The following is a 229,552-nucleotide window of genomic DNA, read 5'->3' as shown; positions in this document are numbered from 1 at the left end:
GTATATTCTCACTGGGAATGTGTGGTTTCCTTTCCATGTTCTCTAGTTTCCTCCCACAGTCCAAAAACATCCATTTGGGGATAATTGAGTATTCAAAATTACCTGCAAGTGGGAATCTGAGTCAGTTTTTGTGACTATCTGTCCGTATATTTACCATGTGATGGACGAGGTTTGCACAAAGCAGCATAGAAGATGGATAATTTGCCTAATTTAGGTCTTGTGGCCACAATCATCTCACTGACATTTACCCAGCACTTTGAAATATAATTTCTAGACACCTTTAGGTCTTGAACATTCACCAATCTCTATTTAATTATTGTACTGGTCAAGAAAGGCATCTGGAGTAAAACCTGTCAATCCAAACATGTGGCTCATGTGAACTGCTGTGGTGACGCCCGAAGGGAGCAGCCAAAACACACTTTCTCACTGATTGTTCACTGACAATGGATGAAGGTCTCACGTGGGTAATTTAAGCCCCAGATTTTGTGTGTGTGTGTGTGTGTGTGTGTGAGAGAGAGAGAGAGAGAGAGAGAGAGAGGGAGAAAGAGAGAGAAAGAGAGAGAGAGAGAGAGAGAGAGAGAGAGAGAGAGAGACCCTTCCCGGACACTTATTGCTCATTAAATTTGTTCAGGCTTTATTTAAAAGGGTAGTCGTCTGAAAAGTAGAATACTTCTGTTAAAGCAATACTGGCATATGGAGAACTATGGAGTCGTGAATATATATTATAATATAAATGTTATGAATATTACAAAAAAAAAACCCATCACATCAGTTTGTACTATAATTCACTGTTGTCCGTCCATTCATCCAACCATCCATACATGAATAATGTGACTAGTATTTTAGGTTAAGTTCTATTTGATATGCTAATTAATATTTACCAAGAGGAAAAACACACAATTATAAAGGTCTCCTGCTGGTGAGTTAAAGTTAAATTTACCATGTTTGTCTAAAGAAAATGTGATAATTTGAGCAGAATTTTATTTTGTATATCATTAAAATAAAAATCAGAAGACTTAAAAAAAAATTCTGCATTTGTCAAGATGTTGTACTGAGGATAACCTTCAACGCCAGGAAAACCAAGGAAATGATACTTGTCATCAGAAGGAGAAGACACACTCAGCACTCTGTGAAAACACATCCAGGAGTTGGAGAGGCGGCAGCTTGAAATGCCTTGGTCTCCACATCACAGCTGGCCTCAGCTTCAAACACCTCCAATCAAGTGAAGATGGCTCAGCGCAGACTGTATGTCCACAGGAAGCTGAACCTTCAGACACCTGATCTATTGCTGCAGTGTGTGGATCTCCAGCTGGAGGAGGAGAGCAGGAAGGACGAGCAGCAGATGGTAACTTAAAAACAGCGTGTGTGCCCAAGCAGCCATGTAACATTTCACCCGGAACAATAAATTCGATTCTAATTTTAATTTACAGTCACACAGTTGTTCTCTGTCTTCAATTCATGAATTCAGAGTGAAAAACACCCCTGATAAAAGCAACAGACAGGTAGCATGTTCAATTTACAGTCTGTACATGAAAGGACAATGTTTTACTTGGATTGTAAACATCATTGAAGAGACGTCAGGCAGACTAGAAATGCACACGAGGAAATAACCGGTTCACTCATAAAAAGGTAACTAGAAAGTCAAATATGTTTCTCGTCTGTCTGCATCCTGTTTGTCTTCATTAGTTCAGGATTTTAGACACCCTCTTTCCTTGAATTTCTACACGTTAGAAAATGTGGTGCAATTAACTGAAAGGCTGATGCTATTATTTGAACAAGCTAACAACTAAGGAAAAGAGTCATTACTTATGGAGGCAAAGCAAAACTCTGACACCTCCACAGAAACATCTCAGGCTTTACAAAACAAGTGTGTAATGAGATCAACAGCTGGAGTTGTTGAAAGGTTTCTTCATCCCGAAAGAACATTTACAATCTAATGTCCAGAGCCAAGCTGGCTCTTTTTTAAAAGGAAACCAATCAACTGACGTTGTTTCATGATTACCATTAGCACGGAGTGCATGTGACGTTTAACCTTTGTATTCAACAGTTCTGTCTCCGCTCTCTGCAGTCTAGACATGAACATTGTCTCCGGGCTGTGTGATGTGTTTTATCTTGAATGATTCCTCGATCAAGCCTTTGAGAAAAGACAGAAAGGAGTCCAGGGAAACAAAGGAATCCTGCGTACTCGCTCTGGTATTTCATGACGTCGGATTCTGTCTCGGCCGCCGCGCACATTCTCGAACATCGATAGCAGGACATCAGTGAGAGGTGTGAATGAAAAATAAAGCAGTCAAGGCCAAATCTAAGGTTGCTGAGAGGGCGGGAGCCGCCTTCTCGAGCCAGGTCTTCTTCCACCTGTGAGCTGTTCGTCTGGAAGCAATTTTGGCCTTTATATCAAGTCTTAAGACAGACAGGAAGGTATCTACAGATTACACTTTCCTCGTGCATCGCAGGCCCCCTCACAAGATCATTGATTCAGACGATTTTAATGAAATGGTATGCAGAGCCTGGCCTGGCCTACCGCTCCTCAGCAGCGCACGTACACATGTGAGCTATGATGGATGAAGAGGAGATATTATTTTCTCTTTTGTCCTGATCAAACATTTGCTGGCATTTCAGACCACATGTTTTCTCGTGATGTTCCTGGTACGGGGAAGAGGGGTTTGCCACAATTAAATCAATCACTATGTGATTCGGCCCATTTGACATTTAAACCACCAAACCAGTCTGTTCTCGAGCATATTTTCAACAGATGCAAATGCTGTAAGGACAGATTCGACAGATCTGGGATTGTACGAACCAAACTGCCCTGTGTGAAGATAAAAGTGAAGCGTTTTCTGAGCTTTTAAGTCATGTAAATTGAAGTCTTAAACTCATGTTAATTCAAAGGCCGTGTTTTTAACTATTCACCTTCACAGTACGGATGTAGAAAATATTATGTCATTGTGTTTGCATAAAGTCTTTACTACAGTGTCTTTCTTCACCTGGCAGTAGAGTTTTGGGTCTCAGGGTTGCACTTATTGTCCCTTTGACAATGTTCACATGTTGCATTGCATCTCAGGCGTGATTCATCTGCAAACCAATAAGTAATAGAACTCCAACCAATCAGAAGTGGCTTCATCTATTAATATTCATTCAACACGTTATGAGCCCCAATGTAGAAAAGGAAACAAATATGCCTTGTTTGGCAACAAGTGACAATGAAACACTTATATTTAGGCAAATGTCATAAGTATTTAAAGTGAAACTGTTTTTTCTTAACCAATGTTATAATGTATCCATATCGCACAAGGTAGATATGAGTTGAACTGAGCATATAAAAAAGGGACGAGGCTGGTGTGACAACTATATATTTATGGGACTTGTCTGTGACTTGAACAAATGGTCTGTATGAAGCTGACAGACTTTTGTAAAGCATGCAAGATTTTTTTTGCTTTTTGTTTGTTTTGCAAAATGTGCTACTGATCTGCAGCTGTGTCTGCAGTCATGTCTCCTGAGTCCATCACTCTCTCTCTATTTTATGTCACCTCATTATGTCTCCGGATCACAGGTGGTTGAAACACGTGACCTTTATTAATGCTGCGGCCGAACACTCCCATGTGGATAACTTGCCTCAACCGGCACAAATACCTGAAAATGATTGCTAATACATGTGGACAACTCGTGTAAAACTCCAGTTATTTAAGGTTACTTCTTATCACTTCCATTATTCTAATGGACTTCACAGAGTCATAGTTCATATATCTACTTCAGACACACAATACAAAATATCACATTTGATAGACGGTGTCAGCGTCTGATAGACGGAATGGAAAAACAATGAACTATGATGTACAGATAAATAACTAAAAATTTACTTTTATTTTTAAAGGAGATACAGAAGACTGATTAAAAATTCCTCCAAGTCACCTTTGTTCATCTAAGATTAAATGTAATGCCAATCACATTTTAAAGAACGCAGGAAAAGTTTCTGCTTTTTTAACATAACTAATAATACTTCACGTAAATTTAAAACAAGAGAAGACAGACTCTCCTCTAGTGTACTGAATATTCCTTTGAGAAAGACTTTCGAGAGCCTGACTTTATTCACTTTTATTCAGCGACGATATTTATAGGGAAAAATGTGTAGAAAAATAAAGGTGACAGACCAATCTAAAACAAATATTGTATTTGTTTTCGCTTTATTTGCCTCACAAAGTCACAGTTGTACACTGGGTAAAGAATAACTGCAACGGAATGCTATTCGACAAAATTATCCTTATCAGAAAAGCAAGACCTGAAACAAACATGATTTTCACCACAGGTGTTTAAGACATTAACAAGATCTGATTTTCTCAAAAGTAACTTTATTCTGAGAAGAATGAATAACATTTTTACTGAAACGCGCCCAAAATATATAGAAAAACTTTGGTGGAAGAAACACTTTATCACGGGTTCTCAGATGTTTTCTTAAGGCGACATGTTGTGTTTTGCCTGATGGATCTTGACACACACCTATGAGCAATTTTGGAGTCAGTAATTACCCTCAAACACATGTTCTTTGGAAGGACTGATGGAAGTGCCTGCTTGTTACTTAAACTGCAGGATTAATGCCAAAATTACAATTATTTTGATAAATGATGAACGCATGATTACTCACTTCACTTATTCACATTTAAGATATACATATTTTTCATCCACTTTAAATGGATATCCGCACACTTTTTGTTACATTAAAACTTCATACAAGCACAAATCTTTTGGACTGAGCTTTAAAAACAAAAGGCTAAAATAATGTTTTTATTTCCCGTGTGTTTTCTGGAAGCAACATACAGAAAAAACAGCCAAGAAAAAGTGTGAACTTTAAATAAATACCATCACAGATGCTCGATCACAAAGTACAACCCTCAACATTTTACCAAGAAATACAAAACTCATATTGAGTAGTTGCTATAGTTTTTAAATTAAAACAATTAATGCTACTTATTATTGTTGACCAGAAGTTGAAGTTGCATTTACAAAAGAGTGCCAGAATGATTAAATTTTTTTTTTTTTAATTGTCTAATTACACAAAGTTGTAAATAAAAAAATTGTTCATTGTGCCTGCTTTTGTTTTTCTTGTTTCCTGATGCGTTGAGGTTTGTAATCTCCTTCTGCTCCTGATGGGATTCTCAACAATTTGCTCCCTGCGAAATAGAACTCGCTCAAAACGAGTAGAATGAAAAATACATTAATATAATACATACACAATGCAGTCCAAACCATAAAATCACAGTGTTCACTTTGCTTTTCAAACAGTCCCTTTGGTGTGTGTCCTTCATCCAAAATGTGATTTATTAGTTGGATTTTCTCGTTCTTTTGCATTGCCGCTGTGATATTTACTACTTGAGTTTGTTCTAAATCTTAAATTGGAGACGCGACGTCCTCGCATCATTTGGGGCCGATGAAAACCACCGGCAATCCTTCTCTTGGCATTAGTGTTGTTGTAAGAAAGGTTAAGTTGGGTTAAGGTACACGGGGTCACGGTCTGTTTTAAGCTTTGCAAATCCTCAACAGTACAATTTAGACGTATTGCGACACAGGCTAATCTAAACCTGCGAACTTGCCAAGTCAACGACTTGGGCCATTATTTTTCAGGCAAGATAGCCCTATGTTACCCATCACTTCACATACAGTAGATGTAATTTGGATTTGATTACAATCAGGCTTTGAAAATGGAACTGAGAAACTTGTCTGTGACATCTGTGTGCGTGTGCATGTTGCCAAAGCTGGAAAAACAAGCCAATCAGTACATTTGCTGTTCTTTTGGCTGCAAGCAGCCGCCATTGACAAAACCATTTGGCTTATGGGTGAGTCTTTTAAACAGAAGAAAGGATTAGAAAAGTAAATTTTTGCCTTCTCAACGTGCTGCTTAGAAAATATGAACGTCTAGACAGTGGCATTTTTTTTTTTTTTTTTTTTTGTGTTTTTTTTATCAGGAAAAGACATGATCTCAGAACTTTCCCCCAGATTGACTTTTGGCAATAAAATGTTATTACCAAGAACGTCAAGGCTTGAAGTAAAAATCATGCACAAGTGTACGAGATCCAGGATGCTTGTTACTATTATGATTGCATTAATCTTCACACATGACTAATTCACTCAATTATTTTGTTCCCTGCCCTCGCCCATAATTAGCTGGAATTGGCTTCAACACTCTGTGACCCGAAACAGGATAAAGCGTGTAGAGCATGGATGGATGGATGGATGGATGGATGGATGGATGGATGGATGGATGGATGGATGGATATTTTATAAAAAAAATGGTGTTCATTGGAAATTATTTGTCTTGTTGTATTGTTTGCAGTAAAAAGCAGGCGTGTCAGTCCTGGAAACTGGTCAAAAAGCAGTTATTTACACTTCCCTGCTTTTTGTTTTAACCTAGAAGTACAAACAGATACTGAAACCTGGATCTTCAGAGGTCAAAGGTTTGGGTGATGAAGGTGACTTGACACAATTTTACTGATATACAGCCAACTTAGCTCAGTTGCTGATTTGTTTTTGCCCAAAGTGTTTTAATATGGATTATTTAATCAGTCAAATACATAAACAATGAGAAAAACAGAGCAAAAATAAACACAAGAGATGAACATATGTCAGCACATTGAATATAAGTCAATTAAAAAACAAATTAGATTTGAAGAGTGTTTACTATTATTATGTCTTGAGGATGAGTTTCACAATATAGTAACATTAAAAAATAGCTGTAGCCCAACTGGTGCTTTTAAACATTTGTTGTTGGTTTTTTGAAAAGTGCTGCAATTTAAGTATCATCAAGGCCACTCAAAGCTTTATTAGTCAAGATAAGAACTTTAAAATATTTTGTAACATTGAATCGTGTTTTTTGAAATTCTGTGAGAAGTGAACCATCTGTGTAGGTAGTTTTAAAGCAGTGTGGCTGGAGATCTATCTGGCAACTAATGTCTGTGAGCTAAAAACTTTAACCGAGTCTAGTTTAAAGAAGGAAAATGTTCATAAAACACTCAATTTCAACAACATTTCTAGTTAATTATAATTAACAACGTTTGCGTTTTATGTTCCGACACGATGTATTCTAATAATTTCACATAATTTGCCTGAATGTGTAAACCAGACAAACTTTTCAAAAATGCTGCAATAGCACATGCACACCACTGCTTAAGTAAATACTTAAATCCGCACATGTGTAGTCGATCAAGAATAGCAACAATGGCGCCACCCATAATAGCAATTTAATCTCGCATCCGTCAATGCAAAAATGTGTGTGTAATAAACAGGACTGGTAATATTTGCAGCTTAATGTTCTCTGTGCATATATGTGTGCGTGTGTGTAGTTTCCTTACAAAAACAACCAACAGCACCCACTAGTGGCCTGGCATGAAAACAACATCTTTTTCAGTGTTTCTACTGTTGCCGTGTAAATGGACCCAGTTTTCAAAGCATTTTGAAACTTCCCTGAAACGAAAACGCAAAAACAATGGGTGTTTCACTTGAAATGTTGATGTGCAAACGGCGCCTCAGACTGACTGAGATCACAGGTTTTCCAGGTAAACAAATTTCTATGCAATTTAATGTCCAAATACTTGAATGTGTCGGCTCATTCCTCCAGTGGAGTGCTTCTATACCAGTTTTTTTTTAATTTATTTAACAAAGCCGACATGCTAACTTTTGTTTTTTTTTTTCTTCCAGTTCCTAAATTAAATTAAACAGCCAACAAACCACATCATCTCACAATTTCCCACAGTGCTGTTATAAAGTTGTTAACCACTCTGCCTGGCGGCGAGGGCGACTGCGGTCTTAAAACTCTCGAAACCCGACAAGTGGTTTGAGGGCGCCTGATAGTTAAGCAGATTATTGTACATGAAAAATACAAATTGGCCAATACCTCTGGTGCCCAATGGCAAAGAGGTGGACATTGAATGGTTGAGCAGACGAGGTGCACATTTCCTTTTTTCCAGTGTGTTCTGTCTGGCAGCTGAGAGAGAAATGACACAATGCCCTGTGGGATTACGACAGGTTTGCTTTACAAAAGAGGAGACTGGATTTCTGTGGCAGAGGGGAGGGGCGACAGAATAAAAAGTAACCACACCACAGCGATTATATGCACATGCAGAGAAAATATAGTTTCATGCAAGAATTCAATATATCACAGTCCTAATCCATCTCTAAGGGAAGCCTCATCGAGGTGCGAATTCTGTCGTCGAAGGGGATTGGAAAGAGACAAAACAAACCAACATCTTCTGACTGTGTGCCATGACTGGAATATGAGTGATTTCTACGATGACAGAATAATGTATGATGTCAATAGTTTTGAGAGTCTCCAGCTCTTTAATAGCTTGACCCAAACAACTTCTCAATTCATCATCACTACGAAATGAGCTAATGGAGTCTGTTCAGAAAGTGACATGGAACAGAACATCAGGGATGTGTGAGCGTGGTCAGCGAGCATGGTATTCAAGTAATTTATTGCAAATCTAACGTCACAGTCGTTTCCACTTCCCCTGAAATACAGAGACGCTGTCATTGAAATTTCTTTTTAACGTTTCACCGCGTGATCTCATCATCAATGGCTATTACAGAAAACTATTAAACTGTGAAACGACAGAGGTTTTTCTTTAAAATAAGCCTCGGACATTTTATGGCTAAAGTTATTACAGCTTCAATGCTGACATTTATGATAAGCTGTTGAAACGACGCTAATGCAAAATGGCTCACGCTGAAAGGTTACTTCGACTTTGCAGACCGCAGTGGTTTAACAATGTAGCAGAAGTTAATGCGTTGCTTTCTGTTGGCGTCATCTCACCATGATTCAATTAATCAACTTTCTTTAAAGGCAGCGTCAGAAGCACAGAGTCAACAGGCTGGGTGGGCTTTGTTGCGCACGTGCAAGATATTAACAAGTGATAAAACCTGACTTAAGTGAACATGTAGGTATAAACAAGTTGAAAAGGCAGAGTAGTACCTTTAAAAAGTGCAGTTCAGTGGAGAAAACAGCTCTTCGTTTGGGTTGAATGAGCTGCATGCTGGTGCCCCACCATGAGATTATCTACAGCTTGAATCCTGTTGGGGGCTTTCTGAATTTTTGCATGCTGCGTTTTAAATGCGACTATTAATTGAATATTGTGCCAATGTTGTTATGCAAACGCTTGTTGAATTTTGACCCACATTTACAAACGTCACGTACCAATTCAGTGGGATTCTTAGTGAAAAATTCATTCTTGTTTGGTTGTTCAGTAAATGTTTAAATCCAGTAAATACTAGTGCGAGGCTGGTTTTTGATGCATTAATTGATTTAGTAACAATAATTGGGTAGAAAGGCGGTTTGATATACTGTATAAAGGGTCTTTATTTTTGTCTTTTTCAGATATAAAGGCTCTTTTGAAATAGTAGTCTTGTGATTCCCTTGTCATTGTTAAAAACATCAATTCCTTTATTCAAGTGAAATGTTGCATTTAATTCTTATTTCTGTAGAAATAAACAGATGTTTAAACAATGTCAATCACTTGTATCTGGTCCATCAGTGCCCTGGTATGATCTCTAAGTGGCGTGTACGTGACAGAATTCAACACAACACCTGAAACTTATTAGACCCCCAAACACAAGACAGAGCCACTTTTTCAGAGCGACTTCCAGGAAAAACAATTTCTATTAACGACCAATAAGGTGTCTGCACTCTGAGGTAACTTGTTCGAACTTGATAAAACAATAATACCCGCCAATGCCAAACAACTTTGGCTTTTTCCCTTTTGATTGTTTTAATTTTTAAATCAAAATGTCCAAGAAATACTTTAACTGCTATGGTGTAAAGGTAACAATGCTGTTTAAAAGAACTAATCAAAATTCTAATCATTGGCCAGCACTAGTAAATACATGTTTTAAAGCAATCTATTAAAATTAAACCGTGACATGTTGATGATGCTGCCAATAACGTCGAAGACAAATATACCTACATCTGTCTCAGAAGGGGCTGTTAGAAATTATATTGCTGACAAATACATTCAAAACTATTAGTCAGTTACTGGATGAACCTCTGATAAAATACAGACTTTTTCCCCCCTGAGTTAAAACAGGGTAAATGTTTAAATAAGTATTTAGATAGCTTTTTCTGCAACTTTTAATAGCGACGCCTCTGTCTACTCTGATGACATTAACAGTTCAGAAAGGAAAGAAGGGCGCATATTGTGACCGTAGCACTGTTGAGCAAAGGGTTTGCATTTCAAAATGTGCAGCTGTGCATTTTTTTAAAACTGTAAATTCAGCCATAAGACATCAATCATTTACTACCTGGAGAATGGATATGCAGGTGTAAAACTGGTTAGAGGAGATTGTTGACATCTGATCGATTTCCCATAGAGCTGTATATATTTACAGCTGCAGGAAACAGCAGTTATCTGGTATGTGCATGTTAGTTATGTTGGTGTAATGTATTCTCCAGGTATGTGCTGTTTTTTTTTAACTTAAAGTCTGATCGTTTTTAGTTGTTGATGGTGCCGGTTGCATGATGAAATGGCTAATACGTAGCTCTTTTCTCCTTGAAAGTACTTTCGACAGCTATCAGCATTTTATGAGGCACCATGTTACTTGTCCACTTAGCCAGATTTTTTCAGTATCAGATCACTATTCAAAAGTATAAAGCCAGACAGCACATCTGACATTTGTTATAGCAAAATCAAAAAAAAAAAAAAACATTTTCCATGAAATGGAAATGTGTAGGGAGAAAGTGGTATATCGAGAGGAAATTTTAAGGAAAAAGTTGAGTAAATAAGTCTCCTTACTGCTTCAGAGACAAAATTGACCTCCACAGTGCTAGAAAATGTGTACTGCATATATTAAAAAACATTTTTTTTACATTTTATACACATTAATTAGTTAGTAAAGATATACATGCAAAAAAGCTCTTGAGTTAATTTGATTGAATGAAGTTATTTCCATTTATTCAGAAGTAGATTGATTCCCTTTGAATCATGTCATCTGTAGTAGAAGGAACCATTTAACAATGATATACTGAATATGCTCATGTTAATCAAACCTAATTCTGTTAGTAAACTGAAAAACTGGTTCGCTGATTTGTTTCCCTTCATTTTTATTATAATTTCTTTTGTCAGTGGAAAGATACAGATGCAAAACACCACTAATATATTTTAATAAAACAATGCGGTCAGAGGTTTTATTCATCATGGAAGATAACAGCAGATGGATTTACTTAACGGAGGAAATCCTGTAGGGTTTATTTTTTTCCCATTGTTTTTGCTTGAAGGATAATATTCTCATGGTGGTTTATGTTTATTATGCAGATACACGCATCTCTGAACAGCCATCGTATTCCTGTAAGATTAGGTAAATTCCCTCCAAAAGAGATGATGTTGTCAATATCATGTAAAGATTTCCTGACAGAATGAGGCAAACACTGCGTCCATGTGAAAGTAATTTCCTGCTTACATTCAAATTTAACGACGTCACCCAGAAAAAATGGAGTCAAAAGTCAATGAAGCACATTTTTCCTTTCCGTTTGGTGGAGTTGCAGTCGATAGATACATGTCAAATCATGGTTTGTGGTTTTCTAGCAGGTAAGACAAAACTTATGACATAACATTGCTTTATGAACTGTGCCGATTCCTTTGGATTCAGACTCGTGGGAAACAGTGTTGGATGACTAAACCGTTTGGCACCGTCCTTGTCTGTGTTTAGATTTTTACCTCATTGTTACCAGAAAGTAATCAATAAAAGGTGATATGTATGACAGGTCTCACATTTTATGTCCTGAACTCCAGTTTTTGACTATAAACCCTGAGATTACGCCTGGCATGCCCCTACAGCACTTCCATTGTCCTACTTTTTGTTCCAGATGATTTTAACTTGTCAGTGATGCTCTAATGATGCCTCCAACTATCTTGTTCCTCAAACAAAGTTTTGATTTTTTTTTTGTTTTTGTTTTGCTTCTCCCAAATTCCACCCATAATAATGTTTTAGTGTTTGCTGGGAAAGCTAAAACTTATGTGATGATGTTCAGCATGTGTGATATTGCTTCACTATTTGGCTGGCAGCATAAATCGGCTTTGCTAATGCTTGGAAAAAGGCAGTGAAATGGGATTTAGGCTCTTTACAGCTGTAGTTAGGGGAATGGTTGCTCCAGGTCTCGGTGCTGGGAGCTGCATGTAATTTTATAATATGTGATTCCAAAATCAAAATTTATAGTGCACACGCTTGTACCAAAACGTTAGCAGCTCTGTTTTGTCTTCAGGAAGAGTCAATATTTTCTTTGCGTAAGCAACGGTGGTGCTACCTATCAGCAACAGCAATGTACTGAAGCCCTCGTAAAAAAAGCATTTGACTCTCCTTTTGGTATGTGTCTGCATTTTGATTATTTAAAAATGGTAAAAGAAACGGACACTATTAAGTCTGTGTTCTCCTACAAGAGCAACCGTCTGGTTGCGCTCTGCTCCATCAACACGTCGCGTTCTTTCCGCAACACTCGCTGAATGCGATCTGACCGTGCACTCGCAGTTGGGGTCAGCCAATCCAGCTTTGATGTCTCCAGTGAACAACTGAGTGGCCAAACACTGAAACAGACGTAATCATTTGGTGCATTTGGTGCCAACATGACCCTGAAATTAAGGAGGATTGATTCGGCCTTTCCAATCTTGATGCGCGCCAGATGTGAATCAGTTTAGTGTTAACGGTGTTAGTATTCACAAGGAAACCCATTCTGACGTGAGCATATTTGCCTGTTTTGGTGCAAACCATGTGTGTGTGCGTGCGTGCGTGCATGCGTGTGTGTGTGTGTGTGTGTGTGTGTGCGCGCGGCTGTTGATCTTAATACACATCACAATATTCATCAAGTCTAGTTTTGTTCACCAACTCCCTCAACGTCATCTGGCCGATGAAACTTTCGTAAACATTTATATTTTTGTAATTTGTTCTGTTTATTGTTTCATGTGAATTTAATCCACATCAGCTCCTCTTTTTTGGTTGAGGTGGAGTCCACACAGCACGCCCAGATGCAGCAGTCAATGGCGTGCTGTAGCTCTGATGGATTGTTTCATATTTCTTAGATTGCAGTCATTTTTTTCTGCCAACTCAAGAGGCATCAATCTGCAGGCACTTCATCTGACACCTTGTTTTCATTTTGGATTTGGGTTTGTCTATGCATTGCTTAAAGGGGCGGTGCCCATCTACTCTGTGTAAACACAATTAGGCTCTGAGAGGTTAATTGTTTCCTCTGGAATGGGTGACTTATTGCTCATGATCGTCAATAGCTTTGGCATACATGCGGCTGTTTTGGCACCAATAAAGCCGATGCAGATCTGTTTTTAACTGAAATGTACATTTGGCATTTTGGCAATTCTTTCTACAACACAAGTCCAGCTGAATCAACAACACGAGGCCTCCAGACTGTACGGAGGGTCATCAATTTATTTAGCAGGAAAACAGCAAACCATTGCTTCACATGTATCCGAGTACATTAGAGGCCCCTTGTGCTCTTTTTGTGGAGTTGTATTTTTTTAGCTCGGCTTTTCACAGGAAAATAAAAACACTATCCACCCCACCAATAAGGTAAACTATAAGTAATTTATAACAAATGCAATAAGCTCAGGTTTTGCACTGTCCCACAGCGTATTTGTGACAGTGAGTTATAAGATGGGAAGTTTATTTGAATGTGATCTCATATTTCTGGCACTCTGTCATCAGCGGCCATAATGTCAGCCCTGCGAAATACATTAGGTTGTCTAGCTGACCTAAAGTTAACATCAATTTTTACAAGGCTCGGATGTAGGAGATTGATATAATACACTCAATTATGTTGTGGGATCAATGTCTTTGGAAAGTGCTCGAGTATTGTCATCCACATGCTCTGTTTGTGTAGTTCAGCTCTATTCAAAGTAATTGCGGCTCTCCGCAGTTTGATCCTTTCACAACTCAACACTAGATCATGTTATGTGCTGTGATCTCATGATAAACTTTATTAATCCACATATTCACTCAAGTTGTGTTTTTTATTTTCACCATTTAATGGAGTTCACTTTTCATTTCCCAACACACTTTACAATGTCAGAATCAACCATTCACACATCAGTGGAGGCAGCTACCATGCCAGGCGCTCAGTCCATCGACTGGGATCGGTTTGGGGTTCAGCTCAAGGATATTTCGATATTTGGACAGATGGGGGATTGAACCTGCACCCTTATGTTTGAGAGGCGACCTGCTCTACCGCTGGAGCCATCACCACTCCAGAACTTGTTAACGGCCTCATGCGTTTTGCTCAAGCTTTTTCCTATTTTTATCAGTGAATTGTGTGATAGAATTTAGGATACTTCCTTTTGTGATCCTTCCCGAGGAAAATACTTTTCTTCTTTAAGTTTATGTTTTAGCCACAATTGTATAGCAGTGTGACCTTTTCATGCAAATTATAAATGTCTTGAATAGATATGAATTAATATATTTTCCAGATTACAAGTCACACCTTTGTAGTTGTTTGGCAGTGTAAAATATTGGCAGACGCCACTTGTCATGTAACACTAGTTTTAGCAAAAAAATGATGAAGGTCATACATTTAGGTCATACAATGCAGAAAGTCTATGTCAAAGAGGAAACTCCTCCAGTTGTGGGGGGATAGGAAGACAGGAGAAGAAGAGAACCTGCAACATCTATTCTAGTTCTTGATGCTACAGCCCACTGGATCGCCATGTCAGCTTTTATAACTGATGCATTATTATAAAAGGATTCAATAAGTGACATGCAATATTCTTTATTTTCTAAAATAAAAAGGTTTTGCCCATTGGGTTACATTTAAAAAAAAATGTGTACCCTTTGTAATTAGCAAAATGACATATATTCCAAACCTTCACAGACATCCTCCGATCATCTGTGTCAGTGTACCTGGTGCCTGTTGTTTTAGTGGTGACTCAACAGCCGAAACAAGAACAGAACCTGAGAGATTTTTATTTAATGAGGTAAAAACAGAAAACAGGTGGCAATAAACACTGCAGTACTTCCAGGACTATGGCTGTTTCCCACGTTGTTCAGCCTGTTGACAGAAACCTGACAGATCACATCCCGTACCGTCGAATTCAACTTCATATAAAACAATCGTTTTCTCCGAAGTTGGTTCTAATCTTCTGGAACGGCGTTCATCTCAGGTTTTTGTCACAGCTGTGAAAGATTAACTGTCCTCGTCTGACGCTTTCTTTTCTGTTTTAATATCAAAAGATTGATATGAAGTGACATTCTTAAAGTTGAACATGCAAATCAGATGATTCCCGTCTTTGTGCTACATCCGCTCGTCATTAGAGAGAGAAAGTATTCTGCAGGTTTTAAAGTTAATCTCATTATACTTAGTATTGAATAAACCCATGAGTCATAGATATCAGAAGATATTTGTAATCTGCTCTAGCAACATGTTTTAGGGCTGTACAGCAACCATGTTCACTACTTTATTGTTTTTAGAGCTTTCTCTGGAACTCTGTTGGGCCTTACACAGACTCCAGTGGGATTTCTTGTCATCCCAGTGGTGATGAAGGGAGTTAAATACATGAAAAATCTCTCTCTATTAATGTTAACCCCTTCAAATGCTCTCAAAGCTTACATGTGCAATAACGCCCAATGAGAAAGCATTTTCTCCCACAACCTCACATTGTTGTTCACCATAATATACTTTTTTCCAAGTGGTGGAATATCCCATCTCTTTTCAAAAGTTGTTTCAGATGTTTGGAATTGTGTCGTTTCAATTGAAGACATCTCTTTGGGCTTACAATCGCCATGTGTCTGTATTAGTGCAAATTTCCAAATTCCAAGGGTGAGCCACCCTGCCAGCATGGTGACAGACAGGATACACTGCAGCACAGCGAAATGCTTATCATTTTAATGTTTTAGTGTGTTTTACTTTCCCAAGGATTGCCTAATTCTTCTGACAGTGATTTATTGACTTTAAAAACAGGGGTCATGTGAAATGACTTGTGGTCAGCCACCTTGAGATTTTTTTAAATTTCTTTTTTACATTTATTTATCTGTAGCTAAACAAACCAGTTTTATTTGTCAATAAAGTGGTAAATAGGCTTCATCTATATCACGCATTTTCAGCATAACTCGAACACTCTTGACGTGCTTTTACGTGAACCGTCACATTGGTCCTTCACAGACACGTCAGTGGTTTCTGCTGCCACGAAACGTACTTGTACGCCACTGGAAGCAGTTCACTGTCTTGCTCAAGGACACTTTGACAAGGGGATTGGAAGGTGACACGGTCTACCAACTGGGTCACAGCTGGATTGTAAAAAAGTGTCATGTCTCATATCCTTTTAAGACTGTTGGCAACTTTTACAGTCATGTATTTTGGATTTAACTTCAGGGATTTATGACAGTGTTAAAGGTGAAGTCGTCTGTCACTGCTAAGTGAAATCAATTGAACCATTGTGGTGTTAATCCATCAATTGAAAAGAAGAGAAAGATAAAGCTGCAGTTGGCAAACGTCAATCAGTTGTACATTTTGTTGTCAGTAGTGTGGTAGTGTTTTTACCAGTTGATCAAATATCTTGTGAGTAGTTTCACTGAGGTGTCTCTGTTCAGGCCTCTCCTTTCTCAGCAAACATCTACGTAAAACAAAGAACATCCTGGTATTTATCAGTTATTTCATCTTCCTTTTGATGCCTTGTAGCCACCAGCCAGATCCTCCCATCACTCATCGCATAATCCAGTCGACTGGGCTTCCAGACATTTGTGCTTCACCTCGTGAGAGCTCTGAGGTGAGATAAGATGGCCAACTCACGTCAGATTTCATGCACCTTAAAGGGTCCCTGAAATAATTCTATTAAAATACACCAGTATTTAGCATTATTTTTCCCCCTTTCGAATGATATATGACACACCAATGACAATCACACCACTATCTTGCTCTTGAGCGCCGAACGTCTAAAAATGCCTTTAAATCTCCCGCCCTGTGAATCTGACCTAGTTTTCCCAACTTGCCGTAGTTTTGCGCTGTGACGTATGAGGAGTTATTTACTTCCGCCCACAACAGCTGATCGTAGTGTCTTGTTTACATGTGCTCTGCATTATCGCGTTATTTAGCAGTTTTTTAGAGTCATGCCTAAGCGTTGTGTTGCGGCTGGGTGTTCCCAAATGCCCAGTCCGTCTGTAAGTGTCCATAAATTCCCAAAAGATGAAACTTTGAGGAGATTATGGACAAAACAAGTGCAGCGCACTCGCTCCAACTGGACACCAACAGAGGCCTCCTATCTCTGCAGTCAACATTTCACGGATGACTGTTACGAAACAGCACCCGCAATCCGAGAGTCACTTGGTTTTGATGTGAAGAGGAAACGTATCCTGAAACCTGGTTCTGTCCCCACCATTTTTAAACGGCTTTTTAACGGATTTTTAAACCCAACCTTCAGTAAGTCTTTTTAAAACCTGCTAAAACTTAAGACAAATAGACCAATAAACTTTGCAAAACACCCACTCTGACACAAGGGTAAATACCCGGTCACGCACAATATGTGCACACGGGTAAATACCCGGTCACGCACAATATGTGCACACGGGTAAATACCCAGTCACGCACAATATGTGCACACGGGTAAATACCCGGTCACGCACAATATGTGCACACGGGTAAATACCCGGTCACACACAATATGTACTCACGGCTCAAACATGTATGGTTGAACGCCTTGATTTTCTTCTAATTCTTCCTCCGATGATTCCTCTCCTTCATCTTCGTCCAAAACCAACGATACGTCACTTAAATCTTCGCTAACATCGCTCCTAGGTGCTTCTGTATCGCCAAACCCCTCCATTCTTCAATCAGCTGATGTTGTTTTGGCTGGGACATATAACCCCTCGTACGTCATATCCGGTCTAGCTCAGGCGGCTCACATTTATGGCCCGCAAATATACCGTCGTCTGCTGCATCATGTAAAGTCAATTAAAAGGGTCGGAATTCGGACTTTTATCTGGGAATGTTATATACCTTTCGAAAGCATATTTATTCTTCTTTCTAAAGATGAAATCTGAAAAACATTTCAGTTACCCTTTAAGCTTAATCGACATAGCGCACCTGATACCGAGTTTAATTTCTTGTATGTAAGGCTGCAAGCAGACCTGAAACTCACCCGGTCAGGGCTCGGAGTCCCAGGATGAGGCCATTGGATGTCTTGAAGTCTGACTGTTCAGGGCGCTGATAGTCCAGCAGCTGCTGCAGCATCCTGCTCAGGATCAAACCATAAAAACCTTGGCCTTTGCAGGGAGATTCGGTCAACTGGGTACAAGTGACTTGAGGTAATTTGATGATCTCCAGTGTTTCCTGAGCAGCATTAAAACATGATGTCAGGACCATTATCTTATTGAGGTATGTCAATATTTACTCTTGGTTTCTCAGGACAAATAACTCCACTCTCATCGCTGAGAGTCATCCAACGCCCCCCGGATCATCTCTCTAAGTTGATGTTCCCACTCTTTATACTGTCTGACTTTCAGTTTAAGTGTTTTTGAAGTTTTACTGAACAGCACAGCACATAGCTACATGTTTAGCCTTTGTATACACATGGAAAATCTTCAAGCAAGCCTACACAAATGAGATAATTGATAAAATTGACATGAAACTAGCAAACTTAAATTCTGGCATTTGGAATTTTTGGAAAATAACAGCTTTATATTAATTGTCATCAACCCTTCTAATCTTGCTTATTACAGTCAAATCGATGTTCTAATGTACTTTTTAACTAAACAGGTAGGAAGTGCAACTGTGCTTGATTGATTATGGTCATAATTACGCCGAGATAAAAGGCTTCCTTGATTTGTTTTGCTGAAGTTGTGACCAACTGCTGCAGATTCATCCTGGAGCAAACATAAAAAGCTCTTCAAGTACCGTAAAACATCAGTCCTGAGCAGTCAATTTGTTGACACACATTCGGACATGCACATGTACATAACTAATCTGTATTCAAAGAAACATTTTGTGGCAAAAAATATGATTTTCCAGCACGGGGTTTCCTTTGAGATCAAAAGTCTAGCCGTTACTAAGAAGGCATGACAAAGAAAACAAAATACATCACCCATATGGCTCTCTTATGCTCCAAGTTAGCAATATGTCAGCACCGCTGAGCATGCTTGGTCTGCTCATGTTTGTTCCTGACAATTACTTGGCATGTTTGTGTAAACCACAGTTTCAAGTCTCCATGCTCTGTGGCTGTGTCTCATTTTGTTTTATTTGTCAAATTTATTAGTTTTCTAATATTGATATGTATTGCCACAGGGCAGTTTGCGTGAAATGTTGGCTAGGTAGCAATAGATATCATGTTTCGGCATTGATGTCAGGATGGGATATTAATAAAAGTCATATTGTTTTCAAATACTGAATTTGTGTTTGAGGCCAAACAGTGGGCCAAATAAAGCCTTATATCTGGGATCAGTATACCTTGATTTTACCATGATCGCCTACCAAAAAATGTGTCGGTTTGGGAGAAAAAAGAAAAATATAGCATATCGGAGGCCTCAGTTATTTGATAAGATATGCTGATTTGCGTACATTTCCGTACGAGTGATAGAAAATATTTTGTGTTCCTAAAAGAGAAGAAACACTTTTGGACAGTACCGCCTCATCACAAAAATTGTGTTTTATCAAAAGCCCCTGTGAAGCTACACCACGTTTAAATAGAGTCCTAGTTTGAGACTTGAGCCCTGAAACTGGAATTCTCACCGTAAATTGAACTTAAGTAAAAAATGTATTGTATGTAAACTGGTCTAGTTCAGCTCTTATTGTGGAACAACAGCTTTCAGACTGAACCAATCTTACAGGATTCAAACTTTTTTTTTAATTAGATGTATCTAATAAACTGCTATTTAGATTTTTGGACCTAGTTGTCCGTCTTATTTTCATTTTTGTATTTTGTAACTGGGGAAGTTACACATGTGTAGACTCAAGCTTATTTAGGATGGTCGGGAAAACACTGCCTCTGAACTGGGCCTTTATCTAGGAAACGTTTGAACATATAAAAACAGGTTGAAGCTCATTTACTAACATTGTGCATGCTGGATTGTAGTCTGTTAAATGCAAGATAACACCTGCTGCTCACTTATTGTTATTATTTCTCTCTTCTGGGATAAATGAAATGAAATTTGGGAACACTATGTAATTATTTCATTTTGAGGGTTCCTGATTCTTTATGTTAGTGAGACTGAGTCTGTCTGCTCCCTACTGGAGTTCCACAGTCATTCCCATCCAACAAAAATGTTGTTGTGGGCTGGTTTCTTGGAAAAAAGGCTGCAAACCATTGCCATAGAAAGACCTTAGGCAGGAGGTATAATTTAATTTGGTATGTCATCAGTTTACTGTCAGATAAACTCAACAAATAAGAGAGAGCAGCAACAGAGAGGAGAGTTTAATGGATACAACATAACTTTTTTTTTCTTTTTCTTTTTTTTATAAAACACTAGCAAAATACTTCGGTGTGACTACTTCGACAGATTCATACTTGGCAAAAGATGAAACTGGTCCATCTGTGTTTTACATTTCCAAAGTTGTCTGAGAGCAGGTGTTGTCATTCAGGGCTTATAATTTGGCTTTAGGGGAACGAGGATTGAACAGTGCAACATGTCAGGAGGCAATAGTCGGATTTAACGTAAAAAAAAAAAAAGTCCACTGGAAACGTGCTACAAACAGTTGATAAGTCCATTTTTATAAGAAATTTAATGCTGCTGACGGTTAAGATCCACTTGACATCCCCTGAAAAAACCTTTTTTGTCAAAGCCTGTAACAACTGTTGACAGAGGTACAAAAACTTTCAATCATGAAAAGTGGTAGTTACGGTGGTTGGCAGGGTTGAAAGGGTTGAAAGGGATTGGTTTTATAAAGGGTTCGTTTTATATCCTGCAATAGTTGCACAAAAATATATTTGTTATTTTCCTGGCGAGACCAAAAAAAATATGCCTTTGCTGAGTTTTTACTTCGTTCGATTGATTACTGTAGTTCTCACTTTGTTTTGTTTATATTTTGTCTCCATTCTGACAGAAGGCATTATTGAGCCTTGATCCAATGTGACTTTCAGAATTTAAATTCACGTCTCTGAGGTCATAAATAACGTCTGAAGTGTGCTTTACTTTGACAGAGGAATTTTAAGCCGACTGCAGCAGAGATGATATGAAGTGACTTGGTATTTTGGTTTGTGTCATATATTTTCTGGAGGTTTAACCACTCGACCAGATGAGCAATTTACAGTGGCTTTTTTCAAGATGGTCACATTATGATATAATGAAAGTGGAGCTTTTATTTATTGACGGCTTCTGTGGTGTGTCATATTTTTCTTCTATCATTTCATTTGACCAGTTTCCATGAAACATTTTTCTTTGCTATGCCAAGTTAACATCTCACGCATGTAGTGATGAAACACGATGGGCTGTCTTCTGCCAGCAAACAAGCCTTCAAGTTCTCATCGCGTGTCAGAGCTGAGCACCACTGACAGACCAAACTTACAGAGGCTAAAGGTGCTGATTTCAACAGACGTAAAGCAGTTGAACTGCACCAGCGATAACACGGTGAATATGTGAGAAAGCCTGGCAGGGGCAGAGGCGCGGGCCAAAAAATTAACTCAATGAGTCTCAGAAAGTGGAACACAACAGCAGTGAGCCATGTTTAAAGTTCACAGTGAACCTGCGCACTTAAAATCTCAACATTATGTTGTGCTACTTACTTTTTCATCACATGGTTTAATACAATAAGTGCCTATTTGGCTGCTTCTTTCTCTTCTTTTTTTTTTTTTTTTAACAAGGGTTGTTACCGTTCCGGCTATCACTGGGATTCGACCTGACTCATGTTGAAACTCAAGCAGATATAAACACATTGCTCAGTATAGTAATGATTAAAAAAAATCACAAGGGATGTACTTCCTGTACGACACATTTACACAGTTGTGCGACATCATTCAAGTTATGTTTTCATTCGCCATTCACTTTGTAGTTTATCAGTTCAGCTTTTCTTTCATTACAGGTCTCAACACTGCTTGTAACTTTAGATTTATTTACAAGACTATAGTTCCAGGTGCTCTGGTTTCCTACCAAACCCGTAAATATCAGCCGGCAAAATCCCGTTGACTGTCATCACCTTCCTTTTGGTTGACGATATTGATTCCGTCACGGTTAATTGTTTCCTTGCATAGTTACCCAGTTGCATTCTTTTATTCCCTACAACAGAGAGACACAAGATTTTGCTTTAGTGTTTACTTCACAGCATGCCAGAGACAGTTTTATTTTATCCACAATATGCCTGTCAGACAGTGTTTGTCGAAGGAGGCAGTGCCAGCAAATGAGTCAGTTGAGTTCCACCAGTGACTTTCAGACAAGCTATTAAGTGATTTACTGACCCTCTGGTAGATATTAAGTTGACACAAAATCCCTGTGTTCTTCTTTCAAAATATGGCGCTGTTCAAGCCACATGAATGTCACGCCAAGCTCCCAGAGAACTGTCACCTAAGGATCTTCTCTTACAGGCAGCGGCCTCCTGAAGACTCCCCGGGAGGAAACTTTAAAGTGCTTTGAGAAATTGAAATAGATCATTTAATTTAGGCCTTCACAAAATCTTAGAAATGATCAAATTAGATGAAAGCATGATCGAGTGCTCCTCGGGGCATAGTGGTTAGTGCTCTCACTTTAAGGTTCAAACCCCTTTTACAAGTTTTAAACCCTGCATGCATGGGTCCAAAAACATGCACATGAGGTTAATTGATGACTATAAATTGCTTGTACACATGAATGTGTGATTGACTCTGTAATAGACTTATCCAGCACCCTGAACTGGATACAGCGATACAAGAGGATGGATGGACATTTCAGCTGTTTGCATAAGTGCAGCAGGTATGAAAGAAAATAAGAGAGAATGTGTTGTGCTGAATCAAAGGAAGTCAAAATGTCTGTCACTAGCTTTTATTAAGGTCTTTGTGGGAATTTTTGGTGAGCTGCGTGAAGCAGCCACTCTCTGCCTGCAGGTTTAGCTCGGCTCATGTGGGAGGGCACATCGAGTCTAATGCTAAAGCTAAAAAAAAAAAAAGCTCTCTCCGTGTTCTTGTTCTTGATCATAGTTTTAAAACCTATTATTAGACTCCCACTGCCTTTTAGTCCAAAGTCGTTGGTGGAAAGTGCCTCTTTATTTAATCGTCATCCCAGCAGGAAGATAAATAAATAATCCAATGAAAATAAAAACATTACAAGGAACACTGAGTACTCATTACTTCACAGTCAGACAATTATTCACTATTATAGTTGATGATGCCTTGGACAGTCATTGGAAGTGGGATGTATTTGCGATGTAGTAAATCAAATCCCTGAACAGTGAACATTTTCTGATAATGCTTTCATTCCAGAGCGTCATAAGTGCATGTGGTGGTACTGATATGTGAGGATGATATACTGACATGGTTCATGGCCACAGGCTGTGACAGTCACCAGATACCAGCTCAGTCCCACCACTACTCCAGGCCACCCCGCACTACTTGGATAAGATAAAAAAAAAAAACGTAAGAGCAACAGCCACCACTGCAGTGGTGCTCTGCCTGCCAGCGAAAGGCTTTTCAACTGGCACAGATAATTGTGTTCAAGCCGTGTACCCACTGATAATAGACGACCGGAAAGCTGGTGTCCATTAATATTGCATACTCGCTGCCTTTTCGCCTCAGTGCTGATTGTCTTAGTGTGATGTCAAACGGGACAGTTGCCAGTTGTCAAAAATCAATGATCAAGAAGGCATCCAGCTGGAAGGAGACAGCGATGACAGGAGTAATCACATCTACACTGAAACCCCGCATCTGCATTCTGGATATGATTTTGGGAATGACTTAAGTTTGCGTGATTTCACAACAATATATTTAGAAATGGTCTTGTTTAATGACACATACTGTACTTCAATTTACCAGACTGTGGTCGTTTGAAGACCGGCTCGCTGTCGGACTAATGTCTTTTATGTCCCTTGATAATATTTTGCCTTCAGATAACTTGTTTGTCAACATTCATTTGTGGTTTAAACTGGACAGGTTTCGCCCTTTCCTGGTGGTTTCTCAACGGAGAATTCAAATATGGTTTTCATTATGAAGAGAAATGATTTTCGCTAAAGTATGTGGTAATCTGTTTCTATGGATCGTGCCACATGATGTAACACGCCCATCTTGGGTAGCATAAAGTTTATAACTCTTATTGAAAGCAGAATGAAGGAATTACTTCCTCATGTACACTTATCCAATATACGATATGCTCAACGCCGTAGTTTCAGCACTCTCAATCTGCACAACGTTGTAGAAACTTTGACTTACAACAACAATAAACACATCTGATCACCAACCAGACATACCAGCAAGCGACAACACACTACAGAATGAAGTAAGTAGATTTTGATGTGATTAGCTGATTTAAAGAAACTGTAATTATAACCTGACCCTTTTTTTTTTGCCTGATGAAAAATGACTTAAAACTAAAATGTAAGAAAAAGCAATCACATTTCCCACCACTGGAAAGATCACTTGGATACAAGACATAGTGAAAAAGATTGATGCAGGTGAACCTCAAGATAAATAGACTGTATATTTAAGTAAAAGTAGCATACTAGTAACTCAAATTACACCTTAAATGTCAGGTTTTTGTATATGGATTTTATTTATCATGCCTAACAGAAGTCACAGTGTATATTGTACATGAGTGTAACTGTACTGGAACCACAGCTGTGATTTGAAACTACATCATTGCAGTTTTATTCATTAGATTATGTGTTAGCAGCTCAAGCCAGGGTTTAATCAGTAAAGTCGCACTGCCACACAAACAGTGGCAACTGTTGAACAATGCCACGTGTGCTACATTTTTTGAATTACTCAACAGAAACTCACAAAACATGACAATGAACTTTTCAGGCTATGAAGAAGAATGTGACAACAGACAGTAAATTAATAAAACAAAGAAAAAGAAAAAAAAATAACTGGCACATCCCGGGCACATCTTAGTTCACATTTTCCTTTCGTCATCCCCTCGCAGGCCAACACAGCTGCTGCAAAACAAGAGAACAAGAGGCACTTCAGGAAAACTGGACTACCCGAAAGACATGTGGAGGGGGCTGTTTTTGTTTCCGTCGATGCCTGCATTTTGACCAAGCTGGCATAGCTTTTTTTAAATTAGCGTACATGCAGAACAATGATGCCAAACCCTTCCTGAGCCTGTGGAGTCGACGTATCACAGACATTACTCTGAGGTTTTGCCCCATTAAGCATCCATATGTCCATGCCAAGAACCACATCCACAAATTAACAGGCAAGCATATAGCTGCTAGAATGTGGGCCCACGGTAACAATGTGCCAAAGGGATTGTCAGGAAGAGGCATTTGCTATTGAATAGTGCATCTGTTCCACGAGGAAGTGTTCACTCTTGAGCTTATTTCTTTCACTTCCACCCCAAGCCCACAGACGTGATATCTGTCCAAACTGCCATGCCATGGGTGTTGACAGAATTGTGTGTTTGAGTAAGAAATTGTCAGGTTTAGGCTATAGACATTTATTAAATCTGCAAGAAAGAACAAGACAACAGGGATGAGTTTGTTTTTACTCGCGAGGAGAATGAACAGGAGGCGCCCAAGTTACACCTCCGACCCACTCTAAGCTCCCTGCCATTCTCCTGCGCTTTTATTTCGATTAACAGATGGGAGGGTTTACATGATATGCAACACAGAAAAAACACATTGCTATGCTATACATTTGTAGAGAATGTTAGTCTCCCCTGGAGGCGTGGGATGCTACCGAGACGTCAGCTGAGGCAAGGTTGCAGTGTCCTTGCTTATCAGCTTCCGTCAGAGTGCCCCTGCCAAGGCAGAACACATGGTTGCACAAAGTTAAACAACAGCGTCTGAGTGACGCTGCGAAATAAAGACAGAAGGAATAAGATTGAGATTAAGCATGAATATGGAAACTATATATAAAAACACTCTAACAGAAATTCAGGGAAAAAACATGCAAGAGAAATTGTGCAGCAGTTTTAATTAAATATCGTAAATGGTTAGGGTTATTAGTAAAACTTGATTCTGGGTTGAAAATATTATCTGATCTTCTGATACTCACACAATATTATTTTCATCAATGAGTTGTGAATCAAAAAGTTTCGTGAAGTTTCTTTAGAGTTTCTTGAAAACATTTATTTGTCTTTGCTTTCTCTTCGGTAATCATACATTGCAAGTGCATTACTTTGCATGTAGACGACATCTTGCAATCAAAAAGTCATTGCTATTATGTTAAGTACACTGTGTCACTGTGCCATTGCAGATGTTCCTTTGAATATGGAATCTTGCTAAGTCTGCCAATACGTGACTGTCATTCTGTGATAATAAAACTTTAGTCCTCAAAATCTTGGATGAAGACAGGCTTTTGACAGTGTAATTGCTGTTAAGTGAATTGGATCAGAACATCAAGTGTGTCTAGACTGAGATAATTATCATTTTCTGTGACTTCATGATATTTTGTGCATCCTGTACGTGCGGGTACAATGGGTCCCACAAGAAAATTGTGCTCATTTCACGACTGATGTCATAACATTGAGCTATATTCCTTACTAGCAAACTTCAGACACGCTGTATCTCTGATTTGAAATAAATGGAAGGAAAGGTATTTAGGAACATGGACTCAAGACAGGAGCTCATTTTATTTGAAGACGAAAAAGCAAGAATCGAAAGATCCAAAAATCCCCGAGATCACAGAAACACATGCTGGGACGTTGGAACACAACCCGCGTAGAACACAGATGAATCAACGACAACACAGAGAGGACACCTAGTGTATGTCCCAGTCACTAGGTGAAGACAATCCCACACTCAGGCACAGGTGAAACACATCAGGGCAGGAAACAGCAATCAGACACAAAGTGGTGAAGTCAAAATAACACAAGAATATCAAAATAACACAAGAATCAAAAGGTCTACCAAGTCAAAAGGTGACATAAAAAGAACTTCAAATTAAAAGCAGCAACTTAACAGTACAAAACATTACACATTTTTATGCAAAGCATTGGAAAGTCTGTAAAAGTTCAGTTAAAGATTTGATTTTGTAACCTCCGCATTTATTACTAAACTGAGCTTTCAAAGCAAGAATTTAAAATCTATAGTAAATCTGATTATTACAAACAACTCACATACAGAGAAGATGCATTAAATTGTTTAAAGAGATCATAAGTACACTCAGGGTTCGAATTACAACGTGGCTTTCGGGGGAGCCCTATTTTCCGATCAGTCCTCTCAAGTTTGTAGAATAGGTATGCATGTTTTTAGAGCTCCCACTAAATTTTTCAAATGAGGCTTTCAGGGGAGCTCAGGTCCCTTTCAGGGGAGCCCAGCTCCCCTTAGCTCCCCCGTAATTCAAACTCTGAGTACACTGTCACAATATGTTGGGTTTGTCTCTGTCAAAAGCACCAAGAAATGGCCGTGTTGTATTTGGTGCTATATAGATAAAGTTGTTTTGAATCGAATTGCATAGCTGAAGAGCAGACGGCCAATAATGGCCTAACCCTGCCAATAATTAGAAACTTTCTTTGCTGAGCATGTGTCCACATACGACACGTTGACCCTCTCTTCTGAAATTTGAGAGGCTTTTTTGAAGCCACATTTTCTTTCAGTCTTCTTTGAAAGTCAGTTGAGGGACATATTCAGACCACAATGAACACAACGGTATTGTTACTGCTCATGGATGAGCACAACTGTGATCGAAAGGAGCTCATAAAGAAACAAGAAAGGAGACTGTGGAGAATAACATATGAGCCAAACACTGAATCATGAAAAAGTCAGAAGGAAGGCAAACTGACAAAATTTGTGTCAAAAATCAATCTAACATCTCATGATCCAAAGGCAATCTGTCTATGACCTGCTACAGGCTCTGGCACAAAGTTTCCACCTAATGACATTTGAGAGCAGGGTCATGATTTAGGGTCTGAATATTTTGAAGTGCGAAGTGGCACAAGCTGGAATCGTCACAAGATCGAAGCGGCACAGAAAACGATTGGCTTTTATTAAACACTGGAGTTTTTGGCTTTCTAGATCTCCTTTATATTACTGTACGCAAAGATAAAGCATCAGTATGCTTTTTTTTTTCTACTTATCTACATAGAATGAATATGTTTGACATTTGCAAACATGATGAACTCATTCTTCTTTCCATCATCAGTTCAACATGTGAAATCAGTTTAAAGTGTCTTATATATCATTAAGTATTTAATGTTGTTTGAGATAAAAAACAGTGATACCTCAAAAATGCCGAATTCGACAGAGTACGTAAACAAATTAGTTTAAATGAACTCCTTTACTTAAAGGTGAAGATACGGTTATCCCTATTTCATTATTCCCTATACCTTAAAAGGACAAAATAGTTTCCAAATACCATTTATCTGTTCTGTAACTTCTGTAATGCTATTTCAAGGTGGATGGCCAACTTCTACTGTGTTGATACTGGAATCTGTCTGGAATAATTCTGTGTGCTGTTATCGCTCATTAAGTGCCATTATCTTCTTTTCTGTCTCCATTCGATATGTCTTTTATAATTGACAATGATTTATTGCAAAGCATTGCAGTTCAGAACAACGTGCATTGTGAAGTCAGTTAAGAATGACCAAGTTTCTCCGGGAATAGGAAGCCAGTGCCCAAAATTTGATTTTGCTGTATTTTTTTTGGAGAGAATTATTAAATTAAATCACTTGTAGAACTATTATTAAGAACTGGTTCCCACTGAGAGTAAAGGATCACAATTTAGTTCTCTGCTGCTAAAAGCAAAGCTTATAGACAGAGCGAGAGATAACCACTGTCACCTCACGCTGCTCGGACCTTTTATTGGATGGAAATGTTTAGAAAGTCATATGCATAGAAGGCCAAATAGACAAAGATGTTTATGTCAGTATTTGTATTCGAACCAAGGACAGTTTGAGTTACGAGTAAATACCCTGGATGGATACTGGGAAATTCTTTTTTTTTTTTTTTCTGTTCAGTCTGATTTCTGCTTTATCTCCAAGTAGTGAGGCGTTGGCTGACACATTTTCCACAAGATGATCTTTTAAGCGCTCACACTGAAAGGGCTCTTGTTGGATTTCGGGTTTGAGACCTTTCTGTGTGACATTTTCCTTTTCTCTTAGTTCGTGCATGAGTTTTCTCCAAGTACTGTGGCTTCCTTCAACAATCTGAAGTCCTCTGGGTCAGTAAGTGCGTCTGTTGATCCTGTCACCGGTGTCTTGTTCACTGTGCTCATTCAGCTCATTGCCAGCCAGGATCAGTTTCAGCACCTGCAAACTTAACTTAATATGAATGTATTGACAAGCTTATTAGAGGTGCCTGCGATTAAGTTGGATTAAGCTGTCCACTTTTACCAGAAATGTTAGTTGGTTAAACCAATTTGTGTTTTATCTGCGTACAAGCCAGGGTAGCCTCCTGCTACCAGTCAGAGGTCCAGTCCAGTCTGACGGCTGTCCTCCTATTAGTGGCAGTGCTCCAGACGACACTTTAAAAACAAAGCCATCACGATTTCGAGCGACGTCCTTTTCATTAAACATTTAATGACTCCAGTGGAGCAAAGAACAACCACATTCAACTCAAGCATTTGTATTCTAACCTGCACTGAACAACAGCTGATGCTCGCTACCGAATAACCTTTATTCTGATAAAATAATCCAGCTCATCACAATAATGACTTTGGTGCATATTAGAACCATGATGCTTTTTTTCACTTGTTTATCTTTTGGTTGTAATTTCTATTGAATATTTTGGGTGTGAACACGGGGTTGAGTCATAAAGTTTTATGAGGTGATTCCCAGTTGATGAGCAGCAGCAGTGAAGTATAGCGTATAACAAATGGAAGAAGGGAAGAGAAACAACAATGGCGAAATCGTTGATGAACTATGAAGCCATTCATATTTAGTTTTGACATTATTCCAGTGATAAACAGCCTTAGCGTGCGCATCCTCTTGTATTGAACGCTGATTTATGGCTTATTGAAGAACGTGCATCCCAACCGACTTCTCACACTCCAATGGAAAACCAAAATATGCAACTTGAGATGGAACTCTTTGGTAGATAACTTTTGAAAGTTGAAAGTAAAATTTTCAGGATTTGATGGAAATTGTTGAGAGCCTGAATGAACCATACTGGTACAGTTGATGATAAGTTAAACACTACTGCAGTGTGAATAGGGCACAGTACTTCAACAGCACTTAAAATACAATCTAGTTATTGACATTTGTGGTTAAATGCTTCAAAGGACTTTAAATATACAAACTATTTTCAGGAACAATGATTGTGAATTGTATATGATTTTTTGTTTGTTGGTCTTAATCAAAATGTTTTTGTTGAAATCCGTTATCAGGGACACCTCTGGTATGGATTGATCAACCTGTCTTTGTTTTGTATTCTTTCTTCCCTCCTAGAAATAGAAACAGAGCAGCTCTTACATTCCTCTGTACCGAAGCCTGATCTTTTGAAATATCTTGGCACACAGTTTCCAGTTGTTTTTCTATCTGGTGTCCTGCACAAACCTGGTTGTTTCTCTACATGAGAATACATACAATTTTGTACATTTTCTAAACTGTTGTATCTCTGAGCACTGCACACAGTATCAGATCAATGGATAGAAAAACAGGGGAGAAACATGAAGATATGACCATTTAAACGCAAACAGATTTCTTTGAAAAGTTAGTGGAAGAGTCAGTAAATAAACTTTATAACTCTCTTTGGTTCTCCTGAAGTCTGTGACCTACTTTCACTTGGTGTGAGAACCTGCTGCCTTATCTGTGGATTGAGTGACTTTTTCAGGCTTTCCTCCAAGAATATTCATGAAAATCCACTTGATTCATGTTCACACACTAGAGTATAGTAGGTGGTACCTACTTATCTCATGTGAACTCCCTTCTCTTCACCGCAGTGCCGACCTCAACAGTTCCGTTATGGGGGACATAAGGAAATTATAACAATGTTCAGGAAGTGTGTTAGTGGGCCTGTCGGAAGTGAGTACCACTGCACTTAACTGAGCCCTGAGACGCGACGTCCAACCAACTGCAACTGCTTTTCACTCAGTTGCATTTTGTATGTAGCTTTGATCATTGGAAATAGGAAATTTTAACTTTGTTGTTGTTGGTGTTTCTATCGCTAACTTGTGAAAAGCTTGGAAAAGTTGGTGGCCTGCATGGGAATGAGGATCATTTCAGGCCCGCATAATTGGTTTTCCCATGTCTCAGCCTCAGCCATAACAACATGTCGTTAACAGGTCACTTAATGCTTGTGCTGTTCTGCCATGTCTCTCTCTGGACTGCGTCTGACATGATGAAAAGCCGTTTCATCAACTTTTTATACTGCCCATGAATTCTTCCGCCGGCAATCTCTCTCACTGTGAAGTGGCCCGTTGCCTGCTGCTGTTTCTTTTCTCTCTCTCTCTCTCTCTCTCTCTCTTTTTTTTTTGCCGCTCGGTCCCAAAGAAAGCCTGAGAAATTCTCTGATAAGGCAAAAATTAAACATTCTGGAGACATATGAGCATCACTTTTCACTGTGGCACTGCCAGCAGTGCCTGGTGCATTCACTCATTTTTAGGCCGGGAAAAAAAACAACTTTCTCAGAATAATCTTTGAATCAATATTTTCAGAAATTGAATCTGTTGCATTAAAGTCAATAGATGAGGTTCGTCCATCCATCTGGATGAAGGCATGGTTCTCCCTGCACAGTTCGCCAGGCCATTACAGGGCAAACACAGGCAGCCACAGATAGTGTTATGCACGTCTAGGACCGATTTAGAGCCACTTATCAACCTCAAAGGCATAATGTTACTGTGGGAGCAAACACACTTTCATTTTCATTTTTAATATGTAGGGTGAGGTTTTTTTCCACCATCATTAAAAAACAACAACATTTCTTTTAAATAATGTCATTGTGTTGTTGCCACTTGTTTGTTGCTACTTTGTTGCTTTTCAGATTGTCAGCCAATTGTTTTGGCCTCGACTTTCCCATTTCAAATTCAGAAATGAGCTTCCAAACTTTCAGAACCTTGTTACCTTGATACAGACTTGATCTGTAAATTGTAATCAACACTTTTCTGACACTGCTTTAGTCATGCTTCATGGGTGTTCTGATCTTTTTTGTTTCTTTATTTGTCTTGTATGTGCCCCTGGACAGCCAGTGATTATCACTCAAACAAATCTTTTATTTTATTTTACACTATGTGGACATTGTACACACTACCAGGACCATGTTGTGAATGTAAATCTTTGTGCAGAAACTGATACAGAATCGATAAATGAGGGCTCAAATGTTTTTCTCAAGGGCTTGAAAAGCTCTCTTAAAGTTGTTGTCTTCAGGATTTTGATGCCAAACATGAGTCACCCTTGCTTTCTAGTCTGGCCTCTACCAGAACTCCACAGTTTTCCCTTGGTGCCTGGGTTTGGATCTGATGCTTACTGGAATCTGCTTCATTTTCAGAGCAATGCTAGCTGCAGAGACGCAACATCTGGAGTGTGGTCTGCATGAGTGCATCACTGTTTGGAGGTCGGCCAGTCTACATGTGTGTTTTTCGGTGACACTACAGGCATCAGCAGGATGAAGTTTATATGGCACCAGGACTGTATTTATCTACCATTACTGATGCTTTTTGCTCTGTGGTGTCACACAACACAAAATGAAAAACAAAATTACAGCATGTTGGCCGAAATGAATTGTGATTTGATCAATGTGGATGACTTTGTTCTTTTTGCATGTAAACTGACCTCGAACCAATCTGCATAGTGTCAGCTGATTAACGCAGGTTTGTCATACCACAGGGCTCATGCTAGACCCACCAAACACAAGTGATCAGCTCATTTCTGTGCTTATTGCATGATGACGACGCCATGGCTGATCCACTGCAGCAGCGCAGAGCAACATGTAAGCACTTACTCCATGAACAATGGTTCATTGTACCAGTGGTAGCCCATGTGTGGACTGTTAAAGTACGATTTTCCTCATGCTAGAAAACCCCCAAACCTATCCACCTCAAAGCAACCTCATCTGTATCAGGATATTTCTTATTTGAACCATAGAGCATTGTATGCAGTCTGATCATTTCAGCGAGGATGCCATCAGTTAGGCTAACGTGTTCCTGTTGAGGGAACAGATGTTGGCGTCATTACATGTGACAAAAGACACACATGGTCATACTTACCGGTAAGAAAGAGACAGTATGTTTGTTAAAGCAATTCTTTGTCTGTGCAATTTACATGTGCGTGAATGAAATTGGACCATGGAAAGATGCTGAAAAGGGAAATCACCGTCGAGTGTTACCAATTCATTGTAATGTTTCACAGTTCCCCCCCTGATTTTTATGAGTTGAAAGGCTTTTTTTTCCTGTTTTTGTCTGCTTTCTAGTTTTTATGACCTGTCAGTGTTTAGTTAAAAGATTACTTCCCCACTTCTGCACATTAAGTAAACACTGAACAATAACAAGACACATAACAGTTCTTTCAGACTCAACGGTTCACTTCACAGAACACATCAGCATTTCATTTGAAGGCTGTATCTCCTGCTGTGTTTAATACTGAATCACATCCTGCTGCAGTACTCAGTTCCACCTGTAAAATGAATTTGGGGAGGATATTTTATCAGAACTGCCTAAACAACTGTGTTTACACACCACTGCAGCAGATTCAATGTGTTCCGTTATCTAAGACTAATCGTGAAGAAACGCTCGTCTGTTCTGGTGCCATGTTATTGTAGAGAGAAGAAAACAGGAAGAAACACTAAGCACTCTCTATAACATGAAGAATTTAAAGTGTCTAACTGAAACAGTAGCAAGCGGATATGCATTTGTGCACAGAAAGTGTAAACATGTTGAAATACTAATTAAATATCAGCAATATAGGGTTTGAGTGTATTAAGTAGACAAAACGTTGTCACTTCTACAACTTGGATCATTTAATCTTTTGTCAGAAGTGAGATATTCGTGCATGGAAAATGTGTGATAGGATCAGTTTGGTGTGTTCAGTTTGGTGAGCATCACCTTTTGAGTCGTGCTCAAATTTTTTCCACTCTTATAGTTTGTTTTCTATCAGCAGCTCAACACCCATTCAACAACATGTGACTTCAGAAAAGAGTGCGCCGGTAACAACGGCCTCATAAACAAAAAGGAAACGTTCATATGTTATAAAATCTCAGCCGTCTTATAAAATACAATGCGACGATGCTCAGAGTGCTCAGGCTGGTGCTAAGTTGGTTGCCAAGAAGGGTTAACTTGGTCATTTACTTTCAATCTGAGAAGTAATAAGCATGCGAAAGGATAAAGCTCCCACTGTCTCGGAATTTAATATACTGACTTACATTCTGAGTGAGTTGATATGGTTCATTTCTCTACCAAAGCCAAAAGTCCAAGCAAATTATAGTTTGAAACTTTGCCAGCAGGGCCTGCATCTGCAAAGCCTTTAAAGGAAGAGTCTTTTCTAATCCTTCCCCAGGAGAGTTTGTTCCCGTATGAAAATCTGAACATATTGGCATGTTGGGCAATGCAAAGTGACACAAAGAGGATCCAAGCTCCCACAGAGATTGGATCCATGAAACAGATCATCTTCTTGAGCTTAATGTTGCCTGGCTCCTCGTCAGTAGGTATGATCATACGGTGTCTTTGGACTGATGAAAGGAAACCTTGAATTTATTAGAGCCTGTCTACTATTTTCTCTCCACACATATCGACAAACCTGCTGAAATGATATGAACTGTCATGAAAAATAAAAAACATTTGTCTTAAATTTAAAGTAAATGTTCCATAAATGATCTCTCACTGCTTTGTTTTTGTTAAGAAAAACCCAACAACAACACAAAACTAGGTTGAAAGGAATGATTCATCACATTTTTCAAACATGACCCAAGTAACACAGTTCAACGGAAGACATGCAATGGTAGTGGCAATACAAAGCTCTCAATTATTTTGATGAATGATCAGTGATAGGTAATTAAATTTTCAACTGGACAAAGTGAAGAAACACACAGCTTGTCAAACTAGGAACCAACAGTTTAGAGTTTAATTAATATTGTTTTGTGTTGCGTGGCCTGTCCTGAGCCTTCACCCAAGTCTATGTTCAATCTCAGTGTTTCTGGCAAAAACACCCACTGCCTCAGCCCAAAGCAGGACTCCAGACATGAGCTAAAATAGACATTAAGTCTCACAAATAAGTTGAGAAAAACAGTCTCTTCATCCAGAATACACTTTAGATTCCCAAACATGCTAGTCAGCCGGGGGTTTGGAAAGCATCCCTCCATGTAAAGAGCAGCATTAGGTCAGTGCCCTCATCAGGTTTCGATTGTCATTAATGACCAGATGTAATCATAACACTTGAGACCAGTTCTAATGTTTTTGTGTTATTGCTTCCCATCAATGGTTTGGGACTTATTACAGATTTTGTGTGTGTCGGTTTCATGCATTGTGATTAATTCATTGAGGAAATGGACATTTCCATTCATCACAGAAATGAGTGTGCCACTATGTTTGGTAGAGGAGTATAGATTGCATTTTGCTGTGAATGACATGATCTGCGCTGTCAAAAGTTGTTTAGTCTCATTCAAACAATTCAGCAAACCTAAAAAAAACAAGGTGCTTCTGCCAAGGTAATAATCTCGTGTTGAATGCTGCACCGATTGCATGTGTTTACATGCTGCCGTGTGATGTATGTTAATGCATTTCTGCCATAACGTTGTCTGAGAAGGCCATGAGAACATAACCTAACGTAATGAGCAACAAAGTCAGGATTTTACATTATTATCCTATAGCCAAATCTCCACAACTTTTTTGTTTCCCAAAATGACTCACAGTTACATTGCCTTTTATTCACTTGATTTAGCTTTTATACTACCCCTGGGATATTTTTACACTTTAAAAAAAAATTATTTCCTTATGCCATAAAGATCCAACCATTAAAATGACTGATATGTAGAAACAATGGGGGAGAACAATGCCTGTATGCTGGACAAAAGAACTTTTAAGAGTGTTTTGACATTGAACATAAAAAGAAAATGAATGGCACAACAAAGGTTCGTTGCAGCACACACATGAGATTCTTTGGCACAAATGGAAATAATTTTTACTTGGCGGGAAATTCCAAACTTTTCCATTGCCGTATGACTACTTCATAAGTCAAATGAAAATATGCTTTGCATCCAGTCTGGGTGAATTCTAACAGCTGATATTGTTAGCATAGCTGACCCGACTTCAGTGAAGTCACCGTGAGGGAATATGAACAGTAATGGTGGACGTCACCGTGATGAAGGATGCTGTGTGTCTTGGAAAGCAGAAGCCATTAGCATGTGTTCAACAGCCCAATCTGTCAGGTTCGTGTCTGAGAGAGTAATGAGTTTGGCTGCAGCTCTTGCCAGTAAAAAGTACATTTTCTCAGCCTCTACTGCTTGAAATCCCAAATATGTGTCCCAAGGCAGAACAAAAAAAAGTATGGACAGTGACAGCCGTGTCAGCGGTGAGGTGCCTCTCAGGTGAGGGTCGGACACATTGGACCAAGATGAATCCATGCGCAGGTGTCTGGAGTGTTGCTGGTCAGTGTGAGAGCTCTGGTGCAAAACAGCCAATCAGCAAGGAATTGATTTGAACTGATTTATGAGATTTGATAAAGAAAGAGGAAAGTTCTGTCCGATCGCTGTATAAAGGACAAACGTCTTTTGGGGGATATTTTAGGATTTGTCTCGCTGTACTCTGCAGCTCCTGCTAAAAGCATGGAGGTAAGACCGATTGTGAAAATGTGGTTTGGAGACATTGTGTGTTGTGTGAAGGTGGGTCTTACAAGGCTTAACCCTCAACCCATAGCTCTGTCTTTTATTACATGACCTCCAATGCCAATTATCCAGATGAACAGGATGAACGATTGCACACACCATTGACCTGATGTTTCTTGGGCTTGTTGCTTGATGTCATCTCTGTGTGATGCAGACAGCTTTTCTCATTTCTTTACCAGAACCATGTGACTGCCCTCCTCACATGGATCGTCTTGCACAGTGCACTGCTCCCTCCAGCGCTGCTTTGCCTTGTTCTTGTACGTAGTTTGCGGACACACGCTTTTGATAGTTGCCGTGGTGTTGGTTTTTTTTTCCTCTTTGTCAAAATTTTCTGGATCACTCGCTGAAGGCTAGAACTTATGTTACTGCTGGTGTTGAAAAGCAATGACTTGAAAATGAGACACAAAGAGCAGGTAATTATCTGGGTATGTGATTTGCTCTTCCTCAGTCTCTTTCTTGCCTGTTCCAGATAAGTGTGCTCGGTATCCATGCAAATGCTTGGCAGACAGTTCAATCCCTTTTGGATGGGGTTTAGGAGGGGGGGTCTCTCTCTCTCTCTCGCTCTCTCTCTTGCTCTCTCTCTCTCTTTCTCTCTCTCTGAATGTGTGTGTCTCTTTCCCTCACTCTCTCTCTTTCCTCGCTGGCAGCAGTGACTGTACTGTTGGCAAGAGTGACCAGAATAAAAACAGCAACACCAGACATAGAGAAGGAAAAAAAGCAAAGTGATCCACTGAACCAGAGTCGTTGCCCTCTCTTAATTACATTGACTCCCATATCGTCCTCCTTTTTTTTTTTCACCACTCTTTGAGACTTTGGCTAGGGGTAATTAGATAGAAGAGAATAAAACCAGCTGATCGGTAGAGGGGTGGTGCATTTTGGAGCGAGATGGCTAACAGAAACATTCTGTTGCTCTTCTGTGGACTCTTCCTTTTAGCACTGATTCAGCCCTCTCTTCAAGGAGGTAAGTGTGTGCTGCAGATGAACTGAGCCACAATCTTTGCTGCAATTGCTTTTTGTCCCTCAAAAAAAAAAACAGCCAAAAAAACCCTTTGCATAGTAAATAAACAATATTTATCTGGTAACTATGTTGCAATATTTATATATGTTGTAGTTTTAGTTAATGCTACTTTTGGCAAATTTGCAATTGCAACTGTTTATGCTTTTCTCCTTGGTTTCACTTTGTATTAAAAAGGACTTTTTTTGTGCAATTTTATACAATCTCTAAAAAGTTTTAGTTCATCACACCACTTTGCATCATATGTTCATACTGTCATTCAAATAATACATGCCTATTCAAACAGTGATTGATGTGTCTACTAATTGTATAAATCTTTATATCTCTGACCCAGGAGTGTACAATGTTTGAAGTTTGACAGTTTGAGAAAAACCCATGTCCTTATAATGTTGCCTGCAATGTGAGCAATTTAAATTTGCGTGACAAAAAACGTATTTGCCATGCATCTGCATCTTAAATGCATTTCATTCATTGAAAGCAGCTTCTATTTGCTCATATATGCACACAAATATTTTCACGGCAGTGGATCCTTTCTGGAAAACTGTCAGCAGGAGAATATTCCAGCTGGTCCTACTTTCTTCACAGAAAAAACTAAAACAAAACATAGTTTATTTCATCCCTGATGAACTTCTGGGTGGACAGACCCTGAAAGCCTTGTGCAGACTGCAGGAACATGTTCCGGCAGCTTGAAGCTGCACCATATCTGCTCCAGACAGAGGGAGAAAGGTTGAGAAAATGCCTTTCCTCCTACCATCACTCAGCGAGTGAGTTTACTTCTTCTCCTCAGTCTGCGTTGCTTTGATTGGTTCGCGGTGTCTGTGTCTTGGCTGAGGTTCTCTCGAGTCATTCAGCACCCAACTGTAAAACATGTTTTGCATATGGAGCTTGGTATTCTCCATTTCGCCAGTTATTTATTTGCCTAAAAGTCACTCTTGTTTATGTTTCTCATCTTCCAGTTTACAAGTTTTTCGCCCTGCTTCAATTCTGGATCATTGATGATAACGATGACACCTGGCTTTGCCAGGTCATCGATACTGTGATTTAAAATCCTTTTCTCTTCCCCGTATCAAAGCACATCTGCCATTTAACCTCTGTGCCAACTTAAATTCAACTGAGATTGTGAGACGCTTTGAGGCAAAATATATAGTAGCAAAAGGAGCCAAGACATATCAGCCTTGGCTTCGTACTACAACTTTGATCTCAAGTGATAACTCTGATATCGTACACTGTATATTTGGGGAGTTCAAACACGTTTTATGTGTCTTTATGCAACAAACCTGAGACAAACCACGTGGACATGGTTCGAGTAACATAAACCTTATTAGGATGCATTTGCCCCTTATGCTGAAGAATTTTTACCCCTTGAGTTATGATGGCGTTGTGCAGCTGTCTGCATACTTTTTTGTCAACAAATGCATTTGAGTAACGGTTACAAATGAAACACCTGGAAAGGAGTTTGTTAATACTCCCACTGTCAGGCTACTCTGTAACCATGTGGAGGATTTATGGTATATCTGTTGTCTCCCATGCATGCTGATGGATGCAGACTTGCTTTTACAGTCTACAAACGAACCTGTATGCTCAATAGAGTTGCCTGTTTTCATTCAAATTCATTTTCTGCGGCCACAATTTCTGCTCAGTGGCATTTACATTTTGTTTATAATTGAGATCCAAGGTCACAGCTTTATACCTTTATGGAGTATCAGGAGATATGTAGACACAGTTAATGGTGCCCTTCCACCAATGACGAATTGGACTCAGATCTCATTTGTTCTTTCTCCAAAGCATTAGGGAGGCTGCGTGATGTTTTCTTTAGTGATACAAGAAGCCAGTTGCTTCATTTGGCAATGGCTGGAGGAATTTAAACCATTAATCAATGACACCTCACTTTTGGCTCAGTTCAGTGAAATCAGTGCAGATTAGACAGCATGCATTGATCAACACTACTCGTGAATTTCAGCAATGCTCTGGTGTTGATGTTAGAATTTCCTTGAGAATCCAAACAAGTGGTGCTTCTCTCTTTAGTGGTAGCATGTGCTGTTAGCGGCTCATTGGCTCAATCCCCTCTTTTGGAAAGGTTGTATGCCAACTGCAGTATACTGGATTAATATGACATATAGAAATCGCAGCCGTAAAAAAAAAATATATATATATATATATTTTAAACTTTTAGAAGTACTGTCTGAATAAGATGCAGATGTCCCTTTGGGTGTAATTTTCTTCAGCTTGCTCGAGATCTACAAAAGTATTTTAATGTGTTGATTTTCAGCAGTGAGATGTAATTTGCGCTGAAGTGACTTCATTTCGTTCAATTTGAGTCAGAGCACCAGCTTAAACAAGGGTTGTTACTGTTAAAGAAAAAAAAGACAGTTATCCTTGTATCTTACAAATCTTGTGGAAGTGTTTGAGAAAATTAGACTTGTTTTCAGCTTTTTTATAATTCCACATGAAAGCATTTTCTATTGAAGGGAAATCAGTCTTTGCGAGCTCTTTGGCAGGTTACAAACAAATTTTACTGTAATAACTGTTTAAGCTGTTGTCAAAATCATAGCAGAGATGTGATGAATAATTGTTTCAACACTCACACTTCTTTTATCTCTTGCATAACACATACATTCTTTTTAGCAACCTCATACCTTTGAAAACGTGATTTTAGCAATCCAATTCTCTATTTGCATGGATTTGCAATCCATAACCATATGTGGCCTTGCGTCCTGTCACAAGTGAAAAGCAATTACATATCAAATAAATTCAAATAGTTGTGTCCTGATATTTCTACAGATGTAAGTTATGTTTGTTTTTTGTTTTTCATTTCAGTAACTATTTTCAAAAATTCTTTTTCAAATCAGACTCATGAAGTGAGGTTACTATGGAAAAATGGAACTGCCACTGCAAGGAAATGTATTTCTGAGCTGTTTCTCATTATTACAAGAATGTTTTTTTCTCGTAATAATGAGGCAGTGCTTTGTAGGATATTTATTCCTGCTGATCTGACATACCACAATGAAAAAGGGAAGCGCAAATGCAATCAGTCCCTCTGCTTTACCGTCAGGGTAATTTCTGAGTACTTTCCATTTATGAGTAAAGGTAATATCATACCGTCACTGTTGTTTTTATTGTGCCCTGCTTGCATAAACACAAGCAAAATCATATTCACTCCGTTAAAAATGTATTACAAATGACCTTAAAATGGACTTTTCTGGAGTCAGTGCCTCACCTCATCACTGGTTTTTTAACACCGCGGGGAACAAATACTAGCATATAAGTCTTGGTCTTCCAATGTCAGACCTAGCATCTCCCAGTCAGATGTTTGGTCTGCAGGTAACCAGTGCCAAGCGTTCAACAAAGAAGCACATTAAGTCAGATGATTCATTCCAGCCACTCTGTAAGAAACCCTCACCAGGCTGTGAGCTGCTGGGAGCAGGGTCGCCCGGCCAGAAATCTGAAATGACTCCTGTCAGGAATTCTTCCTCTTCTCCCACGGCAGTTTATAAACATTACAGTGTAAGCATTAAATCAAAATACTTAAAAAAAAAAAAATGTAAGTCTCAAAGTGATAATCGAGCGGTTTAATCATAGTCATCTTAAAAACACCACCAGCACAAGTGTTCAAGTCCATTTTAACACTGTCTGCGTAGGGGATTGACTCTGAAGATTTTGTTCTCTTGCACATAAATCACAGATTTTCCACTTGTCAGATAAAACCAACATGAAAATCTGTTCATAAATCTGATTTAAGATTCTCACTCTGTTGTGTCTGTTCTCTCAGTGCAGATAATATATCGCAATATATAATGGCGTTTACCATATAACACAAACCTTCTTCAAATTGGTCCACTAACATTACTTGTGTTTTCAGGTGTCACAAAATTTTATTAAAGTTTTTATTTAATTTAAGTTTGGAAACTTTTCTTTGCATTAGCATTAGTGTTAGCATTGCTCCATACATATTATTAGTCTATAGTAACTAGAATGAATAATAACATTATTTTAAATGAGTAAACACAGTGTACAAATGTTCTAAGTGACAAGCAGTGAATGTTCTGGTGCTTTTACGTCCACTGCATGTATGATCACATGAATCAGTTTCTGGACAGTCGTGTTCGCTCATAGTGAGTTCACATGATTGATGGTAATCTTCAACCACAGTTATGTTCAACTCTCATATAGGAGAGCCCACAGCTGTTTCAAGACATTTTTTCATTTATTTATTTTTTATTTCAAAGGTCTCATATTTCCTAATCTCATAATGATCCCCTGTCAGCTTCCAGTGGAAGAGCTTCACACAAGATGCCGAAAAGTGAACCATGACAGGATTTTAATGTACTTTGATGACTTTACAAAAACTCTCCTGATGATTTGTTTCTTGGAAGTGACGCTGACATCAGGTTGGGCAAGTGTAGAAGGGTAAAAAAAAAATAAAAAATCATCCGGTGTGAGGATAAGATGGATTCTTTCCGTTTATATGGATGTTTTTGACATTTCGCTCCACCTCCCTCCAGCAGACTGTGGAAAAAAAGACAATGCAAGACGTGACTGATGATAGGCCAGCTGTCACATGTCTGATAACGGGAGACGTCAGGGTGCCAGGAACCGCAGTGTTTGCTTTACTGCCCTGTGTCTCTGGCTGCAGCATAAGAGCTTTCCATAAAGAACGAACCAAACCTTCCCTTCTGGGATGGCGGTTTTGGATGCACATGAACCCCATTGTTAGCTCTCCAAACAATTTTCTTTTTTTTTTTTCTTTATAACTTCATCGAAAGTGATGGAAAAAGTGGTGCAGAGTTGTGTAAATACGAGGTTGATAAAGTCCTGTAAAAACATTACAGAGTAGTTTTTCCTCTGGACTTGAGTACTTACCTAACAGTGTCCTGTAGTCATGAATCATCCTTGTGTAGGAAATACCATCACCGTTTTGTGAGCTTCCATGTGTGAGTGTTGTGTACGTACTCACCCGAGTTTGTTTTGCATGCCTGAGCATTAGACAAATTGTAAAGTCAAGTCCAAAGCTCAATTTATTAAACAACCACAGCGACGGGTCAAAGAAATGTCGCATTACTCAACATCTTGTTGCAAGTGGAGTAAATCGAAGCACTTTCTAATCACTCAGAGAAATGATAGGAACTGCCATTACTTATGGGAGGTACTACGGAAACCCCCCATCATTGGCTTTCACTTAATTTAATAAAAAAACAACATCTGATGCACAGTTTCCTCATCAATAAATTATTCGGGCATGATTTTGGAGTGGAAACCAAAGTCTAAACCAGCACAAAATATCCCTTTTTACTATAAATTTGCAGGCTTTATTGTCAGTGTGATGCTTATACATGAAATCAAATAAATGGCCTCACCAGCTTAACAGTTAATAAAAATGTCAGTTTTTACTTTCAGGCAAGCCCAACATTATTTAAAACTGAACATATGAGGAGGTGGATTGGTGCAGTCATTCCCACCTGTTTGCTTGTGTCTATTGAACGACGTCATTTGATAAAAATTCAAAACAAAGGAATTGAAGGAACCAAAACACATGTGTTTTATATGAACATGATTTTTTTTTGGTCTTAAACTCAGTTCTTTTCACACATTGTTCTTTTTTGTTGTCTAAATACCAGTTTAAGTCCTTTGGATATTTAATTTCGGAAATTTGTTCACACCTTCGTTGCTTTGACAGATGTTAACTCAGACTTTTTTGAAAGTGCAAATTGGTTACCAGATTTTCATCCTGTGTCTGTAGTCCTCTGATCAATCCATTTTATATACTGCTTTATCCAACTTGGGTGTTATCAGGTGCTGGAGCCGATCACAGTCCATCACAGGACAAATACAGGCAATCACACGCACTCAGACCAGGGGCAAACTAGAATCACCAATTACCGTCAAAGTATTTGGACACAAAAAGAAAAGACTTGTCCTCTACAGCACTCCTGACTAACTGAATCATTATTGACTGTTGAGATATCCACAGCTGCACTCACTGGCACTACAATATTACAATTTAAAGGTTTTTCCTTCTTGAAGGCTACACTGGCATTTTCCTAAAGATTAATATACAAAACACGGCAGGAAATGTCAGAACTCCGCTCCGAGACCACGACACTTACACATAGACTCATGACTTATTTTCCTCGAGCTCCTGCTTTACTGACAACCCATCCATCTGCAGTCTAACAGCCGGCTCGCATTTTAGTCCATAATGGAAAAATAATGAAAGAAATCTATTGATAGGATTCCTGCAAGTATACATATAGACCATTTTCATGCAATTCACAGTAGCTGGAAAGGTAAAACATAGACTCAGTTTAGGCTGTTTGGTTGCAATGATAATCACAAATCACTCTGGACAAACTCCGACTTGAGTCAACAGTGAAATAAATCCTGCCCCACATGTCACTCTCATCCTGCACTCACATCCAAGCATCGTCCTATGAACCAGCTGCGTTTACCAGGAATACTGATTCTGGGTGACAATGATTAAATCAATCTCGATGAAGTCTTGAAATGTATTGCGGTAGGTGGGGTCACATGGTAGGGGGGGAGTGTGGACCTTATTTGGATTAATTTTCCAAGTGAACCTGATGCACTTGGAATGAATGTGGTCCAGTGGCATGATGGGACTCTCAGCGAAAGGAAAAGTGGAGCAGCCACAACCTCCCTCTTTGCTTCACTTGCAATGCGGAGACAGGAAATCCTCCTTTTGATTTTAAAGTCTACGAGTAGATTTGAGAACAATCAGTCAGCCGTCATGCGGTTCATGCACCTGAGATCTATGCCAATAGGCAAACCAATAGAGTCTGATGAAAACACACATTTCTAAATAACTATGCAGTTTTGCCGTTGTGCAGCTTGCTTTTGTTCCGGTTGAGTTTCGACACATTCAACACCTGTCTATGGAGGTATGTTTTATCCAATTTACATTGCAGTTGAAAACAGGTAATTTATTCAATATTAGAAGATTAGAGTTAGAACTTTTTTCCACAGTATGCTTTAAAAAAAAATGTCTTTGTAATCCATTTTCTACGGTACCAGTGTGCCTCTTCGATAGGCTTCCCTTCAAAAAGAGACTTTGTGGTAAAATAAAGATTCAATATTGAAATTATTATTCTTTTTTAATGTGCAGTTTTCGATGATCTAAGCTGTTTTCACGAGCTTGATATAAAGACAGTGACATTTCAGCAGATTAAAAACCTTTCAGACAGTTGTATCAATAGTTTTTAATCTCAAATAGTCAAAGTATTGCATGCATGTTATAATATCTTCAGTCAATACACAATTGTTCTTCTTATACTTCTTGATTCTTTTTAGAAAATATTTCCCCTTAAATCCATTCAATCAGTCACAGTTTTGATCAATAAACGCTCAAAACATACATTTCGGTGTCACAGCATGTCGACATACTGGATCAACTTGATCTTTGCTTTTTGGTATTTTCCGTGTGTTTGTGTGTGCTCTGATTTTTTAGTTTGCTATTTTTGTACAGTAATAATGATCATTTAATGGACAGAACTGAGACTTAATATTTCTTTAATAAACACATGAATGGGTTTGACATGTGGTTTACATTAATTGTACTCCCAACGCATGTAAGAGCTATTATATATAAAATTGCTCATATTCTCTTTTGTATTGTATTTTTGAGACAAATGTCAGGTTTCTCTCTCAAAAATCAAATTTCTTTAGCCTTAGCTCAGTGGTCTTGTTAGATTGAGCCATCAGTTATCCCAGAACAACAGCAGTATTTTTTTTAAACTTCCTTTCTTTTCGTCGTGTTGTTGTTTCTGGGCTCTCATGAGGCCACCGTGTCTGAGATCCAGAACGATCATCTCAGGACTTAGTCTGGGTCGCAGCCAGAGATCTGGCGGGAAATAAAGCTAGGGGGATGCGAGTGGAGGTTAGGGGTGTCTGCAGTGTTACAAGAGGGAGGCCTCCAAATGCAGTACCTCATCAGTGCGAAAACAATTCAGATTTGGTCCTCATCAAACTTGTAAAACGTTCTCCTTTTTTTTTCACTCTGGCCGGGGCTGTTTCATTGTACGCCCTATCACTTCTGTGAGCTGGGGCAGATGTGTATACGAAGGACAGACGTCAGTCCTGCCGTCTGGGTCGCCGATGATGAACGTGTTTGGGAATGTTTGCCTAGTAAATGGGGTCATTGTTTAGCAATGCTGTTACAAGCCTTGCAATCAAAAATTAAAAATAAAACAAAACAAAACATTGATGCTTATGAATTACCGGTAGTTGAATGTAGTTCCAGTGCATGTCACATGTGTTGCTGATGGAGGTCGTCACCTTTTCACTTCTTCTGATGTGTGTTCCAGGTGTGTACGTACCGCCTGGTGCTGGGGTTGGACCAGGAGGGACCGGACCAGGGACTGGATTTTTTCCTGGTGAGAAAGCGTCTGCCTGGACAGTTGATCAAAAGTGATTCGACACAATTACACGTAACAAAGTCTGTTTACATTTACCTGCATTATGCTCGGTAAATGAAACTACCGTACAGCAAACGCTATCAAACAACACGCGACGTCCTGCATGAGAGCTCTCAAACATAACAGAATACTAAATCTCTCGTAAGCGATTTCAATTCAGGTTTGTGAATGTTCCGCACATGTCGCAAAAGTCAACTTGAACGGAGACCAGCATAACACAGCTGAATGTTGTAAAGACGCTTGATTAGCAAACAAACAATGAATTCAAGAAGATTAAAACGTTTTGCAGCTTTGTGTGGCTCGGTTTGTGTTGACCTCAGTGGCATAATCCAACTTCTCTCCGACTCCCAAACGCTGCATTTGTTACAGGGTTTGGGAGTCGTTTGGGTGGGCGAGCCAGGATCCTGTCAAATTGAAAGCGTATGCGCAAAACCATATGTATGTGCTAATATTGTGTAAAGGACACATTTTGTTAACAGCTCATGTGTGCTGCACAACACTCTCCTCGAGTCTGATTTTCAGATGGTGTGGTGAATTACGGAGCCAGAAACTGTCTATCATCTTACTACATGTATTCGCACCATAAATCAATAGTCTGCCTGCCTGTTGTTTTACTAGGATCTGCTGGAGGAGTCCCTGCGGGGTATAAACCAGCTAAAGCTGCAGGTGAGTTGAAGAAACTTCAGATTTATGATTTTTTTTCTCAATAAATGTAAATATATTTGGTGTGAAACTTGCATCTGGGTTATGGCGAATTGATGCCTGTACAGTTATATCAGAGAGATGCACGTTTGAAATTAGATAAGTTGTCACTGCGTAGTTTTATGTATTAATACTTCATTGACGACAGGGATTTTGCCATCAAAGTAGTGTTAGTTTCTCAGATTTCAACTGGTTCACATGGATGTTGCCACAATTGGCCCTGATGCTTCGCCACAGATATTCTGTCTGCTGTTTGTCATTTCACACATGGGCAGCAGATACTCTCATCTCTCTCTAGCTCGCGCACATACACGCACGCACGCACACATACACATACACACACACACACACACACACACACACACACACACACACACACACACACACACACACATACACACACACACACACACACACACACACACACAAACACACTCAGGACTTTAGCAGCAGGTCACCAGCCACAAACACAGTCCTGGCATCGCTTCATCCCCCATTTGCTGAACAAGCTTGGCTCTTTGAAGTATTTTTAGCCAAATGTACTGAGCTCTATCCTGTTTAGGTAACCTTGCTGACCTTAATATTCGTTATTTGTCTGTCGTCTCTTCATCCATCTTTTAACCCACTGGACATGAGACGAAGGTTGAGCCACATCTTTGAGAAGTGTTATAATTGTCCTCGCCTGTTAAAATAAACTGTTAGTAAACACATGAAGTATTGATTTCTAATGTTTATCACTCATGTGTAGGTGAAACCATGATCCTGCACACTGACAGGATAGAAAACTTCATTGGTTTCTTAATAAATAGTGAAGAAAACATCCAAGAGGTCACAGTGAGCAACATTTCGCTGTAATTGTCATTCAGAAAAAAATAAGGTAATTAAATCTTCTCAGAATTGTCTAGAACTCACAAGCAAATGATGTTACTATAATCATTGAGCCTGTCTCATGCACATTTGAATAATTATGGACCTGAAAGTTTAGCTATCGTATATAAAGTAGGTAGGGTGTAGCCAGATTCAAAATAGCTTCTTGAGATACGATCTAGCACTAAATGTACAGTTAACATAACATGAGGAAGCAACACATACTAATGTATAAGAGTAAAAACACACAGCACCACTGTTATTAAATGAATAATATGTCAACCCCCTTGGGGACCTTGCTTTATGCATGAACCCGTCTTCACTATAGGATACAGTGGGCAGCCACATAACAGGGCTCGGTGCTCGCTCAGTGGTGACCTGTCCACTTTGGGATTCAACATGCAAACTTCAGATCCCGCGTTAGATTCTGTAGCCCGGAGGCCACGACTGTTCATTAATCAAGTCACTCTCTGATGCAGCTGTGGGAAGTAAAACTTGATGCCGTCTCTCTGAAAATTATAGTCAAAGGACAGTTGTACGTCTCAATACTTTCTCCATTAAAAAATATTGACCCTCATTACATGTTTTTCTTGCTTGAATGGACAGCTGGAGGGTATGGAGGTCGAGGTATAGGCGCAGGTGGTCTGGTGCCAGGAGGCGTTGGGACTGGTGGTCTGGGCGTGGGAACACTGCCGGGAGGTATGGCGATCGAAAAAAACAAAACAAAAACACTTCGAGTAGATTTAGCCGAATCAGTTAGCTTCCATCTGACCCAAGGAGGAACTGCTGTTGTTTATAATCAAACAAAACAAAACAAAACAAAACAAAACAGTCTCAGATGTTCACGAGTCAGAGCGTTAATCTTTGACCTTGATTGTCATAATTTAAGAGGATCTAAGTATTCTCAGATGGACGTTTCTTTGGATAAAACCGTTTGCAAAATAGAACAGATGAATTGAAAGAAATTGTAACTCAATAATATCAGAAAATAGCAACTTTTAACCATAAAAACAAAGGGTTTATTTTAAGATACTTGTTGCTTTCTGCAACAATCTGCTATCTCAAAAAAAATTGACATGGAAAATTTTTATTTGGCTCCTGAATAAAAAAAGAAAAAGAAGCAAAGAAATGTTTTTGATGTAATCACAGTGTTTGTCTTCATCCAACAGGCCAAGGTGGAAAGGCTCCCAAACCAGGTATGTTGCAATATTTATGAACGCTACCATGTTAAGTGGCAAGTGCTATTATATGTAAGTAATATGTACCAGTATTAGGGCAATGCTGTTGAATGTAATACTTTAAGTACTGTATTTTAAATTTGTACATTACAAGACTTTGCTGTTGTTCAGTTTATGTTGAAGGAATATTAAAACGGAGGCATTTCACAACATGGAAAATTCCTTTGCATGACACATAGAGTCGAAGTGACTTGAGAGGAAGGAAACAGCTTGTTGTTGAACTTTTCATAAAGTAGGCTAACATATGTACTGCATTTTGTTCACACAGCACCAGAGCAGGCAGGTGCAGCCCAGTGGCTCAAAGGGTCTTTCTGATTGGTTGTCACTGAGTTTTTCTTATCACCTGTGTTTTTTTAGTGAAAGTTTACACAGGCTTGACAGCTGTTTAGGATGTCCTGACTGGGTGGGACTGAACAGAGGTTCCACCCGCTGCGCACCTCTGCTGTATTAAGCGTATGAGGGAGTGATGATTGGCGGAGTGCAAACAGCCATCAGCGCCTGCTAAACAATGGTGCCGGAGCACTGATTAATGTTATTGTAATGCGAGACCCTTACAATATCTGGAAACCTCCGTGTTGAAATCTACCACGGCCCTTCTCTCCGATACTGTACAGTAAATATTTTCCTTCGCCGTATTTTAGTCTGGTGCTCGAGCAATGTTTAGCAATCATTTAATTTCCCTAAGCAGTGCTGATACAATCTCAGTCTACCTCTGTGTTTAGAGAGATAAGGAACCGAGCAATCGTCTTATGATGCTGATAACACACGGCGTGGGCGAGAGAAGGGTCCCTCCGGAGTGCCACACCCCCACCCTCTGACAAGAGTTACAGGAGAGCCATTTTGTGTAAATGACCTAATATCCAGTATTTGGTGGAAGTTGACTTTGGCAAGGAACAGCAGAGAGTTGCTCAGGAAATACTGCCCCAGCTTTTGTTTGCTCCTCTATCTGAACAGGTATGCCTGGCAGAAATTAAGTCAGTGAGAAAAAGGGAAGCAAAAAAAAATTTCCGTTGAGTTTTTTTTTTTTTTTTGTCTTGGTATTCCCTTCCCTTAATCCAGACTAATCTTTGTTATGCCGAAAAAATGCAAGGTGATTACATTTGGGTCAACTAAGGCTTTGCACATTCATATCGGAGCTGTAATATGTTCCACTTCATGGCAGTTCGGCAATCTCTAAAAGTTGGTTTTCATCAATGCCTTCTCCTCCAGCTAAAATACTGTAAGTTGCTCATACATGTTTCAAATCTGGACATGAATGCCTTTTATTAACGTTTCATTGTATGAATGATACTTTGATATTCAACAATACATCAGCTGTAGATGCACCTCACACAACAGGAGCTTGGGTCAATTATTTCTGGGGCATCCCATTGAAAATGATGTGAGATTAGCATAAGAAGAACACATTACTTTAATAATCTGCATTATTTCATATTCGTTTGCTAACAAGGAGCCGCTACGCATTGTTGCATTGAAGTGGAGTCGTGACACTGCATTCCTCAGATATGCACCTTGCCTGGCCAGTAATGGAGAACAGCAGCCTGCTATGTGAGTAGCGTGACTGCAGTGAATTGCAGCATAGCTCATGCAAGACCTTGTAAATGTTACACTAATTGTAAAGCCTGTTAGCATTCAGCTTTGACAATACACTGAACGCTGGAAAGAGGAACTCTCTCCGTATGAGCAGCTGTTGGACACTTTTTTCCTTTCCTGTCTTCCCTAAAGCGAAGGTGGATTCAATCCTCGTGTCACGACTGCCAAAACTTGGCCTTCGTTGACTCGCTCCTTGTCAATATGAGCCAGTGGGAAGGAAGTTAACGAAAACCATGGAGGTTACTGTTTTCTGTGCTATTAGAGTTTTATTTTGCCATTGTAGTGGTCTGTTTTAGGTTTGGACTGGACGTGTCTGTACCTTGCTTGCCAGTTTTCTCCTCGTCATTACAAACTGAAGTTCATGGACGTCATGATGCCCATCTTACATTTCAAACACCGTCTGAAACAGACGAGACCAATGTGTCATCAGTTTGAGAGTAATGGATACATGCTTGATCACTGTGAGCAACTGAGCAAGTAAGATTCGAAGTATGCAGTAAATACATGAAATATGATATTACTTCTATCACTTATTTTCTCAAGATTAACTGGAAACTGAAATTTGGCTTGTAGTTTATATTGCTTCCCTTGATTTGGCTTCAAAACAAGCTACTCACTTTCTAATGGGTTGTTATTGTGGCTGTGTAAAGCGAGATTAATTCAGAAGCTTGGTCATCAAAAGACAAGTAGACGTCAGGTGTAGCTTCTTTTTGTTGGTGCACAATGTTTAATATACTGGACTTCAAGCCCTGAAGAGAGAATGACGAAAATGAGTCTCCTCCTAAGCTGAATGTTATGACGTAATTACAGTGTAATATACCTGAGCACTACAACTTGCAACCTGCAGAATGATCTTGGGAAAGGAAGATTTATTACAGAGCTATTTACTGGCAATTGTACTGGCCTGAAATCTTTTTAGATAAGTCCACAAAATGAACTGGTGGCCGAGTGCATATTGTCTTCACTTCTTACATCAACCTTACAAGGCTCCTAAATGCCACTAAAAACATTATGCTAACTATGGTGAATTAAGTCCCAACAGTTATGCACTTGCCTGGAAATTTCACAGTCTATATAATTAATGATGATGGATTACATTGGCCAGCGCAGAAACATTTCCAACACTTAGAAACACTTTTTTTATGAGCTGTCTCTTACAAACTTTTTCAAGTTGGAAACATGTGACATGCTGTGACAGCAGTCTCCCCTCACAGAAAGTTTATAGGTGTTGATTGCAGAAAATGCATCCATGTGTTTGAGTGCTTGCAGCCTCTTGCCAACATTTGAATCCATATGAAGACCAAACATTGCACTGAAGAAAAGATATAACATTTATCAAATGGGGTATGATACTCTCACCCTGCAAACTTGGCTCTGGTTGACAACAAATATTTCTGGCTTTTAAGACACATGTCCCATCAGGAGTACTGGCTCTTTTCAAGTTCACATCCTCTCGGTTGTTTGTACATCTGGACTTGTCTGCTTTACAAGAGGAAGAGTGAGCAGTCGGCAGGGAAAAGAATGACAAGGAGTAAAGGAGGAACAATAACTTTCACGAGTATGTCGTGTATATGTCAGACATAGATTATCGTTCGCCGACACGCAGTGAAGGCTGCCTAAGCAGGTGCTTATGGACAAGAAGTGTGCCTATATCTGTAAGGGTAAGCAGGCTGATAGATCGAGGTGGGGATGAAAGTGTTTAGAAGACAGAGAAGGTTTAGTCTCCTGGAGGACATGTGCTTTTCATTACCACAGCTCAGACCTGTCTGCTGAGCTGCAAGAGACCCCACGTATCTGTAATGTGAACGTGCGTAACCATAGGGGCTTCCAAATATGTTTGCGATCCTCATATGTACACAATTACAAAAGTGACCATGTGTGCACACAGGCATGCTTTCCGCACATAGGTGCTGTTATGTGTTTCATGAAGGTGAGAGAAAGGGACGCAGGCTAGTGAAGTCATAGAACCACAGATGTCTGTGGGTCTGGCAGCTCGGTCTACTGTGACTTTTACTCTTCAAGTGTATTTGGATCTCTTTGCACGGGTCACTTATTGCTATAAAATTGATGTTTGTGTTCCAATGGTATTCAATTAAAAGAGAGACCACATGTGCATACAAGCAGACGCTGAGGCACACAAACACTGATATGTATCCTGGCGTTGCTTCATATGTCCCATATGGTGCTTCCACAGACACACCTGCTTATTCAGACAAAAACAGGACTTATTTTTATTCCTTTGGTCTCTTTGATCTCGGTTGGATAAAGAAATGATATCGAGGTCTTGAAAATCTGGAACCTGAACTGTCTTGAGAGGAGACTTTTGATATCAGACCCATGTTACTCCCACAATCCGCTCATGCAATATATCTCGTTTCACCTTGAAAAGTTCCTCTCAGTTGATGTTACAAGAGTGACATGGTTCCAGTCTTTAATATTTTCAGTTAATTGAGCTCAATAATTAAAGAAATATCTGAGTAAGAGCTGATATGATTGGCTTTTATTGATGTGTTATCTGTAACACATTATCCACTTTGACTAATATCTTCACCTTTTCTGCAATCATTATATCATCAGTGTTTGTTTGGAAATCCTTTAAAATGCTCAAACAATCTTTCTTGTGGTGCCTTTACAGATTATTTTATACACAAGTCTGCCCATTTTCCTCCTGCTGAGGAGATGAGGTGGCCAGTTTCATGTTTACATACTGGTATTTAATTATCTATGTTGGTTGGACATTAAAACATTTCTTTGAACTGGGATGAAGTTTTAATAATACATGTAAATTGCAGGATAAACTACAAAAGGTGTAATCCACAAAGAATGTATTCTGGCGTCAGCTTTTTGAGTAAAACTTTTATTCCCAAAACAATTTTAATCTTTCATGAATATATTTGTATTTTGAAAAGAAGTGAGTCACATGAAATTATCTCACTTCAGTAAAATGTCTCTCTTGGTGTTCTCAGTACTTATCAGGCTGGGCTTAATGTAGTTTGATGATAAAATACTTCAAGGTCTGGCTCTTCAGGCCTCAGAGATATCACAATGCATTATTTCATGAAGGATTACTTTTGTATACTTGTGGCGATTCTGTTGTCGATGACATAAATGGTCTGTCTGTGTTTTCTTTGTAGAGTATCCCATTTATTTTTCATACTGTAATGGCTTTGCATTTGCCATAATTTTGCAATGACAAGGGAACTGTGGAAAGTGATTTTGGGGCTGATACAGCGAATTTATCGTCAGCATTTAATTTGCATGTTTTGAGTTGGTCCGACCTGTCGAACACCAAACTTTTTTTTATTTTTTTCCAGCCCTGGGATGTCAGAGAGGTATTCAGTGGAATGGCAGCTAGATGCATATGTGGACCATCTGGGAGAAGAAACACACTTGTCCAACTTTACATACCATGGCCACAGGATGCATTTGTTAACCTTTTTTTTTCTTTACTGTACAATCTAATTTGCACAATTAGATTCTCCTGCACATGAGGCCCACTGATCACACATGAACAGCTTTTCAGAACCTTAGTCTCTCTCCACATGTTACTGCGTGGTGTATTTCTGCCTGATCTGCATGGCTTTGCAGTACAGACGGTGTGAGTTTCTGTGCCAAGTCAAAATGGGCAGTGGTATGAGCGCCGGGTGAGGGATACTCAGCAGACATATCCAGGGGCTCAGTGTTGGCAGAGCAACTGTGAAATTCCTGCAGAAGTGGAGAAGAAAGTAGAATAGCAGCTCCCAACTCTTGCAGGGGGACAAATGTTAGGTCAACTTGAAAGCTTATAGCATAGCGTGTTCTGCTCTGTATGGTAGGTTGCATAAACAATGACATCAGAGACGTAATGGTTATGGTGTAGCGCCCGGTGGACAAATTAATAGACTTAGAATGAAAAAATGGAAACAATGGTCTCTGCACAGACGTGTTTGAAATAAAGCATGTGTTTGTGAAGGTGAGAGACTCTCAAGGACCCATGGCGGAGAAGTCAGACAACCACAGACGCCTCTGGGTATTGTAGACTTTTATTGCATGATCACTTTGCTTGTGATTCACCTACTGTGCAAATATGACTGTTACACATTATGTGCATGTGGACTTTTGTAAAGGTTGCTATAAATAGGCTCTTTGTCTTATGATAAAGTTGATCAGTGAGACTTGCAATGGTTTGCCAATGTTGCAAATTGTAGCAACCTTAATGAAATAAAGCTCTTGTTTAGTATGATTCCAATCACCCCTAATGAAAGCACACAATGACCACCCATACTGTGTATCTCACGAGGGACCATGATAAAGTAATGTTTGTTACATTAATTTTTGATCTGGATGCTGTTAAGATGTAAAAGAATGAGGCAAACTCAAACCTTTCCTTGTTTATTAGTTACTTTGACAGTTTTGTACTTGGGGTCATTTGGCAATAAAGTAAGGTTTGGGCTTTGGGACCTGTCCTGATTCCATGGAAAAATAAATCAAAAACAATAAAAGGCTTGCCGCCAGAGTCGACTGGCTCTCACGAGCCAGCAAGGGAATGGGTTTGTGCATAATGGTGTGACTGTGTGAATACTTAATTAGTCCAACATGTGACGAGCTGCTTCTCGCAGCCCGGTGTCCGAGATTGACGGCAACACCGAACCTTGACGTGACATGGAGCGTTGTGGGTCACATGAGTTGCTTTAAAGTGGCCACTTGTCTCACGCGAACTGGAATCACTGTGGCCCCTCACATCACTATGCTCTCATCCAACTTTTTCTGCGTCACCTTATAAGAATGTAATACATCCACCAACTTGGAGGAGGAACAGTGTGATAATATGATACCAATACAAATGTGGTGTCATGACAGTGAAGGAGATAATGATGAGCTTCGCTTTCAAAGGGAAAGTATATCTGGGACCACAGCCGGAGAAAAGCATCGGCCTACCAAACACAGTGACATATTGATTCTATCAGCCTCCAGGGTGCCTTTGAAATAATAAACCTTCAGAAAGTTTTCCATCATATAACTGAAAATGGCAGCTTGGTGCTGCTTCAACATCCCTCTTTACCTTCTGCAGTTTCCCTACCTTGTCTCTCTTTGCATATTTGTGTTAAATGATAGTCCTACTGTGGACCCCCCATGTGATTTTTGCTCACTCGCACTGCTCAGAAAACAGCATTAAAAAGTAATAGTTAAAATCCCCTCCTCTGGCTTTTCGGTAAACAAACATTTGTTCTTATGAAGCTTTCCCGATTAAACATGACCTCAAATGAAGAATACGATGAGAAACAAGCCCTCAAGGTTTAGTGGGCATTCCAGAGCTTTCGCTCTGAAGTCTGCTCTCCTTGCGTCTGCCTTCAGCTCCAGTGGACATCCGCCATGGAATTCTTTGCTTTCTTAAATTAAGCCCTTCACCAGCCCCAGCTGGTTCACAACGAAGAAAGAAAGAAGCAAACACTCATTCACTTGTTTAGCTTCTTCTTGTTTCTGCTCTTAACACCCTCTGGTACAGCCAGTAAAACTCCTCGGACTCCTGAGACACTCACTCTCCTCATACCGATTCAGAAAGAGTGAGATCAAAATGAATAGGGTGACAAAACATGGACAGCAGGCGCAACGAAAACAGCCTGCAAGCTGTAAAAACTGTTTTGATTATTGTCTATTGTATTCCTCTGGTTCTGAAACGGAGCAGTGCCTTGCCTAAACTGACCCCGATGGAGAGCGAGCGAGATGGCTCAGTGCAGAGATTGAGACCAGATTATTTCTGTTCGCATTTGGCTCACATCCATGACTTTTACTGAGGTTGCAAAACATGACTGCATATTAACAGCAATGTGCTTGTTATAGTACAGCAGAGCACGGTGAGACTGCTTTTTCTTTCCTTCAAAAACAGAACTCTGTTATTTGTCGGGGGGGTGGGGGTGGGGGGGGACCTGTTCACTTTCATTGACTTCTTTACATCCCCACTGAAATCATTCTCAGGTCAACACAAATAACCACTTTTGTAAAAAAGTCTCACAGTGACACATTTCATCTCGAAAATCAGCTTGTGCAACATACAGCTGTGGAAGCTCGTGAATGGAAACTGGCTGGGTACTCTATTCTTTTTCTTATTGAATCTAAATTGAGGAAACTGTGATGCACTGCAGATCTGCATCACTAACCTTCCACTTTCCTTGGACCCCAGTCTTCCCTCTTGTGTCGTATCCGATTTCTGACCCTTCCATCTTCTATTTAGACTATTGACCTTTTGCAGGCTGCTTTTGTCCAAAGTCCACAGCTAGTTGGGGTTTCAAGTGGTCTCTCGAGCTCCCTACTTTGGCTTGAGGGTCACAGAGAAAATTAGGCACTACACTACGGTGCAGAAATCCTGCAGCTTGTGAGCAATCAACTGGATACTGGGAGCCGCACCAGGAACGCACAATGATTTGATCACTGGGCCTTGGTGTGTGCAGGCTTTTCAAATATGGATCATGACAACAAACAACATTGGTGTAGACTTCCAATAATGTGTGAGCTAAGACAGCTCTATTTGTGTGGGTTGACATGCTGTAATAATCGTCCAACAAAAGCATGCTTGTTTGAGCTAACCAGATGAAGTAAATATGGCCAAACACAGAGCTTTTGTACGATAACTCTACCCCAAAATTCCCAAGTATACAATCAGCAAACGGATGCCAAACAGACAAAGGGAGACGTTTTCTTAGTGTGTTCTTTTGCTTTGACCATGAAAACTCACAAACTTCAGGGTAGAATTGTAGTTTTTCATCAGGAGTGTTTCATTTCTCTGGTGATGTTATAACATTTCGATGATGCTGTGACCTGAAACACACAGACAGAAATGCTCTCTGAAGCCTTTCTGTTTTTTGTCTGCGTCCTGTCTCCTGACCTCGAATTAGACATGCTGGTCGACCCATGCATGACTGCCTGAGCCAGGCTGGGTCATGTACATCAGAGCACAGGATGGCCGGATGGTGGAGTCTCCATGGTCCTGCCTATCGACAAACCTTCTTCTTGTTTGTCCTCCACTGACATGCAAAACCTCACTGTGCAATTTTCCACCACTCATCCCGACAAACAGCCAGCGGGAGATCATTTTGTAGGCGAGAGGCTCAAACTCACGAGAGACGCAACATGGAGACGTCAAGCAAGTTGATTATTTAATGATTTCAGGCAATATAATACTGTTGTTTTCTTTCCCTACTTTTATAACTCCTCAAAAGACCCAGGCATATGGTTGCTCTATTTTGACCGATCCTCTGCCAGAGGTTTCTTCTGGTTAAAATGCTCCCCCCCCTCTAACTTGTTGTCCTTGTTACTGTTTTATTTATTTTATTGTTACTTGTTCATGTCATGCTCATGTCAGCATATGAGACACTCAAGATGATATAATGCTGAATGAGCCTGGTTTATATCAGAATTGATGACTCTTGTAATTACATTGAGGTTTGTCTGAGGCTGGTTGACTAATCGATGAGATTCAAGCTGGGAATCTTTGACGGAGATGACGGGCACTTCGCTGAGTGCCCGGGCTTGTATTGCATGCTCTGCTTGTTTGCCAAACCCTTGGCAAGACCGGTCGGTGCCCATATTTGTTTTGACTGGGCCTTGAAACACAACTCGCTTTCTTCCACTCGATCTCTCCAGGCACATTCTTCCTCCTCGTCAGTATCATTACCTGCCCCCCACAGTTTACTTGACCAACTCCAGGCTCTCGCTCTCCTCTCCGATCTCCTTCTCACCACGTTTGTTTCAAAAGTTTAGTTGTTTTCACCCCATAATTTACATCTTAGAAGTACTGATGAAAATAAATTCCTTGGTGGACTCGCTTGTTGGCGGCATTAAAATGTCTTCAAGTTTCAAAAACAATCATTACTCCAACCTCTGGGTCTCTGATTAAGAAACTTTTTTTTTTCAGCTCACTGCTCCTTTTAATTCAAACGTAAGAACTGCAACTCTGACAGTAATGTTTCTAACACAGTTTGAGACAAGGAATTCCCATATGTTCGCATGATAGAATGTGCATTAATCACTTTGGCAGCTATCCGGGGATACGTAAGTTCAACGTGATGAATCTGAATGTGAATAGTAAAACATGTCTTTTACATTTTATTTAGTTAGTTTTGTGTCTGGCACACAAGAGTTATGCGGAGATTTCCCAATGTATTAAATTCCCCTCCTTTTCAGCTTTAATTGGACATTTTTGTCACTGAAAGCAGAATAGTAGTCCCTGCTTTTCATGCCAGCGACTCAATTCAAGGAATATACAATTTTGTATAAAAGTCTTTTCCAGTTGTGACTCATCTAATGGCGCTTGGGGAAAAAAATGCAAGTTTTGAAGTTTGTAACTGAGATGGAAAGACAGAGATTGATTATATATATTGCCAAAAATGTATTCTGAACTCTGATTTTCTTGTTTTAGGACTTTTACAGTCCAGTATTTATCAATATTTAAGCAGGTGTTGAGTGTTTGATTTCATTTTTTCCCCACTCTCCACACTCTTTCCCCATATTCTTCTCAAGTCAGCAAGCAGAAACCTACGCTTGGGTAGGACTTTATTCTTGCATCAAATCAAGCCAAGAGTTTTTGCCGCACACATATTAGTTTAACGATTTTAGTCTCAGGAAGAACAGACCGCTCCCAACAGCATTTATAACACATAACCAGATAGTTAAATGTTTCTTTTGCTGCTTCTGTCATGTGTCTCAATCACTGGTCAACGTTTGTCCCCCTGAGTACAGTTCTTGGCTCTTGAGACATATGTGTAAATGTTTTCAATCAGATATAATTCTGTACACGTTATGTTGTGTCTCAATTTATTTTCCCAACATATACTAACACTGTTTTTACAGGTCCTGGAATATGTTTCCCTGAAAGTTTAAGTGGTTACTTATTTTTGTTGTAGGATAATTACTGCCATATAAATCACAAGTAACTCTCTTCTGTTTACCTCCACCTACAAATATCAAACCTGACACTTTGTTCATTTCGCTTTTTTTCCTAAATCATTGTCGTTCACAGGCTATGGTAATCTAGGAGCAGGAGGTTATGGCGGCGGTGGTCTTGGCGCAGGAGGTTATGGCGGAGGTGGCCTTGGCGCAGGAGGTTTTGGCGGCGGTGGCCTTGGAGCAGGAGGTTATGGCGGCGGTGGCCTTGGAGCAGGGGGTTATGGCGGCGGTGGCCTTGGCGCAGGTGGTTATGGCGGCGCTGGCCTTGGAGCAGGAGGTTATGGCGGCGGTGGCATTGGAGCAGGAGGTTATGGCGGCGGTGGCCTTGGCGCAGGAGGTTATGGCGGCGGTGGCCTGGGAGCTGGAGGCCAAGGCGGAGGTGAGTGTATACTTGAAAAAGACTGGTATGCGTGTCTTCAGCTTATGTCTTGTGTGGCCTGGAAACTGGGGTGCCTTGTGGGGTGAGACGTTCCAGAAGGGGCCAAAAATACAGGGCGTCACACCGATGATTTACAGCTGTTTGAGGGTTGAGATGTGGTTTATAAGCTCACGTTACAACTGGGTTGGTATTATGCTTCGCCAATGTTTAAGGTTAAATTAAGAGCTGTGGAAAGGCGTGTGTGCGTGTGTGTGTGTGTGTGTGTGTGTGTGTGTGTGTGTGTGTGTGTGTGTGTGTGTGTGTGTGTGTGTGTGTGTGTGTGTGTGTGTGTGTGTGTGTGTGTGTGTGTGTGTGCGCGCGTGCTCGTGTGAGGCAATGCTCTTTCTTGCAAGAATTTTTATTCCAAAATTTCACATGTCTGGGTTTTTCATTGTTTGGTTTTAGTGTGCATGTTACAAATGTCAGACTCATTTGTTTTCTTTAACCTCTTGCACAATTCAGGTGGTTATGGTGGATATGGTGGATATGGTGGAGGAGCTGCAGGCTTTTTCCCAGGAGCTGGACAGAAGGCTGCCAAAAGAGGTAGTGTGCATGGCTGAAGATTTGGGGGTCTAAATGTAACATCAGTTTCATATCAAAGAAGACATCATATCCATTATTCTCAACTTCCAAACAAGCTTTTAAAGTCAGTGCCAATGCAGAAGACTGAGTGAGTTACAGTGGAAACTGGGGGTCATCAAACAACATGATGGATTGTTGCATGTTGGAACCACCATTGATTATGTTTCGTTTTCTAGTTTTGAGCTGTTTATTTTGATTCATGCAGAGATATTATGTGTCAGTTTAAGTCCTGGGGGTCAAAGTCTGAAAATATAAGCTTCCAGTAATGTTGTAATGAAGGCAGAAAGGCCCTGCTGGGCTTTTTAGGGTGTATCATCATCATCATCTTCTAATGTTAAAAATGCTTTAGTATTGTTGATTGCAGATTACACCATATTGATCTTATCTAATTTAACTGTAATTCTAGACGTTTCATTTCACTCAGACTGGAGAGGTCATTTGCTGGCCTACCTGATTGACAAAGTGTGGATCAGGATTCTGCTCCCTTCATGCCTGGCCCTTCAAATCACTTGCTGAGACAAATTCATATAAAAATAAAAATCACACACACATTTCGTTCTTCTGAGGCTCCTTGATGGTTTTTCTGAATCTGTCATGACAAATATCTGAATTTATGTTTCTCCTTCTAGCAGGTGCAGGAGGCCCTCTGCTACCACAAGGGGGTAAGTACATTTTTTACCGCTGACAGACTTCAAACTGAGCCGAACACAGACTGAAGGATACTTCTCTAGATCTGCATGCCTGCATGTTAAGAGAAAGCCAAAATGAATGTTTTCAATTAATGGTAACTCTGCATGAAAACACTGTTTTGGCAAAGACCACCATTTTTTTTTTTTTTTTTTTTATCATGTTCCTGCAAAGATTTGAGAGTTTGAACCTCAGCAGGCCCCCGGCTGACCTGAAGGTCTGCACTGTGAGCATGCATATGATTTGCTTTGAAATAGAATGACTAATTGAATATGAACTTAGGAGGGCTCAGTCACAGCTGGGACCACATTTGTGGCACAGAGCCGGCACTTAAGCATTGGTTGGCAATGACAGGCCTTGGAGCTCCACATTCAGTCTGTACTGTTTTCATGTTATTCAAAATAATGATTCCTCTGAAGCAGATAAAGTAGAGCTCTCGCTTGCCAAACGTTTCCTCACCAATTCTTCCAGAACACATACTTACAGGTTGTGTGCAATGTCTGCCCAGCAAAGTTTGCACATTAAAAATGAAAAAGGGGTTTGACAAAATAAATGTATGAGTTTTGTTCTGCTGCCAAGGCCTCTTACAAGTGAAGCTGACAGCTCATTTCCTGCATTATGGGATAGCCAAAGAAATGAGGCATTTGATGAGATAAAGAAAATGCCATGCGTTCTGTCCGCCTCCTCTCATTATAGTAAAATTCAGCCAGTCGAGGTTGCATTTGGTCATGGCTGGTGACAGGCTTGAAGGGTCACATTAGCTTCTCCTTAACCAGCCTGTTGCTGCTTGTCAATAACACAGAGCCCTCTGGTGGACAGCAGTCACTCATCCTATGGTGCTTGTTTTTGCTTCCCAAGAAAAGCCTCTTCCTGTTGTAACACTGTCTGTCTGTTGTGTTCCGCTCCAACACACCTCATGCAAATGAAAGTGTCACCATGAAGCATGCAAATCTCCACAACAGCATTAAATATGGACAGGAAAAAAACATCCAGGACAGCAGAAAGAAGGTTTCTCTAATGGGTGCTGATGAAAGAAATTCAACTACAGCTGCGTCTTTTGTGCTGAAACAGGGGCTGGGGGAACAGGGATCGGGCCTGGAGGTGCTGGAACTGGAGCTGCAGTGCCTGCTGGAGGCAAGAAACACACAACACATCATTTTTACTGTTTCCTTTTCATTTATTTATTCATCGATCTTTCATTTATTTTCCTAAGAGCTGCTTTCGAAAGCCAAAATTGGCTGATTGTCAAGCAAACTGGATTTGATTTTGCTGAGAAAAACCCAGTTTGTGGGCCAAACCCAGTACTTTTCCTCTTGTAATAAATAAAAAAATAAGTACTGCTGTGAGCAACAGAAAAACGTCCTCAGGAGTCATAAATCACAGTCAAAATGATTCTGAACTCGGCACATTTGCAAAGATGTATGTGTCTGTGTTTTTCACACTGTGGGATTGTCAAATTCTTTTAAGTGAGCTAAGTAGCTTTTAATGTGTTTCTTTTCTTTTCTTTACTTTTTTTTTCTTCCAGTACCTGTTATTCCTCAGACGGGGCTTCCAGGAGGGGCAGGTGGTGCTGCAGGAAAGAAAGCTGCCAAAGTGCCAGGTTTGGTAGACTCAACAATAAACTCTTGAGCTGAAGGCAGACAGGATGCAGTCTGCGAAGCCGCAGAGCCATGTAGAATATAATTTCCATTGCATGTGGCAGGTGTTTGGCGTGGCCAGGAAAACTTTTAAAAGTACAGCAAATATTTGCAATCTAATTGTTTAGTAGAAGTTAAAAAGGTATGTGAAATGTGTGACTGCAGCTTACAACACTGACCTTCTTTGTTTAAAATTGTAGGATTCAAAAACAACTTTCACACGTACAATTTTAACTAAAACACACTATTTTTTCTTTAAAGGAGAGAGAGATTCAGTGTTTTTTATACAGCAAAAAGAAAAGAGTAAATGTGTTTTGTGTTCAGTTGAAATGTTAATGTATAATATGATCAGCAAATTGATTCACTTTGTTACAACTGTAACCTCATGTAGGAATTACCATATTATAATCAGGATTACTGCCAATCAGTTCATCTGCTGAAGCAAAATCAAAAGCAGGTGAAGCACTGAAACGCTGCACTAACTCTTTAATTTGCTGGGATGAAGCCGATGAATGCAGCGCCTTTCCAGTAAATATCTAAATAAACCACAGAAAGATTAAATCCACTAACTCTTTTCTAGACCCGGTTTCATTTCATTTTCACTCACTCGGTTAAAACAAACAGACACTTTTGTCCTCTCATTGGCTGTGACAGGGATGGGTGTGCCTGGACTTTACCAAGGTGGACTGGTGCCAGGACAAGGTTTGTTTCAGTCACTGATTCAACTTCAGGCTGTTTGACGCCACCCATGTTTTCATTTCGCTGTCTTCTGGTCTCGTATGGCTCCCTCAGGGTTTGGTGGTCGCGGAGTTTTGCCTGGGGTGCCCACAGGGTCTGACCTGAATCCCAAATCAAGTAAGACTGAGTGGCTAGTCGTGATCTGGTGCACTGTGGTCAATTGTTAATGAATGTCACGTAGCAGGTAAACAGAGATAGATATAGATATAGATATAGATATAGATATAGATATAATGAATAATGAATAATGGAATTTTTTACAGGAAAGAACACTAAAACACAAAAAATGCAGTTTATCTGCGTTTTAATACTGCATTTACAGGACATACAGCTGTATTAGTTTCGTCAAATTTTTGCCATCAATCTGTTTTTTACCGGCAGTACATCTGACTTTAACGTGTTTTTTTCTTCTTTTTTTGTCTGTCTGTTCATTTTCATTCAGTTGGAGGAGGAGGAGGAGGACAGGGAGGTCAGGGCCCAGGTACTTATATTTTTGCATTTAAAAAATATATGTTTTTTCCAATGATATTGACATGATGAGGATGAGAATGAGGAATATTCTTGCTTGCAGGAGGTCGCGGTTATGGCGGATCATTGCAGCCAGGCGTTTTTCATGGATATCCACTCAAATCACCCAAAACACAAGGTGCAGATGTTTACTGCAAAATTTAAATGTGTACACACTGTTTGCATCATGGTGTGTTTATTGACGCTCTCACTTCCCTCATGGCCTGAGAGGTAATGTAAACTTCAATGAGTAACAAAGCTTTTCTGTGCTGGTTTGGTTTTTCATTGGTTGAATCCAAACAAAGGTTGTCTGCTGTTTGTCCAGCTGCCAGAATGCTGATGCCCTCCGGAGCAGAACAATATATTAATTTACCTCCAAATGGTCCCACAGTTCAAAAAGTTTGCTACCTTACATGTACCCCATTAAAAAAGGATTTAAAATGGCATTAATGAGAAATAGAAAACTAGAAAAAAAACATGCTTTTTTTTTTAGGTCAAATATAAATTTTTGAAACGTTTTTGGAAATGTGTGATTGAAATGACATGATACCCATCACATAATGATTGTAAACCAGGCCTGGTTCAGACAAATGTTTATAGACTTATGTATGTTTTTGCATATACTTCATTTTGAGAGAAACGGACTTTGGACTACTTTATTTTGTTTGCTTTCTGTTTTTTAAACAAAAGTGTATGACTGAGACACAACATGCTGTATGACTTATACATGACAGGTAGCAAATGATCTGTCATCTGTAGATTGTTGCCATGGTGTTGGACTGTTAGGATTAAATAAATCAATAAATGCGATAAATATGCAAGAGCTTCTCTGTTCAGCACTACAAGAAAGACAAAAGAGAAACATTTGCATAATTACAACCAGGCTATATTTCCATGTACTTCTTGGCTAAAGTATTTTTCATGGACTCCTGTACTGGATAGCTACAGTTGTAGACATGTCTTTAAAGCCTAAAAGTGCATAGTTATCGTGCGGTTTAGACAAGTTATATCATCACGAATGATTAAGAGTGTGGACACTTTTTCACATTCTTCTTCTCAAAATTGTTATTCTTGTCTTCAGGGGGCTATGGAGCTAAAGCTGCGGGAGGCAAACTTCCCTTTGGTAAAAATTCTTTCTTTTTTGCACCTTCGCTGATGTTGTATGTCTGTGGAAATGCAAGAGTTCCCAATGTGACTTCATGAATGTTTCAGGTTATGGGGGCTTTGGTGCCGGTGGAGCCGGCCTCCCTGGAGGACAGGGGGGCCCTGGGTCAGTCCCTGGATATCCTGTTGGAACTGGTATGTGTTTTTGCAGATATATATTTGAAGAACTTTAAAAAAAACAAAAAAAAAACAAACATTTATATATATTTTCTTTTATAGGTGTGGGACCTGGAGGCATCTCACCTGCTCAGGCTAAAGCTGCCAAATATGGTAATACGATCTATTGATTGAAGACAAAGCCTCTTTGGTCGAGAAAACATGATGAATTATATCGTATGAGTAAGTAATTTATTAGCATGTGAAAGAAGTTTGTGTTCTCTCCTGTAGGTTTGGGTGTTGGAGGAGTTGGTGGGGTCGGTGGACTGTATCCAGGTCAGGTACCAGGAGGTATGATGTCTACCAAAATACACCAAAAAATCTGCATTAACTTTGCTATTTGCTGTTATTGAATAAAACATCTCAACAGAAATGGGATTTGTTAAAATGTTGGGCGGAAAAAAGCAACAAATTGTGTTCAGATTATTTCTGTAGACTCAAATGAATGAGGCTCGACCGAGCTCGATCAGTTTCCCTCTGTCAGTGTGACTGTTAATTAAATATACAAACTAATTGCTTTCCCTTTCCATAAGTCTCATTATGGCACATCTGTGGCACATTTTGAGTCTAAATTTGTTTTCTCCCATAACTGTTACCTGTTCATATCTGTTGATTCACTGCCTTTAAATATTTTTCTGCAGGTTATGGAGCAGCAAAGGCTGCTAAATATGGTGAGGGTGTCTTAAATTGCATTCTCACTCATTATTTTGCAGAAGCTTACAAACAAACATAAATTAACTACTAAAATTAGTAAAACCAAGTTATTCTATTGGTCTTCCCTGGACAGGAGTACCAGGAGGAGTACCTGGAGGAGTACCAGGAGGAGTACCAGGAGGAGTACCAGGAGGAGTACCTGGTGGAGTACCAGGAGGAGTACCCGGAGGGGTACCAGGAGGGGCACCACTTGGAGTCCCTGGAGGAGGTTATTCTCCAGCAGCCAAAGCGGCGAAGTATGGTATGATATGATATGATGTGATTTTAATATTATTTAATATATTATACAATTTTAACAATATGTCACACTGTAACCCCTATCAGAGGTATGGAATTGAAAGTATTCATACTCATTCCCCTCTTTGACCATATATGATGTCTGTTCAGGTGGGGCAGGAGTGCTGGGTGGAGCAGGAGGACTAGGGGCACAAGGAGGAGGACTCGGAGCAGGATTTGGGGGACTAGGAGGAAGAGGTGCAGGAGGAGGAGGACCAGACAGTGCTGCTGCCAAAGTGGCCAGATATGGTTAGTTGATTTGATTTGTCAGTCAACTTTTCATTTTGTTTGCACCACAAAGCAGGACAAGGAGGAACTGGAGGGTATGGAGGACACGGAGGAATTGGAGGAGCAGGACAAGGAGGAACTGGAGGGTATGGAGGACACGGAGGAATTGGAGGAGCAGGACAAGGAGGAACTGGAGGGTATGGAGGACACGGAGGAATTGGAGGAGCAGGACAAGGAGGAACTGGAGGGTATGGAGGACCCGGAGGTCTTGGAGGAGCAGGACTAGGTGGGCTCGGAGGGGGTGCTGCTGCTGCCAAAGCTGCCAAATATGGTAAATTAATCAACTTTATTTTAGTCAACATAGATATTATATTTGCATTATGTTCCAAAATTTTAAGATATGACTGATTTCCACAGGGGTATCAGGGTTCGGAGGAGCAGGAGGACTCGGAGGAGCAGGATTCGGAGGAGCAGGAGGACTCGGAGGAGCAGGATTCGGAGGAGCAGGACAAGGAGGAGCAGGAGGACACGGAGGACACGGAGGACTAGGAGGCCTTGGAGGAGGTGCCGCTGCTGCAAAAGCTGCCAAATATGGTAAAGTAAAGTGATGATATAACACTGAACAACTGAAGGACAAATCTGATTAATAGCAACCAAGCCACATTTAGCTAAAAAGGATTTGAAAGTACACGCATATTCAACAGGAGTTGGAGGACTGGGAGCAACGGGAGGACTGGGAGGAGCTGGAGGGCTCGGAGGAGCTGGAGGACTGGGAGGAGCTGGAGGGCTCGGAGGAGCTGGAGGACTGGGAGGAGCTGGAGGGCTCGGAGGAGCTGGAGGGCTCGGAAGTGCGGCTGCTGCCGCCAAGGCTGCTAAATACGGTGAGTGTGATCATTTTCGTGATAAAAACCAATCTAAGATAAATGATAATTAATATTAACCAGGTCAACTTTAAGTATGGATTATATTGAGATGAACTGGATTTCAACAGGTGCAGGAGGACTTGGGGCAGTGGGAGGCCTCGGAGGACTGGGTGGAATGGGAGGATTCGGGGGTGGTGGAGGGCTTGGAGGTGCAGGAGGATTCGGGGGTGGTGGAGGGCTTGGAGGTGCCGGAGGAGTCGGGGGTGGTGGAGGGCTTGGAGGTGCAGGAGGATTCGGGGGTGGTGGAGGGCTTGGAGGTGCCGGAGGAGTCGGGGGTGGTGGAGGGCTTGGAGGTGCAGGAGGAGTCGGGGGTGGTGGAGGGCTTGGAGGTGCAGGAGGAGTCGGGGGTGGTGGAGGGCTTGGAGGTGCCGGAGGAGTCGGGGGTGGAGGAGGGCTTGGAGGTGCCGGAGGACTCAGTGCTGCCAAAGCTGCTAAATATGGTAATTAAAGATCACTATTGCACGTATGTCAGGAATCAATTATATAGTTTTATATTGAATTTATATGATCAGGCGACAGTTGACATTCATAAAAACAGTAATTTCTCTTGAGTTGCCGGACTTTACCCACATTTCAGAATACATTTATTCAGCATTTTGTCTGGCCTGCTGGTAAAGTAGCATAATTCACGGCAATAAATCTCAGTAAAGATAATACAAGTATAGAGCGGAGGGGAGGAAATACTATCATTCACCCAGTAAATCATTCCTGGAGGTGGTAGGTAGGTAGACCCACCTGTGATGCGCACATAGAAAGCAGAAAAGTCACCAGTGACACAAAAGCACTTGTGAATGTGGGATATCTGGTGTGTATCCCACATTATGCATAATACTGGGAGGAGTATATGCAAGTTGTACTGTACACTATGGGATTTACAACATTTGAAGATGTTTGCATTGATTATTATTGCCTATTTTTTATCATATGTAAAAGACAAGTGGCCAGCTTTTGTCAAATTCAGTTGTTTTGGCTCTGATATGCTAAAGATGTATAAATTTGTCCACCAACACTCAGTGCTCAATTTAATCAATCTATGACCCTTACGTAAATGAGCATGGGAATAATTAATTTCTTTGCATGTAAACATAGATCATAAAATATGTGTGGTTTTAGTCCGTTACAACGTTTGAAGTGGACTTATTTGATCGAAATGACAAACATGGCTGTTAATTTCGATTTCAAAGGGGCAGGAAAGTAAACTTTAAAATAAACCTCAACAAGAGTTGAAAGATGAGATTTCTATTCTATTCTATTCTATTCTATTGCTTTTATTGTCATTGTACAATAAATTGCACAACGAAATTACGGTGTAGCTAAAAACACACAGTAGACATACAATAAACACCGGCAGCCATTCTCACATTCAGCATTGCATTCATCTCAGCAGACACACCATGTATACAGAATAACCTAAACATTCACACACACATTCAGCTCTCACTCAGACCCGCTCGCATACACCCAAGGACATAGTGCAGAAATGTAAAGTTAAAAGAAGCGACTGATAATAAGTTAAGTAAAATAACAATGTAGCTGCCTGAGGTACCTTGGCTAATAAGTATGTGCGGTTGAGCACAAGGTACCTGTTATTGTACAGAGTAATGGAGTTTGATATATTGCACACAGTATGAGGTAGATAGGCTGAGGTAGTGTGTCTAACTGTTCAGTGCCGTGATGGCTTGAGGGAAGAAACTGTCCCTCAGTCTGTTGGTCCTGGTCCTGATGGACCGGTACCGCCGTCCTGAGGGCAGCAGCTCGAACAAGTGGTGTGCAGGGTGGGTAGGGTCAGCTGTGATCGCCTCGGCTCTTCTGAGGCACCGTGCCATGTAGATGTCTTTTAGTGTGGGGAGGGGGCAGCCGATGATCTTCTGCGCCGTCTTCACGACCCTCTGGAGCCTCCTGTGGTCTGCCTCGGTGCAGTGGGAGAACCACACGGGGATGCAGTAGGTCAGGATGCTCTCGATGGTCGATCGGTAGAAGGTCACCAGCAGCTTCTGGCAGATGTCGTTCTTCCTAAGCACCCTCAGGAAGTGCAGCCGCTGCTGGGCCTTCTTGACGACGGCCGAGGTGTTCCCAGACCACGAGAGGTCAGCCGAGATCACGGTGCCCAGGAAAGTGAAGTTGTGGACCCTTTCCACGAGCTGGCCGTTGATGTGAAGGGGGGGTGGGTCCGACGTGCGACTCCTCCTGAAGTCCAGGACGACCTCCTTGGTCTTGGCGGTGTTCAGGATCAGGTTGTTTGTGAAGCACCAGGCGGACAGTTGCTGGACCTCGTCCCTGTACGCTGACTCGTCACCATTGATGATCAGTCCCACCACTGTAGTGTCGTCGGCGAACTTCACAATGGTGTTGCTGGGGTGTGCAGGTCTGCAGTCAGTTGTGTAGAGTGAGTAAAGCATCGGGCTCAGCACACAGCCCTGTGGGGAGCCCGTGCTCAGAGATCTGGAGGAGGACTGGTGAGGGCCGATTCTGACGGTCTGGGGTCTGTCGGAAAGGAAGTCCTTAATCAGATTTGGGGTTTATGAAGGGTTAAAAACCTATTCTTGATTGTTTTTGGTGTTTTCGTCCATAGAGCCTCTACACTGCTTTATCTAACTTGAGGTTGCTCCTGGCTGTAGACCAGCCCAGCTGACTATGGGCAAACGCAGAGCAGGTTGTCTTTGAATCACAAGGTTGTGGGTTCGATCCTCATTTCCTCCTGTCCATGTGCCAAATTGCAAGACACTGAATAACAAGTTTCCGCCAATGGCACCACTGATAATACATTTGTGTCTTCCTCAGGAGTTGGAGGTGTCGGAGGTGCAGGAGGCCTGGGCGGAGCAGGAAGCTTTGGCGGAGCAGGACTAGTAAGACCGGGACTGGGAGGAGCAGGAGGCCACGGAGGCCACGGAGGTGGAGGATACTCTGCTGCCTCTAAAGCTGCTAAATATGGTGACTGATGTTTAATACATGGAAGAAAAACTATGTTTAAGCACACTGCTTGTTGCCTTTGTGTAGATGAACATGCATTAGTATGTGATTTGTTTCTATTTGAAGGTCAAGGGGGGGCAGGGACTCTTCCACTCGGAGGAGGAGGAAGAGGTGGACTTCCCGGTGGTACATTTATACCAGGATATGGATGTAAGCCAGACCCACACAATACTTTGTCAACACATATTCATTATGTTTTAATCTCACTTCTTCTGGCATGTTTCTGGTGCAGCTCTGGGTGCTGGTGTCAAACCACCTAAATATGGTGAGAATTAACATCTTTTTCAATTTAAAACAGCATAATTAAGGTCTGACTCATTCTCATATATTGACCAAAATATATAAGAAATGGCCCTTATTTATTGTTCTAATTGACAGGAGTCCCAGGAGTGGGTACTGGGGGAGTTGGAGTCCCTGGGAGGTTCCCAGGGGGAGTCCAAGGGGGAGGAGGTCAGCTGCTACCAGGTGGTGGCGGCTACGGTGGTAAGTTGCTAAAAACACCTTCCTCCTTCAGCATTTTTGTTATGATCCAACAAATACTTAAATAGCGACATTTTCTGCATCCTCACAGGTTACGGTGCTGGTGCTGGAGTCAAACCCCCCAAATATGGTGGGTTTGTGTATTTGTTTGATTCTCAGACTAACGTGCAGTAAATGTTTCAGTAGGACAAACACCCACTTTTCTCAATGGTTTCAGTGTTCTCTAATGAGAAGGTTAAGCTGCCAGTAAAAAAAAAAAAAAAAAAGTACATTAATTTACATAGTAAGTGTATTAATATGAATCTGCTCCATTTCTCTTAAACAGGAGTCTCGGGAGGAGCTGGAACGGGATTAGGAATTGGAGGACTGGGAGGGACAGGGGGAGTAGTAGGAGGAGGAGGACAATACTCCGCTGCGGCAAAAGCTGCTAAATACGGTCAGTAATACAAACATTATGCACATTTCTTACTGTGAAAGAAAGACCACAATTTTTCTTGTAGTTTTTCTTGACTTCACCTTGTTATATGTTGTAAGATGCACATTTTTGTTTCCAGGATTGGGTGTTGGAGCCGGCTTAGGAACAGGGGTGTTAGGTGGAGTCCCGGGTGGAGTCCCGGGTGGAGTCCCGGGAGGAGTACCTGGGGGTGGACAATATTCTGCTGCTGCCAAAGCTGCTAAATATGGTATAAATTAATACACACACAAGCTTATTATATCTTACCCAAATGTTTGATTCCTTTGTTATTTACTGTGACTCCTTGTTGTTTTTGTGGATGTACACTGATTTCCACCTTGCATATTTTTGATCAACTAGGTATAGGTGCAGGTCTCGGAGGAGTAGGAACAGGCTCTGGAGGTCTTCCCAGTGTTCTACCTGGAGGTGTAGGTCCAGGTCTAGCAGGAGGTGTAGCAGGAGGCGTAGCAGGAGGGGTTGATGTTGCAAAACCACCCAAACATAGTAAGAACAACAATAACAAATGTTTGTCTTGCTGTATTTAAAGTACCTCAAATCCTCTCCTTTTATTGCTCCTTTTGGTTTTCTGTTCCTCAGCTTCTGAGTCACCGCAACAATTTATTAATTGTGGTAGTTCATCCAGGATCACCACTCGACCGTTCCTATATTCCGATCACAGTTATGTTTAAACTATCCGCACTATCATTTCCAGCTACTGGCGGATCAGGCACTTCAACATTGCACTCATTTGGCCTGATTAGGATATGGTGTAATCCTTTGTGTTAAAAAGTCCCTCCACTTTGCACGCTGTGAATTTGTTTTAGAGGATAATGGCAAAATATGAAATTAGAATGTCTGTAAAATATCCACAACATCCGTATGATTCTTTGTTTATATATATTCTTTGTATGGATAATGGATGTGTATATTATTAGTTGAGCCAAGTCACTTTTAGAAAACGAGTCATTCACCTTTTTCTGACTGATTAGGACATTTTTAGAAATTATGAAAGACTCCAGAAAAATAAATTTGAGGAGAAGTAAATTCAACTTGCTTGAATCTGTGAAATCAACAAGAAATTTTTTTTTATATCTTTACACAAATATATCAAGTATTGAAGTATTCTAAGTACTTTGTTCAGAATACAAGACACTGTGATTTCCCCCCCCCCTTTGCAACATGATTTTAAATTATGTGAGCCAATTTTTAATTCATCCACACAACAAGGAACAATCTTGTTTTAAGATGTAATGGAGAATCCTTCTTATATTAAATGTTGTTAATGTCAAATGCTAAAATCCAAAACAGAATCATGATATGACTGTTTTCAATTCACTTTAGTGCCTCTGTGCTGCTTCTCAAGTCACCAAATGGTAAAAAGACAATCATTAAAAGAAACACAGACCAGAAAACACCAGAGCAGAGCACGCAAAGCGTAACAGGCACTGTCTCACTAATCCACGTGACATGAAGAAGCAAAGTGCTGCAGACTGCAGTTCAAACGCAAGACTCCCCAATGGTCCCTAATAATCCATCTCACTGTCCAAAGTATTTTCATCGTGCCAGCAGGATGGGTGTTGCAGCGGGTCTGTCAGAGCCAGCTTTTAGCTATTTATAGCAGCTGGAATCGCTCCACACTGACTTCTCCCTCAGTTTCTTTCACACCATTCATGAAGCGTCCTCACGCTCACTGGAGATGCATCTTAGGTCTCGAAGTCTGATAGGAACTGCTGTCCAAATGGCTGTAATATTGGAAAGATAGCACTATAATTGATTGACGCTCTTTCATTGTTCACCAAAATCCACAACTACATACTGTACATCTCCATCCTGCTGCTGTACAGCAGCCGTGTGAATTTGATGACCTCTCGTGTTACAGCAGACCTCTCCGGAAGCAGCGTGTCAGGAGTGACTCAAGATGCAGGCGCCAGCGGCGTTCCCAACGGCTCTCTGGTCCCAGGTGAGGTTTCTGTGGCTGCATATCATCTGAAGGGCCGTTCTTATTGCCTGAGATCTTCATTTAGTTTGTCTTCTGTAAAATGTGCTCTGGTAATTGATTTTTGTTTTTGTTTGTTTTTTTAGCAAAAGATCTTGGTGGAACACCTCAACCAGGTACTGAGCAACATAAACATCCTTAAATGTACACACAAATGTTTGTGCATTAGGCTTTTATGGCAAATGATTTTAATGTTTAACTGTCATAACCTGTCCTAGACCGCCCAACAATCTAGGACAGGGATCTGCAACTCCTCCCTTTACTCCTCTGCAGTAGCCCCCTTAACCCCCCTCACAAAATTAAACCTAAATAAACATATTTTTTCACACAAAACTACTTTTAAAAAAAGCCCAAATGAAACCCTCTAAAATCAGCTGAAAATAACTGATAATGTGATCGAATATTTACCATCACAAATTGTAATGCAAATGTCATAAATGCACCATAATTCCCAGTTTGTGTTCATGTATCAAACTATATATGAAACTTTAAGAGATGCGTTAGCCTCCTTTTGGGAAACTATCAAAACAGCTCTATTGGTCAGAAAAGCTTGCAGACACCTGGTCGAGAATAATGTGAGACTGTCGATAAGCTGAAAGGGAAGAGATAAATATCATAATTTTTCTTTCACACACAGGCAGCTCACCTGCCCCATTTCTTTCCTCCACTTGTATTTGTCCATGACACCCTACTGGGGTGAATGATTAACCCTGTTACATTGCCTTCACACACATGTTGTTTGTATTGCTATTGCTGCCAGCTATTCACCATCTCCAGCTTACAGCCTCCCAGCCGCGGCAGTGTCAAGGTCCAGCTTCTGTCTCTTCTGGTCTCTCTCACTCTGCACCTGTTGAAAACCCGCTGGGTAACTGGAACCTGTTGTCTTCTTGGCAGGGCCCTCAGCTAGTGCCGCAATTGGCAAGCCCACCGATGCCCCACATGCCAGTAAGACTCGGTGTTTGCATTAAGCTTTCAACCGGCGAAGTGAAATGTGTCTCGTGTTTTGTAGTTTGTAGTTGTTGAGAATGTTGAATGGCCTTTAAAAGGCAGCATGGGCATGGAAACTTTCAAACCTTTGGATTTATTTTCAGTTAACTTTATGAAATGAACACTTTCCCAAACACTCTGTTATGATGAGAACAAGGTTTGGTCTTCAAAACATTTTTCCCCCCCTCCAAATATAAGAGATCATTTATAATCAGTCATCCTTAATTCAGACAAATATGTTAATGTTAATATGTTTTGATAATTATGAAAACTACAAACATGGTCTGTGTGTTTAAATATAAATCAAGGTTTGATAGAAGGCCGTTCAGCCATAGTTCCTGGATTTCTTCAGTCTTCAGTCAGTATTAATTAATCAACGGTACAGATATTTATTCAGCTACTTCTTTGACTGTGTGAATTTTTCAGTTTGTACTCTCTCTTTTATGAACAATTCACAAAACACCACCCAGCTTTATTCATGTCATGCTGGACAGCACTTCTACCAGTTTCTTCTTTTTCATAACAGTACTGCTCTTTCTCCTTCACTAACAGCTTGCTATGCTTCCTGGATAACTGTGATCAATACCAAAGCTAACTGATTTTTCAGAAGGTGGGCTTGTGTCACGTAATTTTCCTTATTTGTTCTTCAAAATGGAGAGGAAGTTATTCTAATCTTGTCAAAGAGATCATGTCAAAGTAATACTTTGTTCTGTAAAGTGTGTGTGTGTGTGTGTGTGTGTGTGTGTGTGTGTGTGTGTGTGTGTGTGTGTGTGTGTGTGTGTGTGTGTGTGTGTGTGTGTGTGTGTGTGTGTGTGTGTGTGTGTGTGTGTGTGTGTGTGTGTGTGTGTGTGTGTGTGTGTGTGTGTGAGTGTGTGTGTGTGTGTGAGTGTGTGTGTGTGAGTGTGAAGTTTCAATCAGCCGATTGTTGTGTTCTCTTCAGATGCCATCCAAAATTACCGTCACTCTATATGACGGTTTTATGTTTAGTTTCTTATTGTAGCTATTATTCCATTCAGTTACATTGGTTTGTGATTTCTTAGATATAGAGACATACCTAATAAAGTCTAACCCTTTTTTCCTGTTCTTTCTTGTGGTGGTCTTCTGCGAACAGGCAGTAAGTTCAAAAATGTTAAAAGTTAAAAAGCTTCAATTAATTAAAATAATTAAAACAAATTTTTAACCTGTTTTAACTTCTATGACTATCTCTTTACAGTTTCAAGTGGAATTGTTCAGCCTAGTTGTAAGTCATGTAAAAAAAATAATAAAGTCTTATTATTGATTTAAGTCTGTTCATTACTTAACTTGTTGTTTTTTTGCCTTTCACAGCTGGAACAAGTTTTGGTAAATATGTACACATCCTCTTATACAGAGACATATCAAATAATATTGCAGGATATTTTGTATTGAGACACAAACGTTTGTGTATTTTCATGTTCAAGGGGGGGCAGGAGTTGCAGCGCCCTCTGGTGGTAAGAAACGCAATTAAATTAAAAGCACCAGCAGGTTGTATCACACGTTTGGATTTCTTTTTCTTAAAGTAACGTTTCCTCCTCACTCTAAATATGATCAATTAAAACTCTGAACAGTTGCATTACATGGTCGTGGTCACAAGGTGGAGACAAAGACAGACACAACAGCTGTGGTCGTTTTTTCTCCAGTCACAGAGTAATAATAGGACCTTTGTGTTTCAAGGGGCAGGTGTGGGCAGCACTGGGGGCAAAGCACCTAAACCTGTCATACCAGGTAAATATGAAATCATTCTTCTTTCCTATTGTTGTTTGTGTTTTACTTGGATGTTAAAGGGTAGCAGCTTGCACACCATATTGTCACTGTTATTGATCTCTTCCGTTTCAAGTAGTTTGAGCTCAATGGTTTACAGTTCAGGTAAGTTGTACTTCTGGAAGTTCCATGTGGGCTTTTCGTCAAGTGAACTAAACTGCAGAAAATAGAGTTTGAATCAGCTAAAGTGGAGCAAGTAAAAACAAGATTGCATGAGTTTGTAAATACATTCCCACACATCTACATAGCAGTTTACATTCGGTGTATATTGTGTTCACACTCAGGATTACCATAATGATTTGCTTTTTAGTTGTAAGGCAACGTGTTATTCATTACCCAAGTGACATGATTACTGCTGCTGCTTCCTCAAGTCTCAAAGTAAAAGTACAAATAAAAGTGACAGAAAGAAAAACACACAAAACCACAATTTTTTATTTCCAAACATTGGAAAGATTATTACATTTTAATACATCCATTGCCTCATATTTGACTTTGAGCATCCTTGGGAAAATCTCAGTATTATTCAATATAAAACTAAATCAAATTAAACTTTTATTTATGAACATAACGTCCCACTTTAGTTTCAGTTTCCTTCATGAAGTGAGCGAGTCTAAATCTCATAACAATGGATTTTATTCTCAAATGGGCCACATAAGGATAGACGGTTACTGCTACAACGATGCAAACACCTGCACAGTCATTGTCGACTCTGTCGACCGATGCTATTATGCAATCAAAACGTTCCCATAATACTATCTGCGCACTTTTTTCTCTGGTATACGTCGCCGTCCCCCTATGGAAGTCCTGTTTGTCTTAAAATGCATGTCCCGTCTCGACGCTTAATGACTGAAGTTGAATCAATAAAGACAGCATCCTGTGCTCAAGGAAAAGCTGCATCAGGCCTTTCTCTCCCCAATTATCCCTCCAACTGACTGAACACTCATCACTTTTGTGCACCTGCAGGTTAGCGGTTTCAAGGTATTTTTGCTACTCTGCACTTTTCTCAATGCGTGAAGGAAAAGATGCGCCTCAACTGAAATCCTTCACATATCAGATAACTTTGATGACTTCAAATATCTGTCATTTCTATGTCTTGTTTTGTATGAAATCAGAATGCCCATTGCGTATGATTTTCCTATGACGACCCCAAGTTATGTACTGGTTAACTGATTGTGTTAAGTCATAGTCATTAATTAAGGTAAATATGTTTTCACACATAGAGTATACTACACATAGAGCGTTAATACACCACAGTGAGCTGAGATTTATCAAGGCATTGATTGCAGATAAACTGAATCTTTTGCACACAAATAAATCCACTTTTTTGGGGCTTTTTTTTCTTCTTGTTTTGTCAAAGACTTTTTCTTGCCACCCCTCACTTGCACAGACGTCCTTTCTGAACACTTGTTGGCCAGATGTTGACTTTCGAATATTATAGTTGGCGGTGGTTTGATGGTGGGTGAGAGGCATCCTTCTCACATCATCAACCAACGTGTTTTACAACCAGCAACATGCGGGAGGTTCTATAGTGCGCATAGCGGTGGTGCATTTGAAGGAACTCACAGGATATCATCAGCTGCAATGACACACAGCATTCACAAGGTCAGATGGCATAAAGACATGACATGGGGTTAAAGGACATTATGATACCTGTACAGACCAATGAACCATAACTAGCACAGCGTCAAAATCACAAAGATCCTCCGTGCTGATCCTTTCCCTCCTCAGTACTGTCCAGCTTCCTGTTTGCCACACCTGCATCTCTTCTTATTCTCTGACGAGGTCACAACAAATCACACTTTTGTCATGTGAATGTATGAACTGTATCCTAGGTTTTTTTAGACATTCTGCCTTTTTTCCTGTTGTGGCATTTTGTGAATGGACAAAGTCAGATCATGTTCTCCTTTTTCATATATAAAAAAGAGTGTAAAGATATACAAATTAGACAACAATTTTAGAGGCCCAATGGGATTTGTGGTCTGCGTGAAGGGAGACGCAGTCCCGTCATTAAGCACCTGTAGATTGCAGCTCGATTAAACGTTGATGAAACAACACATGCAAAGACCTTTCTTCTTCTGACACTTCTCTTCCATTGGAGTAGGAGTTGGTCCAGGCGCAGGTGGCTATCCCTATGGTGGAACATTTGGAGGCAAGTGTCTTAATATTTTCTTATTAGCATCAATGCCACGGGTTTAACTGACAGTCGGCTCTTTTTGTGTTTTAGTACCTTATGGTGCCGGGACTGGTACTGGACCTGGAGCTGCAACACTGCCAGGAGCGAAGCCTCCCAAACCTCCAGGTGCATTTATCGAATGAAAAAAAAAAAGAAAGCTCACTGCCATGAGGGCCTTTTATGCTGTATGTGTCTGTCAAATTATTACTGTGTTGTGTTTGTTTGCAGTTGCAGGTGGAGCAGGTGGAGCAGGTGGAGTAGGAATCCCTCTGGCAGCAGGAGGATATCAAGGTCAGTACCTACCTACATTCATGTTAATCCCAACATCATAGATCAAATGGAAAATAAACACAGCTCATTCCTCTTTTAAAGATATCTAAAAAATAAAAATAAAAATCCTGAAATTGTTTCATTTTGTTAAGTTTGTGTTTATTTCCTATAAGAACTATTTTTAGGGGGGAATTACCCAGCAGCACCTGATACAAACTGTTGGTGATGATTCACCCGAAGAGAAAATAATGGTACTTTTCTTTGTCATCATGATTCAGGAGGATACTATCCATATCAACATGGGTATGGACAGGGTATGTGTGAAAGGAGAGGAGGCTCAAATCATGAATACACATACACCTGTTCGAGTATACACATGACTCTCCTGACTGAAAAAACCCCAAAGAAAAACAACAAACTACTACAATTAAAGCTTCCTCTGACAGTTTGCTCAGAGATGCCATCATGCCGCTCCTCCGCTGCAGGAAATTGTAGGACATGCTGATCAGCTTTTGAATCAGGAAGGAGGAAGTGGCGTTGTTGTGGATGCATCATTTGAATTTGTACTCTATTCTTGCGCAAGGGCAGCTGTTAAAACAAAATGTTAGAGGTTTGATCACCGCCTGTGTTCTCCTCTCTGCAGCAGGTGTGTATCCTGCAGCTGGACTGGGAGGTGCTGGTGGTGCTGGAGGAAAACCACCCAAGCCAGGTAGTTCATACATAAACTCATACCGGCTTTCATTCACAAATTTTTGTCTGTATCGTTAAAAGTGATGAGGGAAAAAAATCACCAGCTCTAAAGGATTATTAAAAAAAAAAAAAAAAAAAAAAAAGTGATAGCATGCTATTTGGTGATTAAGCCAAAAGTTGTGTAACAGCCAGCTCCAAGGAAAGCAGAAAAACGTTGGCCGTTAGTAGTCTATAAATGGAGCAAGTCATCATTTCCCACTGGAGGCTGATTACTGCTTGTAGTGCCGTGCAGAACATCATAGTGTGATTGTCTGGAGATAACTCATCCCCCAGAGAGCCCAGCCCTGGAATATCAAAACGTCTGCTCAGAGAAAAGTGGATGAGGTTGTTACTGTACAGTGACCTTATTATACTTGGGGAAAAGAAAAAAAAAAGAAGGTCTGAGCACAGCTTTGAGAAACGTGTTATTCTAGGGGATCACTCAGAAATGCCTTCTTATGCATGGATGTTAAAATCAGTTAGCACATCGCAACATTACACTTCTCAAAGACACAAACACAAATAGGCTTCACCATGTTTTATTATGCATCACTATTGACAATAGTTTCCGTTTAAGAGATGTGACGTTGCTTGCACACGTGTAGAAGCTGCTCTACTAATGAAGATGGAGAAAAATAAAACAACAATTATCCATTTAACCATTTGCCTTCATGAATAGGGAACATCATGGGTGTGTACCGGATATCTGGTGCCACATCACAATTTGGTCTCGCTCACCAGTGGTTGATTAACTTTTAATCTGACAGGCTATGGTAATCTTGGAGGCACAGGAGGAGGAGGAGGATACCAGCAAGGTAGTTATTCCAACATTTCTGTTCCTATTTTGTGTCTTGGTTCCCTCTCACGAGTGATGGATGCGTGTAATCACACAGCGGCGGCAGACTGTTCGGTCTCCCATCACTTCCACACAGCTACTGTTACAAGCTGTTCATAAAATCTCATGACCCAAATCCTTTACGCAGAAACAAGTCCTTCTGTGTATAACACTGCTGCAGATGGCATAATAACTCTCACTGAGCAGCACAAGAGGCTTACCAAATAAAGAAATCTGTCGATACGAAAATTGGGTCAAAATTCCTCCTTAACTGTATTTATTTCTTGTCAGTTGTCAGTTGTTGAATTTCTACTTTACATTCAGGACTAGATGAGAGCATTTATTGTATTCCCTGATCCAAATCTTGTTGCAAAGTTCTAGTTTCTGTTTTATGTTTATCAATGAGTCTGTGTGGCCCTTTGGTAAATACTTTTAAAACTCACAGGTGTGGCTCCTGGATACAGAGGTGGATACCCCCAGCAGTACTACCCAGGTACAACCGCTGCGTCAAATTACGCACATGAAAACAGCATACTTTTTACTTGCTGACAACACAGTGTTATGGATCATGATTGTGTGTTTGTGTATCTGTTGGTGACGCCTGTGGAGCATCAGCTGTGCCATAAATCAGTGGAGGCAACTCAACAAATGAGTTAATGGAGACATTCATCTTTTGTTGTTACAGGCAGAGAAAGCAGACAGTAGTAGGACTGTGTGTTTGTGTGCATCAGTGTGTGTTTGACCCTATAAAGATCTATACACACAAGTGTATTAGTTTTATCTCCCCCAAAAGAACAGAACGGCGCCAGTCCTGTCACACAGACCTGCTTTTGGGGTCGAGGAAAGACATAATTAATCACACAGCAGCTCCACGTTGCAGATGATATAAGAAGAAATGACAATGTTCTGTTTTAAAGTTTGCCCCTTGTCTTTGACTGATCATCTGTTTGTTGACAGAAAACTATTTTGCGATCACAAATTTGAAGTGGGCATGCTTAAAGTCACATCACTCTTTTAGTCCATCTGCACATAGGAGTTACTCATGAAGTATGAAGCATCGTTTGCTCTTCTTCGTGTCACCCTGAGAAAAACAAAACAAACTTTCTCTCTGTCCACCTTCATGCTACGTTGAGTGCAACAACAATTAGTCAAAAACAGGTACTTCATCTGTGTGTTAGTATTAACAAGCAGGAACCACATAGAAAGTGTAATTGGAGGAAAACAGAGAGCCTGAATTGTCACGAGACTGATGGAGGAACGTATCCAAGACAGGCTGGCACTGCCCTCTGGCTTCATGTGATAGCCATCGGTTGTTTTGGTCTTCAGAATGAAGATGTTTGCCTTTTAGCTGCTAAATTCTCTGATATGTTAAACATTAGGAAATATCATTAAATCAGCAAATTTTACCCAGAAAGTATCTTTGCTTACTTGTTTGTTTTCCTCATTTCAGTTAAACGGATTTCAGTTCCGTCCTGTTGTTTGTCAGATTTACTCATTCATACATCTCGGATCAATCTCACCATATAAATACAATACCTGACCACCCTGAGCTGCCTCCACCTGGACAGGGATTTAGTTGGCAGATGATTCTTTAACCTTTGGGTCCCTTTTCTTTCATATCTTTTTTGGATCAGGAGGCGGATTAATGCAGAAATGCCAGCGGTCAGGTAACATGAAGAACAGTAGACAGACTGACCTGTAACTCCCACTTTAGAGCTCAAACAGAAGGAGAGGTTCACTTTCTCCAACTTTATCTTGATTTCCTCATTGAGCAGAGGATGAAAAGAAAAGTGTGTGGTGCCGTGGTGCTGTGTTTTGAGTACATTATAAAGTTTGTTCTCTTCCTCTCTTTATGCCGTCCACAGTCTCTTCTTCACACCACCGCTTGTTTCTATCATGACAAATAAATATGAAGATACAGTAGAGATGTACATAGCGAACATGCAGTTTGGCTCCAATAATTCTATCTCTAAACTTGAAAAGTCCTGATTCCGAGCAACGTCTGAACAAATCTCTGATTATAACTTTTCATCATATTATATAGTTCTGATTTCTTGATTAACTTGATTTTCCCAATTGAGGCATTGATGGGCTTTTCAATTTTCAAATTTTTTTTTTTCTAACACGTCACTCATCTTGTAACCACATGGGAGGCTGGCCTTTCTTCCTCTCTGTGCACCAAACCACAGAAAGACAATGCTGCAAAAATCCGACTATTGTTACATTGAGTCAAACCTTCAAATGAAGTGATTCCTATACATGTTTTGAAACGAACATCATTATCTCTGACCGGCTCCGATCTGTTGAAATACACCAAGAACTCAGTTCCCCAGTTAAGTACCTCCCATGTGATTCATTTTAATGTCAACAGTATCATTCTGACCGCACCCTGGCTGAGAGAAACTCATCTCACCATGTCACCAAACTCAAATTTGTCTCCTCTCAGCAAAACTGTCCAAGCACGAACTCCTGTCTTGTGTTTCTCTTTTTCCTTTGCTGCAGGTGGATATGTGCCAGCTCCACTGACTCCTCAACAAGGTACCAACATCCTCACAACACTTCATCTTTAGTTGCTCTCTGAATGACTATAAAGAGGTTTCCACACATCCACCAAACCGAACCCATGATAAATACATTCAATTTCATTTAAATATTTACCTCCATCAGAATTTCCATTCTGTTCAGGCAGTCGGTCGGTCAGTTGGCCAGCTGGTTGGTTGGTTGCTTGCTTGCTTGTTTAATAGAATAATTCTAAAAAGCTTGAGGACAGACATATAATGGAACAAGAATAATAATTTGATTTTCAGATAATCTTAACCAGATAGATGTATACAGCCTATTCTTATAATGCATTGATTGTTAATCGCTAAGAATTCAACTGAAATGTATTGAATGTTTTCTTTCCTTCACTTTTTCTGCATACCAAAACTCTGCTTGCTCTGTTGACGATACATTTTACGAACTGAAATCTACCATTGCCACAAGCACACATAAATTACACATTAATCCTGGGATATTAAGCATATCTACTTTTAAGGCACAGCTCCAGTGAGATTTTGTGAGATTTTCTAAGGCTTCCCGTAACGCCAGACATTGGAGATGTTATTTTATTCTGAGCACCTGTGTTTGGTTTGATTGGAGACCTACATCAGCCGACCTCTCGTTTTCAGATTTTTACAGCTTCTCTGGGAGGCTGCTGAACTTTTCACTGGATTGAATCATAAATCTCAGCAAGACAAGTCATTATGAAATGTATCCACCAGAGGAACATTTTGATGAATGGAAATAAATTTTCTTTTCCTTTTTGTATAAATATGACAGATAATGTTTGTTTTTTAAATGGTATGGGGTTTATTGCCAAGAGAATTGAAATAAGAACAGAGGTATGTAAAATGTGACGCTGTTTAACATCAATGTGAACAGCTGACATTCAGCATGCTATTAAAAAGGGGTGACGCATCCCTACAGATCAATCAGGCTGAGATTTCCAGCTAAATCTTCTCTTATATGTCACACATATCTGATCCTGTGTTTTAGGGCAGGAGGAGCAGCTTGTCTGTGAGGCCAGTCTCTGCATCTCTTTCAGCTCCTGACTCATCTTGTTTTGTTTTGCAGCCAAAGCAGCGAAGTACGGTCCACTGCAGGGCTTCCTCGGTGGGGCCGGAGGAGGAGGAGGAGGCGTCTATCGAGGTAAAAGACATAAAACACGCCTCTCAGAAAGCTCGCTTTCAAATCACAAGTACCAAAATCCAGTTGAGAGCACTTAGGTCCACTGTTCTCCTGCGACAAGAGTAAAATGCTGAGACTGAAGCCTCGTGGTGGTGCTGTGTCTGCTGCAGGTGGCGTTGCAGGATGCCAGGGCAAATACTGTGGGAGGAGGAAGTAGAGGATCTCTTGAGAACCAGTGACCTCAAGGAACCATGGTGCTACTGCATGATCAAGAATGTACATTTCATATGCAAACAAAGCTCCGTAAGACCGCCTGTAAAGATATTGTTTTTTTGTTTTTTTTACATACTTGACTTGTTTTTATGGGAACCCACCGACCCAGAATTTTGTACACGTTCTGATGTGACGTATGTTATTGATAGTGGCTTTAGACTTTCATGTGTTAATCAGCTTTAACATTGTACTGCCTGCCTACTTCGCCTACAAAAGGTGTGTGTGTGTGTGTGTGTGTGTGTGTGTGTGTGTGTGTGTGTGTGTGTGTGTGTGTGTGTGTGTGTGTGTGTGTGTGTGTGTGTGTGTGTGTGTGTGTGTGGGTGTACACATGCTGTGTGAACATACAGTTGTTCATGTGTGTGAAAGGCTGTCCGACCCGTCGGTGCCAATGTGACCCACCGTCCTTTCATTGTTAATCCTGAAACAAGGTGACCTGCCTCACCCAGTCGCACAGAGCTCGCCAACCTGTCACAGCTGGTATCGGTGGCTCCGTCGCAACTCGTCTCTGGCCAACCCATCTGCTCTCTGCAACTCTGCAGATTGAAGTTGCTGCAGTTCACTTTTCTCAGCAATTTTTTTTTTAACACAATGAAAACAGTAAAATAATACACAGATATCTTCACCACAGAGAGAATCAGCATCACACTTCAACGTTCATGTGGATTAAAACCTCCATCACGATGGCACTCCAAGGATGGATGATTCATTTTACCTGAGGAAAATCTCAGATTGAGCATAACCTGAACCTACCAATATATATAGATCTCTTAATAAAGGTTGCATGGCTTAGTAAGCTACTGTTCCAGTATTTTTCTGTGATTTGTCTGATAATGCTGCTTGAAATTGTAATCCTTGAACACCATGATCCATCCTCTTACGACCTGACCTTTGACTTCAGCACAAAACACTGCTGCAGAATGTCACGTTTTTTACTTAAATGTGAACATCTAACTATGAGCTGACACTTCTGTGGGTCATTAGCTCGGCTATAGCTAACACACTGAAGATGCAGAATGCTCACCCACAAGCGCGGACTACCCGTATTGGAAAAGAGAGCAGCATCCTTCAAAATGAAAGCAAGGTCGTTTGTGTTGCGTGCATAATGTGTGCAGATATTTTATTTGATTGATTCTTTCTCGTCGACCTCACATGGGCTGGTAAGGAACAACCAACGTGCTCGAGTGTTTGATGTCAAGAAAATGAGAGGTCAAGAGCTTCGAATGTTAAGTAACCTGATTATTTGTGCGCCTCGCTTTGACTCATAGCTTCATTGTTATCAGGAACACATGAACATAAAACAAGAACAATCATTTGCTTGTGCATTTATTTACTGTTATTAAGTGTAATGCAGATTAATACTTTGTTTAACGGGAGCGCCTGTGTGTTTACGTGAGGCACAAAGTCCTGTTGTTCTTTATTTACTTGAGCTGCTTTTTAAAAAAGGCTTTACTGACCAATGGTTCATGAGCGCTGTCACCAAGTGACACCCCCCCTTTCTGTAACTGTACTGTATTTTAACTAATTTGATCTTAGTTGGCTTCAGTTCCTTCACTTGGTGCTGTGTAAGAAGCGTCTTTGAGCCTCGCTGGGTCAGACTATGTCTTATGTCTTCTGGGATAGTCTTCACCTATTTAAAACTGTTTTTATAAGAAGGAACAGTGTGGTTTTGCACTTTTTATATTTCTACAACACACATGTGACTTGTTCCCAGATATCCTGGCATTTTATTTGCTTCAACAAGTAACAGAATAAAATGTATTTAAAGAACTTCTTGGTTTTCGTTGCTTCTCTGAGTCCTTTAAATCTCTGCAGGGGCAGCTCGACCTGAGAGCTGATCAAAAACATCTGGATGGGGGTTTCTGGAGGATTAGTTAAATTCAATAAAGACGTCCAGCTTTCATCCCTTGCCTGTTCGGGACCTTCATGGCGGCTCTGTTTGTTCCTCTGGAGAATTGATTCAGATTTGGATGTGTTTTAAACGCTGATGCTGGTTTGATTTCCCCTCAGCAGTGACAACAAACCTCAGGGTCAGGACAGGCATGTTGCCCTGCATCTCGATGTGGAAACTCAGGTCGGGTTATTGTGCCAGCTGGAAATAATGAACTCATGCTGCTGTGCTGGGAGGATCTCCTGTGAGAACCACTGACCCGAGATCCACAGCCTGGAAAAGTAGCTTACACTGTTGTTCCAGCAGCACAGGCTTCAGTCCCATGATGCTCCACTTCAGAAACACACCACAGGGTCACTGCAGGAAAACGCAACAAAACTATAAACACTGCAGCCTTGTCACAGGGAGCAGTTCATCAGTCCCATGCTGCAAATTCCAAAAGATTAAAAAAAAAAAAACATTCAGGGAAACAACTGCATGAATATGGTTCTGCTAAATGTAAAGGTAACGTTTTCAAACACTGCATAGCAATGGTGGTCTAATACAACAAAAGATAAAGCGCACTCGCACTGATGGGCGATATTAGAGACAGCACAACATGGTAAAGTTCTTGGACTGTATTAAAAAAAACAACTGGAAAATGCATGCACAGGGAGAACATGCAAAGTCCACGCAGAAAAGGCCCCAAGCACCGACTGAAATCAGATGTATTATTTATTGCCATAATGTGAAAGTGTTGACCACTAAAAACACTGTAGCCTCTAGGCAAAATTAGTCAGTACGAAAATGTGAACAGTTGCAGCTTTGTAGTCCATCATCTCCTCATCATAATAAATAAACACTTTCTGAACCTTAAACCACATTATTTAAAAAACAAACAAACAAACAAAAACAGTTTATGTATCTTTTCGTTGGGCGCTCTTTATGCTGATGTATATATCGAGCTGGCTGATGGATGGATGGATGGATGGATGTTTCACTTGCTTCTATTGGTATAATTTCCACCATATTCTAAGTTGCTTTATCCAATTTTAGTAAGCATTCACAGCAAGGGAGCTTTACCACTTCACCATTCTGTAATTTAATCACACTTTTAATATTAACACATTCCCAACACAGCCAAAATTCACACAAAAACTAAATTTCAACCATTACCCTGCCTTATTCTGAGGTTCAAACGTCTTCCATTGATTTATTTCACGAACACGCGTTGTTTTTTGTGGTTATTATTCAGAATGATTGAACTGTGTTGCAGTAAAACAGATCAATCCATGAAGTTACGTTGTAGTTACTGTTGGGTTGTTTCCTGCAGGGTCTTCCTCCCGACACCTCCTCCTCCTCATGCATTCATTAAGCAGGGCGTGTGTCCTATTGGCCGGCCCCCAGTCTCCTCTGCCCGGCTCTGCAGCTCCATTGGTCGGCGGCTCTCTTGAATGAAGCGCCGCAGAAACGTGCGCTTTTGAGCCGGACAGGAGGAAGCTGCGTGGGCCGCCGCAGGGAGCGATCGGACCGGACCGACGCACAGCAACACGACCGCCGGCTGGTCGGACGGACACCGGTAACCTGTCGACCAGAAGGCGGCTGGCTCTCTCCCGGAGCTCGGTGTCGGAGAGTGAATGAGGTTGATGCTGCTCTGCTGCACCTGGAAGGACGAACGCATGGGAGAGGAGGAAGGTAAGGAGGGAAGGAGGCGCGCCGCGGAGCTGCGGCGACTCCCCGGGAGCGCAGCGCATCCCCCCCCACCGCTCCCCTTGGAAGTGGCAGCAAACATCCCGCACTGTTTGTGTTTCCCCGTGCACTCCTGCTGCTGTCTCTTACTGGTTGAAGATGATACATGGCATCGGTGTTCCTGCAGGGAGCGACGTGAGTGGATGTTGTGCTGCAGCTGAGGCCATGTTTCCTCCGAGGTGATAGATGCACGCGTCATGTGTGGATGCGCTCTTCACCCTCAGGCCAGGCTCTGCGTGTGTAACCGGACATCTGCGGCCAACGAGCAAATATGCATTCTGCCTATGCGTGTTTGCTTGTGCAGTGCATGCATTGATCCACGGCTGCATCCCGGCGACGCATTGGAAGGTTACAGTACTTGTGACTGATGCAGTTTTCAAATGACTTTATAAGGAGGAGCCTCATGTTTAAAGGCTTAAACTTAAATAATTAGCATGTTACTGGAGGCACAGTTAGGGTCCTGCCTCATCATCATGTTGATCTGTCACCCTGGATATGTGACTGGGGATTCAATTCATTTTTCGGTGATGTGAGGAAAAGAAGATGAAGTTGAGACACCTAAAAGTGACAAAAATAATAATATAGATTTGATATTGAAAATTATATTAAGGTTTAAACTGATGATCATTCTGGGGAATATTTTTCATGTTTAGTTTTTATGTGAATGGATGATGATGCAATGGATTGTCTACTAAGCCCACCTTGGTTGTTCAGTCCCCATCTCGCCCTGCGTGTCCATCTGCACTTGAGTGAGACAAAGTTTCTCCTTATGGTTCAAAGCATCTTGCCTGACATGTACGGGTGAATGTGAAGTACTTCGAGATCTGCTGAAGTGTTTGAAAATCCATTTAACATCTCTCATTTTTTAGTAAATGACCATGATTAAATGTGTCCAGGGGTGGAAGCTTTGGGACAATAGTTGTTGTGGATCACTTTGGTTCGCCTCCACATGTCGCTGCAGGCACCTAATCACGTAATGTGAACAGTGAGTGTGTGACCATGGCGTAGCTGTCAGTCAGGTTCACTGATCTGAACAATGGAGCCTCTATGTGAGGTTCCACTCTGCGGTGCACTGAGTTTATCTGTGAGGGTGAATCGGGAGGCGTGAGGCAGGTGTGTCTCTGTTTCCGCTCTGAAGATAAGAGGCCGTGAACATTTCAGACAAATATGTGTGGTGACAAGGCGATAGATTTGCCTTCTGTTATAACTGAGTGACTTTTCAATCTCAATATCTTCTTTGAGTTCAGTGTCAGGACCTCAGACAATGATTGATTTACAAATATGATCTACACGTTTCATTAGGTCTCGTTGCGTTTGCCTTCTTGAGAAGCTCTCTGCATATTTTGGATTAACGGGCTTCCAGAACGTCTGTTTTCACAGCACTGGGATTCCGAAAGTGTAGATTTGACTTCTTGTAATTTGACTCCAGCCTCATGCCTGAAAGAAACTGCTGCAGGGAAATCTAATGAGCAGACGTCAAAGAGCTTTTCCCTCAAATAAGTTAATTAGACTTAAACTTTGCTCTTCCTGTAACATGAAGTCACAGAAAACATTGGGCAGCCCAACAGATCGCCTTTCAATTCTTTACTGTTATTAGTGGAGCTTGTCGGCTCGCAGCAACGGGAAGAAGAATCTGTAGCATTTTATTTGTTGCAAAGAGAAACAAGATGTGTAAAATACATTTAACTACCTAACATGTATATATGTTTATGCTTTGCATGTTGCTTCCACTCTCAGGAGGTGATGTGTTTTCAAACAAATGAACCGCAGCAACAAAACACTGGCTGTGTGCTGCCGTCGCCTCCTCTTCCTCTTCCTCCTCGTCCCTCTTCGCAGTGACTGAACTGCTGCCTCCTCCTCTATGTATTACAGAGTAATTGTACAGCTTAAATAGCTTTTTCCTTCTTGAAACTCTAATCATAGTGGGCATTTTCCTCATTAGAGGACAAGAGGATGGATCTGTGACAGTGATCTGTTCGTTATTCTGCTGATTAATCTTGAAGAAGGAGGAAAGTTACAGGCATGATGATCATTTTGGGAATGTTGAATCAGAGGTTCATTCAATTCAAAGGGAATATCAAAGATGTCACATTTCATTTTCCATCAAAAATCTCAAAAAAGCTGCTTCTTATGCAGGTTACTACAGATCAACGTGCATCATAAACAGCTAACAAAGTGATAATAATATGAAACGGATCAGGATCAGAAAACAGGAAATACAAGACAAGAATGACTGTGAGTGATTGTCCATGTTTAGTGAAATGAAATGTAATTGAAAAGACCTTCAAGAATAAATAAATAGATAAATAAATGCGAATATGATGTTGGAAATACTAAACTGGTACTAAACAAAAATGACAAAATCATGAATCTATCGATTTTCTAGAAACTCGAGATGAATAAGTCAATAAAGTTTTTATAATCCACTGAAATGAAACATCATTTTAAAGACCTTTAAGAACACAAATGGATAAGAAAAATGTCAACATGGTAAAATCCAGAAAACACATGAGATATTAATATAAATAAAGAAGAAACTACACTCAAAACACAAACAAATGTCATTAAGAGGAATGATACAAACCTAAATATTTAAGCTGAACACTTATTATTATTTATACCATTTAAAAATAAAAGTTTATATTAGGACTTTTGTTTGTAACGTGAGCTAAGTTTATATTTATTTGCTTTTATTTTAAATAAAATGTAGTAGCTTGAAATGGTCTTTTCTAAGATATGATTTGTTATTCTTCTTCTAAAAGTTGAAACTGTGGGCTACATTTCTATAAATATTAGGATTCAGTTACAAACACTGCAGTCGTTCCAGTAAACCCTGCAACACAACAGATAATTGGAGCGTCTCCTGCTGAGGGAAAAGCTTGTTAATGTTGCAGTTCACAGTTTTTCATGTTGAAAACAGGACATCAGAGACTCGGTGCGTGCGATTCAGTCGTGTTACAAAGCAGCGGCGCTGATCTACATGGAAAAAACCCCCCAACAAAAAACGATCTGAAGCTGTAGATCCATTAATGACATGTTGATGGATTTCTTTGTGTGATGTGTCGTTGCAGCCGGGGGAAGTTTGCCCGTGTGTGCGGGATGCAAACAGAGGATCTACGATGAGCAGTACCTCCAGGCCCTCAACACTGACTGGCACACCCTCTGCTTCAGGTACTGTTCCACACAAGCTGCATGAAAACACCACTTTACCACTGCGGCTTCCTCTCAATGAACTCTTCACCGTGACACAGGTACATCATTAACTTTCAGCTTCGGGGGCTTTTCCTCCCTTTCCACACTAAAGCATGTCAAAACGACCACACCTTTTTCTGTATATTTTGTATAAATCGATGCCAATGTGGTCCACATGCACATATTTTCCTTCCTGGCCGTCGTCACCGCTGCGTATGGCTCAGCTCTGATCCCAGCAATAAATAGACTGGTGAGTCACAGATTGTGAACCAATGTGTTCATGTGATCCCAGAGCTTCACTGTCTGTCGGCCCACTGTCACTGCAGGTGAACTGATGATGTGCCACAGAGTGAGGATCAGTTAATAACTCGGGGGACAATTTCAGACAGAACGACGCTGCATTCTTCCAGAATCACGTCAGGTTATTTTCTGTCGGTGTTGTGGTTGTCAAACATTGAAAACAACAGCTTCCAAGACTGTGACTGTAGTTATTGTTTGGATTGAGAGCCTGACGGATGGTGGGATAACACATTGTGTGTTAGAAAGTGTACATCTTTGATAGATTCTGCAATTGGTGACTCATATTTGCTATTAACTGATTCATTTACCGGTTGTGTTTCTTTTGGTCACACTTGTTCTGTTGTCTTTCTTCAGTTGCTGGTCCAATGACAAAAAAAAAGTCTTTATGATTTACAGATTTGTGCTTGTGAAATTAATGGAATAGAATAGAATAGAATCTGTAGATTGCCTGGAATCTGTGGTGCACAGCGAAAGAGAAAATTTAAATGCAGGAAATTAAAAAATATTTTCATCACTGAATTGTATCATTAGATTATGGTTTAACTAATCAGGATCTCAGGTTTTACAGTCAGTACATCTATATACACTTCTTAGTGTATCTCCTATAGCTTGCCTGGTCCTGGTATACATGCAAGGGAGTGTAATCGATTTATTCTTTGACTATATGCACTGTTTGCATGTCAGTATCCATTTTTGGTTGAGCTTCGACATCACAGACCACAACAATCATTAGTGAGCTTGGGACAGTCACATGATTGCTTCTGTTTCCACAAGCTATTTGACGTCTGGGTCAGGATCTTGTTCTGCCCGATCATCACATCAACATGTCTGTGATCTCTAGATCTGCAGACCCAGATCTCCTCTGGTGGGCTGGCAGTTGCCTTAAAATGAGTTGTTATTGTCATTGGTCGCCACTAGATGTTACAGAAGAGCCACTTCTCGCTGACAGCAGCACGTGGGCGTCGCTCCCATTGGCTCGGTTTACATTTTATAAGTTCACGCTGCAGTAAAAAAAAACAGTTTTATGACAACTGGCTGCTCTTCTTTGTGCTAATAAATGCACAGCTGTTTCATCCGTGTCTGTTTTGCTTTCACTCGGTTCATCTGAGCTGAGTGGAAAACTCACCGCTCCGTGTGTCATTAATGATTTCCCCCAGCCGGATGACTGAATGGGAAATCTGAGAAGAGTATCTGTGTGTGTGTGTGTGTGTGTGTGTGTGTGTGTGTGTGTGTGTGTGTGTGTGTGTGTGTGTGTGTGTGTGTGTGTGTGTGTGTGTGTGTGTGTGTGTGTGTGTGTGTGTGTGTGTGTGTGTGTGTGTGTGTGTGTGTGTGTGTGTGTGTGTGTGTGTGTGTGTGTGCGCGCGCGCGTGCGTGTGTGCGCGTGTGTGTGTGTGTGTAGATAGAGAGGTAAGTCAGATTCCCTCCGTGCAGGTTTTCAACAGATTTGTATGTATTTCACTGTTTTCTTTTTGTGTGTGTGCATATTTTGGCCCCTGCGTTTCTCTTTTACCACATCCAGTGTGTATCTGCGTCCTGTGCCAGCGCCATCATCCTCCTTTGAGGTGTCATGTATCGGCCTGTAGCTCTCAGCCCGTCTGCCCACCACATCGTGACACAACACATACCAGAGCAGTTGGGTTAGCAGGACTGAAGCCCTGTGAGCAGCTCACTGTGATGCAGTCTGCTTGAAAGTGTTACATTCGTCCAGAAATCAACATGTTTTCCCTTCAGAGTTCTCTATGACTGGAAAGTAGGATAAATCTTCTTCAAGGGATTTCAGAGGGTTAAGCTAGTCGGACAAGACATGCATGGAAAATTGTCTGGTGGGACAGGAAAGAGCAGTGGTGGTCCATGAATCCAGTGAAAAGGACGAGGGGGCAAGACAAGGGGGGGCCTTTTTCTTTTTCTTTTTCTTTTTCTTGAGACTGTGTGGAGCGGTCCCCTGGGTGCACAGAAAACAAATCTCGCTTCTCAGGAAAATAGGCAGGAACAAGCTCAAGGCTTCATGGGAAAATACATGCGAGCTCTTTTCACATTACTGATGTGAAAACAGATTATTGGTATTTTTTTTTCATGCCTTCTGTTTGTCTCAAAGTTATAGTGAAGAAACACAAGTCAGTCAAATATCCACCTTTTGCTGCAAAAGCAGCTCTGGTAAAAAAAAAAAAATGTATGGATAAAACAACTTTGGTGGGTCAAGTTAAAAACAGCAGTCTGAGTCTGACCTCTTTCCAATATCTTTTAATGAAAACATGGTCATGGCCTCATGTTTTGTCTCTACTCTGTGCCACACGTTTACTACACAGTGGGATAATTACCAATATAAACATTTTTAATTCCACTGAGTGACTCAATTGTTTATTTACAGTTCAGATTGGGCTGTTTTCATTAACGCTAAAATAAACTTCATAGGACTGATGGGTTTTATTTGCACCAGGAATAGGTTTGTGACAAGCACATATACAGCTTTCTGTGGAAGCCAGCTGATGTTAAAGATGGTTTAAGTCATCAAGCTCAGTCAATTTCATTCAACACTGTAACACCAAAGAAATGCTTCGCTTGTTCAGAGCCTGGTGAAGAAATAGTTATAATTGTTTGAGAGCAGCAGCGTCTTCTGAAATAGCCAGGGTTGGGGTTTTTTCCACTGCAATTTCTTTCTAAAATGGCGACCATAACCTAAGTGACATGCAGGAGGGGAGATGAATTAACCTCAACTTGTGAATCATTATCGGAACCATTTAGAATTTCATTTCTTTCCAAATGATTCCAAATAAACCGTATTGGGTGAGAAAATCCTGATAGACTTGTTCACGTGAAGGTTTTTAACATTCAGGTTGTTTGTGCACCTTCTTCTTCTATTGCATTTTATCCAGCCTATGGTCACAGAGTCCTGGGTCTGATCACATATTCATTGATTGTATGTGAAAAGGCTGTGCAGACTCAGACTGAAGCCTCTCTGCACTCCCGCAGGAGCAACGAGAGGATTTTTTATTGGCACCAGTGTGGATTTGAGGAGATTAAGTAAAAGCAGCTCTTGACGTTAGAGCTTTCTCGGTGAGAAGATGTGAAGCATCCTCCTGAATGGACCCTGTAGTAACTACCAACCTCTCACTGCCTCTTCTGGATGAGGTTATAAGAGGAATTCTACTCTCATGCTTTCGTAGTTTGTATTCAGTTAATTGCAGCCATGGTTATCTGCAGTAATACTTAATCGCTCTGCTTTAATTTATTTGCTTAAATGTGAATTTCACAGCACGAGAAGTAGTTTTTTCCAGTGACGCGGTGCTGCAGTGTCTCTGCAGTGACGCAGCCTCATCCTGCTCCCCATGAAACTATTTCTGCCTAACATTCACTGCCCCAGCTGCAGCCCCACTGGACCACCAGGGCTTCTGCTTATTTAGCACTTTAAATAACAAGCTTTTTTTTTTTGTAATGCGAGTCTGCACCTGCTTGGGAAATGGAAAAACTCAAACTGCTCTTTCATTTTTGTGCTCGCGTTGTTCATATTTAGAAGAAATATTCAGATTTTATACTTACAGATGTGTCCTTTTCAGCCCGAATAACATCTATAGGACCAACATTACCTCCACCGATGTCATGCTGCTTGATTTTTTTTTTGGCGAGAGAGAGAAGTGACACAGCAGACTGTTCATTGGCCTGCGTTGTGTCTGTGATGCAGTAAAGTTTGACGACACCAAGATGAGGAGCTGCAGTGACTCAGCTGTTTTCCACCTGCAGCTGAACTCTGCCTGGTAACAGAAGCTGCAGGACGCAGGCAGCCTGCCCTGCTTCACGGACCTGAATGTTAACAGAGATTAATGATAGAAAATACGATCCCAGCTAAATACGCTTGAAGGCCAGGGACATTCTCACCAGTCCACCACAGGATGTAGAGAGAGCGAGAGTCACACACCCAGATCAGCAATGAAGTCACTATTTAACCTCAAATACATGTGTTTGGATTGAGGGAGTCACAGGAGAAAAGCCACTGAGCTCGTCTCTGGTTTGGTTCTGAGCTTTGGGCCTTTCTGTGTTGAGTATACATGTTGTTCTTGTGTGTGCATAGGTTTGGTCCCACAGTCCAAAAACATTATGTGGAATGTTTCCGAATTCGTCGTTGGATTCTGTCACTTTCTCCCACAATCCATTGACAGGCACGTTCGCCTATCGAGTTTATCCAAAGTGCTCATTTTGTTGTGAGTGGTCACTGTCCAGGGTGCTGCCTGCTTTTAATCTTTGCTCCTGATCCATTACATACGGACGAGTCCTTCAATAGCAAAGGTGTCAAATGTACTTTATTTACAACTGCCATAATAAACTTCAAACGGCTCTACATTTTTACCTTTACCTTACTATTCTAATGTGTTTTAATTTAACCCTCTTTACCGGTGTTGTGCATACTGTATGTGTGCTGCAATGTTGGAAGAGACATAAAACAGGAAATGATCTAAAATGGTAAACTGATGTGAACTTTTATGGGGTTTTTTTTTCAAGAAGCTTTAGCAAAAATTATGATCTCCACTGGTGATGTGAAAGGGGTTATGAAGATCTTTTCAGAGGCACCCAGTGGACAGATTAGGTATTGCAGGTACTTATATTTCTTGTGCCTGTCTGTGGCAAGGCGCAAAGATTACTATTCCTAGCCCTGCGTTAAATTTCAATCTTCTTCCTCTGCTGCTTTTTCGGTGCATAACTAGTCCTGCACTGTTGGGAGCACGTACACACAAAGCACATCGAAACCTGTGAAAAATGTGTATAGTTTGTGCTGTATATCATTTAAGAACATTAATTAGAAATGGTGGACACATTTTTATATTATTTATATTTACATTTATCCTTTTAACTGAGTTCATCATTCTTGTGCCTGCCTCAGTGGCAAGGCGCAAAGATTACTATCCTGGATGGCCGTTTAATTTAATTACATTTATTTTTTTCTGCCATTTTTTTTTTCTTTTATATTTCTGTACTGAGGACGGTTGATGGTGGATGGTGAAGTCTGACTCAGCTGATCTGTTTGATATACTGAGTGAAGTACGAGTGCAGAGGAGCTGGGGTCTCGCTCATCTCTCAGCTTTGAGAAAACAAAACATTCCACACTTATGAGAGCAGTTCAGTAAATCTAATCCTTCCAGAGGAGGTGGAAGACTTCAACGGACGATTTGTAGCTGTAAAATCTGATTTGTGCTGCCGGAATGCCGTGCGGCAAATGGGCCGTTCACTTTGCTCAGCGCACGGCCTTCATGAGGCTCACAGGGAAGAAAAACAAGGCTGCCAGGAGGAGGGCAGGGCTGCCTGGGGCGAAGCCCGTGATGTCACAGGGTCACGCCGGCTCCCAGAGGACGGGCGGCGAGGACGGGAAATAGCTGATACAGAAGTGTGACCTCTGTGTGTGCAGCTGCACTCGGAGAGGAAGCAGAGCGAGGAAGAGACAGAGCACACAGTGTGACACTGATGCCTGTGACAGCAAGACCCAATTCAACATCAGAGTTGCTGACACCAGTCAGTCTTTGGACTGTCACAACAAGAGCTGCGATCCCACGGGTGGCATGTCGGCGCAGAGGCAGCGCAGCGGGAAGTGGCTGCTGGACACAACGTAAGTGCACCGGCGAACTTAACCGCACTTGTCGAGTTTGAAGGTGACGCCGTTTCACAGACTGAATAAAACACAAAACACTTGGAGGAATTCAGGGGCAGTTAGAGTTTGTTCAAGTGGAATTTACGCTCATGTTTGTAAACTACTATCACGTGGTGACTTTGGTGCTCGCTTCCAGTTTAAGGGTTTGATGTCTCATAATATAAAGCAGTGTGTAAATAAGTTTTGAAAACTAAGCACACACTACTATTTGCTATTCATATAGTGTTGAAAACCTGACAGCGTTTGAGTCGATCTCTTCCTTTTTATTAGATTCTTTGAACCTTTGAACATTCCTTGTCAGCTTACAATTCAAATTTTAATTTTGTTTTCTAATAGTTCTGATTGACCTCAGGCCTCAGCCACAACCAAAAAAAAACAAACGCTGTGTGCGGTCTGTTTTAGTCTGCTCTCATTTTTGCTATTAAAGTGTTTGTTGTTTTTGTTTTTCCTCACTACACCATCTGGTGGTGCAAACTGCTATTGCAACAATGAACAAACTGGAGCGAATTGCTAGCTTGATGGTGTCAAGATATTCACAGTACAATTCGTGAATATGATTGTTCCACCGGACATTTCTTTTTTAATGTAGGCTATGGTTTGTGCAATGTGTGCTTCATTCTGTGCTTCGATTTTCATTACTTAATACTCACTTCCTCAAACTGACTGATCAGGTTTTCCCACTGTGCAGATCACACTTCTGTATATCTGGAGTTTAAAAAAAAGCTTCAATTTCAACAATAAAGCTGTTGGAAATACACCTAATGATTCTAATAAATAATATTTGGGTTAAAACAAATAACTCCTGGTATATTGTGAGTTTATATTGTATGACTAACAAGAAAAAATATATAAAACAATTGATTTAATTTACTCTATTTTTAAGCTATGATTTGTGAGAAATGCACAGATCTGGTGTTAAAATATCCTCCAACAGCAGCTCAGGGTAAAAATCGCATGCTTGAAGGTTTTCACATGTTTCATCCTGATAAAGTACCTTCATTTAACTTTTTTAATATTACTAAATACATCGTGACAGCAGCACATTTCTATGATGTCATGTCACCTCCAGTCCTTCTTTATTATATTCATTATCATTTGAGTGACACCTGCCTTTTTAAACAGGATTAATATTCTCTTTCTCAAAGAAAGAAGTGATGCTGCTCGTCACCATCATGTCGCAGAGTTCATACCTGCTGATAATGTTTGCCGAGGGGAGAAAAGAGTTATCCCATGTGTCTGAGAATTTTGATTAATCCCCTCTTACCTGACTTTAACCTTTTGGCTTATCCCGCTACACTTCAATTGCACTTTGAAAATTTAATTTGGTGGCGCCTGGGAGCCGATAGAGTCCAAACGTTAAACCTTGAATGTGATGTTTCTCTCTTTTTTTTCCTCAGAAGAAGATTAAAGCCATCATTTCATCACGGCTTATTGAGTGCTGACTTTGTTATTCTACAATACACTGTCTATATGCATTTAACTTAAACAAATCAAAGACTTCCATGAACAACTAAACTGATCTCAAGATATTTGCTATCAAAGTTTATTTGATTTTACATTCAATGCAAATTCCTAAGACGAATTTATGACAAAGTCCATAGGAAGCACAGTGGGGAAGTGATTAGCACACATTATAGCCTGAGGGTTGTGCGTTCCAGTCCCTGCGGGGCCTCCTGTGTTGAGTTTGTGTTGCCCTGGTCTGTGGTCATCCGGTTTCCTGTCACAAAAGACATGCATTTGAGGCAAACAGGTATATTGCATATGTGTATGACTGTCCGTGTTGCTCAGACTGCAAACCTGTCTGGGTTTATTCTGCATTCGCTCACATTCGCCCCAAATTGAATAAAGTGGTATAGAAGATGGATTTCATTCATAAATGGTACATAACGTGTATTATAATGTACAAAATCTGACTGCCTGTTATGAAACAATCTGAACTAATGTAACACACATTAAATGAAATGTCTCAGCTCTGTATGTGTTTTTGGGAGACGTGGAGCTCGTGATTAAGAAATCCTCAGATCACCAGCAGAGTAAGTTTACGTCTGTGGTTGGTCAGTTAGAATAGTGGGGATTTACTGCTGTGCAATGTTTTATTGTTATGCATGTCTCCAGTACCGGCAATGACAATGGCTATGAGAACATCGAGGCCAAATCAACACTGATTTGGGTGTTGGTTGTACCTGCATATGACAACGAAGGTCCCTGTACACAGTCACACAAATAATAATTAAAAAAAAACAAAAAAACCCATAAAACATTTAATTATTCAAGTTTGAGCAGGTGGCTTTTCAGGCAAGATTTAAAGGCATTCTTGTTCAGTGATCTGATGTCAGTACGGAGTGGTGGTCCTGGAGGCTGGAGCCACGGTGAGGCTAATAGCGTAAGTAGACCTTGGAGTCCAGGTCCTCAGTGGAGAACATCTGACAGGTTTGGGAGAGCAAGGTTACTATTGGACCTCAATATGTGAATATCAATAATAATGTCCCCAAAAGTGGACCGAGCTCAACAGCACTATTGTGGAAACTATGCTTCTATTATATATAGCAGTGTTCAGCGTGTTTCCAGTTTTTGGTTAAACTGGTACACTGTGCGTGTAAACGCTGAGCTCTGATAATGAATGAGAGCTGCTGATCCTTTTTATCATTTCCTGGCAGTGTAACAAGTGCGTCAGCCCCGGACTGACCGTGCTGACAGGCTGTCAGTCAGGCCTGCTTAACGGCCACAAAGGAAACCGCTGCTGTGCGCTTCATTCACTCACAGAATGCCAGGACTCCTGTTTACCCGCTGAATAGACCTCTGGGCCTCGGATAAAGAGATTGTCTCCCCCAGTCTGAGGCATTTGTTCGGTGGAGTCGAGGCTGAAGGGGGACTCCATTATTTCCACTGTTTAAAATGCATGGCTTGCTCTCCTCCGCCGTGTTTAGCTTCTTTAGGAGGAGCTGATACCGAGGGGCTGATGTCTCTGTGAATGCTGCTGAGTTTGTGTTTGCCAAGGTCGGGGCCAGCTTGATCCAGGCCCCATTGGCTGTGGGACTTCCTGGTAGACCTTGAAGCCGTCCAATAAAAAGAAGGGGGGGGGGGCAAACGGAGGGGATGAGGTAATGTTTTTATTCTGTGTGAGACGATGACATCATGGCTGTGGCATTTTGTGTTGCCATGGCGAAGGAGGAGTAAGTGGCGGGGATGAAAGGGTGGGGGGGGGGGGGCGTGAGAATGAGACCAGTGTGTCTGTTTAGATGAATGAATGAAACCCCCTGAGTTCAGATTATCCTCGTCAGTCGATTAGTTATAACAAATGTTATAATAGACGGGTGAAGTTGTCTGTCAGACATCCTCTGCTGGCTTTCAGATTCAAATCAGGCGTGAAAATGCGTCTCCAGACCGGGAACCCAGGTCTATTTATTTCTGTTCTGAGGGTAAATTATCCCCCAAGATCTTGTGTGGGGGCGTGTCTTGTATCTGTGTGTGTGTGGGGGCTGGAAACTGGGAACACACACCACTACACCATTGTGGAGCACACAAAAGGTGAACCCCACTTCGTGCTTTTGTTTTTCCTACAGTGACTGATCAGACCAATCCTGGCAGAGTGGGTTTTCCTGCATGTCACAAGCTCAGCTGTTGTTTTCCCTTTGTTTGTTGTTTGTGGTGCATGACTCAAGTTTAAAGAAATACTTTTCTACGTCTTACTGTTGCATTATATTTAGCACAAAGACATGCTATTGTTGGGTTTACAGTAGATCTGGCAGCTTCACACAGATTAAGCAATTTGTCGATTCACTGTCAGCCTCCTCAAGTTTAACTTTTACTGCCCGATTATTCCCAAATTTACCGGAAGAGCGGACAGACGTGAGTATATTGGCTTATTGAACTGAGAGTGTTTCTGCTGTCATGGCAGCCTAACGGAAGACGGATGTGCTTCCGTGATGGATGATTGAATATTTAATGAAGTTTGTGTGAGTGTGTGGTTTCGTATATCTTTCTGTGGGGCCTGAAAACCTGGAGCACACTTTTGTCGTGGGCTCTGAAAAACTCCAGAATGGATCAAATGATGTATTTGAGGGTTAAAGTGCGGTTTAGAGCTGAGGTTATAGTTGCATTCAGAGTTCGGATCAGGACACTCACTCTCACGCTCACTCTCTAACCTGCTGGAGAATGGATTTAGGCCGATGGTAAAGATGCAGAGAGACAGAGAGAGAGAGAGAGAGAGTCCTGTGGATGTGCGTGTTTCAGGGTTGCAGCGTCACATAAATCTTTCAGCTTTTAATCTGTCACTTGCTAATGATCACTCGCCACACCTCAACCAGCACACGCACACTCTGTTTCCTTTTGACCGCTCCTGCTTCCTGCCGCTGAAACGGCCTCCGTATCATTAAATGACCCGCGGGCACACGTGCACAGACAATCCCACATCTGCAGGCGCCATATAACTCATGCCGAGGGTGGATGGCCAGGGAGCTTTGTGTAGAAGTGTGATTAAGTTAATTTCTCTACAAAGGGTTTGGTACTGAAAGAGTCCAACTGAGACAAGAGAAGTGGAAAATCATAGGAGGGTTTTCATGAGGGCTTTTCACAGACTGAGTTGCGTTATTGGCATTGGAGCTACAGCCCATGACGAGGATAAGTCACACTGGTGTAAATGTTATTGTCCCCCTTTTTCATGCCCAGGTGTAACTGCACTGTCGATCAACTCGGCCTGAGATTTCGTCCATCGGCTTTGGCTGTCATGATTTAAGTTTGCAATTAACAGTTTCTTAGATACTACTAACTCCTGTCCAACTTTTCGGTGACATTTTGCTGTCAAATACAGTATAGTAATGGAGATTTCTTCTTTGGCGACACTGTAGCAGCATTCTATTGTCACACTGTGACATCTAGCAGTCCCACGTGGTACTGTATGTACTAATGTTTTTGTTTTTTTTAGTATAAGTCCATTGAAAATATAAGTCACATCAGCAGGGAAATAATAATGACAAAAGGGTAATTTCTTATATCTAGAATCTGCAGTAGATAAACATAATCTTGATGCTGCTGTTGTGCAGATGTGAAGGCAGGACCATAGAGTCATTTCTGCTTCACAAACACGGAGCTGATATAATGGGAACATTTAGCATCTTTAAATAATTAATCAGTTATCTTCATGTCCCGTGTGTGTGTGTGTGTGTGTGTGTGTGCGTGTGCGTGTGCGTGTGCGTGTGCGTGTGCGTGTGTGTGTGTGTGTGTGTGTGTGTGTGTGTGTGTGCGTGTGTGTGTGAGAGTTAATTTCTGAGATGATGTACTGCTGTGGGCCCACAGATGAGTCTTTATGGGTGGGGGCGATCGAGCTAATTCTACAACAAATAAAAATTAAAGTTTGTTTGAGCAGCAAATCCCGAGAAGCGGGATCCTTCATTATTAATCTGGTTCAGCTTTGACCTTGAGTGTGGGTTACTCAGGTTTTGGATCTCGGGTGTGGCAAGAACGGCGTCTCATGTAAAAACTTGCCAAGTCCAGGGTCAAATTGCGACGTCCTGCTGTGGTGACCCCTGCAAAAGGGAGTCGATGGAAAAATGTCTTCTATTATTAAGTATTGTTTTTCCAATCCAATCTATTTTCATTTATGAAGCACTTTAAACAATCACAAGGGCACAGGGTGCTCAGCACAGAAAGAAAAATAACACAATAAAATAATGTCTCATTAATTATTCTATATTCTTCCATTAGAAATAAAATTGTCAGTCAAACTATTTGCAGATTAGTTGCTGGCATAGTTGTACAGCTATAACATTAAGTTTAAAAAAATTTATTTACATCGGCTATAAAAGGAAATTACATTATACATTATGGCTATGTTCAAATGTTGTTGTTTATCATACCAGTCATTAAATCTGAACTAATTTAAACAGTAAAGGGAGGCACCATGGTGTAGTGGTTCAGGTTGTGTTTTGTTTTTGTTTTTTTTCTCCAAGTACACCAGGTCCATCCTAAAATCTAAAAACAAATATGTTAAGTTTTTTTTGGTGAGTTTAAAGTGTCAGTGTGTATGTTTGTGTCCACCCTGCAGTGAGCTCTCATAAAACATCGGCTGAGAAATGTTTTTAACTCTGCCGCGCTGCAGCAACCAATATTGTGATAATGGCTAATGCTTTAATAACATAATAACTTGCTATTAGTGAAATGAAATGGATTTTCACAATAGCTGATTTTATGACATTATGATTTTAATGTACAGACAGAACAACGGACACAAATCATGAGTTCAGCTGTCAAATCTGTCACGGTGTTTAATTTCATTCATTCACATTAGCTAACTCATTATGTTGGGTATTGACATGGGTCATTAAAAAACACATGATGCCATACAACTCTGTGGGAATGATAAATGTTACTATTGGCATTGTGATGAATGTCTAATCAGACTAAGAAATCTGTGTCTCAATGGCGAATAGAATAACTTAGAAAAAGGAGCATTTGAGTCATGTTAGCCTGATTAGTATCCTGACATGAAGAACTGTGTTATTGAATGTCTCTGCTCTGCACTAAAATATCCATAAAATCAATTCAAGGACAGCAGAGGATTAATTGATTAAACAGGCTGAACGTCCAGCCTTTACAAGTGGAACACAGTCTGAGGTTTAACATCAGAGGTTCCAGATCTGTGTGCACAGATCTGGAAGTCAGCAGCACGTCTTCTAACTCATTAAAAAAAGATGTATCCCGAGTGAAACAGGATTTTTCAGTCTGTTTAAACAAGGATTCCCACACAGATATAAAAAATAACATTGGCAACTGATCTGTGATAAACTAAAATAGAACTTATTGTTACAGAAAAAATGGAAAATGTATCTAAAACATGCAGGCCAGAGGTACTTTAGTATGTGCACACATGTGTGTGTGTGAGACAAATGTTTTTTGACAGTCCTATGACTTATTGTTCAGTTACGTTGACCAACATTCTGCTGTGTGCATGAACGTCCCCTTTACCACTGACTCTTTATTGTTGAAGCACAACGACTCAGCTTGTGTGCTGAAACTAACCTTTGCCAGCAGGACCTACCTCCATAGATTTTATGTCCTCGGCTGTCGACATGTTTGATAACACCCAAGAAACCCATTCACTTCCTGTTCCCTCTATCTGGGAGTTTCGTCTGGGGTTAGATACTCTGGGTGGTGTGGATTGTCCTCCATGCACAAGGTTAGATATTTGATGACCTCCTCCTCCCGTGCACTTGCTGAAATGTCTTTTCGCAACACGTTGAGCTCCCAGGTTGCTCCCGGTATCAGACCAGCAGCTTTTTCCACCAGTTTTAATATCCTTAGAGACCTACAAGATGAAACCCCCTGATTTAAGTGCAGTCCACTTACTGGTTAACCTCCTTTTTGCAGCCAGACGTCTCTTAGTCTCAGCTCTGCTGTGGGATTTGTCTAAATCTGCAGGGTTTTCTGCCCTGCTGCCTTTACTTTCTTCTGAAACTAACATGCTGGGACATTCAGGCTCAAACTACTGGCCTTTATCATTTCTGTGCTTGGTGCTACAGTAGTTATCCAGTCATTAATGCCAAACTAACATTAGCTCAATAAAAAAATGTTCTGAGATCAAATGTATTGCTCATCCTTTCAGATTTCAGTAAACTAATATGAAATGAGGATTCGTCATGGTACTAACATTTATAAATAGTATTTACATTGGGCGTTGTGTTAAAGTCACTGTCCTTTAGCAGGTAGCAGACTTACTGTGATAAACCTCCACATGAGGAACCGGTGTTAATAGGGGGAGTTCAGCACCTGCCCAGCTGGCAGTACACTGTCTCACTTCCCCATCTGGCTGTTTTCACTTCCCCATATGTTCACTCATAATTATTGAGGACATGCTGAATTTGGCTAAATAAGCCAATACTTCCTGACTGAGGAAAACAGATAAAGCCACAATCGCAGCCTGTCAATCATTAGTCCTGCTGAAATACTGCCAGCTGTTTACTGCAGTGAGCTGAGCAGTAGAAACTGACCCCAGTAAAAAAAAAAAAGACTTTGCTTTGTTTACTTTGTTGAAAAAATGTCAACATTTAAAGGTGGCAGAACACACACAAAAAGTGACGGAAACAATCAAGTTCTTCAATATCACAATGGGCCACAGTCACATTTTTTTCTGGTAGGAGGGAATTCTATGTGAAAAAAAAAAAAAACATTTTGAATTTTGGCAATCATTTCAAATAGATCAAGCTGAAAAAGAGATAGAACCAAAAGAGAAAAGGTTAAAATGACAAGTCAAGCCAGAGCTGACTACACTCTGACCTAAACTGAGGAGTTTTTGTCTGAGAGTGTGACTGCTGTGACGGATTAGAGCCACTGAGTCAGTGAACGTGACGACCCCCAGCAGGACGCGGATCAATGTGGACTCAGATGTGGGAAGGTGAGAGGCCGGAGGTACAGGCCTGGAAGAGGAATTTATTCCTCCCTGAGACCCTTTCAGCTAATTCCATCAGGGATGTGAGCAGGAGGGGAGACGCTCACAGATTTACTGACTGTCCTCCCTCAGCCTCAGCTCCTCTGTGATTGGCTGCTTCCTGCCCTCGGGGATCCTGCTGGGTGTTAGAAATCTGCTCTGCTCCCTCTCGCTTGTCCCACAGAGTTATTTATATGTGAGCAGCCTGTGTGAGCACTTCTTTGTTTCTGACCTTTTATTCCCCCCTGTCAATAATTACTCGACTCATATCTGCCTCTTGATTGCTCTTCCAAACATTTTATTGCTGTCGATTGTAAGATTTTTAACTCTTTGCGGGCAATGTATTGGATTCCACCCAGTGAGATGTTTGAGGATCATAGCAAAGCCGGTAAAGACTCTCTCCGAGTTTTCCACACATTTAATCCTCTTACCCATCAGTGCCGAGGCGCACGCAAACACAGCCTCATAAAATGGACAGAAAATGAGCCCACAAACACACATTAACACACAAACTGCTATCTTGGGATCGGGATTCGGTTTTATTCTGGTGAAGGTTTTTATTTTTTTCTTGGGGTTTGTGGCATTGCTTTGGTGTCTGCTTCACTCATGTGATAAGACTCGTGTCCTGAAGGCATGAATTCTCCATCTGGGAGCCGCTGATGTATTCACTCATATCTTTAAGAGCGCGCAGCCACTCCCAGCCCTGCTCGCAGACGCATTTCTATGAACAGAACTGAACCTCGACGCTTTAATCTCCCTCCCGCCTCTCTGTGGGTACTTGTCTGTGATGCCGTGCATGTGCACTGGAGTGCATCCTAGCCAGGTATGACTTTGTGTCGGGGGGAGGGGGGGGGTGCAGCATGAGTGCAAACTGCTCACTGAAAGGCAGTTATTGAGCGGCAGCAAGCCAAGACAGCCGAGCAGCTCCTGGCCCGACGCAGCGGACGCCTTCTGAAAGCTTTGACCCACTTCCAAACCCCTCATCTTCCTCCACCCACCCCTCCACCCACCCCTCCACTCACCCCAATAGGCTGCATAGCGAAGCAGCCACAATCTGCTGCGCTGCACTGAAGCTCTGCACGCAGACACTGGGGAGACAGAGTGTGTCTGTCCAATAAATAAATTGTGTGTGTGTGTGTGTGTGTGTGTGTGTGTGTGTGTGTGTGTGTGTGTGTGTGTGTGTGTGTGTGTGTGTGTGTGTGTGTGTGTGTGTGTGTGTGTGTGTGTGTGTGTGTGTGTGTGTGTTTAAAGGTGCAGGACCTTGGGCAAAGTCACAGAGGTATTTGGGGTTTTTGCTGATATTAAGTAGCACATAATGCAGTATCTTAAAGATACCTTTATAACATTGTATTTCCATTGCATGATTGTGTTTTTATCAGAGCAGGCATTACCACGCTAAAATATAATGACATTATCAATGTGTTTTGCTTTGGCTTTGACATCTGTGTGATATCTTTTACACACTATCAGTCCTGGTAATATATACAGATGCCAGTTGAGGTGGTTCAGGCATCTGATCATAATGCCTCCTGATTCTCTCCCATCAGAGGAGATGTGCTTTGACTCACTGGACACATTGGAAGAACTGCTGGGTCAAGTTGTCTTTGTTCTCCGTATTGTTTCTGTTTCTCTATGTGAACTAAGCAAGTAGATGGATGGATTACATTTTTTTCCATTGAAAAAAACCGATTGTATTTATTAATTAGAGAATGTGTGTTAGAGGGCAACTGTTGCAATTCGAAACCTGTATTGTGGGTTTTAAATGTAGTGCGACGACACTGAGGATTATTAAATAAAGCTGGATTTTATGTCACACTCAGACACCAAGAACTCAGGCGTACCACTAAAACCAAGACTTTGAAAGTATGCTAATGAAAGCAGAGTGAAATAAGGATAAAATGAAGGACAAAATGTTTTAGGGTGCTTCAGCATTAAAACATGCTCGCTTATTAACGCTTTCATAGCCTTCAGGCCGCGCTTTAAGCTGCTCTGAGCTGAGACTCGGGGGGCCAGACGGATGAACTGGAAACGCTCACTGAGTCATGTTAGACTGAAAGATTTAGACAGATTACTAACAAGCACAAACACGCCACGGCGGTGCTGTAAGTCACCAGTGAATGATGGTGTACATGTATGAGAGGGGATTAGCACACATTTTGATTTATGGACACATGCAGAGCAAATGTACAGACTTACACAAAGACGTGTGTGTGTGTGTGTGTGTGTGTGTGTGTGTGTGTGCGTGTGTGTGTGTGTGTGTGTGTGTGTGTGTGTGTGTGTGTGTGTGTGTGTGTGTGTGTGTTGGTGGTGGGGTTCTATTCAATACAATGATCGCCAGTGCAAATCCAGGCTTTTCCAATTTCTTTGTTAGCAAGTTTGCCCAAAAGATTACACTTGAACCTTGTGAGTCAATATTGTGAAAGAAATGCATCTGTCTCACTCCTTCAGTGTGTATTTCAATGTGTCATCGTGTGATTTTCATTCAAACAGCCAAGGATTTGTAATTGATCTGCTGACAGACCAGATGAATATCTGACATATTAGTATGTCTTTATTTTTGGGCTTGGTGTCAGACTGTCCACATCATGCCTCCCAACCGACCCTCCACACATGGTTTGTCTTCAAATGTCTCGTTTATGACACCGCTTCCTCTTCTCTCGCCTGATAAGATGCGACTGTTGCAGGCTGTTTGATATATAGGCTGTAAAAAACATAATTCTTCATTGAAGAGTTTTGCTATTTTTATTTTGAAAAAAATCTATATCTGTAATTTCTTCTGCTGAAGTTTCTTATGAATTTATATTTTTCTCACATTACGTTTTGTTTGAAAAAGTATGTCTCAATTAAATTGTTCTTTTTTACTGATTCGTTTCTTTCTTTGTCATTGGTTCTTAAAGATTTAAAGGAAAAATTGAACACTAAAAAGGTGTCACCCAGCTAGCAACTATATGGGATTGATTGAACTGTGCTTCTCAATGTAATTGTATTCATTTATAAAATAAAAACAACCTTATCTGTTTTTAGCTTTAGTTCTGTCAACGTTTAAGTTCAAAGATTTCAATCTTACACTTTTAACTATTTTACACTGTAAACAACCATAAGCATGGTCGGCAAATGCAGTGTGTTTGTGCAAATTAAATTATAAAGGTAGTATTTGTTTTATTTTGGGGGGGAAGGAATGAATGATCTATTGTGAATTATCAGCCTTCTTTCACTTTTCTCATGGATGCAGGTTCATCTCAGATTCACCTGTTTTTTTTTTTTTACTGTTTTCCTTTCTCCATTACTGATGTTTTCCCACTGTGTGTGTTTGTATGTGTGTGTGTGTGTGTGTGTGTGTGTGTGTGTGTGTGTGTGTGTGTGTGTGTGTGTGTGTGTGTGTGTGTGTGTGTGTGTGTGTGTGTGTGTGTGTGTGTGTGTGTGTGTGTGTGTGTGTGACCTCGGTTATCTGCTAGGTGGTGTAGGTGATAGACCCACGCATGGACTTATTATCTCCATGAAAACTATCATTTGAGGCTCTGCAGGGTGTCATTTGGAGGGTTAAAGCATGGATTACAGAGTTCAGCACAATATAATGTTCTGTCAACAAAATAACAATCTAATTTGGGGAAGCTTCTTGAGTTGAATACTAATGGTGTCCTGCACATTCATAAGGTCAATTTCAGTACAGCTCAAATTGTTATTGACCAGAAAATACAATATGTTAACAATCAGTACTTCCTGAAAGACTCAAGATTCAAACAACAATTATTTGTTTGAGTCAACTATTATGGGAAAAAACAATGTGTCTGGTTCTACTCTTAAACGTGTGATTACATGTTTTTGTGAGTAAAAAATAGCTTTTGTTTGTCAGTTTAAAGTGCATCATTTTGGACTCAGGGGCATTTAAAACAAATCTTCCTTTGAATTTGAGTTATTTAACTAGAAAACAATGGTACTTTTGTTTTTTGGAATCAAGACAATTGTATTTTACCTTTTTTTTTATTATTATTATTACTGAATGTTTGCTATATTAAAAAAAAAAAAATAGTTTTATTGTTCAGAAATATGCCCATAACTACAGATCCTAAAATGGCTGTGACTAATAGTTATCTTAAATAAAATACAAAATAAGTATGCGAAACATAAACATTTTTCTATTGTGTGTGTTAAAATATATGACAAAAAAATCCTTTTTATTGATATTGGAATTTTTAAAGATTTGTCTTTAAATGCTCTTTTGCCTCGATGGTATTGGAGAATAGACTAGCAAGAAACACCAATCATAAAGCTTCACTGATGAGTACTGTTACTTCGTTTGATTATTTAGTTGCGTGACTTTTGGTTAAAATTAAAGTGTTGATCATCTGCTCTTGTTGTGTTTCCTCTCCTCTCAGGTGTTGCGAGTGCAGCGCGTCACTGTCCCACTGGTATTATGAGAAAGATGGACGGCTCTACTGCAAGAAGGACTACTGGGCTAAATTTGGGGAGCTGTGCCACGGCTGCAATGACCCCATCACGACGGGCCTCATCATGGTAAGAGGATGCGTCCACACTCCGGCTCGTCTCTCACCGCCTGGCCGTCTCTTTGTTTGCTGTCAAACCTCGTGTTACACGTTAGAGCGTTTACACTCAGGACACCAGGGGAGTCTGCACAACGTCAGCGGGCGCCGTGCAGCAACAGTCGTGTGGCGCGCTTCGGGGCCGTTGCCAGACCTGTAACTGACCGCGATGCCTTCGGCTGCATCGTCAGATTGTCTTACAGACCTCCAGCAATAGTTGGAACTGTTGCAGTTAGACAGGAAAGGATTTTGTGCACAATAGTGGTGGTCACAGTGCTGGAACAAAAGGCATGGCTGCTGCTGATGAGCGTTGCTGCATTATAGAAAAGACAAGATACCGACGTCACAGAAGACGTGTGTCTATTTGTTGATTAGTGATGGAGTCAGACACAAACAGCCTGGAGAAAAGCATCAATGTTTGATGTTGTTGTAATACTATATGTTGTCTTTATATAAAAATGAAAGCCAGAAGGAGTACAGTTCATAAGTGAAGTGGTTTTCATCCGTCAGTAGGCCTGATAATCCCCAAGTGAACTCAACACTGGTTGGAGGTTTAGGCTGATCCGGCGGATCAAAACTACAATTTACTGCACAAATACAGGTTTGAGTTTCTGTTCCTCTCATATCTCCTCGAAAGACAAAACCCTCAAAGTGGATGTTCAGTGTCAGTTTACTCACTCTGACCCCAACCAGTCCTTTCATTCAGGTTAATTTCGAGCAATATTCTGAGCAGACTATTTGCTGTGAGTGTTTGCAAACAGGTTGAGTGACGGCTCAAGGCTAATGGAACAATCAAATGAAAATCATGTAATTTAAATCATTGAAGTTGCTCTGACACTTGATCCGTTTTCAGAGACACCGAACTGTGTTTATACCTAAACCATTTTGAGTCCGATGCGTCACTCAGTTGTGGGTTGTTCTCCAATCCTGTTATTGATGGTTTGAGTTCCAGCTTTTTTGGTAAAGACACTGAACCTGTGCCTTCTATTGGTGTGTGAGCACCTTCAGTGTCCTGTGATTGTGCGTATGAATGGGTGAATGTGCCTAACAGTGTTGGTCAGTCATTTTGCGCTAATTAAATTGACCGTTTACCTCGTCCACTATCGTTCCAATATCCTGAAAGGGTTGTCGCTGTCTTTGCTCAACTATTAACTTGCAAATGAAATTGCTGGCTGACTTAAGTAAAAGTACCAATCACAGTGGGGGTCGTAGAAGACAGAGAAAATGTGTCATTACTATTTTAAAAAAAGACGTCTCAGTCCCCCGAGCATCATCCTGCTGATCATCTTCTTCTGCATTTGTTTTGGTTGCTACGTTTTTAATCAATAAATTTAATGGTTTTGTCATTTTCCTCCACTGCTTTCTGCCAGCCTCTTTTCAAAGGGCTTTAATAGAGTCACAAGAACAATGTGCCTCTCCACTCAAACACAAGATGAGCAATAGTGACAGCGTCTGTCATGGTTGGGGTTTAAAATCCGTGGTTTTGTGCACCGACAGCAGAATATGATGCAACTGTCAACAGCCAAAAAGTTTGTAAAATCGAGATGAAATTCCAAAGATTAAGTTTCTAGGATTCAATGTCTGCGGTTAGTGACACTTCTCTGATGGATTGTTTTCAAATAAACCAATTTCCACACTTGGAAATTGTGGAAACAGAGAATGATGTAAGCTGTTTGTGGAGAGACTTCGAAGAACTGCTACTTGTCTACGCTACATGACCAAAGTTTCCAAGTTATACTTTGGATGTTAAACGTTGTCATTAGCAGCGGTAAAATGATCCGGTGCGTTTTAAAGAGGTCAATGTGGTTCCACTTGTGCCTCAATGGTACATCATTATGATCATTTAACTTCCATTTTTAGGTCTAATTTTAGACACAGTGTCGGTGCTGGTAAATTGTTTTTCGCGTTCTATTTAAGATCATTGTAATAAAGCAAACTGCAGTGGTTAGAATATGTTAAGTGGCTGCTTCAGGTGATGAATGGCCTCTGAAGACAAAGTGTTGACTGCATCAATAATAGAGCGACTGTTGGAGGTCTTGTTGATGCTTTAAATGAAACGCTGACTTCATTATCTGGGAACAAAGTTTCTGGTCTGACACGGTGGTCGCATGCAGCAGTCAGAAGTTTGTGAAGTGTGTGTTTATTCTTGTTGTTCACACTGCCTCCTGACAGCTTGTCCTTTACACTGCAATCTCAGTAATGAAACCTGTGGCAGACTCTAAAGTGAATTAGGTAGAAGGCACTGCTGTCTCTTTCTCCTTCTTTGGTTTATTGCCCCTCAGTGCAAAGTCACTGATCGACTGTGTGTGCAGCTGCACTTTAGCAAATTTGAGATTCGTCAGCTCAATCATGTTTGTCGACCCACTTCAGCGGCCTGCGCCTGAGCCTCACCCAGAACAAAGGGAATGTCGACTCCAATCCTGCGCAGTCACTCTGACACCTCTGCAGATGAACACGGTGGGGGTTTTTTTTGTTGTTGAGGTCAACTGAACCGCTGTCACAGGCGGAGAAAAGGTGCCTGATGATGCAGGGATGAGTCAGAGGGGCTGCGGTGTCGCCGTGACGGTCAGCCAGAGAGAAACACTGAAGGGGGGGGGGGGACACAGCCAGCATCACACGGGTTTACTTTTTTATGGCATCTCATCACTCATCAAATCTTCAGTAATGTCCACCCCATTTCTCAGTCTCATGCATTTGGTTTCAGATGGCAGTAGATTTCTAATTGTCTGCATGCAGTTTCACTTTTGTCAAAACCTTTTTTTTTTACTTTAAGTCAAAAGTCATATGTCCTTATGAGATTTATATGTAGTACTGCATGATTTTCAAACTCCATTGATTTTTTTTTTTCCGTGCTTGTATCTCAAGACATTTCAGTAAAACATTATTGTTTTTTTTAGGGAGACGTCAAACATCTGAAGTGAAGCATGTAAACAATGATTCACCCCCAGAGCCTGAGACGGCCTCAGACCACTGTCGAGGCTCCTGGGGACCAATTTCCCTGCTGACGTAACAAACATTTTAATTAGATTTGGTTGACTTGTTTGAAACAGATGACATCGCTCAGAAATATTTTAGCAAAGAAAATGAATTCTTTCTTACTGATGTAGGATTCAGTAACCAAGTTTAAGTTCCTCTTATCAACTCAGTGAAGATGTCATTGCTTTCACAAAACAATGCAATATCACTTACCATTTACTGTCAAAATATCTCTGGAGTGTCTTGTCCATCAAACATTTTCACCTTCAAAACAGTCTACTATAACAGCTCTTAACAACCTGCCTCAGTTTCTTTTTTCAATACCTTGGAAGTGAGTGTTTTGAGGTGCGGACATGGGCTGGACTGAATGCTGCTCTGTTCGCTCGTTGCCTCCGCCAAGGAGGTTATAAAATCACCTCCATTTCCACTGCGTCTCTTTGTCTTTCTGTTAACAAGATATCAGAAAAACTAATGAGCTGATCTTCATGAAAATTGGTTCACAGGCACATTTTGATCAAAGGAAGAACCCATTAAGTTTTGGTGGTGATCGAGAACAAAAATAATTGTTACAGATTTCCATTCATATAATTACATGCTTAGCCTGTCATTATAAACAACACGTGCATTGTGACAAATGGAGTTTGTAGCATGTTTTGGTGTAAGTTGTTTGTCCTGTTGCGCTCCGGTGCTATACTGCAAGTGTTTGTGAAATGACGGGTGTTAGTCCAGTGTGTACTAAAAGAAGAATAAACAGCCACACCAGCGTCTTCCTTCTCGCTCCATCCAACTCCACATCAGAATCGGCCGACAGACAGTTTTAGTTACCAACACACACGAGCCACAAGTCATCTCTCTGTGTCCATGAGGACAAATCTCTGATTGCTCTTGTTAGAAATGTAACAACTGCATCACAGTACAATCCGTTTTGGTTTGGTTGTTCATAAATGACATATTTTCACAATATCAGATGATATATGTATTAACAGTGTGTGGAAATGTGTGAAAAAGACGCTGAGAGTGTGTTTTGGCACAAGCGTGCTCCTTTGCGAGGAATTTTTGTGGAAACACGTGTATCTGCAGCTTCATCCGCAGCTTCTGCTCCAGTCAGCACCTTCAGCCTGAGTAAAGCGAAGGTAATTCTGCGAGTGGATGCTACTCAGTTACCCAGACAGATTTATGTGCAGAACAGTGAGTGAACTGAAGCAATTGGATTTCCTCTCAGCTCATCCCTCCCGCCCTCTGTCCGTCCGTCACTCCTCCTCCAGCTGATAGATGAATCTTCAGTAATCACAGTCATCTATAGGTTCAGGTTAGAATCAGCTCAGTTAGAGGTAAAGTCAAACTCTCTGAAAATGAGTCAAGGTTGAGGTAGAGGGGAAGGAAGCAACATAAAGAGTTTAATCTGCACATACAGATAGTATAAACCAATCAGCCATTACATTATGACCACCTGATATTGTATATGTCTCCCTTTCGCTGCGGAAGACGCAACAAGCTGTGATCCATTGTGGATTTTTAATAAATTTCTATCAGAAACAGCATTAATTATGCAGCAGTTTCAGCTATATTAGGTTGTCTGTTGGAACGTCCCACACGAGTCACCATTCAGTCCCCCACGTGGGATGAGCCTCAGCCGTCCATGACTCCATTACCGAGTCACTGTTTTCTGTCGGCCGCTCCTCATAGAGACGGACTGTGAACAGCCCACAAGAGCTGCAGTTTTAAAGAAACAATAGTTGGATCCACAATTTAATGACAATTTAACCGAAAGTGACTTTTCCACTTATCTGCTACTGACACATGAACTTTAAGAGATTTCCATGTTATTCACTTCACCAGTCGTAATATTATGGCTGATCAAAGTGTTTAGTCTGCATTCATGACAGCCAGGATGTTTTCTCAAATAATTTCCTTGAACACACGACAGGTCTTCTTGTTATAGTTGGCCACGGTTTTTTTTCAAAGTGCTTGGCTTGAGTTGTTCTGCATGCTGTCGAGTCGCCGCCACAGTTGTTTTCTTCTGTGTTTGAGTTTTCTCAGTGTCTCCTTTCATCGTGTAATCTCACACTGGCTCCGTGGAGCTGAGATCAAGGCCCTGTGGGAGTCCTGCCATCTGTCTTTGTTCTGCCACCTTCGGTCTTTGCTGTCATTGAAGACACTGAGGTTTGGTCCCCATGACTTGGGCTAATTGTCACGCTGCAGGACTATTTCAAAACGCCCTTGTAATGACAGTGTGTATAATATATATTGTGTAAAGTAGCGTAAACCTTTGCACACTGCTGCATATTAAAGGTGCAAAATGTAACTGGTTTGGGAAGGTTTGTTTAGATGAAGTAACGGTTTGGTGATTCAGAAAGAATCTAAAACAAGTGCTCATTTTGAAACAACAAATAATGACAATGACTTTTGTTTTCAGTTCTGCTCTGCCGGGCTGTTTTGTAGTTGAACACATGCATAACATTTAAATAAGAAACAAATGCTGTAAAAATTAGTTAATGACCTCAGTTGTCTGCAGCCCTTCTTTTCTATGGGCATTTATATGATTAAAAATGTTGTGTTGTCATTGTAGGGATAGTGATTTCCCAGCGGTTGGTCATTTATGTGTCCTTTCACAAAGTACGTGACATGTTGTATCCTGGTTTTTAAGTGTCTGCGCAGGATAAAAGGGTGTTTTGTCAGCTTGGAGCAGCTCTGGGAGCCCTGCTGATGACAAGACTTTAGGGAGAAAGAGTTTAGAGGAAAGGAAAACTCTACCAAATGTGTCCCATGTAGCTCATAGAAGAGAAAAACAAAGTATTTTTCCTTATCTCTGTATACCAGAAATGGTCAACATTGCCTGAAATGGCAAAGTTTGCATGTTCTCCCCGTACATGCACAGGGTTTTTTCCTCTGGGTACGATCAGTGTGATTTAGTGTGTGACTTTCTGTCTCCTTGGATCGGACTGAGTTGGTGTCTATGTGGGGCTCTGGTGTAAAATAATCTGTATTGGGGCCTTTCTAACCAAAGTTTCTATGCAGAGCTCAAACACACAGTCTCCTTTACTTTATTGGTGAGCTGTTTGGTTTTTGACTTGATTTGATCAACCTCTTGTGAAGTTCCGTTTTTCTGTATTTTCCTCGTGTCTTCAAAAATAATCTTGGGGACTTTCTTTCTTTCAGTTTTCTCATTTTGTTGCTCAATGCACTTCTGACATCCCGAAACAATACACAATGAATTTCCAGGAAGTCACAATGTTATGGATCTCATGTTTCCTCACGAAAACTTTGAAAACATTTTGTGTAGGTGAATCATTTTTTGGGGGTGGTGTGCTTTCACTTTCACTGAATGAATATTATCACATCAGCTTAGTAAGAAAAAAAAAAATTCCCAATACTTAAGGGAAACTTTGGTTTCATGTATTTTCTGTTCTGCTTTGATTGCTATTGTCCAGCATGTTGAGTAGAGGGGGACAAACACGACTGTAGGTTTGTGGTTAATATTGAGAAACTGAGATGTTGTGTGAGTTTGTTGTGAAATCAAGGGAAAGTCCCAAACCTGCAGTGACCCTTTTCACCTCCCACTGCTGCGATGCGTCTTAGCGAGTGGGAATCTTGTTTGTTTCTGTAAACGTCTCACTGAGGATTGTTTGGTCTCTCAGTGAAGACAGCCTCATGTGTAATAGGTGTTATAGGAGCCATGTTTTTCGAGATGTTGCTGTTTGGACTGTGATGTTTCCTCAGCAGCAGCCACAGCTGATCTCATCAGTAATGTTAGGAAAAGAAAAAAAGATCTCTATCGTTGTGAAGAGACTTGTTTAAACCTGCTTGGAGCTCAGAGTTTGTGACTTGGTGATGGGATCTGGTTTGTAGTTTGAATCAGAGGTCAGTGTCTGACAAAAAGCCCTCAGTGAATAGTTTCCAGTGTGGGGGAACCATGACGAAAGCAGCAGCCTCTGCAGGCTGGATTTCCCCCCACAGGGGCGAGGAGCTGTGGGCCGTTTGGTTTCACTTCTCTGCTGAGAGTCAGGGGATCTCAACCTACAACACTTTTCCTTCCACTGTACAGAAGAAGGACGTTTTTATCTTATGGGGGTTTATTGCACAGAACGTTGCTGATGCAGTTTGAAGCAGAGCGGCAACTAAAACTGTTTCAATCACGGATTCATTTGTCCATTTTTAAGATGTATTGTTCAACTTAATGAGTGATTAAAATAGTTTTTTATGGCACCGATTTCCATTCACTGTTTCCCATTCATTTTCACAGAAAAACCTCTATTCCCTTTTGATAATTGGTGTGTGCATTCTTCATTTTGTGTAATAATTATAAATAACAAAAGTGTTAATGGTAGACAAATGAAGGACAGGAACTTTCTCAAAAATATCCTTTTTTCAAGAATATGTATTGCTGAGGAAGACAACACTTCACAGGATTAAATTATCTAAAATATAAATTGTTCCTGAAGAATCAGACTGTATTTAGTATGAAAAGAGATTTTGCCCATGAGCCTTTTCTGTTGATAATATCTCAGGTTCTGGAATAAATTGATCCCAGACATCCATTATTTCTATTATTTTGAAACATGCCATTAAAAACAGCATGAATGATCAGAATATTTAGACTGACTGTGGTTTTATCATCTGTCTGTCTGTCTGTCTGTCTGTCTGTCTGTCTGTCTGTCTCTCTCTCTCTCTCTCTCTCTCTCTCTCTCTCTCTCTCTCTCTCTCTCTCTCTCTATCTCTCTATCTAATGTAGCATCCATAACTTCCACAGTAACTTAATCACGCTCTGCCTCTCAGCTGTCTGACCCTGAAGTGTCTCGGCTGCTTTAACATGAGGACCGACAGGAAGTGGACTGAGTGGATCTGATGCTCTAATAATATCTGAGCACTCAGATGGTCCTTCAGTCCTTCAGTGTCAGTGTGAGGGGAGGGTAGGGTCCACACCTCGGGGTATGCAGGGCATGCTGGACATGTGGGATTACATCTTTATAGTCTGAGTCAAGCCCGAAAAAAGAAAAGAAAAAAAGAATAAACCATGTGGCAATGGCGTAATTTCCTCTTATCTGGTACAAGACTTTAAACATGGAGAAATAGAAACATCTTAAAAGTCATTATTTGGCATGTTGCCAAGGACTTGGTTAAGTAATTAAAGAAAAAGGTAATACAGTAATTAATTGTGTCTTATTCTAAAGAGTTCCGAGGTGTTTTCTACACAGTAAGGCATCAAAAGCATCAGGCATTTGTTTAACATTTCAAACATACAATAAAATGTGAGTAGTGTTTCATTAAATATCTATAATGTGAAATGAAACCCCAGTAGGTTACATTGGTGGTTTTTATGTCTGGACTAGACTTTTTGCCGAATAAATCTCAGGAAGATGCCTTCTTCCAGTATCCTTTTTTTTTTCTTTTAGATGATGGTGAATATAATTAAGTGGAGGATAAAGCTTTTAATAATTGTATTCAAACTAGTTTAACAAGAGTGTTGCTGACTAAAGGATAACTCAGGCTTCAGGCAGGTGAAATTTAAAAGGTACAGCACAATAGTTTAGTCATATCACTTCTAGCATTAAAAAGTATATATGCCCTTTTTTTGTATTACACGAAAGAATAAATGTAGATCAGAGAAAATTAAGTGTTTCTTTTTTTTTTTTTTTTTTTACTTTACTGTAATATTGTGTCTTTTACACCAGAGATTGATTTGGCCACTTTCTCTGTTTATGAGATGAATTGAACATGTGCCTCTAGCTGAGAGCATCGCATCACATGGAGCGTGTGCAAGAGTGGGCGGGACCAAACAGGAAACGATGAGGTCATAGCAAGAGAGAGGAGGAAGGGGAAGAGGAGGAGGAGGAGGAGGGCTGGGCTGGAGCGGTGGGAGGACGGGGAGGAGGAGTGTCTCTGATTCGGAGATGAGCTCAGCTGCAGAGGCGTGGGCTGCTCTGTCCTCCCTCCCTCTCTGGAGCTGCCTCCACCCTCTCGGCCCGGCTTGGCCACTGCCAGTGTTTTGTTGTGACAGCCGGGGAATCGGCCGCCTCAGTGGGATGAACTAGACGGAGGGCGAGCGCCGGCTCTCGCTGACATGGTGGGAGATTTGTTTTTCTGGAGCTTTTGCTGTCTCAGGCTGTGGAAGAAGGAGAAGAAGGTGAGTGTCAGTCGGAGCCGATGGCCGCTGCCTGGGTGTCGTATACGGGTGACATACAGTATTCATGAGCCGGTCTCCGGCTGGTGGAGAAGGTGTGCCAGCTGCTCCTGCATCGCCTCCATCATCTCTCTCTCTCTCTCGCTCTCTCTCTCTCTGCCTTTAAAAACTGATGCTGTGTTTTTACTGTCCTGTCAAACTGGGTCAGTGTATCGCTTTGTAATTGCAGATCTTGTCCTCCTCTTCCTCCCGCTGCTCTAGTTTCTCCTCTCCTTTTTTTTTTTTGCATGTCATGAAAAACTGATGAGCCATGGCATGCATGCTATTTTTAGGGAGCATTCTTCCTCTGATACAAGTAGTTTTTAAAGTGTGCGTGCATTCAGATAGAGAGACAGATAGATGTGTGCAGACCAAGTTTCCTCATTTGCAGAGAGGAAGGCTGAATTCATCGACAGCAATGACGGCCTGTGTTTCTCCGGTACTGTATGTGGCAGAAGGGGGTTTCCATTCACACACCATCAATGTGCTCTTCTGTCTTCTCTCTCTCTCTCTCTCTCTCTCTCTCTCTCTCTCTCTCTCTCTCTCTCTCTCTCTCTCTCTCTCTCTCTCTCTCTCTCTCTCTCTCTCTCTCTCTCTCTCTCTCTCTCTTCTCTCAAGCTTTTCACTCTAATTGTGTTCCTCTAAATCACTGTAGCTTGAAAGTGTCTGAGAGGTTGCTGGCCAGCGGGGTCACTTACGATTTTTACATATTCCTGTTCCAACAGGGCTTGATTGCAGCTTTGTGTGATCATCATCACCATACTTTCTGTGTTTCGATTTCAGAAATTCCCTTTGACGTGTTTTGTGGTACTTGACCCAGTTGTAATGACTCTGCGGGGAGTGTCGGGTACCTCCTGCACGTGCCGTTTCAACCATTTCTCCCAAGCATCCATATGAGATCATTATTTGTGGATTCTGTGATCTCACTCACATGTGGACTGGTTTTGAGTTTGAGGAGGCTTCGGGGTGCACCTCATGACATCAAACATGGGAGAAAGCAGATCCGGACCTCATGTGCTACCACAGAACCTCCTGCTGTGTTGATGTGAGGTCATTGTTGCACATTCAGACAAAGTGGAGTGAAGCCAGAGGCTCTGACCGGTGTTTATAGATGCAGAGATGAAGTGGTTAAGTGATTTGTTCTGCCAATGCATACACATGCACGTATCAAAAGAAATGTGCACCATAATTTGTTCTTGTTGCACTTAATTTCAAACAAATGTGTGAATTGTTTGGACTCATTTCTCACCCACAATGACGTGAGTGTGTGTGCCGGCGTGCAGGCTACATCATGTGCTCAGAGTATCCTTGAATGATTAGATAGTCTTTTTTTTGTTATCATATTTGACATTTTGAACATAATAAGTAACAAAACAAACAAGATGCCAGATTCGTGCAAATGTCCACAAAGACACTGTATGATATCTTTCAACATGATTAGAATCAATGAATCAACAAATGAAAATTGGGCTAAAAATGGGAGGAGGTGGTTCTTATACATTAAGATGCAAAGAAGTAAAAATGAGAATGAATGTAGAGGTTTCCAGTGTGTAGCCCCCAATAAAGGTAAGGTAACCATGCTCATGACCTCTTGGAATATATTACATCTTTTCAGAGTGTCTGATTTCATTCACATCAATTAAATATTATGTAATGAATACAGATCTGTCTTAAAGTTTTTATCATCATTTGGTAAATTAATAAAAGTTTCACAATTCAATGACAAAATCGACAAAACGATTTTGTAGATGTTTTACTCTACGTTCTGTGATCACTCCAATGTTAGTTATTTCTTGACTGATTTTCTTAGCATCACTAAAACTATAACAGGCCCCAGAGCATTTTTTTTTAATATGTGTAACTCACACTTGTACCTGAATGCCTCCTTTGTAGTGAGGAAAACCACAAGCTGCTTCTTTCATAGTTTTTTTTTTTTTCATCTATTTTGACAATATCTTCTTCTTATTTCCATTCAGTTGCTGCGAATACAATTTGACATTTGGTGTTTTTCATGACCATTGCTTAACCTACTAATCATTACAGTGGCAGACAAGCTTCACCAGTGTCACACATTTGTAATTTGAGCCGTCTACCAGGTATCGAAGGTTGAAGGTGACCTTGGAGAATCAAAGTAAATCTCGGAGTATAATATCATGAGGGTTACCTCTCAATCCTTACTGAATGCTTCTTTGGTCCGACATTTGCTGCTGCTTCAGATTATCTTTTTAAATTAGTTTCATCTGCAGCTTCACAATAGTGGTAAAAAAAAAAGTACTTTCTTTACATGTTTTACAAATTGTTGAAATCACTGGGTCCCTCTATTCTGTGTAAGGTCGACTGCCTGCAGAAGTAACATCTAAAACTTTTTTTAAACCTTTTTCAATCAATCACATTCAACAGTCCCAATTTTCCTCCCTTACTGCATTGTAAAAGATATGTATTGATTAAAATGTACATTTTCAATTAAGTTCACTCCTAGTTTACACATGAAACTGTGTTGCAGGATCAGTCACTGTGGCCATTCTATGTCATTTCTGCATTTTCTGTCCATTTGATGCTCAAACTTGTCATAGACACAGACACTCCATGATAAATATATCCAATGGGAAATGTGACAGAAAGTGGAAATATCTTGGGGAAGACCCGGCTGCGGTTGTGGGAAGTTATTTGCTGTTGTAAAAAGGAACTAAATGATTCAACCTGTGACAAATATTAAGAACTTGTTGCAGACTGTGAATTGTGTTGCTCCTATTTCCTTTAATTTTTTTCAGAAAAGTGATTATTGGTGATTAAATATGGCGCCTGGAGGTCATCAGTTGATGCCCATGATGATTTTCACACATTTGAACCTATGACAGTGTCCAGACCTTAGCTCGGGGAGAACCAACGTGGAAGAGTTGTCAGGAGACTCTGACTTATTACCAACATGTTCTTTTGGGCTGTTTCGTGTCACTGAGAGCATTAGGCCGTCATAAATTTCACTAAACAGCTTACCGAGGTCCACTCACATTCCTCAGCCAGTTTTAAGGTCACACGTATAAATCAGTAGGAACAAAAACTGGGAGGTCATCAGGCCTGAGGAGTCTGGAGCCGACTGTTGCCTGTCGGAGATAATCAGAAGACACTTTAAATCCTAATTTCTACCCATCACCAGAAAAACACCCACAGACTGCAGCCAGTGCGCAGACTAATGATAAGCTGTGCAGCCGTGTTTAAGGAGTGACCGCTGGCAGTGTCGCCAACATTCAGATAAAACCAAGATAGCGTGGAGGTGCCAAAAAGAAACATTATGCTGCTGCAAATCAGTTTAGATTGAAATCTCTAAGTTCATCGTGTTCTCTTCTAAAAGGAACTTTCTTTTTTCTCTTAAGTTTATCAATTGTCCAAAGTTGTTTTTTTTATTCTTGTTATTCATTTCCTTTATTACTTTCCTCTGCTTCTTATGTGGAAATGTTCTGAAGTTAATATGGTTTTTAACAACTAGCTCTCATGTGGACATTAGCTGATAATGAATATTTACATCTACTCTTTTTGACCAATAAATTTGACCAAATGAGGTCTGAGATTGAGAAACTTCATGGATGAATTTACTTTCATCCGTGAATTTTCATAAACATGCAACATAAAATAAGTTACCAAACATTATTTACACGTTATTACAATTAACCATTTTATAATTATTGTCATCCATCTCAGAAAATCACAGCTTTCCTGAGTCAATTTGTTCTTTGTTCTTTACACTGTTCAAAAATGTGAGAAAAAAAACAGCGTTTAAGCTTACAAACAGTCAAGAGTAGTAAATAACAAAGAGGAAAATAAACTTAAAGGCTTCTAGTTTGCGAAGTTCCTGAATATTTATTGTTCAACCTTCAATGTAACAAACATTCATATTCATAAAGAAGCTGAGCTTGTTATTACTATTGACTCACTGTAGTATAATACTTTGCCATAATTTCTATCAAGTTTTAATAGTGCATTCTTCCATAAACCGGAAGTAGTTTTGAAAGTAATAATTCCTTCTGAATGGTTGGAGCACAAACAACCCAGTCAGGCCTGGAAAAGATCCTTTCATAGTTTCAGGAAGAAGCAAACTGCGAACAGCTTGATTATCTGAATGAACGCATCACATTTTCTGCCTAAGTTTAAGAAACCTGGGATGATTAAAACACCAAAAAAAAAAAAAAAAACACAGACCTTTGTATAGTCAAAGTGTCTTTTAATTGATAAGAAAGATATTTCACGATATCTTTGGAGTCACGCAAACAATGTGAACAAAAGACTAACTGAGCTTTTTGCCTTAACTTGACCCGATCACTCCTGGAGTTACCCCCCCAGGCACACTTGTACTGTACTGTTTTATCTGTTGCCTCTAGAGAATCCACGAGGCTTCATGACAGGAGAACACACAGTCACACGCCGAAGAACATGATATTGAGCTAATACACATTGAAGTTATCACACTTTCAAACAGCCCCGACAATGAGAGAAGGAAGCAGCGGCATACAGTATTTATACACATGATGGTGTTTTTTTTTTGTGGGTTTTTTTCAATCAGCCTTTTGAAAAGATGCCGGTCACGTGGTCGTGGTCACGCAGAGTGAGGATTTTCTATATTGGATGACAATTCTTTCGGCCTGGTTATCTGTAAATCTTCAGTTTGGAGTGCCCGTTCTAAATGTGAGGGCAGCAGCTGTCGCCTTTCAGGGTGTGTGCACGTGTTCCTGTGTGCCTGTGAGTTAGTATTTAATATTACTGTGGTGAAGGTAAAACAGGGACACTTCAAATTTGTTCCGCACGTTTTCAGAAACAAAGCAGTCAAAGGTGCTTTACAACAATAAAGTTTAACAATGGAATAAATGCCAGACAGGAGCGGTGAATCAGAACGTGGGAACTACAAAGAAGGATAAAAGATTAAAAAGGTGTCCAAAATGAAGAGAAATAATTATTTACTCCAGCAAACTCTAAGACTTTCAGCGGTTTCTGATTCATTCAGACTCCAAGGATTGAAATCTGTTCACACACTCACATTGATTGGTTAATCTATGTGAGTCAGTCTGAAGAAAAGTCATTGAATATTGAGGTGAAGACATGTTTAAGGTTAAGGGTGGGGTTAGTTAAGTAGTAGCTTTGATAAACACGAGGCAGTCTACAGGAAATGAATGTAACTCAATGTCATCTGAATTGATTAAAACGTGCGTCTGTGTTGTTCTTCCGTCCTAATGGGATCTTCAACCTGACTGCAACACCAACCCGTGAGGACTCAGATCATCATGGAGAGAAAAATGAACTTCCCCTTTAGGGAAATCCATAAATTCTTAGGTGAAGGCATGTTTAGGGTCAGGGGATCAGGAGGATTGGGTAACATGTCACAACGGATGAAATATAGTAATTCTGCAGGAAACAACGACGCACAAGGCATTGAAACTTAATGCATGTGATTGTGAATGTGTGAGTGCTGCCTTGTTCTGCTTTAGCCTTAAGAACATTGTGTGTGTGTGTCTGTGTGTGTGTGTGTGTGTGTGCGCGCGATGCCCGCATGGTGAGCAAATGGTGGCCATACTGTCGGAGCCACACACCCTTTTCATCTCCGTCCAGCTGTCCGTTCTCCTTCCTGTCCTTCCCATTTGTCAGATTCGCACCCGATAAGCACGCAAAAGACACAAAATCTCCTGCTCGTACAAATGACCACGAAGCTATAAAAAGCATGATAAAGAAGTTTAGTTTTTTCTTTCAAATGATCTTCCACCTGCAGCATCATCTCACTGGTTTAACTGTTTGATTGTTTGCACTCATCCCCTGTCGTGTTTACACTCTTTGTTGATGTCGCGCTCAAGTTTGTTTATGGCTCCTTTTCTTTATGAGGCTGCTTAGAGGACAAATAAAGAAATTAATCCGGTCAATAAGCCCTACAGTTGCCTCCCTCCCCCGTCCATTACAAAGCCATTACACCACCTGGCTCTATCTGCGCCGTGATCTCAGTCTCCAACTTGACTGTTCTGCTGTTTCAGCCAGAGGCACAGCCAACATTTGTTGTTTTTCACTTGGAATGCAAAAAAAAAAAAAGGAGATGAATAAATACAAACGAGTCGAGACGTTTTGGTCCCAAAGCTTGAGTGGTGGCATCTTTTTCAAGTATTTTGCTGGAAGACTTTTTTAAAAAAGCTGTTAATTAATGTGCTTTCTGCAGGGACCTGAGGCCCCCTCGGCTTGTGTTTATCTGTTTGTGTGCGCTGGTGGCTTGGCGGCTGCTCACCCAGGAGGGTGGGGCAGCAGACATATGGCTGGAACAGTCATTTTATTGATTCTTTGATCCTAACAGATTCTCCCTCTTTTTTTTATTTGTCTCATTTTACACAGTTTTGCTTTTGGTTTACAGCTCATTGAGAAGGAGCTTTCTTAGTATTTTGTGTTTCAAAGCTTTGGCAATAATTAGCTCTGTACTGAGGCTGGTTTGATCCCAGCGAGTCAGATGTTAAGTCTAATTGCAGAAATTTACTAGTTAATATTATAGGATTGGATCCTGTGAGTTTTTTTTTTTGTTTTTTTTTAAACTGTTCTCATAGGAAAAATGCTAAATTGCCAATTAAAAAACAAAAATCTATCTCTGCGTTTGATTGATTAGTCTTTGTCCAGCCGGCACTCCACCACATGCCGCCCCTCCTTACTCTCACTCACATTTGCATTGCAGATTGTTGCTGTTGAGGATCGCTGCCATGGGGGAAAACTCCTTCCAAATTTTTCTGCCACACAAAGCAAAAAGCAAAACCTCTGGGGAGCAAACAGCTCAACCTGAGGGGCTTAACATGGCCGCTCATGTTTAAGCATAGATGTCAGTAAACGTTTGAGTGGGTGGCTCATTTGCATCGGTGGGCACCAAATTACCTGACGGAGTTAAAAAGGGTCGATAATGATATGTGGAGGTGAAGGCCAATTCATTAATTGATAAAAAAATTAAAAAAAAAAGCTGCACCAAGAGAGGATGCACAGATTCAACGAGCAGCAGGGCAAATATGCATGTTGATGCTTGATTTATCTCCTGGCCTTTGCAGGGTGGTTATTTATTGTTGATCTGGAGGACACACACAGAGCAAGAACCCCTCCGGCAGACATCTTCCACCGATCTGCCAGTGTGAATTATCTGCTCGTTCTCAGCTCTGTTTTCGTGGCCTTAAACTCAGTTCTCTGCTCTTGTTTGCAAAGCTGCCCCGAGCTCCAGAGGGGACCTGGCCGCAGCTAACTCAATCTCTGAGCTTGTAACTCATCAGTGACCCTCTGTTGAGCAGGCCTCGCCCTACTTCCCAGACCGGTTTTAAAGAGCCTCATGTTGCTTGTTGCTCTGGTCACATCAAGTATTGTGAACGTTTTGCCCTCCGGTGATCCCCTTTGGATCAGAAAAACAGCCCATTTAACACCCCGGCACATCTCTCAGCACCATGTTTACTTGTGCATTAGCAGGACAAGAAAAAGCTCTGTTTGAGAATGCTTTTTTTTTTTTCTTTTTCTTTGTAGGTCGCAGGCGAACAGAAGTATCACCCAGAATGCTTCACCTGTCTGAACTGCAGGGCGTTCATTGGCGATGGAGACACGTATGCTCTGGTGGAGAGATCCAAACTCTACTGGTGAGTTTCAGCAAGAAACACGTCAAAATATGCACACATACGCAATAAGGGCGCATCTAAATTAAAAAAAAAATGCACACAAAGGAAAAGATCATTTTCTGTAGGACTGAATTCAATTTCAAGCCTTTTTCATTTCATCCTCTCAGATTTTGATCAAAATACATTATTTATGAATATTTCGTAAGCTCGGATTTTTCCTCTTTCACCAGCAGCAAACAGTAATGAGCAAAATTAATTGTATATAAGGCTTAAAAACATTCTGGAATTCCACGTTTTGGAGACACCCCTTTATTTTATTCCATCAGTATCAAACCAGACTGTCTGCAGTGCTCGCTTAAATGTGACCTACTTCTTTATAAATCATCTCCGTTTGTCCAGTGGCAGCACTGACATCCACAGGATCGGCCAATTTTTTTTTTTGGGTGGGAGCTTTGCATTCCGTGCAACCTCCCCCTTCAATTAACCCAAAGATTATTTGTTTTAGGTCGTTTTCCTAATTCCATCTTCTGCCACTCACTAATCCATTTCAAATCCCTTTAAAAAAAAAAACCCAAAATGCACAGAAACGCACAGTAAGCCAAAGCTGCTCGTGACAGGCAGAATCTCAAAATGCATCCGGCTCATTTCTGCCTTCAAAGGAAGAATTCAGTTCTCTGACAAACTGAAGGTGATGGGATGCGTGTGGGGAAAGTCACTCAAAAAAAACAGATATTCAAATTTGTCCTGCAAACTGTGACTCTTTCATATCATCAACGCTAACATTTACACTCGAAACCAGCGTCACCTCAAATGTTATGTGGTGGATGTAGATGCGGTAAACTCAATGCGTTACTTACAGTTCTCACGTGTTGTTGAGTTGTTCAGCTGCAGGATTGTTTTAGTGGGACAGTCACAAATCGTAGGCTTTACGAACAGAAGGTGGCATGTGAGTCAAATCCCAAAAAAACCACAGCGATTCAGTCCAGTGCAAGACTTTCAGAGGCTTTCAGTTTTTCTCCATCAGCCAGCAGAAGCTCCTCATTTTACTCTGCAGCATTTAACAATGACCTCAAACACACAGTCAGAGTCCACGTAAGATCTGTGTCTGAAGGACTTGGGTTCAAATCCATGAGTCGTTCCAAGCAGTAACCAAATACAGATTTAAAAGCAATTTGTTTTAATATAAATGATGAGGTGAAATCTATTTTTGGGTCAGGGTCACTTTGCTGTATTTCCGTACTGGACACGCAAACAAAGCAGGCTTTGTGCTGCTCCTTGAGCTGAAGTGGAGGATGACTTTAACTCTTATTCACTGCTTCACATGTTGCAGCGCAAAGTTTTATTCAGGCGACATGAGAGGAAATTAACTTTCATGTCAGCTGCTCGTGTGCTCTCTTTGTATTTAGTGGTTTTTCCATTTAAATTTCTGTTTTCAATCATATACTTCAATTCTCAGAATGTTTTCTGTTTTGATTTGTTTTGTGAAATTTGGTTGTTTTGCAATCCAGACTTGTGAAACTGTTTTTGTCAAAGGTCACGCTGACCCTCGGCGGAGAATAATGACTGCATAGTTTGGTCCTGAACATCTCGTCAACAACATGTGATGCTCTAAAAACTGATATAATGAGAACTTATTGACCCATTTATGATTCCATGGAAGCCTCACAATGGTTTTCTTCTTCCTCCCGTACTCTCTCTTTTTTGTAAAACGTCTCCTTTTCTCCATCCTCTCCTGCAGCGGTCACTGTTACTATCAGACCATTGTGACCCCGGTGTCGTTGCCGGACTCACCATGCTCGCGGATCCCTCACACCGTCACCCTGGTGTCCATCCCGGCCTCCGCCGAGGGCAACAACGGACGCAGGGGGCGGGGCTTCTCCGTAGCCATCGACCAGCCGCTCAGCCCCACCAACGGCTTCACTCCTGAAAGCGGATGCACCGTCAGAGTCTCCCAGTGAGTTGCTCTGTTCCATATTAAAAGCCATTGTGTTTTCATGTGGATCCTGTTAATAATGCAGGAGAGGTTAACATACGGTGAAGGACAGAGGATAAAGAAGGGGAATCATAAATGCAGGACAGGTTGATACATGGACTTCATTTAAAATGTATAATAGAGCAGAAGGAAAAGGAAATGAGCCGGGATCTGAGTCACTGTTATTCAAATGAGCTCTGAACTTATCTGATCTCACGTCTGGGGAACAATGAAAATATTCAACGTGGGCAGAAAAGTGATTTTTTTTTTAATTGTATTTTTTTATACAGAGTGGATGCAGACTGCATCAGTCCAGATGTGAAGAACTCCATCCATGTGGGAGACCGTATCCTGGAAATCAATGGGACCCCCATTCATAACGTCCCTCTGGATGAGGTATTCACTGCTCTGCATCATGCTCAAAGCCAGCAAGATATTTAAATGCCAAGAGTATATGTTTTTGTTTAAAAAAAAAACAAAAGAAAAAAACCTTTTTAATTGAATTCATTGTTTTTGTGCTCATTACCTGATTTGTTATATGTAGTAAATGATCTAGTTTCTTTGTCAAAACTTTAATATGAGCTGAATCATAATACAAAAAAAACATAGTTTTACAATAACTTGTTATTTATAAACAGTTTTATCATGATCATCTTTCCATTTGTTTGAGAGCATCAGGAAGGGCTAAATATATCTATAGCGACATACAGCATGTGCTATATTTAATTCAACTGTATAAATATTTAAATAGACGACTTTTATTCTCTGTGGTCGGCCTCATGTCTGCGCTTTATGAATTAGCATTAAGTAACAGCAGCAATCGGTTCACTGTATCTTTAACCTACAGATTTACTCTAAGACATTTCCATCCACTGCATCCATCAGGCTCGTTTTTTTGAGCCGCAATAAACCTCTCTGCTGTTCTATTTCTGCTCTCAATCACTCATCGCCAGATCGACCTGCTGATCCAGGAGACGAGTCGGCTGCTGCAGCTCACCATCGAACACGACCCCCACAGCCACGGGCAGGAGGGGGGCTCCTCCGAGGCCGACGGCCCGCTGTCCAGCCCTCTGTCCGAGGGCCCCAGCCCCATCCTGCCCATCACTCAGCCCCCCAACGCTGACTCCGGCAACATCAGATCCCGCATCATCACGTAAGACAATTAGTACTTTATATGATGGGACACACCGAGACGTCTTTGAAAAAGACACAAGAAAAAAAAAACCCCAACAAGCCAGACTTGTGTTTCTGTTCCTGCCTCCTCACAACTGCTGCTCCTGCATGAGGAGTTTGTTCGCAGAACACCTGTCACATGAAATTCTATGTTTGTTCACCATGCATCCTCAAGCAAAGCTGGGGTTATTTTAGTCTTTTCTGCTTTTGCACATAAGATGTCTGATTTGAAACAAAACAAGCTATTTTTGTAATTCCTGTTAATATTGTTGCAGCTGCAAACACCATGCTGAGATTTTCGGCGCCTCTCTTCTGCTGACTCATTAACTTCTACCGCCCGCTCCCCTCTCTCGCAGACGAAGCTACAGTATTGATAAGTCTCCGGGCTCCAGCAATGCAGCATCACCCATCTCCCAGAGGAAGGACATCAATCGATCGGAGTCGCTCCGAGTGGTCTCCAACCGGACTCACCGCATCTTCCGCCCGTCCGACCTCATCCACGGAGAGGTGCTGGGGAAGGGATGCTTTGGACAGGCCATCAAGGTAGATTCCAATTTGTTTTTCTCGTCTAATGTGAAACAGTAGATGTGGTGATTCTTAAAGTGTCCAGAAGATGGCAGCATTGAGACAAGTCCAAGGTAGAGCGTCATGGTGTGAGATGGTCAGGGAATCTGACCCACAGCTTAATGTGTTTACAGCAGGGTTATTCTTACTACATATGGGACAGAAAATATAGTTAGAGGTTTTTAGTCCCAAAATGTAAAATGTAACAAGTCACAAACATGCAATTGCTTGGATGGATGAGTCATAAATTATGTTGAATATCTTTCTAATATCAAGCTCTGAGCACGGTCAATATTGCATCGGGTTTGTTTCCCAGCCTGACTTTTGCGTGTTTCTTGTTGAAGGTGACCCACAGGGAGACGGGGGAAGTGATGGTGATGAAGGAGTTGATTCGCTTTGACGACGAGACTCAGCGGACGTTCCTGAAGGAGGTGAGGAGAGACGAGCCATCACGGCTCACAACATTAAGGAGAACCATGTTTATTCACATCATAAAATTATTATTACACTCAAAACGTCTTCAAACGTCTCACTTTGAACAGCTTGTTCCCAAACAGTGAAGTGCAGTGAAGGTAAATGGAGTTTGAGCGTGACCAGAAAGAAGCTGCAGCTTAAAATGAACTACTTGTCTCTGAGAATTTAGGGCAGGACTGAACCAAAAGAAATAAAAAATGCTTATATTATCTGATCTGAAGAGATTTGGAACCATAGAATTACTTGTATTTAAAAAGCAGACTAGAGATGGAATCAAACTCACTGATTGTGAAGCCTTCCTGTTAGAAACCAGACATTGTAATGTATTCTCCGCAAAGAATATTTTAACACATTGGAATTTGTGATAAAGAGCCAACTGATAAAGATTTGCATAAGTGGCTGTTTGATTCAGTGCCGTTGGAATAATATACTATACGTGTGTTGCACATTTAAAATCAAAACAATTATGATGAAGTCTTCAATCAAATCAAATCAAATGACTCGACATAAAAATAATGCCGTCAAGATGAGAGAACCTTTCTCCGGGATCCAATTTAAAACAATTAAGTTAAAAACACCCACACTTATGCAATCACATGGCCACCCACCCTGCCGTCCACACACAGACACACGTCCCTAAGATGTCGTTTTGAAAGAAATTGGGCAAAAATTAAAGTGTCCACTGCAGCAGGCTGTGATCTAAAGTGCTCAACGGTTAAAGTGACCTTGTGAAATGATGAATGATTTAAATACTGAACCAAACTGAGCAATATAAAGGTTGACAACCTCGTCATGGCTCCTCAATGGTATAGTGGTTACTGTCTCACCTCACAGTGAGTTGACTGTTGTTCTGTGATCGAAATCATTCACAGTGAATATGGATGCTACACATGTCGGCATGTGCATCTCACTTTTGAAGGTGTTCAATTGGAGCTGACAAAATGATGAATAAGTGATAAAGAGCTTTAAATAAAAAATACAAGGGCATACATTTTAACGCCTGTTTTGAGCAGTGAGGTTTGTGTGAGTGATGAGTTTCTAGTCCGTATCACTTCAAGGAACGTTAGATTAATTGTTACATGACCGTTCACGTCACGGTTGGTTTGAAGAATATTAGAATTGTAACCAAAAAAGAACTACGTATTAAAGTGGAGTGGATCTGCTTTTAAAAACAACAACAACAAAACAACAAAAAACGTCTGTTTTGGTCTATTTCGTCTCGCAGTGTGAACACAGACTTATTTTCCTCCCACACTAGACTCCCTGTCACACCCACCCTCCACTAATTCAGCAATGATAACAGAGTGACGACTCCCCGCTGAGGTTTACGCTTCTGTAAAACTGATGTGAATTACTGCTCGTGCTCCCGTTTGATGTTCAGTCTCTCGGAGTCACTCATCCACTTAACGTCCTTTTTAATGAGAACTTTGAAGTTCACAGAAGCTGCTCGGCTCTGGTGGCGTGTATTACTTGGTGGGGTCTTATTTTCATTACTAGGTTGGCGACAGTACCGAACTTTTTGCTTTGTAATTGGTGTAAAACAACAAAGTAAAAAATACTTGGCTGCAGAACAAAGCCACACTGTAATTAGTCCAGATTATGACTGCTGCTGGCTCTTTGTTTGCTTGTAGGTGGCCCGACGCTCACATCAGTAGAGTCACTTGTAATCTTGTTTTGGGACTCCACAAAGTGCAGAAAAAAACCAAGACACCATGAGGCTTGAAGGAGACATGTTTGGAAACGTTTGAAAAGCAGTAATATCTTCAATCACACTTATACACTTTATATCTGCAATGACTTTCTGTGGTGTAAAGCAGGAAGAGTGAACTTTAATCTTGGCGTCTCCTGATTCAACAGAATCACATGTTTTACAAATGATCTGAAGTGAGTGCATTAAAGGGGCGGTTTGTACTGTGTCGGGCAGGTGTGAGATAACTATCAGGTGGAAATACCAACTTAGAAAGACTGTCAATATACTGGAATTAAGCAGTACTTTTTGGGTACTTGTGCCTTTATCAGTATTTTTCAGTTGACTTTAAGCCATGGAATTTACTTCACTACTGTTAAAATCATAAGACAGTACATTAACATGTTGAAACCTTCTGATCTGGATGTTTTTTGCCACTCAGTGTATTATTTTATGTAATAACAAGCTGTTCTAAACGTTTATATTCTTTATTATTTGTATGAAATGTGCTCATAACATTAATATTGTGTAGAAATAAATTGAATCAGAGCGTAGCCTGTGGACAAACATCACTGAGCTAAACAACCGCAGACCCTCGCATTTATACTTGTGTGGAATTTAAAGTCACCGTCAGGCTGAAGTGCATATTTCTGGAGTGTTGGGAGAAAAGGAAGAGTCCCATTTGTATTATAAGTTTGTTATAGAACATGGAAGCATGGATGGAGTCTGGTGGCTTTACAAAAAAGGTAAAAATGCTGTTTGAGGCAGCTGTGGTTCATGTATGTAGTAAATGTTGCTCAAAATGTAAAATGCACTGAGAATGCTCATGAGAGAAGGAAACTAATTTGACCTAGATTGTGGAGAAAAAACAATATGTATAAAGAGCAAGTGTTATAAACAGGCTTTTTTTCTGGCATGCAGAAGTTTCTCTTTTTGTCAAGAAAAAGAAAAGATTGAGTATGTGCGAGTGCTTTTGACGCCACTGTTGTTGATTTATTCCCGGAGCATCACAAGTGTATGAATGTCTCTTTCTTTAGGTGAAGGTCATGCGCTGCCTGGAGCACCCCAATGTGCTCAAGTTCATCGGCGTCCTCTACAAAGACAAGAGACTAAACTTCATTGCAGAGTACATAAAGGGAGGCACCTTGAGGGAGCTTATTAAGAAAATGGTGAGAGTCATGCGTGTGAAGTGTTATTTGTGTCCATGCTCTGTGACTGTGTAATGCTGTTTTGATGCCAAAAAACTGACTTCCAAGCTTTTTTTTCTCTCCACAGGACATTAACTATCCCTGGAATCAGCGGGTCAGTTTTGCTAAAGACATAGCTGCTGGGATGGTGAGTTCAAAGATCCAAAATGTGCTTTTATTTAAACGTCTTCAGTCTTAATTGTAACCACTAAAATAATGGAAAAAGAAAGCGTTTAATTGCTTTTATTTGGAGGGCTCCTACTTTTGTATATTTGTGAGAGTGGATGCGTCCATGCGTTTTTATTTTGTTTAATTGTTCGAGGTGACCTGAGAGGATCCAGGGAGGAAGTTAGTGGAGGCTATAGCAGCACTTCCCTCAGACTTCACCACTGTCTCCCTCTAGTGGTTATATGTTAGTGAGCTCCAGTGGCAATATTCCACCCAATCATTTCCGTCTCTCTCAGTGGAAATTACAGCATGAATTCCTGCAGGATTACAGCATGGGCTTTTTACATTTCCTTCTAGTACAATGACGAGTGTCATGCATGACTGAATTATAGGATTTTCAACCACAGCCTCTTGAGCTATAACCAGACAGCATTGTTCCACTTCCTGTGGGTTTGACATGACCTCAGAGCTTCTGTTGTATTTCCCCCTCATGTCTGTCTTTCTATCTGTCAAACAGACGTACCTGCACTCCATGAACATAATCCACCGGGACCTGAACTCACACAACTGTCTCGTTCGAGAGGTGAGACCTGTCCTCCCGTGCACCCTGTGTTTGTACATTGGATTGAACACGCTGTGCCTGTGATTTGCTCTGCCAGTAAAGAAACAAAAGGCAGCTTTGTTTGCAGGAGCTGTAAGAGACTAAGCCGTCTTACAACACCCTCAGCACATGGGGCAAAAATGTTCCGCTCACCTGGAGTCAAAAATGAAAGCCGTGTTATGTTGGGATTGTTTATATGCATTTGAGGACAATCACAGCAGTAAAGTGGCACTTTTGAGAATAAATTGGATGGCTTGAGGTCATTTTAAAGTGCATTGAGAAAAAAAAATCAAAACTTAAATTTTTCTTTAAAAAAAAAAAAAACATAGATTGCAAATCGCCCGGCCCTCGTTGTCAGGTACTAAAAGCGATCCTCTACACTTGTGTGTTTAAGGACAACACAGTGGTGGTGGCTGACTTCGGGCTGGCTCGTTTGATGGTGGAGGAAAAGCAGGAGGAGAAGCTGACGCAGGGGAAACTTCCCGGCCTGAAGAAGCCGGACCGCAGGAAGAGATACACTGTGGTGGGAAACCCGTACTGGATGGCTCCTGAGATGATCCATGGTAAGATCTAAAGGCACACATACACTAGTTTCTATGTGCTGCCAGCATTCATCATAAATAGTCATTGTATTAATAAAGCATTCATATTTCTACGTTTTCCCTCTTTCAGGAAAGAGCTACGACGAGAGAGTCGACATCTTTTCCTTTGGCATAATGTTGTGTGAGGTGAGTGAAACGACACTCTATTCCTTCTCATATTTTTAGTATTGCAAAGTATGTTTTGATGAATAATGCAACCAAAACAGCACGTAAAGTGTCATCATTAATTACTCTGTTGAGCCTCAAAATTTGAAAATGATAAAAGTCTCAAGTTTCTACTTCTTAATTTAAACGTGACCTTAAAATTCCTAGATTTCATATTAATTTCTGGGGTATTTTTTTCCCCTCAACATTCATGGACAAACCAGTGCAAAGGTTATTATTTCCTGTAATAATGATTGCTGAAGAAAGCATGAATATATTTGAGTATATGTTTGTGGAATCTTGGTTGCATTTTCCCTGTGGACTCAGGAATTCTTTCACTGTATTTGTTTCGCGCACATCATCAGAATTAAAATCCACTATTTCTACAATATGAGACTGTTGATTCTTCAAAACGTCATTGGTTCTTTCTGGAGTTAAAGATTTTCATACAGTTTTACTGAATTTGGGCAAACTTTGTGTTTGACTGCGATTTTGGTCCAACGATCTGAATTTTCTGGCAAAATTCTCTCCATCAAATGCAGAAAAAGCTGCAATTTGCTTGAATTCAGTATGATATCTTTTTCATTTTCATGAGGGAACATGTTTACTCTTCCTGCGGTGTTTCTGAGAGGTGGGGACATTCGCCCTCCATGTGAAAAAAATCAGCCCCAATCGCTTTGGGGCCCGGCCACAACACACCATCCTCATGGTTTGTGTTCAGTCATTCTATTGCACTCGAATATACGTTTCCCAGATGGGCGCCATTATGCTCGAGAGGGATTAGAGAGAGGAGAAAAGCAAAGCTGTCTTCATGTGGCCACTCGCAGGCACAGGCATGATAGTTGCGGTCAGTTGGAAACCATCAGGCTCAGTTCGGAGGCTTTACAGGGTTTTCAACTGGAGGCCAGACGGAGGAGGGGGGGGGCTTCTCGCACTCCACTCACTCCTTCCCTCTCATTTGCTTTCCCTGCCCTCTGCAGATCATCGGCAGGGTGAACGCTGACCCCGACTACCTCCCGAGGGCGACGGACTTTGGCCTGAACATTTCTGGGTTCCTGGAGCACTTCTGTCCCGCCGACTGTCCCCCGGCCTTCTTCCCTATCGCCGCTGTGTGCTGTGACCTGGACGCCGACAAACGGTGAGACATCGGCAGCAGCCTCGCACTCCCGAGTCTTCCCCAAGCGGCAGGCCGCCCAACATGCAAACATTTCTGAAGGCACTTTGCTGAGTTTGAAATTCATTGGCTGCAGCTCAAGAAACAATGGAGGGAATCACATTCAGTGGCTAAAAAAATAGGCTGCAGTTCGTGGCTTTAGTGTCCAAAACGCTGCGCAATTCTAGATGAACAAATACAGTTAAAGCAGAACAATTATTCAGGAGAAAAACCTTTTGTTTGAATCGTCTTTGAAGTCTTAAATGCGCTCAGAAGACGAAGTGTGAATATACTGAAGTAGGATTAAAAGCTTTCAAAACTGAACATGACTAAAGTGAAATAAAGTCAAATGATTAGATTTAGAAATGTAAATGCAGGTTTCAGGCTCTTTGACATTAGATGTCAAGAAAAGTGGAGCTTATAATGAAAGAGGTAAATATTCTGCTGAATCAAGACCAGAATGACAGCGAAGGCTCATTTCTAACACTGTTGTAAAGACTAAATTAGTAAAGCTTTGAGACATCCGACACAAATAAATTGAGTATTTTGACATGAGTGTTGTGAACCAATGCTAATATTTCAAAATATTTTGAAAGTATTTCTTTGCGAATGCTCACTGACATCGGGAGCTTAACAACTTGTGTTGCCTCGTTCCTGTCAGACAATAAGGTTTCTTTGCATCTTGAGTTGAAATGTCCTGTTTTGCTAAATTCCCAGACCTGCATTTTCCAAACTGGAGGAGTGGCTGGAGAACCTGAAGATGCACTTGGACATCGGCTTGCCCCTCATGTCTGAACTGGACCAGCTGCACAAAGCGTTCTGGGAGCACCACAGCGCCACCCACCCCGAGAACGGCTTGCACATCCATCCTGAACACCCGGAGTAAGGCCCGGGACACCGCGGGGGAATTGTTCGAAGTTTAACCCCCGACGAGGGAGGGCGTGGGGCAGCGATCGCCTGCCTCGGGTGGCGCCGAGGCCTGAGGAGTAGTGTAAATATGCCTCCACGTTTTGAAGCAGCGGCCCCAGGCTGGCTCAGGCTTTAACGAGTAGACTCAGGGGGGGGGTGGTAACAAAACGTGGATCTGAAAAGCCACTCGTGTGAGATGCGCACACCTATGAGAATGAAGTCGACAAACATCACCTAACGATAGCTGCAGCCGAAGCTAAAGTGGAACACGTCGTATGCAATCGGAGACAACTTTCAAATGATGACTCAGCTTTTAAACGGTGTAGATTTATCGTGAGTGGTCGCACCAGACAAAAGTCATTTCTGTAGTGTGTGGAGTCGCTTCAGGCCTCGACAGAGTGCGGCGTGCAGTCCGTGTTTGCGCTTGTCGTCGTGTGTTCGATTTGACTTGGTTCTCATTTCGAATCTGATTTCTAAAAATGCAAATGAGAGGCGTCTGCCTCTGGTTTAAGGTTTGGATCCACTTTGAACCTGTAAAGCTTTAAAAAGCTCACTGCAGAGTGCATGGCTGTAAATAACGCTGTCAGGTCAGATCCCGCTCCATCCTGTCCCTCTGACCTCGTTTGATCACGGACCACTAATCCACCCCCACCCCAACTATTTATTGTGTAGCACTGACTTATCAGAGAGGTACACATCTCACATACACATGGTACGTTTTCTCTCATTTTTTTTGTAAGAGCTGTCAGCGTATATCATTCACACGAACACACCGATGTACATAGCTTTCGACATTGTAAATGTTTTAAATATTGTAAATGTACAGACATATTTTATATACGTATGCTACATTGCCATATTTTTCTTGGCTGACCAGTTGAAATGAGCAGCGAAGGTCTGATTGCAGTGAAAATGGCACAGCTGAAGGATTTATTGATGGCCTTGATTGTTTTGTACCTTAACCGAGACGTGACAGGTCACAGAATTTTAGCATTTGTGATATGAGGAATCTAATCAAACACTCATTTCCACTTTAGGAATTCTCAATATATCTGCCCAACAGAGCTCACTGAAGTAACTATCAGAGCATCTTAAAATAATGCAAATTCCAACCCCCATTCATTTTAGGTTTATTGCAACATAATTTGAAATGTTTTAGAGTTTTTTTTTATTATTGTTTAAAAAGGTTTAGGTCTTGAAATGTTTTGCTTTATATGTTATGAATGTAGAAAAATCTGACACAGTAGTCAACTTTTGATGTGTACACTATTTTATTTTGATAAACCCATACAGGCAAGAAATATGAAACCATTGGAATGCAGTATTTAAAAAATAACGCTTCCTGTTTTTCATTTAAAGCATTATTTATGCATTTTATCAAACACGATAAAAGCTGATGAAGCCTTTAGTAGCAAAACACACAAAAAAGAGCATCTGGAGTCACTGAATCTTATATTATGGACAATATTTCTGTTGTCTACAACTCCTGTAACAGACTAAGTTTTTTCTTAGATATTTCTACATTCATGACATATAAAATAGAAGGCATACTTTAAATTTGTATTGTGATAATGATAGGAGAACACCTGATTATATAAAATATTATAAACACTGTGTGTTTTTATTACGTGCAGTAAATCTAAAATATAAACTTCACAGTTTTAAATTCAAGTATGTGAGAAATTAACTTTACCGTTGTATTGTAATATTTAGATTACCTATATTAAGTGGCTGCAGTATTTCGGGGAACATAGATCTTATTGTTTTATTCTTTATGACGACCTTTCTGACGCATTTGCTCCCGTTTGAGTTTTGTAGTGCAGATTTCATTGACATAGAGCCATAGATGTGTGCTGGGATTATAATACTGGATGACACTGTTAGATAGGGAACCATGACCCCTTTTGAACCTGTTACAACGAACTCTACACATTATGATTTACTGTAATTACATGTGATCTCCAAGGGCAATCGACTCACTGTCAATGAGTCACTCTTATCTGCTGTACAGTAGTGAAGGTGTGGGAGTAATATCACCCCAAGCTGACTCATCACATCATCCATCGGTCCTCTCTGGATGTTCGTCTGTTGTTTGTTTACATGAACACGCTCGCTGTAAATACCACTGTAAATACACATCTGTCTCATCACGTGTGTCCGTGCGTCGCAAAAAGCACCCGCACTCTTCGGAAGCTTCTGTCAGGTTTCTCTCTTGCACCTTCTGCCGTCAGATTTCGCTCTCCATTCTAAACTTTCGGATTCCCTACTTTTGTTTTCACGAGCTGCATGACGTACTGACACGGTCGGCTCGGCTTCTACACGCAGCTGTTAGAATATTGTGGTTTTTAAATAAGAAAATGATTGTGGGGTGGGAAAAGACAAAAAAAAAAAATTGATAAAGGAAGCTGCTTATAAAAGGAAATGAGAAAAAAAAGAAAACACAACATCTGTTTTTTTATATCTTCCCACTGAAATCTTTTTGTATCCTTTTGAGTACTTATTTAATTTGCACTATATTACCAAATGGCGACTTGAAGCCATGATTGTTAAGTTTCTCTCTTGGGCTACTTGTGATAAGGAAATTAATGATGTCGGTTCAGGTTGATATTATAATGCAAGACACTGATAGAGCCTTTCAACTGTTAAAAAAAGGGCTCTGGGAAATACGTCTTCTCGGCAGCAAACAGGACATTTTCCATTCTTCTGATATAGTCTCATCCATGAATCAGCTTAGACTTATGCTGATGAAATCAGCTTATTTGATCCATGACATTTTTTAAGTCACATTTTTACAGGTGACATTCAGATCACTTTCACAATTTCAGGTTGTACCTGAGAGACAAGATGTCCTGTTCTTTGCTGTCCAGAGGATGTGAAGTCCCAGATCCGCGTGCTGCCTACAGACTGGTCCTTTGTAAATGATGTTGTGCGTTGTTTCTGACTGCTTGGTTTCACATGTGACGCCCACAGAGGTTTGCAATCCTGCTGGTCTTTCTGATAACGGAACACTCTAAACCCACTACCCTCACCTCTCTTCAAACACACTCCTTTGGCTCAGGGCCGAAACTTTCTCTGGAGCTTTTTACTTCACAATTCAGTTAATTCAGCAGCTTGGTAATAAATAGTAGAGCTTTACAGTAACAGACTCAAATAGCATGTTAACTTCTGTCTGATCTAAATGTGACACAAATCTGCTTCTCTGAAACGAGCCTCTCCTGGTTGATGTGTTCGTCGCTGGGCATGTACCGCACCCCAGCTGGCTTTGCTGTATTTCTTCTTCCATTCCTGTCAGAGCCGTGTGGAGCATGTCAGATGTGTCTGTGAGGGCGTGCTGATGATCTCTGAGAATGTTGCCGCAGCACTTCTTTCGCAAAGGATCGTTACCTCTGAACAATGCTGTGCCTTTGTTGTAAGCTAGCCTTGCCAACGACTCGAAAACATGAACTGATTTCCTTTTATTTTGTATTTTCGATGTATCATAAGTGCAAGCCTGATTCAATTGGATTGAATATCATAGCTGATACCGTGTTGTATGAGATCTCATCTTATTCTGTATCATATTTATATACTTTCCAGATCTGCATTGTCAGTTTTGATATTTTAATGGTATATTTCTCTTCTCTCTCTCTTTTTTTTTTTTTTTTTTTTGGTCTTATTTAATTTTTTTTACACAAGCTGTGAAAACAATTCTGCACTTTAATCATGAACGTGAACGTTTAGACTCTGAGGAGGTGACTGGTTCTGTTTCTTTTGTCACAGCTAAAAATAAAACTGTTGCTCCTTAAACAAACCACTCTCATGTCATCTGTGACTGTTTATTCTTGCAGAGGCCTCACTTTAACGTTAACCCTCTACCAAGGGATTTGCAAAGATATTTCAAGAGGGAAATCTTATACATAGTTATGACAAAGGTCATGATGATTAAGGTCAAAGCTCATATTGAAACATTTGCCTCAGAGCTGAATGTGCAAAGCACAGGCATGAGAGCATGCAACATGTGCATGATGTATAACCACGTGCACAAACGAGATGTGTGATGATCGCTACACTGTTACCTGATTTGTGTGGAATTTCCCTCCATATAAAGATAAAAACTCATCTTCATCATTTCATTTCAAATCCACTGGTTTACAGAATTGAAAAGATTCTATAAATAGAAGCAGCAGTAATAAGTGTAAAATCTGCTGCAGACACTGTGTTCACAATATAAAAGCACTGTCAGTGATGCAAGCTGAAATAAATGTGTAATACAGTGGTAATAATAGTGCTCATTTCTGCTTGTAAAAGAAATCATTACAAATGCAAAATTCTTCAAAACAACCAGCAGGTGTCACTGTCTTTCTCTGCTGTCATTCTTTCGGGCGAAATGTCAAGAACGATGTACTTCATCCATCCCTTCCGTCGAAGTTTTATGACTTGCAGGTTATTAGAACTCATTCCAGCTCACTATGTGAAAAGGCAGAGTTCAACCTGGACGTGTCAACAGCACATCACAGGACAAACACATAGAATGGCAGACAACTACAGTCATATTCAAATTTAGTCACTGATTTACTACAAAAAAGTTTTCAGGCTTGGGGGATTGTGCTGTGGGAGAAGGTGCAAACGCAATAGAGAAAGACCTCAAAGCCTGGTATTGAGCCAGAAATACTTTCAGTGTAAGGCAATAGAGCTCCACACAATCTCATTTAGTATATTTAGAGAGTCAAGTGCAGCTTCAATCATCCAAATATTTAACTTTTTATATACTGTCTTCACTCGTTCAGCTACAAATATTCCAGAACACAAATTCAAACATGTACTCTGTGCAATACTGAAAAAGAAAAAGAAAAATCAAAGTAAGCATCCTCTAACACATAGGGGGAAATGTCTCTGCAATCAGCCCATTATTAACTTTAACTATAGGAGCAGTGAGCTTGCACAGTGAAGTGCTGCTGGAGGTCAAAGGCCTTGCTCAGGGACCCACAGTGGTAACCTCGTCAGTGGGATTTGAACATGGGAACCTCCAAACACAAGATTGCTTCTTTTACCTTTTGGTTAAGAGATTTGAAATTGGGAAAAAAACCAAAACAAAACAATGTAGTCACAGTATAAATGTTTCGTTAGAACTGCCAGTACATTGAATACATGCAATGACCCTAACAATGATCCAAATGGAACCTCGGGCAATAGTGTTATTCAGTATTGTACGGGTGACTGGTTTTTGTTTTGGTTTGTGTTATGAATGTCATTTAAAGCTTATGCCATCCATTTTTGAAGCTGGCTCTGCTGAAGGCGTCCCCGTGATGATATTGGGTCTCTTCCTCTTTGCAGATATGGGAATTGCTCGTGTATAGATTTCACCTTTTTGCATATTTTCACCATTTTGGAGGTTTCAAAGCAGTATTTTTTTACATTCACTTTCACCCCCCCATCAAACACACACACACACACACACACACACACACACACACACACACACACACACACACACACACACACACACACATCCAGTTTCAAGTAAGGTGCTCCCTCTCCATCAATGACAGTATATTGCCCAAGGGCACTTCAGCACGTGAGCCAATGGAGTTGAAAAACAGCCACAGGATTGGAGGACAATCAAAATTGGGGGGGGGGGGGGTTCTTTTATATGTGTTACTTTTTTATGTACAGGGTCATTAAAACACATTATAAAACCCTAATATTACAAACATATTAAATCTTGCAATTCACCAACACTTTGCGTGTTTACGTGCGCAGTGCAGCCGTTTGCACGTGCACGTGACCAGCCTCCCCCATCACATCCACGTGCGATTGTTTTCGTTGTGACGTCGCCACAGCAGCGGCGGTCGGCGTGTCGTGACGTCACCCCCGCTCGCTCGCTCGCTCTGTGAGTGGCGACCGACTGCAGCCTGTGCAGAACTCACTCAGTCGCCGGGAGGGGAGGACGCCGCTGCGCAGCACACACGGACCGACCGGTTTTCCCAGCCGCGGGGCTCGGAACCCAGAGAGGAAATTTAAAGGAAATACCGAGGAATAACACCGGGGAGAACGGAGACGAGGGGTCGCGGCTGCAAACTTAAAACTTTGCGATGGAAAATTTGTCCAGCAACAACCGGTTTCGGTCTACAGTGTTCAACAACGGTGAGAAATCTTCACTCCAATATTTGTGTTGACATTTTCTCGTCTCACGTTGTGGCTTTGACTTGCAATCAACCCTCACTTCAGCGTCGCGTGCTCTCAATCTGGTTGATTGGTGGAAAAGCTTCACATGGCGTTGATGGTGATGGCAGTCTGTTTGCCCGCAGGTCAGCTTTTACTCTGAAAGACCCTAAGCCGATAATGGCAGTCCAGATTTGATCATAATTGTTGCTGCTGTGACAGGACAGAGGACATTTCGTCCTGCTGGATAAAGAAATCCCCACACGGGACGCAGCAGCAGCAGCAGCAGCAGCACACTGTAATTCTGCAGCTATGCGAGAGTGGCACCGCACTGGACTATTTCCGGACCGCTCGCATATAGAACTGGGTTGCACCGGTAAAATAAAGACTGCAGCCGGATGCAGAAGTCTGCACCAAGAACCAGTCCATTTAACCAGGGGCGGATCCAGATCAGTTCTCTAAAGTGCTTCGGTCCCGGGAGAGGGGGGGGCATGAGGCAAACTTAAGAGGGGACCAATAAGTGAATTCAGTAAATGCTGCCACTGATGTCTGTCTTTTGTATTTTGTTTGACTTCTTCTTTTACAGATCGTGCATTTGAGTTTTTACTTTCTCTGTGTGAATATGATTCCCACCAGGTCTTTGTTTTCCTCGGTTATGTTCTAGTTTTCAGCATCAACAACTCTTAACCAGCTCCAGGAGTGTAAAACAGGAACAAGGCTATTGGTCTTGCCATCACTAAGTATGACATATTTGAGGTTTTTCCTTTACAGTCAGTGTACAATAATGTTGGATCAAGGCCATCATGTCATGATGACTTCTCTTACTGTGTTCATAGTAATTACAGGTTTCATATGTGGCCATTTCTTTTTTTAAATAATACATTAGCTGCATTTACATGCTTTTTTGTCAGTCTAATTCATTCTTGCCATTTAATAAATCAAACTGTCAAACATTTAACAAATCAAACCGTGGATCGATCCCAGAATGTTTACAATGTGATGTTGGCTTCTTCTAACATGTGCTCATGATCCCACATCCACATTTAGCTGGAAGCCCAATAGTATTGATGACGTTGACTTGATGGGCAGTTAGGATTATTAGACCCCAGCTGAGGAGACCAGTGTGCAATGGACAGGCAGCAACTTGACTTAATGATTGACATCACTCAGAACCAAAGACAGTTATGTGATATGGGGGCGCAAATCAGTTTCCTCCATGAAATCCTCACTGCTGCATCAAACCGCTGCCATGTTCAGCCTTGATCGGTTTTCTTTTTTAAACGTTTTCAGTCAGACGGCAACATTGTGAAAATCCCAAAACTGTGACTTGATTTTGTTATCGAATGCGTGTACCCTTCATGCAAAGTCTGATTAAAATGAATATGTTAGTACATTCTAAAAAAAAAAAAAAAAGCAGAACAGTGGAAAATAACTTCAAGATTTCCCAAAATGTTTTTACAGTGAAGGGTTTGACTACAATATGTATTCCACAGGAAATTTAACTGTTCAAAAATAGCCCCCTGGCCCTCCCCCATTGACACACACAAAAAAAAAAAGTTTTTGTTTTACATTATTAGAATCAGTAACTTGTATATTTGTGTATTAAAAAAAAAAAATTCAAGCAGGTATATTTAAGTTAAATTTACTATGTGTAATGTGATGTACTGCATTTAAAAGTTTTTTTGGAGGACAATAGTAGTTTTGTTTGCTATTTTTTCAAACTTAAACATGAAAGGTCACATGCTTGCTCCCTCTATGTGCAAAAGAAGTAGTTTGTTTTCAGGCACAGTTTTAGTCTGGTGATACCCAGTACTGTTGTCCTGTGCTGAATATCATGCAGGATTGATGTCATTGAGATAGAGTGGAGCAAAGGGGGGAGGGTTCAGTGCAGATTGTGGTTTTCCACACTGTCCATGTTTTATGCTGTAAACAAAGTTGAAAATAAAATGTTGAAGAATATGCATTTCAAGCTCACAATTCATCCCTTTTCTTTTAGATATTTCATTTTAGTTATTCACAAGTGGATATGTGGAGTACAAGCAGTTGAATTGCTCTGATTATAAAACTAGCATGTGTTGCTGTTCTGGTTTAACCTGAATCCACACACACACGCCTGGGACACGATGAGAACCTTTTCTGCTTTGATTTGAAGTGAAACACTCAGCACCTCTGTAAAAAAATTTTTTTTGGGGGGTGCCTCTTTACATTTTGCATATTGGTGCTAAGTTCAAATGTTGGTTTTTCCGTGGCTGAGTTGTCCCTGGTCAAGTCTCTATTGGCTCAAATTTCTTTGAAACTCCATAGCTTGTGTTTGGTTTCAGTGGTGAGTCACACGACAGACGCTTAAAATAACAAAGACAATCTCACAAACGGGACATTCAATGAACATTTGTTGTTGTGGTTGTTCTCCTTGTCAAACAACTTTGCAATTATCTCTTTTTCAAGACGACGCTTTTCGATTCACATGAAGTGCATATGGCATGTTTCGCCACCTGAAACCCTTCCTTTAACCAGGACGAAACTTCCATCAAACTATTTAGACTAGGAGGTGGATGATGGTCAAAGAGAAAAGGAGCGGATGGACAGCCAAAGAAGTTGAAATCGAAACGGTAAGCTAATTACCAGACTTGTTGGGGTAGGAAGCGTCGATCATAAACACTGGGCGACACGGTCAAAGAGCCTGCAAGGAAAGTACAGAAAGAGATGACGGAGAGGAGAAAGCACAGACTGCAGCGGTAACGGTGACTTGCGGATGGCCGATGAAGACAAACTCGAGGCATCGAATAAGCTCTTCCTGCACTGTAAACCTATAGCAGCAGCTTGACTATAACTTCAGCTCCTGACATGAAGCAACGCTGCCGAACATCAAAACGCAAGTTGGAACAGCCGCCACCGGCAGGACAGCGAGCGGCGTGGATGGGTGGCACAGTCAGCAGAGGCGAACATTCCTTGTGGAAAGCCTCGCGGAGAGATGCTGCCATCTTCGCTGCGTCTGTGGCCGCGCTGACTGCGGCGCTGGTGGACGATCTCGGCATGTAGGTCAAGAAAGGAGCCACAAGAAAAATTAACAAGTGAAGCGAGTGAACCACAGAGTTGAATGCACACTGCATGCAATGCTTCTGTGCGATGAGACTTTCAGTTGAGAATGTGCTTTGGTGGGCTGTGGCTCGGGATGTTTTATTTTATCTGGGAGTTTTTACTCTTAACTTTGCACGAGAAATCTTAATTCTCACCCTTCCACCGACATTTGGGGGATCTGGAGTGACGCATCCTGATGCCAGCTCACACGTTATAAATCCTTGATATGCAGAAACTAGTCAACTGCCCCTTATGAGGAACGTGATACTGATGGTCGTAGTAAACAGATATCGGATTTTCTCTTGTATCGCTTTCAGTCTTCACTCTGTTCCGACACATTTCAGCAGCCAACACGCTCTCTTAAAACGTCAGCCACTTTCAAAACTGACGAAGTTAATTTGAGCTGATGTGAATGCATGGCTCAAAGTGTCCGTTTCCAAATAAGAAATTGATTTCTTGCTATGACCAGCAATAAAGACATTCTGCTCTATGCTGTTGCTGTGTACCGATTCATTTCAATGCTGATGTTATCCGTTGGTCCAGAATTGGCGACTCCTTTTGAAAGTTTTTGCAAATGTGTTCTCTGGTTTCAAGACAGAAAAGATTGAAGTGGGTATGTCGTGACCCCCAACCCAGCCTCAAATATCTGAAACACTTAAGGTGCTACGTTAATGTAACAATTAGCAGGATTTCCACATTATGGTATGAGCAAAGAAACTGTGTTTTGCCTCCTCTGTAATGCGAGAATGAGGAAATGGCAAACATCATGAATAATTTGCACTGTGACCTGTGCTTGTCTAATTACGAGAGACCAAATGTTCCATCAGTGTGAGACCTTGAGTCAAGGGCCAATTTCACAGCGTAGCACAGTCGTGTTCCCTTCCTAGTAAGAGGTTTGTCTATGGGGAAAGTGCTGTCTCTGTAATGTGCAGTGATTTGTTTTTTTTGTTGTTGTTTTTTTTACAACCTGATCTCCTTTTCTTGTGAAACCACATTATTTTTGAACGGTGATTGATTGGTGTAATCCCCGGTGTGAAGCTCTTCTGCCAATTCACAAAAGAACAAAAAGCCGACTGTATCACTGAGGATTTTTCAACAACCCGTGAAGAAAACATACTTCTCATTCAAGTTTTATTATATCCGCATGTGCACATGCTCTGCACATTTAAACACGTCACACTCAAATTATGTCAATGTAGTTATAGCAATGCACGTGAATTTCTGGAGAACTGTTTGACAAAAACCTTTACGGGATTTTTGATATTCAGAACTTTTTGACCAGATGTCATAAAGATTAGTTACAATTGGTTTTATGTAATTTCTAGAACCAGTTGGGCAAGGAATTGATTTTTTGGTTGCACCAGTTTGGTTGATGAAGTACATGAAGCAGTTTGTTTTTAAAGAATGCTTTTAGTCATGGACTAATAAAGCCATCAACGAACAACGGATCATAAATCTGACATGTCTGAACAAGTCTGAGAACTTTAGTGTTCCCAGTACTTAAAGCATTTCCAACATGTAATAAGTTTTCACTTAATTGACAGGCTGTGGACTTCCTTGAATGTATTCAACAGTTTGAAAGTAATGTGTTTCTGCGTTTCTTTCATGTGTCCGTCCCTTTATTGGATGACTCGAAACCAATTCTGATGCTGTTAAATCGCCGTCCTCCAACCAGATGATGAGGTAAGAAACTCAAGTTTTCCCCAATGCTGCAGATCAAGATGAAGTAGGTCACTTGTGAGGGGAGGTTTAGCCTCGGCTGTCTCACCAAAATCGAAGACCGTGCGGTTTGTTGATGTCGGTGTGGGGTTTTTTTTCTGTTTTTTTTCTTTTAATCCCTGATAGCCCGTTCAGTTGGATTCTTCTGCAGTGTGGCTTAATTTGTCAATGAATCAATGCATTTGCTTGGAATGAAAAGAAAAGTTGTGCTGCAGCTTTTACTTTGAACACTGAACTTGTTTGACTGATTAAACGCTCCAGGGTTTCACTTGACACCACAAAAATAGCCCTGTATGAATGGGTGTGTTCACAGAACCCAGATTTTCTTGTTCCTCTTCTTGGAAGGTGACAACTGAGAGAATCGGCTGTGCGTCAGGTGTGTGTTGCTCCACACACCTGAGTGATCAACGTCGTCTTTCTGTGAAGCGCACTGTAGGCTGAGTTGACGCGGATCATCTGTTTTATCCTTTCCAGTAGCTGGAAGACTATCACCTTCGTGTCAAACCCTCTTTGCTCCTCCCCTCCGGTCACTGTGTACATCCCAAAACCCCGCAGCTGTGTTTGGTCTGACTGAGTGGGGATGAAAGATGTTTGTTTTCAAACCCCAACCGTTCACGGGCGGGTGGAGAGGAGGGCATCTCTGCGGGTGTGACGAACCCGGGTTACTTCCTCAACTACATTCCATGGCCTATGTGACAAAGCTGCCGAGTACGCAGGCGAGGGCGCACCTCGAGAAGGAAACGCTCAGCATCTGTCCCGAACCCGGAGGAGCCTGCTGGTGCTGCTGCTCCGGCTGCTGGCAGTGCGACAGTATTCGCTCGTTACTCTCACCATGGTTTGGCACATCTCTTGTTGGTTTTTGTGATTTTAAATACGCAGATGTTCAAGACTGCTGGTTCTACATTCCTGCTTTTCAAACCACACCCCTGGTGCACTTCTCATTAGAGACAAGGTATCTCTCCCCCAAAGCCCATCATTTGGTCCGGATTGGCACTAACTCAAAGTGCCCTTGTCTTGCCCCTTCCCGCGGCTGTAAACCACACAAGACTCTCGGGTGTGGCGAAGCAAGAGGGTGGCTTCCTTTTGTTAGCCTGAAAATGCCACAGAGTCACACACACACACACACACACACACACAGTGACGTCAGTCTTCATGGGCAGCGCCAGCTCTGGAGAGCATGAAGAAGATGGTTGAGAGAAACGTTCCTCAGATGTACACACACACAAAATCACTAGGGTGCATGCATTCCTCTGTGGCTTTTACTGAACTAACCATTAGTTTCTTCTGCCTCCAAACGCTGCCTGCCAATAGAGTAGGCAGTCTATACTTGGAGTTTATTAGCCCATTAGCTTGCTAGCTATTGCATCGGTTGCTGGCGTCTCCCGCTTTCCTCCGCCGCTGTTGCTGCCTCTGTGTTTCTCATTTGCTATCACTGCCAATGTTGAGCAGGCTCATTGCATTCACTTGCAAACTGGAATGGCAGAATGTGCAGATTTGCAGCACCACACCCAAATCATACGTGACATTTAGTTGTTGAAGAGACGCATACAGTACATATTATTGTAGTCATAAGTAAACACATTTTTGACTTGAGGAAGTAATGAGGAGATGAAGGGTGTGAAGCATGACTTTACAAAAAGTTATGATACTGTGTTCACTGTTTTCAAGAAAGCTTCAAATAAAGAAGAATAGACCGACTAAATTTCAAATTCTCACTCTCTTGTACTCCAGCCTGTACACAGTAATTGTACCATCCGTCCCACTGCCCCGATGCTGCCAACAACGAAGCCACTTCATGTGAGCTCTTTTCTAGTGAGTGAGTGACGTATCACTCATCACTGAAACCTGACTCATCCCTCAGTATTAGTTTACATTCAGTACAGTGTGTGTGGTTACTCTTTCAGCATGCCGTGACATTATCTGTGCGGTGGCACAGTGATAATGCAGACATTGCTTGGGCCCGTGGGTTGGGCTTTGACAGGCGGCCCTCTAGGCTTTTTCAGTTTGATGTGAGGGCAAACAATCGAGTTAGGGAGCAAGCACGCAACACTTGACTGAATACCAAACTGCCATAAGAGAGCAATAAAGAGATGCTGAGAGACGAGTGGTCAAAGAGGGTTTTGTTGTCGACATCGGATGGCATCATGTGTTCAGTATTCCTTTGTAAGAGCGAGTTCTTCTACAGGAAGAGAAGCTGTACAAGTCTATTGCTGTCATGACCTAAGCAAGTTGATGTTGACTGAAGCACCATCATTAGTCTACAATATTTTTACAACACGTCATGTCAAAGGGAAATATAGCAGTTACAGGTTGTGAGTATTTTGTCTTTCAATGTTGAATGAGGACACATTGTTTTGTAATACGTCTCAGTTTATTAAAAACTTAGGCCCTCGGGATTTGTTGTCATATGTTATGATGTAACACATTAGAAGAAACAGTGAAAGAAAACCAAGTCTGAATGATGGAGTGAATACATCATTATTTAATCATAATTTGTCACTTTCACCCATAATGATAGGAGTGAATTGCAAAGTGAACTGAAAGCCTTGAGATGAGAGGATGACCCGCTCTAACTGAACCACCGCCGCCCCACACCATATCTATCACGAACTACAACTTTAATTGAAGTACTGTTTATGCCCCTGTGCTTAGAATGGCAAAGGGTCACAAGCTTGATGTTCATAGCTTCGACGTTTCGTGAAAGAATATTCAGAAATTTGGCTCAAACTTTTAACTCTTACTCAAAACTGAACCGATTCAAATTCAGCAGCCAGATGTCAAAGGTCCATGTCTCTGTAAAGTCTTGTGAGAATGCCTTCTTATCTGTTGAAAATCCACATGCTGATGGAGTGCACAATAAGCTATTAGATTCTAATGTCCATTGATTGAGATATTGCATCTTCTCTTCAAGTTGTATTAACAAGGGATATAAGGATTTTATTCATTGGCTCACTCGCTAAAGAAAATTTGATGAGGTGTTGAGTTGAGCTCTCTGTGCCATTATGTTTGTGAATGTATTGTCTGGAAGACTCCCCTTAATCCAATTCTTTTAAATCCTAAAACAATTGTCACTACATACATTGTGAGTTTGAGCACAGGCTGACATACCAGAGGCCAAGAACAACAAGACACCAGCTCTTGCTTTTTCGTCAATGTTATTTATGTAACAGTAAGAGTAAAATTAAATTATCCCCTTGAGATTATTTTTAGGCATAACCCATCGGAAACGGCAAACAAATAGAAAACACAATCACTGGACAACTTGAATTACACATGCATATGTAAAAGAAACTACTCCCACCACCAACAATAGCCACGCAAACACATAAAGGAAGAAAAAGATTCACATCAGGAATGGAGATCGAAACACACACAGCATGAAGTGACATGAAACAAGACTCGGTATGAAATATAAACAGGTACTCTGCTGCTCGTAACAACAATCATAATGTTGGGCTGATGTGAATCGACTTAAATATGTCTGGGTTTTGTTGCATCAGTTTGACAGTGCTTGTATTGTTCAGGCTAGCTCACTGTTGCATCGTCACCAGGACACCCGATCAGAGCAGATCAATTATTAATCTTTGCAGGTACACCTGGTCATTGATACTATTTACTGCAGAGAACAAATTCTACAACCGCAGTACCAACTACTACCTTTAGATTGGCATTAAGTTACCACAGAAAAGATGTGACAGTCTTCTGTGAATTAGTCACTCCATCTCCCTTCATGCCTTGTATCTTTTCAGCTATGTATCTACAACCTATGGGGTGTCTATTTTGAAATATCTTACTGAATTGCCCTGTTCCCCTCAGATAGTCTCACTGCTTCCTTCCCTTTCCTTTCCTGCTGGGCCAGCTCACCAGACCATCAAGCTGACTGGCTTACACCCTCATCCCTGCAGATGTCCCACATCAGCCTGAGCGAGCCCTCCAACCTCCATCCTCGGCACTGAGCAGAAGTTTTGGTCAGAGGGTGACCCTGAACATTCCTCTAAAGCCTCATAGAAGTAGTCCCTGCCAATGGCTATAAATAATCTCATCCCAGTTCCCATGGCCCCACTGAGGTCCCACAACTCGGTGTGTTATATGTTCTACAAGAAAGAACATCACTGTTTAATGACTGAAGGAGAATTGGCTCTCACTATGCTATGGCTTGTAGATGTGGAGCTGACTGCAAGGGTTTTAATCAAAGTTGAATTTACACTTCATTGTTTTTCTTTTAACTTGAAATTCATATTTATTTTACCCAATGCCAGTATTTACACCATCAGTTTCTCACCTCCTAACTCTGGACATTGGACACATTGTTCTGGTCTGTCACTTTTTGTTTGAAGTGCAGTCTTTCTCGTCACGATGCACTTACATTTTGCATGTGTCTGATTTGTACTGCTGTGAAGTCATTGATATTCAGATACAGTGTACACTGTGTACTATAAAGGGGAATTCACACAAATATACTGTACTTTAGCACGTAAGTTAGTACAAGAAAAAATTGTTTTCCCTTGTATTGTTTCTTTTCTTTTAAAAAGACTCAATTTAACCTTGTCCATGCTGAAGTGAGCAACTTCTCCAGTTGATTTCCTGACTCTTTGATAATATTAACATACTCACAACACAATTGTTTTTACAAAACTAATAATGCAGTTACATTTACTGATGTGTCTGAGCTTAGAACTTATTTCCAAGCTGTTGGCATGAAACTCACTGTAGACTTTCTATTTATATCTGTCCTGCTTCGTATGTTGGACATCAGATTAAGCATTTATGTTGATATTTAAAACCTCCCGTTCACTGGGGAAACATGTCATTATTGCTGTAACCAGTCCTCCTGACAGTAATATGAAAGATGTTGGACTGTAAGTGAGTGTCTCGCACATTTTTTTTTCCGTGCTGTACTTATGACGTAATTTTGGTCAGGGCAGTGGGGGCCTCGGGATTCGGGAAGCAAGCGGAGAAGCGTCAGTTTGCTGTTTCAAATCCAACTGCTGATGGATCTCCACTGTGGGTATCTGGGCTATCCCCTTTATACTGCGAGTGGTCAGGTTGCATCAGGAGGGCTATCTGGTGTAAAAACATGCCAAGCCAAACATACAGATCACGTAGTCTGCTGTGGCGACCCCAGAGGTGAGCAGTAGAAATACCAACACACACCTATGGTGTATTTTGGACCGTAACTTAGAATTGTTTGTTGTTTTGTTGCTGAGATGAGTGTGGCTGGAAGCAGTGCAAGCAACAGCTGGAGCTCTGTGTAGGTCAATATTCCAATGCTTTAAATGAATGTGATTGAGCATTCTTTCAGCGTGAACAGATTAAATGCCAGTTTAATTTCTACCATGTTACTTTAAACCAACTGATGACATTGCAATTTTTGCAACTGTAGCCTTCAATAAGCTCAATTTGGGTCTTGTGTACGTTGGTACTTGAAGATATAGCAGCAGACTAGTAGCTGAGAGTGGAATTTATCCCGAGGGCATGACAGTGTTTTTATGTTCATGGGGATCACAATGTCACTGACAGGTTAAACCTGCAAGACATGCCAATGAAATCTGTTGAAGGAAAATGAGAAGATGTCTGAAGTGTGAGCTTTCTCTTCCCGCAACTTTTCATGGTCGAGGGAGCGTTTTAGCCTCTTTGATCAAGATTGGTTGATCTTATCTTGTGCCTGTGGGACCAAAGTCACAGAGTTTATCCTTACTGCTTGCACTGTGAAGACACAGCTCTGTTCAAGGCAGACAGTAATGAGCTCTGTCTATAAACAAGGATATGATGGTGATCATCAGACATTTCCAATTTGCGACGGCTTAGAAAATTGTGCGATGTGGGTCACTTTCAATAAGAGAGGAATAAGCTTTCTGTAATATAGGAATCGGTGTAATGTGGACTTTCATGATGTTTTCTGGTCTTCATTTGACCACGCAGGGTCATCCCTTAAGACAACTGACCAACACTTGAGCCCCCATCAGTAGCAGTTAGTCACTGACATTCCCACAAGCCTTTTCTTTCTTCCTTTGAGGCTATGTCTGATGCACACACTGTAATCACATTTTGCATTTGGCATTACCTAATGGGTGCTAATAATTGTATGTGAACGTTCGTGCTGGAGCTTATGGGATTGTGCGCTAATGCCCCAAGATGAGACCCGCATGGTCCTCAGCTGCAGCACCTTCCACTCCCTTTAAGAAAACATTTCCAGATGCTTCGTTCATGCTGACCGGACAGTGAGAGGAAATTCCAGACAAGCTGAAAGGAAGAGCAGAAGAGATGGTGGAGATCTTCTTGATGACAGGGGATGTAGTAAAGGATGATTATAGTCCCTGGAGAACACATAACCTATATCTTGATGCAGTCCCCCAGTGAATGTTTTGGGGAAAAAGAAACATTTTATATTCAGGATTTTCAGCATGTTGTGTTATGGATATGAGCGTAATTTGACCAAATTTGGTAAAAGCGGAGAAGATGCTATTTTGTTATGTTGTAAGAATGAGAACCAAGGTTGCTGAATGTTTAAAGTTGGAGAATGTTCCACGGATAGAATTAGCACCACCTAAACCAGACAGTCAACACACCAATTCATTATACTGTGTTCGTTCTTTTTGCACCACCAGCATCACAACTGGCGGGAACCCCAAGACGAGACAGAGACTTATACAGATGGTGGTGTCAGATAACCCTCTTGGGTACAAGTGACACATGGAGTATGTTAACGTTCTCTGACATGATGATAAATGGGGAGAAATAGAGAGCCGTCAGTGAGAGACCACCACAATGGGAGTTGAAGAATCTTAGTGTCGGACTATTTTGGAATAAAGGAAGTGATTTAGTGGGTGATTGAATCAGTTCTTTCCTTTACATCTCAGCCTGCTGGACCCTACCACCAGCCTAAACAGGAGACCCCACCTGCAGCTGATAAACGTGGTAAACAAACAAACAAGAGGCTGCTCACCCAGCGTAAGTAAACTGTTGCACGAGTAGAACCCAAGTATAACATTAGCCTGGTCTGCTTTTACAGACTAGCATGTGGATTTCCACGTCCCTACGACTCGCATACATCAGACTGTGTGTGTGCGACTTTTAGAACAAGACACTGCAGCCATATCCACAGACGGGTCCACCAAAGTTCTGTAAATATTTACAACTCCAGGAGCAGTTTTACAGGAATAATCTATTGATTCCATATTTCAGTCTACTGGTATTTTCTGCGCGAGAAACGGTGTGCTTGGCATTTCCCAGAAATCATAGGTTTGCTTATATTTTAAGTAGTACTGAGAATCAGGAGTGATCTATTCTGATTTATATATTGAAATAAATACACATTTTTAAATCATATGTCATTCGTAAATATAACAAAGAAGAGCAACATTTTACAGAGGACAGCAATAATATATAACATATATAATTGTTAAAAATATATTAATACGTATTAAACATGACAAAAGGTATATATTGTGATAGACAATATCATTAACTTAAATATTTGCCACACTGTATTTTGTATTTAAAATTTAATTGATGACATTTAAATAGTATTTTAATTGTATTATTATTTATAAAACTTCGTGTGTGTGTGTGTGTGTGTGTGTGGGTGGGGGTGGGGGTGTGTGTGTGTGAAATTTTTTTTGTAATATAAACACAAATAACCATTGTGGTATAAAATTATTAATACTTGAGGTGGAGAAGGGGTAGAAGTAAATAAGCTTAAGCTTCGTCCAACTCCTTTTCGGACATGGTTGGACATTGGTTACTTCATTTACTTATATTTGGCTTTGCTTTGCTCTGTTATATTTATATGGTTTGTGTGTTTGTATCTAATTGTGTTGTTCTTTTTGTGTGCCACATGTCTGAATAAACTTTTCAATCAATCAATCAAATACATAAAGTCTTTTGAGAGAGCAGTGTGACCTTCTAAAAATGTGAATTTTATTTACCTTGCATTACATTATATAAATGACCCTTGAAACGATATGACACACACGTGGTGTGAGACTTAATACATTCTAAGATGCATTCATATGATGTTACAAATGCAGATATCCTCAACACACGTGAATAGTGATTTGTAAGTCGTGTCCAGTAAACATCTCATGAAGAAAAGCTTTACTGTGCTGTGCAACAATTCTGTACCAGGGGGAGAAAAACGAGTCCCGTCTGTAACCCCGTGAGCATGTTATATCCAGGAGTCATGGAACCATGCCGCTACACCCCATAACCGCTTATAGTGTTCATTTAATGTGTGGAAAACAAAACAACATTGTTAACAGCTGTTGAGATCCATTGACGATAAGAAGGTATGACCCGTCTCATGCTGGCCAAGTGCTTTCACTCTCTGGTTACTCTTTGCAAATAGGAAGCAAAGTCAGAACGGTAAAATGTGTGTTTTGGGGATAGTGGCAGTAGTTTGTAGTTGGGAGTGGTTGAAGTAGTAGTAGTAGTTAGTCAGATGCGGTTGTGCTTGTTTTTTTTTTGTTGTTTTTTTTAATGGGTAGGTTGATGGTTCATGTGTGTAGTGAATGTTCTACAATATGAAGTGTTTTGCAAGGAATTGAAAATATGAGTGTTGTGCATTTGGGGCTGAGGCGTCTCAAATGTGTTTCTTTGAGAATTAGGATCATAGGAACCGGGTGAACGCCGCAACATGTGCGTTTCATTGGAGGATCAAAGAGACGACACGTGGCTCCTGGCTTCCTCTGACTCTGAAGCCTGCTCCCCCTCGACTCCTCACCCCTTTTTTTTGCTTTTATGTGCTCCCCTCATTTCAGACCAGTTTCTTTTCTTCTTGCTTTTTGCCTTCCGGTGCACGAAGGAGTTCTGACATCTGTCTAAAATAGCCTGTCTTACTTAAAAGAATTGCTCCCTCGGGCTTCAGGGTTTCTTACTTTAACCTCAGTACAAACATACTCGCATACCTGTGGCATCTTGACCTCCCTGTTATTCAGGAACTCCAACCAGACTGGGATCCCTCTTTATTCCCATCTCTGACCACGTGTATCCTCCCTCCATGCCAAGGAGATTTCCAAACTAAAGTGAACTGTTGGATGAATATGTATATTTAAGACACATTATCCTATATTTCTGAATATAGACATTGCTATATTTTATTTGGTAGCATCAATTCATGTATTCTCTATGCTCTCTATTCATTCTTTATACTTCCTTTATCCTGATTAAGGTCACGGAGAGCTGAAGCTTACCAAGCTGCCATGAAGCAATTATACACCTTGAGCATAATGTGTTAAGAGTTATCACTGGTACTTTAACAGAGTATGCACTCAAAATATAATTTCTTAAATGAAAAAATATTGCAATTAAATCACAAATTTATGGCTTGAAATGTACTAAAAAATATATATATTTTGCTAAACTTGTAATTTAAAAAGAGCATAACCCAGCAGGAAATAATATACTCATTAACTGCTGCTCTGTGTGAGGTACTTTTAATTATGTGCATCTCTCTCACAGTGGGTGTGTGTGTGTGAGTGTGGTCATTGGATCTTCAAACGTTCCGCGTAGCCAGAGGACACACGTTATTTGACTGTTTTATGGAGCTGGCCATAGTATTTAAGTACTAAGCGCAGGTAATGACTTCCTTAATTTTACTGTGAAAAGGTTTTCTCAGCTTCTTTTTAGAATGGTAACGAAAGAATAACTCGAAAAAAGACATCCGGTGATTTCAACAGGTTGCCATGGCTCGACTATGGTGATGCATACAGCCAAAGCTTATTCAGATTCCTTGTATCCTCAGTATTTGCTTTACTATTTTAATGGCACATTCACACAGACACCGGAAAGAGATGTTTTGACGGCAGGCGGATCACTATTTGCTCACGCTTCCACTCCTAAGGAAAGGAATTCATTTAACTGAAACTGAGGAGACACTTACATTTGGAAAAGAAAACAATGTATACTATACTTTCTATGTCAGAAGACCTCTCATTCACTCCTTGCTAAATGATTGCAATATCTCATAGGACTGCAACAAATGGGAACAGAATTTGTGTAGGCGTGTCCAAAATGTCCCACAACATTCACAGTGCTATAAAGCCTTGTTAACATTTTGCAGAGTTGTTTTGTTTTGGTTTGGGTTTTTTTTTTTACAAAATTGTCATCACAGATATCTCAGACCTTTCTCTAACCATTCTTAATATAGCTTTTGCATAACACAAAGTGGGAGGACAGTGAAATGAGCCTTCATCATGTCAGTCTGGTCTTCATCCAAGTTGAGGTAATCATCCACCAGCTTTTTTTTTTCTCAGATCTATTTTGCCCAACGTCTGATGACAAAATGATTGCTGGACTTGGGAGCGGCTCTGTATTTATATAGTCAAAAGTTCTCAACAGTCTTGCAACTGTTGTATGTCTGTGGCAAAACAGTCATATGCACGAAAAATGTGTTGTATATCCTCGAGCAAATCTTAAGTGTTGAATGTGAAAATTAACACCTTACAACATACATGCAAACTCCAGGCAGTTTTACTCAAATTACACCAAGAATTTGTGAAACATGCTTGTGACATTCATGGCACATAATTCACAGTGATTCCATTGAAAATTCTTGCTGATTTGGGTTTTTTGACATACTTTTATTTCTCCACGTAGTCACAACCCAATTCGATGGGGACTGATCCTGAATGAACTGTATTTTCTCCCCAAGACAAGGTCCGAGACTAGTAATGTGTCAATGACAAAGACACTGTATATTTCTAGCAATTTAACTGCCTTTTTTAGTCTGTGCATTAATACCCTATTATAGATTGTTTCTCTCAGAAGTGTGAGACTAAATTAAATCCTATTGTACAGCTAGTCAGTTCTTCTCCAAATATTAATTACAATTTACATCAAGGTATTATTGATCATTTTTATGGCATTAATTTGGATAATGCTTGCTCCTTTAATAATCCATAAAAGCTCAGTTCTCTGCTGTTGTCCACTTTCAGCCAAATATCTCCTTGTTTAATCACCTGCTTCTGACTAATTCCAGCATGCATACCAGTAGATACTAATCTTTTACTCTTGCTTATTGTCTTTATATATTAAGTGTTATATGTCACAGTACATCGCAATGTGAATTTTTGAACACACGCTCCCTCAAAGGATTTTGTTTAACCTGACACTGCGTGGACCTGAAACCGCCCGTTTCTTGGAGATTCCATGGAAAATCACAGAAAGGGGCCTCCAGACAAGCTGGGAACAGTGGGGCGAAGGGACGTTTAAGCCTATGAATACCTCATGACAACATATTTCATAGTGTTATAATTACCACAGGTGAAACTATCACCCAATTAGTAAGACACCTGTATTCGATAACTGACTGAAAAAAATACGGTATGTCTTTATCAGTCATTGTTACTGATTGTGTCAGCCGGATTGAGAATTATTCTCCTGTTTATTCCATTTGGGCTCGTCCTCACACGTGGCTTCCTTAAAAATGCCCAGAATTTAAAGAGTCGAAAATACCCCCCGAGGCGTCTGTCTTCCCCCACCACAGAGCAGACCACTGGGCAGTAAATAATGCCCTCGGTGTCCTTGCCCTTCCACTCCACCTGTTAACCACGACCACAGCAGACTGCCCGCCGCCCTCCCGTGCCGCCTGTCTGTGATGTTTATGTTGGTGAGGAATGCTGCACATTTTAGAAGCACTGGAAAAGAAGTGACGTGTTTAACCTATGATCATGCATGAGGTCAAATTACAAAACACATTAAACAGGCTTAAAAACTTGTGTTTAAAAGAGTAATCTGTCACTTAAGCCGCTGTTCAGGGTGATATTGAAGTAAGGAAACCCGTCTTCAGAACCTGTTAAATGTCAGATTATGGCCCCTGAGTATGAGTTCTGAAAGACGTGCTGTCTGACCACATAGAAAATCAGAGGTGGCAAAAGTATTCCTGTTCTCCACTTAAGTGTAAGTACTAATGGGAAGGAAAAAATAAATTAATTGTGAAATTACAACTACCATATGTAACTTATGTACTGAGATAGAAATAAGAAAGTACCAGTACTGAAAAAACTAAGTACTAAGTACTCAATGCCTTCTCTCCATGGTTGATGCTCTGACCTTTCTCGTCAAGCAAATTGTTATTAGTAGTAAATAACAAGCCACTTTTAAAATCGTAACAAGTACATGCGATTGATATTTAAAGTTAAAGGGGAAAAAAAGATGTTTGATTCAGATGTCCACTAACCGTTTTGGTGAATTGATAGGACTGGGAAAGCTTCTCCACAACCAAGCATTCAGTTCGTTTGCTGCCATTTCGGTTCTCATTTCGGTTCTTAGAACAAGTCTGTAAGCGCAGCGTAAGATGTAGGTTAGAGATCCTCTTGTTATGTGAAATGACAGATGTGGCCTTTTGCACTCAGCCACTTCGGTTGTGAGATTGTTCTCAGTGGGAAAACACCAGCTTGTGCAGCCTGTGAAAGAGATATCTTGGCATTGCATAACCTCCCACGACAATGTGTACCGGTCCCTGAAACTGTTGGGAAAGCAAACACGCCGAAAGGAATTCTTGGGTGCCACAAGGACGCTGCAAATGGTCAATTTCTGTCATTGAAAGACACACTCCGTGGGATTGAGGGGGTTTGGTTTGTTTGAGAGTGAATCTCAGAAACTTGTCAGAAGTTGCTAACCTTTTGTGAAATTTACAATCGGTTTTGACTGATTTACTGCGAGCTCTTGTTGGTGCTGCAGTGCACCAGCAGTCTCTGAATACCTTTCTGTTTTTCAGACTCTGTGGAGACAAAAGCCCAGTTTCCTCTCTCTAAATGAGCACCCTGGTTATGGCATAGCAGTGTCTCTCTTGCATTGCTGCCCAGTTTCCCTGGGAGTTGTGCCAAAAGGGGTGCCCCCTTCTCTGCAGTATTATGATCGGAGGGTAACGCCGAAGTCTTGTGCATTGTGATTCAAGCCTGGCCTAGTTAACGTACACTTTTCATCTCGGTGTAGTTGCATATGTTGAATTTTTCCGAATGAAGACAGATGCAGAATGTCAAGATCTTGTATATATTTTTAGCTCTGTTGTTTCTCCCTCTGGCAAAACCTAAAGAATGACTTGAATGGTTCAAGAAGCAGACCAAGAGGCTTGTTTTTCTTTCTAATCAGCAGCTTGGTCCATCCAGAGCCAGACTGAAGTGGGGCCTGCAGAGCAAACTCTGCTGCTGACTTAGGAGTCTTGTGCTTACTGGTGTCTGGGCTATTAATAGAGCAAGCCTGAGAATTCAGACTAAGGTCAGCAATCAGATTCCTACTCCCAACTACTGGGATGGAACAAGCGGGAAAAGTCCCCCAGTGAAATTATGCATATTTTACATTTCTGTTCATGTATGTATACTTATACTATACTCATGGAGGATGCCGGCACTGTGATAAAGTTATAGCGGCATTCACTCCGGAAAGTGCCAACTGCTGTTCTCCTGCATACATTCACTTTCAGCTTTCAGATTTTTATGGGAATCACATAGTCGGGAGCACTTTCCTCCCGGGATGGTCTTTCAACATCTCAGCGGCTCAGTGTTTTTTTTTAATTCATGAGGTAAAACATTTTAATGCGCTGGAATTGAGTTTTGGTGTGATTAGTATAGGAGTCTCCGAATGAGGAGACATTTCAGAGTGGTAGAAAGTGCTTTTGATAAGTAGGAAGTGACAGATGCCAAGAAGAGAAGTACATGCTGAAGAAGCTCTGAAGGTGCACTCTGCTGATGCGGTTTGATCTATGCCTAAACCGGTATACTTTAGTTGTTTAGATGAGAGAATCTGTGGGTTTAAGATGCATGATCTAAGTTATCCATACCCACTTTTCTCAAATGTCACCCCCACAAGTTAGTTGCAATCAGTCCCCCTCTGATAATAGATCGCAGGTAAGGCTAAGGTTAGACTCTGTGTGTGTAAGGCAAACATGGACGACTGGTTTACTTTGCAAACCATAAACCAGTTTAAAGAAATATTAAATCACTGGTTTTACAGGTCATGGTAGAGTCATGGTCATTTTTTAGCACATTTGATCAATGTTATATACCCAGTCCTGCAGATAAATATCCAATGCTTCTTCAACGTTCACGTTCAATATCAAATCGTGATAAATCAAAGACTAAATCAACATTTTAGTAAAGAAACTACCAGTTTACAATCTAACAATACAAGCACTCTCGCACTCACTCTGATTCGAACTTTCCGTCCCTTTAGAGACAACTATTCCCAATCTGTAGGTCTTTACTGTCGGGAGGAAAAAAAACAAGCTCCAGGCCTGGATTGGTGGGAATCTTCTCACTGTGACGTGATAATACGAACCATTACCCCACCCTGCAGCTTGTTCGTGATATCAGATTTGAATATATGCTTAATTTCAAATATGCTGTTTTTCACAAAATAAAAAAGAGCATTATTATTATTATTATTATTATTATTATTATTATTATTACTTCTACTATTTAGCACATTTTTCATATTCTGCACTAGGATAGTGGCCTCTCTGCTGTTATTAGCACCACCACTTCTAAAGCAGTCAAAGCCACTATGTCAATGTGACTGTTCATGCAAGACGGTATGTGATTCTTCTCTTCTTTTCTAAATATTGCAGATGTGGCTGCCCTGGATTATTGCTATTATCACATCACAGCTGTGTCAGTAATCTGTTCACTCACACAGATGGATAAATAGACACATAAGGGTGAGTTTATATAAACCTACAGTCTCACCAATCTGCAGTTTGCAGCCGGATTGAAAGCGACACACCACCAACTACCAGCTTCTGATTGAAACAAACATCAACATAACTTAGTGGCAGATGCACTGTGTGAACCCAGTGTAACCCCTGCAGATTTCTATTGCTGACACACTGACACCCACACAAATTATAATTGAGCCTCAACCTTCACTGTTCGAGGGTTAAATAGTGAACGAGGAAGCATTTAACTGGTGACCATCTGTGATTGTGATTGTCATTTGTGTAATTGGATGTCTACTGCTGCTTTGGTCACTTTGCGTCTCATAAATCTTCTATTTTTGGTTTATGGAGTTTATACTGTGAACATCTGGAAGAGCTGCAACCAGTACTTCCACAGCAGATGTATGGACAGAACACTCTCTGAAGTGCTCTGTTTGCTGTATATACTGTATGTAGCTTATTGTTTTTGCTGATAACTGTTAATGAGGTGAATGAAGTGCAGGAATGTGGAAAAACTGCATCGACATGCCGATCATTTTTGACCCTTCGAAGTGAACATAGCCAAAGAAATTGGAGAAAAAAAAAATGTGTTTAGTTAGCTTTAAGCACCTCTGGGATCAGAGTTCGAATCTTGTTTGTGACAAGAAGGCTTCTGTTGTAAAAACTAACCAAGTCTATGCTGTAAGTTACAATGACTTGCTGTGGCCACCGCTGTCAACAAGGGAGGAGAAGAATAGACGTACAGTCTTATAGATGTCCCAGATGTCTCTGACTCATTCCTGTACTTCTCAGTTCAGATTCTATAAACTAAATAGTGAGACATTTGAAGTTGGACTTAAGGCCCTTTTAACCCAAATTTCCCTGGTAGCTCATCAGACATTCATGTTACGTACATGAGGTACCAATTCAATGTGATTAAAGATGTTGCAAATCTGCCTATTTTCTTACATTTTTGTGTTTCCCGGTGCAACAACCTTAAAAGATGTTGATTCTGGGCATCTAATCCTTGGATCTCTGCATTAAGTGTCTAATTTTGCTACGAGCTCTTTCCACTCTTGATCTTTCTGTCCTCCTCCTCTGCTGTTAATTCCCTGAAAACCTGCCCTTCATCCACATCCTTCTCTTTACATGACTGTCACATCATGTCGCGGTGGCTCAGTTCCTGCTGTGCCCAGCAGCATTGGGGAACCTTGAGCTGTTCCACGGCAGAGTTTATCACTCTGCTCAACTTGACTCACTGAACAGTTTCTGACTGAAGCCCTTTCAAACAGGTTCCACACAGTCCCAGATGAGTGGAGAAATAAGCTCTGTGTTAGTCAGCCCTCTCTCCACGCCAGTGGAAATTCACTTTTTCTTCAAACTGTGGTGTCATGCCAGGTTTGTGCATTTGGCTCTGGCAGCTGAATTAAAGCACTCCATGATTTGGAGAAAAAGTAAGTGTACCACCAACGGAGGAATTCAGCCAAAACTGGCCAGACTAGATGTGAATAAAAGATTCAGGCGATTCATTGCTCATGAAATCTTACTGCGTTGTCTTAATACTCACTGCTTCGACTGGAGAATCTGTTTTTCAATGTTCAGCATGAGTTTATTTTCTGAAGTCTCGTATCAATAAAGAGACTGCATTGTGGTAAAGTGTTACTTCACAGTAACACTATCTATGGTTAAATTGTCCATGTTGTTCCAGTACATGTGTAGATCTTCCTCGGCTCCCGGTGCCTAATGTTGTATATATTAGTGGCATTGGTAACTCTTAATTGCCTTGTTGCTGTTAAAGTATTCTGTGTCTGTTTCTGTATGTTTGCTCTGTGCTTGACTAGTACACAGCATATGGTGTGTCTTGGTTTTTGCCCACTGTCAGTGGGAATTGGCTGAAGTCTGTGATCCTGAGTGCCATGAAGTGGTTTCAGAATGATTGATTTATTAAAATGAGTACAACTTGATCGTCCATTTAAATCAGTCTTAACCCAGATATTTTTTACTTTTGGTATTGGAGCTAACCATCTGTACATGGAGCCTTTTTAGGTGTCTCAAAGTCTATTCCATCTCAGATTTTTTTTTATTTTATTTTTTTTACTTTTTCCACAGAAACATGGCAAGGACAGTTATGAGCTGAACAACTGGCGAACTGCTCTCAATACCAGGCAAATGTCTCTGAAATTTATAGCTCAAGTATTTTCACATCTGCAATCTTCCCGGTGTAAAGCATACCATCCCTCCAATGTGAATACATGCTCACATGAAAGAGTCGAAACACAGAGACACTCCAAGGTGCTGCATACTATAATCCAAAAAAAAGTACATGCCTTTGTAAATGAACTATGTCATAATTATGAAAGCCTCACAATATCAGCTGATCACACGATAATGTTGTTGAGTTTAGTCTTTGGTGATATGTAATCTGCATACGTGGATATCGTGATAATGCTATAACTGGGAAATATTGTGCAGCCCAAATAAATATGATCGACTTCAATATTTCTTTCTGGGTTCAGGGTGAAGTGTCTCACTGACTGTGCCATCCTTTGACACCTCATTTGTTTGAGGTGTGAGAGCTGATGACACACGTCATGTGCCACGCTGCGTTTCAGACTCTTCGATTTGGATTCCAGGATTGTGCAGCACTTCATAGAAACTGCAGTGGCCCTCTTATTAATATGTGCAGTGAAGCTTTATGGAATATTAACGGAATGCAGAATCTCAATACGATGAATAAAAAAACTTCACCCTGAAGCCCAACGATAAACTGCAAGGTTGTTTATTTCACTCCTGTTCACGTGTTATAAGTGAGGGAGTACTTGTGCGATCAAAATAAACATAATCATGCTCTGTTGAATGTACACACTCGCCAGGGCAGTTGACGGAGCTCTGCAGGGTTTAAAGTAAAGTTAAACAACATTTAAAAGCTGGTTGGTATTTCCACAAACGAGCTGTCGGGACCAGGGACGTGTGGACAGGAGGAATCAGAGCCACTCATGAAAAGTGACAAGGACATTATCAAAAAGTAAAACAGAATTCTGGTATGAATCCAGTCCTTTAATGATTGCATCAGCTAAATTTGTAAACTGAAGCTTCTCGTTGAACCGCTTCATCCGATTGCGTGACACTATAAAAATGATGCTGCCCCAGGGAAAATTTAAAAAATGGATGTGGTCAGGAATGCTTTTGCTTTAAACCCTATGCACACAGGCCTTCACAAACTGCTAAGCTTGTGGCTCAAGATGCTACTGTTCGCAAAGATCCTCATCATGCAAACATAATGGGAGCCTTTGTAAATACCAGAAAATGCACGTGTCTGCACTCTAATATGGCCACAGTGTACAGCAGTAGTATATTTTATTTTATTCTAATAAAATTCATAACCATTTGGTCGCTCTAAATGATACTGTTCAAATCCAAGTCTTGTGTTAGTTTGCATTTAGACACATGCCTATTTTAGATACAGTTGTCTTCATAAAGTCAGTTATCACAAGTGAAAACTTTGTTTTTAAGGGGTTTTTTTCGGTTTCGTTTTTTTTAATGTTCCGACATTTATGTTGGTTTCTTCAAGATACTTTGTTCTGTGAAAGATGCATTAATTTGATAAATTAATTTGTATACTGCCATATCTGACATCATTTTGATTACAGTTCTGAAATTTAAGCTTTAAGCGTTGATTGAATCTCAGTTCAGTGTGTTTGTCCCTCCCTTTCCACACTGCACCCTTTTTTTGCACTATAGCGTATCGTATTTTGGAATACTTTCTGAGCTTTTGGTTTGATCAGGTATGATCAGCTCCAGCACTTCACGATTTGTTTTGTTGTGTCAAAGATGGAAAAAGTTTAAGAACTCTTGTCTTTTTCATCTGATTTGATTGCTGCTATGACAGATAGTCTTTTGTGTCCAATTGGTTCTTGGCAGCATTTTATAAAATAAAACAACAACATTATCAGAATGATAAATTGCTACATTTTCAAAACACAAAACCCATGACATGTGCATACACTGGCTTCCCGGCAAATTTTTGTCAGACTCCTGGTCCGGCTGCTTTCACTCTCGGCAAACCTTTTTCTTCTTTTCTGTTGTCACTGCTCTTTTTGCAGCGTCACCACAGTCGATTGTGAGTGCAGCCTTACGTTACTAATGTCCAGCTGTAAGGCTGGTTAGCGCTTCAGGAGCTGGAGGCGTGCAAGGTTTGCCTGCGCAGACCTGCAGGAGCTCCCGGTCTGTCGCTGTCCTCTGCTGAGTCGTTGTGTGCGTCTTGGCCATCTGCAGAATGGTAAGTGTAGCGTGTCCTCTGCATTGTGATGAGCACTGCCATGTCTTCTGACACAGGCAAGCTGTGCTGATTTGAAATGTGCCTTTTGTTATCGACATTGATAGTGTCCTCCAAACAGTCTTTCTGCAGCCTTGTCTGTAAATCAGTCATTTTTCTGCCTGCAGTGTGCATGTCCTGACATTACTAATATCTTGGTGGCAATGTTACTGTGAGGCCATAGGGCAGTAGTTGCACTAATTTTCATCTGCAGCTGTCCAGTAAGGACGGCAGACAGTCTGTGAGGCAAAAGTAATGAAACGCATAACACAGAAGAGAGTGAATTCTCTTTAAAGGGCTACGTGCTTGTTAGTAAAAACAACATATGTTTGAAGATGTGTGCGCGGAAGTCGGTGGCATCACATGTGAGTCAGTTGGCAAGGCATCGTGTTTGTGTGTAAGCACTTCTGTTAACGTTCCCAAGTGCGTGCGTTTGTGTGTGCGCGCACTTGTGTTGTGGTTCTTTGTGTGATCGGGCATCAAGATTAGAGACGTGGATTACATCCGGGAGGAGGAGAACAGATGGGACGAGAAGGAGGAAGGGGACTGTTAGGTGTAGCTCATGTCAGAGCCCAAGCTGGTCTGGCACCACCTCAGTCAACGGCACCATCTTTAGATGCTGTCTCGTTATTCTGAATGAACATTTCACATCGACTGTTGTTCTGAGAAGTTCGTAATCCTAATATAACTTTCGTGAATTGATATGAACAGACCCACATCCTATGAAAGCAGAGGGAGGAAAATCGTTGTCATATGAAGCCCAGATGTAAATCAACAGTTAAATGTTCTCGGGCCTTTATGACGGCTTTTTAGTCCTAGTGTGCAGGGAGATTTCTGCAAATGTAAAGATCAGTGGGAGGCCAACGAGAGCTGCAGCTTGTTATCCCAACTGTGTCTCACTTCAAGACATAATGGGGTTTGCATAGGTTTCATTTTGGCTGTTTCAGGGTGTTGCTGTTGCTGGTTGTCAATCAGCGATACTGTAAACAAGGAGCTCTTTAACACAGAAACACTAAATCGCTCAATTACCAGGGAGATGATGAGAGCCAGCCCAACATGGAAATCATTGAGGTTTTACACGTGAAAGATGCTTGATACAAATTTTTACAGTAATGTATATTACCTATGGTGCACATTTACGCCTCAATCTACATGTGGTATTCATACAGTAGATGATGTAATAGTCAGCCTCCACTCCAGCACAGTATGTCGCCAGGACTGCTGACTGCAGCTTTTTAATCTGCTGCTGAAAACAAAGTGAATGTGAGAGCCGTTCAGTTTCTTCGTGTGTGTTTCTGTTCACATACCACCTATGCGAAGGTGGGAAACCCAGTCCAGACTCTGATGTAATTTCTCTTATTGAATCACTTGGAGACACAATATCAGCAGTGTTTCGGTCAGTCTGAGGCTCCAGCTTCAGTAGCGTGGTGATAACACTCAGCGGGAGCCAAAACTCACACAAGGTAGTTTAGTGTTCGTGTAATGTGGGACCGAGACAGGGATGGAATTCAGTGTAGCAAAAGCGAGGCCGCACACATCCCACTGATTTCCTTTGAGCAGGCCACACAGAGTTCACCACATGTTGGACTACTTTTGTGCTTTGTCACCTTTTGTTTTACAGGTGCGTTTTGTTTCGGTTTGTATGGGCGCAAAAGACAAGTCTAAATCAACACCTCTGCCACCTTTTTTTGCCATTTGTCCTGAGTTATTTTTTCATGATTCAGCGACAGTCTGTTCAGCTCTGAGTCAGTCCCTGGTTCTCATTTTGAGTAATGGTGGAGTATAAACATTACAACTCATTAAAATGTTCGGGTCTGTGCCAAAGGTAGCAGAATAAAGTACAATTACTTAAATCAGTGGAAACCGGGCTCTTTACTTTTTCTTTTGAAGTAACTTTCACTGTTTTCACATTTTGTGCAAAGCTGATTTTGATAAGCTCTAAATCTGCTTGGTACTTTTAACAATGCTCTCCGAATAGAGCCGATGTGCCTTACACCATCTGCACTACTGTTAATGGTGCAGTTCAGCCTCACGAGCTGTAAGAAAAGATTACAAAGTTCAGATGGAAACAATTACTGTTATTCTGTGCTGTTTTTCTCATTGTAATCTTTTATAGCTTAAATTATTGTGAGACAAATTTCAAGTGTCTCCTCCTCTCCGTAGGATAAGTTGTTGTGGTTGGTGGATGTAAATGCCGAATAAGCCGCAATTATGTTTCGTGCACGTGACCATAACCCATAAACCTCGCCACCCATGAGCACAGATGACAGCCAAGTTCCTTTACAGACTTGTATAAAACCTTCGATGACTGTTGATTGTTATGTGTGGTATGGAATCTAAATGAACAATGGAATTCCATACTTGTAATCTGGAAAAGCTATTTTCTTTCTTCAAGTCCAGTGGAAACTCTCCCCTCCTCCCAGAGCCACATGGGCCTTTGTTGTAGTGTGCCACCTTCTTAAGGGGGGAAAAAACAAAGTGAGAAAATGCTTTAGCTCCTTTCCAACAGGAATCTCTCTTTGTTAGATAAAGATCCTTAATTGAATAGAGGAGGAAGTGTAGGAAGTGTAAGTTCAGCAATTCCAGCAGCTCCTCGTTCCTGGCCATTGTGGAACAATATTTATGTTTCTGCAGAGATGGTGGATATCTGCTTCAAAGTGCAGCAGCGTGTATGTTAGATTTATTGTGCCATCAGAAAGTTTCTTCCAGCTTCTCAGACAGCGCAACAGAAAATGTGATACATTTTAATATTTCTGCATATTTGCATTGTGTTTCCCGTGTGCCTTGAGGTTTCATTGTGTCAATCTCAAGTATTCACAGGCACAAACTTCTCCACTATAGGTACAGTGAGGACTGTTAGTGGCTAAAATTAAAGTGGTTCTCATGTGCACGAACACCTTATCAAATGTGTTCTCATGTGTTAGTGTTATATTTAATGGAAATCTGTTTGCAGACATGTTTCTCCTAAAATAAGGGATTGTACAATTGTATGTTTGTGTGTACATCACTTTTGTTTTCACTGGTAACTTTTGAGCAGTTTCTAAGTTTTTGCAGTTTCAGCTACTGTGCTTCAGGTCCATAGGAGGCACTGGCTGGGTGGCGCTTTAAATATTTTGTATTTCGTTACCTTGTTTCAGCTGCTATATAACAACTGGTCTGGTGTTGTAAATGTCATTCCACTGTCATGGTGGACATGGATATAAACACAGAACAGCCATTGTTGATGCTTTCAGGAGCATTTGTGTATCTGGTTCTAAAAGTCAACTTGCCTGCAGCAAAAGAACCCTTCACTACTGAAGCTCAGGCCTTCAGTGCTCTACCACAGCACAAACTGTTTCCTGTCATTAGCAGCAGGTGGCACTGCCCTCCCTCCCTCCCCTGTCCATGCTGCATCCTCTGCAAATTGTCAGTGGGGAAAAAAATGCACAAACTAAACACTAGTTTCTACTCTGTTGGCTTGCTGGTTGACGTTTGTGACCGGCAGTATGTGTGTGGCTTGGTTGCCTGTGTGAGTGAAATGGTTTTTTTATCCAGAAAGTCATCGCAGTCCCCTTGGCCCAGAGCCAGACAACCTCAGCGTAAACAATGAGGCTGTTTAATTACAGCGGGCAATGCGATCCTCACAGCACCAATAGACAGCCCTCCACTGTCATGTCGTGTTTGTCTGATCCGTGTCTGTGCTACGTGTGTGTGTGTCCAACATAACATACAGGTTAGTGCAAGTGTGTGCGTGAGTATATAGTCTGAGATTGTATATCTGAGGCTGTGTGTCACTTGGGCGCTGTCAGCCCTTTCAGACAGTCCATGATAATCACCCTCATGATGTGATGCAGCCAGAGAGGATTAAAGCCGACCGGTAGTCGTCTCCCCAGACACTATCTTTCCTTACAGGAAGTAATGTCTCCGGCTGTTTCTTGTTTTTTCTTTTCTTTTTTTCTTTCCTCAGCCTCTCGTCGAGGTCAATTATGACTATGTGTAACATGAAATGTGGATTTAAGTGAGATTTGCCTACTGTGTGGTTTGCTGGACTGGCATGTCTGTCGACCTGATTCTATTTGAGTTGCTCCCTGTCTTCTACTTATGGTAGTTATTACAGTTGTATGAGTTGGCACACTTACACCGAGCGCTATTAAGATTGGGATCGTGTTGCGTTTAGTTCTTCCTTCCATAGGCAGAAAATGAGCGCTCGGCTGAATTGTGCGCCTGTTTTGCTCTCCCTGAAACTGTTAAAGATTAGATCCCAGCCTCAACACGAACTGAACATTTCAAGCTACATATATCTCTTTGTCCACATGGACAGTGGAAGGAAATGGTTAGTCTCCGTGAAAGTCGCACTGTGAAATCCAGAAACGCAGTCATGTCGAGCATTTTACACAAGAAAGTAAAAATGTCATCCTCTGCTTCTGAACCCAGTTTTGTATAAAACTTGATGTTGTAGCTCAGTCACAAAACCTCTTTTCTTTAAGGATAACATGGTATTATAAGACGTGCAAAGCAGAGATTCATCAAGATTAATGGGGAGGCTTTGTGCTGTGGCCCATTTAAGTGTGTGTGTGCAAGAGAAAGAGAGAGAGAGAGAGAGAGCGAGAGAGAGACATTGAGAGAGAGACATGAAAGAAAGAAAGAGAGTGTGCATCAGATAAACAGATTAGTTGTAGCATGTAGCCTACAAGTCACCTCTCCTCCCCACCATGAATTCACACTCGGCTCGTGCCGCTCTGGCCCTGGCACTGCCAGCTGGGAGGTCTGGGGTGATGTGATGGCCATTGTAAGAAGTTAAGCTGCTATTATTGTCTGATGCTCAGCCCCTCTTCTTTCATTTTTATTTGTGTCACTGTTTTTCAAGACATTATCACATTTTGTCCGTTTAAACTATGAGACAATTTCTGACCAAATCCACTCTTTTACTTGTGGTGCATGCACTGGTGCGTGTGTGCATGAGAGAAAGCGAGAAGTCGGTGCTGTGTTGATCTCACAGGATGGCTTGAGGAATGAGGGCACAAGAGGCTTGTGGCGAGGCGAGAGGGCAGATGTTTTCTCTGTAGAATAGCTCCTTTTCTCAAGGCAGGGCTGCAGCAGCGCACACACACACACACACACAAACAAGTGCCGATCGTCTGCACATCAGCTGCAGATTGGCCCAAACTGGAGAAGGAGGGTGGAGCTCCTGGAAGGCTCCAGATGCAGAGTGGCAGAGATTGAGCATGCACCTGTTCAAATAAAGATGTTTACAGGCAACGTGTGGGAGAATGTTTAGGAGAAAACTGGATGCCATGTGAGTGGCGAGAGAAGGATGGTCGATGTGCTTATGTAACTGCTATTTCAGTCTCTCTCTCCCTGTGTACTGAGCCAGCTTCACACAGAGCCCTGCTATAACTATACAAACAACCACAGCATTCACACAGAGCGCACATGGCTCACTTCACCACCTGCTGCTGGCCTCATGACAAGGGGAAACCTTACTGGTATTCAGCATGTGCCCTCCACACCATTCACATTTCTACATACAAGGTCCGGGTTTCTAATGTATTGGATGAAAGTGAAAGAGGCACATTACTTCTGCATTGTGTATTCTGATACCTATTTTTACAAGAACCAGCATTAAATTCTCCATCCGTTTTGTTTGACTCTGTGGCCTGTCCGTTGGATTAGACTATACAAGCCAGCCTTCACTCCCTGCATGCATCAGTGAGCCTTTCCAACCATGACCCCGTCGTCAGTTCACCACCTTTTCCTCTTTGGATCACTTTTGATAAATACTGACCACTGCCGAATGGCGACACCCGGAAATGGCTTCAATTTTGAAGATGATTTGTTATAGTTGGCAAAACAGTTTGGTCCTTATCAAACTTTCAGAAATCCTTTCCCTTGACCATTTTTTACTGCAGTTCCCACATCAAATTTGAGGACACACTGTCCCGTTGCTGCCTGATGTGCCGTACACACCAACGGGTCCCATTTTAACTTCATGTGTTAGCGTTCATAATGTTATGGCTGATTGGTATGTGTAGTTATACAATAACAACTTATCTGTGTCATCTTTCATATTCTGCCAGCATAAATTAAAGTAGCAATTGTTGTTACAAGAGGAAACTCTTATCAGGAAAACAGTGATTTAAGCATGCAGTGAATAGTATAGCAGAGCAATTTTTCTCGCTGGGTTACGAATGACTCTGTCGACTGTGATTCCTCCTCAAGCCGTAGCGTGCTTTCATCATGGAAGGTCAATACCACCATGCTGTATGGTTCTTTAAGACTTCTGGCAGCTTCTGATTGCATTTCCCATGTCGTACGGGGAGCATTTGAAGAGGGCCTTTCCCCCCTGAGAGCTGCGTTTATTGCATCGAATCATCATCCATCAGCTCTGTGTCAGCCGAATCCACTGCACACGATCCAACAGTAACAAAGCAGTCAAAGTCACAGCCAAACGCACAACTTGTTTGTGTTCAGCCGGGTTTCATGTCCTGCGATTGTTTCTCAGGGACCGCAGGGGGGGAGCACAGCAGAGGTCCCACCATAAAACATGTGCCAAATCTTTCTGACATGCTCAAGAGGTGATTCCTCCTGCAAAGGTCTCCGATAACCTTTGGCTCAAACACTACAAAGGATTAGTGTTTGCAGTTGTACAGCAGCCTACTACTTGCCTTTCTGACCACTTATTAAATGTCATTAAATTGATTGAATCCGTTGGTCTGGACTGTTTATGCAATAAACAGCTCTGAAGTCAAAGTATTGCTTTGGCCCCACTTTGACAGGACATTCCTGGACATCACCGGTTCACATTGAGGCTTCATCACAACACGCCGCATGTGTCTGTGTCCGTTATAACAAACTCCACGAAAAGCCGCTATTACCCTGGGCTTAATGCCACTGCATACCGTAGTTTAATTCTCCCTGTCTCATTAATTTAGCTATGTAGAAAATGTGGATAAATGTTTTCAAGTTATGTGAGGAAGTCTTTAAAGCATTTTAAGTAATGTGAGGAAGTCTTTAAAGCTAATCAGGCTTGAGTTGTCTTATTTTCTTTGCAGGAATATTTATCATAAAATGAGCTGTTTTGTTTTTGCGGCATTTCCAGTCACATGTTTTACTTTAAGGCCTCATCCGGCCTTTTTGGGATTGAACCAGCTACACTATGGTTTCACCTGGTTTAAGGATTATTTATTCTCTATTATTCCCATCCTGACAATGATAAAGTTTCCTCATTACTCAATGAGAAACTAATCCCTCAGCCTGCTTTGGAAATAGTAATTGGTTCAGGTCTCAGCTGAGACTGATCCCACGGGGACACTTTGTGTGGCAGCCTCGTGCAAATTTGAGAAATTGATGTCAAAGCCCACTAGGTCTTATTCTAGTTATAGGTGGTTGTTTTGCACATCGTTAGATAATATTTGTGAAAAACGGCTGTGAAGAAATGTTTGGATGCCGTGTGATGTGCTAACTACAACATAATACATCTTGGACTATTATCACATACAGCCTTTGACATATTTTCAAAGCGGCACACATCTTTCTGTTATCCGTCTCCGTTACAGTAAACTCAGGATAACTCCAAAATCCATCACATCCTGTGTTTGGTCTGTGCAGCATTTCCACGTCAGTCGAGCTTCGGTCATGGGTTTCCTAAGCATATTGATTCATGCGGCTCACACACAATGGTCCGATTGAGCTTTTCTATCGGCTTTGGAGTGAAGTGTACATTTTCTATTCACTTTGAACAAGCTGACTTATAGAAAATACTGCGGTTATTAGAGGGAGGTTGTACCTACCTCTTGAAATATATTATATATATTTGAACTGCACATGCTGGTATATGTTTAATATGATCTAATATCTACAGTGTGAGTTTCAGCTGCATTGCAGTACATGGAAGTGAACCAGTTAAAGAAAAAGTGCAAGTCAGTGGAAATAAAGCCACGGTGAGGATGAAGTGCTGCTGCTGCTCTGTGTGACAGGAGTAACTTAAGACATGAAGAAGTGAAAATGTCTGCTTGTTGTTCTTCTACGTTCGCTTCAGTATTATAATTCGTCTGTATAGATTTAGCAGACGCAAGGAAATGGAAGACAAACATAAAGTTTTACTTTTTTCCTCATTCATGCAACAGTGTGAGAGCAACACCAGGTAGCTCTGATCGTTCCTGAATTCACTTCTTCAGTAGTGTTATTTGGCTTTCGGCTGAAATGTCTTCAAGAGGCCAGGAGCAGATGAATGTGGGGTTGTTGTTTTTTTTGTTTTTTTAAGGTTTGAAGGAATTATCCCATTTTTAATGAAATTCCTTTGTTAAACCTCCTCAGCTGTAGCTGTTTTCAACTCATGTACTCTTAAATCAAGACGAAGATGGACGGAAGGTCTGACTGGTTCAGGAGGAAAAAGTTGCATCACGTTCTTTTTCCACTTAATTACTTTGCCTTACAAAGCTGCTTCAGAGCACTGAGAGAGAAGTTAATCCCTCTACCTGCTCTCATAATGCCTGCCTCATCAGCTGGATTTAAAGATGGTGTAACCAGATAGTGTGTGTGTGTGTGTGTGTGTGTGTGTGTGTGTGTGTGTGTGTGTGTGTGTGTGTGTGTGTGTGTGTGTGTGTGTGTGTGTGTGTGTGTGTGTGTGTGTGTGTGTGTGTGTGTGTGTGTGTGTGTGTGTGTGTGTGTGTGTGTGTGTGTGTGTGTGTGAGACATTAGAACACTTCATAAGTCCAGATACATTTTCCTATTTTTGTAACAAAAGGCCATAATTGTCACTGCCACATTTGAAATGGCTTCAAGTTTATAACTCGCTGACAAAGCAACGGTGTTCTGGTCAGAATAGAGTTGGAGGATGAGAGATGAGTGTGTATGAGACATCATGTTGGTGTGAATGAATTGAGACAATCCACCCTGCTGAGGGGATTTTTACTCTGTAGGAGCTTACTGAATACATTTGCTTATAAATGAGGAAGTTGCTTTAAAGTTTAATGTTGCATGTGAAGACATGTATATCAGCATGTAAATAGTTTATATTTAATTCATTTATTTGCTTAATTAGTGGGCTCATTAACATAATCACAGCACTTTTTTGCCAGTGATGCCATAGTTAGGTGGCGTTGCTGTGCTTTAGTGTGTACAGGTTACTGTTATGAGACTGCTATTTTTATGCTATTTTCATGTCTGATGGAGTCTTCAGTATTCAGTTTTTGATTTGTGTTGGATTAACCATCAGTTTGAGTGGGATTTTTTTGTCGAGTTATTTATCTTCCATTATTTCTTCATCTGAGATAAATGACAGATTTAAAAAAGGGGTGTTTAATTTCTTTCTAGGTCTGAACTTTTTATCGGATAAAGCAACACAGTCGACTTCACATCAAAATGGAGAGGACATTTTACAGCATTTGTGGGATTTTCACAGTTTTACTTGCTTGCTGACATGATGTTTTTTTACCAAAATAAGAATAATGTAGTAGAATATGTGGTAAAGAGATTCAGTTTATAGTGGGTATGCCTTTATCTATAAGTACCTTTTTAAACCTTGATGTTTGTAAAAATAAATCGATCTGTGAAAATGAACAAGTGAATCATAAATACTATTCATGTAGTATGGAGACAGTTTGAAGTGATTGAATGAATTAAGTTAATGTTGAGATTGGCACAAAATTATAAGTGTAACAGTTATGACAGTTGCAGATTCTCTATAAAGACTTACCAGATATTTGAAGTTTAAAGCACTGAGCTTCAGAAATTTTTTTTTTTTTTTATTGCTTTGGTCTCCAAATAACTCACTACTCTTATAATGTGAGAAAACATTGTGATGTCTCGTATTCAGCTGAAAATGACTGATTTGGGACATGGCTTGTGAGGCTGAGTGAGGCTGTAGTGTGGTTTCAGCTCTCTTTGACAACCCTCGGTTTGGTGGATTTACTCCATGTGTGGGTCAGAATGTGGCCTCTGATCTGTGACGTCGAGCTCGTCGATGCTGCTGATCGTCCCTCCGGGGCACCGAGCGGCTCGATGGGGTTGAAGGACACTGTGTCCCCTGGCATGGAGGTGTATAAATGCTGGCGCTCTCTGGTCTGTGCTCCATGCTGCCTGCTAGAGAGGGTATGAAGAGCAGTGCACACAGAAGCAAGAGGGAGAGGATTGCTGCACTGGTGAAAGGTACCACAGGTGAGGCGACAAGAGAGGAGGTGAGATTTTGCATGAAGGAAAGGTGAGAAGTTATGACACTAGGTGTTCTGAATTAGTTTCTTCGTTGATTCTGCTTCTTTTACAGCTCGAGGTGTGATCATATGTTGGTGATGTTGCTAACTGATGCTCTCTCTCCTCAGTCGCTTTTGCGTTTTTTTTTTAGCTCTATGTTAAGGAAAAATGTGGGAAGCTATATTGTACTCCACTTCAAAGCTGTTGATGCTTTACGATTGACCATGTCTTCTATGTAGGTCACAGAAGGAACCATGTTGGACATTGATCTCAGTGGTTTGGTTGTGGTACTGGAAAGCAGGTCACTGATTTCCTCAACTAGGAAACTATCAATGTCTCCTCTGCCCTAAAGCTCTAAATCCCACACAGTAATGAAAGCTTGTCGGTCAGAAAGCAGGATAGAAACTGTGCAGCAGTAACTAAACATGCTTTGAGAACTGCATTTTGAGCTTTGATGTTTTAACAGTGGTCAGAACATCATAATTCAAAGCACAATTTGGCAAAAAAAAACAGTTTCTTCGGGTGGAAGTGAGATATTTTGGCACTTTGACTCTTCATCAATCTCTGAAGGACTTCTTTCATCGTGCTGCTGCAGCAGTGATGTTTGAATGTACCAGCTGACTTTACATTGTCTTGAGTGGTGCAGGTCTGCTGGTGCTTGGAAGACTGAATAAAACAACACCACAGGAATTTGTGACGACATGAGAATTTATGGAAAACTGTTGCTCCAGCTGCAGCCAGAAAGGAATTCTGCATCACTTACTCGCCTCTTTGGCTTCTCTGTCTCTGTCATCTCATCTGCTCTGTGATCATACCATTTCTATGGCAAATGGTATATTGTCTCAAATTTTGATTTGTTTTTGCCTTTATTTAATCTTTTTTTTTTTCTTCCCCCTCATCTTTTACCTTGTCTTCTTCACACCTTCATCGTGTCGGCTCCTTTCGTCAAACTCCTCATGACGCTTGAACCTCATATTCTCATGCTGGACTCCTTCCTGTCAACACCCCACTGCTGTCGCCCGCCCTGTTGAATCTCCCCACTTGTGTGCTCCTCTCTGGTTGGAGATTGCAGAGTGTACTGTAGCCCCAGTTGCAATGGAGGACAGTGACCATGACGCTGCGTCCTCATCAGACGAGCACGACTCGCGCCCTGCCACCCCAACCCACAGCAGGGACCATGATGCTGAGCAGGTATTAGTGACGCCCCTAAAAACTCCAGAGGGTGAAACAAGTCCTCTCAACTTCAGCATAAACCGTGGGACAATCGCTTTTTCCGTCGCGAGAAAGGAACAAATACCTGCTCGTGTAATCTCGTGCTCTATATGTCGAGCCCGAGCCACAGCAACCTCTATTCTAACGAGTGTTCAGTGATACACGAGGCAGCACTACAATGTGAACTTACACCTCCATTTTATGCCGTCATGTTGCTTTCAACAGAAAAAAAGTGTAACAAAGAAAGGTGTGGAAGCCAGAGTCTAATAAACACAGCAGAATCATCTTTAAAAAAAGAAAAGAAAAGAAAAGAAAAGCTTTCAATTTATTTTATGGTAAAGTGTTTAATGAGAAAGAACCTGTCCTTTATCATGAATCATGAAGAACCCACTTTTTGGTGGAGCAAATTGTATGAAGTAGTCAGGAGACTCAAACACATGATGCAGGGAAGCTGATAACAGATAACAATTACACTGATTCAATATGGGTTTCAAAGTAAACAACACAGACATCCACTGAGTTGCAGGATTCCTTTCTGGCTGTTTTATTAAAGACTCATCCACATATTTTGTCCCCAGCTGAGCAGATTTCTGTTTTTCCACCGGCTGTCTGCCAACCTTAAAGTGAAATTGAAATTCTGATCAGATTTAGTTCTTCATAATTGCAGTGAGAATTCGGAACAATAGCTGTGATTCCGAAATCGTTTAAAGCCAAGCATAGGGAATTATTTTTATTCCAACCATTTCATAAAGGTGTGCATTTTTTGCTCCAATATTTTCACTGGACCTTTCCTCCAACTTGTCTTTGCCCCCATCCTGGTGTCTCCCCCGTCCTCTGCTCCACTCCATCCGTCCTTTTTGACCTCGGTGTCTCTCTCTAGCATTCAAGCCATTCAGATGATTCAGAAGTGGAGAGCATAATGCAAGACCCTCAGCATCATGGAGGGCACGTCCACCACCAGCACCACCACGACCACATGCACCATCATGATCACGAGCGCCACCACGAGGGTCATGAAGCAGACAGGGAGGCTGAGGGCGAAGATCGCCCACACACCCCGTCTTATCTGCGCCCCCCCGTGGCGGGGAGGGCCCAGTCAGATTCAGGTTCAGACGCCAGTTTGCCGCAGAGCAAAAGCGTGGAGTTTGACTTGCCGTCTTCTGCCAGTCCGTCGAGGCCAAAGAGCCCCTGGGGTCTGTTTGACCCGTACAACAGTAACGAGGTAACAAGAGGAGGCCGAACTCTCTGCGTGCTTTGGTTCTGTCTGTAACGTGGCTGAACAGCTGGACTGCACACTGTATAGAAACATTTACAGCATTGTGAAAGCTTGAACCAGACGGTTGAAATACGTGTTACTTTGTGTGTTTTATTTGAGCTCGTGTTTTTTGTGGCGCAACATGTTGGGCTTTGTGTTTCCCCAAATGCATTGTGGGGAAGTTGACTGGGAATGGGACACCTTGTACAAAACAATTGTAATGACGTCTGTTGGAATTCAGAAAGTCCCACAGCCGTATAGAAATGCATATAATCTCCACTTACAAGCTTTTCTCATTTACTTTTAGGACCAGGACAAAGAATATGTGGGTTTCGCAACGCTGCCAAACCAGGTCCATCGCAAGTCAGTCAAGAAAGGGTTCGACTTCACGCTCATGGTAGCAGGTAAATCCCCCTTTTGCACATTAGCAGACATTTGATCTTCGGCCCGCTGCTGACTTTGAAGGAGCTGCTAATCACAAAGTCTTGAGCCTGGCTGTTTTCTCTTTGTTGTTCTTTGTTTGAAGGTGAGTCTGGCCTGGGAAAGTCCACCCTGGTCAACAGTCTGTTTCTCACAGATCTCTACAAAGATAGGAAGCTGCTCAACGCTGAAGGTGAGGAAGCTGATTCAGCTTTAACAACTCAGGTTCTTGCTCTCCATCACGTTGCATGCTCTCGTGTTTGAAACTGAAGCTCCTTTTTGTCGTCTTTCTATCAGAGCGAATTACACAAACAGTGGAAATCACCAAACACACTGTGGACATTGAGGAGAAAGGCGTGAAGCTGAAGCTCACCATCGTCGACACCCCGGGGTTTGGAGATGCTGTAAATAACACTGAGTGGTACATGTCAAACGTCTTCAATTTGACTAAAACTTAGCGATCCTCGAGGTGTAACCTGATTTCAGTCCTATTGTCCACACTGCTTCCGAGACTGAACGTCCCTGTGTGTTTCTGCTTCAGCTGGAAGCCAGTGGCCGATTATATTGACCAGCAGTTCGAGCAGTACTTCAGGGACGAGAGCGGCCTCAACCGCAAGAACATCCAGGACAACCGTGTCCACTGCTGCCTCTATTTCATCTCACCTTTCGGTCACGGGTATGATAAAGCTCCAGTTCTCCTCCAGCGTACATCTCTCTATAATTAATCCACTCATTATAAATCACAATCCTACATGTACATGTAGTGCACCAGTCTGTACTTGCGGTGCATTCAGCCACGTAAATTGTTAATGCAGCGTCTCTCGCTCGTAGTTAAAGCAGCTCTCTGCTGCCTTCAGGTGAATTTACATCTGGCGCAGGGCCTTCACACAAGTCGGCTGTATTGTGCTGACGCGGTGCTTTTCAGTGCATTTGTGCACATGCACTGTTTCACATCACTGTCCTCGTCACAGAACAACTCCACCATTTATTAAAAAAACCAAAAAAAAAGTAGCTGCAGTGCATATCTGCCACATGTATAGAGAAAGTGCTCCCTCTGCTGGTGTGTGTCCATCATTACTGGTCAGATCAAATTGTGAGAGGTCTGATTTGCATTTCTTCCAGTCTCCGGCCATTGGATGTGGAGTTTATGAAGGCTCTCCACGAGAAGGTCAACATCGTGCCCATCCTCGCCAAAGCAGACACACTCACCCCGACTGAGGTCAAGAAAAAGAAAATTAAGGCAAGAAAACTTTTCTTGAAGACGTCCCACCGTGAACCAATCGCCAAAATGCAATACTTTGCATGACGTCAGTCGGGTTCGTTTGAATTGTCAAAGTTTAATTTTCACGACACATCTTATCTTGCAGATCAGAGAAGAGATCGAGCAGTATGGCATCAAGATTTACCAGTTCCCCGACTGCGACTCTGATGAAGATGAAGATTTCAAGCAGCAAGACTACGAGCTGAAGGTTTGTCAGTGTGCTGTCATGTCTTTATTTCATCCTTTTGGGGTCTGCTGGGGCAGAGGCCTCAGAGATTTAGTATTGATTTCCCAGTAGACATGGGTGTACTGACACAACGTTAACAAGCTGAACTCTAGAAAGCGAGTTTTCTTGCTTTCTGACACAGTGCTCAGTTATTCCACTGACCACGTGCAATAAAGCTTTTCCAATGTTTGGATGTTAAAACATATTCAATGTAATCACTCCAACACTCAGTCCAGTGCAGACTTCCACAGTCCTGAAAAGTCAACCCTTGTTCACCCTTCTCGCATCACTGGCTGGCAGAGAAGACGTAGTCAGCCTGCCAGTGTACCTGTCCTTGGTTGCCCTCCAGTGAAAAACGACGTGTTAGCAGGAAGACAGTGGATGTGAGCTTCAGAACAAAGTTTCCATATTCGTGTTAATAATTATCAGATGGTCCACACAGAGATGAGGGGGGGGGGGGGGGGATGTGGCACAGAAAAGAGGGCAGAGACGGTGGAGATGTATATTGGCAGCAGTAAAGTGAGCACTGCACTGCAGCACTCAGCTCCAGCATCCCTCCAGTCGTTCTTTGTTGGCCCACGGACCTCCTGCACTGCTTGGCTCCTGCGTGGATCTCCTAAATGTTTCTCTTCTTTCTTCAAGGAAAGCATTCCCTTCGCAGTAATTGGCAGCAACACGGTGGTGGAGGCCAAAGGAAAGAGGGTGCGAGGTCGCCTCTACCCCTGGGGCATCGTCGAAGGTACCGCCCCGCTCATAACGGCACTTTAAAGTGAATTGTACTAAATGATTAGGGAGTGTGTTTACTACTGTGTAAACACAAACTCTGGGGAAATGTAGAATTACCTAAGTAAACTATCTTACTTAAGTTCATTACAGAACTGGTATTTTCTCACATTTACTTTATTTACATACAAAAGTAGAAATTATAATCCTGACGAGACAATCCATTTATACACACTCACGACTTGTTCACATACAATAACTATTGTTTGTGAAATTGCGTTTTTCAGCCCTGATTCACCCCCTTAAAACTTTAGCAACGACATCGATCGTAATTGAATTGGCTCCACAGTTTCAACAATGAAGTATTGTCATAATTTCTGTTTGAGGGTTGTTGTTTTTCTTTTCTTCTTTTTTTTGGCAAAACAAATCTAACTAAACTATGATATGATTGTAAGGCAGCAGCCAAAAGGTATTTAAAAAAAACCAAACAAACAATTTAATTCAAACTAAGTGTAACGGGAAGGACAATTCCAAGTACATACCAACACTTCTGAAGAAAAAAGCGTTTGATGAAAATTGTTAGATTTCATTTATTTCGCCGCCTGTGTTGCTGTATGTTGACTCATTGGACTTCTTGTCCTCTCTAATGTCTGCTGGATATTATGGCATGAAGATGGGTAATCCATGGTTTTTGAAGGCGGTCAAATGTGACTTTACAGTGGAAAACTCTGCGCACTGTGACTTTGTGAAGCTGAGGAACATGCTCGTTCGCACACACATGCAAGACCTGAAGGACGTGACCCGGGAGTGTCACTACGAGAACTACCGGGCCCACTGCATCCAGAGCATGACCCGCATGGTGGTCAAGGAGCGCAACCGCAAGTATGATCACACTGAAGCAGGCCAGGCGCCGCTGGTTGTTTTGGATGGGGGGGAGGGAGGGGCGAGAGCCACACGCAGATTTTCTTTTGCACGCTTCCAAGCTGTGAACTGTCAAAGCGTCTGCTGATCCCGCGCTTTCCTCTGCAGTAAGTTAACCAGGGAGAGTGGCACAGACTTCCCCATCCCCGCGGCGCCCAGCGCGTCGGAGAGCGAGACGGAAAAGCTCATCAGAGAGAAAGACGAGGAGGTACGGCACGCCGAGCGCGAACCGGGATTGCGTCAGCAGAGCGATCAGGAGTGTGACCGCCATGAGCACTCAGAGCCTCAGCCCAGCTCAGAGACACAGTCACGCCGGATAGACGACGAAGCCCTCTGAGTGTCCGGAGCTCACCCAGTTCGCTGACTGTTAAACTTGTTTTTCAAGCTGCGCCACATTCTCTGAAGATGCATAAGAATCAGCATGAACAATATGAAGTGATGTAATACTCTGATAAACCTCTCATCCCCTGTAGGGTTAGACATTAATCTGCCTGAGCAACACAAGGACATTCACCGTTTTAGTTTTAGCTTCAAGTGTAGAAAGAGCAAAGATCTTTGGTTTATTTCACTCAATGGAGAACAGGCTCTGAAAGGAAGCGTTTCACACCAACCGGCAGTTTATAAAGTGAATTAAAAAAAAAAAAAAAGTAGAAGCATGCATCAAACCCGGTGATTCTCTGCCTTTTTCCAACAATACAGATTTACCACAAAAACAGGTGAAGCCAGCTGACTGATCCACATGTCACTGATGTACAAAAGCATAAGCACTCAAATGAAAGCAATGGGCCACTTTCACACAGACCTGCTCCAGATTCAATAAAGTGTCTTGTTGTGATTTTTTCTTTTTTTTTTCTTTGACGCGTGCAAATGTCGGCCGCCTCGGAGCAGGCAAAGTGTCGGTCGCCCCGTCAACTCAAAGTAGAGACTCCCAGTAATGTTTTAATACAAGACGCAAGGACCAAGAATCACGTAAACATCCGATTACGTGACACAGAACTCCAATACTTGGAAACAATTGTCATTTAAAGTGACAAAAAGAGGTTTTCATCAATATTATTGTGATCAGCAACTTGACCCAGATTATTCCCGTTGACTAGATTCTATCGATAAATGCCTGGTTACAGTTGGAGTGAATTAAAGAAGAAAGGAACAAGATCAGATATCTGTTCTCGCTTTAAATGGCCCGAAAAGTTTGACCAAAGATATTATATTAAAAGTTTCAAGTTCCCCTCCTCCTCCTCCTCTTCCCCATTTTATTATAAATAAATAAAGACTGTGATTTCTTCTTCAGTTGTTTCTTTTTTTTTTTATTTCTTTTTGTAAATATAATGAGATAACACAAAGCAATGTTACTGCAAAGATTTAACAAGGATTATTTCAATCATTCAAGATGCTTTACTACAAACACGAAAAGACATACAACAAGCTGGACAGCTAATATTTGTTATTTGACATTTGAAGTTATTTTAATGAAAACACAACTGGACATGATGAACTGAGCAGCTTGTGCAAGCGGGAGCATGTATTCTATACATATGTACGTATTCCTAAACTGCTGCATCAGACGTCTTTAATATTTTGGAGTGTAGGTGAAGATGCAGGCGGAGGATCCTGCGGCAGTTCGCCACCGGTCACGTGACCAGCAAAGTGTCGCTCGAACTCTCCCCGAGTGTTATTGATTTGTGGTCCGTGTGTTTTCATGTGTGAATGATTAGTCCTGATGAAACCCCACGCCGCCCGCCACCGCCGCCGCTCCGCCACAAGGACGCCTCCCATTAAAGTAACACCTCTTTCCTTTCTCTCCTCCACAGTTGCGGCGGATGCAGGAGATGCTGCAGAGGATCCAGAATAACATGATCACTCAGAAAGACGCCTATTAACACACAGCCCCGATCGACGCTGTGCACATGTATTTGATTCACTGGGATGAAAACAAACACACACACACACACACACAAAACAAAACTCCCCACAAAACCTGTCTTCCACTCTGACGATGTCCACTCGGCCTCATCGTGTCACACATGGATCGGCTGCTGAGGAGGCGGTAAGATGTTGTGACACGTGCAGCGTAGCGACTCCCTTCACCCTCCAGAGTCTCCGACATTAACGACCCCACTGCTGCAGAAGCCCAGAACTCGCCACTCACCGTGTTCAGCAGTTCGTTTTGAATGGATTAGTGAAGGTGGTGGCCAAACTCGGTCCCGGAAGGCCGGTGTCCTGCAGGTTTTAGTGATCTCTCCCCCGTTTCGCCGTGTCTGAATCTAATGATGATGTCATCACTAAGGTTCTGAGAAAGTCCAGTAGAGCTCAACCCTGCAGGACGCCGGCCCTCCAGGACCGAGCGTGGACACCCCTGAATTAGTCCTTTCACATATCTTAGTTTTGTTTATTTTTTTTATTTAGCCACATGATCACAGGGTTTGTTTATGACGTTTATGAGGTTTACATCAGAGTACAGTGCATTTTTTTTTTTTTTTTACGTAAACTTTTATGGTGCAAGTGTTTATTGTTACTATCTTTATAGGTCAACATGCATATATACTGTAATAATTTAATTTTCTATATTCCACTTTTTTTTGGTTTGTTTCAACAGTTTTCCAACTTCGACGTGGTTTTGTTTTATAACACCTTGTTAAACTGCTGAGTATTACATGGAAGATGGTTAAAGTTATATGTAACCAAGTGTATTTACAGTTTGGTGAGTTTTATTTTTCTCCCTTTTTTACTGCCTGGGTTGTTTCACTTTGTCAGTTTGGATTAATCGGTATATTCAGTGCAGTTGACAACGCGGATGTTGAGTCACCCCACAATAAGCTACTTCCAGATTGTCCTGTCAAGATGTACGATAATGTACCTCTTAACATAAAAAAAAAAAAAAAAGGTGTTCAGAGAACTTGTCAAGCCAGAGTTGTTTAAGAGTCGGCCCACAACTTTAATAAGACAAGACTCTAGATTTGCATGAAGTGAACATTTAAAGGCAGGGTTGCATAAGCGGACATGCAGTATATTTATGTTTTGCATGTGTATAGTGAAGGTTACTGCGGGTGCATATCGGTTTAATTTTGGACTGTAAGAAATTTCAAAAAGATATTTTATATATATATATATACATGTATATATATTTTGGTTTGTTCTTAGATATTTTTCTCACTTCAAGAGAACTCCCATGTAGGATGAGTACTTACTTTAACATTTATCTTTACAAGCAAGGATTAACCTTTTAAAAGTGATATTTTTGTCAATGCCAAGAGTAGCGATCAAGAATGAACATATTTCTCTCTGTCAGTCTTTTCTATGTTGCAAACCTTTTTTTTTTTACTTGGATATTGGATGATTGCTCTGACGTGTGCTACTTTTTTTTGTTGGAAATCTGACATTCCAAAAGCTTCTGTCCCAGAGACTGGTTATGCTTCTGTCCCTTTCTTCTTCTTTTTTAAATACTAAATTTGTCTTTTGGTATGGTATGTTTTTTTTGCGTATATTTATGTAAAAGATTTATAAAAACAAAAGGAAAAAAAAAAGAAAAGAAATGAGGACATAGAGGCCAACATGTACAAATTCTAATATTGTAATAAAATATGAATATAATTTCATGCACAGTTGGACAATGACATTGACTTGCCTTCCTTGAGTGTCGAGTGTGAGCTATGCAACTTTTGATATACTGGGACAGGAGAAGTACGTCTGAAAACTATCAAATTAGGATTTTCCCGTAAGGTTGACAAGTAAATAACTGATGTTACGAGCTCGTATGAGTGGGTTGTCATATATGCATGGTGACAACATGGGACTATACTCGCTGCTTATTTTGTTCTTCCAAGTGGGATATGTGGAATTCCTAACGGGTAACCCTTCAGATTTGCGGCTCCATTAACTGGTTTGGGTTCCAGCTCCTTGATTAATTCCATGTGAAATTAGTGGTTTCAACCTTTTACAGAACACCTACTTAAATACTCCAAATGATTCCAATCAGGATGTCACTTCAGGAAAGTTTAAAGACGGTTAACAATTCTCAGTTATTCTAGAACACTCAGAAATTACGGCTACATTCTCCTGTATTGTGACCCAACTTATGAAATAAACAAAATAACATCAGGGTGTTTCTGATTACGATCGCTTGCCCAATGAAGGGTTCAGAAATTAAGACTTTATTAATCTGGAGTCAACTTTGTTCAAGTCGGAAAGAAGTTTAAATATGGATGTTATGTCACATGAGACTAAATTGACATGAGTATCTTAAAGAGCTACTACAACTTCTATGCAGACGACCAGAGCAAAGAGCTGTTCTCATTCAGCACTGGACCAAACTAGAACAGGAAATTGTTGGAATTCAGAGATGGAGTCACTTATTTTGCTCTTGTTTCGGCAAGCTATTAATAGTTTCTTTGAATGAAGTAGACAAGAACATTTGTAAACATACCATTTATTAAGTATCTTTTTTTTTTTTTTTTATAAATTTTACATATTCCCCCAGGTTTTTACACAATACATTTAGATCAAATAAAGCCCCACATTTACAATGTACAACTTAAGCTTTCACCATAGGGAAAATGCACAAGTATATTGTTGCTTTTTCAAGTATCTGTGTCCCTGTTATTTTTAATCCTTTTTTTGTTGTTGTTGAAAATTAATTCATCTTTATACAATCATATGCTTAGAAATTTTTAGGGAAGAAAAGAGTTGATCTTTTTTTTTTTCTTTCAGTAAACCAGTTCTTCAAAAAGGAAATGGGTGTTATGCTGAGCCTCGAGAAAAAAAAAAATCTAAGGGCAAAATAGTGGCCAAATGTTATCTAAACATTTTAACACATCTGTGTTGCCATCATTTATAAAGCACTGAACATGGTCCCAGAAAATAAAAGTTAAAATAAAGAAGAGATACAGCTCAAACAAGCAACAGGTTTTGTTTTAAAATAGAAAATTGTTTTAAATGTTACATTTTACATACACTTTAATAAAGTAATATAACATGACAAAAAAAAAAGGGGGGGGTTTAAAATCTGCTGCCGCTCCACATCTGTTCACAGATCAGTACAATCAGATGAAATGAAGAAAGCATGGCGCTGGAGCCATCCTGCCAAGTGCTGCGTTGCGGATTTTCACAGTGCGAGCGTCGAGAAGTGAACGCACTTCCGCTGGATTCATGCCGGCTGTTCGTGTCACCCTGAACTGATCCCCATGGAAACGTATAGACGACGGTGCTTCAGATCTGACCGAAATAAGTTGACGAGCACAGCACATCAATCTTATAGACCTCTCTTTTCTCCACAAACGGTGAAACTCCCCGCCGCCTGTCCGGCGTATTTGTTGGGGGCATGAAGAAATGGAACAAGGTCTCGACTGGCTAAAGAGTTTCATGTATATGAAATGGGCTTGTGAAAAATCGTGAGTCCAGAGATTCTGATGAGAGACAGAGACTGAAAGGACTGATATTATAGATAAGTTACAATCTGATTGTCTTTTAATTCAAACAAGAGCAAGACTGACAGAACTGCACCTCCAATCAGTAGGCGTGAGACTCGGCAGCACTACTTCTCAATAGAGGTTTAGTTTGCCAGTGAACACAAACAGCCAATAGGAGGAGCTCTTGCCGTGTGTTCGGGCACCGAGGATCTGAACGACGGCAGTTCAGTCCATGTTTTAGTTCCAGCCCTGCAAAGCATGCGCTCCAGCTGAAGAGGTGGAGCTTCTCTGAATCACGTTGAGTGTGTGCTGGGTCTGGAGCTGCAGCTATCACACTGCAGCTGCCTGGAATTTGGACTGGCAGGACACTTCGCCTGTGTGGAGCCGTTTCTGTTCCTCCAGCAGGAGTTAGAACCGCTAGTGTGTTACAACACACACACAATTCTAATGAGCGCCGCCACATGACTTGCTCATCCTACACTCCAGCAGACTGAGATTAAAAGAGGTCTGCAGTTTGTCTCGAGTTGTTCCTGACGTCTCGCTCTGCTTCTGAATGAGTCAAGTTCTGCAGATCAGTGAAGTGTCCAGCAGCTGTCCCACCCTGACTCCATGTCGACAGCCTGGTCTGAGGCTGGAGGCTGGAGGCTGGAGGCCCCTCCCCCCCTCCCCCTCCTCTTGTGGGGCGTCTCTGCTTGTTTTTCTTGTTGCCAGGGTTCAGGCCAGCTTCAGAGTGCTGATGGGAAACGAGGGCATGGTCACCATTGTCACGGGGTTGAGGACCGTCTGACCGACAAGCTGTGGATGATGTGCCATGATCGGCGCACTTTTACTGACCGCAGGTCCGTTCACCTGAGGGTGGGCGTGGTTTAGCGTGTGTGTGATGTGACCGACCACCGCCGGCTGCGTGACGGCGACCGGCTGAGGGTAGAGGGCGGGTAGATGCTGGCTCAGGTGAGCCACCGGGTGCACGGTGATGTGACCGATGGGCTGGTGACCGGGGCCCAGGTGCACGGAGCCGGTGGCGGTGGGGGCGGGGCCCAGGTGGGCGATGTGTTTGGGACCCCCCCCTTGTATGACGTGGTTGACTGCCTGGATGACGGAGGGGTGGGACACCGACGCGTGGGCGATCACCGTGGGGTGCAGGCTGGAGGCGGTCACCAGCTTGGCGTGGTTGGGGATGAAGGGCGGCGGGGGGACGGCGGCCGCGGTGGCGACCAGCACCGACGGCGCCGCGGGCTGCGGGTGAGTCGCCGGCAGCGGCTGGGGCAGCGAGGCCTTCTGCTGGATGGAGACGTGCTGGGTGAAGAAGGAGGTGGCGGTGGTGATGGGGGTCAGTGTCGGGGCCTGGCTGGGCGCTGCCGCCGGCAACAAGTCAGGTTTGAGGCTCTGCGGCGCGGCGGCTGAGGCAGCCGGCGCTCTCGGTGCAGGCTCCTCCTCCAGGTCCTCGTCCATGACGTCTTCACCTTCTGCAGCGGAATAATAAAAAAAAAAACGACAACAGTTTAATATGAAACTATCGTTTGAAACGAAGCGGGTGTTAAAGGTGTGCCGGGCATGACGGTGCGCCGACCCGAGGCTGTGGACGTGGACGCCTGATCCTCCTCCGGCTGCCGGACGACGCGGTCGATCACTTCATCCACGTCCATCCAGGGGCTCAGCTCGTTTTTCAGCTCGTCCAGCCGCTGCTGGGTGGCGATCTTCTCCCGGGCCAGTCGCTCCATGTCGTGCTCGTACTCCTTCTCTTTCCGCTTCAATATCTGAAAAGACAAAAGTCGGAAATAATCAGACTTGCGCATTTATGTTGATAAATCTTTTCTGGAAGCTTCCACCTGTTGCTCTCCTCCAGTTGATGGAAGCCACTGACACAAAGTTCACCTTGGCCTGAAACTTACCAATCCCTTATTCATTATAAAGGACACTGACAAAACTGTTATTGTTAATCTTAAGTATTTCTATTTGCATCATACGACAGTCATAAAAGGCTGTACCTTGCTACAAAAAAATGCTACAGGTAATACTTTCCTCAGTTAACCAACAGCAACACCGATTCCATCTTTGAGTGGATTCTTTAAATATTAGAGTTGTGTGAATAGATTTTCCTTTTAATTCTAGATGACACACAACTTTCACTTGTCTTGCACAACCATGATAGCCTTATACTGTTTAAGTGATTATTCAATTCCTCATTTCTAAGTCTTTTTTTTTTTTTTTAAATGTAGCCACATAAAAAATAAAAACAAAGTAGCGAAAAGCCCCAGTTTGTCTTTGCTAATCAGCAATGTGTCCACTGAGACTAATACCATAATAAACCTGAGCCCAGGGGTGGTGTCGTGGAGGGACAGCAGCACGAGGGAGGGAGAAGATGATGGAAAGTAGGAGGAGCTTGCTGGGAATGACTCCGTGACCCAATTTCTGCTGATCAGCTGACACACGACTGAACCAAACAAAGTGATCTGGACTTCCGTGTGCACGGCAACAAGTGGAAAAGTTGTTTAAAAAAAAAAGAAGAAAAAAAAGCGCCAAACAGACGGAGAGTGTTTATTGGCTGAGACACAACGGATGTGATTTTGTTGTAAAGGACAGAAAATCAGCCGTGTGTTATTTACTATACGTTTGATGGAAAATGCTCACTGGCCTCGGTGGGAGATGTGGGAAGTGACGCTGCGTGAAACTTCATGACTCAGGATCATAAAGAGTGGACTTCCTGTCAGTGGTCATATCACCATCGTGTGTGTGTGTGTGTGTGTGTGTGTGTGTGTGTGTGTGTGTGTGTGTGTGTGTGTGTGTGTGTGTGTGTGTGTGTGTGTGTGTGTGTGTGTGTGTGTGTGTGTGTGTGTGTGTGTGTGTGTGTGTGTGTGTGTGTGTGTGTGTGTGTGTGTGTGTGATGGACATGTTGTGGTCGCCTCCTGGCCTACTTACTGTATGTGTGTGACATTTTTCCCCTTGTTTTCTGTGCATGTGCGACGCCGGTACGGAACACATGCGCATGAATAGCAAAGGGGACAAAAGGCGCGGCCGTAAGCGACGCGGCACCTGTCTCCAGTCCTTATCCAGGATTAGAATCGCAATGGCCAAGTGGTCGAGGCTTCTGCTGCTTCCAGCTGGGTTGTGTTAGAAGAAGTGCCGCATGTATACATAAACACTAAAAATAAATTGGACATGGATGTATGTTTTTTGTGGCTGGCGTACACGGAGCAGCTGGAGATCAATCGCAACGGTTGTACCGACTTTTGTTAGTTTGAAATACTGCACTTGTGTAAACATGGACAAACGCTAAATCGGAACCAAAAGAGCCTCAGTACTGTCAAAATGTGAGTGACACACACACACACCCGCACACCCCCGCACACACACACATCTCGCTGCTTGTAGAGTTTCAACAAGGGTTGCGTCCTCCTGGTGAGCCTCAAGAATTCTGGAAACAAAGACGTAACGGTTTGAGTCACGGCGGTTTCAGTGGTTAGCGTTCTTGCCCGTCTCTGGTTCCAGTGAGGGGTTTGCATGTTCTCTCTGTGAGTGCACGGGGGCTCTCCAGCCCAACAAATCCCAGGGAATTGGAATTTTCATGACCAGCTCCGACACCAAGTCTCTCCGTCCGCCGCACGCGTCCACATGAGGAGTCTGAATGCATGCACAACATCCCTGGTCTCAATACACCACGTACTGAAACCACCTCCTCTCCCGTTGTCAGGGAAACAGACGAAAACCTCCCAAGGGTTCCTCATAACTGTAAAAGACGACACGCCTTCATGTGCCAAAGGTGCCGTTTAGTTTTCCTGTCAGCTTCGGTGTGTTGTAAAACTCAACCAGGTCCTCCGTTTCACCCTCACCAGGCCAGCGCCGGCGCTCCGTGTGCTACAAACTATGACTCATGGAGAGAAAATGAGATGGAGAAGAAATGCTCCACAAACACACAGACCCACTGAACTCGTTTTTTTTTTTTTTTTTTTCCCCAGCAGTGGCGATAGGAAGAGGCCCGCGCCGTGTTCGTCCTTTTTAATTGTCCCTTTGACGAGAAAGAGCATGTTGGAGATTAACCACGTAAACCCGACAACTGAGCAGATGGATCCCGCATGACTTTATCAGCGTGTTAATCATGTCACCAGGTTGATAGGAGGACACAAGGGCGCCAAGTACCTTTTGATTCTTTTCACATGGCTGCACCGCCGTTGAGCCTCACACCTCGAATATGTGCGAAAATCTAGATCAGGGCGGAGATAGGCGGCCGTGTATGTGTGTGTGTGTTCGTGTGGGTGTGTACATGCACATGTTAGGTAAACACTGCTCAAGCGCCGTCACCAGCAATGCGAGTGCCGAGCACATGGCCTCACGGAGAGGCCACAACAGGAGGGGAGGGGGGGCAGATAGCGGGGGATTGGAAAGAGAGCCATACAAGCTGTACTCACTGACTCACTTTTGCAGCAGCCAGGAACAGACAGCACAAGGCTGTGTTTTCTTAAAGGGCCAGAGCGCCGGGGCCACGTTGCAGACATGCTGATCACAACGTCTCGCTGCACGCAGGTCTTGTGACAGCGTGCTAACTTATAAACCCTTGTCTTACTGTGCCGTCCAGCGGGAACGGCGGCAGTCACATGGTGGTGGAGTTCCAACAATAAAAGGCTTGTGTTGAGAAATACCTTCTTACAGTGGTCGTTGGCCTAGTGAGAATTAACCGATCGGAGAACTTGCCGTGGTAATGTAAAACAGCCTGGGCAGGAAATCTACCAGAACAATCCCCAAAAGTACAAGGAGTGACTTTTCACTTTCGCAACATGTACTAATAATGACGGGATCAAGCTTAAATGTTGTATACAGTCAGTGAATGTAGCAGTAGTTTGCGGCTTTGTCAATCTGACTTCAAGCCCCAAACTCTGCTATAATGAGTTTCTCTCAAGTTCAAGACTCCATCGATGTACAAGTGTCAAATGGAGTTTGTGTTTTAAAGGGAAAACAACATTGACATCAACGATATAAATGATACTTAATGTATTTTTAGGGCTTTTCAATATCTCCCAGGAGGAAGCTTGAGGAGTGCTGCTGCACGCCACTTGGGGAACAGGCAGTGGAAGAACAAGATCAGTCAGCCTGCAGTGAAAAATGATGTCGCGCGAGCGGCGTAAACTGAGCCGTGTGTTTACCGCTCCACGTCCCCTCCCCTCCCCGCTGCAGGCAGGCAGGCAGCTAAGCCCGCTGGTACAGCGAGTCCTGCCTGTTGCTGCGCTGGGAGGGGGCCCAGCACAGGGGGGTGACGTCACGCGGCTCAGGCTAGCCATGTGCTTGCAGCTCATGTGGCCTTAAAAGCTCAGAGAGGCAGGAGGGAGGGAGGGAGGGAGGAGGAGGAAGAGGAGGAGGAGGAGCAACGATGCACCGGGGCTCGTTTTACAGCTTCGGCTTTTAACGCAACACCATGGGCTCACAGGCGCTGGAACATAATTGAACACATCAAATAGGAAAAGGCTAAAGCTCAGCTCAGGCTCGAATAATGTGAATTCACTGTAACGCTGAACTGAAATTATGAATCAAATGATTAAAAAAAAAAAAAAAAAAAACAGGAAAAAAAGAAGAAAGGAAAAAGACTTTAGGTCACAAAGCTACAGCCAAGTCTGTCAATTTGAATGTAATGATACCCTGTCACACTTTCTCCCATTTTCACCGTCTTCATTTCAACATGGTCGACAAATGAAAGTGAATATGATTGGTGGAGCCAAAAGCTTTTTTGCTAAGTGTTTTTGTGTCTGTCAGCCGAGAGGAGGGAAGGACGGGGCGGGGAGGGGAGGGAGAGTGCAACGTTTAGCCAGGCAGGGCACACGCACCTCCCATGCTACAATGCCTGTGCTTGCACGTGTATAGTGTTTCTTTTTTGGGTTGTTTTTTTTCCCCCCTCCCTTTTGTTTTTAAAAGACACCGGCCCGTCCTCCTGGGTCCCCTTCTTGAAACCACACATCCTGAACAAAACAACAATAGGCTCAGCGATGAAAAGGAGTCACCCCGTGAAGAAAAGGCACAAACGGTTACAATGAAACTTAAAGAGGGAAAAGTGCAGTGACCTATAAAAAGCAGTGTTACAGTGCAGCTCTCTTCACAACATGATTTCTCAGGATGAAGCAGCGTCTGTTATAAAAAAGCCTTCCTCCACTCCACTCGCTTTAAATTTAGCCCTCGTCCAGCTCAGCTGTTGATAGGAGGAAGGTCGGTCAATCTCACACACACACACACACGCTTAATCATACAGAGCGGCATGGGAGGGAGACTGGGTGACGAGCTGCTCACCCACGCTGTCCTAGTTTTCCGCACTATCCACGCACAGACATGAGCAACCCAAAATTCTGTTTCACCAGAGCGCCAGAACACACTGCTCCCGACGATCTCGCCACCAGTGAACCTGAACTCGCTAGAATGATGAGATAAGAGCATAAGAACGTGCAGGGATGATTCTTAAAACTTCACCGAGGTTCACCAGCGTGACCTCAGTGATCCGTCACTAAACTGAATATGTACATCGGTTCAAATAATCACCCGTCTGCAGCAAGAGTCACTCTGGAAGCACAGAACGAGGCCAGCGGTGGACCTTTGCACCAGCTGTTTACAAGCAGGGTCCTCTCGCGCTGGGAGCACAACATGGGCACGCTGCCAGTCGACACGCTGCATGCTTCACCGCAGCAGTGCAAATGAGGAAACCTCAGAGGTTACGGAAGGATCCAGACGCCCAGAAACTAGACTGGGAATAAAGGATGAGATTCAAGCCAAGAGGAAGCAGGAAATGTTTTTTTTTTTTTAATAAGTAGTATGCGTATTATATAAAAATATTAAAAAACTAATAATCTCTTTTCAGACCGACTTGCTTCATGTTTATAGGAAAGTTATTTCCTTGAACTGTAATTACAATGGCTTTTTGTTTGGAACAAGTGTCACTTCTCAAGCTCTTTTGACAAACTTGGCAAGGTCATACTCTTCTGTCCCATTGATGTTAATTGTATAATTACATCGAGAAATCCACAAACTATTAGAAATCAGAGCTCGAGCTTCCTGGTGATATACTAGTCGTGACTTGACTTCTGCAGTCTGGCCGTCTAATCACAGAGTGTTCCGCACATCTGTAACTTCAGGTTAGAATCAAAAACATGACAATATTGAAGAACTGATCCGACAAAGAGCGATGGAAGCACTGAACCTCCATCACTGCGCCCCGTTTTCAAATTCAACAACAATAAATCAAAATCCAGGCAATCTACCCAGAGCGGGTTTCTGCTCGAGTTCAACAAATCACTCCTTAGAGTCAACCGTGATCTAAAACACACACATTGTGGGTGAAGAGGTCACCAGATTAAGAATAGGTTTGTTCAGAAGATGTTCGTGCCGTCTCCTTTATGAGTGGATTGTTTTTGCAAAAGGTGATATGGGGTGACTTTCACTCCCTTCGACTGGAGGTGTTCCACCTGCAGTCCAACTGGAAGTCACACTCTGTTCCCTGGCGCCATTTGAAGAGTCACACCCTCAATTCAAGCCAAGTAGCACAACAAGTAACTAACACGGCGTGCCTTTTCTTCCATGCTTCATACTTTGAATTACAGCCACTTCCTGGATGCAAACTTACAGGTTTGCAGTCATGCTGAACCTCATGAGAGCGACACGTGACGCCGCCGCCGCCGCGGTGAAACGACGAGTCTGGAAGTGTTGTGTATTTTGTTTCGCAACCCTCGACACGCGTCTGGCCAACAACTTTTGCCAAACAGAATTGCGATCTTTGGCGGCTGCGCTGACGACAGGCGAACGTTGCGCAACCGCCTCTCAACCGTTCGTCCCACTCGGCGGCGAGACGGAGCGAGAGGCTGACCTGGATGTATCGGAGCGCGCTCCTCAGCACGCTGAGGTTGGAGGTTTTCTTCTCGTCGATGTTGGGGATGTTCTTCTTCAGCGTCTCAAAGCACTCCTTCAGGTGCGCTCGTCTGGAACAAGACGCGGAGGAAACGTGAGACGAGCAGGAATGCACTCAGTAAAATAATGGTCAAATATTACTTCTTGAATTAAAAAAAAAAAAAAAAAAAAACGTTTTCAGGCTCCCACCTGTGTTTCTCCAGCTTGTTGTGCACTTCTCTTGTGCCGGCCCTGCAAGAACACAAGACCAGCACATTTTCAGACCTTTTTTGGTTTTTCTCAACGGGCAACTTTTTTAAAATCTTATCTGCATCATTTCCCATGTAAATAACAATTTAAGACAGATTTAGACCTCAACAGATCAATAAAATCTAAAACTGTATTTAACAAGTACCTCGGGACTCTCAGTTGTGATTTATAAGATCATTTACAACGTCGACGGCTGAAGATGTGTCGACTCACCCTCCTGGCCTCTTCTTGCCGTCGAGCTGCCGGCTGTCGTCGGGCGGACTGCCCCGGCTGATGTGGCCGTTCTGCAGCGAAGCCGGCTGGAGCGCGGCGCCCGGATGTGGGTGTAGAGGGTGCTGCTGTGGGGGTGAAACGATGGAGCCGGGGTAGCGCTGGACCAGGCTCTGGGGCGTCGGCTGTTGGACTTTAACGGTGCTGGCTGGGGCGATGACCTGCGGGAGATGTTGGTGGTTCTGAATGGGCTGCTTGTGATTGTTGCCGACCGCCGTGGTCGGCTGCTCCGGTTCGGGCTGCGGCGAGCACAGCGGAGCGGCGGCGCTCTGTTCTTGGGGGGAGTGAGGTTCCCTCTTTGGCGAGGTCAGAGGAGGAGCCGCCGGAGGGGAGAGCGTGGCGACGGGCAGAGTCTGGGAGCTGGTCGGGTCGGGGGTGACCACGGGGATCGGGATGACGGTGAAGGGCGTGGAGGGCGGAGGCAGAGAAGGCGGTATGGGTGCTGGACAGCACTCTGTGTGGAGCCCCTCTGGTTTGGACGCTTTGGAGACATGGTTGATGGGGATTATCGAGTTGTAGTTGACGCCAGAAAACCTTTCTTCAGTCAGCTGCTGCAGACGCAGATTCTCCTTTAACTCATCTTCTGTGGAAAAAAACAAGAAAGCCATCAGTTTTTTTCCCCGGTGTCTCAAGATATTATGATCTTTTCGTTTGTTAAGCTTGTGTACTTGAGGACACGAGTAATGTAGTTAAGATATTCACCAAGGTACATGGTTTGTTTTACAGCCACAGTCCAAAAAGAGTAATTCCAGGTTAGTTGTGTCCCGTCTCAACTATTGACGTGAACCTTTTGGGCAGTATCCGACTTCTTAATGCTTGAAATACTTCTTCCTTTCTTACTGAGACACTTAAAAACATCAGCACGACGACAAGGTTGCTCGAACAGAAGCAAATTCGGGCTCTATTGGAAACGCATGTCGCGAGACGCCGTCAATTGACCGATTTGTGTCGAGGAGCTCGGTGAACATCAGACTCCTCAACGCCAACACACGTCTACTGTTGTGAAGCAGAACCCTAAAGCGCGTCGCTTTAAATGTGCCATTAAATCAAATGAATCAGTTAGGTAGATAAGTCGGCTTGTAAAACCACCGGGATATCCTGACAGCTGCTTCTTGGCCTTTACTTATGTCAGTAAATAAGACGGCAATTTGAGAAAACAGCGCGTGTGAATTAGGAATATTACTTCCGGTGCTGTCCGGTCGTCTTCGCGGCGCCCGAGCTACAATGCAAGGAGGCACTGAAAAGAGGTTGTGGTTGCTATGGCAGCCGTGATGTTCACAGCTGGAAGTGTCAGCAACAAGCGCTTGTTATTAACACCATCATGAAGGAGCCCGGGGCGCTCGCTGCAGCACGACGCTGCTTCTTTCACAACAGAATTCACTCAATTAGATTCCAGAAAAACACAAACAATGACAGAAATGAAGTTTTACAAACATTGATGATTGTATTCAATGTAAACATGTCGGTGAAATGTGACGTCACTGAGGGTGAATTAGAAGGGTTGTCTGTTCCAAGTAGACATTTATGCTTTTAATCCGTTATTGGCGAGCGCCAGAGACATCAGGTGGAAACAGCTCCTCCCTAAACCGTAGGACATTTATTGAGCGAGGAATTATTTGGTGTCGTGTAATATCAGTGTAGAAACACTGTAACACATCTGCTTCATATATATATTTTTTGTTTCATTTTAAATAGATCATACACTTCTTGTCGTAAAATCTCCCACAGATGAGCGAACTTGTTTATCCAGTTAGGAAGAGTTCAAAGGTCAAGAACATTGTGTTTTGTAACCTGAACACAAACTTCACTGAAACCTGGGTGAAATGTTACAAAACAGAACGGTATCAAGATGGTTTGAGGGAATCTATGGATCATTATCGACCACATATGTTTTGTTTAAACAGAAATAAATGGAGACGGTGCTGCATGATGATGATGATGATGATGAAAAAATATCATGTGAAAGGAGGAGGAGACGCTTCCTGCTCCCAATAACTATAGAACTTGCGTCACACAAAACAATCAGTCGTTTCATTTTGAAAAAATTGTTAAACTGAAAAATCTTCCCTCGAGTCAAAAAAAAAAAGATAAAAAAGGAACAGCGTGTTCTGGTTTTTGTGTGAAAAAGCTTTGATGAGATGTTGTATGCTTTGTCATGAGAGAGTGGTCAAGTGGGATCGTGGCGTCAACACACTGAACTCTTTTCTTAAAACAGAATCTCAGAAAGCCATGAAAACAGGCCGGTTTATCTGCACGTTATATAACTGCAAGAGAAACACTGGCCTACTTTCCTGCTCACTGTGACCTGCTCTCCAGTAGCAGGGGGGAGGAGGAGGAGGAGGAGGAGGATTTGGAGGAGGAGGGACTTTGCTCTCTCCATGCAGCAAACCAAGAGGCTGGAAAAAGCAGACAAGCAAGAGATCTCACTCAAGAGTCCGGAGCGTCACCGTAAAGCTAAAGAGTTGACAAACCGCAGCTCTTGAATCTGAAAAGCTGACGGCTTTTCTAAGCTGATTACGTTTGGTTCGTCCTCAGAGGCTTGTAATCTTCACGGTGAACCTTTATTTTGGTAAAGAATGAGGGGAAAGTCTTCACACTTCATACATCCAAAACCGGACGCAAGGTTTCCCCACTGCAGTGAGTTTGAGGGACGACACGAGGGGGGGGGCTTCTTAATTGTTGCTTTGATTTCACTCCATTTTCAAGCAGCTCGCGAAAGCACGTCTCCATTTTAATCAACTCATAAATCTACAAAGTGTACACGGGTTGAATTTTTTTTTTTTTTAAATGTCACAAATCGATTTCACATTAGGCTGTTCGGGTACATTGATTCCTGACGTGCAGAGTTCCTCACGTGGTTTGTTACATACGGCCCGTGTTCTGCGAGTTGTTTTCTGACGGCGCATCAATCAGGTTGACCCGCCGCCAGAGTGACAGAGTGGAACCGAGGACACTTGAGCACACAAAAGGAGCTCAACTCTGTGATGAAGTACAGACTGTTCATATCCCTAAACGCCCCGCAGAGGACTTGTGTTGTAACTATTGTGATGTGAAGTGTGCATAATCAAAGGAGGGATGGAAACATAAATAACTGCTCTAAAAATGGGAAATTATCTGTGAATGTTGGTCAATGAGAGCGGGGATTTAGAGGAAGGTGGGCCGCAGGGCGTGACCGTGGTTAGTCCTCTCACCTCACCTAACATCAGTGATCCAAATCCTTCCAGCAGGTGTACGGGGAGCCAGTACTGATTTACATAGTCCAAACATTTGTGTTTGATAGTACCTGGTCTAAGTTGCTCTGTAAGTTGCTTTTAGCTGCGACGGGTGAGTCGAACACACATTTATCTTATTTATTTCTTCTCATCTTTTAACTTATCCTGGTTGTGATATTGGCGAATGGCGAAACACGAAGCACTTTTTTTGGTCTCGTCACAAAATACCTCAAAGTACTGAAAGATTGCAAGGATTGTAGAACAAATAAATAATTTCTCCATCCATCACAGATGCTGCAGATTTGTTTCCACCTTCGAGGCTGTAGTGACTCATCTCCTGCATAAACAATCTCTGGGAGGGGTTGCCCGGCACGCACGTGGCGAATGGGGGCGGGACCACCACCAGACTTGGGCCATGCAAGGGAGAGAGGGGGCGTGGTTTACCTGCACACGTCACGGACAGACACTCAATGCCCCGCACGAGAGGCTGCGGAGTTTGTTTGTTGTCGTTTCTTTACAAACGAAGCAGAGGCGACAGAAGCCTGTCGGTAAACGGCGTGAGCGCCTCGAGAGGAGGTCGGCGGAGCCTCTCGGGGAGGGAGAGGGAGACCCTCGGAACAGCAGACATCTGATACCACACTGACGGTGTCAAGTCATTATGTAAAGCGCGCCACCGCCCTTCATGACCCTCCACGTTTGTTTTATGTGCAGTGCGCGCGCGCGCGAATGTGTGTGTGTGTGTGTGTGTGTGTGTACGTGCGACGCTGCGGTGCATATTTACTGTCCATGCAGCAGGTTTCACTGCAGCGCCTCGTTTTGAAGCTTCACCCAGTGCCACAAGTCACTGTTTCGTAACAGTTCATCCAGACGGATAACGAAAGTAGAAGAGAAAAAGAGAGAGCGAGGCAGCCTGTCAAAGTTACACTGAACCAAACTCCTCAAGTCCACAATCATCTGCATGTTTTAATTAAAAAAGAAAAACAAAACGCGAACAAGCTCACCACGTGCTTTCTGTTGTTGCTGGGCTTGCCATTCCAGAAACTTGGCCGCTTCCAGGAGTGTTTCGATGCTCATCTCTGTCCACGTCCAGACTCAGATCCAGGAGAGAGAGAGGGATAGAGAGAGAGAGAGAGAGAGAGAGAGAGTGGAGGGGAAGCAGCAGCAGCGGCCGCGCCTGTCTGAGCCCAGGGAGAGATTCCCAGAGAGAAGCTGCAGCCTGCAGGGTAACAGGATCCCCCCTCTGCACCCAGCTCCAGCCAGCTCCACCACTCACCTACCAGAGTTACAAACAAGATGGCGCTCCGAGTAGTAGGAACAAATAAGGTTTGTGAATCACCCAGCGCGCGCCCCGCCCACAGACACGCAGCTCCCGCCTCCCGAGAGTCAGAGGGAGGGAAAACACGGAGCGTGTCCATGGAGGGAGGGACGGGGGGAAACTCGGGGTTGCCAGGTCCGACAGTTTCCCGTAGAATGGCATTACTTTTGTTTAAAAAAAACAAAAAAAACTTTATATGATTTTTTTATGGATTTTCTATATATTATTTGTATAGGTGTGTGTGTGTATATATATTCCGTATACAAGTCACACAGATAGGATAAAAAGTATATTTCGGAAATATGAGAAACAAATGGAATTTTTGAAAACAACAAAGCAAACAGAACAGAAAAAAGTAAAGCAATGCAGAGGGAAAAAATAATAATGACCAAGCATATTTGAAAAGGAGTTGGACAAAGTGTGAGCTTATTTACTCCTACCACTTCTCCATCTCAACCATTCAATGCACCTGTACCATAGTTACTTATATACATATTTACAAACAAAATATCGATGTCCATATTTACAAGCAAAATAGCAAATAGCTAATATATAAAAAAAGAAATAATGAAAAAAATCCTTATTGTGCCTCAGCCCATCCACCTTTTCCTACATACACTACGCTGTCACACTGAATGTGTTTCCCAAAATCCGTTATTATTATTATTATTATTATTAACCCATATCTATTATTGAATCATTATTCACATTGAACAGCCAGTTCGTTGCCACTGACAAAATGTAGGATTGGAAAGTGTTGTTTTTTGTTTTTTTTAATGAAACTCGGAAGAACTGTTTGGGGGGTAAATGGCTTAATATTTATGGTGCGACATTGTAGATATTATATTATATATTACTTTCTGTAAAAAGTCTAACATAATATGGAATATCGAAACACTGGTGGACTTAAGCAGTGGTCCGTGCTCTCACCGCACAATGAGGTTGCGGGTTCAAATACCGGCCGGGGCCTGTCTGTGTGGAGTTTCCATTTTCTATCCATGTGAGGTTAATTGGTGACCCTCGATGTGTGTGTGTGTGTGTGTGTGTGTGTGTGTGTGTGTGTGTGTGTGTGTGTGTGTGTGTGTGTGTGTGTGTGTGTGTGTGTGTGTGTGTGTGTGTGTGTGTGTGCCCTGTAATGTATCCTTCCCTCACCCATAGTTACCTGGAATTAGATCCAGCACCCTGAGGCCCTGAACAGGATAAAGTGACATAGAAGATGGATGGAGGTTGGACGTAACAGTGTACGCTGTTGTAGTTTGAGTTCTTTCATCGAGTGGGTTTTTGTCTCTGATGTGGCAACCTTGGTTGGACTGCCCTAATCACCAAGTCCCAGCTTGTTCTGGGGGGGGGAGTGCAAGTAAACATGACCAAGAGCTGTTAGCAGCTTACTGTTTGTGGCTTAGCAACCACTCTGGATCAACATGTCAACAATCAGGACAGGAATGTGACGTTTTTGAGGCTGATTTCTGAAGAAAACTGTGCCCCACTTACAGCCGGTGAAGCACTTGCTGTTAAAAACTCAACATTTTGGCACACCTGAATGAATTTAGTGAGCCTACTGGGACTACTGTACAGAGCCAAGTTAACAGCCTTACCAACATCTGCTCTACAAGAATACATATCTCATAAAAAAAAATAAAAACAGTTACATGGAGCTAATTCACGTTTTTACTCTGTATCACCTGCATCACCACAATGGGCAAGGGTGCACCATGTAAACTCATCTTCATTTGATAATTTCCCATAAACCTTTGCAGGCCGGCAAGGACAGCCAAAGGTCCAGGTTGGGGGAGGTGGGGGTATTTTTAGACAGGCCTTTGGAGATTCAGAGATGTGCATCCCCACTGTATTCAGTCGACAGCATTATATCAATCCAATGTATTCATTTGAACTCAAACACTTTAACATGAAATTATACTACACACATTCCTTTCATGGATGGATGGATGGATGGATGGATTCATAGTGTTAATGTAAAAGGGGGTGTGATTCGCCTCAGTCAGACAGAATTCACCATAACACCACTCACTAAATATTATCACTAGTGGACAGAAACGTTGAAAACATACACAAAAATGTTAATTTTAGCCTGTTAGATTGCGCCAATGTTGTTTAATGTAATATAAAACTAGATTCAATTATTGTGTATCATACTGAGGTGTACATCAGGAATATCTAACTGGTTTAATACAGAGGTGACACTTGAAAGCTGTATCAGTACAATGACGACACAATAACAACTTCTACTGCGTTTGATGTACACGTACACGTCATGTTTCATGTGTTTACAAAACTTGGGCAAATGATTTGTTTTTGTTTTTTATAAAAAATATATTAATGTCATATATTTTCACAATGCCTTCCAGTGCAAAATACAGGGAAATGTTCAAAAAGCATGTACTCCACTTCCAGCTTCTATTTTCTTGTTGAATATAGTTAGAGCCACAAAACACAACAAACGTAGTCAGTTGGGGTTTTTTGTTTTCTCTTCAAGCTAAAGTTTGATAAGTCATAGAACTTTTCTTGGTCTATCTTAAACTGGCTGTCACTTGGAAAGTTAAATGGAGCATTGGTGTCACAGAGTGAAAATGATTTATAACTCAACCCTGAGAAAAGAAATTTGAAAACTATATCTGAGGAGTTCACTCAAGCGTTTATCTTAATTATCTACATCAACATCTGTTCACAATAGATAGATAGATAGATAGATAACTATCTATAACTAATAAATGAGTGAAGACAAAGTAAAAACCACAACAAAAGCAAACTACTTTGTACTAAATGTGTACTAAAAATGTGACTTGTGAATTAATTCAGGAGTGACAGTGATTCTGAAGTAATATTCTAGTTGTGGTAACACACAGGGGCATGAGTATTGATCGTAATCTCTGATTTACAGAATGTGATTCCTCTCAGGGCTGTTTCCGACACTTCAGGGTTGTGCTCTCTCACATGACAGTCAAGTCAAAGTCCAGTTGGGAGCGAGGACCACCCGGTGCACGCAGGAAGTGTGTTATTGCTGCACGTAGACACACGGCCGAGGTTATTTAGGTCTGTTTTCCTGCTATTCACTCTCAGCTCTGCTGTGGAGTTATAACAGTGAGCGACAATGCTGACAAGCTGTCCAGGCACAGGGGGAAGAGGCTCCAGGAAGTTCATGACCTGCACAGGCTCTGTGGAAAGAGCCAAGGTGTCACTAGAAAAATGGAGCACCTAATCAAGTGACGATTAAAGGATTTAATGTGGGAACAACAAATCAGCTCTGAAGCACTGGCTCTCCTCTTGTGGCCATTGAAAGATAATTCAGCCTCTCTGGAGTGGCTTTTTTTAAGTTTGATGTACAACAAACTTTCAACGAGACACATGTTGAAATCAGAAGTGATGAATGAGGAACTAAAAAGATTGTTTCAACCTTCCTCTTTTCAATCTTTTAGGCTGCATTTTAGTTAATTTCCAACAGGTTTGCTTGTGATTTGCCTCAGTGTCATTACTATTGTTTTATACCCGCAAGGATTTCCCCCCTATATTTTCTGTCTATCTTTTTGTTATGGTGCTCATTCTTTATGGGATTTTTGCATTACAGTTACAACATTGATAAAAAAGTCACTTCTTAATTTGAGCCCATTTAAAAACTACAGATCTGGTTTAAACAGCAAAACTAGGAGTTATGAAGTGTTCTATTTGTTTATGAATATTCATATCCATTTCACTAAGTTTGTTGTTTGAATTTGATCATTTGTCTCTTTGTCAAGTTCTGTGGTTGTTTTGAATCTCTTTATGAGCATTTCTGCCTTTGACAGAATGACTTAATGCGCGTTAAATGATTTAAAAAAAACAAAAACAAAAAAAACCACACAATTCAAAGATGCACTTGAGTTTTGTGGGGTTGTTTTCAGTTTAAACTTAACTGCTGGAACTGGAAAAAATTTTTTTTTGGTTGTCTATAGTCAATAACAATCAACATTCAGGCAACCGGACAACTAGTAAATCTAAGATTACAATATAAAGGTCATGTCTTGCATGTGAGCCAGCAGTGTTGTCGTTGTTGACCAGCTCAGATTGTCTTTGTTTAATATTTTAGAGCTATTTCACCATACCACCAAATAGTGTACAATTTTTTTTTTTAAACCTCCAAAACGATAACTTTGCAAATATGCAGGTGGGGGTCAACGATGTTAAAAGTTAGATGTTTAATATTGTAAAACAATCACTGAAAATGTATTCGGGTAATAGGTGAAATGCAAATGACTTGACGAAACTTGTCTTGTTTTCCTGCAGATTATTGACGTGCAATATCGCAGCTTTTCAACCAAGGCTGACATTGTACGACACCACGAAACCTAAACAACGTTTTGGATGCGTCAGAAATCCAAGGACGCTGATCAAAATCAGGAGACGATTTTCTTTTCGTGAAAAAAATGCACCATATAAACCCAGCAAAAAAAAGAAAAAAAAATAGGTTGGCGTAGGAAGATTGGAAAGTTATGGTCTTGCTGCCACCAGGTGGACAACAGGAGAGACATACAATGGAATTATTAGACTTGGTCAGTCTTTATCATATTGTTATCATATTTCTTTCTACAATTTAGAGAGAAACCTGGTGGTTTGTACAGAAAACATCTGAGTATGGCTTCGTTTAGGTGAAAATGTGTGTATAAATGTGTACATACCTTAAAAGAAAGTAAAACAATGCTGTCATTGGTTCTATGTGTTTTGTCTAGTTCTAACTGTAACTCACCTGTAAAGCATATCTTTTATTACTATGGTTTTTTATTTTATGTATTATTTTTTAAATTTTGATGTACAGTACAGGCAGAATGTACTGTACATTGAAATGATTCATTTGAGCAGGGGACGAGTTCAGATGAGTCGTGGCCCAAACTTTCTGGAGCGTAAATTCACGTGGTGAATTTAAAGCCATTTCCCCCTGGTAACAAGAAAACAAAACTCTTACATGATCTTTTCTGCACCAGCACTCACAAACAGTTGAACTTGTAGTGAAGTTAGTGACTAATTGAGGTTCTCAGGCGCCTTTCCCCCCTCATTTCGAAATGAACCTGACCTCCTGTTTTCACTTTGAAGTCTATTATAAATGTAAGCAGATGGTGGTTATCATTCTCTATTTGGACAGAAAAGAAAGACAGTAAAAATTCACGTGTGGTGTTTTAAACGTCATTGTTGGATTTGGGCAGCAGAGGGCGCCAGGAGTCACTTTATGGTACAGTTATTATCGCTCAATCATCGTTCAAAATGATATATTTCGTGACATATTGTATAATCAGTATAACCATTATTAGGTACCCTTATGGTTTCAATATGTGATATGTTGAATGTTTTCTAACCTTCTATGAGATTAAAAAAAAAAAAAAAAAGGTACATCATGCAGTGAATGACAGTTTAACCATGTGGATTGGATGCAGTTGCAGTAAAAACAAGAGGCCAGGTTCCTTTTCCCCCCCGCACCTATGTTTCCCCATATTTAATGTGTGTAATGTGAACATAATTGATTATTTTAAAGAAAAGGAAGAAACCACGATGAAAAGCAATACATGGATAGTAGAACCAAAACTTATTCTCATAAAACACACATTTTAAAATCTGTGTGAGTCAGAGCCTGTGTAGCTTTGGTTAGGCTCTGGGGTTGTAATAGATTATGACTTTCTATGTGCGGCAATTACAGCCACCATGAATCTCATTGCAGACAACAAAGTCTACTCCCTTGTCTCATTACCTACAGCAAATAAACAACAAGAAGACATACAAAGCTTTGTCATGTTTTTTGGTTTCAGTGCTGCTTTCATGATTTATTCAGTGTTTAATGCAGAATTATGAAGTGTTTATTCTGCTAGGCTGTCTTAACCTTGCAGATATTAAGTCACTGTTTGCATTTAGTTGCTTTGAATGTTCCTCCCTTTAGAGGTACTGTATATACAGTACGACTTAGAACAAATATTTCTCTGTAGGGCGTTTCATTGGTCACAAGTCTTTCAAATAATGACATCTTATTAATGAAATAACACCACAGTTCCAAATGGAAAACTGGACATTTCTCGCCACAAAAGCAAGTAATTACTTAGTTTTGTTTCATTTCAAAGCGTTTGTGAATGAAGGTTATCAATTTAGCCAAAACAAGCCAATGAAATCTTGACGTTTACATTTCCTAACTATGCCTAACTGTGCAGGTTGCTCACACTGTGGATGACCCAGTGATGAATGTGGAGGAAGTTTGAACATTAATCCCTCTCATTTATTCTGCTCTCCACAGACTTAAGAAAACAAACATTGTCAAGCTCTTTTTTCATCTGATAAGTTTGCCTTGCACCAGCGGTTCGTGATAGCTGGGAGCATTTTAAAACCTACAAAAATTTCTATATAACGTCCATGTAGATAGCAGCTGCTGTCAGAGTTACATCAGCAACAGCTGATAAAAAGGTGGCCCTTCAGCTTTCAGCTTCTCATTTATAAAAAAAAAAAAAACTACATCAACGTTAACAGTAGAATTAAAACTGAAATCATCATTATACATGAAGGGTGATGTGCAGTTTGCATCGAGTGGATTTATGATGATCCAACTGATTTGTCTTTCCAAATTGCTCAAAAAATGTGCAGTTGGATTTTTGCTGTGTCACATTAACTGACCGAAGTAACTCTTTCCTCAAGAAACTGGAGTTTTGAGAGGGGAAAAAAGCACAAATCTCACAAAATTTTAATGCAGATTGAAAAGAAAAAGCAACCCTGCAGTTCATGTGTGTGTGAAAAAAGTGACACCAGCTCACTGTCGATAGCTGCTGTTGTAACCAGAGTTGGTGTTTTGGTGCAACACGGCAGTGCTGGACAGAACAATTACACCCTGCAGGGGAACAAACCAGGCTGGGAGGTAAATGATTAAAACGAGCACTGATGCAGAATTACTGAGGGAGAAAAAAAAAAAAGCAAACGAGAAAAAAATGTCAAACTGTGACCAACGGAGCTGCACCCAATCTGTCAGTCAGCAGTGGGTGAGATCTGAACCAGCCACATGTCCTGCTACTGACCCCCACAGTCCCGCCTCCCGGCCGAAACAATACACTCCAGCAGAGAGCCACGAAAAAATAAATCTTTGCATCTTTGACCCACAGTCACTTTTCTTATGCGCCGTTGCTCCGTTCGTACGGCACATTTCAACTTTTAGGGAAATGCGCTTGAGGTGTTAAAGGATCATTTACCTCCTGGCTGCTGAGTGAATCTCAGCGTGAACCCCGGAGCCATCGCGTCTTTGGGGAAGCTGAAACAACAGCAATGCCAAGCATGAACCGCGATGCAGCACATGTGGACTGAATCACTACACAGAACAGCATGAATGTAGACGGATCCACATTCATGTCTGACACGAAGAGCCCTTTGTATTTTGCACGTCATCGTTTCATTTTTGGAGGGAATTGCCACAAAAACAACAGCTGTGTTGCGGCTTAACGTCATCTCTAATGTACTCTTCTGTCAGCATCTAGACAAGTATCAACCACTGAGAGAATTCAGTTTAATTGTGCTTTGACAGGGAAATGTTTGCCTTTTGAGGATCGTATATTTACCACACGATGTCTTCGCATTACAGGGTGCACGCTGCTTTGTGTTCCCTGAAGCCTGCGTGCAGTCTTTTCTGTATATTTATGAATCTACTTTTATTTATGGAAGAACTTCCCGTCTCTCCCAGCATGCCTTCATCTCGCTGTGCCATCAAAAACTCCAAATCATAGGTTAATTGGTAACCAGCTGTGTGTCTGTGCAGAAATGTTTACGGTGCTCTTGGACGATCCACCCTAGATGGTTACTTTTGTATTAGTAGTCCTGGACGGGACATAAAAGTCCAATGGAAATGAATTATGGAGAATATACTGAAATTCTTGTGCAACAATTCAAAATGTTGAGCAAAGAGAAGGCTACAGGAGCAGGGCATTCTCAGTAACTAACATTGATCACATGAATTCCTATGATGCACTTGATTCTTCATCAAGTATACTTGGGTGCCATGATTTCTGGAACCAAGGCTTGGATTTAGTTTGGGGGTTGATTTTAAAGGCCTTGAAAAATTCTTGGCTGGTCGTTCGTACCTTTGAAAGGTTCAGAAACTTTGGGGATATAGTCTGCAGAGTGCAACATATCTGATAAATAAGTCTATGCACGTACACCCAACATATAAAAAAAAAAAAAAAACTGCAGCTTTATGGAGGCTGTTTTTGTGCTTTAGTCAGTCAAACTGAGCGCGGGGAAAGAAACAGTTTTAGTTCACTGAAAGTGTTTTTTAGGCTGTAATATACAGTCCTTTTTTATTTAATTTTTTAGCAGTGGATGGATGATATAGTTTATTGTCCATGTATGTGTGGGTTTTATTCAAGTAAACAACCCAGAGTGAAGCGGAAAGCATCAAATGTGCAGCCTGATCCAGCCCCTGGACCCTGACCAGCCCACCACTGAGCAGCAGCTCATCACAGAACTCACACGTACATACTGATATTTGGGATCGGGGCCACACCTACAGCTTATTCAGAGCCACCGATCCAACAAAAACATGTCCTGGGCTGAAGACAGCGTTGAAGAGGTGAGAATGAACAGGTGCAGACACCAAAAGGAAACCAGGCCAAGCATAACATTTGGTTATCTTCATTTCTGCATCATGGTCAGAAGAAAACCATTCACTTTTAGAAGGTAATTAATATTTTTGGTCAAAGGATTTTAGGAGGGACTTTTATTATTTCTTTTTTTTTTTGTTTTTTTGTTGGCCATAGAAGAATGGTCTGCAACGCAGGATTTGGGACACAGATGGCTATATGTCAAAAGGACACAGGGAGGCTATATTGCCATAGCAATATGAAAATCACAACAACATCGGATTGTGGCTCTCATCAAAAAGTGGTGACGTACAAATCTGCGCTGTAATGAATCAAATTAGTGACAAAACCTTACAATGAAAACAAGGTAATATAGCAGCAGCATATGAATCAGGAGTAATGTTGTCGTGCAACAGTGCAGGTTTAATGTATTTCATTGCAGTGAGATGAATGAAACAGGACCATGGTCTGTCATGGAAAACAGAACTCGCATGTCCGTGCTCAAGTTAATGGCCCTCTGAGGTTTAAAGACTGCGGTGATCCTCAAACCTTTGCTGATGTGACGTTTGCGGTTTTCAATCAAACGTCTCAACATTGGAGGCGCTGAAATCTGCTCCCCTCTAAGAACTGAACCATTGCATCGATTTCTGTTCCAGTCTATTCAAATGTTTCCCTGATGGTCTTGTGTTTTTACTGTTGGTTCTTAAGCAACCATGTTGCAGTATCTTAGTGGATGTTTTTCCTTATTTCTCCATCATCTTTGGAAGTCTGAGTGTTTTACAGCGGAAAAGTATCCAGTTCAAATTCCCCACAGAACTGGCTTAAAGTCAAAACTCACTGTTTTCCCCCATAACCACCCTATTGCCAGACCTCACAGTTTATTTATTTCAACATGAAGTGTGCCGCCGAGAAAAACTGCCACCGAAGGACCTAAATCAACATCTAAACGGCCCCAACGAGCTGTAACTATCATGGCGGGTGAGTAATACAAAAGTACTGCAAAAAGAGCTGCAATGAACTGCATCATATAAAAGCAGTACGTGAGGAAAAAGACGAGTCAATCAATCAGGAGGTGAACAGGAATTGTAGCATCTCATGATGTAATAATGGTGCATCATTTTACAACAGGTGTTAAAACTTTATTTATTTTTCTTCAGTTGGGAAATTGATTACAGTCGATAATGACACATAAACAAAAAAACTACTTACATATACGTACATAATATGACAAACAGTAAAATAAAGTAAAATAAAATTATTAATCTCAATCACAATAATATTCTATGCTGTTTAGTCAAAAATTGAACAGCAGGATGTCATATTCTGGGGTTTTTTCCAAGTGGAGTTATTTGAGAATTTCTATCAAAGCCCTCCAGTTGTATGTGAAATATTGTACTGAGTTCACATATTGTTACATTTTACCTTTTGCATTTTTATCGACAATGTGAGCTTTTCTCTTTGTCTATTATTTTTAACCAGTCCTATAATGTTGGAATGTTTGTTTTACAGCCACTTTCTATATTTGTCTGATTCACTCTGAAGATTTATTGTTGCGGTCCTGACATAAATTGTCAGAGAGACAAATGTAATCCTGATTTGATATATTGTTTCCAGACATTTTTAGGCGGTCCCAAGAGAAGTGACAGCTCCATCAGTTCTCTTTAACCTCTGATAATTTGTTCCAACACCTCGATATCCCCTCTGGACCGCAGTGATGAAATGCCTCATGTTTTTCCATCTGAATTCCCACTAACGGGTCAAGAAAGTAGCCTTCCAGCGCTTCAACCATAATTTATCCTATTTCTTATATGTAAAGAGCTAAAATAAACCTAAATTCTCTAAGGTGATCTATGTTATTGCTTTTTTTTTTTTTTTTAATGTCTCAAGACTTTTCATTGCGATAGCAGTCTCGGCTGTGAGCCCTTTAACCATCCGATGTCTTTATTTGAGATGAAGTTGGTACAATCTGTTTTCTCAATCTCAGATGACACATTTTAATGACATTCCACCAGGCGTTTAAAGGGTTATCCTTATCTGCACAGTGGTCCTTTAATTTACTGTCTGTAATCACTGCTTGCATTGGTGGAGTAGTGGATTTCCCAACTTTAATATTTTTCCACCTCGCCATGAACTCTGGATTACAGCGATTGTAAAGCTTAATTTAGGATGCATTTCAGATTCCTACATTTGCTTTGGATAGATAGTTGTATAACTTCAGATGTAATTGTTGGCCTCTTACCCATCCTGATAGAGTTTTGTATATTCTGTATGAGTGCCACAGGACAGAAGTTAATTCAATTTCATGTCATTTTAGATTCTGGAAATTTGTGTTCCAAAAAAACATTTGATCGTTTTACCCTCCACTTATGGTAATTTAGTATGATGAAAAAAATTCCAACTGACTTAGTTGACCATGTTTTGAGTGAGGAGAGCACCTTTCAACAGGTAACGATAAGAGACCAGTCAATTCTGATCATTTCACCTCAGCAGGATCTTTCACACACAACAGAGATAAACACAGTCCGGACTAATGTGCTTGAATATATATATTTCATTTATTTCATATAGATTTGTTGATTCAAAACACATTCTAAGAGGCTGTAGTTAGTAAAATAAACAATGTGAAAATCCCATGCTTGAGGGGCCTCATAGAACACAAATCTTATCCAGAAAAACATGAGGTTGATGTGTACATACCAGCGAAACCACACACAGCCCCAATATTCATGTCTGTGTGTTGGATTAAGCATAGCGAGAAAAAAAAACCAAAAAAAAAAAATGCCTTTCAAAATTTAACTCCTGCGAGGAAGTTTTGGTCACAATTATATGCACAAACTCAACTTTAGGGAGCTACTTTAGAGGTAGCATGGCATTAATTTACATCCACACTCGCTTGATGAAACATCGGGAGATAATGCTCCGAGTCTTCATCGCCATGGTAACAGTGTGGTCACGATTCAGAGCAATTCAGGCTTTCGTCAAAACTTGTTTCACCGAGGAAAATGTTGAGTTTGGGGGGAAAATAAGTCTGTTTTTCATGTACCGCAGAAGTTCAGTTTCCACTTGAAACAAAGACAGTTGCTTATAATTCTCCTGCTCTTCATCCACTATATCCGTCTTTCCACTAAATGTCGGTACCTCACAGTAAGGCGCTTGCTGCAATTGTTTGTGCAATTATCCTGAGTAGACAATTCCTGGGTGGTCACACATTTGACATATTTCCAGTCGTCAACACGCCTTATCTTAATAACTGTGCCATGGTGATGCTGTGCAGAAAGTCTGACACGGATCCACTCGTTGCAATCTGCTGATTCTGATCGGAAAAGGCCCCATGTGGACCAATACAATCCTAATAACTATATGTAATTGAGTTGCACCTGATTTCCCTTCTCACTGTGCTTTTTTTTTTCTGTCTTTCGTGTTTTTAAGAGTTGTGCTGGTTGAGTCTGTGGACCTCAGGCAGGGAGATCACGGTCTCTGTACGGCGGCAGGCTGCCCGGTGGGGCAAAGGGAGGAAGGGAGGACTCCATGAGGGGCATTGAGGAGGAAGCAAAGCTCTGTGAGGCACTTGTCTTCTCTCCGGGATCAATGAATGCTGGTGCAAACTGGAGGGGAAGGAGAAGAGACACGATGAAAGATTTATTTGTTGATGTCCTTACGTAACATGGTTATAATAAGCTACTCCTCTGACTCGGAATCTGTGAAGTTCTTGTTTTCCTTTGGGGGTTTTTTCAGACAGAGGGCACCACTTCACCTTTTTCATTCAGAAAATATATACTTAGATATTTACGTCTTGTAAAAACTCTATAGTCTGCATCAGTTTAATTATGTCTAAGAGCCAACAGTTGTAAAGAGCAGTGAACGTGAGCTGCCAACAGGTGAGGAGGGGTAAAAACACAACAAGCTTGAAGTCTGTACATTGAGAAAAATATAGGATCCAGTTATATTACATGCATGATGGACATATTAATTGTCCTGATCAAGGTCAGCCAGGTCAAATGTTATTAAATCAAACAGATACATTATAATTTCACTGACTTGACACACTCATACAGGCTTTTAAAGAGCCGTCATGAATGAAAGTGTCATCCATGGTTTGAGGATTGGAACATTAATCCTTCCTGGTTATTTGGATCATCTTTTGCCTAAAACTACAGGATAAGAGTCAATTTGTTTGCTCTGCAACAAAATGTAATGAACCAATTAAAGTATATGTGCCTCCAAAGCAGCCTTCTTTACTGAATAGTTCAGCCCGGTGCTCCTTTTTGAAGGGGATTCAAGAACACTTGCTTTGATTTGAGAGAATTAGACAACAAATTATGTCAGATTAGTTCAATGGAAACATGCCGCTCTTTGGAGCATCAGCCTGTTGTCCACTCAAGAGTGAAAAGAGATTCAGGGTGGTCCATAGTTGAGATTTTATATGGATTTGCATAATTCATCCAACAATAAAGGGACTTCTTTTTTGGGGGACTGTTCAACGATACAGTCAAACAAAACAAACCATACACAGCAGTTCCAAACATTACAGCATCGTAAAGACATGAATTGGGATTTGGATTTCCTGGTATTGTCTGTGATCCCTTATAGAAACCATCACGTTTGCATGTAAACATGGGACTGGGTGACACCACACAAATGATTGTCATTGTATTTTCAAGATGTGATATTGGAGCTAAAACACTCAAGTCTGATGGTTATGCTTTTACGTGCTGGGAACTACATTTCATCTACAGGACGGAAAAAGTGAGCGAACGTGCGTGTGTGTGTGTGTGTGTGTGTGTGTGTGTGTGTGTGTGTGTGTGTGTGTGTGTGTGTGTGTGTAGTACTGACTGGGTGGAGCTGGCGTGCTTTGTATGCATTGGGGTCCATCAGCAGAGGGGCTGTAGGGGAAGATGCTGTTCTCTCAGAAAGGTCAGTCACAGGACTGCTGACACTCTAACACAAAGAAAACACACACATACACACACATACTCAGTGATTTATTATCTACCTCAAAACAAATGCCCCTCCCTTTGGGTGGTCTGTTTGAAATATGCTCAAGGTCAAATTCAAAACCTGTTGGAGGCCAGAAACTTTGTATACTGTAAGCGTATGTGTACTTAATATAATATACCAGAGCCAGAAAAAGAAAATACATGTCAGTAAAGTGCATGATGCCGCGAGTGAGGGATGAACAATTGGCAAAGAATCCCAACTGCAGTTGCAGGACAATTCAGGGATTTGAATAATGAATCTCCACACAGAAGAACCATTCTGCCTGATACTTTAGAAAAGAAAGAAAAGGCCAACAACTGCAACCACAGTGAGATTCAATTCCTCATTGATATTTAATCCAATAACTTCAAGAACATGAAAGTAACTCATAAGAGTGCTGTGTATATGTCTCAGTCTCTCTGTGGAACAATGCTGCACAGCAGCCAAACACGTTTGTGTGGGAAATGTTAGTATGATGCACTTAAAATAAAAAGAAAAAGAAAACAGTTGGTAAAAATAGATGAACAGCTCAAAGGCCTTGATCACTGGGAGAAGCCACATAAACATAAATGGTCATGGAAACATGAAGCTCCGGCCAATAGAGTTGTGTTTTGTCCAGAGAGACTTTAATGTACACAATACGTGCTTACAATTGTTTTGCTTTTGTTTTTTTTTTACGGGGCACCTTTTTCCATCTCCTGTGTTAATGAACTGGACTTCAAAACTTTGGAACCTGGAGCATCTTTCAGTCAAATGTAAAGCCGTGCCTTTAGTTAAGGACAGTCCACTATCTTCAGACATTACAATCTGAATCACAAATAACTCAAAATTGCAGAGAAATAAAGGAACTTGACTGATGGAGGAAAGTAACATATCATCCTGACAGTTTGTCACAATGTCAGAAAACCTAAACGATACAAAACAATAAAAAAAATTTTTGCACCAGCTTCCAGTCCAAAACAATCTGTGGCATCATGACTTTGCATTCAGCGAAGCGTGTTATTGAAGCGGCGCAGCGCCACGTACATCAGCCCTCTGAACAACATGAACCACCGTCCTTCACCTCCTCCCGGGAGGAGCAGTGAAGGAATGTTTCTGATAAACACCGATGGACTCGGGGCTCAAGCAGCCAGAGAGAGATTCCCGTTAACCCATAACTATCAGCGCTGCTCCTCCTTTCTTAGGTTACATTGTTCACTCAACTTGACATCCTGTCTTGGCTGCCTTTACTGTACTTCTGGCAGAGCGAAGAGGATGAGTGCTTGAGGGCAGCGGTGATGTACAACTGGGAGTCTTTATAAGAGCATAGAGGGGCGAAACTTCTCACCCTATGTGTCATTTTTATAGGAAGCTATAAAAAAAACCCTGCAGGAGTAAATTGAGTGGACAGTTTCAGGGATTATTGAGGAACTGAACCGGCTCTTATAGAAATGTTTGACAGGGCGTGAAGACAATAGCGGGCGAGTGTTTCCAATTTGTTTTCTAGCCATCTGACCACTGTACCGGAGACGTTTCCCACGCCTCCAACACGCTGTGTGCATTTGAATCCATCTTGGCTTGAGTTGGTTCGACAAAGCCAACATTCAGAGGAAGATGATCGTGGATAGCGCTCATTCTGTTCTTCCAGGAAACGATCGGATCTCTCTCCTTCAAACTTTTTTTTTTGCGGAAGGCAAAAATCTAATTAGTAAACGTAATGTGAAGAATGCGAGCGCTTACATACACTCACTGGAATGGAAGAATGTTTTATTATGCATCTGATTTGGGGTTTTACGATATTACTGAAAAACAAATAAGAACAACTTAGTGAAACTTGGCATAAATATATAAATATACATATGAAATGCGAAGTTGGATAAAAACAGAAATAAGTTATCCTAGTTTTATTGTTTTTATGTGCAGTCTCATGTGCAGCACTTTGGAAACGCTTTGTTGTTTAAATGTGCTATATAAATAAAGTGGATTGGATTGGATTGGATCCTCAACCTCATAAATAGTCTTTTTTTTTTTTTTTAAATAGTGAATATTTAGGATTTTTTCTAAAAAATTACAATCTCGACATGCAATCTATTCAACTAAGGATTGGAGTCTATTTTACCAGTTGAGCATTCTATTTGTACTTGAATGTCTGTATAAAGAGTGAAACTATATTTCTGTTGAAATTAAACCATTCGTTGCATTCATTTAATTAATTAATCTGTGTTGTTTCTTAAAAATTGTCGCAGGGCAATCATATCGGAAATCTTCAGGATTTCCTTCAGCCTTCAGCCCCTTTGACTCGTCTTCAATGACGTCACCAGGTCTGCGTCCTGCATGCTTTACTTCCCTATTGCTTATCAAATCATTGATCTGCACCACAATGAGCACGAATGGCTCCGTGTCATGAGGTGGTCTGGCACAGCACAGCATCATGGGAGTATTTGTGTCTCGTGAAGTCGGCTAAAAGTGTCATGTGCCACAAGCTCTTTTTTGGTTCGACAATATTCTGTCTATATTCTGCACATAGTCAAAGTGATTGTTTTCAAATAAAAAACTGAAATGCTCACCTTCATCGTTCATGTTTTCTCGTAAGAACATTGAATTGGAGGCAGATAAGCAATGAAAGAAGACTGAATTATTGTTTCTGTTAGAGAGTATTCATTATTGGTTGTTTGGCACAGTTTTAGTTCAACACCTATGAAAGACGCTAGAAGATGCGAGAAGGACAAGTTCAAGACCAAAGCACACATTTTATTTTTCAAACAAGAGTGACGATATTCACTAAGTAAACGGAGATTAATTGTACTGTTGAGCAATTAAAACTGGGTGTTTTTTTGTATCGAGAACCCAACGTACTCATTAGAAAACACAGAACTCATGAGGGGCACTAGCCCCTAAAGCATCATTTGTGGACCCCCCAACCCAAAAAAAACTAAAACATTTATAGATCGAGCATCTCCAAACATCTGCATGCAATGACAATAAATTGAACCACCCATTACACTCAATATTGTTTTGTTGTAACATGGAGCTGAAGATGGTTTTGTTTGTTTTTTGTAGGAGTATTAGAATGGTCACTTAATTTAGATTTAATTACTTAATTTAAAATAAAAAAGTGTAATTCTTTACTTAGAATTGAATTAAAATTTGCTCCACAAGAATGCAGAAAGCAGAGATTAATATATACTTATTTTTTATTTCAGTTCATTCTCAGTATTAAACTCCAACTATCTCTTTCCCCAGTTCAGTGTTCTTCCATTGAGGACTTTGTCAGATCTGCCCTAATAACATTTCGTGACGGAGGTATAAATCCCACCTCTGGTCCACATATACCCCCTCCAGCTACATCATTTTTACCACCCGCGGTGGAAATACCTTCCCTGCAGAGTAAGTAAAGCCACTTCAAAAGCAGCAGTATCAATGGGTGTTTCTTTAGAAGATCAAATTGCTCTGAGTCTGTTGATATGAACCCTGGTGTCTCACTCTTGTGCGCCATGTTTACGTCACATCAAGGAGAAAACTCCCATTTCTTGTATTTTGTCACACCTGTAACACATAATATGGCTCCAGTATAAAAATCCGTACAGAGAAAAAAAATCTCCTTAGAAATAAAATGGTGAGGAGGTTGATCAATGGATTAAGATCTGGTGATATATTTTCCATTAGACTTCTCAATCCAGTTGATTTTAGGCCACGTGAGAATAGAAAGACTCTTTATTTCCACACCTAAAGGGATATTTTAATTTGTTGCTTTTGGTTTTATTACTGTGATAAATTCTACAGGAAAATGAAGTGTTTTTCATTTCTTACGATAAAATGTAAGTAAAAGTGTAAAAGTTCCCAGCTTCTAATGGGAGCTGGTGCAGTTTGGCTTGACTAAACCAGAGCGTGGAAAAATAACATCTGAGCTGGACTGTGCTTACCGACACTTTGATGCTTCCCAGCACGGCGGATGTCAGGATCCCTGTGAAAAAGGCCACGAGGTTCAGACCGCACAGGATCCAGATTAAAATGTAGAGAACGAGGACGTCGTCGCAGCTCCGCACTCCGACGAACTCATAGTAGTTGCTGAGGTATCCCCCGCTGCAGAAGGACAGAACACCTCTGCGTTTAGAAATCCTGCAAAGTTATCTCCGTGGTGGTCACTCGGAATATGTAAGAAGATTAATTAGTTTGTGTTTATACCCTGGAAGAAGCAAAACTCTATCTTACTTGGCACAATTGTACAGGTCGCAGCAGTAACAAGTCCCACTTCGTAGCATCATATTGCAGGACTCCTGTGGGGTCCAGCAAGACACCTAAAGAAGGAAAACAAAGAGTCACCGTCACAGAAAAAAAATTCAACAAATATAACTTTTATACTACAAGTAAATACAAATAACTGAAAAAAACCCCTGATTAAAACCTGGTGTTTTATTGAGCAATAAATGAGACTATGATATCCACTCAGATTAATCATGAGGACTTTGACCTGCTTGTATTGAACTCATTGACTTACAGAGGTGTAGAAATTCTCATATATGTAGCTGCTGCCGCTGCTGTAATGTTGACATCTTCCGGCTTTTAGTGGGCGCATGTCCTAAAAAAAACAACAAAACATAATGAAAATGTTCACCTTCAATGACAGACTACATGATTACAGGGAATAAAAACAAGAAAAAAATAAATATATTCTCCAACTTATAAGCTATTCATAAGATATGAACTAAAGGATAATGATTACAATCTAATACATTTCAAAGAAAAAAAATCAAAAAGGCATCAAATAAACTATTTAAAAAATGCTGCATAACATCTGCAAGTAACCTTTAAATGATGCAAAAGTTGAGTTCCTCCCAACATAATACAGTTGTAATAGAGGACATTGTAGGTCAAAGGGCTCCAACCAGAACATCCCAGTGAGCGTATTTGTTCATACTATTTGCTTCCGGGATCATTTCACTAGAATGAACACTGAATGCACCGCTTACATCAAACACAAGCAGCAGCACAATCATGAACTTATTTTAGTGAAACTTCACACCAAACACTAAATATTTTCCTCTCAGGTACTCGCTGGCCGTTATCTGAAAGTTAACTGAAAGGAAGAATCCAACACGATTGAGAGCCGCTTGAACCCACAACAAAATGTACGTGATTGTATGGTTACGATTCAAGAACTGTCAGAAATCATGGTGTTACAGCTTATTTAAATCGGTATAATAACCTCAGTATTGATTAAATAAAGCAGTTTAATTCAAATAAAGCTTTTACCAAAATGTATTACGGAGAATTCAACACAGTTCTCTTTCAAGCAACAGTTGCTTTTGTCTCCCTGAACTCCCTGGGAGTTCTATGTTTTTGCTGTTTTTGCTGTTTTTGGCGGCTGGTTGCTCATTATCACAACACCAGCAGGACGTCCAAACATGTGTGTGCATCAAGCCAAATATAATACGACCTCAAATCTTTTTTGTTCAAACATCTTCAATACCGAGCTAAAAGGGATGTTTTGAACTCACAGTATGCAGGTATTCTGGTAGCAAAAAACCCCCCAAAAACCCAACAATTATGACAATTAATTGACCATAGTACCAGAAGGAATATGGAAAGAATTGTGTGAAGTACTGATCTGAACATCGTGTCAACATAAGTGGACTGGCACTGAGTGCAGGTTAAGACGCTGTACAGATGGATCAAATCCAATAAGCGCCAAGTGAGTTTATTGTTTCTTCACCGTCTCGTGTTCCTGGTTTCATCACCCGATCCAGCAGTGCCGGCAGGAGGAGCAGATAACTCACCATGTTGAGCACGGTACAAACACCATCGATGAGCAGGCACAGGAAGGAGCTGATGATCCCCAAGCTCAGGAAGAAAATGGCAGCTCTCAGCTGGAGGACGAACACAAAAATAACGAGTAAATCTACAAGTGCATTGGAAAAGACGCAACAGAACGTCCTCCTCGTAGATCTTAGTGTGTCTCAAAGTTTGATCCTGGTCAGTTAACTTAACACGGCAGCAGATGTCTATAAATTACAACGGTTCAGGATGTTAAAACCACATTTACTCAAAATAATATTTAACATTATTCAATATTTCTATAGACCTGTTCTCGTAGTTTACGGGTCTCTTGGTCTTTATAAATGTGAAATTGATCATTCACATGTTATATATTTTAGAACTAGCTAAAATAATCATTGGAGCCAAACAACAAGGAACAACACTGGCTGAACACAGTTTGCTGCAGGTTACACTGTGAAGCTTTACAATGAAATGCTGCGACATCAAATATGAGCCAGGCATTCAATCAGAATGTCATCGCGGCAAAACAATTGTGTTACTACACTGCATCTGTGCAGAGTTCAAGCATTCTCATTGTATCATATCACCTTTCAATATTAAGAGCAACAGAAACTTTCATTCTTACACCTTCTGTTTCTCACCCAGACCTCTCAGGTCATCTGGATAAAAACTGCTTTCAGTCCCTCAGTCAGAACCAAACATCCAGAATCTCATGTTAGTTTTTCATGAAATAGAAACAAAATTCCCCGAAACGTGGAGGAAAACGTTTAAAACAAAGCTGGAGACCTTTCTGTCTTTCAGTGACAAAACCACTGCATCTTTAACCCTTGTGTTGATTCTTGACTTTGTAGTAATGCTTTTGTTATATATATATATATATATATTCATGAACATGCTGAACAAATAAGAGTCGCCTCGTCTTTCGGTATGTTTCAAAAATGTTGCAAGACTCTTACATGATGGTTAAACTGAGGAAAAGTTGGCTGGAGTTCGCGTGCGTGTTGCACGACACTCTGAACATCTGTACGACATCCGCCACGTAAAATGAAGACTTTTCAAGGCTGGCTACTTTCTCAAAATGTCGAACAGGAACGTGAGAGAATTAAATATAGAGTCTCTCCCCAGTCCAACAACAGTTTGATCCGCAACGAAAATATTTTGTAAAGAAAAACATGTTCAAGATCAAATGAACTCAATGTATCTGTCCTGGGAAATGAGGTGTTGTCAACCTCTGCCAATGGTAGAGATGCTTCAGGAGCTTGTTGAATTCAGAATTAGTCCAATTTCAGTGATACAAGTGTCTTTGAAGAGAAAGCCCTGAAAAATGTAAAGCGAAGCATTGACAGCGGGGAGTGTTGAGAAAGAAAACATCTGGAATGCTCTGACATACACTAACAGCTGGATGCAGGCTGGATTAAAATGGTATAGAATCATTTTCAGATGACTTCAGTGGGAGCAAAGATTCTTGTTTCTTAGAAATCATCAATCTTTGTGCTCTTTCAAGTCCTCTTGTAGTTGTTCCTACATTTGTTCAGGATGAACACCAGAAGAAGTGTTGTTGATAGAATTTGCATGATCTTTGCTTTCAGCCCTGTTAGAGCCCAAAACGTAACAATGGCCCAAATTGTTATAAAATATAATGTAATAAAATCCAAAAGGTAATAACTGGTTGGTAATGTAACAAAAGTGCGGAGCCCGAAATGTAATTTTTTTTTTTTTAATAAAACACAAAATGTAATAATTGACCAATTATGTAAAAAGTTATAACAAGAATTTAAATGTGATCTTAATATGTTTAATGTTATACGTGATTTTGTACGGATAATTGGAGAAATAAATGACAGATTATAGAGAACAGAAGACTATAAATGACTTGAACAGCAATCATACATGAATACCATAAACTGTATAAACAGTATATGTGTAAACAAATTGTTCAAACTTTTAGAACTCATTCTTTCAGTGTCATTCAATTTGAAGCAGTTCAAGTTTAAACCACAAATCATTGGCTGACTTTATAATGTCATACAATTATTAGAATATTAGGGAAGAATATTTTTCCTGCCTCATAATGTAATATTTCAAGTTTTGGGCACAGTTACATTATTGACCCGTTATTACATTTTGGGTTTTATTACATTATATTTTCTAACAACTCGGGTCGTTGCAACATATCAGGCTCTAACATGCCCTATTGACTAAATCTCCAAACCGTCATTCTGCACTGTTATCTATTGTCTAATTGAATTTTGCACATTAGTCTTTAACTACTTGTTTATATATTTTTTGGTTGTTATTATTTAATGTTTACATTTGCATCAAAGTTAAATTCCTTGTGTTTTCAACAGAGCTGGTCAATAAAATTGATTCTGATCCTGAATCAAGTCTCCTTGTTGAACTGCAGCACAGATTGATGGGATTTTTCTGTTTTAATCATTTGACGTTTTCGACCTCACAAAGTTTGATTGTACTTTTCTGAGGCTGATGACTCTCATGATATTCATTTCATGAACTGTCATGTTTAGAGAAAAGTTTATTTTTTTTTAATTATTTGATTCAATTTGAACTCCGGGGCTTCATGTGTCAAAGTAACGTGATGCTTCACTAAATTATATATTCATTACCGTCACATTGATTTTGACAATTGTCATCATTTGCAATTATGTGTTACTAAAGTAAAAGCTGGGGGTACCAGACAGGCTACAACAGCAGGACAAATCTAGACGTCAGGGAAATTAACTCCCCTAAATATCAATCGAAAATCCCACATATATTATCCTAAAGCTATACATGTCATTTCACAGTTTGTTGTACAAGAGACAGTGAAAAACATACATACATACATACATACATACATACATACATACATACATACATACATACATACATACATACATACATACATACATGAATAACATGAGTATTCATGTTTATAACTCTGCGAGACAAAAACAGCACGTATGACCTTAAAGGATTTAGTTAGAAGATAAGGACATAAATCTCTCTTAGCGAAAACACACTCTTTTTTTATTTTAATGGCAGGACAGAGCTGGGTGTGCCCAAGGAAAACATCCAAGGGGGTAAGGGGGTCTTCCTGCAACGGCCCCAAACATCTTTTTGAGGTTAACAAGATCTGAAGGTGTTAATGTGTGAGTGATTGTGACTGTGTGGCGACCTGTGCAGGCTGCAATCGTGCATCTCATAGGTCCTAATCTCGATGAAGACATGCAAGAAGGCAGATTAGTGGACGGATTTTGATGCGTGTGCATCATCCGCTAAAGCAGGGGTTTCAAACTCCAATCCTCATTGGATTCCCACTTGAGTATTCATGTCGTACAAAATTATTCCAAATATTGTATGACAATAATGTTATTACAAGACTGTAAACAATTGGTACCAATTGTCTTGTGTACCCAATTTAAACCTTTCAATAAATCAATGGCATTGGTAACCTCTAACCAGACATGTGACACGACTTCTGATCATATTGTCTTTATAATAACTCTTCAAAATTTAAAAAAATTTAAAAATCAATGAACGAATAGATAAATAATACAGTCTGTTTAAAAAAGCAAACACACACACACACACACATATATAGAAAGAGAATATACCAGCTGCCTGCGGTTTTCCTCCAGCAGCAGTCCCAGGAGTCCCAGGAATGATCCAAGGGTGAGCTTCAGAGGACATGGTGTGATAAAATAAAAAGATATGAAATGAAGAAATATGTTTAATATTCTTACAAGTTCTTAACACTTTGTTTTGGGTGTTTTCCAAGACGACACACCGGCCAAATGGAGGATGAATTATATGAGGTCTATCAACTGTGAAAACAAGATGTCAGAGCACATGGTGTGCTTTGTGTTAAATAATGCATGCAAGCAACCAGTGACCACTTTTTTTTTTTTTTTTAATCACGAGCTCGTGTGGCAATTGTTTTTTCTAGGAATCTATGGGTATGTAGCCTATGGTTCAGGAGAAATTCAACACCGGCAGAGGAACCGTGCAGCTCTTCCTGTTTCAAACTCAGAATGAAATATAAGCATCAATTGAACATTTACAAATATAATATTATTAGTCAGATGTCACAGCTTCTTCAGAAAAACGCCTGCAAGAGACCGTGAAACCAGAGAAAGGCTTGACTGCTTGACTGTTCTAACAACTGAGCACAAGTACAAGTTCTTACATTTTTTTTCCTGAGCAAGGAATTGCCATACACTTCCCTGAAATATAACCACATTCCCAACCAGAATGAAAAAAAAACTGCTTTATTGTGGACTTTATGTCCACAGCAAAGCAACAAAACCACTTTTTTATGGAACACAACCGCGTCAGTGGTGTGGTTTTGTTCCATCAAGTGACTTCCTGTCTAGTTTGAGCTTCTCTGCGTGGTTTCATGCGTCTTTCTTCAGAAACAGAAATGCTGCGTGTTGTCTGTGACTTACTAAAACCTCTGGTAGCACCGACCGATGTTCTTCTCTTGTTGTCAACATACAATCAAATAACCGATCAGCACAGGCACACATCTGCAGACAACGTTATGCTTTCGTTGCCGTCGTTCATCATAAAGCATTCCTCCAGTTGATGATGTCTCTCCTTTACTCCTTCATCTGCTCTGCCGAGAGGCTGATGTCAGTGGATACTAGATATTGGGTTTGGTTGTATTTTTACGAGTGTGAGCACAGGATCGGACCATCAACTCATATTAAAATCGATAGACCTCAAGTCTGACAGGCTGAAGATTGAATTTCATATTGCCTCCTGAGGATGTTTGCTGAATTTTAACATCTCCCTGCAAGAGCTGCAAACTGAAAAAGCAAACATTAAAAAAAAAAACACAAAAAAAATAATAAAATATATATATATAATCAAACCAATCCATAATCTCATCATCACTGGAAAACTTACAATAACTCCAGCAGCGTAGCCGGTCACATGCAGGCTCTCTGTGCGGGTGGTGGTGTAGACTCCCAGCACCACCAGCAGCAAGGACAGCGTCAGCATGCCCAGAACCAGCCACAAAGCCTTCCTCACCCTCATCTTCAGCTCTGCCACACACAGAGGGGAAAATAAACCTTCAGTCAGGTTACACGCCACACTGCAGACTGCATCAAACACAATAAACTCCTCCTACAGCTGAAGCCTGTGGGCCAAGTCACATAGTTCAAATGCCAATTTAAACTCTACACAGTCTTATGTTTAGTTTGCTTTTATTGGATTTATGTTAATTGTATTATGAAAATGACAATACCAAACCCCGTGTCTCCATCTTGTTCGGGTAAAATGTCATGAACTGTTTACAAGTCAGTGGACTGAAGCAAAGAGGCACGCTTAATTTAATCGTTTCAGCATGTATCTGATAAGGACTTTCTCAGTCAGCTGGCTCTTTCAAGAAAGAACAATAAACAAATCAGAGATGAATAGATGATGTTTGACTTCAAAATAAACGAGGTGTAATGACAGCTGAACTTCAGCTGTAAGTTTAACTCTCCAGGAAGGAGCTGCTACCAAACAGTTCTATTCAAGTTTGTAATCACAAATATGTTCGTTTTTTTTCCTCTTTTCTTTAATGTGTACGAGTTATTGAACTTCCGATGGAACAAAATAACAAACGTATGCTTAGCTTAAAATACTAATTGAATAATTGAGTGCCACAAGAAAGAACAAAGTAATCCCAGTGATAATGTGTCATTATTGACACGGATATACTGAAAGCTACCTGGTGCATTTTAAATATTTTTTGCAGTTTAATCATGAAGTTCACATTTGAGAATGAGCATTACGATGATTTAATGTTTGTGTTAATGTCCCTGCAATGAATTAATACTATAATGGTATACAATTTCCTGCACAAGAGAAAAACAAGACCATTACTTACAATTTTGCCTATTTAGTTATTTTGTCATTATCTTATATAAACCCATTGATCTACAGGAAACATATTTGATGTTACATGTCACATCAGGAGGTTTCAAGCACCTCTAGGAGATGCCACAAATAACATTTTTGACCATTTGTACTTTATATGTATGACAATGGTTTTGCAGAAATGATTTCTAAAATAGTTACCTTAAACCCGTTAACATGAAAACCCTGAGTCATTAAAAAGGTACAACCACAATACTCACGTGATGCTGTTGACACATAATATACTTCAGGCTGTAGTTAGAGTATAGTAATGGAGTTAGTTACCTGTTTCTGGGCTTGTTGGTGCTGGTTTCTTCTGACCTGCAGCTCCGAGAATCATCAATGTCATGACAGAAAAACTACTGAAATACAAATGTTCAAAACTCGTCATCCACTGCAGATTCGGGAGATGTGTTTTTTTGGTTTTTTTTCCCCAGCGTCAAGCTTTCTTCATGCTCTGGTTTCAACTTTCAGAATAAAGTGAGCTCAGAGCGCTGTCTGCTGCGTTCAGGAACAATCGGAAACGCGTCTACTCAACTGTCAAATGCCTGTTGAATAATTCCCAAAGATTTATTAATTTTTTTTCAAAGTGTAAATTATAATCGTAAATGAGGTCACACCGCATTATGTAGGATGTGTATGCTGCAGAGAAGTGATGAGGTTTATTTCCCCTGCATGAGGGCAAGGAGTCAACATCTCTCTTAATCCCTCCCACCCCTCACTCAGAGGTGCAGTTTGTCTTTACTGCAGCTTTTCACCACTTAAACTTCAATTGAAACATTCATTTAGGGAGCGAGCTGCAGACCAACAACACATATTTATGTGGAAGAAAATGTGCAAACTACTTGTGAGGTCCAGCTGTGAGATTTGGGAATTAAGCAACATATATTTTATATATAACCAATTAATATTGTGCTTTCAGGCTCAAACTTACAAAAAAAACAACAAAAAAAACACAAAAAGCATTCAGGCCCAAACATAAACCATTTTTAAGGCGTACAACGATAAGAGTCTGAATCATCACCTCACATTCTTCTTGTCTTTATCCGGTGATTTAAAGTCTGCTTTATGGCTCAGAATGGGCCAGAGCTTCAGTTTCCCCTCTGCAATCATGACTGATGAAATTCTTCAGAAATATGTTGACAGTTTTAAAAGTGATTAATGAGAGAATAAAGAAAATACCAATTTTGTACAGCAAATTGCTGCAACTGCACTATGTGGATGCGGCAATGTTCTGAACACACATCCTGTTGTAGAGTGTAAACAGACCGAGGACAAGGACAAGAAGGACATGTACAACATCTGAAGGGACACATATACATAACATGCAACTTTGGACTCTATATCTTGTTCATAATTATGGGACGAGAGCTTGTTCACCTCTGTTTTTGTTGATTATTTTTCTTCCAGTTTGAGGAGCTGGTGTGTTCTGAATTTATCAGAGCACTCCAGTCATGTACTGTGAACTTATTGGTTTGTTTAGTTTGTTTCAAATTCTTAATTTGATAAATGTTTCCCATTCAGATATTCAGGTTTCTGAGTAATGAAGCAAAGATGTTGACATGTCACGTTTATTTCCTACCATCACGGTATATCAAAGTTTTAATTCTAATGTCAGTTTATTTCATTTATATTCTTAGAATTATATCTCAGAATCCATTAACCACTTTTGTAGGTACAATTTACTTTTGTTTACAAATATTTCTGTATCATTAAGCGTCAGAACTACATAAATGTATGTATAGTTCTCTCTGTGACAACTACTTTGCACACAAATTATTTGCCTCCGTCCTTGTTTTGCAATGTTTCTATGGATCATTTCTGAAACCCTTTGAGTAGGTTTTTTTTTCTTCTATCTACACGATTTAGAAACAAACAAAATAGCACATGACTGAAAACATGAGATGGACAGTTTCACAATGTTTCTCTCTGTTTTTCCCACCGAGTTGAATTTCTTCTTTTTTAATTGTTGATACACATGCGACCAAAAGTGTCCAATATTGATGAAATTAAAGAGAAACCATGCATCCATATTTCATACCGCTATACCTTGCAGGGTACTGGAGCCAATCACAGCGATGGGTGAGGGCAGGTTACCAGTCCACCACAGGGCAAACACAACCGTATTTATTTACACCAATGGGTCAATTTAGGGTCACCAATTAACCTTACATGTATGTTTGTGTATGAGTGTGGGTTTTTGGACTGTGGGAGAAAACCGGAGTGCCTGGAGGAAACCCAAGCATGCACATATGGGAAGAACATATACAAAAAGGCCCGAGAGATATTTGAAGCAAAGATCTTCCCACTGTGAGAGCACTCACCTCTCCACTGCCTTAAACAGAACATGAACTTGAGTTCAACATAGAGATAAATATACAGCCTTGTACATCTCAAACGCTTGAAAAACAGTGGAATTGTCCACGTCTTCTATCATTCCATTCGAATGAAATGAAATTTAAAAAATTACCATATATTTTAGAATTATTACAAACGAAATCTCATACATATTGTATGTTGTTTTTATTAGTAATTGTACGTTATTAATCGTACAAACAAAAAACCTGAAAATATTTTAATATTACGTGAGATTAAATATCTTTCCTTTTTTTTTAATCCATTGTATTTTCATTAATGGTCTCACACATTCCTGAACAACACCGCCCTCTGGTGCCC

General features: G+C 41.1%; 5 protein-coding genes across 6 annotated transcripts; 3 read left to right on the top strand and 2 right to left on the bottom strand.

Annotated features, from left to right (window-relative positions):
• Positions 1-37,441: 37,441 nt before the first annotated feature.
• Positions 37,442-85,925, top strand: elna (elastin a). Its single transcript, XM_080505850.1, has 51 exons — positions 37,442-37,727; positions 46,100-46,168; positions 46,829-46,876; positions 48,386-48,478; positions 48,949-48,975; positions 59,606-59,911; positions 60,413-60,493; positions 61,162-61,194; positions 62,291-62,353; positions 62,745-62,819; positions 63,511-63,558; positions 63,649-63,711; positions 64,037-64,075; positions 64,166-64,240; positions 65,183-65,224; positions 65,314-65,400; positions 65,485-65,535; positions 65,653-65,712; positions 66,063-66,092; positions 66,209-66,376; positions 66,523-66,609; positions 66,713-66,970; positions 67,057-67,233; positions 67,344-67,520; positions 70,344-70,493; positions 70,599-70,682; positions 70,765-70,797; positions 70,911-71,015; positions 71,104-71,142; positions 71,338-71,448; positions 71,567-71,695; positions 71,827-71,970; positions 73,346-73,426; positions 73,549-73,578; positions 74,357-74,407; positions 75,561-75,563; positions 75,663-75,689; positions 75,776-75,790; positions 75,889-75,918; positions 76,142-76,192; positions 78,330-78,377; positions 78,453-78,527; positions 78,630-78,692; positions 78,950-78,985; positions 79,315-79,380; positions 80,168-80,215; positions 80,681-80,728; positions 81,870-81,902; positions 82,738-82,773; positions 83,851-83,925; positions 84,075-85,925. Exons 1-51 carry the CDS (start codon positions 37,652-37,654, stop codon positions 84,119-84,121), a joined length of 3,891 nt encoding a protein of 1,296 aa, XP_080361976.1. The 5' UTR covers positions 37,442-37,651; the 3' UTR covers positions 84,122-85,925.
• A 1,756-nt stretch (positions 85,926-87,681) lies between these two features.
• On the top strand, positions 87,682-138,208 carry limk1a (LIM domain kinase 1a; the record flags this gene model as incomplete). The annotated part of the gene is made up of 16 exons (XM_080514745.1): positions 87,682-87,739; positions 90,865-90,964; positions 109,719-109,857; positions 126,529-126,638; positions 128,356-128,571; positions 128,880-128,985; positions 129,543-129,742; positions 130,119-130,305; positions 130,671-130,757; positions 133,525-133,656; positions 133,763-133,822; positions 134,360-134,425; positions 134,838-135,006; positions 135,116-135,171; positions 136,170-136,327; positions 137,060-138,208. The coding sequence occupies 16 exons, from the start codon at positions 87,682-87,684 to the stop codon at positions 137,226-137,228; spliced, it is 2,013 nt and encodes a 670-aa protein (XP_080370871.1). The 3' UTR covers positions 137,229-138,208.
• A 4,970-nt stretch (positions 138,209-143,178) lies between these two features.
• Positions 143,179-186,922, top strand: LOC308138821 (septin-5-like). Its single transcript, XM_080508084.1, has 13 exons — positions 143,179-143,374; positions 178,379-178,497; positions 179,399-179,740; positions 180,081-180,177; positions 180,300-180,386; positions 180,491-180,614; positions 180,735-180,869; positions 181,316-181,433; positions 181,561-181,662; positions 182,323-182,419; positions 183,123-183,285; positions 183,433-183,532; positions 185,136-186,922. The coding sequence occupies exons 1-13, from the start codon at positions 143,323-143,325 to the stop codon at positions 185,202-185,204; spliced, it is 1,605 nt and encodes a 534-aa protein (XP_080364210.1). The 5' UTR covers positions 143,179-143,322; the 3' UTR covers positions 185,205-186,922.
• Positions 186,923-187,741: 819 nt separating this feature from the next.
• LOC308138258 (max-binding protein MNT-like) lies at positions 187,742-201,611 on the bottom strand. Of its 2 annotated transcripts, XM_080507331.1 has the most exons (7): positions 201,337-201,611; positions 201,117-201,179; positions 197,067-197,706; positions 196,794-196,835; positions 196,564-196,675; positions 190,300-190,486; positions 187,742-190,195 (listed from the first exon to the last, which is right to left on the bottom strand). In XM_080507331.1, the coding sequence occupies exons 2-7, from the start codon at positions 201,121-201,123 to the stop codon at positions 189,444-189,446; spliced, it is 1,740 nt and encodes a 579-aa protein (XP_080363457.1). In that variant the 5' UTR covers positions 201,124-201,179; positions 201,337-201,611; the 3' UTR covers positions 187,742-189,443. The 2 variants fall into 2 exon arrangements, with proteins under 2 accessions (XP_080363457.1, XP_080363456.1); XM_080507330.1 differs by lacking the exon at positions 201,117-201,179.
• An 11,237-nt stretch (positions 201,612-212,848) lies between these two features.
• Positions 212,849-227,218, bottom strand: LOC308139293 (transmembrane protein 255B). Its single transcript, XM_080508690.1, has 9 exons — positions 227,162-227,218; positions 225,878-226,017; positions 224,584-224,646; positions 220,969-221,058; positions 219,690-219,770; positions 219,404-219,489; positions 219,115-219,274; positions 215,069-215,173; positions 212,849-213,840 (listed from the first exon to the last, which is right to left on the bottom strand). Exons 1-9 carry the CDS (start codon positions 227,214-227,216, stop codon positions 213,691-213,693), a joined length of 930 nt encoding a protein of 309 aa, XP_080364816.1. The 5' UTR covers positions 227,217-227,218; the 3' UTR covers positions 212,849-213,690.
• Between the last annotated feature and the right edge of the window lie 2,334 nt (positions 227,219-229,552).

Source organism: Blennius ocellaris (genome assembly GCF_963422515.1).
Source record: "Blennius ocellaris genome assembly, chromosome: 2".
In the NCBI taxonomy this organism is placed as follows: domain Eukaryota; kingdom Metazoa; phylum Chordata; class Actinopteri; order Blenniiformes; family Blenniidae; genus Blennius; species Blennius ocellaris.
The sequence above is the reverse complement of the archived record's forward strand: the minus strand, read 5'-3'. Positions and strand labels throughout refer to the sequence as shown.

Bases quoted from the DNA above. Each gene is read 5' to 3' on its own strand.
- elna (XM_080505850.1), top strand. From the start codon at position 37,652: ATGGCTAACAGAAACATTCTGTTGCTCTTCTGTGGACTCTTCCTTTTA. The intron at 73,427-73,548 runs GTGAGGTTTCTG...TTGTTTTTTTAG, and splicing joins CAACGGCTCTCTGGTCCCAG to CAAAAGATCTTGGTGGAACA. The intron at 78,378-78,452 runs GCAAGTGTCTTA...TTTGTGTTTTAG, and splicing joins CTATGGTGGAACATTTGGAG to TACCTTATGGTGCCGGGACT.
- LOC308138821 (XM_080508084.1), top strand. From the start codon at position 143,323: ATGGAAAATTTGTCCAGCAACAACCGGTTTCGGTCTACAGTGTTCAAC. The intron at 180,178-180,299 runs GTAAATCCCCCT...CTTTGTTTGAAG, and splicing joins CTTCACGCTCATGGTAGCAG to GTGAGTCTGGCCTGGGAAAG. The intron at 180,615-180,734 runs GTACATGTCAAA...TTTCTGCTTCAG, and splicing joins GCTGTAAATAACACTGAGTG to CTGGAAGCCAGTGGCCGATT.
- LOC308138258 (XM_080507330.1), bottom strand. From the start codon at position 201,409: ATGAGCATCGAAACACTCCTGGAAGCGGCCAAGTTTCTGGAATGGCAA. The intron at 196,836-197,066 runs GTGAGTCGACAC...GTGTTCTTGCAG, and splicing joins GGCAAGAAGAGGCCAGGAGG to GGCCGGCACAAGAGAAGTGC. The intron at 190,196-190,299 runs GTCGGCGCACCG...ATTCCGCTGCAG, and splicing joins GTCCACGTCCACAGCCTCGG to AAGGTGAAGACGTCATGGAC.
- LOC308139293 (XM_080508690.1), bottom strand. From the start codon at position 227,216: ATGATTCTCGGAGCTGCAGGTCAGAAGAAACCAGCACCAACAAGCCCA. The intron at 221,059-224,583 runs GTATATTCTCTT...TTCGTCCTCCAG, and splicing joins AGGAAAACCGCAGGCAGCTG to CTGAGAGCTGCCATTTTCTT. The intron at 213,841-215,068 runs GTCAGTACTACA...CTTCCCCTCCAG, and splicing joins AAGCACGCCAGCTCCACCCA to TTTGCACCAGCATTCATTGA.